Genomic DNA, 268,156 nt, shown 5'->3' with positions numbered 1-268,156 from the left:
ACGGGCGCCGCTTGTTCTTTGAGAGCGATGGCGACGTCGGTGGGACGGGGGCGCGGAGAGTGTGTTGACCTACGGCGGGTTGGGTGTGTGGAGACTGTGTGTGTCGGTTGTGGGGTAGTGTTGCTCGGGGAAAGAGGGAACCTGTATTTTTGCAATAAAGTTATTACCAATGCACTCCCACAGGGGGCATAACCACCTTACAATGTCTGTGTCCTTGTTTACAATGACAAACTACTCGTTCTCGTGACCTTTGACATTTAACGCTCAGTGCCGAAAGATCCCCTGAGGGAATTTACGCGAATACGTCGTATTATATGTTTATCATCTGTGAACGACAGTTGGATTCATTACTGTTTTTAAAAAGCGGTGTTGAATAACCAAGCTTGATTTAAATTCATACAGTAGAAGTTTATAATGATAGTTACTGTTAAAACGATTTGACACGATATCTTGATTGGAGCGGCTCTGCTTTTAATTGGGAGCTGCTTCGGGAGTTGTAAAATTTATTGTTTTTATCGTCGAAACCTTGTGGTCGGAATCCAGGAGTTATCGGAGCAGCGTCGGTACAAATAAACGGGGAATGGCAAAAAGCCACCGGCGGGCCCGGAGCAAAACCAGAGGTCATCGTCGTGTTTTATGGTAGCTGTGTGTTCGACGGGCTGGGGTGGAGGGATTGGCCGAGGGAGGTGACAGTGAAGCTAATGGAGGTTAAAAGCCTCCTGGACTAAACGGAAAAAGAATTTAAAAATAGAAAATACGTAAAAGTTGGCCGAGATCCACCCATCCAGAACTTCTGTGCTAACAAGATCGTTGCCGTCGATAAGACCGTGTGTTTGTTTGTTCTATGCATTTTTTCTCAGTTTATGTGTGAAAGACTTAAATTATAAAGCGCGTTATAAAGCATTGATTTTAACCAGATTGGTTGTGTCTGCGTTCTGGTGTCCTGGCTGCAGTTCGCCCTCCGGCCACCAGGTGTCAGCAGTGACTCACAGCTCTGCAGCAGCTGTCCTTTTAACCCTTCATTCATAAAAACATGGACGCGCTGACGTCACACTAAGAAAAACTTGAGTCTGTTATATCGATAAAATTATTATGCTGTTTTTTTTTTTTTTTTTAATTTGAATCATGTTTTTATCCCAAATGTAAAAATGTGAAAATTCCTGCAGAGCGGAGAGAAGGAGATGATTTATGCGGCTCTCCTTCCTTTTCAAGATGCCTCAGGGGTTGTCAGCCGACCTCCTCCATGAAGCTGACAGGAGGATGGCGATTCATTATCTGAACAGGTATTGTGTGTGTGTGTGTGTGTGTGTGTGTGTGTGTGCATGTAGTGAGCGTGCACGTCGAGATGGTCAGGAACGTACTCTTGTGATCCAAAGGCGTCTCTAATTAGAGGCAGAGCAGAAAGCGGCTTCATTTCTTCTCGAATAAACAAGATGTTGCTAAGAGAGGCAAAATTGTCTCAGGTGAATCCTGTCAATTTCAGAATTGGGGAAACAACTTTCCAAGCATGGGATCTTTCAAGTACGTCTCAGTATTTGTCAAGATTCAAAGCATTTATTGTCACATGTTCAGTGTAGAAACGTGTTTCCCTGTACAGTGAAATTCCTACTTTGGTGTCCCTAGTGCATTCGAATATGAGCTGATAAGAAGAGTGTTGATATTATTATAAATATGATTATAGATATGAATATGAACAGTGCAATAAGATAATTGAGTGCATATCACAAAGTGCAGGTGCAAGTTAGACTTTGCAAGTGTAAGAATAATGTAACCTGTTCCGTCTGACAAATAAGAAAAAAATGAAAAAATGTAATGAATGTTTATCTGCACTTGAACCGAAGTCAAAGGTAATTTCATCTGACGGTAAGATGGTTGCAGAAATGTAAAAAAAAAGGAGGTGGTTAGCAGAGTGTTGAGTGATTCATAAAGATGGGGCAACACGCTGGCACAGCGGTTAGCACCTCCTGCCCAACGGCGAGAAGAAACATGTGAGTTAATGTGTGAGTTAATGATTTATGTCTCTGTATGATATTTGAATGGTTGTATGTCTCTAAATTTAATTTAGACTTTATTAATCCCCCGTGGGGACCCGATCCTTGAGCGCAGCATTAGCTGTGTCAATGAATGGATGAGCCATTGACATGTACAGGACTGTCTTAGATAATTAGAATATTGTGATAAAGTTCTTTATCTTCTGTAATGCAATAAAAAAAAAAAAAAAATTTTTAATGATATTCTAATATTTTGAGATAGGGTTTTTGAGTTTTCTTAAGATGTAAGCCATAATCGGCAATATTAAAATAATAAAAGGCTTGCAATATTACAATTGATTTGAATCCAGAATGCATGACATTTTTGTTTTTGTAATTGCATTACAGAAGATAAAGACCTTTATCACAATATTCTAATTTTCTGACAGTCCTGTATATGGTCATGTGATCGATCGATCCAGGATGAAACCCGCCTCTCGACCAATAACAGTTGGTGTGTCTACGTGCGTAGTTGTGTGCAACACGTGTGTATGTGCAACCTTCCCAGTGCTATATATGCTTCAAGTTTTCAATGGAACTGCGTCACACTGAATTCCAGGTCCACCAATTGAATCTCACAATAGAGTTATTTTCTGTTGTATTTTTAGGTAATACAATGATAAACATGTGATGTTTGAATGTGTAGAAAATTCCGTTTTATTGTTTTGTTTTTTGGGGGGAGAGGGGGGACTTTCTGTGGTTTGGAAATCTCTTTTTGACTTAAAAATAGGAGGAAAAAAAAGGAAAACAAATGCAATTACAAAAACGAAAATGTCATACATTCTGGAGTCATTACAAATTAACTGAAATATTGCAAGCCTTTTATTATTTTAATATTGCTGATTATGGCTTACATCTTAAGAAAACTCAAGAATTCCTATCTCAAAATATCAGAATATCATGAAAAAGAATTCTTTGTTTTTTTTGTTGCATTTCTTTTTAGTTTAACAGCTTATTAGGACAGTGTACAATTACATAAAGTACAGAGGCAGAGATGTTTGTACCAGATTGTAGCTCATAGCTAATTTCCATCTGTAGTCCTGGGAAGACAATACAAATATAAAACTGTACAAATAGACAATATATAAAAAATATACAAATAGGCAATAAAATAACTATAGGCTATATAAACAGGCAATAAAATAAGTAAAACCCAAGTTGAAAGTGATATTGTTGTGATATTACAGAAGATTAAGATTACAGAAGATAAAGAACTTTATCATAATATTCTAATTTTCTGAGACAGTCCTGTATATGTAGAGCCATGAACCCACTTAGGAGGATGAGAAAGATGCTAAGAACTGAAATTCCCATCCTTGTGTTGCTTCCTACACGAATGAATGAATGAATGAATTCATTCATTCATTGTACGAATGAATGAATGGATGAATGAATGTTCAGTTTTTGACAAGTAAGGACTTTATTTTGGAGGAAGTTGCTCGCGAGCGAAATTCCCATTCTTTCGTTATTCTGTGAGATCTGATGCAGAAAGCAGCTGCTTTCCTAAAAAATGAACCTCCTTCTTTACGCATTAACCAACGGAGGTTTCACCCTTTAACCCCCTCTGAATCTGACAGGCAAAACGACAAATCCAAATCGGACGAATCCGAACCCCAAACGAAACTTATCCAACAGCTTAAACTGCGCTCCGGCAACGGAATCATTCAAATTCGCTCAGACACTCAAAACAAGGACGCTGTTGTTGAGAAACAAGCGACGTTTTTACAATTTACCCTGGATCACAAGGATGTCTTTCGAGGCTCGGGCTGCCTCTGAGGTAAATCCTTTTTTGGGACACCAAGGCTGCCGTGGCCCCCGGGGGGCGCCACAAAATCGGGGAAAAAAAAACATCCCCGTCAACATAATGGTATCAAAGCTTGTTTTTACATGCTTAAAATAGAAAAGCTAACATTTATTCAAATGTAAAGCAATTAATATTACTTCAAATTCAAATACCAAATGCCCCCAAATTATAATTTACTACTATTATTATTTTTCACTTATGTACAGTGTCCTTATTTTTTGATACGGGTATTTATATTGTAATTCAGATTTTTTTTGTTTGTATTTATCCGTAATTTGTTAAGCAAGTAAAGTAGGTGACAAAAAAAAAAAAAAAAAAGCGTTTCCTGTTCTTTTGAATGCATATGGAAATTGCAGCTGGGGGGCATAGAAAATCTCAAACTACATGAATGCAAACATGAGATCGGCCAGACCAGAATATTTCAACATCACCATGACGATAAAAGCGTCTCGGTTCAACTAGTGTGTCTTTCGGATAATCTTCACTACATTGGTAGTTATTAAAGGTTCGAATGGCTCTAAGACATATTGCTGATTTTTGGACATATGGTAACAACATGGCCCTTTTTGGGCAACTATTCATAATAATAAACACTTTTGTACATTTGTGAGCCGCGCGCCTTTTTGACTTTATTGCCGTGGCGTGAAACAAAAGACCCCCAGACGAACATCCAGGTCTGCGGGGCAATAAATTTGATCTCCAATATGAAATAGAGCTTTATTAAAACATCCACTAAAGAGGTGAATCATTACGTAGCGCCGTGGAAAACGGAGCATAAGGCGAGGAAAAAAAATAACAGAACACTGCTCTCTTGGCCTTGACTGCAAAACTATGGCATCAGTCGACTCGGTAGATAGAATAAAAGAAAGTTTGCTGCAAACCACACACACACACACACACATGCAGGCATACCTTCTTGCGGTATGCGTATAAATCTTGCGTATATATCTTGCGGAGGAGCGATACTCAGGGAATGAAGTAAAGAACTCAAACATAACCTCGAGCTCGGCATTTGTTGCACTGAACTCAATTGTCTGCTCTGTAGGATCATTTCAAGTGTGTTGGGAAAAAAAAATGGCTGACTGTGTAACTCCACTGTGCTCCTCTGAAAGATGCGCCGATAAGAGATCGCAGAATCTCTTTATTTAACCGATGAGGCTGCGAGGCAAGTCGAAATGATCTCACACTTTCCACAGCCACCGAGAGCGGCGGCGGCGGCGGCGGCGGCGGGGAGGGTTGGGTGGGTTTGACAGATTCACGGGCCGAGGGCGCCGCGGGTCGGGCCCGGGGAAGAGCGTCAAAAGCACAGGGGAGCTCCGGCGGACGCGCACGTCGGCGGGTGGCGTCACACCGAGCCGGCGTTTGGCTTCTGTCTGGGAAATACGCAGCGTGATGTGACAAAAAGCTGAGAGACGAAAATATCAATCAAATTTTTCATTGTTTTATTTTTAAACTTTTTTCCCATTCTATTGTCCATTCTCATCCTTGATGTTATTGCTGCTGTTGTTGCTCTCTCTGCTGTTTATTTATTTGTTATTTATTTTTATATTCGTATTTATTTGACACTTAACAGTTACTCTGCTGTGACAAAAGAATTTTCCCTACCTTATCTTATCTTATTTTCTATATGTGCTGACATTTGAATGAGGACATTGGACTAGACTTGAACAAGCAACAAGGGTGTACTCTGGACATTTTGGTCAAAGTTGATGGTAGAAAAAGATTAAAAAACAGTACATTAAACGGTGTGTCTAGGAGGTGTAATGATCAATTGATTCCCCTCCGGTGTAAACAACTCATACATGATGCATAGAAGGTTTTCTACCAGATGAAGAGATTGGTGTCCTCTGGCGTAAAGTGTCAACTAACATTCGCTGGGCGGAGGAGATGTTGGGTGCTGACTCGAGCAGTAACTGAAGCCTCTTGAGAAGTTGCGTAATCCCTCCAATGACTTTGTAGATTCATTTATCTTTTTTCAAATCTAAAACAAATTGTATTGCCATCAGAGGAGATGAACGCACGGACTGCGGAGTTGCCTCGAAGCTATTCCAGCCCGATTTAAAAAAATTTGCAAAGCCGCGTGATACCGATGCTAAGCATACAACTTGCAGCCCCGTGTTTGAATGAAATGTGGAGCCACAACCCGAATGCTTTTTCTTTTCCTTTTTTTTTCTTTTACTAAGCCAAATATCAGTCTTAGCCAACCATGACTTAAAAGATTCCCACTTCTGGGGGCATTTGCCATTAATAGGGTCCCCGTTGGGATATCACGGTAATCGGCGATGGAGCAGATGTTTAAATTGCCACCGGGCATCTCGATGGCTTCTGCAAGGTCCTGATTTGATATCTGACACCAATCCAAATGAAATATTTGAAACTGGCGCTTGCACTCCACACAAAAATGGTGTCCCAGGTGAGGAGGCAAGCTTTCTCTGTATTAATGGCGAAAGGAATTGTAGATAAGCGGTAAGTGCAACTTAGAGGTTTTCCTTCAGCTTGCGGGATGTTGGCGGCTTATCGGTCGCGGGTGTTTTCCTCGGGCTCTGTAGGGCTCTTCACACCAGTGGAAATATGCTGATAAATCTTATCATGGCGTATGGACTTGCTTAACTTCTTGAAGTTCTGAAGTTCTATGATTACAAGCAAAATCTCTTCAATGCAATTAGCGGACCTGTTTACCTTAATAAGGTTAATGAGATTTCCGAGATGTTTCCGCAGACGTACCACGGAGTAACTTCGTTCCTGCGTCAGACAGTTTTTTTTACTTGCGGATTTGCAATTAACAATCGTTGGGGTGGATATTTCTGGCATCAGTAAAATGGTGGGCGCAAACATCAGCATCGAACATGTCATCTGGGTGGAATTACACCTGTATCTCAGCAGCCGCCGTGGCCTCTGAACGTGCCAATATCCGTGTCCTTGAAAGCGGCCAGCGCCAGATGGCGATACCAGCGCCTCGGCGTTGCTGATTAAAAAACGATGTAAGCAAATTTAAATCGACATCATCCCGGCAATGTGCCACGCGGAGTTTGACTGCATTCTCAATTGTAGATCATAGTGAACCCCAAAATAGGGTGGATGGCTGTTTGGGAGTCAGCAAACCATGGTGGAACTTTTCAACAAAACTATGGAGTCCTGGTCCTGCTGTGCAAAGTCCAGATGGGACAGTAAAGAAACAGAAAGTTCTCCTTTACAATGGAATCCAAACCCCGAGAAAATGTTGGAGGTCCCAAATGAAAACAATACTGTGGGAACACTTTCCTCAGCATATCACATGGAATGACATAAGAGCAATGTTCCCTCTAATCTTTCATATGTCTGGGCATACAGACAACCTTGCTGAGCATACTGAGGAGCACTGTGAGCGACATTTCATGTGCACGCTGTGGCCCCAAGCACCAGCATCACACTTGGGATCATAGCATTTAATCCATATTTTTTCCATCAGAAATTTGCTTACCACTTTAGCTTTGCTGCATGTTTTGCAGAGCAGACCTTTCTTGCTCAAAAAAGAAAAAAATCCCACCCAGTTTCAGCGCTTGTTCTTCTTTTTGCATGTATTCTGACAGCCATTCCAACTTTAAAGAACTGTATTTCTTTTTTATTTTGGTTTGGTGAGCGGACGTATCACATTTACTGGCCATTTGTTTTGCCATGATAAGGGGTTAGCGTGGTAGCTTTAGCATCACTTAACCCCGCTGCACTGTCAAGTCCTGTCAATGCCGTGATTGGCTGCGTAGCGTAAATGCATCGTATCGTATGATTGGCTGAACACCTGTCACTCACTGAGTTCCACAGCAAAATGATACAGAAAAAAATTGCGCAGTTGCGCAGCTTAGAGGGAACATCGCATCAGAGCTAGTTTTTAATCTGTATTTTGGAAAAAAATAAAGTAAAAATAAGCAGATAATACAGAGGGACGTGTTTCTGCCAAAGAGTAAACCCCGTTTGATTGTCAGCCCATCAGTTTTCATCCCCAATTGCAGCTTTTACATAAACTATTCATCATTTTAGCTATATATTAGTTCTATTTGTAGAACTAGTGGGGCTGGTAAGCCATATCTGTCCCTTCCTTCTTCACAAATGTAGAAATTTCAAATCGCAATCAAAGAAATTCAAAACATCTCTAAAATTTGGGATATATTCATCCATCTATCCATCTATAATACTTATTGGGTTGCGGGGGGCAGCAGCTGAATTAGAGAAGACCAATTATCCTCTGCCCGGCCACTTGGTCTAGCTCTTCCGGGAGCTGCTGCAGTATTCCCACGCCATTTTAGAGAGAAAGTCCCTACAGCAGCTTCTAGGTCTTCCCTCCGATTCGCCATGCACAGAACACCTCACCAGGGAGGTGTACAGGAGGCATCCTGACCAGATGCCAGAGCCACCTCACCTGGCTCCTGTCCATGTGGAGGTGCAGCGAGTCTACTCCGTCTACTCCGAGCCTGTCCCAGATTGGTTGAACTCCTCACCTTATCTGTAAACGAGAGCCTGGACACCCTGCGGAGAGAACTAATTTTGGATGCTTGGACCCGTGACCACAGTTTGTGACCATAGGTGAGGGTAAGAGTGTAGATCTGAAACGGGCACGCTAAGTACCGCGGCACCTTGCAGCCAATGGATTCATATAATATCAACATTTTGCCATGTTTTCAATGACGATGAAAATAACCATATTTTAATTAGCCTTTGTCGCAGCATCAATAAGCCCCTGAGCATACAAGTCACAGTGCACAGGAAAGCACTGCTTCCTCTGTTCAGTGTTCACACTGGCAGCAGCTCATCGCTCTGTGTAGCCGTTCCCTCGCTCCAGCCTTGTCACCCTTGAAAAAGGCATGTTGTTTATCAGACAAAAGCCTTGTTTTGGTTTTTTTTTTGTTGTTGTCATGAGATAATGCAGTCTTTGCGATGTATCACATTGTTATTTTTATAGTGGGAATAACAATGCATCTCAATGTACTTGCCTGCAATTCCATCTCTTTGCTGTCTCTTAGGTGGATCTCTAACGGGGCTCTTTACCTGGAACTAGTGCACACTGTCCAGGTCACACTTGGCTGGTCCCGTAGCGTAGTGGGACTCTGCTGTCGGGTACAAAGTGGAGTATCATTTTGGTGAGTTTGAGTCAAGAAGCTCTAGCGCTGTCTAGCTCTGAGTGGTTAGCGCTGGCGGACAGGATGCCTACTGCTCATGGTTCATTCATGTTGGGTTAACTGCAGAGAACGCAAGGATAAATTATTATCCCTTATTCAAGGCTGTAGTGTGTGATACTGTATTTACAAACCCGATCTTCACGTCCTCAACCGAGCACGGAGCGACTCACTTTGGAGAGAAAAGAAATGTTGAGGAATTGACATTTACAACAACAGAAACATTTATTTCAGGTTCTGGGGAACAGTAATGGAACCCAAAGTTTGTAGTTATCGGATCTAATGAGATTAGGGGTAAACACGTACTGTATGTACGCAGTCCGTTGTCTTCACCGACTTGAAAAGCCTCGTGTCTTAAAGGGACAGGATCAATAACTATGGGCTTATATGTATTGTTTCCTCTGCGTTTCAGAATCTGCTAAGATTTGAAAAAAAAATCCTGGGGTATCAACGTTGCCGTAGGAGGCTGGTTGGCAGTCAGCTCACATTTGTGTTTTTTTTTTTCTTCCTGTTATTGTGCGTAAGCCTCACCAAACTATAGCATTTTCGTGTGACTACATGTATATATTTATATGAATACACACACACAAAAAAAAGCAATATTTGGCTTTCATTTCAGCAAGCTATTCTCCGCAAATGTCATCCTGCCTGTCAATACTCCATGAGGACTTAGTGATCTCGACCGATCGATTTGCACATTGATTTTCGAACCAGGAGTACTTATATTTCGACTAACCGTCGCACGGCGCACCAAGAATCTTCCGTCCCTCCATCTTTTCGCATGTACCTAGAAACCCATCTAAATCCGGATATCTAGTCTTCCCCTCTCCTCCTTCCTCCCACGGGTGCCGACACTGGCGGTGATGATGTGGTTTATGTCTGACGTCTTCGGCGTCTGTCATGGGGGAGCGCCGCACGTGCGAGGGGGACTCACGTGCGCCGGGGAGGCAGACAGACACTCACGCTCTCCGGAGGAGAAACATTGTGGGGCTATAAATAGCACACCGGTGGAGGGGAGAGAGGAGCTGGAGGCGACTACACTGGGGTGAAATAGAACTGCGGGGTTATTTTTAACTCCACGTCCCTCTGCAGCATCCTAGACGTGACTCCCCCCTTGTAAAAACCTACTTTCCTTTTTTTTATTTATCATCTATTTTTTGCTCCATGTGCCTTCCCTGTTCCCTGACGTCGAACTTTTTTTTTTTTTTTTTTGTCAAGATAAAATTCATTCAGATATAATGCAACCAGACAGGTGGTTTTCAGCCTCCTCTGTTGGTGGCGGCACTTTGTCTAAAGCCGGTAGTTTGGAGTTGGTGTTAGCATGAATCAAAACCTATTATGGACTGAAAGCGTTGTTACCATAGCGACCATCCATTGTCTACTCCCTGACTGCATTTTCACAGATTCATTTGTTGAAGTCATTCATTTAGTATTTCATTCATCTGCGCCAAAGATCTTTTTTCTTATTTTCTTTTTCTCCCGTGCGTCTTCGCAGCGCTCAAGAGGGCACTGACTTTTAAACCGAGTAGGGCACAAAAATTCAAGCTTTGCCTTTTTTTCGTGGATTTAAGCTCATAACGACTGATCCGAACCGGAGGGCTCTGCGAGCTGCACAGCCGACGACAACCGCCATCTCGAGATCCGCAATTTGGCTTCCGCAATTCCAAGAAGACATGCAATTGATGTTGTTTGCACTCTGCAGTCTATCTATCTATCTATCGATCTATCTATCTATCGATCTATCGATCTAGATCAAAAATGCCATCCATCCACCCTCTCTTGCCCCATTGTGAAGTTTTCTCTCCGAGTTCCCATCATGTATATCGAGTCCCATCACATATTTTGAGTCCAAAAATATGGCATGAAAAAAGCATTGCCATTTTTCTCTATATTTTGCCAGTTACCTTGGTTACAGGTCCTGATTTATTTGCAGACAACTATATGACTTGCCGCTGCAAAATCTAGGGAGCTCCGACACTCGTTGCTTTTCCAGAAGTTCAAGGCTTTCCAACTCGGCAACAAAGAAGAGACACATTCAACAGAAAGAAAAACAAAAAATTGCATTTTTGGCCAGGACTGTCTATGACACACATCAGGGTTTCCTGACTGATAAGACATTCATGTGCTTGACAAAGTCCCAGGGACGGAAGCTTGTGGGACGCCAGAAAATTTGCTCTTCCAACAATGTTTGTGTTTGTTATCTGACAAACTCAGTGGACTGAATCTGGTTTAGTGCCTCGGAGGGAAATTCAAGTTTATCAGTATATTGACTGTCGCCTCCAACACTTTGTTTTCTTAATCAAGACAACTAATAGTCCTCATCAGTCGGTGTTCCCTTGAAGAGTGTAAATATGCTTTACTCTTTGTCTCATACTTTTTAGTTAAAAAAGCACAAATCATTATTTCTTTAAAAAATTGCAATTTATAGTATATTTTAACCCATGTTTTTGTTTTTTTTTACTAGCGCAATACATGCTGGATTGATAACTTATGAAGATTACTTGTGTTCTTGTGTTTTCGCTAGCAATAATGTTGACTAGGTCCGGCGTATATGGTAATAATTCCACATTGTCCCGCTTTTGGGTGCGATTTCCAGTCTAAGGGAAACAAAGGGCCTGATGCTTGTCCACATAACTTTCTAAGGTTCAAGAAGAGAAGAAAAGAGTGAGAAATTCCTTGTGGACGTACACAACTTTCCAGGGATACGCATTCTCATAGCTCCCCCCGGATACATTTACCGTGTTTAGCCGAGCTAAGCTGTTGAAAGGGCTCATAGGTGCTGCTACTTTTAAATGAAACTAAACTAAACTGAACTAAACTAAACTAAATAAACTATACTGAAGCCAAATGCTGTACCTGAGGTTCTTTCACAGGCAAACAAAAGGTCTTTGGGGACATGTGAAACTCGCTTGCCACGGGCAGGAGACGCCGGATGGTCTCCTGTGAGGATGTCAACAACCCGCTGCTGCAGAAGTCGGATCTGATAATGAAAGAATGATGACCAGCATGATGATCAGCACAGTGGTATGGAAGTCTACAGTGAACAGCTGATGACAAAAAGTGGAGCTACTAACAACAGACTCACTCTCTGTTAGCATAACAGCACAGTTACCATACTATAGTGTAGTATAGTGTAGTATAGTAGTATAGCATACCATACACTCCAAAGACTTCCTTCCTTGCATCTTTGTTTGCCTTCATTTTGAATCTCATTTTGACTTCTGTATTCAGCTTTATCCTCCTTGCTCACACCTCTCTGGGGTCCAGATGGGAAGGGTTGCAGGCAGTGATGTGCAGTCAGTAGAGGCAGGGGAGGCCAGGCCTCACCTGTCATCATGGAAAGAAAAAAACGTAAAATAGAAAAATAAATTAATTGGTTGTATTTATTCAGTGATTTGTACTATAAAGTTATTTTTCACTTAACTTCACCATTTTTAATTTTTTTTTTTTTTTTTTTTTTTTAAATCGCTAAAAAAAATCACATTTACTGTTGAAATATGTAAAAGAGATGTGCGGTGACACAGCAACCAGCTGAGCCCACTATGATTATGATAACTGTGCTGGCATGCTATGCACTGAGGCGGTATTGCTGTTTCATCGTATGTCACTATTAAAATTTTCAAACACTTTTAATATATGAACTAAATTTCCATAGATTAGCTGACGTGTATAATGTTTTTCATCAACAACTGTAACGTGTTTGTTGTGCTGAGCAATCATAAAACGACTGCAAAGAGACATTAAGTGAGGCACGCAGTAACGGTGCCTCATGGTAGGGGGCACTGCTGATCCCAGGGATCCTTCTTACATAATATAATTAGCAATAGTAAGCTAGGTGGATCTCATCGGGCTGTATAGCTCAAAACAGTGAGGGATGAATGTAAATCTCCTGGGCAGCTTCTCAACTTTTTGGCCCCAAAGGATCTCATTCAAACTGTTCCTGAGGCAACACAGTTGCTCCAGCTGGTGGTCACTGTTCCAGCTACGACAGCATCGGTGAAGCGCTCATTCTCAGCACGGAAAAGACTCAAAACATACAGTCGGAGCAGGACCCATCAAGGATGACACTCTTCACTGGCAATGATTTCCATTGAGACAGAGAGACTTTTAAAACTGAAGAAAGATAAGGAAGACTTCTCCAAGCAAGTTATCGATGCTTTTCTTCAGAAGGAGTGGCGCATGGACTTCATTTATAAGTAAAGGTAAGAGATAAGAAGGTTATTTTTATGTGATATTTTTTCTATGCTACAGTTTGTATATGTAAAGAATGCTGATATGATATTTTAAACAAAACATGTTAACTGCTGCCGATAAAATGGTGAATAAGCTCTGTAGGGTTCATGTGTTTGTAAATCTGACTGATGACGTCAGTGCCTCACCAGCCATAAACCTCACCGCACGTCACTGGTTGCATGAATGTCCTGTTTTTGCACCGTAGGGTAAAATGAACCAAGGATCAACTTTGTGACGTCACTATCCGGACAGCGTTGTGAGGTAAACAACAATGGTAGTCTGCGAGTGAGAAGTTTTTTAACAATTTTATACAAACTATATCTATGTTTGCAATGTTATTCTCGTTTTTATGTAACTGGTACAAATACTGATCAAATAGGATAATAGCGTCTCGGTAACCCTTTAACCCTTGGGGATCCCTTTAACGGCCTTCGGGAAGTAGCATGTAGCGGGTCCATTCGAATCAACTGCTGTCAAATGAAACTGGGAAACGGAATAGGCTCTATTTACTAGGCTGGTCGCAGGTGAAGGTGAAGTCCACTTTCCTTTTCGTAATCACTCACAAGTTTGGCTCCGGACTGAAAGCAGGACAACACAACATGAATGTAAATGAACTGAGAGGCTCTATGGCTGGGGTCTCCAACCATTTCCAAGCCAAGGATGCTCAAACTCGTAGAGGGATGGAGCAGGAGCCCCCTCCTCCCAGGGATTCAGTTTGTAAGGCAAGAACCCCTCCAATCGACAGGCTGGTGGTTCAATCCCTTAAGGCGCATGCTAAATTGGCCTTGAGCAAGGCATGAAACCCCCTGCTAATCTCCCTTTCGGTCTGATTATCGCCTTGCACTGCAGCAAGTGTACATTCAGTGTATTCATGTTTTTATTTTAACACTGTCATGTTACAAACATACCCAGTAGACTGATACCAATGCCAATATCAACATTGTCGACCTCACGGTTGTTGGACGGTTGTTGGACAATAGCAAATGCGGTTTTCGTGCTTATATGATCTGTCTCTTTGCCCCTGACACTAATGGGCTTCTGCACAAAAGCTTGTCGGATATGATTTGAACATAGTGGACAAAAAAAACTGAGGGTTTGAATTCTTCTGATGTCTTCGCAAAAAATTATTTTCTTCGTGACACCAAAAACACAATCTGTTCCTTTGGTATCAAATGTCACATCCGCCAAACAATCCCTTTTTCTTAGCCCTACCATAAAGATGCTGGTATTGGGGTGAGGGGGGGTGGGGGGGGGTTGCCATGGAAACTGACTCACTCAGTAGTTGCCTTTGTCCACGGCTAAGTTTTATGATTAACTCTGATAACAGGAGCGCAGCTTTGTCAGTGAATTAAGGGATGATTTGTCCTGAATCGGTCGCCATCCAGTCGCAGAACCGCATATAGAGGCGTCCAAAACTACCGCATGTTTATGGGCTGTGGGAGGAAAACCAGAAAGAAGTCATGCGTGCGAGGGGAGAATTAATAATGAATTTACTGAGCAGGGGTTGACGCATGGAGATTACCGCCAGCAGTCTAATAAGTATACCAATTAATTGTTAAAGCTTTTGTTCTCCTCGCTTCCCGCATAGGTCAATAGGCTTTCGCATTCACTAGTATATTTTTCCCCAGATGTTTTATAGCAGAGTTATAATAACATCTGTTAACTAATCACGCTGCGACACGGTAATTACTGAAAAAGGCATAAAAGTCGGCAAGCGTACCGCCACGTACGCATGTTTGACACGGCTGCATTATCTTTTATCCCGTGTTTAAAATCCACACAGGTTTGCCGCAGAGCCCGATCCTCTCAGTATCGCTCCCCCTCCGTTTGATTCCAAAGTGGACGGGAATCGGCTTCGCGAAATCTCTTTTTCTTCGCCGGCTCTTGCTGACGGAGAGAGATCAAGGAGATTTGATACGGGCGACACAGTTGGACACTAAAACCCCGCGCGCTCGCAGAGAAGGAGGGGACGGCTGAGAAATATGCAAACACGCAGGGTAATCACGCCGATTATTAGCGTCGGAATCGATGTTTTTGATCGCGGCGTCTGCGGTCGCAGGCAGCAGCGGGTTCCCCCATTTGTGTATGTGTGTGCATTTTCGAGAGAGAGGAAAAAAAGTGTGGGGAGGGAAGATGGGTAGTCCTCCTTTTTTTCCCCCAAGGGCCCCCTAGTTGGACATTAACCCTTAATCTGTCACAGTAATGCTTCATGCCAAAGTCATCCACTCGCTTCAAGTGTAATGGATTCTTTCCTTTGCCACTATCTTTTCCTTTTTTACTTTACATTCCTTTCCTCACTGCTTATCTAAGAGCGGCAAACTGAGTGAAGGCAAGCCTGCGACGGAGGCAGACAGAATCTCACATCTGACCCTATGTGGTCCTTAAAGGACGAGGAAATCAGACAGATTTTGGACAGAGTGACTTGAACAACGGTTACCGTACCTCAGGGACGTTGACGCGAAACCGTCTTAAACTCAACATAAAGCACCCGCAGACGGTGCGAGTCAGATGGCTTCAACAGTATCCGTGCAAGGGTGAGGCCGGGTCAAGCGCTTTCACCATCAAGTTGCACGAGAACTGTTTCCGGTGTGAGTCTGCAAAGTGGGCGCGGTTCTCCAGGAACCCCATTGGAAAATCCTCCAGAGCAGGTGCGGCTCACACTTTTTTCAGCTTGGCGACCGCTTTCAAAATGACCGAATAATCTATCAACAATAAAAACACTCAACCTATGATAGTTTATATATTTGAGTACAGTGATCCATCGCTATAACACGGTTTACTTTTCACGGTTTCGCTACGTCACGGATTTGTATCGTGCATTGTGTTGTGCATTCTGATTGGCTAAAAAGTCACTCCGCTTCTTCTCTACCTGTGCGTCAATAACGTTGCAGTTTAATATGTACACGTACGTAAAACAGCTTGCCGAATTTACATTACGTACGTGCAAATTCTCTTGCAATTTCGAGTTTCTCTAAAACCCATAATGTTGACAAAACGCTCTGGACCGACAAAAGCACCTGCGGCAGGGCGCAAAAGGCAGCGGAAGATGCTATCTATCACAGATAAAGTTAAACTTCTGGACATGCTAAGGGAAGGTAAAAGCTATGCAGCTGTAGGTCGGCATTACGGAATTAATTAATCTTCCGTTCGTTCTATAAAGAAGGAAGAAAAAAACATTAGGACGACAGCAGCAATAAGTTTTAATAAGGATGCAAAAAGGGTTGCAACTGTCCGCAACAAGACTATGGTAAGGATGGAGTCTGCATTAGCTCTGTGGATTAATGACTGCAGGAAAAAAAAACATTACGTTGGATACAAACGTTATCTGCACAAAAGCGAGAATTATTTGACAGTACAGTACAGAAGTTATTTGTTGAAAAAAGCGTTTCTAAAGTACAGTACTTTTATTTGTGAAACAAATGATTGAGCCTGTAAAATGGTTTGTTCTTCCTTTTCAATGTATACTAGAGTATTTAATTGTATAGTATTGTAAAAAAAATAATAAAGGTTTCTACCTTATGGATTTTGCCTATCACGGGTTCTTTTTGTAACGTAACCCCCGCGAAAAACAAGGGTATACTGTATATCAAAATCTAAAATTTATACAGCAATACCTTGACTTAAAAATCTAATTCGTTCCGTGACCGAGCAACTCAATTTGCTCATATGTCAATTTCCCCCATTAAAATGAAATTAAGTGCTGTTAATCTATTGCAGCCCAGCAGTTTTGTTACATGTGTTAAATTGGAAAAATGTACTTTGTGGGTAACAAATGATGTATGAAAACATAATTATACATAATAAAAGAGAATGTAAAGAAATAAACTGTCTTTCTGCGGCAGTTGAAGGGGTCGAGGTAGTCTCTCATCTGGTGCTCTATCACTTAACTACACTTTATCGCAAAAGTTAATTTAGCATCAGGTCCTCTTTTTAAAACGACTCTTTGAACGACTCTTCCAATGCCTCATCCAAATCCCCGAAAATGTGTCGATCCTTCTCTGGGTCAGGGTATCTCACAAACAACAACTTCTCCATCTCTTCGTAGACAAGTTGACAACATGCACACATCACTCATGTTTTTGGATGATTTTTGCTAGTATTACTAGCAGTGGGAGGCGTGACTTTTCTGTATACGCCACTTTGTGGACAGCTGCAGCCACCTCGGCGTCAAATGCTCAATTCGCTCACGTGTATCACAAAACCAAAAAAAAAAATCAGAGTGACGCCGCGGAAAATACGTAAGGTGATGCTGTGACGATCGTGGACGGACTGCACGCTTCCTTGACCTTTTCTGGGCAGATGGGGTGAAAGTGCTTAACTTTTGTAGTGTTCCTCGCCGTTGATGGGTCCCTCTGGTGGCAAAAAGGTGCTGTCAGGGAAAAGGGGAGCATTTATTGTGCTCCGGCCTTAATTGGGACAGTCCAAGTCATGGGGGATGATGGAGACGCCCCGGTTCAAGCCGCCTCTGTGCAGTCCTTTTATGCATCGTTGTCATGTGTTACGTTTTAATATCCTTGTTGGCAGGCTGCTGTTTAAGCTTTATGAATTGTCTGTTTAATATTTCATTGCCCGTTATGTTAGTGTTTGTGTTTGTCGATTGTTGTGCGTTTCCCCTTTCATGTGGTGATGGTGCTGGCCGCCTCCTCTGGGTATGTCTGTCCAGTCGTATGTCGGAAAGGATGTTTTTTTTTTCATCTTGTCGAGTGCGTGTCCTTGCTATCTTTGAAACTCTTCTTCTCTAGAGACAGTTTTCCTCACGTTGGATTTGTAAGTTTTCTTTTTTTGTCTAAAAAGTCCTTTATTGTCGATAACAAACATAAGAAAAGGAAATCAATATACAGTTTGTGTGTTTGTGGACATTTTGTTGCTTGAGTTTGCCTCCAAGCTGACAATAAAGCAATTGGTATGGATTTATCAGTTACCTCTGCATTTTTGGTCTGATCCACCAATTCCTAGTGGGGTCTGCTTGTCCATTCTGTCACGGATGCGCTCGTAAGACCAAGTTCCACTGTATCTACTGTTTGCCTTGTACAACAGCATAAGCATGTATGGCGCAATACAAGTCTGTATATTGTTGTCCATTTCCTTTCTCTGATGGCCATGACCTGTGGACAACTGTGATTTCAGTTGTCTCACTTTCACTTCCTGAGCCCCCCTTTTGGCATTATAGTAAGTGTTGTACTTTTTAAGAACGGGGTTTAAGAACGGGGTTTAAGAAAGTGTCGTTCCGCACTTCCTGTCTTCGGAATTGTGATGGTTGACTGGTATGACGAGAACCAAAAATGTACCACTTCCGTTCCAAATGGGTACCCAAAAATGTACCCATTTGGAATGGCAGAGGTGCGTTGTAGGTCTCCTCCATGGTCCAACTTCCCCACTCATACTTTAGACCCTTTCTTTAAGATGTAAATTATATGCTGCTAACGATGCTATTTGTCGACCGGAGTTTTGCATTGGCTTGCGCGGCTGACCCAGCATGCACGTTGTCCCTTAGCCTTGTGTTGCGAAAGACCAGTTCTCAGCCTGGCTGTACTGTATCTCAATCAGGGGTCGAATGCCACACAAGGAAAGATGATAGGCTGACGATTTTTTTGTTAATGGCATGCAATCTACCCAGGCTACCTGTACGGTACGGTACCTGTGGCTCGCCATTCATACATTTTTTGTGAGTTTTGTTTTGAAAGCCTTTAGAAATAAACAGGCTCTGGGAAATAAAGGGTCTCCGTGTATGGTCCGCGTGGCCTTTGAGATTGACCGGTAGATTACGATTGCCACGTTGGCCACTCCTGCTCTAGAGCTGTGAATAAAGCTTCCTCCGGGTCAGAGCACCGTGCCGCGGAAAGGTCACGTTGGCTTCGATCATTCCTGAATCTGCTTCTGCCTTCGCTGCTGGTGCCACGCTTGGAGGATCATTTCAGTGAGCCTCTACGCCTGCGACTAAAATCTCCTGAGGCGGTTGACAGACTCATAGATCAGTATGTTTCCATACATAACACCGACTTGTTTGGAAACTCTTCCACTTGCAGTTCCTATTTGTGTAGATGTTCTGCTGTCGGCATTCGGTTGCTTCCTCGGGTTTGACTAACAAATACCCCCTGACTACAGGAATGCTCCCTGAACGCCCATTTTCAAGGTTTCTAAATAAGTATCCAATTTTCTACTCCTCAACATTTTCCACAATGTAGCTTACCCATATCTGCCCACATCCACAACCTGGCTCGGTGTTGACAGTGATTTTAATTGAGAAGAAAGTGTAGTGTCAGGGGTTACAGTTGTCACCGAGGAGCTACCGTTCAATATCTTCCCTCGAGGGCTCTCCCGTGATGCTTTATTCCCAGATTACATCCCTGCGCTCACTCCTCATTCATTTATCAGTCACTCATTGTTTCTTCCTTCTTTTCAATATAAGTAGTTCTTTCTCCCCCTGTCTCTTTGGCCTTTCTCTGGGCATTTAAACCCCCCCCCCCCCATCCATTTGTCTCCGCCTTTCCGCCATGCACGGGCCCCTTTCAATCACCGAAAGTCCCACTCGTCTCTACGCCGTCCCGCTGTATCAGGCGGCTTAACTGTTCCCCGTCCCTTACATGGCGGAGGGACTGAAACGGACGATTGAAGCGTAACCTTAAAGGGGAGAAATACAATATGCGACCTTAACGCCGGACAAAAGGAACAAAGTGGCAAAAAATGACCCGCCGCGTATTTGAGGCGATTATTCTTGGAATAGAGATAATAAAGGACATTAAAAGCACAGCGCAACCCAGAAGGCTGTACTGGGGATGGTTGACTTCTAGTGTACCGGGGAATGGATTGTCATGTGATAATAATCTATGCTGGATTCTACCGTCCGCGCGGAACGCCATCGATTACAGTAGAGTGTGAGATGTATGTGGGGATGCGGAGGTTCGGGCGAAAGGGTTGATTAATACGGGGAAATTTCCGTCGGGTCAAAGGCCTCCAATTAGGATTCCACCACTAGAGCAAGTTCAATAATTGCCAAATTGCAAAATAACCCCAGGGAGGGCAAGAATGACGATAATATTGTCTCAACTTCGTCACAAAGCTGGACTCCTTAACATTGGACTTTGAATAAGAAGCAGCATTGTATTCACGCCGCCCTGCTTCCGCGGTCTGCTCAGCGGACGATGCGATTTGTAATTTCTGACCTCATAAATCGGTCGACGATCTCTCTGAAACCGGTCCAGGATATTCCATCCATCCATGACGAGCATCGTGAATCGTCTCACCCCTGAACCCGTGTGGTCTTAACTGGACCACCGGATTGACCCGACTGGACATCAGATCGTAGTAAAGTCTAAAAAATAAAAACGCTCACTTGTTTACATGACGGGCCGACTGCACCTCCCAAACTATCTGATGTAATTACCTCAATTGTACCCGGGAGACCATCAAATTACAGCTGCAGTAGTCTGATAAGATCAACGATCCGCCCGGCGTCAGGATTCCCTCCCACATGCCGTATAAATATTGATGAATGGAAGATAAAAGAGGGAAAGAAGCGTGTCACCATTTTAGGAAAAATGCTAAACCGCCAGCGTAACTCGGCCCAAAGGTCACAAACAAAGACCACCAGCAGAGGGGTGACCCAATGAAAACAAGACTTTTTTTTTTTTTTTCATCGTCACACCGTAAATATAGATTTTTCCTGTTGGGGGAAAAGTCTCTCCTTTATCGGCGCTCACGCGTGATTTTAAGATACGATAAGATAAGAACAACTTTATTAATCCCAAAGGAAATTGTTGTGCCTGAGTTACAGAAAATATAACAGTAATAAATATTAAAAAGAAAAGGCAGAATTAGAAATAAAATAAACTATAAACTATAAAGTGTCTCAGTGAAACTATAAAGTGTCTTAGTAAACAAGTGATAAAACTATAAGTGTCTTAGTAACAAGTGAGGTAAGGAGTGCACAATCGTATGATAAAAGGAAAAAATGTAGTGTACTGTTATGAAATGAAATATTGCACATATTTGTTAACTTATAAAACAATGTGAAACTGTGATTGGGACTGCTGTTGTGATTTTCCCTGAACTAGAATGGCTTCGCATGGGAAGCCACAAATTTTATAATTAAAATTGAGGGGAATCCTATAAATGTCCTAAATGTCTTACCAACTCTTTGGTATGTTTTTTCTTAAAAACATGGCATACTACAATATAAACACATTGTGATTTAATTTCCCGTGATTAATTCGTCCACTGGAGTGCAGGCTGGCTTGAGGCGGTAGAGCGGCGGTGGAAACAATGCACAGGAAATGACTTTACAGCAGTGACTTTACATCAAGTTTACCTACGCTCTATTAGGAGGCGACATACGTGTTATTTGCAAATGTATTTCACTGAACGTTCGTTTTGAAACTCTTTACACTTGTAGAAATCTGTTTAGATAAACAAAACAATTATTAAATAATTTTCTTTTAAGAAAAAAGTTCCCAGACAGACAACTTACTTCTTTTTTTTTTTTTTTTTTTCTAGATTGGAGATAATTCTCAGCATTAAACAGACTTTTGTTGGAGAGGTCGATCTGCGCTGAACTGTCTGGTCTCCACCACTTCCTGTGTTTACCCTGAGATAAGCGGTGGCCGCCTGATTTATATTTACCGTATGGATTTGACAGCGGCCATCAGTCTTCCCATGTAACGCTCGGCAGTCACATGCGAGAGTGAATATTTTGCAAATTGCCAACTTTATCCCGAGCAACCGGACAATCTAAGGATGAGACTCAAAGGAACTCCTCTTTTACCACCATTTCTTGAACATTACTTGCAAACATTTTTTTAATCTCTCTCCTGTTCTTTTGTTTTTGACAGAGGTTTTTTTTTAAACCGTAAAGATAAGTCTTGGGCAGTGCACAAAATTGTCCTTTACTCCTTTTAACCATTTAAAATCCCCTCAACCCGCTGTTGTCAGTTTTAACATTGGCCCACCAACTCTGCCCCGCCACTCACCATTTTATCCTCATCTTTTTTTGCTTTTCAGGATACACGAAACGAAATTTTTGTGACGAGTCCGTCAAATATGCATATAGCACACCGGCTATCGCGGTTGTCTGGAAAAGACCCACGTCTTTTCGGCAATGTGGAAAATCGCCAGTCAGCAAATCCAATGTCTCTCATGCGCTACAAACCTCTCATCCTGCACCACATGACGCCTAAAATAAGATTGATGATCAAAACCCACATTGAATCTCAAAATACAGATTTCCAGCTTTGATACACAGGTTAAAAACGTTTGTTTCGGGGAGAAGATGATCTACCAAATGTGAATAACCTTTTTTCTCAAGCGCGACCATTAGCGTGCCATTATTGAGGCGATAGATGTTGGAAATCTTGATGAACCTTAAAGGGAACCCTGGACTAATAAGCATAAATATGCTTGTTGCTGAAAAAAATACACATTTCTTTTAAAAAAATCGCGATTGTTTCACCATGCCATGCAAGGTTGATTATGTGTGGAGGTTGCTTATATTAACTTTGGCTCTCCGCTAGCGCATTGCTTCTCAAATAGTGGGGCGCGTCCCCCCGGGGGAGCACATGTGACCCTGGGGAACACGCTTATGGTGTAGTATTAGCTCTTTGGTGTAGAAGCATGCACACACACAGCACAGAGCAAGAAATATGAAGTGCAGTGAACAAACCCTCAAGGGACACCATGGAAAAATATTTAACAGGAATGATAAGAAAGGCGGCGAGAGACGACGATAATGAGACAAACAAAAGTCACACGAAAGCTAAGACGAGGAAATATGACGAAGCCTATGTAGCGCTTGGCTTCACCGTGACTTCGGCGATAGACGGGGAAAGACCGGTGGGTTTATTGTGTCGAAACATGTTGGCAGCAGACAGAATAAAACCAAATAAATGAAGGTGTCACTTAAAAACATTACACAACTATTATGCCGAGAAGCAGCTTTGGTTTTTTTTCAGCGAAAATATGCCGAATTTTCCTAAAATATCATCCCGCTTTGTGAAAGCTACAGCAGTAAACCAGCGAGCACTGTTACGTTAATAAAATTATTTTTTGTTGCAAGTTGATCTACATTTATTTCCCTTTTTCTTGTCTTTGATGTTAATAAGGACACAGTGTTTTGTAGAGGTGCACATATAACTATTTTATAGACAAATTATACTATTTATAGTATCAGCGGAGAGTGAGGGGGCGCTAAATGGGGGAAGCGCAATAGAAGATAATTGAGTAGCACTGTGCTAAGTTTAAGTTATGCTATGCTAAGTTATGTTAAATATTATATAGCATAACTTGCGAAAGTTAACGCTATATACCATAGATAGTATATATGGTAATAATGCCACATTGCAATGCTTTTGGGTTCAATTTCCAGTTGAGGGGAAACAAAGGGACAGATGCTAGTCTACACTTTCTTTCCAAGGGTTAAGAAGAGAAGAAAAGGAGTAAGGAATTGCTCGTGGACGTACACGACTTCCTAGGGATCCGATTGGGTTCCGTTGCTTCTCTGAGGATTTGTCATTGAAAGAGCGGAAAGAGGTCACGGGTGCTGCTGGTTTTAAACGGACTCTAAACCCAAACGCTGCGCCAACAGTTTTCTTTCGCAAGCAAACAAACGGTCCTCAGGGTCCGCTTGAAGAAACACCTGGATGTTCTGCTGCGAGGATGTCAACAACCCGCTATTGCAGAAGATGACGAAAAGCTGACGACGAGTCACTCACGAACGACTTTTGCCGACTTTTGCAGACTCTTGCCTCTTTGCGTCCTTGTTGGCCTTCATTTTGAATCTCATGTTGACTTCTATCTTCTCCGTTATCCTCCTCGTTCACGTCTCGGGTCTAAATGGGAAAGGTTGCAGGGATGACGTTTTTTTTACACCGTACGGTAAAAATGAACGGGACGCAGCCCGGTTGCACCTCATGTCGTCCCTACCCAGACAGCGTTGCGACATAAACAACATCGGCAAAAATTTTATACAAACTAAGATTTGTTGAGCTGGTACGGGTATTGCTCGAATAGGACAATAACGTCTCGGTTTCAAGGTTTCAAAAACAAACATATTCTACAGAAGAGACAAAAATCACTCATTTAGGACCGTCTCATTGGTGTTGCAGACCTGTGAAAACTACGATTTTTTTAAACTCGACGTCCCATCAGCCTCACCTCGCTTTGCACAAACAAACCGAGAGGCTTCGGTGTCTCTTGTTTTTTTCCCGGTCGCATGATAGGGATTTAGTGGAAGCACAGGCCCTGATCCTTTTGGTGCCAAAGAGAGAATTGAGATGGTGGGATAATGAATGCACCCCTCTTCCGTCTTCAACTGAAATAGATCAAACACCTTTTATCACAAGAAAAACAATAATGGTTTGCCGCCGAATAAATCTGTGTAATTAATTATGGGTATGTTGTATCCGTGGACCATCTGACCTCCTGGAACCCTGGATTTCGAGCGTAGCGGAAGAAATGGGTTCCTTGGTTTCCGAGTGCCATTATAGTATCCCGGTGTTGAAGCGTGTTTTGATGCCACCAGGGAAAACATGGAAAAAATATGGCAAGCCGGTCTCGGGTGCAGATCAAGATTCCAGATTCAGGCGATTGGTTGCATTGTTGGTCTTTTTTTTTTTTTTTTTTTTTTTGATTCCCCTATTTTGATTCTGTCTGGCTCTGAAGTTAACACTTTCTACTGCATGCGCAACGTAAATTGAAACTAAAAAAGCAGTTGTGGCCTAGGCATGAAAAAAAAAAAAAAAAAAAAAGATAAATGAAATATAATTCTGAGACGATCGTGGGTGGGACGCGCAGGTTCCATACCTTAGCGGCTGCGGGGCGGCCCTTGTGTGGGCGCTCTCGCACGTGTGAACACTGCCGACTGCAGAACTGAGCAGACGTTGTGGAGTCGCTTAGCTGTTTGTAATTTCCCTCGTCGTCGACGGGTCCCTTTGCTTTTGCTGTGTGTAACATGTTGGGCGTCGTGGGACCCAGTTACATCCCTTTATACATCATTGAAATGTGTTATATTTTAATATCCTTGGTTGCAAATGTTCATTCAATACTTCATAGACTTTATATTATTATTTGTGTTTGTCGATGATGTGTCCCCCTTCTCATGTGGTAATGGTGCTGATCGCCTCCTATATGTAGCGCCTTCTAGTCATATGTCAGAGGAACAGCTGATTTTATCTGTGTTTATTTGATCGTCCATCCCTTCACAAATTCCAACAAATTCGGAAAAGAAACAAAACAACTAAAAACAGAAGACGCTGTTTGCACGCACAGTGTCTACTTCTCCCTCCAAGCTGCGGCGCTGAATAATGATCGTTACCCGGCGATGTCTGTTTTTAGCGAGAAGCCGCCGCTTGACATTTTCATCTGACTTCGCAGAAACCCAACTTTCTTTGGCGTCTGTGTATTTTCCTCCTCGGTGGGAGCAGGTCTTTTGTAAAGTGCCGCTGCGCCTCTGGGCACAGAAGGTTGTTCGGTACATTATTTTGAAAAATAGGCACTCTGTAGAGGTATTGTGGTGTGGTGAAAAAAGAAGAGATTATGGAAACATCAAGGGTTCACGGACCCTCTTATTTTGCCACCCGCGATATATGTGCTTACCTTGTTTTTTTTTTAATTTACGCTCCAGCTCATCCTATGGAGAAAAAAAAAATGGGAGTTTACGCAAGTAATGGAGCATGTGCTGGATAAGAAAATCTCTCTTTCTGGAATGAGAGGGGCAGAAAAACACAAAGAAAAGCATTTCTTTCTCCTGACTAAAATACACAAAGCCTGTTTTTTTTTTTTTCTGATGATGTTTTTTTTTATTACACTGGATGCCTTTTTTTTTTTTTTATCTGTAGCACAGTTGCACTTGTTGCTCGCTCTTCTTTTCTCCCTCCTCCGCGTCAAATCGGCGCACTCGCACACCTGACTGTCTGTGATCCCTGGGAAAAATATCCGATTACAACAAGTGGATATGCACATCCCTCCCCCGCCGGGTAATGAAAGGTCACAGCGGCGTTATAAATGGCTGTTGATCTGTTGTGTAATACAAGGGACCTCTACGCGGCGCCTCTGCGCTCTTGGCCTCCGTCAAATTCCCCGAAATTGAACGCGAGCTCATTAAATCCCGCTTTTTCTCGTCCTACGGCCGTGTTGGTCCGTCTACGTTAAGAGAACCAGTCGGACCTTGGGCTAATGGGATTTTCAGCAACGTGCAGGACAACGCTAAGACACATATGCAGTTTACCCTGAAATTCCAAAGAATAAATCGATGAATAAATTCATGCCGGCCTCAGAGTTTCTATCAAATAGTGATGAGAACAACTGTTTGCATTATAAAACAGGACGGGGGAAGAAGGGGCTGCCCGGCCTCCTCTTGCCTCTTTCCTCCTTTCGCATGATGCGGTCTGACTGTCCGTCCGAACTCGCCGCTATGGAAGCTCAGAGGAGGCTTTATTAAAGTGACAGTGAAAGCTCGCACGTAAAATCGCACACCTTTTTCGTCCAGCAGCGACGGGGCCACCCACCCGTTGGAATATTACTCACTTTCCATCCGATGTTGTTGTCTTTGGAATAAAAACAGGGTCACATCGTCCAATGCTGTATTCTCCTTTGACGTTGCCATGTCACGTTGCTTTATTTTAAAGGAAATAAAATGTCAATCGGAGTTCGTCTAAAAAAAAAAAAAAAATGGTCTTTTGGTCTGGAATAATGACTCAAGCTTAAATTGTACAATTAGAGAAGCCTGTTTGGATATTGCATTTTGGTTGAAGAGTGTATCCCCGGCGATGCCAACGCGCCATAACGAACGAATCCAACGAAAACGATTAGCGGACGAAAAGCTATTTTCGCAAATATAACAACGTGATTTTATCTTTCGAGAGGACAAATGGAGGTGAGGGTGTCTCTAAGCGGCGTGGACCTTGCAACTAAAATCATGAAATCGGCGCGCGCGATCGAGCGGAAGAAAGACGAGGGCCGACGTGTCAAAGCCTGAATGCTGTTGTCGGAGTGATCATCGGGTCTTTTGACCGATCACATAGGAATCTGACGTCAGAGCAAATAATCACCTTGTCCTCTCGGCTTCTTTTGTTTACCTCCCGGGTCTATTGTTTCTGTCCCGCCCATTGGGTTGCGAGTGTCACAGGAAGCGCGCTGGTTGTTTTTCAGGGGAGACGTTTCTGAGGGAACACATAAAGCGTGTGTAGTAAACACCAACGCGATGTTCGTCACTTATTGTAATCCCGCTCTGTGGGTGCATCGTTGTGTCGGAAATGCATAGAGTTTATACCTGGATTAATATTCATTCTGATAAAAACACAGAGATTCTATTGTGCCTTTCCGTTTGTAATCCCTTGTCTTGCTAATCCCTTCTGCTGGTCCTGGCAACAAGCTCGGGGACCTCGGCGGGGATTCACAGCACTCGCTCCGGACTCTTCGTCATCCCTCAGGTGCCGCTCGTCGCCATGTTAGCCGACGATCCACTTCCCTCTTCGTCTCCTTCCAAGTCCTCTGCTTTGTGCAGAACCTGCTGCCCATGTCTCTATGTGATGAGCGAATGACAGGGTGAATGGTTGTATGTCTCCATGGGACATGAATGAGTGAGCGAATCGATTGTCTCTATATGACGTGTGAATGAATGAGTAAATGGTTTTGTGGATGAATATTTGAATGAATATTTATATCTTCTATTTGACCTGTGAATGAGTGGGTGTCTAGTTTTGTCTGTGTATGACTTGTGAATGAGTAAATGAATGATTGAATGTCCCCATATGATTGATGAATGAGAGTGAACAGTTTTAAAGTCTCCATATGAATGGGTGAATAGTTTTGTGTCTGGATTCGACCTTTGAATGATTGAGTGTCTATATGGCATGTGAGTGATAGGATGAATAGTGATGTCTTGATATGAAATGATAATGAGAGGGTTAACATGTTATGTCTGTATGATGTGTGAATGAATGGGTGAATGGTTTAGTGTGTATTTGACCTGTGAATAAGTTCTGAACAGTTCTGTCTCTATATTACTTGAGAATGAGTGAGTGAATGGTTGAGTGTCTCCACAACATGTGAATGAGAGGATGATGATAATAATAATAATAATAATAATTATTATTATTATTATTATTATTATACTAATGAATACAATAATAATAATAATTATTATTATTATTGTTATTATTATCATTATTGATGTCATCAGGGGCCAGCATGATGGTGCACTTCAGCCTCACAACAGGAGGGGATCCAAAAACATCCAGCAGGTAAACTGGAATAAAGTGGGAAAATTGGCCTGAATGAGTGGGTGAATGGTTGTCTGTTTATATACAATATGTGGCCCTGCAATTGACTGGCGACTGGCTTACAACAGCAACAATAGTAATAATTCTAATAATAATGATAATAATGACGCATTTACTATTATTATCATTATTATTATTGTTGTTGTTATTATTGTGTTATTGTTACCAAAATGCACTCGTCAAAGTGTTCAAATACTAATGAATAAATAAGGCGAAAATAGTTGCACCAAAACTACTTTCTTATATCTCCTCATTATTTTGCAGGTATGTCATTTTTTTTTTTTCACCTTACCGGCTCTGTGACTTCATTGTACTTTTAAAAATCATGTTAAGAACCAACAAAAGAGCATGGTTACGTCCGGGGGTTGAAAAATGGTTTACCTGGCAAGAAATCTTTTGAAATTTGAATATTTGCCCATTTCCTTAGCCGAGGGCTGTGAAAACAAATTGAGGTCAGGTTTGCGTGTGCGTCCTGGCAAACCCATTAAATCCCTGCGTGTGACGGAAAGACGTGACGGGCACAGAAACACCAAATTGAAAAATCTCGCTCACGAGGCCGGGCTCACTTTTCCCCAGCTCCAGAGCAATAATTAAAAAAAGAATAAACCCCACCCGGATGATTTTCAAGTGTGGATTTACTATTTTATTTTTTTCAGATCGCTTTACTGTCGCGGGAAATCAAATTCAACCGACTAGATGACGGCGAGGCCTCTCATCTGTACCGCTTTTACAGCCACGTGTTATCAGCGCTGAGTAGTTTACCCCTTTAATGTGTTCTAGCGCACGATGAAATGATTTTTTTGATAGGGTGTAAAACCCCCGGCGACGGCCCGCTGTCGAAACAAATTGATTGGATTACACGCCGTCGGTTACGTAACAATGCGTCGACATTGACCGAGACGGAGCAAATGTCAGTCGATTAATTCACCTGCGGATGAAAAATTGCGGACGGTTCTCCCGCTCTCTCCTTTCCGTCTTTTCTCGGTTCCGATCGGCATTTCATCTTTCCAACCTGCTTAAGCGGGCCAATCACAGACGCCTCATTGTTTTCAAGTTAAAACCAAACTTAAGCTGATTTTCCACTTTCGCGGAAAAAGGTCTGACCTTGTTTGCGAGTTGCGTAACCGGGGCAGATTACAACGATGCTCGGGGCACATCTGGTGAACAAATATGTATGTACAAAGGATGATCTGGACTAATAGTATAGCCAACAAATACCACGAAAATCCACGGATATCGTAAAGTCTTATCGTTTACACGGGGTTCACCAGTTTCCTTCCACAGTCCAGAATTATGTTGTAAAATCTTTGGAGATTTTATTTGTGGCCTCGTGATTGACTTGCAACCGGTCCAGGGTTTGCCCCGCCTCTCGTTGGGATGGACCACGGCACTCCTGCGACCTTGACGGCAAGAAAAAATGTACAGATAACGAACAAATGAATGAATGGATGAATGGAGGTTGTGTACAGTCACTGTTGCTATGGCAGCAAGGGGGTCAAGACTAAGATGCCTGGAACTAAACATGACTTTGACCTTTGGTTTAAAACCGGTTACATCAAGACACCCAAGTAATCGAGTTCTATCAACTTCTCCGGAAAGTATTTTTCGACTGCAATGTTTTGTAACTACTGTCGGTTTATAATGACTGTTTTAAACCGATGTCCTCTTTTTTTGGAAACTTTGTAGTTTTCCATGTCACATACTGTCATGAAAGAGTTTCACACGATAAACAAAGCTAGATTTTCATGGGGAATAAATCTGCAACATGGAAGTGAGGTCAAAGTAGCCACCGCAAGAAGATGTGATGGTAATATTGAGGATTGTAGCAGTATCGCACTGCGCACAAACTATTGGAAGTAAACAGGCAGCCAGGGGAAGACCGATGCTAACACTGCTAAGCTAAGACTGTTTTGGACAACCAGGCCTTTGTCATTGTTGTTCTTTTTCTCCTGCTAATAAGTCCCAGGTTTGATAAGAACCGTCTATTTCAATGTGAGCCAACGCGCTAAACAGCACTTCTTATTGGCGAAACATCATCAGCGTGTCCTCGCACAATGGACTACTTGTACTGGTTCAAAAGGTTTACCTAAGGTGCGCCTCAGATGCTGATTCCGGGCTAATTTTAGAGACACTTACTCGAGAACTGACTGGTTAATCGAGGTGAAAAAAAAATAACGGAGCCATAACGAACACAGAGTTCCACTTTTGTGCATGAAAAAAGTTTGGGGAATCACTTAGACGTTATCTCCGCAGACACCCGGGAGCTTTGACCAACGTGACTCTCTCCGCCGGCGTCCCTCCCTCCGCCGTCTCACAAGGGGATCTTACATCTCCGGGATCAAATGCGTCCCCTCCCTCCCCTCGCATTGATGCTTCCACGATGATATTTCCATGATCTTTTTTGATCCTGCGAGCAATAGCGGCGTTAAATAAGGTTACTTTACGGCCCTCAGCCCTCTGCGGCGGTACTGGAGCTTATGTGAAGAGCGAGAGGTCGGGTCTCCGGTTGTAACGACTCCCCTCCCAAAGCATATATTAATTTAGATAAGATCAGATAAACGGCAAGTCCGCTCTGAGCCGAATTTAGATTTCCGTGTTCGGTCTGCAGCCGATAATTGCACTCATCAGTTTGAAGCAAAAAGCACACGGACGAGTTCTCGTGCTTGTTGTCATTTCCACTTCACTCAAGTGACCTCTTTCGCCAATGTTTACGGGCCGCTGTTACCTTCCACGTGCGTTTGAACGCAGCTCGATCCGACCCACTGTTTTCAACCATCGAAAGACGTCAGCTTTGGTTCACCAATCAGATCGTGCCTTCTCCATTGCGCTTCTTGTCTGGACTCATAGCAACCCTTCTCAGTGGTGTTGATCTGCAGATGCAGAGGCTCTTAGATATTAGCTCGATATTAGCCAGCACTATGAAAGCTAATAGCGATTTTTTTTCAACTATAGTTGGAGCAACACTGAGTACCTGCGGCTCAGTTGGTAGAGCGGTTCAATTCCAGACCTCCGAACTGCATGTGTAGGTGTTCCTGTGCCAGACGCTGAACCCTCAAAATTATTTGCACCAGTTATTTCTTTTTCCCTTTTCTTTTTTTAACTCTGCAGATAATGATAACATGATTAAAATCTTATCGTCCTGAAACCTTTCAGCGCTGTAAAGTTACTATTATTCCATGAAGAACAAGGACAGTACGGTGTTATTACCATGTCACTGGTAGTTATCGCATTTATGGCCCCTAACAAACTGTTGGGATTTTTTGTTTTACGTTCTTTTGATGGAAGTGCATTTCTTTTGTTGGTTTTTTTTTTAGCAGTCAACTCATCATTTCTCCGTACCAACTTGGAAAAGAAGGGGGTGTCGAGGTTTTTCTTGGGGTAAGAGTAAGACGTCTGGCAATCGAGGAAGCAGATGCAGCGATAGCGCCGGCTTATTTTTAAGGGGCTGAGTTTCAGAGGTAAAATCCAAATAAGGCACATATGTGATTTTTTTTTTTTTTTTTTTTTCACCGCTCCCCCCTTCTTTTGGGTTTTGATATTGGAGCTAAATGCAGGGCACAAGGCGACCTCTCCGACGGCATTAATTCTCACCGCCATAATCACTCAGCACTGCGCCGGCTGTTTACTTTTATGCGGTTTGCTCTTCATCACTGGCTGACGTGAGTGCGAGACAAATCGGAATTAAAAAAGCATTTTAAAACCGGACTAAAGATAACGGTTGCGCTTCATCGTCCAAAGTAGGTCCCAAATGAATGCAAATGGTTGCACCGCTCTAATATATTGCACCTATATATATTCAACTAGACTTGCAGAAACTTGAAATATTGACGCAAAGTACCGTTGGCTCCCTGCAACGCCTTCTCTTGTTTTTCTTTGTATCAACTCCGATTAGCAGAAAAGGATGCGCCAGAAGGAGGAGCGCACTGAAAGCTTACCGACGTGACCAGTAAGACCCCCTGTAAGTCTCTTTCATCTGTCCAAATAATTATTCATGTACAACTGGATCCACGGAGTTAAACAGTGCTTCTTTTTTTTTTTTTTTTTTAGGTTTTTTTTTTTTTTTGCCTTGCTTATCCACAGTGCTCGCTCTATGAAAATCCTCTCAGTTGGTATTTAGCACAATTACACATTAGCATGATTTGTACAACATTTTAATCAGATCGTTCCCCCCGCCACCACCTACTCTCCTCAACCATTCCGCTGATGAGGTTAAACATTGCCCAACGCAGCATGTTCAGCATAATCAGGACGAGTGTTTCATCATATGTGGATTAACATTAAATGGTGAAAAGGAGTTTGATTTATAAAGAGTTGTCACAACAATGGAGACAGTAATATTGCATTATGTAAAGGGTTTGCAAATATCGGGCGACGGAACGCCTCGTCGCCACGGCAGGGACTGGATGCGCCCGGCAGCCATGTTTTTATCGGTTTTGAATATTCAAGCATTTTCAGGATTATCCTGATGGGCCGCGACTCGCGGACTTAGGAGCCCGCTCGCCAAATGGAGAAGCGTCGGGTTTTAAATGTTGCACACTCGGTGCTCCTCTGTCGCCGCCGCTCGCCTTATTTGGGCGGGAGCTTTTAAATAATTATATTTGCATAATCATGGATGAATTTAGACTTCCCATCAGCCAAAGCATTTTTCTTCTCATTTATCTATAAAACATAATTTTTCTGTCCACACTTTTCGCAAGTCTGACTTTAAAATGCACTCGGGGCGTCGGCGGCGACGTCGCGAGGATTTCGTCCAGCGTTTATCAGACACTTGCATGACGTTGAAGCTGATGGAAGCGGTCGCCAAGGTTTTGTTAAATTTTCCTAATCAAGGAGTTTAATCATTTATTTCGTTTTTTCCCCGCAAATACAAAAACTTCATTAACCCTGAATTGTTTATCCAATAACATTTCCCGTTACCTTGATTTTTCTTTTTTTTTTCCCCTCTCTCTCCCTGATTAAAAACATGCTCGCCGAGGCTTCGCCCCTTTGTTCCAGGAAAAAAAAGGGCATTCACTCGACACAATCACGACCGGGCACGTCCAGTTCGCCTTTTCGTCTCGGTTCGTCGAGGTTAAGCGCGCTGCATACAAGGCTAATGAGCCAAAGCGCGTTTTAAGTGGAGAATTTTACAGCGTCGCCGTCACAATATGTGATATTACCCCTAAATGGACACTAATGGAAGTCATGATATATTTGCTGATGAGCCCCGGATCCCCTCTGACATCTTGAAATATAAAATGCCAGTCTCGGAGGAGGAGACTAAAAGGTCCCGAGATGAGGACAAAATTGCATTTGGCATCATAAAACTAACAGGAGCCTCCTTTTTTGGGGGCAGGGGGGAATTCCTTTGTACATCCTGGAATCCAAAATGGATGTTGCTATTGTTTTCTCGGGTGTATTTCGGGAACTTGTGTTGGCCGAGACAGGAAGAGAGGAAAAATTAGATCAAACAAACTAAATAAAACAAGTAAATAATGCTGTTTTCTCATCCAAAGCAACTCAGAGTATTTCCATGGACATTTTCCAAGGTCCTCTTTTCACGAGCTAACGCGTAACACGTGTTGATGCGTTGGTTTTGCTTTAAATGTCCATTATTTACTTTTGTTTTTTTGTTTCAACAAAGGCTAAAAAGTTATTTTCTGATGCGTCCCCAGAAGGCCCAAAGATCGTCGAGGTCTCGCCGCGTCCGACCGACGGTGGACGTCATCCCGCCATCGTCACACCGCAGCTGGGACTCGCGGCCCGGCCGAGCGACTTCTGATCTCGCACGGTGATGGAGGAGCGAGGGAAGCACGACGACGTCTCCGACCTCACCCTCGAACGGGAGCGAGGCGCCACCTGGTAGACGAAGGCCGCTGTCTGAAATTCAAATCGAGCGGAGATGAAAAGCCATTTCTCCGGGAGGGGGTGAGTGATGTGACTGAACATCAGACGCAGTTTTCCATTACTTCTCAGCGATGCTAGAAGCAGATCGCCCGGCCGGAGGTTTATTAAGCTGCCTCAGACCCGGTGCAGTCCTTGGACCAGTGTAATGACCGTTATGCTATTTATCCTGCTACTCTTGTCAACCTGTGTGGCAAAACTCCTTGGATTTCACAAAGTTAAAAAAAAAAAAAAAACTGAAGAACTTCAGCAAACTCTTCCGGTTGGGTTTTTAGTCAAAAACTCTGTTTGGGAAATCACAACCTCGGTAAATATCACGTCAAAAAATTCGACTCGGACATTGCGACCGTGAAAGAATTATTTTTTTTAGATGCTACTCACCAGAAAGTTGGCACGAGTTTGCTTTGTTCGAGGATTTGCCGGAATATCTGCGGACACCTTGTTGTCTTAAAGTACGAGTCTGGACTCGGGTTAATGGAGGATGTCTGCCCTTGTGATTGGCTTGTACGTTTGGATGAATGAAGAAACTAAAGTTGAGAATTAAGTCTAACCCCGGCTTACGAACGCCTCTTATCACGAACAAACCGGCCTACGAACAGTTTTTGATCAAATTTTGGGTCGAGCTGCAAACAGGTGCACAAACATACAAACAAACAAACTCACAGGCTTTCCGTGTTGTAGCATTTTAGCGCTGTAGCATAGCGGCAGTCGTGCTTTCTACTCTGGGTTGTTTACATCGTTCACCGTTGTGTTCTACTATTATAATGTTTTTTTGTGCTTATTCAGTTAATTAGTCCTCCTTATGGCTCACTGAAAGGTTTAAAATTCCTAGTGATGTGGTGTTAAGAAGAAGTTAAGGATTACAGTTGATTTGAAGAAGGAAATTATAGCATAACGTGATAGCGGTATGCGTGTTATACATCTGGCCAAGTACAACAACATGGTTACAACCGTCTATACAATGCTAAAAAACAAAAATGCCCTAAAGACAGCTGATGTGGCTAAAGGAGTGTCTACATTAACAAAGGAAAGTTATAGTTAGATGAATGAATGAATGTAAGACAGCTTGCTGGATATAGTGTTAGCATTAGCAAGGGTTAGCAAGTGCTGGCAAGAGGAGAAAGAACACCAGAAACACAGCAATAATTAAGGTTTTCCTTAATTCTGTTCTGTATTTTTGCCACAAATAAACCAATAAAATTATTCAAAAGAGTACAGTATGTGTTTTGGGGCCAGAGAACAGATTAATGGCTTTACATTGATTTCAATCGGAAACATTGATTCAATTTACAAAAATTCGGTTCGGAAATTGTGTCAAAGAACAAATTAAATTGGTAAGTTGAGATTCTACCGCATAGCTGATGGAGTAAATGCGATCCCTGCGGTGTATTTGATACCTGCGGATATTTGCGGTTGCCTCTTGGTGTTTTCTATCGAACGGCACCATCAGACGATTCCCATGCTAAAATATAGCAACATGCGGAACGCAAATAAACAAATAAACGTTCCGGGTTGATGTTTACTAACGCTATTGACAGAGAGCTTATCTAGATTACTGAAAACATCACGACCCCTTGACATTTCCTCCAGTGTCATGACGAGGCTGACATTTGCAACGCTGGAAACAATTTTCAGATGAACTGCCGTGAAACTTGCTCACATTTCTTTGAATAAACAGTTCCAATTGCTAATTTAGCTCATCAACCACTTAAATTTAGTGTTTGCTACGGATCCTCTCTTCACTTGGATGTAGTGGGATAATGTTGTTTCCTATAAAACCGCAGAGACGCTAAGTAACAGCCGTTTACTGTGACTGCAACCAAATTTCCAGATTCTCCTCCTTCTCATCCCTCACCCACACTTGCTGTGAATTCCCCACAGGAAGCGGTGCTGCTTATAGATCAGCAAACATGCAGATTTAGCGCAGGGGTTTGCTGGTGGACCGAAGACCATCTGATGTTTGATCTGACTTTTTCTTTTTCCTCCGAACCCGATGCGAACCCAGATGAAACCCGATAATTTTAGGTATTCGGTCCGTGTTCGGATCAGGCCCGTTGCGTAAACAGTTGAGCCGGATTCGGCTTCGCTGCAAGACGATTTCTTTTTCTCACAATAAATATGTTAGATGATTGAAAATGAATGGCTAATGTCAACATAACCTCCAAAAATGTATTCCGTTACAATTTTTATTTCCATTATTTTTAATCGTTTGCAAAATCAAGTAGACTCAACAATCGTACAGTTAGTTCTGTATTTTGTGTCAAGATTAAAACCAATTCATGCAACAAGTGCAACTTCTTTCCACTGCTGAATTTGTTCACCACGTTCCCTTCTCCGAGTTTTATATTGTGGTTGACCAATGTCTTCATCGGTAATCACCATGACGGGCTTAACCCAAAAAAGAGTTTCTGGGAAACTTATAATTGCCGCCCCATTATTTGACGGTTTCTCACCCGGACGGATGTTCTGAACATCGTTTGTTTAAGGTCTAAACTGTCAAAGGGAGCCGGAGCCTCCAGTTGACTCGGGTCCACTTAATCTGCTTCTTTGTTAGAAAACACAAGCAAAGGAACAAGTAGTTCCTATAAAAACAGGAAAGAGGGGCCTATTCTGGTTATGTTTGGACAAGAAAGACATAAAGCTTAACAAGTGTGTTGGTGCAGTTACTCGACAAAGAACAGAACTTTAAGCAGTTGCTTTCCCTTCGTTGCCGTATATCAATCTGGTTGGTTGCGACGTGTCGGATCCACGCTTGAACGGCACGGCTCGTGGCTGATTTCGTCCTGTCAGGAATTGAACCATAAAATCATTCCCAGATACAACTTCCTAGTCAGCGTGCATTCCTGTATTTTAGAAAAATAATAAAAGATTTTATTTAAGACTTTTTGAAGACTTACTTGACAACTAAGGACACTATATATATAGATGCAGATTCTAAAGAAAACATTAAAACAAAAACAATAAAAAGGGAAAAATTGTAAAAGCTTAAATAATTTTAATTTAATTTAATTTAATTTAATTTAATTTAATTTAATTTAATATAAATTTAAATTTATTTTATTTTATTTTATTTTATTTATGTGACAAATCAGTTGGTGACACTTTGAACAGATGTGTAATGAATTGTAATTTGAACTGTGGGAAACGTTGGATATTTGCTGCTGAGTGGTTCGCACCTCTGCTTCCTTGCAGCATTCAGCAGCGCCGTTTTATGACGCCTGAAGAGGAATGATAAGTGCCGTGACTCCGAAGCAGCCTTGAGGTTCAGACAGAGCTCCTCAGCAGTACAGCGAGGTTGAGGAGAATACAATCGCCAGAGTGAAAAACGGTGCAGTAAAACAGTAACTCGCCTTCTCGGGTTGTATTTTACATCGCTAAAAGACACTGCGAAACACGGGAAACATCAACGTGAGACCTATCAGTGCATTTTTTCTATGGTGAATCCTCAATTGGAATAGCAGGGAGAGAGGTTTTGGCATTCGCAACAACAAAAAAATGAAATAAAAAAAATAAGGCTTCCTATGTCGATTCAAACCCTTCGAAAGACATCAAATATTTTCTGGCATTTCCGGGCAACTGAACCGCCGTGCAGCCCCGGCCCGCTGAGAAGCTCCTGAGTGGGTTTTTCTCAAATTGTCCTTTCTGTGAAGTTCAGTGATTACAAATGGACGCATCTATTTTTTTTTTGCTCTCCAGACTTGACCACTGAAGGTGATAAATCTTGGGCTTGGTATACAATCCCGATCCAACTTTTTATTATAGTATTGGTATTTTAGTATTCAAAGGTGGTCCATTCCCAGGATATTGTGCACCCCAGCCTGACCCAAACTTAATTTCACCCAGAAAAGACTTTAATATCACCACCAGGTGGAAAGTTCCCCTGCGAGTCAACTTTAAGCACCTTTCCGGACGTCCAAGCTCCGGGTCCCCACGCCATTTTTTCCCGCAGCGCACATTGGCGGCACTTTATGATCGGGCAATCTGCTTCGCAAACAAAACACAACATATCTTATTGATAATGTGAAAATACCCCATGCGCTGATATTTATGCAAGGATTATTTGTGTTATTACGCTGTATCTATTACACGTGCTCTGTGTCAATGTGCAGTTTGCTGTCGTCGCCTGAAAAAGCCCGCGTCTGAAAGTTGTCTTTGTGCAGCTGCTTTAGTTATTGTGCGGAAACAGAAACAAAATACGCCTCAACAAAAACAACCTTGCCCCATTTGGAATTGGGTCACTTGGATTTGGTCAAACTCATGATCGTTATTCTTAACTGTGAGCCGCCACATTCGTGGCGTAAGAGTTCAGAATTAAAAAAAAAGACCTTATTAAGATTGCACCAAAAAAAATTATAAAATGAAGGCGGAAGGAGAAGGGGCACATGCCACACAGAGTCTTATTGTTTTAACCTTTGTATTAATTGTTTTGTTTGTGTAATGCTACTGTTGTGTAAGTACCAATCCAGAGTCTGATCCTCTTAATATCAGCCACAACTCGGCATCACGGGACCAGATATTTTGTTGGTCTCACAGCTGCAGGATTGCCTTGTGTACACACACACACACACACACACACACACACACACACACACACACACACAGGCACAGGGTTGCTTGCTAATACAAACTCCCATGCACATGCTCACTTCACACTAAATCAAATACACACCCCGGCGCAGGAAAGACATGTTTGTTTGCGGGAAAGTTCAGCAACACAGGAAGAGGATTGAAGTTAAATGATTTTACATGTTGCCACCCCACCCCCACCCCCCCAAAATTCCACATGCACGGAACGCGTGCGTGTGCGGATATTCGGTGATCCGGGAGGTTAACTAGAAAGGCCTGGTTATGGGAAAGAGCGCGTGGAGCGACCGGTGGGTTTGCAGGGGGTCGCGCCTGAAAAAAGGCAGCAGATACTCTTCACTGTCAAGGTCCTGCCGCCCACCCGGCGTGAAACCAATTACATGCGAAAAAAAAAAAAGCTGGAATTCCAACAAGGTTACAATTTGATCCACTGTCTCTCCCTATTTCCACATATCAGCGCCGAAACTTGACAGTTTCGTCAGCGTTTGGAAGCGTTACCAAGATATCATTTTTCGAAATAGGAAGACGGTGAAACAGGATGTTATATAAACGGTGAAACGGGCCTTTCGGAGCTGTGGTCGGTCCAACTTCATCAGAAAACCCGGGACAGCCCCGGAGGACAACTCTGACTGATGGAGAGCCGAATAATCCCAGGTTAAGGAAGCAACAGTGTCGGATCGTGAATAACGGGCACTATAAAACGCGGGACTTCCCTCTAGAAAAAGCCGGGAGACGGTCACGCTCAAATTCTTCCCCGTCCCTCTCCTCCTGACCTTCATCCAAGAATCTCTAATCTATCATTCCAGCCTCCACCGGTTGCATTGCTCCAGCCACACTGAGGAGCGTCTTTGGTTAAATGTCATATTGCAAGGGGAAAACATGTTCCTGGCTCGGGTCTTGCACCGTCCCCTTCTGCAAAAACAAAACAAACAAAAAAAAAAAAAAAGCTGCAAGCTCTTATCCTGTTTCTACAAGTCATGAGACATAAATTCCTGGGATTCTGTCTTGTTGCAGCAAAAAAAAAAAAAAAAAATCAAACTGAAATACACACATAGTTGTGATTTTTGTTTTTCCAAATCCTACTGAGGAAAAGTTTGGATTATTTTTCATTGGAAAGCATGAGAAGTTGAGTAGTTTTCCTCCTTTTCCATGTTTATTTTCGTCTCTCTCCACCTTGTGTGGAGGCGACTTAGAGGACACAAACCTTTAGTTGCCAGAGATAAGTAGTAAGAGCGTGAGTGTGCACTAAATGTTATTTTCTGGTGCAGAGGCAAAGACTCTCAGCTCAGCATCAGGTGGTTTAACCCACAGAGTGCACCGAACCTGTTTGACAGACGCCCACAATCCGATTATCCCGCTAATTCCGCGTTCATACTCGCGTCTCAAAGTCTCTCAAAGGTGGCGTTTGTTAAAGTCACTGACCACCACCACTGGGAAAAAGAAAAAATTATTATAAACATCAAGCAAGTGAATCTACTATTCATTCATTCATTCATTCATTCATTCATTCATAATCCAAGCTGCTCATCCTGCACCCAAAGTTGCCAATCCAGGCTTTCATTGGGGCGAGTGACTGCACGACCATTCAGCCGCTCATTCATGCGACATATAGACACAAAGAACTATTAACTCTCTCATTGTCAGGTAATATCGACACAATATTCACCCTATCATTCACACTTACTATACAATTGAACAGCTTGAGAAAAAGGAAAAACATCCATATCCACTGCCCAGTTAGGAATGGGTGCTGGTAAGCATCTGAGCGGATTGTCGCTTGAAACGGCATGCTAAAATTAATTATCTTTACTCCATTCAAAAATAAATTATCCTTATTTTTGGAACACTCTTGGTGCGCAGGTTTTTTCAAACCTTTATTTATTCTATAGAGTTAAACAACCATCTACTCTCTCAATCACATGCGTTTTAGAGACAAATGACAATTCAGTCTCTCATTCACGTGTTAAATGGAAATAAACAACCATTCACCCTCTCATTCACATGACATATAGAGACAAAGAACTATTTACGCTCTCATTCTCATATATCAAGACATTTAACCATACACTCTATCATTTACTTCATATAAACATAAACAACCATTCACCCTCTCACTTACACACCCTATACAATTGAACAACCATTTACACAATTAAACAACATTCACCCTGTCACCCACAGGTGACATATAGACATACAACATAAATATAAAAACTAACAACCATTCACTCGCTCATTCACACATCTGGGCAGTGAAAGGTTTCTGGTGAACCTACTCCTTGTTTTTGGACCGTGGAGAACCCAAAAGAACCCTCAGGGTTACCTGGAGAACCTGCCAACTTCACACAGAGTGGCTATAAAACACTATAAGACATGCATCTGAGAGAGTGAATGGTTGTATGTCTATATGTGGACCTGAAATCAACTGGCTGCTGATTGGACGTGTGAACCGTGTCTATCGTCCAATGACAGCTGGGATAGGCTGAATGAATGAATGAATGAATGAATAATAGGGTGCATCATTATTTTTTCAGACTACCTTCAAGGAAAGCATTGTTTAAAAACTGTTTTATTCGAGAGCATGTTTCAATTTTCAAGCGCCCATAAAAAAATCTGAATAATTGAAACAAGAGCCTTACTCAGGCCTAAACATTAAAAGCATTTTTTATATCTTTTTGATATTTTCACTATTGGATTTCTCCAAATGAGGGACAGCTGAAGCTGGTTGATGGATCTCTGAAAAAAAAGAACTGCGAGGTGAACAGTTGAGATATTTGATAACTTGGATTTTAATAGATTTTTGCCTCACTCTCCTTATTCCCTTAATTACGTTCAGGCTTGTCTTTCTCTGTGAAAACATCACTTTCACACACATACACACACACACACACACACACACACACACACACACACACACGTGTGTGTGAGCGCACTGCTCACATGTTACTATTCCTCAGGGAAGTGGCTGACATGTATTCATTCATGTGCATTCCTGAACCCGATGCTTGACTCTGACCCTGACCTTCTGACCCCCCACCCCAAAACCACGACTTGACCCCTAGTCTTTTAAAGATAGCTCAGAAAAATAAAAATGAAAAAGCAACAAAAAAAAACCCACAAGGACTCCAGATGTGATAAATGACAGGAAAAACCGACAAATAAAAATCATGAATGAACCCCTTGATCCCAGCTCATCTATTGTTTTATATGTGAATGTAGAGATCAACAACTGAATTAAAAAAGAAGAGAAAAGGTGGAGCATAAGGATGTAATCATCTTTTTTTTTTTTTTTTTACTTTGCCATAACCTTGCCACCCGGTCATAATAAGTTGTTGACATTATTTCTCATTTTTTCCACTGTCTGTGTGAAACCTATCCAGAATCATAATAATTTATTGACCTCTAAAGTGAAAGTTTGTCTTTGTTGCAGGGGCTCCTGCTCACAGGCTACAGATGAGAAATATAATCATTTAAGTGAAAAGAACAGAAATAAAGCTCAATATAAAAACAAAAACAAGTCTGAAAAGTAAAAATAATGTATATACAATGATACTTACAAATCCATTTTCCCAGTGATTGCAACAATTGGCATACAATACGATACTGACAAGAAAGTTGACCGTGACTTTGAAAGACAGAACTGAGATAAATCAAAAAATTTAAAAAAAAAAAAAATTAAAAAAAAGGACTGCAAACGCAGAATCAGACATGGGGGAAAGAAAATATTATCTTAAAGATAAATAAACAAACAGAACAATGACCTTCTCCATCCAGGCGCTCAGACCTACTGACACACTGTGGGAAATCTCCTGCGCGGGGATTGGACGGATGAAGAAGAGAGAGGAGAGAGGGAGAGAGAGAGAGAGCGAGAGAGAGAGAGAGAGAAAGAGAAAGAGAGAGAGAGAGAGAGAGAGAGAGAAAGAGAGAGAGAGCAACTCTTTCCCACCCATCCACAGCTACTGAACTACCAGGAGCCCCGTCAGAGTTGGATGGAGCGGAGCTGCGACTATGCCCGGACGCTTGGACTCCCACCACTAGATCCATCCGATCGGTCCGAGCCACCTCTCTCCAAACACCCACGCACCCACACACACACACACACACACACACACACACACGGTCACACGGTCAACAACACCAGCGTCCACTCGTGACCGGGGATGGATTCCAGGCTGCTGATTGGACCGGGGGTCTTCACTCCGGACCCGATCACCCGGGCTCCGTGGAACATCAGCTCCATCAGTCCGCACCGGCTCATGGAGCTGTCTCCGCTCGCCACCGCCGTGAGTTACAAGCCACCCACCTTTTATTTTTTATTTTTTAAATTTTTTTTGCAATTTATATTGTTACGAGCCTCATGTTGATTTTCACGTTATTTATTCATTTTTTTCCATTATTATTATTGTTGTGGAGAGCGTCCGTGCGCCGCGACGACCTTTAGTGGCGCCGATGTCCAGCATCCACACGCTATGATAATACTACTACTGATAATAATAATAATGATGATAATAATAAACTACCTTGTGTTGGTTTGAGGAAGATCATTCATAAAATCCGAAGTGTGGTGGGATGTTGGTGGGTGGGCGATGTGTGTTTAAGGTGTTAACTCTGTGAATGAATCACACCATCCTTCGCTGCGCATCTGCGCTCACTTCATTCAGCGCCGCGCCTGAATGGAGGCAGCGGAGTCCGGGGTTTTTCCTTTTTTTTTTTCATTATTACTATTTATTTATTTATTTGGCTTATTTCTTTCTTTTCTTTCTTTTTGAAAAGAAGAAAAAAACACAAGTCGTCCGGATGGTGATTTGTGTCAAATATGTTCCATGTAAATAATTATAGTAAATATATATCTCTATATATATATTTATATATGTATATATATAAATTTTGATGGCCCAGATTTGATACAAACCACTGGACTGGGTGTTTTTCCTGCTTATTCTTCTTTTGTCCAAAGGTAGAGTGGACTAGTTAAAAAAAAAAACAACCCCTCAATCAATTGTTTCCACCTAAATAGTTAGGTTTTTTTTTTTATATTTACAATATATATATATATCAAAATAATGGGTTGGTTGGTGCTTTTAAAATGATGTATTGTATGCCTCTGGAAGAGAAAGAATAAGCAAAAATCAGCAAACCACCTGTCCTAGTGGTTTGTCATATTTGTTCCATTAGAAGTTTAACTTTTTTCTATCTATCTATCTATCTATCTATCTATCTATCTATCTATCTATCTATCTATCTATCTATCTATCTATCTATCTATCTATCTATCTATCTATCTATCTATCTATCTATCTATCTATCTATCTATCTATCTATCTATCTATCTATCTATCTATCTATCTATCTATCTATATCCATCTTCTTCTGCTTATCCTGAACTCAGGGTCACAGGGGATGCTGAAGCCTATCCCACCAATCCAATACAAATATGTATGGAAAAAATACATATATATACAGCAAAATGTACATAATATATATTTTGTTGTAGCGTCCATGTGAAAAAGAAGACTGCACTTCATCACTTTCAACTGGTGTGAGCTTTGGGATACTTATTAACACTTTTATCAGCAGGCATTGTCATTTTTTATTGGCCGGGAGAGACATGGATTTCTATTATTATATGTCTTTTAATTATAGAGTGTGTGATGAGGCTGACCTTCGAGGGAAGCGTCCTCTCACACAGATGGGATCTTCTATACTGGAGAATGAGTGTGGTTTTCATTTAAAACTCTGAGCTTCCCGAGAGCTCCCTTTTCCTTTTACCACAGTTTTCTTCTTTTCCCCCCGAAATAGCCTATCGAGTGTGCGATCTGTGCAAGATTTGAAAAATGTGGCTACAACACTCAAACACGAGGAGTGTGTGTGTGTGTGTGTGTGTGTGTGGGTGTGTGTGCGCGTGTGTTTGCACACGCTTTTTGCGCAGTTTTGGCAGTAACACTGTGTGTGCGTGCAGGTGGTAGTTTAGGATCACGCTCTGCAGCTCATCGGTTTGTCAGCTGGCAAAACATGTCATTTGAAATTGCTAACTTTTTGATGGGGACAGCCAGGCGGCACATAGCAATTTGCGGTTCAGCCTCGCAGCAGGGGGGGGGGGAGTCCCCGGTTCGATTCCGATGGATGCAAAAACATGCAGGAGGATCATTGAGAATCTAAATTTCCCAGATGTGTGAATGAGAGACTTAATGGTTGTATGTACAGAACAACTTTAGCGTACGAACGCACCTGATCATGAACAAATCGTCCTTCTTTCCACTGCTTCTGCTCGCAACATTTCAAAAAAGGAAGCTCAGGCTCTTTGCAATTTAAATACTTGAAAACAGCCTATTAGCCTCTCATTACGCGAATTAAAATACGGAAGATGTCAACTTACGAACGCCCCTAATCACGGACAAATCAGCCTATGAGTTTTCGATCAAATACCTGAATACACAAACAAACAAACTCTGGCTTTTCGTGTTGTGGCCTTGTAGCGTAGCGGCAGCTGTGCTTGCTACTCCTCGTTGTTTACATCATTCATCATTGTGTCCTCCTGTTATAACGCATTTTGTGCTTTTTCAGTCAGCTCGCCTTCAATATGTCCCTCAAAAAAGCTAAAAGTAGTCCTAGTTGTGTTAAGAAGATATTAAGAATTACAGTGCCGACGGAGATTATAGCTATATGAGTGCGCCGTGTTCGTGATGCAGATCTGGCCAAGCACTACGACATGGCTGAGTCAACCATCTCTACAATCCCGAAGAACAAAGATGTGCGAAAGGCGGCTGACGTGGCTCAAGGGGTGACTACGATTACAAAGCAAACTCCTCCAGTCTTGGAAGAAGAAGAATAGTTATTATTAGTTTGGATCAATGAAAGGCAGCTTGTTGGAGATAGCGTTAGCAAGGGTCTCATGTGAGAAGGCTTTACTTTTGCTGATTCAGCAAAGGAAATGCTGAGTACAACTGCATGCAGGAAGGGAAAGAACACCAGAAACACAGTAATGACTGAGGTTATCTTTTATTCTTATTCCTTTCTATATTTTTGCAACAAATAAAACCCCCACAAAAAAATCAAAATAATGCAGTATGTATTTTGGGGGCTGGAGAATGGATCGATGGGGTTTACATTGATTTCAATGGGAAAACTCAATTTGTTTAGCAAAAATGTCGGTTGATGAACAGACTAATAACAAATTCAATTCGTAAGCTGAGGTTCTACCGCATAACCGACGTAGTTAATGCGATCCCTGCGCTGTATTTGATGCCTGCAGATATTTGCGGTCGCCGGGGAGGCAGCTTCTTGCTGTTTTCTATATATCTAAATTCTAAATATCGCAACATGCGGAACACGAATAAATAAATAAACGGTTCCAGGTTGACGTTTGCTAACGCTACTGACACAGAGCTTATCTGGATTACGGAAAACATCGCGACCCCTTGACATTTCCTCCAGTGTCATGACGAGGCTGACATTTGAGACGCTGGAAATAATTTTCAGATGAACCGCTGTAAACTTGCTCACGTTTGTGGGAATAAACAGTGTTTATAGTCGTTTCCGATAAAACTCTGAGACGCTAACTGACAGTGGCTGCAAACTTCCAGTTTCCGATCAAATTTTGAATCGATTGTGGCTTTGCAGGGTAGTGTGGTCATGCGTGGTACTCCGCCTTCATTGTTGTGTCCTCCTGTTATAACGCTTTTGAACGCTAAAACTGCGAGTAATAGTGGTGTTAAGAAGAAGTTAAGAATTTCTGTCAGAGTGAAGAGGGAAATTATAGCTATATGTGAGCGCGGTGTTCGTGATACAGATCTCGCCAAGGAAAATAAGTCAACCATCGTTACAATCCTGAAGAAAAAAAAACTGATGTGACTAAAGTCGTGACTACAATAACAAAGCGAAGGCCTCAATTCTTAGAAGAAGAAGAAAAGTTATTGTTTGTTTGGATCAATGAAAGCCAGCTTGCTGGAGATAGTATCAGCAAGAGTCTCGTGCAAGGAACCCTGGTTCCATTCCAGCAGGGGAGTTTTCTGTGTAAAGTTCCCACATTCTCCCCATAAGCGTGCAGCAGGTTATTTGGAAAATTTGGGAAACTTGTCCAGATTTTGTGGTTGTCCTTCTGTATATGTGGCCCTGTGATTGACTGGAGACCCGTCCACGTCGACTTCCGGGGTGGATACCCGATACCCCGGGAGGGTTGTCTCTATATAGAGTGTGAATGATGGTGAATGGGTTTATATATTTCTGTAAATAATGTTTGAATGAGGGAGTGAATGGTTGGATATTTTTCTGTGTATGAATTGGTATTGAGAACTCAGTTGAGAATGAGTTTGAATTAGACAGTGAATGATTGTATGTCTCTATAAGACGCGTGAATGAGAGGGTGAATGGTTGTGTATATTTCTCTATATTGTAGCGACCCCGTCATAAAAACTATAAGCTGTCAACCTGTCACTCGCCGACCCTGCACTGATCACTGGACGGCAGGCTTGTCATATAGGATGCGGTCTGGTTATTGGGGTAGAGAGGCGGGGGAAAGGATGGATATGGGTGAGGAGAAGGAAGTTTTGAGAAGTTAGCAGAGAGAGCGTTATGGAGCACAGCGTCAAGTATGGGTGCACTAAGGAAGTGTGGAGAATAAAGCGACGACATCTGAAAGGAGAGCCTTGTTGCGGACGTCTTCATTGAGCCATTACACTGGTGTCAGAAGTGACTTCGGATAAGTGCCGACGTCCTGGTGGAGATTGTCACAGCTCGCTGGAGTTAGCCTGTTAGCCGGTGCTAGCATGGTCAGCGGCCGAGGTCTGACGAGGAGGATGACGGTGCTTTCGGGTGGTCGAACGAGGAGGCCGGTCAGTTCAATGCAGCCAGAGACCTGGTGGGAGGCGTTTGCGTGACGTCATCGTTGGACATTCGCGCCACTCCTCACCGCATCGGAAGTGACCGACAGGCGGGTAATGACTGCAGAGGCAATGGTACGCCGCATCCGGCCGTTGTCTCGGGCCGTGAAGGTCCCAAGTTCGTCAGATTGGGAAGCTTTTTGAACTCTTAGCCGACACACAGGGGTGGTCGATACAGAGGAAAGTGCTGCGACTGGCGTTATGTCTCATGGACGATGGGCTGTCGTGCTTCATGCTGTTAGACCCTCATGAGAGGCAGGAGTATGGGAAGTTGTCGGGGGCCCTACAAAGGTGTTTTGGCCAGTGTGTGCAACCACTGGCGAACCAATGCGGGTTTTGGCTGGCGACATAGAGAGCCTGACGCGGGGAGCCTATGTCCGCATGCTGTCAGATTTACAGGGGGAGCTGAGCTGCGAGCAGTTTGTTAGAGCTCTTTGCCTCGCAGAGCTGCGTGTCCAGGTGCAGCTCCTGCCCCCCAGACCCTGGAGGCAGCCTTGGAGATGGCTGTGGAGAGGGAGATTGTCCTGGATGGGGTTGACACAAGCAGTCAAGAGGAGAATCCTCCTCCCGTAAGGGCTACAGTTGCGAGCCCTGTGGAGGGAGAGATGCCAGCGTGGGTTAATCAGGTAGCGAAGCTGTTTAAGGCTGTGACGCTACAGCCGACAAGTAGGACACGCCCAGGGTCAGCATGGAGGGAGTCCCTTGTTCAGCACTGGTGGATACAGTGATACCGGAGGGGATGTTGCTTGAAGCCATCAGGTTGTGTTCACGCACAGTCACAGATGAGCCGGCTCTGTTGAAGGGCAGGGGTCCGCTGTCTGTGAAAGCGGGGGGAAGAACGATACATCACCCGCCTAGGGTAGCTGCAGTACAGGACCCATGCATCGTGGGTCTGAACTTTTTGAAGGCTGCAGGCTGCCAGCTGGATCTCCGGAAAAGGGACAGTGAGCTTTCAGGAACGTCCAGCGGTCACATTGCTCCCCAGGGTTCTTCCGGACACATCCCCTGGTCTGTTATATGACGAATGCCAAGGAGTCCATCACTCATCAACCCATCCCCAGACCCCAACTTGCACAGCCTGCAAGTTGCCCCCGGGGCGGTCTCATGCACTGCTCCAGCATTTTCCAGATTCTGCGGATGCGCCCGCGGGTCCTGAGTAAGCCAGGAAGCTTCAGGACCGCCCGGACACGGCACACCATTTTGCTGGTGTGAGGCAAAAGTGGAACTATGATGTGAGGGTGCAGGGGAGACACTTTCAGGCAGTAGCGTTGGTCTGGGTGTACAGTCCTTGGTGTAAGAAGGGACGGTACCCGAAGCTGGACAGCCATTTGGTCTGGTCTTATAGAGTCCTAGAGCAGCTAGTGGAAGTGGTGTACATGGTGCTGATGCCTGGCAGAAGAAGAGTGGTGGCATAGACTGGCTCCCTCCTCAGGGTTTCAGGGGACAACAGAAGACCTTTCCCAGTTTTTACCCCCCCTTCCCCACCCATTGCTCCCTCTCCCTCTTCCCTTGCTCCCCTGCTGGCTAGAGGACAGATAGTTACCCACTCCCCGTGTCCTCAGACAGTTCGTTCTCAGGGGCGTAGAAGAGCTTCAGCTTGGCTCAGAGACTCTGTGAGCCCCCTTCATTGGGGAAACAGTTAGGAATGAGACGTTGGTCCCAGAGAGGGCAAGAACGCGCCCCGGTCTTATTGGACCGGCAGATCGTCTACTACCAGAGTCTACCCGGACTCTCCTAGAAAAAGAAAAAAAAACATTCTGCTTCGGGTTGTCATTCATGTTAGTTTTGTACGCCTTAAGTAGTGCTTACTGACATGCTGGGGGGGACTGCAGCTCTGTATGTCCCTCAGGGGTGAGGATTTTTGTGGTGGCGGGGGGGGGGGTAGTGTAGCGACCCTGTTGACCTGTCACTTGCCCTTCGCTGATCACTGGACGGCAGGTTTGTCATATAGGATGCGGTGCGATGATCGGGGGAGAGAGGCGGAGGAAGGCATGGATGTGGGTGAGGAGCGGGAAGTTTCGAGAATGGCCAGAGAGAGTGTTATGAAGCACGGCGTCGAGTACGAGTGCACCAAGGAAGTGTGGAGAATAAAGCGACAACATTTGGTAGGAAAGCCTTGTTGCCGACGCCTTCAGTGAACCGTTACGATACGAACTGAGAATGAATTTGAATTACAATGAAAGGTTGTATGTCTCTATTCGAGGAGTGAATGGCACGTCTCTACATGACATGAATGAGAGAACGAATGCTATGTCTCTATTTGACTTGTGAATCACAGTAGAGGGTGAATAGTTGTATGTCATCATAAATGGACCCGCGATCGATTGGCCACCGGTCCAGTGTGAGCTCCACCTCTGGCCCCCCAACGACATCTGAAGAATAAAGAAGAAGATAGGCTCCAGTATCCCCACGATAAGCGGTATGATAATAAATAAATGAATGAATGAACTTATTGATTGGTTGTCGCTCATGACATGTGGCAGATAAGAGTCGAGAGTTGCGCTTATCAATAGTGCTCCACCAACGCTGGCTCTGATATGGGCCATCACAGGGGAGGCGGGGCTTGTTTGATGGCTCGCATTAGCATTCAGCAGGAGCGAGAGAGAAAGAACGGAAATAAAAGGGAAGCCAATCCGACATTAAAACTCTCCAATCCGCACAAACCGTCAGCAGATTGAAAAGTAATGAACGGAAATCCAAACCGCAGAATTCATTTGCCGTCAGTCATCCGGCACTGCTATTGATTTGCCAGACACACTACCACATTCTTTCAAACGATTATCGTATTTCATAATCTATATGTATATGAATGAGCTCAGTGTGGACCTAAGACTCATATTTCATCATGTATGTATGCATGCTCTAAATTTGGACGGAGGGAACGGAAGCTTACAAAATCGATATATATATATATTCCAATACATCAAATATGAACATGTCAGACAGGAGGATCCAGAAATCGAACCGCCAACCTTCCGATTGGAGACTCTACCATCTGAGCCACAGACGCAAAGTGTTTGTCCATCAGGTAACAATTTTTCTGCGGATTTTTTATTAATCCTACCTGAGTGTCCAAAGACTCACACACATTATTATCATTTGTATTATTATTATTATTATTATTATTATTATTATTATAGAGGAAAGAGTTAACCTCTCAGCTTTATTTAGCACTTCATGTAGTCGACAATTTTTTTTCATTCTTGCCCATTTTTCTTAGCAAGAAAATGTCTTTGCATTTATTTTTTAAATGATTAAAAATGGAAGCGTTTATAGAAACAATTCTTGAAAAATTGAAAATTGATTATCTGCTTCCCCCTTCACTTTTCCCCTGCTTTTGGAATAGGCAAAATATGCTAATGAGCTATGCTGGCAAAAAATCTTCTCGCTAGTTCAATTGTTATGATTTCTTTGATTTTTTTTTTTTTTTTGGAGTTGGTCTCAAAAAAAAACAAAAAAAAAACTTTCAACTATTGCCCCAGAAAAAAAGGTTAATTCATTAAAAGTGAGATGCACATTTGGAGGCACATCAAATCTCCCGCCTTCTGATTGGTTGGATCCGCTCCAACGTGCAAGTTGTGAATAAAAATCAACATCGCCTTCTCACAGAGGAACTTTGATATGGGATGTGAACGTGTCTCCCATAAAATGTACATAGTGAATGTCGCACAAACAAAACTGGTGCTGTGTGTGTTTGTGCATGCGTGTGTACGGAGTTCTAACACTTGCACATCTGACAGCAATCCTACATCGGATGCTTCATTCCCTCCCCGTTCGTCTCGGCGCCTCTGCCCCGTGTCCTCGCTCCCTCGCAACATATTTACATTTGCCTCTCCCAAATTGCCGCGCATTAGACGGCTGCCGCGCCATTTACATTTATATTACTTGCTCTTCACTGACAAGAAATAAAATAAATAAAAATGAAACGTCGTCACCTCGGTGTGCGGTTACGCGGACGTACGGGCGAGGACGAAGAAAACATCTCACGGAGACAGACGGTTTCATCCGCGGAAAAACCCCCGCGCCGCTATCGGGACCGCCTGCGCCACGCCGTCCTTGCTCGCTGTGCGATTCCTTCCCCGTCCTTCCTCGCTTGCGGTGTGATCTGAATTAATCTGGCCACTCAAGCTGGGGAACAACCTGGGAGACGGAAGAAGAGGGGTGATTTAGGCAGACAGGAAGGGGGGTTGGCGGGGAAGCAGAGGAAGCTGCAGCGTGGAGAGTGGCAGGCTGGGGGGAGAATCAAAGCTAACAGAGGGGAGGGAAGGGTGGGATTGATTTTTTTTTTTTTTTACGTTCCCGACGCTCAAACGCAACATCTGCACGCCCCCGTCGCGTCCCCGTGACCTTTTCGCTCTCGGGGGCTCACACGCCGAAGGCTTGTGACTCTGCAGGAAAAAAAAAAAAAAAACTGGGACTGCTGAGACAGATGTCAAACACTCGAACACATGTGTGTCAGCAGGCCGATGCAGGCAAACAGGCATGTGCGCGCTTAAATGCGGCTTCCGGGATTATTGGAAGGGTGTGTGTGTGTGTGTGTGTGTGTGTTCTGGTGAATACTAAGAAAGATTTGGCTTAGTGGAAGTATTCCGGAGTGGTGTGTTTCTGAGTTCATCTGCTCAGGAAGAGGAAGGAAGAGGTTTATCGGTTAGTAAACACATCTTGGGAAGATGGACGCGACCTTATTTATACTCATTTATACATTTTCCGGCCTTTACATTATTACAATAGCATTACTATTGGGAAAGAAAAAAAGATGTGCAGATGTGACTTGATATTACAAACAAAAAAATAAAAATAAAACTCTTCAGCTGAAAGAGAGGGAGACTTAGCCATGGGTTATTTACTGAAAAAAATATCAATTTCGATATTTTATTCTCTTTTTTCTTTTTAGATTTTTTTGCAGTTTATCCACCATGGGATTTTAACTATTTTTGGAAAGAAGAGTTTTTATGGCCAGATTTCCACACGACGGATCTTGCAGTATTCCTGTCTTTTACTTATGTAAAGGATGTAGATATACCTCCTCCCCTCAGCCAGGATTGGTTGATGCAACCGCAACTAATACGCAATGTTTGTCGGCGTCTTATAAAATCCATTAATTCAGTCCATAAGGAGGCAATTCGGGCCAAGAAAGCTTTGCGCTGCAAAATAAATGTACAATGACTTACACTGCTGTCAGCCAGGAGGAGTCGAAAACTGTAGTTATTCCTCCAAATGATTATCCTATTCTCTTTCATGACACGACAGCTGCTAGTAAATTCTGCATCCCGGGTCTTTATGAGCAGTTCTCTCTGACGTGCCCACGGTGATTGAATCTAATTTCCTCTGCCCATAAATCCTGGACTGCTAACCACCTGTGTGACAGAGTGAGGGAGTTAGTGTGTGCGTGCATGCATGTGTGCATGCATGCGTGTGTGTGTGCCCGTGTGTGTCGTTCTTGTTAACTAACCACACTAACCGTGTTGGATCCAGTTGTCCAAATGGGTCCTAATGCAGCAAAGACCCTTAAATTAAGGGGTAAAGTGTGAATTATGGGTCTAGTTATGATAAGGGTTTGATTTGCTCATTGTGCTCATGCAAAGTTGTTCAAACTGTATGTATGTGTGTGTCCGTGTGTGTCCATGTGTGTGTTTGTGTGTGTTTGTGTGTGTGTGTGTTTGTGTTGTTAACGGCTAAAGGGTTCCTTTAAGATGATACATGTTTCCATGTTAAGGGTACATGTTTCCATCCATTGTGATTGTGCATAGTTGTGTAAACTGAATGCGCGTGCATGTGTGTTCATCCGTGTGGACAAAATGTGTAGATTGATACAACACCTGTGCATAAAAAATAGTTGTGTTGTGTGTGTGTGTGTGTGTGTGCCCGCATACATGTGTTCATTGCTGCGGACAAAATGTGTTGATCGATGCCACACTTACCCATAAATCCTGGACTGCTAAACACCTGTGTGAGAGTGTGAGGGAGTAAGTGTGTGTGTGTGTGTGTGTGTGTGTGTGTGTGTGTGTGTGTTTGTGTGTGTATGTGTCTATGTGTACACTTGTGCATTCATACTTGTGTGTGTACGTGTGTGTTGGAACCAGTTGTCCAAATGGGGCTTATTTCAGCAAAATGCCTTAAGTTGAGGGGTAAAATGTAAATTAAGGTTAGGGTCAAGATACTGTTCATCCCTTTGGTAAAAATGTGTGATGTCTTGCATTTTAAACCTCTGCATGACGGTATTTCAAGAAAGTGTGTGTGTGTGTGTGTGTGTGTGTGTGTGTGCGAGCTGGGTTCTCAGTTCAGCACTTGATGCAACAGTTAAGGCTGTAAACATCACAAACAGCGAGGCTGTACTTTAACCCGCAGCTATTCGGCCACATGCCTGGCTGTCTGTCAGCACGATTCCACGAAAACAGTGAGGTAATTTTCGGAGGCGGGGGGGTTGAGCAGCTCCCGAGGATGGAGTTGTTAAAATATTTTGGGGTCTCGGAACCCCCTTTTTTTTCCCCGAATTCTGCTCCAGCTTCGGATTTCTCTCCACGACTGTGTGAACTCGGTTATGTAAGACGAAGATGTAGATTTAACACATACCCTTCCTTTTTTTGATTCAACTTGAGCGTCCCTGTTCTCACAATGTCATCGAAAGTAATAGTACGATAAATTAAAAAAAAACATTCAAAAAGAAAACAGGTATTCAGATCCACCCGCTTTGCTATTTTTTCAGTATTTGCCTCTGCAGAAGTTGGACTATCAAATAAGTAATTTTCCTGCCGCGGAAGACAGAAAAGATCCAGTCTCTCATTCACCCATTCATATAGAGACATACGATCAGATAAGATAGACTTTATTGATCCCACAACATCATTGCAGAGTAGAAAAGTGTGCACATTTTAATAATAGAGGACAATATACAAATAGAAGATACAGATGAACAAGACTAGGTGCTATATAAACAAGAAAGCAAAACATCTCAAAATGTGAAAAAAAAATGAAATAAAATGGGAGATGTGGGTAGTAAAAATGAAATAATGATGAGTTAAGTATCCAGGAGACTATACCTAAAATATAATACTATAATAATAATAATATAATAACTATAATATAATATAGTTGTATACATATAAATATGCACACAAATATTCACCCTCTCATTCACACATCTATGAATTTTAGGGTCTCCAATGGCTCCGATGCATATTTGCAAAAAATGTAGAACCCCGAGGGAACCCGTGCAGACGACGGGGAGAACAAGCAAACCCCACGCAGAAAGATTTCCTTGCTTCTATTTTCCACAATGACTTCTGGAGAAGCTTCAAAAGTGTAACATCAATTTCAAAATCACTTTGCTTAAAATAAAGTGCATACTTTCTTAAAATCGATTACATCTTTAATGACTGGGATTGTACTCGGTGAAGTTTGGTGCCATATGAGGGATTTGCTACTTGCATCCGCCCAAAAATTGAATATAATGGAAATGATAGAACTCTCAAACACAAACAAGCACCGACATATTAATTGTTCTTTTATTAGTCTAAAAAAATATATCCACTTCTCTACAATGTCTTTTCCTTTTTTTATCTTTTCCATATGTACAACAGTGAGTGCGTACTTGGGAAACCAGGCTACGACCATAACGTCAGGGAATATATTTCCCTTATATAGCCATTATTTCTGTTCGGGGCACATATCATAACTTATCATCGTTTTAAGATTAACACGTTCCCTCTGGTTTCTAGGGTTCCCTGGCTCCCAGCCACCCGTTTCCAACAGTGGACGTCCCGGACCACGCTCACTACACCATCGGTGTCGTCATCCTTGCCGTGGGGATCACCGGCATCCTGGGAAATTTCTTAGTTATATACGCTTTCTGCAGGTATGGTTTTTTTTTTGCACCTCAGCATGATGCATTTCAATAAGCGCACACTTTTGTAAGCACGCTGGACACAACTTGAGCACAAATGTATACATGTGATAAGAATAAAAAAATTCAAATATTGTGTGTGTGCTTGTGTGTGTGTGTGTGTGTGTGTGTGTGTGTGTGTGCAGGAGCCGAAGCCTGCGGACGCCGTCCAACATTTTTATTATTAATCTGGCAGTCACAGATTTCTTCATGTGTCTCACCCAGACACCCATTTTCTTCATCACCAGCATGCACAAACGGTGGATCTTTGGAAAGAAAGGTATTTCTTTTTAAACTTTTAACATCCCTTCATTTTGGCATTGGCCAAGTAGCGCCGTTCTATTTGCGTTTGGCCAAAAAAAGCACACTTCAACGCGACGTGTATTACTTTCTCACCTCACACGGATTACTTCAGACACGCGAATAGCGACCTGGCTGGCTCTGTTTTGCATAAATGTACACCGCGGAGAGAAACACACCGGTTTCATCGATCACAGAGGGGGAAACAGGAACGCTCGCCAGGAGTGAGGTTTACATGATTGCCTCTGAGGCGGTGTGTATACTACAGTGTATATCGTACAGCGGTGTGTATCCTACTGGGAGCGCAGATAGAGATGCGGTTAAATAGACTCCACACTCCGCTGATCAAACGTTGATAGAGCATTGTGTTTTCCTCCAGGAGTTGTTCTGACCTTCATGAAGACAGCCAATCGCTGTCAGATCTAGAACTCAATGTCGGTGAATGAACTGAGACCTTTTTTTTTTTTTTTTTCTATATTTCTACCAATTCTCATCAGCTTAGAGTGAGTCTTTTTTTTTTTTTTGCCTATTCTTCACATTTACAGCAAGCGGCAGAGAAAGCTACAGGTAAGAGGGGGGCTCAAGGATAAAGGCGTTTGATGGGAATAATAAGTCAAAGGTCAACTGAGCTTTTCTTTAAAACGCTTCTATTTGAAAAAAGAAGCTCAGGCCCTGCGCAATTTAGATACCTGAAAAGGTGATAAACTTTCAACACCCTTTAGCGCCTCATTAGGCAAATTATAAATAGAGTAGCACCTCGGCTTACGAACTCGCCTAATCACGAACAAAATCGGCCTACCGACAGAGTTTTCGATCAAATTTGTAATCGAGCCGCGAACAAGCCTCGGTGCACGAACACACTAAGTGTCGGGCTTTCTGCGTTGTGGAGTTGTAGTGCAAGTCTGCATTGTTTACATTGTTCATCGTTGTCCTCTACCGTTATAATGCATTTTTGTCTTTTTTTTTTTTTTTTGTAAAAAAGTCCTCTTTATGACTCCCAAAGAGGTTTAAAGTGCTAGTGATGGTGGTGTTCAGAAGAAGTTAAGGATTACAGTTGTATTTGAAAAAGGAAATTATAGCTAAATGTGATAGTAGGTGCGTTACAGCATTGCTAAGTCAACCATTTGTAGAATCCTAAAGAACAACGATGTGCTAAAGACGGCTGATGTGGCTAAAGGGGCGACTACTTTAACGACGCAAAGGCCTCAAGTTTTGAGAGAAGAAGAAAAATTATTGTCGGTTTGTTTTAATGAAAGACAGCTTGCTGGAGATAGCGTTAGCGTTAGCATTAGCGAGGGTATGCGAGAAGGCTTCACTTTTGCTGATTTAGCGAAGGAAACACAGCAATAACCAAAGTCAAAGTAAAAGTCAACTTCATGGTCCATTTCTCTACTAGACATACGGAAGAATTGAGATGACATTTCTCATTTTCCCACAGTGACATGACATTAACAAAATAATAATAAAGATGAAATGCACATCAACTGTAAAGTGCACAGTGGACATTAAGCAATCTACCGGTTCTGAGGTGAAATGATGACGGGGATTTGACAGCATAAAAACTGAAACGTATAAATATATTTAATTTGAAGGCAGAGAATAGCAGTTCAGTGTAAAAACTAGTCAGTAAGTGAAGGGATACAATAGCAGCATGACGATAGCAGGCGGGAAAAAAAGTGGATTTAAAGGCATAAAAAATCAGTATATACCGTAATTCCTCTACTTTTATTTCCCACTACAATGTGGCTTAAACAGTGATGCGGCTAATTTATGGATTTTTTGGGGCTAACGAGCTTCATGCCGTCAAAACATTTAGCCTCATCACATCGGACCGATGAAACTACTGTGAAATTTTGAGGCTGTTCAAGTCCGACACTGTAATGGTCTTAGTGCACATGAAGAAGACGAAGACAGCGATCAGCTGGAGTAGGACAAAGCCGGGATGGAAAATGGTTGGATGGATGTAATTTTTCTGGTGTTACTTATTATCAATCTTTTTCATCAGCCGTGTTACAGGCTTTGTTCGGAAAAAACATTTACGGTAATAACTTGTGGATGTTACCGGTATGTATTTAATTAAAAGTTAAAAAAAAAAAAGGTTTCTGTGTAAATATCTCATGTTACAAGGTTGATACCTGCGGCCTATAGACAAGTGCGGCCTATATATAAACACATATATTTATTTGTTTAATTTAGCCGGTGCGGCTTGTAAATTACATGTGCTCAGTCGTCCCGAAATTACGGTAATAAAATAGCAGCATGACAGATTTTACTGTAACCATGCAAATATAGCGATCGCGCAAAGTGCACAATAGTGCAATGTGTTGTTAGAGTCCAGTGTTTTTAGGGCTGGTGGGAATGGGAGTGGGAGAGTGGGGAGGGAGACTAATTTAGTTTATCTTCAATTCTTTCTGTATTTTTGCCACAAGTGAACCCATTCGGGGCTGGGGAACGAATCAATGGGATGTACATTGATTCCAATGGGAATCATTGATTTGTTTTTTGCAAATGACGTCGAAGAACCAATCAAATTCCTAAGCCAAGGTTCCTGTGTTATCTTGTGAATCTTTTTCTACATGACGTCTGGCTGCCATTGCTACGCCACCAAAGCAACACGGATGAAAGCGGTATTCGGCTCCGGCGACCTCAACTACAACTTTGTTATTACTAAGCCGCCATTTTCAAATCCTATTTGTTTACAACATGTTGCACAACTTAAATCCGAATTCATTATTTTTTTCCATCCTTAGACGAGCAATTTTTATGCCTAAGCCAAAGCCGACCTTAAACATACAAACATGACATTGTCATTGAAGGTCGTTTGAACAAGCGGCATATCTGGGATCTGCTTAGGGGATCTTAGTAAACAGCAAAACAACCGTTGCTGCAGATATGCAATATCACCAAGGTGGTTCATGATGAGATAAGTTTAGTTAGCATAGCGTTACGTCCGCCGGGAGGACGCGTCCCTCTGAAAAAGGTGAACCATCTTTTTGATACGGGATTTTTTGGGTCCAAAAATTTTTTATGAAGCGTGAATGCGAATGAATGTTCATATGTTTCTATATGAGGTGTGAATGAGGGTGTATGCTTCTATATCAGGTGTGATTTTTAATTAACTGAATTTTAATATTATGACACTTTCTTTGCGGGGGGGGAAAAAAAACCCAGTTGGCAGCCAGGGGAGCAGTTAGGGGTTTGGTGTCTTGCTCAGAAATATTTCCGCAGGCTAGGAGGAGCTGCGAATCATGGAACGCCCCCATTTAATTTTTTTTTATAGGTATTTCTTTTTTTTGAGAGTGAAAGTTTGTATATCTCAATACAACTTGTGGATGAGAGGGTGAATGTTTTTTTCTGTATCACATGTGAATGGTTTTATGTGTCTATATGAAGTGTGGATGACACAGTGAATGATTTTACGCAGGGATCTCACACTCACGGAACAATATTTTGTGGTCCCCTGCATGAAATCAAATCTTTGTGTTAGTGCGGGCCGCTTGTTTTTTCTCACATGTACCGGGGGGTTTATACAGTGGGTTTAAAAAAAAAATGGACAAGGAAAAAATGAAAAAGTAACTTTGAAAGGTATTTTTTTTGCTTCAAAATTTGAAAACGAAATGACTTTTTGATGAAAAAACCTCTAGTGACATTGTAGAAACGACCTTTTCTTTTCTTATTTCTATAAAAAACACAAAAACAATAGCAAAAAAAAAAAAACGGGCAAAATATAAAGATTTAATAACCAGAATAGCCACCATTAGCCTTGTACATGCTCTCATACATGCTACCAATCAATTTTCTAATAAATTCTAGTGGCAAATTTTTCCCACCATGACAAGATTTTCTCTTTTAACTCAACAATATTTTTAGGGTGTAATTTCATCAATTCTTTTTAAATTTTTTAATTCGTCATGTATTTTTCTAGAGGAACAGTTCATTATATATAAAGATTTTTAGAATTTACCTGTTTACCTCCTTTACACTAAAACAAAGGAATAATTTAGACTTACTGTTACTTCTAGGTAATGATTTTACTGGTCTGGCCCCCTTGACATAAAATTTGGCCGAATGTGGCTCCTGGACCAAAATGAGTTTGACATTCCTGATTATACGTCTTATATTACGTGTCAATATGAGAGTGAATGGTCGTCTCTGTATGCGGCTAGTCTATTGACTGGCGACCGGTCCGAGGGGAACCCAACTTTTCACCTTATGACAGCAGCCATGCTACCCTGGATATAGGATAAGATTTATTGACAGTGAATAAATGAATGGCTTAATGAATGATAAAAAGAAAATTGAAACACAATGAAGAGTACCAAATTTGAAGATCACAAGCCTCAGCTATGGCATTTCACTTGCCGCTAGTTGTCGACAGAGTCACCAAAAATCACACACCATCACATGAAACTCTGTTCTATTTCACACTAGATCCATATATTTTTCAGAGATTTCTAATTTCAGAATATACCAAGTGTAAACTTGAGTTGTACAACATTCCTCTGAGGGACAATCTGCATTTCATTAGCCTTGGTAACGTAACAAGAACTGATAAACACACAGACAATCATGAGAACAGACAGACATACAAAAAAAAAAAAAAAATCAAAAAAGAATAATTCCTACATGGCATTTGTTTGACTTTACTCCCAGCCCGGAGCAACACACACTTCAGATTTTGTCCGGGTGCTTATGTGTGATTACATGATGTGTGACAGGTCAGTGGTAATAATAGGCCGACGCTCACCGCCCGAAGGGACGGCGGCTAATAAAGTGGTGACTGAGTGCGTTTGCATTTTTCAGTGTAATTGTGTGTCAGTGTATGCCTATATCCACAAGTGCACTTCAATTTGTGCATGAGAATTCTTCCTACATTATAGATGCATTTAGCAGAATGAGGGTGTCTATGGAGATCAGCTCTTGATCGGAGCAAAGATGGGCACGTTTGGAGTCTTGTCACATTTTCTTGTTAGTAAATGAAACCGCGCGTGGCGTGCAGCTGTAAGAGGTTTACGACTGTGTTTAACATGTGGTAAATATTCAAAGTGTCGGCAGGTTGTATATCCCCGCCTTCATCCCCATTCATCAATCTTTTATTTCGCTGCAAAGTCCTTTTCACCTGGCGCACAAGCTCATCCCTCATCCTGAGCCGTCCTCTCTCATTCCGCATCTCATTTTTTCTCGCTCCTCTTGTCCCACATCTTTTGTTTTTCTCGCTCCCGTACTCGTCAACCGGGTTTTGTTTTTTACGTCCTGATCTTCCATTCTATTCATCTTTCAACCACTTGATTCGATTGAACTGTTTATTACAACAATGAAATGCAAACCCCGCCCCGTTGCAGGCACAGAAAATATGATTATCATTAACAGTGAAATGAAAATTTAAGCATGGGCGCTGCTTTACGAACGAGTTTCAAAATCATCCTTGGCTGTCACCTCTGAATTTGTATCGCCCAAAAGGAGACCCCGCTAAAATAAGCAAAAAGTATTGGTACTTTGGCATCAGGGGGGTAAAAGCACGGTCTGTGGACACGGAGAAAAAGGTCACGCTCATCAGCTTGTCCGACATGGTAATGTAACATTTAACATTGACTTAGTATGTTAGCATTTGAACGCGGCAGAGCGTGACAGGAGATTCGGAACCGGGGCCGTCTTTTAAGGCAATAAGCTCTTTTGCGATCGCACCGGCAGGCCCAACCAATGGAATCGCATCAAAAGACAAATTAATCCATTGTTTGGGACTCACTATTTCCCCCCCGAGGTGCAGACTCATATCCTGCATCACACCGGGCCATGTGTGCTTTCCTGCCGGCTCGCATTAAATCGACCAATCGGTTTTTGGTAACACGATGCTTCGTCACCAAATTAGCTTCTCGCCCGGTTGGTGGCTTCAAAATAATTTCAACCGAATAAACCCCCCGAGAGACATCAAGCTAAATTATAACCGATATTGTTTGTTTTATTAACTTTTTCTTTTCAGAAGTTTTTCAATCTTGTACTGATTGACGAATTTCGGCATCACACTAAAAAAAAAATTAAAAATTGAAATATAAATGGACTATTTTACATCCGCAAAGCAAATCAAACAAACACAAGCAAAATTTGAATGATCCCTTTCTTAGAAATAATAAATTGATATATGTAAAACTGTTTGCAGCTCGTAGCTTTGACGGCCACCAATCGGATACTTCACATATTTTTATTTTCTCGGTTACTGGCGTGATGATGTGTAAAGCATTCATTTTTTTAGCTGCATAGAAGTTGTGCTTACGCCTTCTGCTATGACTACTGGAAGGGAGTTTTAAAATATATTTTGTCTGCCCATCTGGGTTCACGGTGACGCGGGAGATCGTATGAAATATCATCTTCTCCTTTTGAATCCAAGCGCTACTACCGGAGCGATGCGCGACGGAAGCCCCGGCGTTGAAAAAACATAACGTATGAATTACCTTGTGGGAAAAAAAAAAACCAAAAGTATCGCGTTCATGCGGCAGAGCAGTTTGTCCCACCTTTTTACATTTCACCCCTTTTGACGACATCTCCTTTTACCTCTCCTCCCCCCAGGTTGTGAACTGTATGCCTTTTGCGGCGCCCTGTTCGGTATCTGCAGCATGATGACGCTGATGGTGATCGCCGTCGACCGCTACGTGGTGATCACCCGGCCTCTGGCCTCCCTGGGGGCGATGTCTCGCAGGAAAGCCCTGAGCATCGTGGCCGCGGCCTGGGTCTACTCCATGGGCTGGAGCCTGCCGCCCTTCTTTGGCTGGAGTGAGTACGACTTTGCTCGGAGAGCCGGGAGCCGAGCTGTTGCTGATCATTGAGATTCCTCTGCGGGATTGAAGCTTGTTGAAATTTTGTCTCGGTGCCTCTCGCTCTCTCTCTCTCGCTCTGTTTTCATTTGTGTCAGTTTGTCAAATTCCAGTGGAAAGTAGTAAATTGATATGACTTTGCCTTTTGTCTCCTCGCCAGTTACATCTCATATTAGTTGAGATGACAGACCAGAAGGCCGAACATGAAATTATAAAATCTGATGAGACTGCAGTCTCGCTCTTCTTTTCTTTTCTTCTCTTTTTATCATCTTTTGTTTGTGTTAACAAGTCGCCACTTTTTTTTTTTGAAGCGCAATTTCCATTTGTACTGTTTTCGCTAATGCGGCCAACAAGAATGATAAAATCCAATATCTGGAACCTGGATTTGAAAATAGAGATGGGAACAAATGATCCCTCACATATGTTCCTAATTTTAATTTCTGTAATCAGGAGTTGCCGCAGATTCCCAAAAAATGGAAAAATATGTCTGTAAATAAGACAAAATCATCGCCTGCTCACTGAAAAGGATGAGTCTATCTAATGTGATTAGTAGTCGTGGATGGAAAACCGTACTGGTCTCAGCACGCAGCCCTGGGGATCTCTTCGCTGTCCGCCGGCCAAACTTGCTCACGGCAAAGTTTTATTCCGACATGTCACGAATGAAATAATCAGAAAGAGTCCAAGAAGCCACAAAAATGAGAATTCATCAACAACTGCAACGCATTAGGATACCTGAGAAACCCAAACATAAATACAGTACAAAAAATTACTTTTACCCTGTGCTTTTTCCAAATGTAGTTTCCCTGTGGGTTTGGAATTTGGTACCGACCAAGTCCATGAGGATGGCTGATATTTACAAGAATACTGCATAACATGTGCATGTATTTGATTTACACGCTGCCTTATAGAGATAAACGATTAGCATGGCGAAATTTGAAGTACGATAGCGGGACAGAAGTAACAGAAACTATAATGATTCTTTTTCCTTAACCACAACTCCATCTGGCTTTTCTGGTCATGCAATAATATAGATATAACATATTTATCATTCTTTTGTTTTTTTTTTATTTTCTTTTTATTTTATTTTATTGTATTTTTCTGATAAATAAAATGAGACAATATTATCCCTTTACTATTTGCTCTTAACGTCCTGTTAATGTCTGTGTTTCATTGTGGTGCAACTCAATGTGATCACACCGATCACTCGCGCCCCGTTTTTAATTATCCCTCGTGTTAACCGAACCACAGCCTGTCTGGATGGACGCCATCGTCACGCTGTTGGTGTTTTTTCGGGTTGTTCGAGTTGTGCCTGGATCGCCGCCGTCGCTAGCCTGGCGTAGCAAGCGGGTTTTTTCTGATGAATCCATAGAGGGCAGGGCGATAGAGACGACACAAAAGAAGGGCGGTCTGCTTTTATGCTCAGGGAAAAGGCACATACTCGACATACTCCAGTCTTCAATTTTTTACAATCATCAACCTCCGGTTGTAAACGTCTTGGTTGGACATCCCCACCCTGTTTTATTGGCACATATTTACTTATTTATTGATCACAGCTAATAAACAGAAAGTTGGACAGCCTCAGAGACCAAAGGGCCACAAATGCGCTGGTATTTGGCTTCCTCCCGTGGTCAATGGTCCGTCCATTTGTTTTCCTTTTTTCTTTTCTTTTCCCGGGTGGTAATTGGCTCCAACTGCCATTTGTTGGGTGTTGGCCACGTCTCTGGATGCCAAAAAACATCCAGATTTCAGAATGAAAAACTTTTATTTACGAGCGTATGTCATCTTTCAAAATGTGCAGCCTTTATAGCCTATTCGGAGCAACCGCTGAATTTTTCGTGTGTGTGCGAACAGGTGCCTACGTTCCGGAGGGTCTGATGACGTCTTGTTCCTGGGACTACATGACATTCACACCTTCTGTTCGCTCTTACACGATGCTGCTTTTTACCTTCGTCTTCTTCATTCCCCTCTTCATCATCATATTCTGCTACTGCTGCATCTTCAGAGCCATCCGACACACAACAAGGTTGGTTCAACCCCTCGCAGTTCGGAGACGCGTTCTCACGTGCATACAGCTGTCTGAGATTTTTTTTTTCTCCCCCAAGTGTCTTGATAAAGGTGCCGACTTGATTAATGATGTGTCTGAGTTTACTATTGATTTCCACTGTGTTAATACTGCCTGTGCAGGCGATGCCGGCACAGCGGGTGTTAAGGACGTTAAGTGCGACAATGCACAAATACAATGAGGCAAAAGGGTATTATTCATTCATTCATTATCAACACCGCTTATCCTGCACTCATTGACGCTGTCACTTGGCGAGGAGAAGGGAGCAGAAGTCTGTTCTGGAATGATTGCAACCGATCACCCTTGTTCACGCATCACGCGGTGACATATAATCACTCATTGTCAAAATCTTCTTGTTGTGGGAACTGGACTTGAATTTCTTCGCTTGAAGACGTTTCACCCCTTATCCGAGTTAATTCTTCAGTTCCTCAGTTGAACTGACGTGCAAGCATTCACTCTTTTATTCACAGGTCATAAAGAGACGTGCAAAAATCCACTCTTTCATTCATAAGTCAGATTGAGACACACAACTTTTTACTCACTTATTCGCACATCTTATACAGATATTCAACCATTCACTCTTTCATTCATATGGTTATAGAGAGACATACAAGCATTTTCCCCCTCTCATTCAGACGTCACATAGAGACAAATGACCACTGGCTCTTTCATCCATGGATCATAGTGACGGCTGGAATACAAAACCTCCTATCTGCAAATTTTTTGATTTTGGCTTTTTGCATTAAATGGTGATATATGGGATGGCTCCACATTTTCGGTCGATCTGCACGATAATCCCGCCCTTTCTTTTGACATAAATGTCACATGACAAAACTCCTATGTACACAATGAAGCAGAAAAAATTAGGAAAAAAAACACCTCTCTGCATTGTCAGTGGTTAAAATACACGCTATGTGTTTTTAAATTACAACTTAGAAATATTGTCTGTGAACAATAGAATATTCTTAAATATCTTTAACAAAGGCCATACTATCATCAAATGAAACATTTTTTTCAGATAGGAGGTTTTGCATTCCAGCCATCGATATAGAGATACACAACTATACACTCTCTCCTAAGCGTCATAGAGATATGCACCATGACCCGACCTTTCATTTGCAGGTCATATTGAGACATACAAGCATTCATTCTGTCATTCACAAGTCTGGGCAATTTAGGGTCTCCAATGACCCTTCTGCATGTTTGGGCTGTTGGAGGAAAACCGGAGAACCTGGAGCAGAGGTCGCCAACCCACATGCATCTCTTTCATCCTTACACTGCAGCTCCGTGTGGCTTGGGAAAATATATTATAAGTATTAAATGAAGTGTATTTTATTTTTGTTAGTTCCTTTTTTTAATTTTAGTCCTAAATTGGAAGATTATTGTGATCGTGAAATATTAAAATAAAATTATTTTTATTATTTTTCGACGCTCAAAATAAACATCACACTCGCGGAAGCCGGTATACCCGCCAAAACGCCGCCCCGATTTGTAGATGCTGTGTGCAGAAATCCCTTAAACCAGGTAAAATAAATATTCATGAAGATATTTTGCAAATATTTATTTTTCATTGTTTACTGACACAGTGATTTTTTTCCCAATTTATTTTTAAAATTCAGGTCAAGGCTCCGCTACACGCTCTGAAAGCCCAAAGCTCAAAATGTTCAAAATGTGTTCATCGCATAAATAAAATGTAATTTTCTCCGTAGCGCTTTGTGTATTTCATAAGCAACACACTGTAGTTGTTTATACAAAGTGTAAAGGTAAGAAAAAGCAATAAATACGGTGGTACCATTATTTTAGATGCCAAAAAGTAATTGCGGCTCCCGGTGTTTTCATTTCCGTGGAAACCGGGTCCAAATGGCTCTTTAGGTGTTTAAGGTTCCCGACCTCTGACCGAGAGGAAACCCCACACAGACACGGGTAAAACATGGAGATTGAAAAAAGGATTGAACCAGGGACCTTCTCGCTGTGCGGTGGAAGCGCTAACAACTGCAGCACTGTACCGCCAATAACGAATAAAAAAGAAGACATTGAAAAGATATTGCAGAAATTGAAACAATATTCAAATGTATTACTAATGACAGGAGAAAAGCAAGTAATATTTTTGACATGACAAGGGTGTGTTTGGTGTGTGTGTGTTTGACAGAGCCATAACCAAGATCAACTGTGAAGGGATGAGAGATTCTGCTAAAAGGTTTCACAAGATGAAGAGTGAATGGAAGATGGCCAAGATCGCACTCATTGTCATCCTGCTCTTCGTAATTTCCTGGGCCCCTTACTCCTGCGCCGCTCTCACCGCATTCGCCGGGTAGGTCTGCTGAACACACGTGCACTTCGTCAACCGCTTCCCTTCGAGTCACGAAGTGATGTCCAAACATTGGCGTAAGAAATGGAAACCAGATGAAGCGGTTATCTACTTTAGGTGGATGGAAGTTCCAATGATAATACATTCATCCCAAACAAGCCCAACCAGCCAACATCCCAATAAAACCAAAAATATCTCTTTACCTTGCAAGCTATATGGATTTATTTATAGTTAATATTTATTAGTGTGTGTTCAGTGATCTTATTCAGCCGTGGCTATTAGTAACCCACCGACATAGATCTTTCCAAGAAAAAATTCTCTCCGCGCATCGCTGTAGAACCATTTTTGAATTTAATTTTGATCAAAATGTTGCTCTGGGCAAATAGTATATAGTTTTGTGAGTTTTACCCCGGTCGTTTCAACTTGCCGGATCAAATACATACACAAACAAACGACAATATATACAAATTTTAACATAAGTAAACAAAAAAATCCTAAAACGAGTTCAGCTTGACCGAAAAAGGTGCTGCCTGAGGCTTTGGCTTAATTCCTGTATATACTGTATTTTGGTATATATTATACAAACAATGTGTTCATAATTCAATTTTATATTAATGAAGTTATTATTTTAAAATGTTTTAATCTATTCATCATCTATATTTTCTATATTATCTATATTTTCATTTTTATTCCTTCATTATTCCATAGATATACATTACTTCTCACAGACTAACATTAGAAATGCATATTATTTACATTCTATTTATTTGAGTCCTTGCGATATGAAATATAAACATATATCCATGAGCAAAATATTGTTTTAACCCCCTCACCGATGTAAAGACAGGCTGGAACAGGGTATGTTTTTTTTTGTTTTTTGCATTATTTGTATACCACACCATCCTCTGGAAAACAAAATTGTTTTGAGGCAGGCAATGAGAAAAAATACACCGACCCCAAGCTCCCTGGTGATCTCCATCGCCATCCATCAACCTGCCCCATTTTTTTAAGATTTATATTGACAGGAAGAGCTGCGGAGTATGTGTCGGTTAAATATGTCAGCCATGTCTTGTCCCTCTCATGCAACAGAAAACACATAGGAACGGGAATTAGAAGTTCAAATCACCAGTTAGAAAATGTCAATAAAAAAAAACGTTGAAATTAACTTTTAGCTTCACATTGGGTTTTGCATTTGGATCCCGCTTCACAGAATTCTCATCGCTTTTCCAGTTCTAGCATAGCTGTATTTCCCCTCGTCGCATTTATTTCCCGCCGTGTATGGTTTTTAACTCGGCCGTGACTTACAGCTGCTGCTGACAGGTGACGGGGTCAACCTAAGCTCGACCAGCACGCGCCTCCGTGTGATTGACTCCAAACACGGTGCTCGTGCTTTCTTTGCCGCACTATTTGATAGAAAAAAATAAAAGAAATAAAAGAAAAAAAGCTGTCCAATCTGTCCTGCAAATGTTTGACATTTGACAACACGCCACTCAGAATGTGGGTCAGACGATGAAAGTCCGTCGTGCGGTCACACCGGGACACGTCACCCCTCGGACGCTAAACCGATAACACCTTTTAAACCCATCTGGTTTCAAACTCTGATCTCTTCTTCTGCAGAACCCCCGTGTTCCATTGTAGTTAAATTTCATACAGCACACGCAGGCTGTAAACCGGCCGTTTTCCGGCCCCTACTAACATCTGTCCGTGCCCTCCTTCTTCCCTCTCTTAGGTACGCTGACATGCTCACTCCCTACATGAACTCCGTTCCCGCTGTGATCGCCAAAGCATCCGCTATCCACAACCCCATCATATATGCTATCACTCATCCAAAATACAGGTAGGTGTCACACTACTCCACTAAAAGCATCTGATAGTGTGGAAATGTATTATTTTTGCATAGTGTGTAAAATTTGTGATGTAAATAAAATTAAAAAAAAAAAAAAGTGCGGTGGGTGATGACTTACGGACCATAATTCGAGGTGTTCTGTTCAAATCGTTCTGATTTATCACCTCACCTACACGGAGTTAAATTGCTTTACATTTCCTCGTCCGTCGTAGGTCGGCACTCAGCAGGTACATACCCTACCTTGGAGTTTTGCTGTGCATTACCGGCAGAGATCGTTTCAGCAGCAGCAGCTTTCAGTCCACTCGCCGATCAACGCTGACCAGCCAATCAGAGAGCAACCGCCACAGCAGGCCCCACCCCTCCTCCCAATCAGACAGCGAATCAGTGAGTGTAGCTCATATCTAATATGGTATGTTTCTGTCTTACACGTCCTCTGGCAAACGCCGTGAATATTGAGTTGCTGATTTCGGTCTTGTGTGTGATTTTATCCGTGTGCGACTATCTGTGTGTCTGTGTGTGTGTGTGTGTGTGTGTGTGTGTGTGTGTGTGTGCACGGTTTTGTGTTTTCTCAGGCCCGCTTCTCAGACATGGAGGAGGACAGCTTATCTCGGACGCCTGTTAGCCGTCAGCTGTCCAGCGATGTAAAACAGGTGCGCCACGCCAGCCAGAGGTCAAAGGTGAGAGGTCACGATAAAGATACTGGAATATCAAAGTTTTTGATATTAAAAGTCATAATCAGGATGGCTTGTTTTGGAGGAAGGCAGGAGGCTGATCATCAGTCAGTTCCCAACTAAAAAACAGACAGTAAGGAAATGCTATAATTCCAAATCTACTGACAACATAGCTGCAATTAATTCGTCGGAAATCTTAACATAGCAAAGTGTTTTAAAACATCAGTCGGGTCACAGGAGCTTCATTATAAATGAAGTATTCATTTCTGCAGATAAGCAGCCCTGAACTTTTCCAAACATTCGTGAATTTGATATAAAACCGAGCGGGAAAAAAAAACATTATTTTTATTTTTTCAACGACGGTTAAATCCAAACATGACAACCGTCATTAAAATCAGTTTCGAGGAGAAACTTGATCTCCCGCTGTGAGTGGGGGGTCTTCACCGTACTCCTTCAACCTTACGTAATAGAGATAAGGGTTGGGGTCAAGTGGTGGCAAGAACGTAGACGCTCTTTACACGGATCCATGAAAATAAAAAGCACATTTTACCTTTGCGAAACTCACCTGCTCCAGAATTTAAGAGGTCCTTCCGTGCACAATGCCGAAACGGGAGAGGAAAACACGACCCGAGTCGATAACGTCCATTTGGAAAAATAACACTCTTGCTTGACTACACCTCATCACGACTGCTGCTCAATGCACTGTGAAAGAATCTTCAAAGGTTTGATTAAACCCTACTTTGGGGAGAAATGGTCCTGATGGACACTGGAATGTGATTTAACCACTGTCCGTAATGTATACAAAAACAAGGAGAGAAAAGCATTCGCATTCAATCTTTTCGGCGTACGCAAACAAGTCTAAGAAAAGGTTAATTTTTTGTTAGCTTCAGCCAGAAGTGAGGCTATGTTGTTTTGTACTTTTGTTAAAGTCAATAGAGATCATGTTAATTCTCGGGATTTCTCTGCATGCCAAACGAGGTCACATCGACCGGAGACACTTGAAATGTAGGCCCTCCGTGTTTTCAAGGAGATAAGAATATCTCTTGCTTGTGATCACATGAAGTCACGTTGCTTCGGGCGCTCGTAAGTATCACAGATCTTTTTTTTGTGCACGGCCAAACCTCTCCAGCTCGACGATCGATTTCACCCGGCCGCGTTCCACCGGCGCCTGGTTGACATTCGGAACTGCCATTCGTATTGTTTTGACTCCTCATCCCGTCGGCCCCACGTCGGAAGTCATAAAACTCAGAGAAATAATTTTCCATATTCACGGCGAGTGTAAAACTGCTCAGAACGAAAGCACTTTCTACAATCGAAGCTTCTTGATGAAAGTGACAGCGCTGTGATTTGACGCATGTTGCTGTCAGGGGGCATCCAATACTGTATAGAGAGCATTTCCATCTCCTCTATAATCATCTTAGTACGGAAAAAGAGAGGAAAAAAAAACAAAAAAAAAACACACAGACAACCCGTTGTGTATGCACGTACGCCTACACACATGCAGGCGTACTGCCATGCAGGTCAGGTTCCCTGAGGACTCCATTACAGAGGGTCTAAAGACTAATCCAGTAATCTGGGTGTTTCAGACTTAATCCACAGCTTGCATGATGCGACCCCATGTTTCAACATGTCGTGCAAGTTGGCAGACTATAGACGATTCTCTAGGAGTCTCTGACCTCCCGCTGGTTCCGGTTCTGTGCCAAACAGAATCTAAAAAACTTGTACTTCTCTGTCAAGAGAGTCGATATTTTGTTCTTCATGCCTTGCTCGCAATAACAACGTGGCCTTCAGACACGGGCCACGTAAAGTATGTAGACGTAGCCAACCTGATGTTTTTATTTGGGGTGACATTTGTAAAAAAGAAGTCGCCGTATTTAGTCAAGAAGTGATTGAAAAAGTGAGTGGGAAGCATCTTTTTCACGTATTTCATTTCAGATGTGACTAATTTTATAAAGTAAACATCAGGTAATAACAAAATTATCGGTGAGATTTTTTTCAACAGTCGTCTCACAGATATTTGTAGAAACACATGTGGTTAATTCGTCCTCTGCCGGCCACTTTACAAACTTAGGCATCTACTTCCTTTATAAGACACAGTACTTTTAACAAGCACATTAGGAAAATGGACCATGGCATGCCCCTCAAGAGACTCCCTTATCTTAAAGGTCTAAGTTATATTACGTCTTATTCTGACCCAGATGGTACAAGAGCGCTTTGTATCGTAACACTGAATGGTTGTGTTTATTTGCATACTGTTCAGACTCAGACAGAGCCTGAAGACATCTCCATGTCGGACATCAATCTCCAGCCAACCCGTCATCTGCCTGCCACTGTAAGGGTTCACCGGTCGTCCATGTCTTGCTCAGACGTGGCATCTTGCGGCTTATTTTCTAGATTATGAAAATCAGCCATCCTGTATGACAGTGTTTCTCAAATGCAAGGAATGTGTATCCCTGATGTTTTTTTGATTGGTAGGGCTAGAAAGAGGACAAGGCATCTAGCGTAGCACCATCTGTCAGGTGTGGGGGGAAATGTAATAGAACGGCTGCATTTTATCCCCAAATCAAGGCACCCCAGTGCAAGATTAATGCACCAATTTGGCAAAATATTCCTTGACAGACGATAAGCTTTCTGTACATCACCGACACGTATGTACACTGCTATTAATTTTTCATGCTGGGCAGGGAAACTCGGGCAAAGCTTCATCTGTTGATGTGATTAGTTCCCATTGAACACAAAAGGAAATAGACAGGTGGGTGGATGGAGGCAGCGCTGCAGCCATAATGAGAGCGTAGCTGGAGAAACTGCACAAGGCACCATTTAACCGAAGAAATTATTCAAAGGTGGTACACAAGCCGAAAAATGTTTGAGAACCACTGCGATGGAAAAATGAGATTATTGTCTCTGTAGAAAAACCCTTCACACCATTCCTGAAGCTAATCATCTGAAATTACCTTTCAAAAGAACAGCGGACAGGTCAAATAGATATGGCATCCACAGAATTAGTAAAACTGTAATTTCCAGAGATTCAGAAATGTCATTATTGTCGTAACTTTAAGTGAATTATTATCAAATACACTTATGGAATGTGTCACTGGAACAGGATACATAATGTAGCACATCAGGGTGTAGCTACACAGACAATAATTATCAGAAGAGTTCTGTTTGTGTTTGTTGATAAACATCTAGTTTTGCAATATTACCATCACCATACTCCATTCCCTCTTGTTTTTAGTCACCGGATGATTTAACATTATTTAAATTAGAGGTCTTCACACCTCCAACAATATGTGTCCAAACCCAAAGAAGCCTTAATAGCACTTCCCTTGACCCACCTATTCTTTGCGGACTTGGTCCTAGTTTGCAGGAGATCCGTGCAAAACCTGTAGGTTTACCACCGTGAACCAACCAGTGGACTGACTGGCTACACGAGAGGCTGACCGAAACAGTTTCATCACTTGATTCGTTTTTTTCAATTATGATAATTGTTTTGGACATCACCATGTCTACAATCCCATAGTCTTTGGTCTCCAAGGTGGATCAAACGTCTGCTTTCTAGACCATCGCGAGTACCGGCACTGGCTTGTGCAGTTTGATCGCGGCATTTTCCTTGTGATGATAGAGAAACCCCGAACCTCAGACAACACAATGGGATTCAAATTATTGGTTTGGAAAACTGTACGGGTTCCAGATCAGGTATCAAATGAACCTGTCAAGACCTCTAGTTTAAAAGGAGATATCAACCAACTACATTTAAAAAAATTTAAAGAAAAAACGGAAAATGGTTGGCAGATCTCCCTCACCCTACACCCCAGTCACCTATGTTTTTGTCCTGTTGTCCATGGAGCTATTCCTTGTCATTCTTTATTTAGGATTTTACAGCCATGCATTTTTCGCTGGTTTATTTCGTCTTCTGTGATTGCAAAAAATGTGTATTTCTGACCCTGATCATTTCTGCCTGTATTTACTGAGCTATTCCACAAAGGCGTATTGCATAAAAATTCCCCAATTTCAAGTAAAACTCTTATGCAGCAGTCCAGTACCCCTGAAGCGCCCAAAGGGTATCAAAGGGACATAGTCCCTTTTGAAACGCCTGGATTTCCAAAACCCCCTCACAACCTCTCCGCATAACCATCGGCCCTCCTTCGTTCGGTTGACCCCTTCACCGCCGGTGAAGGAGTTGCTGCCCCAAAGGCCCCTTGGCCGTCCAACCACACCTCCAGGCAGTTCTTACAATAGAATCCAGATCTGCAGCCTCCTCGGTGATGCAGGGGAACGACCCCCTCTGCTTCGACCTCCCTACGACCCAAATATCGTGTTTTTCACTTGAGAGCTTTGCCTCTTTCCTAACCCATATCTCCCAGACATTGAGCTACATGTATGATCCGACACAACTAAAAGGTTGTTCACCGATCCAAGGCCTGAGGCATGATGGTATCATGTGCACTTATACATTGCTCTTGCAAAAACAAAACAAAAAAAAAAAAAATCAGATGATGCAGGGGGTCATCCCAGCTCTCCGGGCTTTTTGCATCTGTGCATTAAAGTTCCCCGGCAGAACCGTGGAGACAACGACCGAATCCACAAATGAGAGATTTCCTCCCCGCCGCTTGTTGTCATGTGAGACGACGCTCTCGCTTCTCGAGGATTACTCCACTACAAAGAAGGTAAACTGTTGGATGGTCATGAGGATCCCCGAACCCCCTCATACCTTTCGCTCCAGTCAACTCTTGGAGAATGTACATAGACCTTATCAAGGAGTTTGTTTTTTCAGAAATGTTGCTTTGTATGGTGCTGAGCGAATTCACACTCAGATGGTTACACTCCACTACCTGCATTATTCTTTGACTCTTCCCCACCAGGAGGTGAAATTGCAATTCCCTAGAGCAATTTTGCTATGCCAGGGGTTGGTGCACCAAAGTGCCACAGCATTTGAACCAAATGACTTTCTCTCCCGTCGGAGAGGCTTCGTGTTGCTTTCCATTGGCCGAGCCTTTAGCGAGGAGCTCTCCCTCTTCTGGGCGAGCTTTCTGCCAGCCTAGCGACCCAGGATCACCGGGACACGCAAACATCTTCACCGCTCGGTCAAGCCACTTGCAACGGGATATGAAGAATGATCTCTGTAATGGCCATGGAATCAAACCCATCAATTTTACATCCGTTCAGTAATAGAGAGACTTATCGGCACATATCTATTTTCTAATTGCTAGCGCTTCCAGTATTTCATGTAATCGCACGGCCCCGAATGATTCAGTTCAGCACCGCGAGCCACAAATCAACGGCCGAGTGCGGTGACATGCACGCAATCCGAGCAAGCATCAATATTTAATCAGATGGGAGTAAAATGAGGGTTTGGACGATATCTAAAAAAAAAATCACACGACACCAGCTCCAGAGCTAAAATGTATTTTTAATGATATATAAAATTGTTTAGTTTCTCAGGGTATGTCTCGAGGTCGCTAATAATTCAGCCCGTAAAACCTCATTCTGAGACAATATTCGAGGTTTTTACGGGACAAACATGGATGCTTTTTTCCCAGAGTTTGTAGCGACCTCAAGCTCCAGCTTTACGTTTCACCAAAAAATTACTTCTCTTGACCATCGCTGAAAAGTATAACCTCCTTTAATTGAGGTCGAAAGAGAACAGACACCTCAGACCCCCGAGTTACCACAAGAATCAAACATATTTATTTATGCCCACCTGGAGTATTTTTTTGGTACCCCGAGGAATAGCTATCGATCTCGATGGGTCAGCCGACTGACATAATCCCACTCAATCAAGTGAAAAGCCGTTCATCAATCCCACCTTTCATCAACTGTGACTGTTTCCTGTCTCGCAGCGGCCGGTTAAGTGGCGGAGGGTCGTATCGATCCGGGTCGGAACGGCAGTTGACAGAACTCCGTTCTCACCCTTAACCCCCCGGCCTTCGTTTACTGCGCTCTGACCTCGCAAGCACCCTCACACACACTCACACATACTTCTTGTGTAGTTTCTGTCAAAATACCTGAACATCTCTCTCTCTCCACCCCCCCCGCCCGCCCCCCATCCCCTCCCTGTCTACACAGCTGGATAGCGTGATGGAGCATTCTGGGCCAAGGACTGTATGTAAGACATCATCATCCATCATTGTCACCTCCATATCCAGCCCATCTATATTGCATAGCCCGCCAGGTTTCCACAGCAACCTAAAATTGACCAAAACTTACAGTCCAGTTGCCAAGGAGTCACTTGACATAGCCAGACTGGAGACAACAGCATTACCATGAGCGGCCGGCCAAAAATCCGCCAAGTGTGTTATCATTTATATGCGGGTGTGTTACACTCTTTTCCTCCACGGGACCTTTCTGTACCAGCATGTTTTGCTCGTCATGGTTACTTTAAAATTGCAGCATGATCCTGATGTGTGTGTGTGTGTGTGTGTGTGTGAGTGTGTGTGTGTGAGTGTGTGTTCAATACATGCGAGTGCAGTTGACGTTGCACACATTCAAATGCGTTTCACATTTTTGGACATATCATGATGGTTGGAGAGATTGTACCTCAGAGCCTGAAGCAACAAATTAGCCTTAAAAACTGTGAAAAATTTTATATGCAGGGTTTGGCAGCCATCAATTTCTGGTTCAGATTTGTGTCAATACTTTATTTGAATCGAACCAAAATGTGTTCGGTCATAAATATGAGAATTCATCCTTATCTTGCCATGCTTAAGTCGAATGTACGCTCTCGATAACTCGGCTGCGCCGGGTACTGTTGTGTTGCTCTGGACTTGAGAACTGATTTGTTTTAATGATATTTACAGTGTTTACAGAAACAAATTGAAAATGCTGTAAAAACCGATCCATAATAGAACATCATGGTCGAGAGGCAAGACTTCTTTTGCCCATGAAGGAAAAGATCAGACCAACTGATAGTAAAAACTAAACGGTCAGTGATTCTGAACAGCAGCACCGGGTCAAGTGGTAATAAGTTTAACGTAAAGAGTGGCCGCGCTATTGATTCGGCTCAGAGCCGCCGGGCTGGGCGGCGGGCGACGTCGGGACATCAGCAGAAATTAAAAGCTGAGCCGAGAGAACGAACGCGAGTCGATTAACCGGCCGCAGGTTGGTCAAAAACCATTGACGCTGCACCGGCGTATACGGTAGGTCGCTGAGTCAGTTCGTGCTTGTATGTTGTCCACCGAAATGATAAGGATTGCGGGGAGGGGCTGGGGGTCGTCGTCGTTGTTGTCGTCGTCGTCGTTGTCGTTCGTTACTTTTCTCAATACGTTTCACCCTACTTTGTTTTTGGCGTCCGCGCGAAAAAAGATGTTGACAGTCAAGTAAGTCGACCTGCTGCTCTTCATATAACTCGAAAATGAAGGAGCCTCTCACTTGCACTTGAAATCCTATTATCAATGTCAACCGGAACATTTGAATTCCACGTGTTTCTGGGGGAAAGGTGGCTAAATCTGTTTGTAAAGCGGGGAAAGATCGACTATCTTTTTTGACCCAAAGTGGCCGAAAAACCAGAATGCTGCTCTAAACACATATAAGCTGGCTAAAAAGATAGAAACATACAACGGGAGCGGAAAGGATACATCTAGTTCTTTAATCCCCTCCGGCCTTTAATAATGATTTTTCCATCCCTGGTCAGATGAAGCGCCACACATCAGGACACAGATATTCCGTAACATGGTAGTACGTCACCCGCACATTGTGTAAGTGTGTGAGGACGAGCGAGTGTGTTTTGCACTGAAGAACTGGACTGACTACTGTACCTTGTATTCCTCTGGATGCCACACTTTTCCGTTGAATCTACTGTTACATTCACAGATGAAATTTCTTTTTTCACTGATTATAACGCTAAGAGTCTGGTTTCTAGATTGGAGTCATATACCTCATTGTAGACAGCCTATGTTTCACCTCCTTCGCTAACGAATTTAATGTATCTTAAAGCTCATTTTCTCCACCTCTATATATTGCATTTCCCTCATTGATCCCCAAGATTGCTGCATCATTGACTATGATTGTAACTGTTCTTTGACACATGTTGTCATCTTTTTAATGTATGTTTAATGATAAAAATGTATATTTTAATTAGGGCAACGTGATAATGCCCCCCCCCCCCACCCCACACTGTTGCTCATTTGCCCTGCAATATTCGGCGATGGATGTACAAAATCAAATATGATTAAAATTGTTGAGGCTAAAATTTGGCATTACAACAAAACAAATACAAACATATATATTTACATATATATAGATATATATGTATATAAATACGTATATTTATATACGTATTAATATCTCTCTATATATATATCTATATATATATGACATCTTAAATCTGCTTGAAATGAAGTGACGGTTTTATGAAGTGACAGTTTCATATTGATTTGGTTTACTTTGTAAAAAAAAAAAAAAAAAAAATGTTTTGTGTTTGTTTTTATTTATTTTTCTAAATAAATGTTGCTGATTGTGCAAGACCAACGGCTGGAACTCCATACTTTTGCCTCAGCGATGCTGGAACCTCTTAAACCAGGCAAAAGCCACCTGTAATCGTCTTTATCGACAGATCTGACTACTTTTTTTTTCCCAAGGTAATTCATTCATCAACTGATCTATTAAATGTCAGAAACCTATGAGATGTATCATTCCTAATCCTACCGTATCATATGAGCTGAATATCAAAATTTCTTTCTCATAATTTATTGATCCGTTTTTGATTCCAGAAGAATTAGAAAAACAGTCCAAATGGGTTCTGTGGATCCGAAGAAGGCATTCGACCGTGTCCTGCAGGAAATCCTGTATGGGGGCTCCAGGAATATTGGCCACCAGACCCCGTCATATGGGCCGTTCGATCCCCGTATGATCGGTGTCGGAGCTTGGTCCACATTGCAGGTTGTAAGTCGGACCGATTGTCACCAATACTGTTCATAACTTTTACGGACAGAATTTCCAGGCGCAGCCACGGCGTCGAGGGGATCGGGTTTGGTGGCCGCAGGATCGAGTCTCTGCTTTTTGCAGATGATGCGGTTCTGTTGGGCTTCATCAGTCCATGATTTCCAGCGTGACAGTTTGCAGCTGAATGTGAAGCATCGGGGATGTGGATCAGCACCTCCAAATCAGAAACCATGGTGCTCAAACGGAAACAGGTGGAGTGCACACTCCACATTGAGGAAGAAGTCCCGCCCCAAGTGGATGAGTTCAAGTATCTCAGGGTCTTGTTCATGAGAGAAAGGATGGAGCAGTGACTGCACTCTGCACTGGTCTGTCAAGAGCCAGTTGAGCAAGAAGGTGAAGCTCTCAGTTCACCGGTCCATCTATGTTCCTACTCTCACCTTTAGTCACGAGCTGTGGCTGGCGACCGAAAGAACGAGATCGCGGGAACAAGCGACCCATTTGAGTTTTCTCCGCAGGGTGGCCGCAGTGTGAGAAGTTCAGCCATCCGGGAGGAGCTCAGAGTAGAGTCGCTGCTCCTCCGCATAGCGTCGGATGAGGTGGCTCGGACATCTGGTCAGGATGCCTCCTGGACGCCTCCCGGGGGAGGTATTCCGGGGATGTCCATCCGGGAGGAGGCCACGGGGAAGACCCAGGATACGCTGGAGAGACTTTGTCTCTAAGCTGGCCGGGGAACGCCTTAGGATCCCCCAGGAGAGCTGGACCATGTGGCTGGGAGAGGGTAGTCTGGGCCTCTCAGCTCCGGCTGCTGCCCCGGCAACCTGACTTCGGTTAAGCAGCGGTTGGTTGAGGACGGACAGATAAAAATATCTTCTTCTTCTTTCGGCTTTTCCCGTCAGGGGTCGCCGCAGCGAGTCAACTTTCTCCATCTAACCCTATTCTCTGTATCTTCCTCTCTCACACCAACTACCTTCATATCCTCTCTCACTACGTCCATAAATCTTCTCTTTGGTCTTCCTCGAGACCTCTTGCCTGGCAGCTCCAATTCCAGCATCCATCTACCAATATATTCACTATCTCTTCTCTGTACATGACCGAACCATCTCAGTCTGGCTTCTCTGACCTTCTCTCCAAAACATCGAACATGTGCCGTCCCTCTGATAGACTCATTCCTGATCCTATCCATCCTGGTCACTCCCAAAGAGAACCTCAACATCTTCATCTCTGCAACCTCTAGTTCTGCCTGCTGCCTTTTGGTCATTGTAACAGTTTCTAGTCCATACATCATCGCTGGTCTAACCGCTGTCTTGTACACCTTTCAGATAAAAATATATGAAGTATAAATATAATATTTGAAAAATTGTTCTGTCCCAACTTAACATATTGATGACTGTCACCACCTGACTGGTGTAGCTTCGATCAGTAGCTTGTCATTTTTCCAACCTGCAGATGATTGACATCTCCGCAAATCATTTAGGCGGCTTCCTGAATGGAAAAAGATCTAAAAGATAAGATGTGGAACATAATGATATAACAGTGGTATCGGCGCGGGTCAAATCTGTCATCGGAATAGATATAATGGAAAAATCCTTCGCGCTCTGACCTGAAAAGGCCTGCCCGCGGAACAACGGCACCCCGCGGAGGTAAAGCCTGGCTCGGATTTGCACGGGCGCGCTGTGTAATTGACCGAGAGAGTCAGAGTCATTTGCTTGTCAGTCTCATTTATCGGACGCTTTCAAATACTACATTTGCTTGACTGACGGGAACCTTTCCCAGGAGTCTGTAATGCACATTTTTTAGACTTTTATTAAAAGAAGCGGTCATCCCACGCAAACGTCCCGGGCCAGATGAATGCTGTCCAAAAAAAAAAAGAAAAATCTGGCGGTAATACGGCAGACTGGTTAGAGTTGCAGCCTCCCAGCAAGTGGGCTCTGGATTGGATTACAAGTGGAGGGAATTTCCTCGTGGGTTTCGTACGTTGCCCCCAATGCCTCGATCCAACAAACGCACAAACGGCAACAACGCGGACAGAGGTGTGAGCAAGACAGTAAATAGTTGCATGTCTCTGATTCACAGGTCACCACATGTTTCCCGGGATTGGCGCCGCGGGGATCAGTGGTAGATGAAAAGAAAAAGAATTAACTCCTGGTGTTAAAGTAAGTGATTTCCAGATTGATCCGATTCGCCGGCACCCTGAGACACTCCGGGGGGAGAATGATTTTCAGCTGCATGTTTAGAGCATATTCCAGCACTTGGTTTCAGTCAAAGACTTGGTTGCCAAGAGCAACCCCTGCTGGCGCGACCGCCGCAGAACCGAATAACTTCTGAAAGCCGGTAATGTATCCGACCTTGCGTTCCTCCCGAATCAATCCGCCCAAACTCTTTGGATACATGTACCGCAACGACCCCCCGGATATTCCTCAATGCATTTACAAAAGTGGTTAAACAAATCCGACCTCATAATGTTGAGGAAAAAAAATTAATTATTGCCTCCCGGCTCATGCGTTGAACCTCCCCTATACTTGTTTAGCTGAAAATAAAATCTTATATTTTTCATCTTTTCCAATCAGAGCCGGAACACTGACGAGCAAAATCCTAACTTTTTGGCAAAAATGAAACTAAATATTGTTTGTAGTTTTGCGAGTTCCCCATAGAGCTCTAATATAACTAATGTAATATACTATACTATACTGTACTGTACTGTACTGTACTGTTCTATACCATACTATACTATACTATACTATACTATACTATACTATACTGTGCTGTACTATACTGTACTATACTATACTATACTATACTATACTATACTATACTATATATATACTATATATAGATATAGATATACTATATAGTACAGATAATATACTGTATATATATTATAATATACTAATATAAGTATTAGTTTTGGTCCTTTCCGAGTAATTATTATTTCTTTATTTTGGTTGATTGTAACTCTTTTCTGGTGATCAACCAGCGAAATGAGAGTGACAGGTTGTTTGTGATGTGTGAATGGAGAGCGAAAGATTTTATATCTACACTTGATGTGTTGATGAGCGGTTGAATAATAGTTTGTCTTAATATCACATGTGAATAAGACATTGCATGGTTTTATACCCCAATATGATGTGTGAATGAGAGTTTTTATGTCTGAATGAGAGGATTTTTCATTATAGTATGTGAATGAGAGGTTAAATGGTTGTTCATCTCTATGATGTTGGAAGAAGTGAGTAAAAGTTTTTTTGTGTCAATATGATTTGTGAATGAGAAAGTTTTATGTCTATATGTGTCATGTGGATAAGAGGAGCTGATATCCTATTATTACAAGTGAATGAGAGAGTGAATGGTTGTATGTCTATTCAACGAGTAAATGTTTTTTTGTCTATGTATGAAGTGTGGACGAGATGATGAATAGCGCAATATCACAAGATCGAATGGTTATATTCAAGATTCAGTTAATTTAAAGATTAAAAACAATTATTGTCATGTGTACAGTGTGAAAACATGTTTCCCTGTACACTGAAATTCTTACTTTGCTCTCCACAGAGCATTTGGATTTGTATTTACAATTAATGGTGTAAACATTATTATAAATATGAACAGTGTTGGCAGTGCAAGTAAAACATGGAGTGCAGCTCACAAAGTGCAGGTGCAAGGATGAGGACAGTTTAAATGGCATAACTAAATGAACGGTTTTCTCTCGCTCAGCATTACTCATCATTGTTCCTTGTTCTCAGTGACAAATTGTTTATAATTTTTTTTGCACTTTTGCACAGTGGGTCTTAGAGTAACGCTATTTCAGTGCTCTTTATGCGATAACATATGGCAGAATTGACAATAAAGTTGACTTTGAATGACAGTTAAAGGTTATACGTCGGCAACCCATGGTTGACAATAATTGACAAGTTCATTAAAATGTATTTTGTGTTGGTTTGTTCATTTTTAAAATATGATTTTGAATTTGAAGATTACAAGGAACTAGGAACATCTAAATAAAACGGGTTAAAATAATTTTTTTAAAAAGCGACTGTTTGCTGCTGCTGGATAATTAAATTTGGCCTTTTTTTTCTCAAAGGACTCAAATAGATATTGAGTATTTTGCTTAAAAGCAACCTTCAACCCAACGTCTTTTTTTCTGCATTCAAAATGTTTTGTTGCATGCAGAAATGAATTTAATTTTCTTTGCTGTTTTTCATTGATTTAAAAAAATGCAACACATATTTTATTCTTACATAGCATAAAGACAAAAAAATAGCATTATATGCTGTGTTAATTCATTTTGAATTTCAAAAGGGTTGTGAGGCTCCCAGTGTTTTCATTACTGTGGGGAAACGGGTCCAAATGGCTCTTTGAGCGGTAAAGGTTGGCGACCTCTGCTCTATGAAAAGTGAATGAGAGAGTGATTGCATCTCTGCCTGAATATGACGTGTGATTGGTGATATAAATCTATACAATATGTGAATTGTAATTGCTACCCTGAGCGCAGGATAGGCCGTATATCCATCCATCGTCTACCGCTGAAGCCTATCCCAGGTGTCATCGGACGAGAGGCCCTGGACTTGTCGCCGAGATAATTATTTTTAATCAAAAAATGCACGAGTTTATGCAGCTTATAGAGAAATCCATAACGGAGATTCCATCCGGTCTTCTCCTCCTGAGCATCGGGTGCTTATTCTCTTAAATTGGGAAAAGCGTCAGCATTAAAAAGAATACAACAAATGAACTGAAAAGTAGTAATCGTGGGCCGTGCAGACCTGATATTTTCCGAAACACCATTTATTATCTATCCGGCTTGTCCCAGCTGTGAGAGGCGTGGTTGCCGGCCAATCACAGGGCCTCATATAGAGACACACAACCATTCACCCTCTCATCCACACATTTGGGCAACTTAGCAGCCTCCAGCTGACCTTCTGCATCCTAGAACACGTAGAATCCGCACAGAAAAAAAAGCTATTCTGTCGGAATCGAACCAGGGATCCTGGAAGTTAATCTGCATTTTAAGTATGATGTATCGTCACCGTTTCGAACTGCAAAGTCTGTCATCCAATCAAACGACTCCTTACTGGCTCTCTGTTGGCACGCTAACATGTCAATTTTCACACATGCTAGCGTGTGTGACTGATTTTCTGTAAAATTGCATTGTGAATTTAAAATAAGTGAATGCCTTTTTATTTAGTTCAACGGCCGCTGCTGACCGCTAACTGGACAGTTCACCACACACACACACACACACACACACACACACACACACACACACACACACACACACACACACACACACACACACACACACACACACACACACACACACACACACACACACACACACACACACACACACACACACACACACACACGTGTGCTTATATAACTAATGACATCAGCTCGCTCGACCCATTCATCAGAAGACTTTGAAAAGATTCGGAAAAGACTGGTGAAAAACGATCAACTCACACCCGCTCACATTAAAAGACAAGTTTTTAGTCTCAGCCTGGGAATCTTCCAGGGTCACTATTTACAAAACTACTGGATTTTTCAGCAATTTTCTCCCCACCATGCACTTATTTCACCAGGTATTTGCAGAGCCTCTGCTATTTCACTCCATCCCTTTTCCTTCTCGGCTCGGTCGTGACACGTCGGAGACGCCGCTCCTCTTTACGGTCGCTCCGTATTGATCGGGACGTCCGTCTCCAACAAACACTGCCTCTGTCGCCAATAACGTTTGGTTATTTGTCTACCAGGTTTCCGTTTTTGTCGGAGTTCATCTATTGGTCGCCAATGTGTCACATGATGATATCAACTCGGAAAAGACTCGTGTAAAACGCCACCGTACACAACGACTCTGTGTAGTTTCTAATCTGCAACGGGGAAAATATTTAGTTTTGAGCCCCGCATTGATCGACGTGGGGTTTCTGGGAATTTAAGGTCCCGTTAATGTGTTATTTCCATCCTCCGAGTAAAAGGAAAGACTGCGAGAGTGAAAAGCAAATGACATCAGTGCCCGGTGATTATGGTTAACAGGGTGTGAGGTGCAACCACTGAGAGAGAGAGAGAGAGAGAGAGAGAGAGAATGTGTTGCAGTAAGAGGGGTCTATATTGGCGACGTGAATCCGCAGTGAAGCATTCTGGGGCTTCATGTTACAGGCCTTATAAGGGCCAGGACCCCTGCGTCTCCTCCAGGCTCTGCTATTCTTAGGCTGTCTGTCCCTCAGCCTCAGCAACCCTGCAGGCAAGGAAACTCCTCTCCAACTTAACCTTAATGTCCATTGTTAAGACTTTGCACGCAATCGGATTTTAATATGCGTTATTTCCCGGTAAGAGCCCGGGGAAGGTTGCGGTGAAAAGGCCGGGAGGTTTTCACACCGGTCGTCGTCGCTCAATCCTATCCGTGTGTATTTGCGTGCGTGTGGGCGTGTGTGTGTGTGTGTGTGTGTGTGTGTGTGTGTGTGTGTGCTTACATTTCTGTGTGTCACAGGGGGTCCGCAGCGCCTGACCCACCCACCCACCGCCAGCACCGCCACCTCCCAAGGGTGTTTGTCCTGAGAGCTGGGAGCAGACAGGAAGCCAAGCCAGGGGCTGACGGAGGAGCGCCGGCCGCAACAGAAAGGATAGCAGGGGGGAGGACAGAGACCGAGGGCGGGAGAGACGGAGGAGACACCAGACGGCCAGCGGGATTTGTTAGCGGGAGGAGTGTCGACGTTTAACCGAAGATGAGTACGTACACAGTGACTCTGAGCGGCCCGGCTCCGTGGGGCTTCAGGCTACAGGGAGGGAAGGACTTCAACATGCCACTCACCATCTCAAGGGTAAGGACAGAAGTCGCCCTCGCGGCCCGAGACGTGGCGTGACAAAGTCACCGGCGAGTGAGACGCCGCGCGATGACACGCGTGACGACCGATGATTCAATGTGGCCAAGCGAGTTGCGGCACTCCATTGAGATTCTGGGCTGATGTTTCCCGTTTCCACAAAAAAAAAAAAAAGGTCTTAGATATCCGATCGTGGGGGCGGCAAGGTGGGAAAAAAACGAAATGATCCTAAATAATGTTGATTTATCTAATTTGCATCTAAATGTCACTTCAGCAAACATAAATGACTTTGACATATTGACTGAATAATTAAAGCCTGATTAGACACTTTTGACCTTTTCGCTCAATTTGACAGCATATTGAGCTCTCATGGTGTGTGTTTGCATATACATGTGTGTGCGTGTGTGTGTGTGTGCGTGCACAGCGCTTATGTAATGCAAGGCAGGCTCAGATGAAATCTAGAATAGAGTTTTCTAGAATAGAGCACCAGCAAAAAAAAAAAAAAAACACTGGAATAGTTTTACAGGGCCAGGGGGGGCGGGGGCGCCACGGCAACCAAATGCGTTTTTACTGAAGTTGGATATGGGTGCGTGTATGTGTGTGTGTGAAGGGTGGGGTGGGGGGGGTTAAAAAAAAAAAAAAAAACATAAATTCTCATGAACGCTATCTTTTAATGTCGGCCTTCCCAGCGGCGCCGTGCTAACAGGTGACGCGATTTCGCCGAACTTTAGTAACCGTAATATCGAGATCAAGAGATTCGCGGTAAAGCGACTGGAATAAGCGTCGGCTCTAAAAGCCAGATGGTGATGGATAAACAAGTTTGGCGAGGTCCATATGTCTCCCTCCCTCCCTCTCTCTCACTCTCTCTCTCTCTCTTTGCCTCTATATTTACGGCATTTACTTTAAATAGCATTACCGGCTTGAAAGGGGCTGGAAAGAAATAAGAGTTAAAGAGCATAATAGCGAACGATCGTCGCGCTGCACTTATTTTTCGCTCGATCCCAATGTGAAATATGAAAGTTCCCTTAGCATATCGAAGCATTGGACACCCTTTTGTTGTCATTTTGCAACAAACCCGGGAGCTGCATTTTTAGACGCGTCTCCTTCGGGCGCAGCGTCAGTCGAGCAACTGTATTTCTCATTCATCAACAAAAATTTGCGAAAAATACAAAATCCGCTTTTATTTAGGTTTAGATACAGATGTTGACGTAGACATGATGTTCCGGGTTTGTCGAAAAAAAACGTCTAATGTGGAGTAATGCGATTTCTCGTTCACAACAGAAACGCGGAAAATACAAACTCCGCTTTTAGACATGACCTCGCAAAAATGCCGAAATAGGGTGTCCAATGTGTGGGTTTGTGACGCGAAGGGAACTTTCACATTTGGTCAGGCGGTGGACGGGAGTGAGGATGGGTTCTTCCCACCTGATTGACGGTAAAGATGGCGACCGCCAGAGATTAACATAAACCGCCGTAAATCAGGGTGTCGCCGTTTTGACGTGATCCCCCTCGTCGCCCTCGATGCCCCGCTTTTACCGAGAACTAAGAAAAGGAAAAGAGACGGTGAATTCCTCACGTGAGAATCCCGACGGGTGCTCAAGCTTTGTTGCATTTACTCAAGCCGTCGTGATTATTATCAACCGGACAGTCGCAGCTTCGGCTCCGAAACCACCTCTGGTCCAACGGAAAGGGGCGGGAGTATTAAGAAATGTAACATCTGAAAAACAGGGATGGTAAATTCTCTTAAAAGAAGCCTCAAAGGTGATAAAGACACCCCTGGCTAATGTACTTCTTTCATTAATAGCCAGTTCTCAGCTCCGACCCCCTCCAAACTATCAAAACTATCTTTGCCGTCTTACATTTCTACGAGCTGCGGTATGAATGCGTTGGATTGCAGTGAAGCAGAAATACATTTTCTCTACCTGATACTTTTCCCCCCCGCCCTCTCTTTCTCTTTTTCTCTCCACTCGCACACAAACTTACACACATCTCAAAAAAATAAAAATAAAATATCCAAAAAAATAATAAAAATTAATAAATTATAATAGCATTAAATTCATGATAATAAATAAATAAATAGTCAAATTAAATCAAAAAAGAATTCATTTTTTTTCTTTTTTTTGCAAACAATCAATGGAATGCAAAAAAAAGGTTTCAGGCAGTTTATGGTAAATATTGCATGAGATTTCAGGGAGTCTTGTGTGAATGTCAGTAGCAGGTGTGTGAGAGGGGTGTGTGTGTGTGTGTGTGTGTGTGTGTGTGTGTGTGTGTGTTTGGGGGATGACGGGGGTCAATTACAGCGAAGCCGCAGGCATCAACTGTATTGCTTATTTTTATCTCTTTAACGAGATGACTTTAAGCCCAATGCTGTTTGGCCCCAAGTCCCAAGCTCTGATTTAACAAGAGAAAAAACCTTAATGATCCACTTGAAAAACATAAATTGTGTATATTATTTTATTATGAAGAAGCATGTTATGACCTGTTATCGATGCAAAGGGCGGCTCCTTTTCCAAATATTTCCTGCCATGTTTCCGCCACAGTGTCAATAAGATGTTGCAAACTTCAGAAAATTTGGATATGAATAGTTTAAAAACAGCAGATTTGACTTTTATGAATTGAGAAGTAGGATAAGCATAAGGAAGCAGCTTCCGTGGATTATTCAAATGAACGTGCAACTTTGTAATCGTCTGTGTTTGACCCCGCAAGTGTGTTTGCGAATGATGTTTTATTCCAAAATAACAATTGTATTTGGATAAATCCGCCGCGCCTCAGAAATGTAGGGGCTCGGCGGCGGAGACGGAGAGCCAGATGGCTACTGGGGCAACGAGCCGGGCTCGGCCGGGGTCAGATGTGGGCCATATAAGGCACACCTGTGGCTCAGTTTAGGCGTTCGATGGCATCACTCAGGGTCAAATGCAGGCTGGAGGAAAACCGAACGTCAGGGTCTCACAGGGAAAAACATTAAACACTATTATGGATATTTACATTATTCTTTTCTGTAAATTCATATTTTAAAGAATGCATTTTTGTTTTCCGCTCAGCAGCTCCCCTCAGGGAGGACCACAGCAAATAATTTTTGTTTGATTCCCGTATGCGAAATGAAATTTAATTCATTTTTTAGTGTATTTATCTTATTTATATGAAATATTTAAATGTGTACTAATGAGGATAATTGCACACGACTTTTTTCTTTTTCAATTTCTAACAACAGTGATGGATAATAAAAGCAACCATTACACATTCACAGATAAACCAATAAAATAAACACTTTTAAAATAGCACGAGTTTATAAATGTCACATGTCGGACGCCGTTCCCGTGTAGTACTTGTGTCGTTATCGTCGGCGCCGTTTCTCCTGTCACTTCACACCTAAACACTTTCATGTATGGAAATTTGATTTGGCAGATGTAGTTGGATATTTTTAAAAAGATAAAAAACGCAATGAGCTAATTTAATGTTTCTGTATATTAATAAAGGCATCATACATGTTCCTCTGTTTAACCTGATATGTAGTCTGAGCCATCGTCTCTCTGCTGCCGTAATTCTGTCACATGCTCATCCATTCCAATCACATGAATGCAAACTCGTAAATTTCTCCAATGCATAATTTAGGGCTTTATTTCTGGAAGCCCTGTCATTTTTTTTTTTTTTTTTTATCATATCATCCAAAGAGCTGAAGTGGATGCCAAGGAGACTTATTACAGTCTTGGATAAAAAGTCTGTCAATCACCGCAACACGGAAATTCTCTCTATCCGGCCCTCCATCTGCAAAGCAGATGGATTAGTTTGTTTTGCTCGATCAGCTTTTTTTCTCTCGCTTGAGCTCAATTTCCCAGAGCTGCTACTCATAAATTGCGTCAGGGCGTGACAGATGAAGACACGTGTCGCGCAAAATGCTTCATTTCCCGAAACGGATCTCACTCATCGGCCGAGGCTGAGCGGTTAAATGGTCAACTATGCGCGCGGGATTTTTTCCTCGCTCGTGTTTACAGAGGAATTGTGCGAGCGCCCCGACTGACCTGTACCGTTGACCCCTTCATAGATAACCCCGGGGAGCAAGGCAGCGGGCGGCAGCCTGTCCATGGGAGACATCATCTCAGCCATCGATGGGGTCAGCACCGATGGGATGACGCACCTGGACGCCCAGAACAAGATCAAGGCTGCGACCACCAAACTATCACTCAGCATGCAGAAGTAAGCAGAAAAACTTCATTTCGGAGGCGACTGCGATGAGCGTCCCGGGAAAAAATGAATACAATACATTGTGTCTCCGCCTCACACTTTATACTGTCTTTTGCCCACCCAGCTGTGAGGTTATGGATTGCATTTACTTAAATATAAAATAAAAAAAAAAATCCTTTGTTGCAGTTTCGCGCACTCTTGAATTTTCACACCTGATTACGTCGCTTTCCCCCCCACAGATCGAGGCGTCCGGCACCCGTTCCCACGGCAACTCCGAGAATGGACTCACCCATGCCAATCATCCCCCACCAGAAGGTATGAAATCAGATATACACAAATCGACACGCTAAATGTCATTGAAAGATCTATGTCGGCGTCCACGTGTGTGTTTGTACATGTCAATCACGTGTGTTTGTTGTTTTTTTTTATTGGCTCTTTAACGGCGTGCAAATCGGTCCTCTGCTGCCCTCTACTGGAAAGTATTGGCATTGCAGCTGCAGGCTACTGTGACAAACAGGAAGTGAAACAAAATGTTGTTCTTATTTCCCCATAAGCTTTGTTTCTACTTTGACCTTTAAAAAAACAAACAAAAAAAAATCCACGTATTTTCAAGGAGATTATAGCTGATGTCGAGCCTAATCCTTTTGGAGAAGAAGTTCAGATGAAGGAGAGGTCCTGCAAGCGGAATCTCTCCCAGAAATATCCACCTCCGCCTCCCTCTCCGACCCAACCCACCACCCCGGTCAAAGCTTCCGCCCCGGCGACGCCAGGTGCCGTATCGCCATCGGGCCGCCGGCCACAGTACAATTCCCCGATCGGACTTTACTCCCCGGAAACGCTGCGAGAAATGATGCAGATGCAGGGCAAGTTAAAAGAGGGGATGGCCGCCACCCTGGGAGTTTCACCGGTGGGGTAGGTGGCCGCGGCGGTCGCTAACCCACGCTTTTGATACTAGCGTCACATTTTTTACTCCTTCTCACGGGTGGATAATAACACATTAATACGACCAGGATTTAAAAAAAAAAAAAGCCTCAGAACTTTCCATTCCTATGCCAGTGTCCACTGCCTGCACACGTGGGACTATTTTCAGGACGAACACACAAAGATACCTGGCCGACCTCCAGGTCACAGAATAGCAGAGGATCAAGCTACAGGGTGCATCTGGGGACCGGAGACACTCGACTAAAGGTCGGGTGACCTCAGCGCCCCGCTCAAAGGTGTCCGACGTGCAGAAGGTGACCCGAAATGAAGTTGTGCGTACACCGGGGAGGAGCAAGATTCGGTTTCTTCAGGTCACGGGTGGGGGGGGGAGCAGATGGCGATGATGGTGTCACAAAAAAGGAGAATCAAACATTCATTTTTTTCGCACGGCTATCGATCTTTTTTTTTTTTTTTCTCATATGTGTAACATTCACGGTGAGACGCTTGCAGCTGCAGCAGAGCCGTGCTGAGTCCAAACAAATCAAGCTCTCAGATGACTTCCAAATATAATATGCCGGTGTTGTTGTTTTTTTTTTTTCTTCATAAGTTCACGTTCTGGGAATTTATTTGCTTTTTTTTAATTGCTCGTCTGAAAAAAAAAAAAAAAAAGGCCTCAGAGGACCGAGCAGATGGTTTATCTGATCGCAAGCGCAAAATTAGACAAAATTAGATCATAAAACCGCCGGGAAATGTTCCCAACAGATACAAACTTATCTGCATTCTTGCAGAGGTCAGAGGTCAACTGGCTGTCCGCTTCAGTAGATTTACGTATTTTGAGCAAAAAAAAACGCAGGAACAATCTTGATTTTGATCATGTTTTCCAGGTTTAAATGTCCAGGCAGACTCACTAAAATCTTGAAATAATAAAAATAACAGAGGGAATCTATTACTGAAGCTAGGATTATCTCATTTTTAAATTTCCCTCTTAAAGGAGGAATTTAAAAGGCTTGGGTGCAATATATGATTAGATTAGATTAGATGAAATTAGATTTGATTTGATTTGATTTGATTTGATTTGATTTGATTTGGATTCTATTCGATTCGATTTGTTTTGATTACATTACAATACAATACAATACATCACATGACATTACATTAAGGTATTCTGAATTTTGAATCAAAACATTAAGAATAGCAAGACATCCAGAGACCTTAAATCATGTTTTCTTTAATTATGGAAATTCATATAGCAACTTTGCAGTAATGATGTAATATAAACATTAAAAAGTGTTTAAGATAATGATTATTTAAATTTTCTGTTATTTTATGATTCAGTGTTTAAGCTGAGAATAGTGAGGGACACAAAATATTCTCTCTTTAATTCACACAAATGATCCCACAATTTGTTATTGTAAAACAAGAGATATAAAAGTTCCCTTCCCGGCAGGATAGTTTCCACTGACGTCGGCGGATATGAGTGACCTGATCGCCGATCAAAAAAAGGCGCCCGGTCTCGTTTGATTTATTTTTCCGGGGGCGCAGCTGCACGCTTCAAACCAGTAATACCTTTATCCTGACGGGCCCGAATGTTGCGGCAGCTGCGGCGCAAACGGAGGCTTGAATTCCCGTCGCCGGTCTGGGGTGAGGCCTCGCTCCCGGGATGCTTGTCGAGTCGGACAAAGAGCGTAATCTGCCCGGCATCTGACGTATCACATCCAGGTATCGCTCTGCGCTAATGCGTTTCCCTTCTGGTGCTGAGCCGTTTTTTCGGGGAACGGCCAGTGATGCATCAGGTGTCGGGAAACGTGCGCGGCAGGCGCCCCTCCTCCGTACACACACACACACAGCAGCTGTTGTACGCTATAATGGAACGTTCCGCTCCCGTCGAATCCCCCAAGATGCCTCCATGCCAAACCGCAGGCAGGATACCCCCCGGCCCTTCCCGTCGGAGGCGACTGACGTGCACCAACGTGCATTCCGCATCACCTACTGTACCCTGAACGCATGGTGACCCCTCCTCCCGCCGGCCCTTCTGACATAAGCGGATCAGGTGGACCGTGTTGCGTTTGCATGTATATTTGTCCGTGCTAATTGTGTCTCTGAAACCTCATGTGATAGAAGCGCTTCTGCTCTTGTCAGTCACCCCCCGAGACGTTTCAGGGGAAGCTGGGAAACATCCCGGTGATGACAAACCGTCGCTATTCCGGCCTCCGGACGGGCTCAAAGCATAGCAATACAGTTGGATCGCTCCCCAGAACCGTACCTCGTGCGACGGTCGTCACCGAAATACCTCTTGTGATTCACCGCGCCGTCTCGTGTCTTTGTCTCTTTCTCCGGTGTGTTGCAGGTTATCGCAAACACGGCTGCAAAGTCAGTACCAGAGAATTTTTTGTCCGTCTAATGTGCATGAGGTGAAGCTCAGCACGTGGAGAATGGGTTTGGAGTGAAGTTGTGTCCAAAAATGGAATCGCCGAGCCGAGAATCGCGCTTCCATTTGATTGCGACGTCACCCCGGGTTTTCAGATAACAGTAACTCTTTGTGTTATCGTGTGTTATTAACATTCTGTCAGCCAGAAGTGGAAAGTAAATAAATGTCATTTGCGCAAGCGACGCACTTGAGCACCATTCTGCGAGACCGCAGCTCTACTCCGGATCACGTTTAATGCGTTTTCTCGTAATTTCATACCTTTTTACATTCATTTGACAGTTTTACCATCTGTTGGCGAAGCATTCGAGACACTGCAAAACATCATTTGGTAGGTCTTTATCAGATAATACAATGCGTAGAGAGCTCAAGTGTTGAGTATTTAAATAAAATATATACTAAATCACATTTTAAGCCTCCAAACTGACATCAATATGGCATTGTGCAGGATTATAGCGTTTTTATCTTTAAATAATTTGTCAATTTGTATGAATAGAATAACATCTACCTCTCTTTTCCACCTCTCCTGGTCCTCTTTATCATCACTGTCATGATCTTTGTGATATTCAGTCATGATATGTGTCGGATATTTAAAGCTGTTGATTTTTTTCCATAGCAAATATCATGACTAGGCTGTTTTGCCATGCATGGATAAGGTATGTTTACACTGTAAACCCAAAAACAGGACTTGGATATTTCACAGTTCAAGCTTTAATGTGTTTAAAAGAGTCAAAATAACTTATTATTACATTCGCTAGCCCACTGCGCTTAAAATATCTTACCAGGTTTTCTTATGAGTTCACCTGAAGTAAAATGGGGAATTCAGTTTAATTCGAAAAGGGAAATCTTGGCAAATGATGTCAAAATGTTTATGGTCGATGAGCTTTGAAACATTAAGTCAAGACTAATCAGGCTATTTTATCACTTTGAGCATTTGGGTTTATAGTGTGTGTTCCACATCCATTCATCCATCATCCAGTGTGCCTTCACAAAAGAGAAGGTTTGCGCTGCGTGTGCCGTGGAGTGAGCGTGTGTGTGTGTTTGCGTGTGGTGAAACATGGCGATCTGTTGCGATTGTCTGATTTGACACTTCAGCATGGTTCCCGCGGACTGTTTTTGACAGCTTTGTCCTCCTGGCTCGATGAAGCCCGCATGTTGCCTTTGGTAAAGTTACAGTTCGGCAGAAGACGTCTCACAGGCAGAATCCGCGCAGTTACTAATGAAGGGATGCATTTCATGTACCGCATTATTCTCTGATAAATTACAGGAAAAAGCTTGATGATGGGCTTGAAACTCTAAAATGCGAGAATGATCATTTTTCTGATCATTTTGATTGAAGCCCCTTCAGTCAAAAATTCAATGTTTTTTTTTTCACGTAAAAAGCTGGACACAAAAGAAAAATAAAATTCTCTCGCTGCCATACATTTTTTTAAATATCAAATGTTTCTGTTTTATAAAGCTAGCAAGGGAGAAAATATTTTTTTCAAAATTTGAATGGCATGTTTATGCATTCATGAACCTGTGTGAGAGGTGTTTAGAAAATATATAATATTAATTTTAATTAATATATTATACATACAGTAATATATTAATTAACATTGTGAATTTAACTTAATTTATTCAAATGTTATTTAAATGTTTTGACATTATATTTTTATCAAATTAAAGGGACCTGAAAGTTCTGCATTGTGAGCAAAAACAAAAAGGACATTTTTTGTTTTTATCATTTTTTATTAATCCTACATGTCTTTATATTGATCGTGAAAATGTAAGTTAGCGGCGCGGCGGCCCGCGAACACATTCGCCAGATTCCTCGCTTTACTTTGAACCCCCGCGTTAATGCCTCACGCCGTCTTCGAAAAACTCCTCACCCGCTGCAACCGACACCCCTCGCCAACGCGCTGACCTCTGACCCCCTTCCCCGCCTCACTGACAGTGTGGAGTACACTCCCAGCTTCAACCCCATCGCCCTGAAAGACTCTGCCCTCTCCACCCACAAGCCCATTGAGGTCAGGGGTCCGGGTGGAAAGGCCACCATCGTCCATGCGCAGTACAACACACCTATTAGCATGTACTCACAGGACGCCATCATGGATGCCATCGCAGGGCAGTCACAGGCGAAGGGACACGACAGGTGAGGTCACGCAACACGATATATCTCCCAGCCTTCGGCGAGCACACGGTCTGACGACATCGCTCGCCCCCAAAGTGCACAGGGTCCGGTTGATTCAAATGACAGAAAACCGTAAACCTTAACAGCTGGTGAGGATTCATAGAGGTGGCAGCTGACGGTTGTAAAAGCTATAGTTGATTTTTTTACGTTTGGACTCTCAGGAAACGTTGCACCTTGACATTTACGGATTAGACTCTGCTACATTCCCTTTGGAATTCTGCAGGAACAAATAATGCCGCAAAAGCGATCTGGTTTAAAAAGCAATACACTGAAATAAAACATGGAAACCTTCCAAAAAAAAAAATTACAATAATATATTTCTAAAAATTGCAAAAAAATTGCTTAAAATGCTAAAATCATATTATATTATATTATATTATATTATATTATATTATATCAAATTATATTATATCATATTATATTATATGCAAATTTGATGATTGGAACTGTTTGCCAGTGTCTGCAGCTGCTAATCTATAAAAAAAAATGGAAAAATTGTACAATTGAAAAATTAAATATTATTATAATATTATATAAATATTGTGTTATTTCAAAAAATAATATGAAACTTCCGTTGGACTATTTTCATGTGTGTACTTATCCCTCTCTGGCCAGATGTTAGAGGTGCTTTAGAAATTGACTTTGTCTTTCTCGGAACTAATATATATATATACATATATAATATACATACATACATACATATATACATAAATATATATAAATTTCCCAAAAAGATGATCAAATAGAAGTCTAAGTGCCTGCTTTTTAAAAAAAGAATGAATTACTCCACCGTCATTAAGAACTGAAACGAGGCTAAAACACTTTGTTAGCCCCATGCTGCATTCAAGGACCTGACTCTCACCGAAGGGGAGTTTCTTTTCCTTTTTTCCTTTTCCTTTTTATATATGTACATATATACAAAAGTTTTTTTAGTAATAAAAAAATGTTATACACTGATTCTAGCGTATAGGTGTTATCATGCAGTTATTCAAACTTTAACGACTTCTACGTTTCTTCAAGTAAATCTCGCATTTATTTGCACAGTGATCCTGGATATAAGAATATCTAAAATGATGACGCTTATGCTTTTATATTCTGTCATTTGAACAAACCCTCCCTGACAAGTAATTGACCTGGAATTCCCCCAAAACTACAACTTCGGTGCTCTTCGTTGTCTGTTTCCGGGGCATGTAACCCCCCCCACCCCATGCCTTTCACCCACTTTGCTTTGCCCATTCCATCCCAAAACAAACAAACAACCACCCCTGCGCTGCCTCCACCCATCTTCCCCACATCCTTCCCTCCTGGTCGTGATCTCAGTGAGGAGACCGGCTCCCCTCTGGCGTAAGTACAGCGGCGTTCATCCGTCCTCTCAAAAAGTCTCTCATCTTGTCTTGTGAATTGATAACAGTCTTGCTCTATCTTGATACATCCATGTATTTCAAGAAACTTGTTCAGTAGAATTAAATTGCAGTACCACAAATACCCCTGGCATGTGTCTGGAGGTACTTTTTGGTACTTTGTATAAGTGTGAGCGTGTTTAGTACGGGGTTCGTTTTGTTGTTCTCTCCTTGAAACATGGTGGGGGTGTTGAGGAGGATTTTCTGGCATGGGAATGTTCTGAGGAACCACCTGCAGGTTTTGAAACGACTACGACCCCCGCCACGATCGACTCACCTTTCTAACACGCGTTAAGAAAAAAATAAACGTAACGGGTCATGTTGCTGTGTTCACTAGTGTCTATTGGAAAATTGCAGAAATACAACAGGATAATCCGTTCCCGTGATTTGAGTAATCATCATTTTAAGTAAGATGTCCTTAGAGACATGACACAGCAGCACTGATCTGACCTTCTGTTATATAATATAGACCATTACAATCAATTCTTCCTAATTTGCTAATCACTTTCTTGTAACAGCGCACTAATTTCTTGGATTTCTCACTAATCCTATTGGTCGATCATTTCTGCAGACATAAATTATGGTGCAAAATCAATCAAACAGTAATACACTGAAATATAACATGGAACTCTTTAAAAACAAAAGAAAATATTACAATAATAGAAATTTATAATATGCTAAAATTATATATTATTATATGACATTAGATTGCAATACATTAGATTTGATCACATTACAATATAATTTATAATTTCCTGCACATTTCTCTTTCTCGATCTTGCTTGCGTAGTATTTTACTTCATGTACAAGAATAAGAATAAGAATAAGAATAAGAATAAGAATAAGAATATGAACAACTTTATTTATCCCGAAGGATATTGTTGTGCCAGGGTTACAAGAAAAATATAACAATGATAAATAATAATAGAAAATTGTATAAACAGTAAAAAAACAGTTAAAAAAAATACAAATACACTATAAAGTGTCTTAAGTAACAAGTGAAATCTATAAAGTGTCTTAAGGTCTTAAGTAACAAGTGGAAGATAAGGAGTGCACAAGAGTATGAAAAAATATTGTGCATGTAACTGTAATGAAATATTGCACAGTTGTGAACACATATACAGATAAATGATTACAATTTACAGTAAGTGGGTGAAATTTTTTTTTTTAAGGTTTTAAGATTTTAAGATATTGAGATTCCCTGCGCAAAAGTCTGCGTATTTGTTCTTTATAAACAATGGTTGAGGATATATTAAGGGAAAACTGTAAAAACAACATGTCAAGAACCTAAACAAATATTCATCTCAACTACATTCTGATTTACCTCTGGAAGTCGAAAATGCAATTTTGAGCTCCTTATTGATTAATACAACTAAATGGAAGCCGATAGACGATCCCTCTCTGAGCTCTAAAAGCGTTTTTTCGGCTTGCAGCGGAGTTCTGCCCATCAAGGACCCTGTGGTCGACTGCGCATCTCCAGTGTATCAAGCAGTGATCCGGCCCAATGAGAACACCCAGAACATGTCTGAGTGGGCTCGCCGGGCCGCCAACCTGCAGTCCAAGAGCTTCAGGATGCTGGCTCACATCACCGGCACTGAATACAGTCAGTAAACCCACTCGCTTATTTTCCCTCCTGATTTTCTCCTCTTCACTAATCCTCGCTACTTACACAGTTATTATCTCCTCCAGGAGTTCTTACCAAATCCCCCTTTTTTCCTCCACGCAGTGCAAGATCCGGATGAGGAAGCCCTGCAGAGGTCGAGGTAAGAAAGAGGGAGTCATCAGTTTCCCTGAGTTTCGGATCAATGTGAAGCCGGCGTGATTAGACAGATGTGAAAGTTTGGCCACAAAACAAAGCCTGTCTCTTCTGGAAGTGGAAAAAAGGAAAAAAGGCTTTTTCTATTGATACAAAAACAGTGTCTGGAAACTTCTTGGTGTTTCTTCTCAGGGCTGCAGTGGTGGGTGTGATCAACTAGGACGTTAAAAAAAAAAAAAAATGACCATCATCCCATGGAAAGCCTCACCTACATTTGAGGATGATCAAATTTGTTGTATTTTTAAATATTATCACGACAGCTCGGCTTTAAATTCTGGAAAACATTTCTCGTCTCATCCAAAAATATTCAATTGTTTTGTTTTTGCTAATCCAGTCATGGGAATAAGATTTATCAGCCATTGCTGATCAGCATAAATCACATTAAAAATAATGAAAATACTTATTTATGGTAAAGTTTACAATTTTCTCATGTTCCCTAATTTTCGGACTGTTGGGGGCACCCGACTATAAGCCGTATCCACTAAATTTTAAAAGAAAAAAAAAGATGTACAAAAATAGGCTGCAATTGCCGATAAGCTGCAAGTGCCCATTTGTGACATGAGATATTTACATAGAAAGATGTTGGATTTTTTTTTAACTTTTCATTAAAGGCCAATTGTAAATGCTTTTTTTCCCATCAGTGCCTCTAACACATTTGGTTAAAAAAATTAAACATACAGTGGTCTACCAGGAAAAGTCAGTGATCGTCATCTAAATCTTTAACCTCCGCAAGACAACCACAAATGTTGTCTTCTTCGGGGACGGAATTAAAGAGCCTCACACTTCCTCCGTCACACACTTCCTTTCACTGTCACTAGTGTAAAAATGCACATGTGTTTTCTGCGGCATCAGTGCAATTTCACTGGTCCGTTGCGACAAGGCTAAAAATTTTGGCATTAGCACCTAAAGCCAGAAATTTGCTGCATCACCGTTTAAGTCACAATGTTCAAATCGTGGGAAAAACGTAGCAGCTAATAGTCCAGAAATAATGGTAAATATTTTCTTATTTCATGTCTTATTTTGTGTTCCACAGTAGTCCTCTGCCAGTGCAATTTCTAGCATGGGCCTTGAAAGAATGAAAGAACATGAAATAATCATTTTCTGTTATCGATCTTCTTTGTCGAAGCCAAATCAAGACCTTTTTGACCACATTTTGTTGATTTTGTCTCCTGACACTTTACATTATGTAATGTTTAGGGTAAAAGAATCACCAAAGTAATGTAGCAAAATAGAGGGGACTCAAACGCTGGCTGATCGTAGCTTGACATCGACTTCCGCAGAATTTAGATAGGACAGATAAATTACATTTTTTTCCCTTTTTTTCCCCGCTTTAGAGAGAAGTTTGAGTCGGAGATGAAAGGGCCCCGCTTTGCCAAGCTGAAGAACTGGCACCACGGACTGTCTGCACAGATCCTCAATGTCCAGGAATAGAGGAGATGAAGGCAGAGAGCGAGAGAGAAACTGAGAGATAGATGGAGCGAGGGGGAGAAACACAGGAATTAACAGGAATAAGAGATAAATTCTGAAAAAATAAAGGAGCAGGAGGAGGTGGAAACACCTCATGAATGTGAGATAGTAGCCTTGTAGCCTAGAAATAATAGTATGTGAGATATTACCTGTTAGTATGAGAATGCTATGTGTTCATAAGCTTGATATTACCTGTCGACCGTATCCGTACGCTGCTAAGACCTGTTCTCACATTTTCTTTCTTTCCTGTTTGTTTGGATTCTTGTCTCTCTTACGCGAAGATATATTGTACAAAAAAATCAACAAGTATTCAGGTGGAATGCAGAACACTGTTATTTTATGCACGTGACCCCGCATATTCTGATATAAGAATTTCAACACCGAAGCGCGAGTTTGTTTGATGGCACACCGTGAAAAAATATCAACATGGAGACTTGTCTATAGTACATGCACAAATAAAGTATGTAAAAAAAATGCACTCAAAATATACTGTTATCAATGTGAATAAATGTTTTCCTAAAACTAAATGGCTGAGTGAACTACTGCAAAGTCCAAAGGTTTAATCGACTTTGGGACTTAAGTTTGGAGGGAATCACGGAGTAAAGATAACTGTTATTTAATCCACTTTCTTTGAACATAAAGACCATTGATTAGCGTTTGCACAAATGTGCATTAACATGGACGTCTCATATACATCATAAATACAAAAATATTTTCAGGATGCATCAATGAGGTTTATGATGTAAAATTACAAATGTTCCTTTTGCAAAAACCATTTGACAATATCGTCGACGTGTGATGTTATCATATAAAATTCAATTTAATTGGCAAGTTGTGGAGTAAAATGGCTGTTACTTCTTGGTGTGGAGTCTGACAATTTAAGCTGCTTGAAACTCTCAAGGTAAGCGAACGCCTCGAAATTATTTAGTGCCAAACCCAATTAAAACTCTCCAAATGTGTCATGTGACATCACAACGTCAAACTACCGCGGTTGTTATGAGATATTTTAATTTATTTTTTTCTTCCAGTTACAAATTAGAACAGTATATCGGTTGTCAAACAAAGTTTAAAAATTGTAAATGTAGTCTTTAGCAAATATCACAGGGACTTGGCGGTTGTTGTTAACCCTGTCGACAACCTTATTTTATATATACGATTTTAATTTGTTTAAAAATATTAATTTTTGTGATCCTGATCTGATGGTTATCTTTGTTCATTTCCTTTTTTCTATTCGATTTTTTTTTGAATAGCTTGTGAATTACATTTTTTTGCTTTCATTTTGACTGCATCCGATACTTTCAGTTACAGTTTGATTTTCAACAGCAGAAAAATTAGGGAAAAAAAAGCTTAGAATCCCCTTCTGCCTTCATTAGTGGCTGCTGTTCAGAGCTGCAAATCATTATACTGTACTTTATGAACAAAAGTGAAAGTCAAACTATTGGGTAATGAGCTGCAACATTAAAACAATGAGGCATAAAATGGCCCAAAGAGAAGATGGAGGATGCAGTCAACTGATAATTCTATGGATTCATCACTCTGCCTTTTCACATTATAGTTTTCTGATAAACTCTTCCAAACATCCATAGCTTGCGGTTCCATGATCACCAGCATGATAATCATTAGTGTGTAACTTGAAAACATCAAAACCAAAAAATATTTCAAATATTTACAAAATCAAGAGGAAGGACTGCATCATTTTTTTTTTTTGCAATCCCCGAGGGGAAACCTTTAAAATGAGGGAAGAAGTCAGAAAATGTTTTAAAGTCCGAATGGCAACATATTTAATCTAACATTAATCTAACATTAATAAACTCAGACATCAAGGGTGCATTTATTACCTTCCAAATGTTCTCACAACAACATGAAACGCAAAAGTATCTGGCAAGAGGGAACTTGAAGTCAGCATATTTTTATTTTTTTTTCCCCGATTGCAGGGCTTGACCTCTGGAGGACTCCCAGAGGGGAGACCGCTGACGGGGAGCCGGCGAATCCATCCCAGTGGGAATTGTTATAAGGGAAATCAAACTGATTCATTTACACTTATGACGGCACGAAACATCCGCGGGTCGAGTCTCAAGGTTCACGTCGATGTGAAGTAGCGAGTCACTGATCTCCGTGGAGGCTCTCAGTCGTCCAGGTCGTGGTTAATCCTTGTCAGGTCTTGCCGTGGCAAAATGGACTCGATTTGAAGAAGCCCATTAGCCAGGACAAGAGTTAGTAAAGGAAAAGTCTCTGATAGTGATTTTTTTTCTTTCATTTTTGTCAGATTCGTGTGTCTACTGCAGATTGACCATTATACCACCTTTTATTCGATCCCTAATAAATTCTGAATGTTTGGGAAAAGTCGTCGAATCGCTTTTGCTGCATCATGATGTCGTATTTGTTACAGCCAGTAGAGGACAGTGTTATCCTCTTTGTAATACACTCTCTAGACAACCCGTCATACAGTGTCTGGAAGATCTATCGTTTAACTTTATTACAAGGACCAAATAAAAAAAGAAAAACAGCCATGCACCGCCTGATAGTCATGCATTTTCAGTTATTAATCCTTATCTTGCTAAAAACTGGACTCAGATTGCAGGCTGTAAGGAAATAAAGAAACAAAATGCATCTGTCGCCGCATAAAAATCATCCCCAGAATTGCTCTGCTGCTGAATCAGCAGGTCTTGAAGTCACAAGGGACACGAACGGGGGGAGGGGGCGCTTGTGACTCATTCAGGTGGCGATGAGAAAGCATTTTCTCTCCTCACTCTGTAATGAAATGGCTGCAGAGGCCGTTGCACTGAAAACAATCCGGTTTGGATTAGGGTTTGGACGCTGAACGGCGCATGAAATGAAGCATGAGAATACAAACCAAACCTATTTCAAAAAAAAAGTGAGGTGTTATTTTCATGTCACAGATGTCAAATATATACATGAATATATACAACTCTCCACCGGCACTGGTTATATAACAGCGTCCAGGGGCTCAGCATCCAGATAGGTGTTTCCAGAGCAACGTGTCAATCAACGTATGCAAACAGAAAGCCTGGGGCTCCACTGAGCATGAGTGAGAGTCGGAGGCGGCGGAGGAGGGGCGGGGCTGCTGCATGACTTGAAAATGCTGCAGCATCCGACCGTCTCTCCTCCTCTCATTCCCTCCATCCAGTGCACGCCGGCTGCCTCCTCTTCCCTCCCTCCTTCTTTCGGTCTACGTGCCGCGCGGTCCTCTCAGCCCTCTGTCGAAGCAGCGACGGGAGGAGGAGCCAGCGGCGCGCTCGCACACACGCACATTTTCACAACACACACACTCTGACATCTCACACCGACTCTCCCGCCCGCACGCCCACTCCACGCACCAGCCAAACCAGTCAGCCAGGCCCGTTTCGGAGCAGGGGAGCCCGACCGTCTCATCGCCCAAGATGGATGTACTGATGAAGGGGTTCTCCATGGCCAAGGAGGGGGTGGTGGCCGCCGCGGAGAAGACCAAAGCCGGGATGGAGGAGGCGGCAGCCAAAACTAAGGAAGGGGTGATGTATGTAGGTATGTAACGCATCCTGACACACACACACAAACACACACACACATGATAAAAGTTAGTCAGGAGATGGTGCATTTTTTTTTTTTTTTTTTTATGCAACACGTGTTCTTGCAGGGCTGTGAGGTGGTGTCACATGGGAGCCCCTGTCTGGGACACTTTTGAGACTTGAGAAACCTCAGAGGAGGAGGAGGAGGAGGAGGAGGAGGAGGGGATGGAGTCAATGCTTGCAGAAGAGTGCTGCAGGACTGGTGCAGGGCAGAGGGTGGAGGCTTAAAAGAGCGGGGGGTGTGCGGGGGTGTGCGATGACGAAGACGGTTAAAAATAAAAAAAAAGTTTTAATTGGCTTGCAAGTTATCAATGCAAGAAAAAAATGAGAGGGAGAGCGCCGGGCTTCACGTTCAGTTCACACAAGTGGGAGTACCTGCAACGTGAGGCGGGGATTCCATCTCAAGGATGGATGTAGCATGAGAGGAAAACGCATCCCCTCATTAGTCATTTATTTTTTATCTCACAGAAATGCAGTCGACCTATATTTAAAAGGGGAACGCACTCCACACAATAGCACCCTTCAGATCCACTGAGCAAAGCGGTGACTGAAATATATGTGCCGTTTCCTCACTAGCCCTGCGTAACATCTCAAGGTTACCCCGAGTACCTGGCTCTCGGGCCTTCTGCAAGATGGTGCGGAGGTTGGGGCGGTGGGGGGAGGGAGGAGAATCCTAGGTCTTCGTTTTCATCTGCGGTTTGGTCCTCCTCCAACCTCTATCGTGCCCGTGATGAAAATGAACATTAACAGGGCTCGCGTGTCACAATGTGTGGGGGGAGGGGGTGGAGGAGAGGAAGACGGTGGGCAATAATCACTTGAGCACTGCAGCACTGTGCTCTCACCCCCCCCCACCCCCACCCCCACCCCCACGCGCTCACCCCCTGCCCCCTGTCCCCGAGTACATGCGAGCGTGTTGCAGATGCAGGATTTGCCCGCCGGTGCATGCCAGTGTGATCACTAACCGCGTTCATCCCTTTCGAAACCCTCCCCCGTTCCAGAGCGGTGGCGGATGGAGGGGATGCGAGAGGAGAAGGGAGGGGGGGTGAGCCCTGTGGTCTCGTGGCTTTCAGGATGAGCAGATGGAGGAGCGGAGAGGGAGAGAGAGCGAGACAGGTGACGTGGAGTGACGGAAGATGAAAAATGAAATGTTTCAAAGAGTACAGGTTGGTCGTAAGCCCAGAGGCGGGGTTGGGTGGAGAGGAGAGCTGGGTCGTGATCGCTGAAGTGAAGCAGGTGGATGAAGCCACTGTGCCTGCAGCTGTGTGTGTGTGTGTGTGTGTGTGGAATGTGGACCCAAATTATCACAGTCCGCTCGTGCAAAACATGCACAGACTAAGGAAACTGCCTGCAGATGGATGTGACAACACTTCTGGTTTTAGCTCTTTAAGATTTCAAGATGATATATGTGTGTTACCATTGCATACACTTAATATTGTCCTGCATACATCAAGCCTTGAGAAAAAAATATAGATGAAAATATATACACGCATCATAAGCATTCCTCCTAATAGTACGACTCATTTTTAATGTACAACAAAATTGTGCAGCCCAGATGACAGTGTGTTTGCGTGCACTTGCGTCAATATTTGAGTGCGCTCATGAAATATTTTCTCGCTGCAAGAAAAAAGAAGATAACAACTGGCTGTGACATTTCGTGAAATCTCATGGTACGAGGGCAACGGGAGCAGGAATAGGTCTCGGAAATTCCCTGAAGGCACCCGTTTGAATATTTAATACAGGATTATAATGAGAAATAGTCACATAATCTAATCTGTGCATTATTGATATATTGGGCCGGGCGTTTGATCAGGATTTTCTATTGGGATTATTTTGGAGTGAAAAATTCCTTTCCTTTTATTTCATGTTCACCATCATCAACAAGAATCACTGTCTGAATCTGAGTGTGCAGCCGACACACACGCAGGTGTAAAGATTGCACTTGAACATGCAGGGAGCCGAGAGAAAGAAGCTGTGTCATTGCAGGGTGTAAGTGTGTGTGTGTGTGTGTCTGTGTGTGTGTGTGTGTGTGTGTGTCTGGCTGTACTGCAGCACAGCTCAGCAGTCAGGCACGAGGCCCATGGACCACAGGGAGCGTGCACGGAGAAAGCGGGGGACAGAGAGGGGACTTCGGTTCATGCATCTAATGTGACATTGGACATTTTCTCTCTCTTTCCTTTTCAGGTTTCAATCTTCCACTATAATTCCCTTTCACCAGAATTCTACCGACTCTCTCTCTCTCTCTCTATCCTACACTCTGGCTGATTATATAACTGCTATTTAATCTGCCTGGGATCACACGGTAATGAGTACAGGGCTGGTGAGCGGGGATGCATACACGAAAAAGGTGCCGCTAAGCTGCAGGATGATTTCCAATAAAAAAAATGTATATGTATATATATATATTTAAAAACATTATCAAATCAGCAGGCGCTCGTTCAGTTCTTGAACCATTAACATCAGCAGTGAAAGGAGGAGAAAGAAGAGAAAAACATGCGCAAGACGGCGAAGTACACATTCATAAATTACAGAAGAGAGAGGAGTAATAAAAGGAAGTTTTTGAAGGTATTAATACAAAGGGCACTGGAAACGACTGGCCCAACACGTATCCATTCATGTCCATCAACGCATATTGTAAAACTAACATAAAATAAATGATCAAATGTTATATATAATGTAATGCTTTTTTTGTATAATATGTGTTTTTTTTATTTCATCCTCAGGTAATAAGACAAAAGAGGGAGTTGTGTCATCAGTAAACACAGGTACGGAACCAAGTACTTTCTGCATTTCTGTGCAACCTTATTTTACGCACAGGTATTACGATAGGAGTTTATTCTAAAGCAACATTTGTAGCCCCGCCATTCAACATCATACTCACAAAAAACAGAAATGTAGCTCCTTACCCCTGGTCCTGCACAATGTAGTGTGGCGCATTCAGGTGCGAGAAGCCGGTCTGGCTTTCCCAGAGGCCAGCAGATCGGGGAAGATGTTTGTGGAGTGCAATATTGAGCCATTACTCATGAAAATGGTAGCTAATAGCAAACATATTCAAAATTGTGAAGCCAGTGCGATGGATGCTGTCATTTACTGACCTCGGTTGGTAACAGGCGAAGTGTTTTAGACCACAGCATCACACGGGAGTCCAACTTGTGTTCCATTTCTCAGCAAAAGTGCGACTGTGGAACGACACAGAACAGCAGACTTTTTGAAAGTCAGTCTCTGAAAAAGGCCCTCTTAGACCAATTCAAGCAAGTCAAGTTAGCAGTCAAAGCCCAACATGTAGTTATTTTTTACTTTGATTCTCATGTTTACAATGATATGCTGATAGTGAGACCATTAACAGGATTCATTTTGATTGGTCAGTATCCTGCACCTCAGCACTGGTGGCAGCAGAGGTCACTATTGCAAAGCCACAAAAAAAAAAAAATATTAATTTGCCAGCTCCGCATCGTCATCGGTTCTTGAGTTTTCGTGCTAAAATTCTAGAATGCGCGATCAGATTGCATCTGTTTGATAGCTGGCTGTTCTCACTGCTCACTGATTGCCCTCATCTGCTTGGCGCCCCAGTGGCCAACAGGACCGTGGATCAGGCCAACATTGTCTCAGACGCAACAGTTGCCGGAGCGAATGAGGTGTCGCAGGCAACCGTTGAGGGAGTCGAGAACGTCGCCGCGTCAACCGGGCTTATTAACCAGGTCAGTGAGCACGTAAATGTTTTTGGTACGATAACATTTATGTCCTTGTTTCAGTTTGGGAACAAACCTGGCCTGGAAGGAATAGTGCATGCTAGTGGCTAATATGAGTATTACAATAACAAACAAGGAAAAACAAAAATGTTAAAAATTTAGCAAAAGTAAAAAAATTGGACGGTGACATGTTGCATGACTTGTCTGATCAACAATACAACCAGTTCACTGTAAAATGACTTATCAATAATCAGCTTCAAGGGTTTGAATTATGTCCCTGATTTAGTAACATTTGTTTATCTTGACTTCTTAAACCAATTATTATTATTAATACAAGAAAGGATTGCCTTTGTGATTTTTTTGACAGTTTCTCGTATTCACTGTTTGCAACGGTTACCATGGCAACGCCCCTGTCTCATGTTGTTGTCGCTCACACCTGTTCTTCGTGTCGTTTTCTCATCTGCCCCCCCGGTAGGAGGAACCTGTAAATGAGGTGCCTGTCAGACAGGATTGTGTGAGGTCATAGGTCATAGGTCACCCTGTGTGTTTTGGTGTGGAGCAGGAGACAGACAGGGTTACAGAAACTCACGGCTGCAGACTAAGTGAGCGTCAAGGAGGGGAAAAAGTGGAATAAAAACTATTACAAAGCTTTTGATAGTAATTTGAGATACACAACATGGTAGAACTCACAAAAAGTGATGTTTAAATTAAAACAATGCCAAAATATGTTTTTGTCCCCCCAGACACTCACTCAGTCACATGAATAATTCTACTAATTTTCATCATTTATAATCAATACTTACTTGCATTTAACTTGCTGCCTCAACACAAATAATACTGCTTCTGTTATTGGTACATAGCTAGATATATACTGTATATATAAGACAAGCAGTTAATATTTTAGCATATCCTTATGAAAGGTATGTCTGAATAGAATGGCACCAATGTATTTCAATGTCACTATCATAAGATGTACATGACCATATAATATTAATTTCCAGTTTTCCTATCTTTGCTAGTATTGTGACAGCCATAGTTCTGAACATTACTTCTTTTTAACCTCATTCACTCAAATACTAATTTCTCTTTATATTACAAATGTCTCGGGTAAATCATAGTGCGATGCATATGATACAAGTAATCTTTTTGGATGACACCAATACTAAACGATAGTTGTCACATTTCTACCGTTTCCTGGATGAATAATAGATCAATTTAAGTGTCCGTCTTTACATGAATCCATGGTACCGGCATCAAATCATAATATCCGTAACATACAAGCTTTACGCTTCATGGCATGACTTAACCCAGAAGAGAGATCCAGTAGCATGAGGCTGCAGAGTGGAGTCAGTCCGACAGCATGGTCCAGATTTATGGCTGCAGCCCCGAAAAAGAGCCGGAGACCCTTTTTCCCCGCATCGCAATATCCTGTCGTCCACAGTCCTTCCGTTCTTCTTTCTGTAATTCTGTTTTCTCATCTCCTACAGGGAGAATATGGGGGAATGGAACAAGGTGGTGAAGGAGGAGAGGTGAGTAAACACTGGTATCGGATTGAAAAGCCACACCACAAACCCTCACGGAAGATAAAAAAGAACCTGAATATAAGTATTATAAATCTAGTCTTATCCATCTGTGTCATTTTGAGACTTGGCTGCCATCATGGATGATTGGCTGTCTCTGTTTACACATGAGATGGGGACTATTTTGCTTTTCAAAAACATTTTAAGGAATATTCAAATTTTTGTAATCTGAAACTTGCATGGGCGGTATCAGATTATGGCAATGTTTTTTACGGAATCGTCAAAAAAAAAAAAAAAAAACAGCCGCCCCCACCCCCCCATCTCGAAGCTCTAATTTACAGCATGAACGTGAGCTTGCTGATCAAGCAGAATTCTATTCAATTAAATTAACTTTATTGACAAACCTATAAATTTTCATTGCATAGCCAAAGTAAATTAGACGTAGTGGTTTTTGTAGTGGTCATTCATCAGTCACAAAGACTCACAAAGACTGTCTGGGTGCAAAGTTCACATCCTCTAATAAAAAAATGCGAATGACTATTGATTTATGACCTCATAATGAGAATAAGAATAATTATTATTATCATTATTGTTGTTGTTGTTGTTGTTGTTGTTGTTGTTAGTAGTAGTATTAGTAGTAGTAGGAGAGGGAGTAGTAGGTCATTGTTGCACTATTATTTTTGCATTATTAATTTTACTACCATATTGTCATTATTGCCATTATTAGCATTATTCCTTTTATTACATCATCATTATTTTAATATTATTAATGTTATTTAATCATTATTTCAATCACAATTATCATTATAATTTTTTTTATTATTATCATAGGATATGAAGTTAGTTGGCGTGAGAGAGGATACAGAGAACAGGGTTAGATGAGGAAGGATGATTTGCTGTGGCGACACCTGAAGGGAAAAGACAAAAAAAGATTATTATCATGATCATAATCGTTATTTTTATTGTTATCATTACTCTAATTCTTATATCATCATCATTATAGTAACATTGTATTATCGTTATTGGCATTACTATTATAAATTATAACTAACATTATTATTGTGTTATTTGGAGAATCTTGATATCCAAAAGGTCCCTTAGACTCTAATTAATTACCGTATGTCATATGACAGCTGATGTACCTTTCTGTCTTCACCAGGGCTATTAGTTGTAGTGGGGACCCTCCCTCCAGCCCCTCCGGCGGCCCCTCGCTCCCTTCGCCTCGCTCGACCAGAATCCAGATGTTCAGCATATATTTTGTGACTTTACAGAACCAAATCAACTGAAACAGACTCTTCCAGATGCTGCACCTTCAGCTCGTCACTCCCTGATGCCTCCACCCTGTTGGACTCCCGCCAGTCCTCCATCACCTCTCCTCACCCGTTTTCCCTCCCAGTGAATTTTTCCGCAGCCTGTAGCTTTTGCCCCACCGCCCGTCTCCCCCCCCCTCACCTATGTGTCGGTGTCGTCCTGATATGAACCCCCCCCACCCCCCACAACCTCCCAACCCTAATGGGGAAACCTCACATACAAACACACACACACTGATTAAAACAGATACACCTTTCGCTTGGCACATTGTGTGAAACACACACACACACGCAGTTCATAGCCAGTGGGATATGTCAGCACAGACACACCAGCTGGGGTAACAATTATCAGTTGTGGGTGGCAAGACGCTGAGTGTGAATTCACACTCGGGCCTCTGCAGTTCATGAACGATAACTCATTATGTGATTGACGTGTAACGTGAGAGTGTGGGTCTCCATGGTGGCTTATTTACTTACGTGTGTGCATGTGTAGCTGCCACTGTATAGCTCAAGGGTTTGTGCCGGGGAATCATGCATTGAAGACGCTCAGTCGTGTGTGCAGTAGTTAGTTAGCCGCGGTAGACTGCATGAACAGATGTGTAGACTGACATGTTGTGTTGTATCCGTAGAGTAGCAGCTGCTCTGTGTAGCTTTGTATGGCTTTGTTGTGTGAGTGTGTGTGTGGGTGGGTGTGTGTGTGCGCACGCATGTGTGTGTCACGCCTTGACATTTAGAAACAGGGCTATTATAGGGTCTTGAACCAGAAAGCAGCGCACAAATGCTCATTTGATTTTCTCACAGCTGTTAAAAGAAGCAACTGGAACTGTTTTGGTGTGAAAACATGAAAACAACAAACGCATAGATATGAAAATATAATGAATATAAAAAAAGTGTGGGGGGGGGGGAGTTTTCCTTGGATGTGACCCCGTAAAAATAAAACTGAAATATCCACCTCTATCAAATAACCCATCTGCAAGCTACAGTCATAATATCCTGTTTGTAGCATTGACGTTGATAGACTTAGCGTCTTTTTGCAAAAAAATGGCACTTGAGCATTGTTGCAGGAGCACAGAGGACAGATAAAGGTCACGTGATACGATGTCTGTTATTTAAAGCTCAGCTCAGAACAAACAAGGGGCCTGCAGGTGGACGAAAAGTCAAGGAGAGGACAGGGAGGGTCGAGAATAAACAATGTTTTTAACCTTAACAGGGAAACTGGATTTTAAGCCCAAAGTTAAGGTTATCAGGGACTGTCGGTGATTTAAAACCAGATAAGGGGATACTTTGCCTCTGAACACTAAGAAGTACTATGAATACGTGTTTTATCGTCTTTACTGCTGTTTTGTGAAACCTGCTTGCATGGCATCGAGAGATTCAAAACAGTTAATCAGCCAACGAGTCAGAGAGCAGAATGAAGGCTTGTGTTGTATCATAGATCAGCTTAATGTGTAGCTCTATGTATGTGGAAGTCTGAAATGTGTAGATATTTTAAGGTACTTTTTAATTTTCCCCCTGTTCATCAACTTAATTTGCCCAGCATCAGTATGTGTACGCACTATGTGTGTGTGTGTGTGAGCGTATCCATGTGCATGTTAACTTCGAAACGTTCCGCAGCAGTGTATGTGTGTGTGTGTGTGTGTGTGTGTGTTGTTTCCCGGAGGAAGTTTGTGTGTGTTTTAACTTTGAGGCCAATGAAAACTGATGAATGCATGTTGCCTTATCAAGCAATCAGACATACACACACACAGCTCACACGCAAGCACCCCACTTATAACACAGACACACACGCACACACTAAATAATACATGACTCCAAATCTCACGTCAAACACAGTCCACACAACCATGTTTAAGTTGGCATCAAAGCAGACTCGCTGATTTTATAAACAGTACCAGTGAAATTAAAAATGGTTTTGTTGAAATCCAGCTTTGGTGTGAAGAATTTATTCGAGCTCTTATTCTTTGGACTTCCAAGGTTCTGGGAGAGGCTTGACTCACAGGTTTCTGAGACTCTTCACAAAAAAATAATACCATAATATTCCTGAAACATTAAAAGGAATTGTATAAGCCTGACATGGAAAGCAAAATCCCTTGATAAATGTTTCACATCATTTATGATGTATTACAGTAAAGAACACTTGTACTTTGCACATAAAAGACAAAATCTCTGTCTCCTGGGTGACAGTTAGCAGGGCCGGATTCAATTTGCATATTTGAAAAACGCATTGAAGTTGCCTCCCATTGGACAAAAATGATCCCTCTAATGTGTGTTCATAACCATGAGTGGTTTCTGCTTTCCAACATTTAAATTGATATTTAATTTTAAATCTTACCAGGGACTTAGCAAAATCTCTCATGACAGCAAAACTACTTCCTGTATACAGGCTTCGGCAAGCATTTTTTTTTCTTAAAAACTATAAAAATAAGAAACCAAAAAAAACATGTCTTTTCATAACATTTTATTGTTTCCAAAAAAAAAAAAAAAAAATTAAAAATAAAAGGTCAAAATAAAAATAAAGTTATTTCCTCATGAATAAATTCAATGTGAGGAATTGGGACGGATAAAACGGGAATATTCAGCCAGGTGATGGGCGGCCACGGCGACGCCTCACCCCAAAACCTGATCCTAATTCCTGGCAGGTGAAGGCGTCAAAAGCGAAGCGGGCTTCAGATGAGACGCGGCGACAGGGGAAAGCGGGGAAAAGAGCAGAATCAGGGGCGCATTCGTCGAATCAGGAGATAATAAAACGCGATTTCTCTGTTGGGAGATCCTAAACCCTTGGCAACAGAACCACGAACATTTAAGTCATTAAATTAACTTGTCTCTTATCCGCACGGGGAAAAAAAAAAAATCTGAATCTCTCGCCACTGAAGTAGAACTCGAGTGTCTCCCTTTTAGAGCGAAACCTCTTTCTCTGATAAGGCATCTGTAGTGCTGTCAGCTTAAACCGTCGCTGCACACACGCAGTCACGGATCACGCAAAGGGGAAAGTGGGTAACGAACTACAACGGTGAACATTTAAATGAAGACAGGAAAAACGGCGCAGTGGTCGGTCACTCTCGGGATCACAATATAACTGTATGACGATAAAATACGACAGCAGCGCCGACGAGCACGGGATAAATGTCAGGCTAGCCAGTGTTTCGCTGTATTTACAGACGTGCGTGACAGAGCCGGGGGGCCGCGGTCAGACGCTGATATGTTCGAAAGGCAGGAGAAGGTGATTAAAAGCAGGACGGCGGGTGGCGGGGGAAGAGGGGGAGAAGCGGAAGCCGTGATTAGCCATTTATGTGAAGGTAAGCCCGGCCTCGTTGTAGACCTTGAAGACTTTCTCAATGGCGTTGACGTAGGCGGCCGTCCTCAAATCCAGACCCAGGTTGTACTTGCTTGCTGTGCGCATGATTTGCTGAAAAGGAAGCAGAGGTGACCGCTTCAGCCTCACACTCGCAAGACACAAACTACACACCGGGACATTAACACGACTTGAAATGCCACATCAAAAGTTGAGTACCAGGCGTACAACTCGTATTCACAAATATATTTCTGTGCATTCCGTGGCCATGCGTTTTGAAACTGGACACTGTAGAAAATCGGTTCGCGAACACGTCAACCTACAAACAGTTTTCGATCAATTTTTGCCGCAAACAAGCCTCGGACAAACAAACTCACGGCCTTTCCACATTGTGCTGTGGCGGCATGGCGGCAGTCGTGTGTACCACCTGCATTGTTTTGTTCGAATGTGAATGCATTTTTGCGCTGTTTTACAGTAAGTTAGCCCTCAATACAGCTCCCAAAAAAGCTCAAACTAGTGAGAGTGGTTTAAGAGGTTAAGAATTTCAGTAGAACTGAAGAAGGAAATAATAGCTAAACTTGAGAGGTTTTTGTGATACTGATCTCGCCAAGCACTGCGACACAGCTAGGTCAACCATCTGTACAATCCCGGAGGAACAAAGATGTGCGAAAGGCAGCAGATGTGGCTAAAGGGGTAACGATTTTAAGGAAGCAAAGTTCTTGTTATCGTCCTGGAGATAGCATTAGCGAGGGCCTCATATGCGAGAAGGTTTTAGTTCTGCTGATTTAGCAAAGGAAACGCAGAGGACAAGTGCTTCAGGGCTGGTAAAACTGATCAAAGAAATTTACGTTGACTTCAATCCGAAACATTGATTCGTTTTGCGAATGTTTAGGTTTGCGAACGGAGTCAAAGAACAAATTAAATTGGTAAGCCAAAGTTCTATTGAATTTGATGTTGTGATTATAGATATTTGCAGTGTTGCATAGTTGCACAAAGTGAGCACTGACTCAAATCCTCGAAACCACTAGACTGAGTGCTCCTATTGATTTTCCAATCACAGGTCCCTCAGCTCTGCTTACCAAAGTCTAAGTGGAGCCGTATTTAACCGTTCTAACAAATACTATTAATGAAAAGCACTGCAAAAGAACTCCCCCCTCAACCTACGGATACTTTTTTTTTCCAATTTAGCAGTTCCATCATTAGTTACTAATCAAAAACAGGCATCAACACTCAATGTCCTCTCAAATTAAAAAAAAAAAAAGACTCAAATGAGTTTGACATAGTTAGGACAAGTATTATTAGCTCGAGTAGGCGCGGTCACTTACCCGGGCGGATCTCTCCATGGTGTAAGCCAGCCCAGAATGAACAATATCCTTCTCGGAGGCTCCCTTCGAAAAACAAAAAAAAAAGAGAGATGAATACAACGTTCTGTCTGGACAGAAAATGCAAGCTTTCGCAAGCATTCTTTCTGGACAGAAAATGCAAGCTTTTGTACAACGAACACTGAGCCAGGAAGTACCAAAAAATAAATAAAAAACCCTCAGCCCTTCAAGGGAAACACACGGATATATATTTGCACGAGTGTTATTGTATCAGCAAATAATACTTACGGCAACCCTGGCCTGGAAGTCAGCGGTGGGGACAATAGGGATGGGTCCTCCCTGCTTTCCAAATTTCCTCTCTAAACTTTCCTGCACAGACACTAGAAGGGAAGACAACAAAGATTTTTTGGTTTATTTCTTTTGTTGCATTACTCAGTGACAGTTAGTGTTTACAGTGACCTGACATTTGTATGAGCACTGGCTCTTTGGCTGCTCTGTGAGATTAAACCAAAACCTTACCCAGTGTGCTAATTTTACAGGTGAGTTGATTATAATTAACTGTTAATGCTGCTGTGGACAGTAACAAAAATTTAAAAATTGTGATAAAAATGTGTTTTAACTACACACTAAAGATCTGGGTTTGATGAATGAGTAATGTCTGTCCATGTTATTGTAGAACGTTGTCACAGCCACTAAAAATCTAATATCTGGTGTACTGCAAACAAACTATATTCGTTGAATTCATCTTGTTCTGGTGGATTATGGGGAAATCAAACGGCAGCTTTGTACTCACTGAGCAGGTGATAGTTGGAGTCCCTCTCGTATTTGAAGGTCAGTCTTCCATAGCTGACATGGTTGAGATTCTTCAGCCACTCAAAATAAGACACAGTCACGCCGCCAGCGTTCAGGTACATGTCCTACAGGGCGAGAGGGCACCGTCTCAAATATCTGCCCATTTCAAAAATCAAAGCTTTTCTTTTAAAAAAACAAAGACCAAAAAAGATGTTCCTATCACTAATTTTTTTTTTGTAAAATACAGAGAAAATTTAAAAGTACTGGTAAAGCAGATCAACATTTGTATAGGGGAGCTAAGGAGGACTGCATATACAGATGTTTGATCTTTGAACGGGAGTTAAATTTCCATTTTGGCAGTACATATATAATAATATGCATTTTACTTTTTACTATACACTATATGCACTATCATTGATAACGAGAGAGATGTTTACACACCCGCAAAAAGTTCTACTCCTCCATATTATTGGACAATTCAAGCAGATTTACAGCGATTTAGATTACAGTTCAGTGAACAGTGAAGGCCTTGCTGTTATATTTATGTATTCTTACTGGAATAACCATGACGTTGTTCTCCAAGAAGATCTTGTCAGCATCAGGGGTGGTGGGCCCGTTGGCGCCCTCGGCAATGATCTGGAGCAGACAGGGAGTGTGTTGTAGTGTTAACAGTATTAGGTTCGTGACCCTCTGCATCAACAATTGCAGGCTTCTTAGTATTTATTGATAATGACTGGAACAAAAGACAGCATGGGAAGGAGCGTAAAAGCTCAAAGGAAAGGCTGTGTTTACTTTAGCCTTGATCCTGGGGGCATTGTGACGACTGAGCTGCTTCTCTCCAGCCGCGGGGATCAGGATGTGGCAGTCGGCTTCCAAAATGTTCCCTTCGTAGGGTTTGGCACCGGGGAAGCCCACGATAGTGCCGTGTTGCTAGTCGTGTGTGAGAACATGGGAGGGGGGACAGCATAATGTTTCATTAACTTGTAAGTAAAACAAGGCTGTTTGCAAAAAAAAAAGAATATCATTGATAGTGTTATGCGAGGATGGCGAACTTGCGCATTTAGGCAAAAAGAGAAACGACTTTCACTAGGAAGTCAGAGTAAGGGGCCATGACGGTACCAGTTTGTAGTCCTCCAGCTGTTTGGGGTCGATGCCGTCTGGGTTATAGATGGCACCGTCGATCTCACCTACGCCCACGCACTTGGCTCCAAACCTGTGCAGGTACCTCATGGAGTGGAGACCCACGTTACCGAAACCCTGGCAAAACAAAAAAATATATATATACAAAACATTATCAATAAATAAATCACAGAGATCATCATTTCATCAATAAACCCCCAGTGTTAACAGCATTAACAATCTTGCACTGAAGTATATAATTCCAACACTCTGGTGCCATCGTGTGGTGAGATTGGACTTATTTTACCCCTACCTCCATTTTAAATCATTTCTTAGTCATTCCACTTTCTGTTTTATGCTTCCCACAGTTCTATTTCCGTCCACTGTATCAGCATCTACCCACTAACATTATCAGACAAATCACTGTAAGATAAGTATTTCACATTCTTTTCGTGAAAAAAGTGGATTATAATGGTGCTCACTGGGATGTTGCTAATACCTGACAGGAAATTTGGCTGCAATCACCAGCTCATAAGAAGGTATGGATTGATATACATCTTTATACCACATAGTCCCCATGCCCTCTTCTTTCACTTAATCTCCAAGACAGTCGAATCTCAGCACAACTTAATCAGGAAACACACACACACACACAGGGGATTAGACGTTTGAACATATACGTCATGGATCATCCATTGACGCAGCTCCTTTGTGTCCTCAGTGATGCCCCTATTCCTACAGCCTTCCCTAAAGAGAAAGCTTTGCTCCGTTTCTGAATCTTTTGTCCTTAAAAGCCCACTTGACTGAAAAATAAGGATTTGGGTCCAAATTACACAGGGAAAAAAAATCCATACACACCAGAGGCCCTTATCAGAGTTATTACATCACTTGCTCCAAGAAAAAGTGCTTACTTTGTGAAAGCAGACTACCAGTGTACTGCATTGGGAAGTGTAAGTGTGACTATCTATTGCAAAATTGGGGTTGAGACAAAAGGAAGTGAAACAGAGGAAGAAAATATAAATGCTTTTCTTAAATCTTTCTACTTAGTCACTGGTTTTGTATGGAGCAATTGGTATCGTCAAGAGAAAGTTTTCTGATGCTAATGTTTGGTATTATTCACCGTAAGAGGGTCCCCGCTGTGTTATTTAACGGTTATTGACAGGGGCATCCCTGTGTGATTTTTGATATAAAATCCTGTGAAACAAAAAAAAAAAAAAAAGCTCTTGTCTGATGGCGATGATGAGATCAGGAAAAGGACGAGACAGATGGCTCGGCTCTGATTGAGGCACAGCTCTGTAACTGTTGTTGCAGATGAAAATTTAAACCCTGCGAGTAAACATGGCGTTTGCAGGGAAAGTATCTCTGGGGTTCTTTTCCTCGCCCGTCAAATGCTTCCAGTGACTGCAGAAGTTTGTACCTGGACGACGAAGGTCTTGTCCTGGAAGCCGGGGTTCAATCCCAGCATGCTCATGTAGGAAGCCTCGTTGATGAAGTTCTCAATGCCGTGGAAAACACCGCGGCCCGTGGCTGAGATACGACCGTGGATTCCTCCCTGGCTGATTGGCTTTCCTGTCACGCAAGCATGGGCGTTGATGTCCTGTGTGCATGCGAACAGAAAAAATACACGATTCAAAGTGAGAAAAAGATGCTTGGAGATTACTGAAGGAGGCTTTGATTGGGCTTCATCCCACTGGAAAATCTTTGATCTTTGCAAAGAGCGCCAACACACTGACTGGAAGAGTCAAAGCTCACTGATGTATATGAATCCCTGATCTTCAATCAGAAGACGTAGATATGGTTGGTTTTGCACATGATAAATCTTAGTAAATTTCCTTGTATTTTGTCTTATTTCACATTATTTTCACTATCACTGGGGGAAAAACAGCAATCAACTCTGAGTGATCATGTTAGAAGGAAACTCATACAACGCGTTGCGTTCCCTTTTTAACTTTCAGCTACTTTTATTAATAACCACCAAATTATGGGAGATGCAAGACTAACTATGAGTTACCATCCAGACATCTCATATAAACACAACCACTGATTTTTTTTTTCAGTGACAGTTAGGAAACAGCCTCTAGCGACTGTTGGTGGTACTACATATTGAGCCCAGTCTCGCGTACAGGATGCTTGGGTGCCAGTTCGTAGTTGTACACCGGAGGCAGTGAGCTCAGCTGAATGGACATACAGTCGACCCTGCCAGCGGGCCCCTCGCCTCAGATACCCTGACCAGGAATTTCTCACCTACTTAAAAGTCCCACCGAGGGTTTCCGGAGGGAAGATCATCAATTTACAGTATAAAAAAAAATAATTGCATAAACTCCGAGGGGTTTACTGTAGTGTAGAGATCGACAACGGGGTTATGTGGAGGTGCATTTGCCGTTCTCTTCAAGTTTTACATTTTACCTTGATCTGGCAGCATCACATACAATTTAGCACTTAGCTGGCAAACTTAAAAAACCAGAGTGAAAGAATGTTCCCTTGCGTGTCGATGAAAAGCAAAAAAAAAAAAAAAAAAGGAAAAAACAGCTAAACGAGAGGGAAGATCGTTGGATCCACAGCATCTGGATGGGATGATCTCTTCTTATTAAATCAAGAGTTGTTAGGGCAAACAGCTGCTTTCATTGGCTCCAAGTAGGTTAAAAAAAGTGGTAAGTTAATGCAAATGTATAAAAAGTCTGGATTGTACAGTCAAATATCTGTTTATCGATGGACGTCTCATTACCATAATCCGTTTCAGCATTATCACTAATGAAAAACATGGTTAACTACAAAGTACATGCACATTATATCGACTGTAATATTGACATTTTTGACCACTTGGACCTATCCGTTTTTTTGTTATCACCTACATGAACATTTGCTTAGACATAGATGGCAAATATTCTCCTACTCGAGTCAAACAGTTCCCTGTTTGACGGCTTTTGATAGGGGAGTAATTTGCTGATAACATAGAAAAGAGTAGCCCCTGTATGTGAAGCCTCTACTGTGAGAGAAGGAAAGCCTCTTTGGTCAGATGGGAAGGGAGAGGCAGCGGAAAGGCACCGTTTTGTGGTTTAGGATGACTCACTCCTTCCTAATTCCTCCTACTCAAAAATGCAGGCCAAAACTCGCCAAGTCTCAGACTGGACTTGCATTTACTTCTGAGCACTCACAGTGTGTGCAATAGTGTTTGCGTATGTGTCGGCGATCCAGGACATTTCCCTCTCCCCGGTGCTCATGTCTGGAGCAGGGACATCAATGCCGGGTCCTGGTAAAGACAGAAACACGGGAGAGTTGGGAGATTAAAAAAAAACTTAAACTTGATCCCAGTCTTCGAAAGAAATCCGACTTTGAAATTTGCAAGCGGCACGTGTTTGTGTGTTCTCGTGTCATATGTACGCATGCGTGTCCTAAAACAGACATGGTGGGGGATGGCGAGTGTACGAGGGAAAAAGTGACCCAGAATTCCTCACTAGGGGCAGCTCTGACTGGGCTCATGTTGCACTCCCGACTACCAAGGCAGGGCAGTGATGCGCAGCGGGTACCGCTTTGCCCCTTGTGTGTCAACAATGAAAAAGGAATGCCCTCGTAAGTTGTCACAATTGGGTGAGCGTCATGGGATGACAGCGTCACGTGGCTGATGCATTCAGGGCAACGGGCAGTATGGGGGCTAAATCACTACTCACAAACGAAATTGTATAATCAGAATGTATAACAATATCAGCCAAGTGAGTAAGTAAGCCATTTTGTCAAACCAAAAGATGGTCGTTTTGCTGTGTTCCGGCCTTTTCAAAAACAGTCTCAAACCAGGATCTTATGATTCTTTTTTGCCATTTTTTCTTTTTTAGTTTACACAGGCACCTCCTGAGCTAGAACAAGCTGAAAAAGCACACGTAGGCACAGGAAATGTTTTCGACTAGCGAGGCTCGGGTGATTTTAGCTGAGTAATCCTGGACATCCTGATTGCTGAGTAGTCAGAGTGTCACGTTAAGGAAAATGGAAAAAAGAAAAAAAAAAACATCAGGTCGAATTCAAGACTCACCAATGAAACCCTTCTTGGCCAGCTCAATGGTGAATCTCCTGGTGATCTTCTCCAGCTCATTATCCTGCAAGAGATGGAGAGGAGTAAGATTACAAGACAAGGCTTCCCCATTTACAGTGCAACACAGTGGAAGTACAAAATAAATCGCATTACAAGAATGTTTTTTTTGTTTGTTTTGCTTCTAGGAAGCAGGCAACCCCGCCGACTTCGCCTTACAGATGGAAAACTCGTGTCTTGTCGATATACAACAAGGCTTTCCTCAGATATTCTAAAGTTAAATTAGCATACTTGGTAAACAGAATATTGTTAATCTAGTTTAACAAACACCTATGGTTATTTCTGTATGCCTGCACCAAGGAATAAAACAAGTACCATTTGAGTCTCAAGTTGACTGGAAGTAAATTTATCACAAACCCACAGAAATTCCTCCTGTTTACATCCACTGGATGTCTACATGACGTGTGAAAGGGGTTTGGGGATTGGAAGGGAAGGATTGACTTTCAAAGGCTTACAGAGTAATTCCTGGTGTTGATCTTGACCCCAGCTTTCGCTCCACCGAACGGCACATCTGGGAAGAAGAATACAGCTTAATACACCGAAGAGACTCGCTTGACAGGAATTGGGTTTCCATCCAAACATATTGCAAATGTATACTGCGTTTACTGAAAACGGACAGAATGGAAATGCAGATTTGAGTCTTTTTCTTTCCAAACATTGCATGTTCTGTGGTTATCATTCCAACTCCATAGCACTGAATTGCATTGACTTTTCATTAATGTAACATCTTTTCCACTAGTGCTAACCAGTTTTTGTGGCCAAAATTTCACAAATTTGTCATTTAAAAACACCGTTGTCTTAAACTCGAGTATGGAGATCAAATAGCGATACATGTCTGCCATTGGTTACCCCCTTAGGGTTACCAATCAGTATCTGCTTTTACAAATTAATGGACAGAAATCTTCAAAATACGAGAGGGATTAATTCAAATTACTCAATGACACCAACAGCTTTATATGAATGTAGAGATGTGACAGCCAGAATGTGGCTTTGCAGAAGGCTAAGACTATAATACTCACCGACAACAGCGCACTTGTAAGTCATCAGCGAGGCCAGGGCTTTCACTTCATCCACAGACACATCTGTACTGTAACGGATTCCTGAGGGGGAAAGACATCAGCCAGCCGGTGAATATCTGATATAAACAGGAAAGCGGCGCAGCCGTACCTCACATAGAATTCGGGGCGACAGATGATAAAGAAACTAAGATCCTAGTTTTAGGTTGCACCTTCTTCAATGCATGAAAATGTGGAAACCATTTCTTGATCACTGAGCACATTCAGGATGCATATACTTAAAGTTAAGTTCAATCCCTCCACGACAAAAAGCCTCAAGTATTTTAGCTTTTCACTATATTGGAGACAAGCGAAGGAGGTCTATTGTGAAGCACTCAGAAACCTTTTCAGACCCTCTTTTCTTCAGGTGGTCACATTATAATTTGCGCTGTGTCTGGATAAATTTTTTGAGACTTCACTGCGCATGTCGTCAAATATTTGTACTCCTAGCTTGACAGAAGTATTTCAAGTGTGGCATGAGACAAATGACAGTCAGAAGATGAATCTGCCCTCACGCTTCAACAGGAGATGTCATGAATAGCTGGGATAGAACACATTCTGGAGCTCTGAGTGCAGCTTTGAATACTGCGTTAACAAATCATGCTCCGAATTCTCCGAATCAACAAAGTCAGGATGAAAGGATCCATTTTGTATCTTGCAGTCAAACTCACAGGATTGGTCAGGTTTGAATCATATTATCCTATCCCGGCCCGCAATTCTAGACCTCAAGATACAGTCATTCATTCCTGCTGTTTGGGGTTTACTACATTTGCCATGGTAACATGGGTGTGTCTGCTTTTGTTCAACATCATGAGATCATTCCAACGCACGAGCGCACGTACAGACGCGCGCGCCCCTGCGACTTTTCATTGCCACAATGCATAAATGTGTGCAACTGACTAGTGATACCAAAAATAGCTTGGAAGGGTTCCCTTACATAGAGCACAAGCACACCAAGGGCAAACTGCACAAAGGATACTGCACTCTCAACTTTGACGTGATGAAAGGCAGAAAATATAGAACGAACCCACCCACTATGACGTCATGTATTTTGCGTCCACCAGCTGCTTTGGTCTGTGTGATAACAGCAAACATTAAATTAAAAATCAAAAATGCAAAAAAAAAAAAAAAAAAAAAAAAAAAAAAGCTTGATCTGTCAGGGAGCAGCTGAGGACATCTCCCATTTGTACTTCCATTCAGCTAAAGAAAATATAAAAACGGAGGACAATCACAAGCTCAGAGATCAAATTAAATAGAAGGAAGAAAACCTCACGTGGACGCCCATCCCCCATCAGGCGGTACATTACATTACAGTCATTTGGCAAACGCTTTTATCCAAAGCGACTTACAAGAAGTGCAATTCAGTCACCGGAGATTCGAAGTACCAGTACTCGGAAGTCAGAAGTGACCACTCAACCAAATAGCCATCTCAGAACCATATACATTCTTTAATTTCATCTTTTTTTTCCCCTCAATTTGAACAACCAGCCAAACCACTATTACAGCAAGATCCCAAAACTACACAGGAATGGCAAAATGGGAAGCAGATGTGTGAAATAAACTGGACGTCAGACGTCCTGGGAAACCCTTAGCAAATTTGCTTTACGTCTAGGTTTACTTCCTGCAATTTCCAGACTATTGGGCGCACCTCAATATAAGCTACACCGGCTAGCAAATCGCTATCTTGGACTTCCTCCTGCGCACTGATACCATCAAAGTTGTCTTCTTCGGTGTCAGAGTTGAACGGAGTCAGAATTTCCTGGTCATTTCATCAGTCCGATGTGACGGGGATAAATGCTTTAGCGGCGTGAAGCTCAATAGCCCCCCCCAAAAAATCTATATATTAGCTGCATCTTTATATAAGTGAAAAACGTAGCGACTTATCGTCCGGAAATTACTGGAAATGCATTTGCATGAATGTGCAATATATTTTGATTAGCAATTCGTAAACAAATGCCATTTAATAACTGCATTAAATCAACATTTGGCAACTGAAATCTGTGCAGCTGTATTTTAGGCATTGGTGCTTTCATTGGCATTTTTTAAAACATAATCAGTCCTCTTTTTTTCCCATGAGAAATTAAAGATTTAACTGTAATTACAGTGCACCTTCAATAGCCCCTTAGAAAGAAAGATACTGATAACTTTGCAGACACAAAAAAACTCAAGCACAGTGTTTAGTGTTGTGCAATGAGTTAGCGTTCAAAGAACCCAATCAATGGATCGCATGCTAACGCAACCACACACACACACACGTGCCGGATAAAGACACTGACATCCTGGTCAAAAGACAACTATGCAGGTCCAGCCCTAAAGAGGGATGTACGAGTAACTTGTGCACACACTAATCAGCCTTTGCACTTTGTAGTTTACTCTAACGTGAACAAGTGGTCTATGCACCAAATCAATTATTAAACCCTGATGTAAAACAACAACTCTTAGATCTTTATTTTCCAGGAATTCAACATAAAATCGGACTTTCTGAACTCTTTCGTAGTTAGTTAACATTCAGTGAATTCCTGGCTCATTTTGATCAGTAAAAAGCAGTTTTGTTTGTGTTTTAGTGCTACAAGAAACATTGTCCAAGTATGCGTGGAAAATTGAGCACCGAGCACTGATGCATAATTTTTGCAAATTTCAAATACTGTCAGCATAGAAAAGGTATGAATGAAAAGGGGTAAATTGTCAAAATTTTAGTTTTCCCTCAAGGCTGATGGTGATCAAGTTTTGAAACAGAACAAAAAACAGCACAAGAGACTAAATCTGCTCGTGGTTCACGCACAGAAGGGGCATAATACACTCTCAGTGAAGGAAACAGATTTCATTTATGAAGAGATTTACTGGATTGGGTGTGAGACTGCAATGGATATTATATCTGGATGGCGTAGGTTTGTCCCCAGAATAGGCCGACATTCCCTCCATCAAGCAGGTGCTGTCAGAGGGTCCCGTAGTGTTAATACCAGGCCAGCGTCCGCACTATTCAGGCATGCCCTCTGACTGGCTGCATTTATGGCACGTCCCTTTCTACTGAGAATGCCTCTTCTCCACAACACCCTCCCCCACCTGTCACAGTGCTGACAAATAGGAGTGCCTGGAAACACAACCACCCCCCTCCTTGGCGATCACGCCTCCAACCTATACATCAAATCCCCTCTGTTCATTTACCCAGAGTGCACTGCATCTCCCCAAAACTATATCGCATGTAGTCTGAACCTTGAACTGTGAACCGTGAAGCAAAATCGTGAAGCTCTGCTGTCATACTGCAAATGAAGCCCTATTAAACAGCTTTCCTCTGCACTGGTCTATGTCAAGAGAGATGATATGAAGCGTGACCTGTTTCCAACACCTGCCCTTCTTTTCCTGCATGTTGGGAGTCATCTGACTGAATAGGTCAACAGAATAAGCCATGTAAGGCTGTGCAACCACATCACCCACATCTGATCCTCAAATTATGATCTCCTGGGGTCCTATTTAGTATTTGGGGCATATTTGAACACGTGAGAACCTGACCACTGGAAAATTATCCATGACAACAAATGAGGCCCACTATAAAGAGCTAATATTCAGTGTTTGATGATATGTCAGGGCAAAGACCACAGAGGGGGGCCTGCTGTTTGGAGGGCCGCGGCTGCTAGCATGCTAACAAACTACATTAACGGTTTCTGCCACAGGTGAGCAGGAAGGTCAGGGTGAGGTGCTACGGGAGGGGGGGCCGGGGTAGTGGCCTGTGAGCAACTACACAACTAAACCGCCGTTATGACACCGGCAGAGAACAACGTAAAACTGTGAGAAAACCACGACGGCACCGGCAACTGCTAACGAAATACTGTGTTGACAGGAGCCCGCCTGTGTTGGGTTTGAACCGGCGAACGTTGCTGCTAATTAGCGGGCGGGGGGATGCTAAGTAGCTGGCTAAAGCTAACTTAGTTGCCACTAAGGGAGGTTCGACTTGTATCTTACCTCCTTTGCACGGGGTTCTGTGCTGGCTGTGTTGGGCACGGTAACCTTCTATCACCTCCCACTCGCCGTTATCTCTCTTGATGGGGAAAGACACGCTCAGGACGTGGTTGCAGGGCTTGATGATGCGCAAGATCCCCCGCACTCGGTTCCGCTTCTGCTCGGGGCTCTCCCTGGTCCGGAGGTCCTCCACCAGCTTGTCCTCGACGATGGAGGCGCCGCGGTCGAAGAAGCCCTCCACCATCCTGAAGAAGTTGGGGTCGTCGGGCTGCTCAGCCGCGTCGGCGTACCGACGCACCCGCATCAACGAGGAGGACGCCGGCAGAGCGGAGTCCACGCACCCAGAGGCCAGGGCACTGCCCGCAGAGCGGCTCAGCAGCTCCCCGAAATAGCGATACATGACTGGCACTAGCTAACGTTTTAACGGGCAAACTAAAGGCAACTAAAAACAAGGACAATGAGGGGGGGCGACGGCAGGAGAGGGGGGTGGAATGGGCGACGCTGCAGCTCCTCACCGTGTGCGGTCCTCTGGCCGAGTGGGAAATGGCATGTTGTGTCGGTTTGCTTTAAAAGGAGCACGAGCCAAAGGCTCCGAACGCGGAAGAGGAGGACCAAAGGGTGCGCGCTCCCGCGGGCTGCCTTTTTCCCCGTGCGCGCTCCCGAGTCCAGAAACCGGATATGGGTTATCTTTTTTTTTTTTTCAATATGGGTTATCTTAATGTGCGGGGGGGTTCGATCACTTCCTGCTTATTAGCAAAGGGGGCATATACATACTCAAATATGTTTTTTACATTGATTTTTATATATTTTTCATCTTTATCTTTTCCTTTCGACTTTCACCTTGAGTGGTCGCCACCGCCAATCAACTTTCCCCATATTACCTTATTCTCTGTTTCCTCCTCTCTCACACCAACTACCTTCATATCCTCTCTCACTACATCCATAAATCTTCTCTTTGGGCTTCCTCTCGACCTCCTGGCTGGCAATTCCAATTCCAGCATCTGTCTGCCAATATATTCACTATCCCTCCGAACCATCTCAGTCTGGCTTCTCTGACCTTCTCTCCAAAACATCTAACATGTGCTGTTCCTCTGATGGACTTATTCCTGATCCAATCCCTCCCGGTCACTCCCAAAGAGAACCATAGCATCTTCATCTCTGTTTATATTGTTTTAGACTGACACTTTTATTTTTCATGTCTTGTACCTTTTGAGTTGGAGCTGCTTCTGCAACTAAAAACAATTTTCCCCAGAAGACCAATCAAACAATTCTGATTCAAATTCTGAACTGCTGTGGTGACCTCCATACAGATCAACTGACCAAGTCCGCCACACATTCACACTCTTGTGATGCGTAAATTCCCACATCTCTTACTAATCTGTGCCATTATCAGCTTTGGAATTCAAACAAACCATTGAATGGTATTGATCTTCTCTACTTAAAGCCATTGTCTTGATATCTATATTAGTGGTGAAAAAAGCAGTTATATCGATGTTCAATTTTTGTCCGTATTGCTCATGACACGGCATGGCATTAATCAATGCACAATACATACAAAAGTGAAATATATTCAGTTATGCTCACTTTTCCCCTCCATCCTCGTATCAGGTTTTTCCATGCAGTCTAGGCACAGTCTCCTGATGTTTCCCGAGTAAACATTCATCCGAGCAATAGAGGGGAGTTTGCTCACTGATAACAGGAAATCAATTATGTCTGTCCACAATCTCTTTGTTGCTTCTTCTTTTATTGCCCTTAATTGTGTCACACATTACTCTCTGCAAAGCAGGGAGTAATGCAGTGCCATTTGATCCAAAAATCTATAGCTAAAGCTTTTTGCCACAGACACAGCGTAACATAAGCAAGCTCTGACAGGACTGATGCTTGAGCAGTCTGTATTGGTGCGGCTATCGAAGTCAGTGTGCATCATTGAGAAGCAGGTTATTTGAACGGAGAAGTGCTTGAAAGCTTTGGCATTTCAGAGATAGATGGACTACAGCAGAGAGTTTGATCTATGACAACAGCCACATTTATTCAGCTTTTATGCTCTCTAAAGAAGCCTTTAAAAGCACTGCACACAGACAGGGCCAGCTCACTCATACATGAGAGAGGTGCAAGATAACGGTTGACAAAGCACGGACCATGAAAACATTTGGCAGATTTTTCACAGTGGAATTTGATATTTGAACATCTTATCAGTGGTGCTGCAAATGACTAGAAAGCCATACTTTACGCTTAAAGTACAGCTGACGGGTGGGAACTTCAAGTGGGGGTCAAGCCGGGCTATCACATAGTATTAATCAGGCCAAGATAAATATTAAGGACTACATTGGAGCACCAGCAGTCAAACAGTAAATGAATCAAATCAAATAAAACGTGAGATAAAATCAACACTACAAAGGTCAAATACGACTCAGGACCGATGCCAAGTAATATCGATTGTAAAAAGTGTCATTTGTGAGGAGGCGTTTGAAAATTGTCTCCCCAATTAATTTGTGCTCTTTCTCTTAAAGTTTTGGAAATGGATGGATTAAATAGGAAAACAACATAATATGCTAGAAAAACAATGGGTCCACTATTTTCAGGGCTCAATTAGTCAAAATGATATACAGACATTGTTTTGAAGAAACAATGGGGGACTATTTTCTTTTGAGACATTTTGTTTCCTGAAAATTTGTTCGCGAAACTGCTTTATATGAGGTCCGCTTTATTTGGATGACCATTGGTTTGTTTATATATATATATATATATATATATATATATATTTTTTTTATTTTTTTTTTTGCTCTTATTTGTGCAATCTAGGCATTTTTGCAGCGTTTAATAAATTTAAAAAAATTAATATATATATATATATATATATATATATATATATATATATATATATATATATATATATATATATAACAACAGCAACATCTTAGTGGATGAAAAGTGCCATCATTTAGCACTTGAATCTTTGTGTGTTCATGCATTTACACAAATATACATTGTAATTAACTGTCGCTTTCATGCTCTTTACTATGTAATGTCATTAAGCACTTGCTATATTTTAAATGGGGATGATTTTGTAAGCTGTGAAAAACGCTTGGCAGCTGTGATGCCACGTCTTCTTACACATTTATGGGTCATTGCCGCTAGTGCGGCTCTTATACAGGACTACACAAAAATGCAGGTTTGCAGAGAACAGACAGGAACAGTCCTGCTGAGCTAGTCTGAACGAAGGCCCTTAACCGGACCAACACCTATGGACTCTGCACGGGAGATAAGATTAGATCATCCCCTCGGGGCGCTGGTACAAATACACATTCGTGTTCTTGCGCCCGCAGCTCAAAGACATGACCGGTTCATGCAGATATAGCGCTGGTTTGGTCGGTCAGGTTTTACATGTAAGCGATCTGATCACCCGCATGACGGCGTGATGTCAATCAGCAGAGGCAGCGTTCCTCATCTAAAGGTGACACATTGCCAAAGTGACGTTTCATCACCAGCGCCATAAAAGTTTTACTTATCTCCTCGGTTGTAGCGCTGCCTTACATCTTTATTGACTCTGTAAAAGGTGATATCTTGTCAGAGCACTCAGATGAAACCCAACAAATGTCCTTCCGCGGGCCGGACGGAGATGGATAGAAGCGGGTGTTGTATCTGAATGCATGCTTGCTCTGACTGTTCTTCTGCAAAGATAGGATAAAGATAAAAATGATAATCTTTTGCATGTAGAAAACATCAGTGTCTCCTCCCAGTTGGAGAGACTGAAGTACGTACTTGACTTTTAAGACATCTGTCTTAACTGTACATTTAGTAATATTACAAGGAGGATGGCCTGATAGCATTTGACTGTTTTCTCAATTTCTCCTAACCTTGCAAGGTCAAAGAGACGTTGAATATTATTATCATTAGTTCATTGATGTGTCCTATGAAACATTGCGTTCACGTGAACGGCACGGACGTCACTGTGACCTTCGTCTTGGACTGTCGTCCTCAAAACAGTTCACTCCACGGTCCAAGTTGATGTTCTCTGCCTGATCCCGAGAAATTCCCTGAAGATATTCCAGAGAAATCTCTTTCCCCAGAATAGGACAGATACAAGTTCACAGTGACTTTGCCCTTCAGCTAACATAACATACAGATTCTTCTTGATCGCAAGATGTTGAAAGCACCTCCCTCAAAGTGCTCATCGACTTCAAGCGAAGGTTTTGACCTTTTACCTCGGAAAACTTTTAATGTTCATCCTTGGGTTAAAGCGGATGTTCAGAATTCCTCCCTCACGAATGGTGGAATCATCAGATTTTGACAAATGGGTCCTTGAGCGAGCCATAACTGGACTGTCAAGACTGAAAGGATTAAAAAACCGTCACCCCTAAACAGAACACAGTTTGTGATGCATATTTGTCTCTTTTAATTCCTTTCTCAAAATATTTTTATGCAGAACCGGGTTCTTAAAAGAAACATGAGTCGACCACTGTCAAACCCAACACTATGTTTTTCGTTGATTGTTGTCAATTTTGAAAGTCCGGTATATTTGTCCGATATCGTGCCTTCCAAAACACGCTTCATTTTCATTGCTTTTCAAATTCACGCATGGGCAATTTGGACAGGTGAGGAGTGCACGTCCGTTCTCCAGCGGCCAAGTTTAGAAAGAATACTTTGAACCGTGAACTCCGTTCCAGAGAACAAGTCCTATCTTCCCCTTTTCTATTCCTTTATCTCGATGGACCTTTACACCGATGGGGGAATTAATAATTAAATAACATCTACTCAACAAACTCGTAGTTGGTTCGCTTTGATCAAAATGACTTTGGGATATTGTCGACGGCATCTTTTGTTTATCCGGCCTCTCTCTGCATCTCCTCTCCGCCACCCCGCACTGTCACACACTGATTTATCACGGTTGCGTTTCAAAGGGTGAACGCCGTCGTTTCATTGGCCGATAGCCCGACAACGCCCACCCAACCGCGGGGGGTGTGAGTTAAGGGAGCCGGGGAGGGGGTGACTTAAACAAGCGGCTGTTCAGTTCACAGCGGTCACATGGTGCGTCCACTGGAAAATTCAGGAGGGTTCAAACGGAACAAACAGCGACCCCAACCTCCATTGCGCGAGGAACACGGCGACGGCTCGGAGTCCGCCCGTGATTTCTCCGGCTTCGAGAGTGGAACCATAACTATTTAAACTTCCTCCATTAAACGCCGTCCCCCCGTCTCCTCTGCACCGACAGTGTCGGAGCAGCGGAACAGAACACGCACGAGGCAATGCAGGCTTCCAAAACAACAACTTTGACCAAGGGTCACCTTGAACACCGGGACGGATTGAAAATGAAAAAAAAAGCAGTGTAGCCGACTACATACCGATCCGGTGAAAAGCTTTCCTGAGAAGTGCTTTCATGGTTGAAATAACGGGATAAAAAGATCAGTCATAACAATCATCATCTGTTCTTTCCCGGCACAGTGGGACAGAGCCAAGAGGCTGCCTTGGACTCGGGGTCGTGCGAGGATACAATTTCCAAAAATTGAGCGTCTTCATCGAGATAATTCATATCGGGCCGACACATATTTTGTTCTCCTCGTCGTTTGTGAATGAACACCGAGCCGGGAGGAAAAATTTATGTCCATTCTGAATCTCTGTTACAACCTGACCCGAGAAAACATCTTACCAATGTATGAAATCTGACTCGTGTTATTGCAGAAAACACTAACTCACTCTGATACTGTTTGATCTGAATCCAGGCCACCTCTCTGAATATTACCATCATCATCTTCTTCATCGTCTCCAAACATGTCAGACTTTACCAAAATAAGGGTTCTGCAAACTTATACTGTCCCTTATCAGTAACTGTAATGTCAAATGACAATAAACTTTAACCTACAGCTCTAAACCAGGCCACAAAGATCATGACAATTTCATTATAGAGTAAAATACAAGATGGACAATAACATGAATATAAATAAAATTGAAAAATGTTGAATCAGAAGAGATGAGATATGACTTTTCCCTTTTACTATTTATTTCAATTGGCTTTTAGCGATATTCAACGTAATTGTTCAATTTTTGGTGAACCAGCCGTCTGTCTACAGCACCCCCCCCACACACACACACACACATACACACACACTCTCACAAACAAACACACTGCTTTAAAGTATGAGCACGGAATCTCTCACGGCTATGTACAGATTATCATGACAACCCTCGGCTTCAAGTTAATCTACTGAAAGCCACGACTTGAAAAAAATTCAGATCAAATGTTTTAATGTAAAAAAGTATAATATGTATATATATATATATATATATTTTTTTTTTTTATACATTAAAGCAGAAATGCTGAGAGTTTTCTGGATGTTCTTGTCCTGCACAGACTTGACACGCTTTAGTTCACTGACTGAAGACAAACACTAGATGGAGCAAGAATCTTTTCACACAGTTGTCTTGCTGCATTAAGGTGACACTGAGAATACAAATCCACTGGATTCCACAGCTTCCACGCAGTCGGGACCTTCCTGCGCCTCACAGCAACATTTTGTTCCATATAAAAAATAGTTACACAGAAGAGATCGGGTTGTTTAAAAAAATGGATATGAAAGACCTCCGAGCTCTGGCACCTTCAGGAAATCCTATTTTCTGTTTTATAGTTTGTCCATTACGCTGACCGGTTTATGTAGAATAGAACTGGAAGTGTCGTCCAGGATCACGTTACCCTCAAAAAAATTCAAAATGAACCATATTGCGCCATTCCAGCCAGGTACATTTGTTGTTGGCTCACCTTGTTTGTGGCTCAGAGGCGTTTCATTCATTTGTTCACTATAATACTGATTATCCTAAAGAAATACCACCCTTATATAGAGACCTTCAAGCAATCACCCTTTCATTCACACACATAATTTAGGCTCCGTTGGAGGAAACTAGGGAACTCTGAGGAAACCCGGGCAGAAACGGAGAGAACATGGAGACTTCGTGCAGAAAGGAATCCAACCAGGGACCTTTTTGCTGCAAGGTGGCACCTAATCACTGGCCGTCCTCAATCAGAGGAAGATCCTTATTTTAGCTTCTTCTTTTCCTTTTGGTCTCTCCCTTCAGGGTTTGCCACAGTGAATCAACCCCCTCCGTCTGTATCTTCTTCTCTCACACCAACTAACTTCATCTCCTGTTTCACTCCATCCACAAATCTTCTCTTTGGTCTTCCTCGCAGTTCCAACCCCAGCGTCCATCTACCAGTATCTTCACTATCCCTCCTCTGAATTTGACCGAACTGGCTTCTCTCCGAAACATCTAACATGCGCTGTCCCACTGATGGACTCATTCCTGATCCTATCCATCCTTTTTAACCCTAAAGAGAACCTCAACATCTTCATGTCTGCTGCCTCCAGTCTTCTCCTCGATGCCACTGTCCCCAAACCATACGGCATCGCTGGTCTCACCACTGTCTTGCCCACCTTTCCTTTCATTCCAGTTGATACTCCTTTATCTCATAGTACCCCTGACACTTTTCTCCACCTGTTCCAACCTGCTTGAACCCGTTTCTTCACCTCTTTTCCACGCCCTCCACTGCTCTGGACTGTTGAACCTAAGTACTTAAAATCCTCCACTTCCTTGATCTCCACTCCCTGTAGTCTCATTGTTCCACCCGGGTTCCTCTCATTCACACATATATATTCTGTCTTGCTGCAACTAACCTTCATCCCTCTCCTTTCCAGAGCATATCTCCACCTCTAGATTTTCCTCCAACCGTTCCCTTCTCTCGCTACAGATCACAACATCATCTGCAAACATCATGGTCCATGGGGATTCCTGTCTGACCTCACCACCACTGCAAACGAGAACAGGCTCCGAGCTGATCCCTGACGAAGTCTCACCTCCACCATGAACTTCTCTATTACACCCACAACACACGTCACCACTGTGTCCCAGCCAGCATACATGTCCTGCACCAGTCTAGCATACTTCTCTGCAACTCCAGACTTCCTCATGCAATACCAGGTTTCTTATCTCAGTACCCTGTCATACACTTTTTCTAGATCTACAAAAGTGCAATGCAGCGCCCCCTGACCTTCTCTGTACTTCTCTATTAGCGTCCTCACAATAAATACAGCATCTGTAGTACTCCTTCTAGGAAGGAAGCCATACTGCTGCTCACAAATGCTGACTTCTGCTCTCAGTCTAGTTTCCACTACTCGTTCCCTCAACTTCAATGTATGGCTCATCAACTTCATCCCTCTATAGTTGTTGCAATTCTGCACATTTCATTCTTAAAAACAAGCGCCATCACACTTGTTCTCCATTCTTCAGGCATCTTCTCACTCTCTAAGATCCTGTTAAATAATCTAACCTGACACTCTACTGCCACCTTATCTTCCTTGTCACTGGTGTCATCCTACAAACCACCATCCTATGCTGTCTGGCGACACTCTCCCCTCCCAACTACTTTGCAGTCACTGATCTCTTTCAGGTTACCTCGTCTATACAAGATGTAGTCTACCTGCGTGCTCCTCCCTCCCCTCTTATAAGTCACCCTATGTTCCTGTCTTTTCTGGAACAAGTTATTCTCTACAACCATTTCTATCCTTTTTGCAAAGTCTACCACCATCTGTCCCTCTGTGTTCCTATCCTGGATACAAAACCTGCCCGTCACTTCTTCATCCCCTCTATTGCCGACACCAACATGTCCATTGAAGTCTGCACCAATGACCACTCTCTCATCTCTGGGGATATTCTGCATCACTTCATCTAACTCAGTCCAGAACTTCTTCTTCTCCTCAAATTCACATCCCATCTGCGGGGCATTGCTACTAACAACATTGAGCATCACACCTTCAATTTCCAATTTCAGACTCATAAATCTATCTGACATTCTTTTCACCTCCTGATCATCCCCAACAAATTCCTCCTTCAAGATAATTCTACTCCATTTCTTTTCTTGTCAATACCATAATAGTACAACTTCAAACCTGCTCCAAAGCTTCTGGCCTTGCTGCTTCTCTACCTGGACTCCTGGACACACAGTATATCCACCGTCCTTCTCTGCATCGTGCCAACCAACTCTTTTTCCGACATGCCTTCCTCCTCTCTTTCTTCGACCCACAGTCGACCAATTTCCACCGGTAGGTTATTGAATAGAGGTTCAAAAAAAGTCTGCACACCAAAAGTGCTCCAAAAATAAAGATAATTTATTTTACATATAATAAAGAAAACCTATACTCGCATGAATTTTGAGCAAACCTAGGCTCCTCCTCAGATGGCAGTGCTTATACACATATTTCTGGGCCGTATTTGAAGAAAACCCTATTTTCGCTCGAAAAATCATGCGAAGATAGGTTTTCTGTACTATAAATAGTATATATAATCTTTATTTTTTGAGCACTTTTGGTGTGTGGATTTTTTTTCAAACCTCTATTCAGTTGACTTTTTTGATCCAGCACCCATCCCTAACTGGGAGGCGGATATGTGTGTTTTTCTTTTTCTAACCCTGTAGGTTATTGCCACCAGTGGCGCTCATTGTTAACCCGCGTCTCAGTAAGACATTCGTAGGCATACAAGCATATTTTGATATGGTACGAGTTCTACGTCAGCGGCTCTTCCAGAGTGTCTCAGAGAGACGCTGGCTTGAGCCCCCTTTAGGCTGTATTGCAGTTCTTAATGTCACAAATATCACTTTAATATATTTGTGCTGCATTTAGTTGTGAAAAAATTGGGGTCGGCTACAGCCAGGCAAGTTCTGCTGCCGCTGCTTTTGTTATTGATGTTGTTGTTGTTTATCCCACTTTAAGATAAATGCTTATGCTGCTGTAATAAAGACAGTGAGACACAACGGATTGTGTAACGTCGGGGAAATTTGAAATTGCAAAATAAAGACCGGGGAATTTCAAGATAGATGCAAGAGTGAAGGATGTTGCTGTGGGGACAAACTGATTTCATGTGGATGTCTGAAAGCGGCTCATCAGAACAGTACAGGTCCACACACTCACACTGGTGTGTGTGTGTGTGAGTTATTATGATATTATTAATATTATATTATGATATCTGAGGAGATGTGGACCGAATGGACAACGATTTCCAGGCAGCTGTCTGTGCGGGCTAGACAAGATTTTCCATTCATACCCGTGTCGTATTTTACATTCATCATCAATGATGTTTGCCGTTTTAATCACTGATCTGTGTGTGTGTGACCGTGTGTGTGTGCGTGCGCGTGCACGTGTGGCTGAGAGGTAAAAAGTTGAAAAGTTTCTCACGAGAACATCTCCATCAACTGTTTCTGTTCAGGAAGCTGTGGTTTTGACTTGCGTTGTCTCACATCTCCTCATCAGCACAATCCATATCGCGATATACCGTTTGTGTGCGTGTGTGTGTCTGTGTGTGTGTGTGTGTGTGTGAGCGTGTTTGTCTGGAGGTGTACCTTCCATTCGGTCTGTGCTTGACAACCCGATGCGCCTTCACGTGTCAGCTGACCCAGTAGGAAACCTCCAAGGAAGTCAGGTCGAGCCCAGAGAGGTCAGGAAAAAGTCAAACGGCCCGCTTTCGTCAACAAATTTCAGTTCTCACTACCCCCAGCCAAGCTGTCAGCCGCAGTCAAAACCATCTTTCAGTTTTGTTCTTGCTTCTGAATTTAATCAGTCTCTTCCCGAGTAGCTGTGACTTGCAGAAAGAGAAAAAATAAAGAAGAAAAAAAAAAAAAACAGACTGGAAATTCCAGGCAGTCGGTGACAGCGATGAGGGTGATACAAATCACAAATATTGCCGGAGAGGATTGCTGTTTGTTTTTTTAATTCTCTTTGCATTTTGTTGATGGTTCTTCACACTCGGGTCTCAGTTTATGAATCTGCGGACAGTCTGCACCGAAGACATCATTCTGGAGGCCTCCTCCACGCCGCTGTGACACACGTACGCACAAAGGAATAAGCCATTTAAATACGCCATTAAAGTTTACAATCAAATGAAAAGAAACGTTTAAGAGAAATTCAAATGTCGTGAGTTCCTCAATTAATGTGTCTTTGATTAAAATCTCCTTGAATATAAATCACTAGAAGAAGTACAAGAAGAAATCACAAAGCATCTTGCAGTTAGAGAAATCGGAATTTTGGTTACGTAATTGTGTTACTGTTATACACACACACACACACAAACCTGAGAACATAGGTAACAGAAATAACACCGCAGTCAATTCAAATATTTTTACCTGCTTTGTTTAAAAGTTATTGAAACTATGTGTATCTCAACATAATAATAATAATGACAATAATAATGATTATTGTTATAATAATAATGCAACCAATGCTAAAGAGGCTTGGAGTTGGCGTTTGACATGAGACAAAATTGGCATTTGGGTTATGGAATGGAAGTTATTTTTGTAGCTTTATACAAACACACACACACACACATACACACACACACACCTGAGAACATAGGTAACAGAGATGATGCAGTGTGACTGGTGGGTCCTCGGCCTTGACCTGGAGGGCCGGCCAACAGGGACGACCGAACAGTGGCTCTCCACCCAGACGTAGCCTCCCCCCCACACCAAGAGCCTGTACTGGCCACTGACCGACTGACCCTTCACACACACTGCAGAGAGACGTGAAAAGTGATACTAGACCGGTGTGCACGTGGGTTTCCCCGCTTGTGCATGTGTGTCGGGAGTTAGCCGAAGACAAACTAAATGCAACGGCTTTGAATGCTTGATAGCTGATACACATATATAACACATACCAGTACTTGTTGTGCAGACTGTGGGAGGATTTGAATATATCGCCACCATCAGTGCGTGTATGTGTGTGTGTGTGTGTGTGTGTGTGTGTGTGTGAGGGTTTGCGATACCACACTACTCACAGTTTAGGTGATTTCTGGTCAGACGATCTATATCCAGTGTGTAACAGAAATCGTAGATAGAACGTCCCAGTAGTTCATCATGGCTGTAACCTAAAAGGGCCATCACTCTGCCAAACACACACACACAAAAAAAACACACAAACACAGACACACACACACACTATTGTCAGTGACATTTATCATTGAATATGTATTTCCAAGCCCCACACTCTAATGTTATGAGTCTACTGAGAGCTTCCCTTGTTTGACCTCATAATGACCCCAAATGTGAAATCACATCAGGGTTGTCTCACACAAACACACACATATACACACATACACACACGCTCAAATGCTAAAGTTTGCAAACCTCAAATTCACCACAAGAAAGTGAAAATGAAGTTGTATGGTTCTGGTGCCTGAGTGTTGTTAACTGACAAGATCTTGAAAAAAATGATGATTGTGGTTTCCCAATGTTACTTTTTATTTCCATCGAAATACATACTTGGGTCAGGGTAATGTCAATTCGTTAAATTTTGTTATGACTTTTTCACATGTAATATACATTTACTACATATGTAATAAATCAGTGTATCCTAAATAACTTTTATCACAGTTCCTGTGGATTCTATGCTGTGAAAATAATAAATAAAAAGTTGCCAATTAGTTGCTAAACAAATCCCCACCGTTTTCAAAATGATGAGGCAAACACCATGAGAACGTTGACAGTGAGATATCAGCATTAAATCACTGGAAAACTATAGAGAAATTACTTGAAAATCAGAAAAAAGGAATGCAATTCTGCTGAGAAAACAATCCAGGAATTTCAGATGATAAAAATGTCATAATTTGGAAAAATCAAAATCTTTGTGATACATTTACGGGTTTACATAAATATATATGTATATGTATACACACATATTTAAACGTGTATATATATATACATATATATATATACAACCACACGCACACGCACACACACACACACACAGACAGACACACACACACACATATATATATTACACATATTTTTGGATGGTTTGATATATATTTTGTTGAAATATACAAACGTATTTATGTACAGGACTGTCTCAGAAAATTAGAATACTGTGATAAAGTTCTTTATCTTCAGTAATGCAATAAAAAAAACAAAAATTACTTATTCATGATATTCTAATATTTTGAGACAGGATTTTTGAGTTTTCTTAAGATGAAAGCCATATTCAGCAATATTAAAATAATGAAAGGCTTGCAATATTTCACTTGATTTGTAATGAATCCAGGATGTATGATATTTTTGTTTTTTTAATAGCATTACAGAAGATAAAGAACCTTATCACAATATTCTAATTTTCTGAGACAGTCCTGTATACCTGTATTAGTGTGTGTGTGTGTGTATACATGTATAAGTGTATGTCCGTGTGTGTTTGTGTGTGTATGTATATAAACAAAAAAGATGGTTGAAAAAACCTTAAAAGCATGAAGCAATACCACAGCGATATGGTGTGTGTGTGTGTGTGTGTGTGTGTGTGTGTGTGTGTGTGTGTGTACAGTGTTGTCAGATCACCTGGGGTCACAGTATGTGAACCTCATGTCCATGCTGTGCTGGCTGCTGAAGGTGTGTGCGCTGGGGGAAAAGTGTGAGAGCGGGAGAGGCTGGCAGGTCAGCAGGAGGTAGGGAAACTGAGACGAGGCGGAGCACACCTTGGCTCGACAGTGCAGGACCTGAAACAGCAGAGAACGGCCTGAAATCACCCGAGGAAAAGAAAAAAAATCGTGGGGAATTCGCACAATCTCCAACCGACCTTCCATGTAGCGGATTTGAAATTGACGTTCCTTCCTCTGTGTGTCAAAGCACTTTTAACCCTGATCACAAATTCCCTTTTGGCAGCACACTGAATATCAGCTGGGGGGAAAAATAAAAAAGCAGTTTGATGCCGCGTTTGGATTAACCTGTCAACAGACAGAACAGTGAGTTACCTGACACAGATGCACACACACACCTTCTGTTACACACAAGTAATATCTGATTTCTTCGTGGTCATTCGGGTGGGCAAGTTCCAAAATATTGTGTCCCATCAACTCAACCTGTCATAAAAAAAAAAAAAAATGTATGAAAAACAGGTTATATGTATGTCCAGATGCCTACATTATAATTTTGGAGTGTGTGTGTTTGTACCTGACTCAGGCCCAGGTACATGCTAACATTGTGTGACAGGAACACAATCTCTCCCTTGGTTGACAAGACCATCACGAATGCTTCCAGGGTCCTCAGGTACATGTTTGCCAACTCCTCCGCGTCATCCTTCCATCCATCCCATTCCCTTCGCTCCAAATACGCGCTGTTCTCGTCTGTCTTCGTCGCTCGTTCGTATTTCAACGAATGATTGGCGTTCGCTTTTGTCCTGGCATTTCCTAAAAAAAAATGTTTTTAAAAAAGTGGTAGGAGTTGCTGTCAGCGGCACATTTGTCAAAAATTTGCAGAGGAGAGCTATGCTTTTTATCACGGGCGGAACAACATTCTGCGGATTTTGTATTTTCACGCACGACCGGTCGTAATCTGTGATAAATCTGTTTTTAACTTGCTCTGTCTGTTTGGATGTGAGTAATTTTCAGGTGCGTCTTATGTGGAAACCACTTCCTGTGTCAACATCATCACTCCCCTCTTTTGTGAAGATATCAGTTTTCACTTGTTAAAGATTTTGTGCCTTTTTTTTTTTTTTTTTTGTAAAAAAGGCTGCAATCACTTCCATACTTGAAATTCATAATTTTGAAATTCATAGTAACTCACAGAAACAAAAAGTCTTTATGGGACTTTTTTTTTTTTTTTTTTTTTTTTTTTTTTTTTTTTTTTTTTTTCAAAAATGAATCCATACAATTTCTTAACACTTGCCATCGTTCATCTATTCTTTACTTCTCAAAATGCAACTGAAAAGTCTATAAATACATAATTTACTGCAATATACTAATAGGCTACGCATGGATGGGGTGTGTGGTCACAATGGGTTGCTTAAGGCCGACAAACACCTCGTGCGCGCGTGGGGTTCACAACCTTTGAGCAAGGCGTGCATGCGAAGGTAGCTCAGGGTGAGGCGAATGACGGAGGGCTTGTCCAGGTGAGCCTGGACGGAGGGTTGGACCGGCAGGAGACGGGACAATTCCCCGAACACGTCAGATTCCGATCGGCGTCTCTTTTTCGCCGCCTCCCTGCTGATCGCCCTGCGAGGGAGTCGGGACAGAACAGCATGTGAAAAGACAAACATTATCGTCCTTAATGAAGATGCAAAAAATTACAGTAAAGGGAAACAACTTGCACGGGATGCACAAACTTCACTTAACGGAGCTCAAGACCTTCGGGGGGAAATGATCACTTTTCATCAAATCTGAAATACTTTCAAGACCATGATCTGAGATGCGCATCCACAATATGAAAAAAATATGATCTCTTTTCCCAATACTTTATAAATCCATGAAATACATGTCTTCGATTGTTGCCGTTGTCTCTATATTTTGCTGTCATCCTTTTTTTTCATCCCTACTTTAATTTTTCCCTTTTGAGAATTTGTCACTCACTTTGAATACCGCCATTAATTAAAAAAAGGTGATGCGCATCGATCGAACCCGATATGTTATTCAGCCGGACAAATTGATCGAGGTCAAAAGTTCAAAGTGGAGCGAGCCACTTTTTTCGCACTTTTTTCAACTGAGTAATGTTCTCCAACACCACAAGCGGCGGGAATAAGAGAAGGCGGTGTGGTTGATAAAAAGAATAGTTTAAATCGCCGGGTAAATTCCTTTTCAGGGATTTTAAGGAACGTTTCTGCTGATGTAAAAACCATCTTTGGGCATTAAACAAAGAGCACCTTTACCTTCTTTTCTCTTTGTCGCCTGTCATTGCGTACGACAGATGACTCTATCCTGGGTCGCGGCGGATGCTGGTTCACATGAAGAGGGACGGAGGCTGCAGGAGTTCACAGATCCTGTAATGGTGAAGTCACACCATTATAGGGAGTCCGATTAATCAGAGGCAATATCTGACTTATTCTCCCCGCGGCTCATAAGCAACCTCTTCGAGCGCTTCACCTATGGGGCCCTTTGGAAGCCGAGCGCGCTGATAGGGCGGCAAGGCAAGAAAAGAGTCTCCCTCCAACCCCCGCCCGCCCCTTCTCCTCCCCTTCCTCTGCACCTTCTTCTTTCACATTAAACTGTCAGAGGATCCCACACGCCGACCTCTGAGGCGCAGATCGATACGAATGCAAGAGAAAAAAAAAAAAAAAGAGGAAGGAAAAGAAGACGCGGGAGTCTGGCGATGATGTAGACAGCTCAGTGTTTTATTGGAACCAGACCAGACAGGAATAGCCCGGCTGTTGCACTACATTTTGGCACAGAGTAAGATAGTGTGACCAGGAACAGCCCAATCCCTGGGTGCACAAAGCTTCACTACACACTGACTCTACTGCACACAGAGCAACCAGCTCGCCATCAGATCACTGTACAGTACACGCGACAACAGTCCTCTGTATGAGTGTGTGTGTGTGTGTGTGTGTGTGCATGTGTGTGTGTGTGTGTGTGTGTGTGTAAAAGAGAAGGAGAGAAATTTGCAAAAAGGGGTCAAAGGAGTGAGTCTGTATGACGTGTGTGAGTGTGTGTGTGTGTGTGTGTGTGTGTGTGTGTGTGTGTTTGAAATGAGAGGTAATTCAGCTGCTGGTTCTCCTCATTTCTTTTCACCCGGCTGTAACAGACCTAGAATAGTATAGTTATAATATACATATATGTTTCCTGCAGATACACTTTACAATAATAATAATTAGATTCTTTTTTTTCTTTTTTAAAAAAAAGAGAGCGAGAAAAAGAGAGACAGAGAGAGAGCGATAAGAAAAGAAAAGCCGTTCTTGAAAAAAAGCAAAGAGTCAGAAAAGCAAGTGGTTTGGCTGAGTGAGATGGCTGCAGGAGGAGGGAAAGGGGAATCGGTGCTTTGAAGAGGGGCTGAAAATACTGATGGTAACTATAGAAACAGAAATGCGGAGATGCAGAGGGCAAATATTCAAATATTAACAGGAGGGGGAAGGGGGAGTGGCGGTGGCGGGAGGGTCATTCACACGTGAAATTTTACATTCAGGACCAAAAAAAAAAAAAAAAAAACTCCAACAGGCCAGCACACATTCACCCCGGCGGGAAAGACGCAGACGTTAAAACTAGCAGATGGAAAAAGTAGCTGGGCTTCTCACTGCTACACAGGCCGCCTTTAACACTCCGCTTCACATAATTAGTTCAATAGCCTGTAACTTGTAAGCTTGACATTCACTGTATATACACAAGACAGGGTGAAAGATTCAGAGTGTGCTTTTTTTTTTTTTTTTTCTTTTCTCGGAACGTCGGGAGAGCGAAACTCACGGAGAACGGATTTCAATCATACCACGGTCCGACGGAAAGAAAATAAACAAACAATAAAATATATAGAGATCGTCAGGGTATATTGCACAAAGGGTATTTGGCCCTAACTGGTCCACAATAAGGGCAGTATAACACAGGTAGGGTGCTTGTCCATGCGCCACAACTCCCCTTTACTAGCAGACAATACCAACACAATACAGCCACTCAACACAGGCTATATACAAGCCTCTGACCCGGCGACCCCAGTCCACATGAGTACAGGTGCCGGGCAGAGAAGCAGTGGAATTGTGTGGTGTGTGTGTGGGTGAGTTTGGTTGTCTGAGCATGTGCAGTGAGCTTGTAGGGTATGCAATTGTGCGTGCAAGTGTGAGTGTGTGCGTATGTTTGTGTGTTTATGTGACGACGATAAAAGTTGTCCATATGTGAGAGCATGTGCAGGTGTGTGTGTGTGTGTGTGTGTGTGTGTGTGTGTGTGTGTGTGTGTGTGTGCGTGTGTGTGTGCATATTCATAGTCATAGTCATAATTATAATAAACCCAGGCAACAAGAACAACACAATGCAAGTAAAGAATATTCCAAAAGTAACAACAACCAATAGCTTCAAAGTAAAGGATTGACAGTGTGTGTGTGTGTGTGTGTGTGTTTGTGTGTGTGTGTGTGTGTGTATGTGTGTGTGTGTGTGCATGTGAGACGTGTGTGTGTGTGTGTGTGTGTGGTTGCATGTGTGGTTTTGTTTCTGTCTGCGTGTGTGTTTTGTAAAGGGATTCTACAAATGTATTAGTGTTGATTGGGTGTGTCTGTGTGCGTACTTATGTAGGAAGTGTAATTTGGAATGTGTGTGTATGTGTGTGTGTATGTGTGTGTGTGTTAGGTCTGTGTCTCTTCTGGGGCACAGTAGGAGAAGTCTTTGAACTCCTCCTGGTTGATCTGTCGGATGATGGCCTCGTCCGTTGGCGTCAACACAGGGTCCTCCTTGGTGAAGTCCTGGTCAAAGTTATTCACATCTCTCTTGGTCTTCTGCAGAAGCAAACACAGACACGCACACCCACACCCACACCCACACACACACACACACACACAAACACACACACACGTGCGCACGCAGAAAAACGAGTATTCAGAGATAAGATCCAGCTTCTGATACGACAAGAGTGACACCTTCTGACCAGAGACACTAACTACTTTTTAGAAGTGAGCGGTTGTTTACATGTTGTACGCATGGCTAAATACAGTAAAAATCTGAATTAATGAATGGAGACACCCAATAAATTCAGATGCAGATGTTACGAGATCATTAAAAACTGAAACTTTGTTGGTATTTCTTTGAGAATAATCTGAATATCTAGTTTTGGGGTATCCTCAGAAGTTTAGGGTTAGTTACAACACAACTAAACATTTTCAACTTCATATTTCATAAGTATTTAAAATAAATGTGTTCAATATTTTAAAAATTGTTTACATTTTGCTAGAATTTTTACTTTTGCTTGCAGTAGTTTATTTCGAGATTTTTCTACGGTGCATAAAAGTAAATATTGAACACATACTTGAATTATTGACCTTATTCGAATCACGCACCAATGCCCTATTACACAGTGACAACTTTCAGTTACCGGGTTTTTCTGTGTTAGCAGAAAATCATTTTTTTGTTCATTTTTCCACAAGTTGTGATATTGGGGGCTGGAATTTAAACGCGGTTGAAAAAAAAAAAGGCCCAAAATCGAATGAGTGCAAAATAATACGAAATGATTCATGATTCGAACGCTTGAAGCATTTTTCTTAATTCGAGAAAATTAATTCAGAGGCATTTAACTGGGATTCATCGAAATCTGCTGATTTTCTCATGTTTTTGCAGATGTATAATGCCGATGTGCACTTGTGTGTTTCTTACAATTCGGGGTTTAAAGGGCGGTTTGACTTTTCGCTGCTCCAGGAGGACCCAGTCGATCTCCCTGAAGAAGGGATGGGTCTTGATGGCCTCTTCGCAGCCCTGGCTCACCACGCAGCCCAGACGCTTAGCCGGGTTTTTGGTCATGAACTGCACACAAACACGCACACAAACAGACACGCACAGACAATACACCGCTTTGATTTGAAGCGATACCATCAAAAGGACGCTTGGCTGTGGTTTCATCCATGAAATGACGAGGACAGAAACAGAGTGAGGGGTTGAGCAAAAAGCACCGCTGTGCTAATAATAGAGCTGAGCCATTAATGGCTCTGTTGATGGTGCAAACAAAGAGGCGTAGTGGCAGACTGATAAAACAGGTCAGCAGAGTGCCGGGGTTATTTACTGCAACCGAGAGCCGCGTCCCTGTTGTTCTTGCTGTCCGTTTAGCGTGGCAAGAGCTCTTTGTGATCTACTCAGGTTTTATGAGCGCTGTGTTATTACTTAAACCTCGCTGACTGACTTTTCGTCTCTCTCGTTTTTTTTTTTTTTTACTCCGTATCAACGCTAAGTGCATTGTAACAGCGCCGTGCTGAGTGCACTTTGAATGAGATTGGGTTGATGATGGGAAATATGAATGGAAACAACGGATAGCGTCGAAAACCCGACCTAGACGGATTGTTGGATTCCGAACCGATAAATATTTGGAAGAAAAAAAAAATCCTAAATTGCTAATTCAAATAATGTCTAAGCGTCTGAATGATGTGCAGCAACCTGTCAGGGTGGATGTGGACTCAGCGTCAAATAGATTCTCAGTTTGACACCGAACAGATGCTACATTGGACATTAAAATCCAGAGAATTTTCATTTTCCCGCAGCGGTGGACAAAGACACGACTGCGCCTGAAATTCAGATTCCCAAACCGCGATGCCTTTGATGACACGTACCGCTCTTAGGATAGAAACAGCCTCTTTGCTGAGCCAGACGGGGTAGAGGACGTCGTCGTGGAGAATCGACTCGAACAGGTCGTCTTCGTTGTCGGCCTCGAAGGGAGGCTGCCCGGCCATCATCTCGTACATCAGCACCCCCAGGGCCCACCAGTCCACCGAGGCCCCGTACTCCAGCTCCTGCAGGATCTGAGTCACGACACGCAGGGCAGAGTTTTACGGCAACGCCTGCCGGCACCTCAACACGTGCCTTAAACAAGTTATACAAACAGATTATCCGCCGCTTGTCAACAGACGCCGGCTAATAAGTCTCCTCTACACCAGACACTGAAGACATTACATCATTAGCCACCGACAGCCGGTGTGCTACAATCCATTCCAACAGAGTTAGAACTTTTTTACTTCCACAGAAATTAAGAAATGACGGCAGCAATACACAGGAGGAACGGGGTCACGAAAAGCTTCCTAAAAAATGTGCAAAATAAAACATAATTTTAATAATGCTGTTTATCACGGAAAAATCACGGAAACGAAAATGCGATCGTGTAAACAGGGAAAGGAAAATAATTAAAAGATCGTTTTTTTTTTTGAAAGAGCAAATAAATAAAGCGAGTAGCGGGCAGACGTCAGCTCACCTCAGGGGCGATGTAGTCTGGCGTGCCGCAGAAGGTAGTGGTGGTCACCCCGTTCATGATGCCTTCTTTGCACATGCCGAAGTCGGCCAGCTTGCAGTGGCCCTCCGCATCCAACAGGATGTTATCCAACTTCAGATCCCTGCGAGGGCCCGAGAGACACAGATAAGAGACGGACAAAGGAGAGTTGGCGTCATCCGGTGTCAACGGCAGGCATCCTCGCTGGGAGATGTTGCACGGCGCATAGAAAAAAAACAAATCATGAGAACAATAGACCGGGCGAGAAGATGGGAGGACGCGTCAGCACTTCCTCACAGGTGCAGTTTGAACTCGAAGGATAGAGGTTTCCTCTTTGATGGAAATGCATTGAAATAAATTTTAGAAAAATATTTCCACAGCAAAAAGAAGGAAACTTGAATTTTACTTTCACTTGCATGCAATAGTGCAATCGCAGAAGTGGGTTCAGTGACCCCCCCACCCCCCCTCCCCACTAAGTGCCTGCTTCATCCCAAGACTAAAAGCTCCAGCCAAATATCTGAGTTACAGACAGTGCCATCTGCCACCGGTAACTGCATTGGGAGCCTGAGTCTAAGCAGTGGTGTTTCGGGAAGGACACTGCTATTTATTAAAGCCTGAAACGGACAATCCAGGAAATAGGATTTTGCCCTATAGTTTTGACAAGCACTTTAAAAACTCCGTAAGATTCTATTCTCTGAATTAAAAAATCCCCCAGCTTGCTCATGTTTAAGGATTACTTTCTTCATCGCCGCCGTCTGACGATAAATTAGGTCACCCTTCAGGTAAGGGGTGTTTACCTGTAGATGACTCCGTTGCGGTGCAGGAACATGAGAGCCGATGTCACCTCGGCGGCGTAGAAACGCGAACGAGGCTCGTCGAACTTTCTGGATCGCTGAATCTGAAACATCAGGTCTCCTCCGTTCACGTATTCCATCACAAAGAACAAACGGTCCTGCGGAGGGGCGACAGGCTGCCATGAGACACGCAATCCAAACGTGTGTGTATTTGTGTGTGTGTGTGTGTCATGGTCCTACTCGTGTCTGGAAGCAGCAGTAGAGTTGGGTGAGGTAGGGATGCTGGCGGGCGAGAGCCAGGATGCGCTTCTCCGTCATGGTGCAGTCCACATCGTCGTCCTGCAGGATCACGTCCTTCTTCAGAACTTTGACGGCGTAAACCTCCTCTGACCCCTTCAGTTCTGCCAGCATCACCTGGATACAACAAACCGCCATTTCTGACCGGGAACGCGACAAAAACTTCACGCACAGTCCCGACAACAACAACGACTCAAAATTACCGTATTTTCTGGACAATAGAGCGCACCTGTAAATAAGCAGCATCCACTCTATTTAAAAAAAAAAAAGTAAAAAAAAATATGTACAAGCCACACCTGGCTATAAGCCGCAGATACTGTATCTATGTTGAAAAGAAATGTCCTCCAGGACATTTTCAAGTTCAGGCCACCTGCTTTTATGTCCTCTGAAAGCTTTTTTCAACTTTTGGCATTGCATGAGCTCTTCCCGCTGCCGCCTCCAACGTCTTACCCGCTTGCGTGCCGCAGCGCGGTTTCCTTCGTGGATAGCAAGCTCGACGGCCTTCAACTTAAAACTTGCATCAAACGAGCTTCTTCTTGTGGTTTCCATGATGAAGGGGCGAGGATTTGAAAATAAGTACCAGTTCGTAATTTGTCGTGCGTGTTCTAGCTGCTTTTTATCTGCTCTTTCTGCTATTGTTCTTTGCATTGATTTATACGTCTTATCTTATTTTGGATTCTACTTCCGTCCCCTCGCGATGGAAGAAAAATAAACAGACTAGCCGCACATTTGTATACGCCGCATGGTTCAAAACCTTGGAAAAAAGTAGCGGCTTATAGTCCAGAAAATACGGTATAAACAAAGTACAAACGGGAATTGAAGCTTGAGGCGTAAACATCGTATAATGTGACAGACCGATAGACGTCGTGAGAGATGTTATTTCCGTTACAAGCATAACAGCCTGCGAAAAAAACAAAAACAAAAACAAAACAACCGCTTAAAGGTGCTCCCTTGCCCTCGCAGTACCTTGCCGAAGCTGCCTTTGCCAAGAACCTTGATTAAGTTGAAGTCCTTGAGGCTCCTCCTCGGTGTCTGTCCGTTCTCCCGGCCTCCTGAGGAGGTGGTGGAAGAGGAGGAGGAGGTGGTGGAGGAAGAGGAGGTGGAGTGTTGGGGTCCCTGCTGGTCCAGTGACAGCGTGTCCTGCAGGCGATCTAACTCTGCCAAGTCTGTTGGTGTCATTGGAAAGGCAGATTAGACATAAGCGAAAACAGACTGCGCCCCCCCCCCCCCCCCCCCCCCCCCAAACCGGCAGGCAAATAAAAGGCAAGATTTTTGAAGATGTTGTCCATTGTTTGTCACCAGAAACTCTTCAAAAATGAAACTTTCAAAAATGATGATCGCATCGTCTGTTACATTACTCAAGTGACTCAAGTTACATTACAGCTTTATTAATTCCAAATGGGAGCCCTTCCATAAAGGAAAAAAAAAAAAGTTAACTTTTCTTTCTCGGCTTGCAAAAGTGTGAGAAGATGATGACTAACCGTGTTAGCCAAATGGTGGTGGGCGGTGGGGTATAGTTCTTAGATAATTCAACTTCGGCCTCGTAGCTTCAGTGCGGGAACAATAACTTGCATATTATTACTAAAATCCAAAAGCTATCTCTCATTGGTAAAAAGTTCACATTAGAACCGCATGCTGGTTGGAGCGCGGCTTTGGGAAAAAAAAAACGAAAGTCTGCATGTTTTCGTGCCGAATCTGTGTTTTTGATCATGTGCACGGGGTGTTTTGCTCAGCGTTACCCTGCTGCGAGGGGGAAGTGGGGACAGCTGGTTGGGCGAAGCTGTTCTCCTCGGTCTGCGAGAGCTCAGGAGGAGACTGGGGAGGGTCCTGCCCTGGAGTCAACTGCAGAGCAAGAAAAGGAAAGAGAAAGAGAAAGAGAAAGAGAAAGAGAAAGAGAAAGAGAAAGAGAAAGAGAAAGAGAAAGAGAAAGAGAAAGAGAGAGGACGTGAATGTTCCTTCCCCCTGGAATAAGACTCTGTGTTTCAGTTTAAACATGTACCTCAGGTATATATAACCACATGCCAGACACTCAGCACAAATATAATAAATTGAAAGTGTACCCAGGGAAATGAGGAGTACTTAAACTCCCGACGATTGTGAATGCATTGAGAGGCCTTTAACTCGAATTTAAATATGACACAGCCTCACAGATTGGAACGATTTTGAATGTATTATTGTAATAAGTGCATGTTTATTTTTCCTCAGATCAGATGATTCTTACAGCTATTTTCCAGCTCAATAATTTCTAGCTGAATTTCAGGTTGTTGTTTTTTTTTTAATCTTTATTTCACTTTGCTCATTTTCTCAGTGATCCTGATTTCCAACTCTGTTTTTTTTTTTTTTTTTTTCAGACGGTGAAACCATATATAATGATACACAATTTACCAGAATATAAAATCATTGTCAGGCTACATACACATATGTACATATGTAGCAATTTTAAAATGTTCATATTACAAAAGAGAGCAATAAGGATAAAGGCTGATTATTCTGAATAAAAAAGTAATAATTCATAAAGTTACGTTCCCCAAAATTCATCCATTATGTGAACTTATGAAAATGATGCTCAAATAACGTATAAATAATTACACACTTCCAGATAGTGTCCAGAAGATGTAAGAGGGATTTGTATATAATATTTACAAAAATAAGGGCACAAACAAGTAAGCGAAGATGTGTATCAATTAAACAAACTAAGGAACATTTCAGAAATAGAGATGAAATCATGTAACACAGGTAAATAATTCTGTATAAGTAATATTATTAATGAAAATAAATTTAAATTATGAAACAGTGCTTGGGAGTGCTTGTTAACTAACTCTTGAATGTATAATATATAGATTTTAGTCTTTTCTTAATTTCTAAAATGGGTTGGTAGAAGGACAGGGAAAATAAGCCAAAGCTTCAGCTTTTTGGGCATGGTACAGCTGTTTAAATTAATGTTTTCTTTCTGCTTGTGTGTGTATTTATGTTTAAAGCTCATGTGTTTATATTGTTTTTATTTATGCATATATTCAAACCAACAAGTTGAAAAAATAAACTCACTAAACTTAACAAATATAAAGCAGAGAACTCATTTTCACCCAGTTGAGAAATGGGTGAAAAGACATTATTACCATCCTTCAGAAGTGAAGGTCCAGCTACCTGCCATTTAAATATCTGATGTCCTGCCAGGATATAGTCCAAAACAGAATTAAGAAATAAATCACAAAAACAGCTGGTAAAAATGGACCTCACTAGAATTATTCATTCTTGTCTCGCAGTGGTTGTAAAATCTGTAGGTGACTCCAAATGTCCTGAATCAGAACCCAGAAAAAAAATATATAGATCGTGTGGATTGAAATGTTTACACGACAATATCATTTTTTTAAATTATTAGATTTGTTATAATGAAGGAAGATGATTTGAAAATCCCTCACCTTCCTCCTGCGTTGTGCCGTGTTGGAGATCTTGTCAGGTGTGACTCCCAGGTCAGACAGGACCTTCGCGATACCTCGGGCGTCCACGCCACAATTCGGGGCCACGTTGGTCTCGCACCGCCGGTGCACATTCATCTTACACACTGCATAGAAATAATAAAGCGCCGCATAAATAATTCAGTGAAACCTCATTAAGCTGAGGGAGCTGGAGATGTTAATGTGCACGCGTAGATTAAAAAGTAAGCTCCACGACCCTTTTTCCTCCACAAAATCACAAGTGCTTCACGGTTGCAAGTTCACAAAAACATGAAATTATGATTATTATATCATTTATTTATTCTAATATTCCTCTTGGGTTTTTTAGAAAAACATGTAAGAAATATGTCATCGGATGTTATCATGCCCTTCACTATTAATTTAACAGCACTCTACCAGACATGTAAACATTTTGATTGCACTTGAAAAAAATTTTCATTAATCATTTCAGCAAAAATATACGACATGAGCGTGGCAAAAACACACCTTTGCACTGCAGGCCCTGCCTCATGAGGCCCCACAGCAGGGAGCCACAGTGGTCACAGAAAGTGGGCACCTTGTAGTTGTGTATACTGAACTTGTGCGGCATGTTGACACTGAACCGCTGGGAACCCACCTACAGAGGGAGACGAAACACCCAACTTTTCACAAAGAGCTTTGACTAACAGTATTGGATTTTTTTTTTTATTATTAAAACAATGAATCACTTGCTAAACTTTAACTTTCCCAACAACCCTTCAGTAGCCAAGCCACAAATATTACATTTTCGTAAAAATGAGCGGCTATTAAAATGAACCTGGCGGTTTCCTGGCAGCCTCTCAATGCTCACTGCAAAACCCTGATTCTATGTAATGCATCTAGTATTCATCACGCTTTGAAATACAAATATTTTCATAAACGATAGCAGCTCTAAAAATAACATCTAAGGTATCACATGCCTCATAATCACGGGAGCCGCAAGTAGGTAACACTGTCTCCTCTTCTCAACGGCTCAAAAATGAATATTTCTTAGACTACTTTGGCACCGTCCCACTGTCATATTCTTGAGTACGTCAAGAATTATTATTGACTAGATAGAATGATTATTTAGTGCTTTGTGTAATATTTGCATAACACTTGCAAGACTACCCTATATATCAGTTTATAAGAATAACAATGAGATGTCAAATTCAACACCGGATGTTATATTGCTCTTGGGAATAAAGTAGTCTGGCATTAAAGTTGGCATTGGTGGTACTGTGAGTTTTTATCTCTCCAAAAACATCCAGGAATCAGCGCTATTGGGGGGGAATCGTCATCTCTGATGTTGCACACTCACATTAAATCCCCTTATCTGAACGCACCTTCTTGATCTGCGCGGCGTTTCACTCGGGTGTGCTTGTGAGTTTGTTTACCTCCTCGGGTGTGTCCTCTTGCTTCTTCATCCCGGCACACTTGGTGATGATGAGCTCATGGCAGCGCTTGTGGACGACGCACGTGCACACTGGACGGACGGAATCAAACCGGGGATTTAAGCTAAAACGCCGTCTGGTAGCACTAAAAGTTGACCGTGAAAAACTCAAGGATGTCTAACAGGTCAACTGTTAAATCAACAAGAAGGAATTTTAAAGGATATATTTTATGAAAATATATACAAATAAATATATATTGAATTATTTCGATAAATCCTAACAATTAAAAGTAATTAATAAGTATAATATGAATTGGGGACAAAAAGCGCAATATTTTAAATTCAAATTCACATCCCAAAAACTCAGTGGGAAACTTTATATTCAGATTTGGGGATGCGAAAAAACAACGTTAGCCGTGTTTGCCTTAATTATCCAATTGCCAGCGACCTGAGGACACAGCTAATCGAATCAAATGTACCAAGACGAGCCCAGATGTCCAGTCAGATCCGCAGTACATTATCTTTTACTGCTGCAGCCCCGCTGACTGCGGCATGACAAGGGGCTCGCGCCAACAAACATCTTCCTTTCGATAACCCTCCCCTCCCCCCCACGTCGGTGTATATGATGCAAAGAATGTGGAAATGTATGATTTCCCCTTATTTCAATGCTAATGCATTCAGAGGCGATATTTAAATGTCTTTTTGGTCCACTTTTGAGCGCCCCCGCCGGGAAACCCCGACCGCATCCATTTCTGCGGAGTAATGGAGTGCATCTCTGGCTCTGGGGCTTTCAAGGAAATCACAGCTGTCATTCACCGACGTGCGATCCCTCTTGTTTTCCAACACCTAGATAATATATGATGTGCAATGTTTCTTGCCACTCACCCTGACACTGGTATCCCTGCTTCCCGAGCACGCCCCTGTCGGATTACACACAGTGAGGAGGCATCGTTTCAATTCAATCGCAGGTTATAAACAGTGTCAAACAGATATATGAGTGTGTTTGTGCTTTCTACCAGATGAAATCTCTGCAGTGTGAGCAGTAGGTCGGTTGTCTCAGATAGGTGGCCATAAACTTGTGTCCGTTGACTTGGTGGACGCGTCTGCGAACGGCGCCCTGTCGCCGGCGAGGTCCGATCCTCTCTCGAAACACACGCTCCTCATTCTCATTGGTTCCCGAGGCTACGGGGGGAACAGACACGCCTCGATCAGCAAACATCGGGGTTGACGCTCCGGGTGATTCGCGCGTTGCTGAAAACAAAAGCGGACACTTCGCGGAGGACTTCTGATACCGGTTTTACTCCTGAGGCGGTTTGTACATATAAGGATCGTTTGCATCATGTTGCTTGAGATGTTTAATCATTTAAGGGCTTCTCATCTTCCTTCCCTCTTCCGCACAAATACCCCACACCTACCAGAGGCCTATGCATACATACAAGCTATTTATACTTTCATGTGTGGGCACTAAAGCGAAGGACAGCATATTAAAATACTCCTCCTCAGCGAGCGCCATCCAACCAGCCGTTCCCTTCCACTCCGCATCTCCCCGGAAAGATAAATGCTTTTCGAGGGTAACCTTAAGACAAGAGAACCACCTCCACTCTCACTCCCACACACGCTTCCTCCCTCTGTGCCGCTGTCCTAGTTTACCTCTCATTCGCTCTCCCTCCTTCTCGCTCTCCCGGGTGGGTTAGAGATGTGGTTACCGCTGAGTCTCTCGGAGTTCAATTACAGACAGGCTGTCGAGGGACTTCATGTGCACGTGTGAGTGAAAGTGTGTCTGAGGAACTCCGTTCATTCAGTCGAATTGGCCTTTTTTTTATTGTGTTTTTTGTGTCCTGTGCAGTTGCAGAGGGGTTTGGAATTGTGTTTGGCCTGTACGGGCTGCGGGGCGGGGGTGAAGAAGAGGTGGTCAAATTGTTTTCTGCTGTTTTTGAACAAGAATATATTATAACATTTATTGCGGGTAGACTTCACCTCCTCCTCCTCTTGCAGTTTTGCAGACACCACATTGTATATTTTAAAATAACCGAAAGGACATGAATGAATGGGATGTTGATTCCAAAAAATAGAAAAAATAAATGTAACGTACATCTATATTCCGCAGACAAATCACAAGTAGAAATCGATTATTTTCTTTGCAATAAATCCACTTGTTTAATGCGAATAACAGGAATAAGACATTAAACCTACAGCCGCGCCATATAAACGCCAGCTTTTATTTTGCGTCGTGTGGTGAGTGACAACGTGACCTGCTTTTATTGCAATGAAAAACACAGCGGAAGAATTCAGAAGCCACTTCCAAGAAGAGCTACCGATGTTTATGTCTATCTAAAGTTAGTCGACGCGTTTTCTTGTCAGGAATGCAATCACGGCCGGGTTGTATACACTCGAAGGGGGTTTAGCCAGCAGGCTGGTTCTCACTCTTCCTTCTACCTTCTGTTTACCAGAGATCAATCTTTTCGTAGGAGTGAGCCTGAGCCGACCAATTCGTCAGTTGTTTTTTTTTTTTTTGCCCCTGTCACACATCTCACTAAAAGCATATTTAAAAAAAAAATATATATATATATTGTATGACATTAAACTTAACCAGCATTTCCTATTCCTATTTAAATCTTAAATACATTTCCATTAGCTGCATAATAACCACAGTATACCAATACCTGTCAATACTGCATTTTCAATTTTTTTGTTTTATCATATTTTATACTGCATCTTGTAACAGGTTCACTCTTGTGATCAAAGTTTTAAAATGCAAGTCAGAGGTCTGGCTCAACAGTGCAACGCAGATGCCTATATTACATAATAAAACACCGGGTTCATTTGCTACAAATAAAGGAGGATTAAAGCAATTCTAAGAATAAATGACTGAATTATCTGTAACTTGGGAAATGACATTTATCAGCTGACAATTAATTAACTTTTTACCACTGTTACTATTGGCGGAATGGATAATATTGATAGTTTTGGAACCGTATGCTTTCAGTGCTCAGTACGCAACTACATAGATTTATAATTACAATTACAATTACACACACGTGGATGTAGGATTCTTTTACTGCAAATTCGCAAGAATCGGAGCATACACACATTCACGCTGACGTGCTCCCTGGACACTGGCAGGGGCCCAGCTGAAGTTACACACACTTTCTTAAGTGTTGCAGGCGCAGGGGCCTGTTTAAGTGATTTTATGGCGGGCACCGTGGCTCGGTGCTGGTAAGGGTCTCTACCCCCCGTGCAATGTCCTCTAAAGTGATTGAAATATGGCCGCGTGTGTGCATGTGTGTGTCTAATGGTGGTGTTGCCGGTGGTGGGGGGTGGGGGTGGGGGTGGGGGGGGGCAGCTAAACAGGCCATTACTGGGATCACTTTGTTTTACATAATACATCACCCATCTGTCCAGGACACACACACAAACAAATACACACGAGCACACCCACAAAACATCCTCGCTTACAAAGATGGGTGACGAAGCATAACGACAGTTAAGAGTGATCGTCGTGGAGACAGACATACTCCGCACCCACCGACTGGCCGAATGGGAGGCGGCTGTCCGAAAATACGGCGGAGGATGGAGAGCGGAGGAGGGGGGACTGCGGAAAACCAGCGCAGGTGTCAACAAATGACACGATACAAAACGGAGAGAAAAACACGAGCGTAGATTTCATAATGCACAGAATTCATGCAGATTTCAAAATAATGATCAGTTAAATTATGTTTTGCAATGTTTAAAACATATTCTCAGCAACTTATGCCTGCAGGAGCGATGAATCTTACACTGTATAAGATACGTCTTACACCCACTGACTAAGAATTAGGGCTCATAAATATTACATTTGATATTAATACTGAAATAAAGTTTTCATTTTATTGCTGAACTGATACCATTGTAAGATTGCACAACATTTTATTTGAATAAATGTAATAATATGTAATGATATATTGAATAATAACAATTACTTACTGCAACAGACAGTGACATGGTGAGAATTTGGAAATATCAACGGAAGTATCAACGTGGGATATTACTGACATGAAACTTGTAAAATTGCAATTTCTATGAATTTCCTCTTGTCATTATTTGCTTAACTGACATTTTAGGGAAGTTTGCGGTTTCTTGATGTGAATCCAGAAAGATATCTGCTTTATACTGGTCACGAAGCCCTACGTTGCAGACGAATGTTTTACTTAGAGGTTTGGTTTAAACATGTTCGACCAGAGATTTGCTTCAGATTATCAGGTTCCAAAGCGGCTGATATATTAGTTGTGACATTGAGCAGAACTTGCTACATGAAAATAGTTCAAGGAAGAGATTGAAAAAGACTTTAAGTCAATCTGTCAGTCCAACGCAGGACGTCTTCCCTAACTCACTTCCAGATGACAGAATTAGACCAGCAGAAATACCTAATAAAATTTCATCCGAGCAGAGAAGGTCTTTATCTGACCGCGAATGAGGATGCGAAAAAGGAAGAGGGAGATTAACTTTTTGTTTTATTTAGGTATAACGCGAAACTCGATCGTGCAGAGCCACTGGTTCATCATTTGATGTGTTTTCTGAAGAGGAGATTTAAGGGGATTTTGGTTTCTGGACTGAAGATTTGTATATTCTCTGTAATTTGCTTCTCGTTTCATTTTTTGCAAATCTTCCAAAGGCGTCGCTTCTGATTTCGTAGCTGACCTTCCCCCGCAAATGTTCTGCGTCGATCTGGTTTTATTTAACTGAGCTATCTGTGGCTTATAGCTGCTGTTACTTTCCTTGGGTTTTCTGTATTTCTGCCATTTCCTGTTTTACTCTGATAGTTTCTTGTCAAGCTCTGATTCTCTTCTTGTCTTTGTTTGACCCCTCTTGTTTGTTCTCCCTCTTTATTTTGTGATCACCTGTATCATGTGTATTAATCAATTATTCTTCTTTAGACTTTTCTCTCTCTCTTACAATCAGACCCCTGCCTTGTTGTTGCACACTAAATATATATATACATATATATATATCCAATATATATATATATGTATATATACATATATATGTGTGTGTGTGTGTGTATATACATATATATATTTAGTGTGTATATGCATGAATAAATAACTTTCTGATTTTGTATCAGTTATAGATCAGTACATAATCTGTATTCTGAAATGAATCTTGTAAAGGTATTCAATCTGGTTGAATGTCGCTGGTCCCTCAGGTGTCATACATTTTGAATGCTGCAAAAATTGACATATAAAGAAATATTTCATAAGGACCCAAAGGGGTGGGGGGGTGGGGGGGCACAATCCTGTAACAGACAGAGCCTGCAGATGGTCAGATTTGGCCAGATTATTGTTATTTGCTTCCCAAAACCAACAGATGCAAGAGGATAGAGAGGAGAAAAGCGATACACACCCTTCCAGCCTATTCAGACAACAGATTACACCGAGAGGAGGGTTGGAGGGGGGGCACATCTGCTAAAAATATCACCTCTTCCTCCAGTTCTCACCCTTCATCTCTGCATCCCTCACTCTTCTCCATCCTCACGTCAGGCCAAACACACCATTTGTTATCATCAGCATACATTATCATGACGAGCGCTCGAGCCGGCTGAACTCAGGGAGGAAGTTCAGGAGTGGGTGGAGAGTGGGTCGTGAGGTCAGATCGGAGTGTCCAATCATCATCGGAGAGGGCAAGACATAACGCCTGAGTCTCTTGTGTGTGTGTGTGTGTGTGTGTGTGTATAATCCATCTCTCAATCTCACCTACTATTTTAAGAATCCACTCCCTCACCCACTACGTGATCCGTCTACAGAGGAACAACCGCTGTTGTACTGCTGCCGGACGCTCCCTTCCACAGTCTATCCCACCGCCTCCCCGCTGACTAACACATAAATATACATGCACACTTCTCCTGGAAGGCAGGGAGCTGCTTCTATTTATAAACCAGGTGTGAAGATACACAGGTGCAGGTGAAAATCACTGTTACGGAGCGGCATGTGAATGAGTGGAGAGCGTGCACTTCCATGCAGAGATGCTAATGTAGATAGACAAGTCAGGCTGTTTCCGCCAATGCTCAACGCAAAAACAAATAAAGGGGGTGAAAATATTGGCCAAGATAGCAAACAAGAAAGTTCTATGAATCGTGTTAAGTCACTTTCTAGGAAAATAGGAAGGCTAGTGACTTCAAGTTTACCACGGCTTAACAGTTTATTATGTCAAAATCACATCCGTAAAGAGTCGGATATTATGGGAGTTGCGCAATGCTTGAAATTTTTCTCACTCTGATGAATACAATATCAAATAAAATAAATAGTTTGGTCGGCCGTTTCTCTTCCCAAGGTAAGAATGCGCCTTCACGTCGCATGAAATCGCGCTCTGCCAAATCCAAACAGGATGTACTACAATCACAGAAGCACCAACTGCTATTATTTTCTTGGCGGATACTTCGCCGCTGCGAGCATCCAAAGGAGAAATCGGTCAGCGGGGTTGAGTTTTTTGCCAGATAGAACCCAAGAGATGAGCTGCGGGAGACCAGATCGAGTCAAAAATGAGATGTCGAGGCAAACATGGAACATGAATAACAAGGAATCTTAGCTTGAAGTGAATTGTACTTTATCAGGAACTTATCACCTTCCCTGCTGTTCCTGTCAGCTCACAGTGTTGCTGGTTTCAATGTTCTGCCTCACCACACACTCTCACCCACCTCACTCTGAGCAGCAGATTATTTTTAAAGCCAGATAGAAAAAAAAAAAAAAAGACTTTAAATGAATTCTTCCGCTTTGCTCACTTTTAAGCAAGAAAACAAAACAAAATGAAAATGATTTAATAGTTCATATAGTTCAAAGCATCTATTAAATGCCTTTTTAAGAGGAGCTGAGTGATCAGTAGACTTATGGTTTGGAACGATTTTCCAAAATGAAATATTATTAATCAAGCGTTGATTTAGATATCTTTTCCAAATCATCCAGTTACACAACATGCACCCTGGGCTTTTGTCAACCACAACAAACATATACCTTAAAAAAAGACTAACAAATATTCCTCAGTCATCCTGGGAAACTTATGTTCACTGTCAAGTTTATCTGAATTTCTTTGCAAGTGGGAGCAGCACAAGTCATGTGTTCCAGTATCTCTCATAGAGGTGTGTAGCCAGATGGGGAAGAGAGCAAGGTAATATTAGAGAAATAATTTCACCACAGTATTCCGAATTTCAAGAAATAGTGGGTAGTAAAATGTAAACAATTGACCAAATTGCATTGGCATTTTAGAAAAACAAATGAAAAGGTAATCGCACACACACTTAGATTTTAATCATTTTCTCTTTTTGTTAAAACATGGTTTTGAAGTCATTCATTGGACAAGGTAAAAGATTTTATCGTTGTTGTGCCGTAACGCCCAGATGTACCTTGAAGAAACAAAACTGGGTGATCAGTTGTTGCAAAAAACACATTGTTTTTGATTGGTCACCAATTTGATTGGTCTTTCCCCTCAGATCGCTCTGTGGTTTCAAGTAATGTGATTTAGTTGTCTGGGGGGAGCCAGGCTTTCACAGATCTCAAGTGAAGTTACGTTAATCTATGATGAGGTGGTATTAGTGACTGAGAAGGCTGGAAGAGCTTTGCGCATTATCTTCGTTATCTTCATTATCTTCACTGAGCTCCACCTTTTTCACACTTGTTACTACAACCGCGATATCATTTCTGGTCTGGTCTGTGTCAACGCATACCACCACAACCACGGTTGGATGTTTGTGTTTTGGTCCGCTAAAAACAGCACGATGTGCAGTTCTTACCTTCGGTGGAAGATCCAGACAAATCAATGACCACGTACACCTTCCCTTCAGGTTCCAAGTCGATCTGCACGGAGAAAAAGAAACAGAGACAGAGTGAAACAACGCGGCAGAGCAGCGGGCGCCGTGGGAGAGTCTTCTACCGTGCTGCAGTTGGATCTTTTTTTGTCATCATCAGTCACATAATGCCTGCTTTTAACACCTTGGCTGTTTGTAACCACATATCTTTACACTTTTCTTTATGTACTAGTGATATCAGTCCCAAATCACACATAAAAATCCAATGTGTTTCAGGACTCCGATCAGAGCATTTTTGGTACTATCAGAAATTGTCCAATATGTATTTTATCAGCACAAACAAAGTGTAACGGCTGTAAAATAAAATATAAAAAAAAAGCACTTTCCCGAGCACTAAATAAATATATAACAAAATGGTGTTTTCGAGGGCTGAATTAGCTTCCCTGACAAAATGTTCTTGCGCGGTGACAGATGACGGTTTACAGCCAACGCATTCCCTGCGTCGCATGTTGGACAAGCGAAAGCGTGTGGACTTCCATCCAAGCCTCTTGTATTTTTAGATTATACATGTGCGCATTCCTCTGTGTCGACAGACAGTAAAACGGAAAAAAAAAATTGTACGTTTCCTTACGGAGCTATAAGAAAACAGGTTGCAAAACGCGTTCAGTTGCTGGAACACGTCAGGACATGTGGCTTACATGCAAATACCGACTCCACATGTCAAACAGGCAAATAAAATCATAATATCCTGTTTTTTTTACTAACCTTACTATCTAGGAAAGAGGATATGTTGAGAGGGATATTATTGTTTTAGTGCTGTAAGTAGAGAAGATGCTCTCAGAGAAGAGAGTGACACACACACATAACATTTGGTGGCTCATTCTACCATCTGGGCGACAAACGACAACAGTCTGGATCGAGGCTGCGGCTTGACAAGGGACAACAAGGCCAGACGATGTCCTCTCGGTGGCCAGGAGGCAGCGTGGGCCTGTATGAATGAGTTCGAGCTGCTGGGACGTCTCGGAATTCAGGCCGTAGGTAACAATTAGTGGCTTGACTTTGGGAAGCCACCAATATCTTGGTGCACCACTGTGGGAGTTTCGCTGCACCTGCAGAGGGTGTATTTTTCTAAAGTAGCTGGAAGTCAAAGATACTCAAAAGAGTCCCTCATTGAGACTCGCTGGACATATTAGGTCAGGTGGTTTTTCCTGTACACACAGTTCCTGGAAGGCCCCGTTGGCAAGGGCGGACAGATCGGGAGACTAAGGAACCAGCGCGGGTGACGGCTGCCAAAAGTTATGTAAAAAAAAAAATGAGGCTGCGCTCCAACACATGCCACCAAATTCATCTTGTTAGGTGGCAACCGGGCATTGCGAAACGTAGTAACTCTCCACTAGAGGTGGGAATCTAGAGAGGGTTTGCGTTGCGGACGGCGTAGGTGGAGAAGCTAACAGCACAGACTAGTTAGCAGTATCCAGGAATGACCGGGGTTACTATGAAGAGCTCCCGCTCTCTCTCTCTCTCTCTCTATCATGGATGCCAGTCAAAGTTTCAAAGTGATGCCATGTGGCAAATGTTCTCCTCTCTAAACATCTCAATAAAACAATGAGGGATTATTTGACTTTGCGGAGATGCCGCAGATATAGATTCTGAGAATTACAATTTTGAGTTAAGGGCCATTTGCAAATGTAATTCACATGCCTCGGAGCTCTTCAATTTTTTTATCAAGGTCGGTAAATCTTTCTGACATCCGCACGTTGCAAAATTAATGTCATAAAACTCAAGTTTCCCTACTGCTGGAAAGTTACAATACGAAGGAGACCAACAGGAATGATCAATTGAATTCTTGAAGAACTGGAAAAGTGCTTCTTATAATAAAGTAATAAAACATCTTTTGATACCACATAAGCTAAAATGACAGCAATTACATTGATTTAAAACGCGATCCATAGATACCATTGATTACCAGCCAAGCAGCGTATCCATGCACGGACTGGACGAGCGCATTTTTGCTTTGTCAAGTAAAAATGAATGTATTGGAAATATTACTTTGCCGCTGAAAATCCTTTATTCTGGCACATCGAATTGATCAGAAATCTATACCCTGATGTATTTGGGTGAAGAGCAGGATCGAAAATGGCCCTGGTATTGTTAAAATCATTCCCGTAGCTCATCGACGAATTTCTTTCCAAAGCTCAAAAATGGGAAACTAGACACAAACACATAAACATATCATCACTGCCTGACAATGTTTTCATTACTCATCATGCCTTTCGTAATGGAGCTAACCGCGGTCCAGATAACTGATAAAATGTTGCAAGGGATGCTGCTTCTTTCAAAATGATCAGATGGGACAACTTTTTGTTCGTACACGGTAGAGTTGCACGAACTGACTAAACATACTGACTAAAACTCGTAATTTGAGCTCCGCATCAATTGTTCTGACTGAAGGAGGGGCCTCCACCACCTCTTGCTGCACCTCCCAAGGTGGCTTGCTAAGCTAACTAAGGGCTGTATAGCTTCGGTGACAGCACCCTGCACAGCCTGGCTCCTTCAGGAAAGTTCTTGCGGGTAAGTGAGCCATGAGGCTGATTATTTACAGGGTTTAATTCTGAGGAAGCGGACAATTGAATTAGCGAAATAAAATTACAAAAACACTGCTTCGAACTCAGCCAGAGACAAACAACCGGCGTCGGGACTCGACCACTGGTCTCTCGAAGCTCGAGAGATGAAGAAGAGATTATTCCCTTATTTTGACGGATAAATTTGATTGGCCCAGAAGAGACACGGCTCAGTCTTATAGTGGTTTAGCTGAAGATAGATCCTGGCGGATTTATCTGGGGCTCACGGGTTATATTTTGAGAAACACTCCCATTCACAAATCATAATGAGCTGTACCTTCGTGACTTTGCAAGCACGTGTCGCCAAAATGACGTCTGTTGCATCTTAACAAGTTAAAAAAATGTCCCTACTTAATAACAAAGCAAAACAGAAGCAGACTCATAGGGCAACTAATGAGATGGTCCCCTTACTCTAATAACGTGTATGCACGTGCGTTTGTACGTGTGGTTATGTATACAGTAAACACGTTGCCAATGCACTCTGCGGAATTACTGAGACTGGATCGAGTGCAACAGAGTGCTGCAGAGACAGACGACACGAAGAGAGACACCAAGAGAGAGTGAGAAAGGGAGGTTTAAATCCTTAGTTAAGCTCTGGGACAGCAGCAGATCCTCTTATGCAACTGTCAGACTTACATACAGCCGGCATCACACTCACTCACTCACTGACACACACACACACACACACACACACACACACACACACACACACACATACACACACACAAAGTTGTGCATTGCTTAACATGAGAGACAAAGCGTGCACACGGGCAAATATGAAGCTGCAGAGTCCGTACTTCTCTCTTACACACACACACACACACACACACACACACACACACACACACACACGCACACACGGTGTGCATTCTACTGTGACCGCAGAGGACTTAATCATACTTATTCTGAACTATTAATCATCAGTTCTATACACTAGCTCACAGCTGACATCATGATTTTTTTCACTTATTTTTTGAATCAGAAGATTTGACGTGGATGTTTAATAACAATAGTGGTTAGTGATGTTTTTTTCCTTCCCTATTGGGAGGGATGAATGAAGGCCCTTCCGCGGAAATGTCTTAAGTTACATCACTTTGTTTTTTTTTTTCTCCTTCTAAGATGTTTGGGGCACTAGCCGAAATCCAGTTAACTTTAGCATGTGATACCGAAACCGGGCCGGCTTGATTTTTGAACATTGAATTTCAGCTGTATATTTCTGTCTGGCTTTGTTATCCCACCTCAATCTGCTCATTGGAAATTGGCGCAGCTTTTTGTTCAAAACGGCTTGGGCAAATTTTTTTTTTTTGGCTAGCGAGGCAGCTTTTGGAACACCTCCGAAAGGCGCTGTGGCATTTTCTGGTAGAATCACGATGACTCAATTCAGCTCCAGCAGCTGCTGCTACTGCTGTCAGCGTGGAGCCAAGTTAATTATATTTGGAATTTGGGATTATTTTTCATTGTCTAACTATACCAAAGAGTGCAAAATGCTCAATTAAAATAAACAATGCTATGCAAGTGGGCAAAATTATTTTGCGGTCTTAAACTCAACAACTGCGTGCGATCGGCGACCCATCGGATTCTTGATGTCTACCCTTGAAAACGATGCAGTAATCCTCAAATGTGACTTCTTGCATAACAGCACTTCTCAGCTGGATTTCAGCTCAAAGATGGACTCAAGAGTGATTTGGAAACGGGCGGGGCAAATGGACACCGCCACCACAGAATCAGCGCTCTGGTCCTTAAGTGGTACATGGTGTCCTAAACCTGTGCGGTTCTCTCTGGTCCCTGTCGAGGAGAGAGAGGTTTAAAAAGTGGCTGTTGTTTGGTTTTTTTTTGTTAAGCTCAAAGCGGTAAGAACAGCTGCAAAACACTCCGTTCCACTACTATCACTCTCTGATTTCTAATATTGGGTGATGAGACTCACAAACATTTCAGATTTGCATCACTTACTGTATCCATCCCACTACTTCTCTTCGGTTACACCCAGCAAGGGTTGCAAATTATGCAATATTTTTCTTATTAGTTTTTTCCAGTCATTACTATCACATATATCTTTATGTGCATACTGCAACTTAGTAGTAAACTCGGGTCTGTGGAAAACAAAAGTCACTTAATTTTTATTTTTTTATATCCTTGGTTTTACAAAATAGCATTCATGATATTGCAACAGCATCAGTATGATGCAATCCACTGAAATAATAAATTTCACCTGACTTGTCAAAAACCTGGCATACTATAAAAAAAAATATCAATCATGATGGGGTATCATAATTGTCCATGTATTCAATACACAGCTGTTATACTTTTTTCCTCCTTAAAACTGCTTGTTCTGTCGAAGTAAAAATAAAACAACTCAAACTCATACAAATCAATAAGTAGAATAGGCCTGAGCCATAAAGAAAGACTAACCCCATTTTTTACTAATCAGTCAACAGCTCCGTCTCTCTTTAGCTTTGGTATGAAAAACAGGATTGAATATTTGAATTAAATTTCTTATTCTCACCTGTAGCAGACAATTTTCTTGCAGATTTTAGATTAATTCTTTTACATATTGAGGTTGTTTCGTGCTGATTATCAATACATTTCTTGATCCATATCGGCCAATGATATGTTAATATGAAAGGTCAAGCGAACTGGAGATGAGTATAAAAAACAAAATATTAACTAAATTAATAAACTATACAAGAAACTAAAGAATATATGTAAATGTGAAAGAAGACAGTATGTTTAAATGGCAATGATGCATATTTCTGTATAAACACATATCACAACTTTCAATGTTGATTATAATGAGGTGCACTGAATGTGAATGCAGGGCCAACTGCGCATTTCACATTTTTGCTTCACTAAGGTCAACTGGCTGTCTGTCGAAAATGTTACCCATTAATTTTCTGTCGACGATCCTAATTAACTGATTTCTAAACCGCCGCTCTGATTCTTTATACCTTAATGGTGCGTTTTATCCACATGACTGCTAAATGAATTTTAACATAACTAGATTTTAACCTGCTGTGCGCAGACACACACACTCACACACACACACATACACACACAGACACTGTGGTTCTCCCAGCCGACAACAAGAGATGGGAGGAGAGAGCTAGAGAATCTAGTTCGCTTCATTAATCTTGTTAGGCCAATTAGGACACTGATACAGCCAGGGAGACTGATAACTTCACCAACCCTCTCTCTCTCACACATACACACACACACACACACACACACACACACACATAGACAGACAGACAGACAGATACACACACACACTTATACAGGAAGTTGTGTCTGGACACGTGTGTTTGTAGTTCTGCAACTGAGTGGGGATTTTAAAAACGGACTTCGAAAGGGAGGTTAACATTAAACACAGATCCGAGCTTAACTCCTCTTTTGCGTTCCCTGCATCCCTCGCACATAACAAACAGGATCCAGAGACACAGGCTGGGCTGACGGAGTTTAAACACACACACACACACACACACACACACACCATATGCAGGAGCAGAGTGAAGCACTCAACCAGGCAGACAGGGCACTCAAAGCTTGCATTATATCAATACTGCGGAGCTAACCCCCTCCCACTCTTCGTCCATCTCGCTCGCTATCTCTGCCCGGGCAGACAGCTCTCTCTGTCTCTCTCCGGAGCGTTTAGTCTCAGTGACAGCCTCCCACATCCATCTGTCAAATTACAAATTTCGGCTTTGAGAGAGCTCAACTGCGTTCGCACAATAACATGTTTGCGTGTGTGTGTGTTTGTGTGTGTGTGTGTGTGTGTGTGTTCTTTTTTTCTATCACCGGGCAACTCAAGCGTGTTCGCCTGCACTCACACAAGCACGCACGCCCAAGTGCGCGCACACACACACACACACAAGCACAGGAGGCCCATGCTGAGTGAGACAGTGTGAGAGTCATGCATCTTTAATGTAACATCACAGACGGCTAATAATGTAAGAGGAGCTGTGCTGCGTGATGGTGGTGGGGGGGGCGAGACAGGGGGAAGGGGGTCTGATTAGCTGGTTGAAAGTGACAAAGCACGTCCCCCAGGCTCAAGTGACAAATTCAGTGGTCAAGCGGTGAGTCGTGCGCTACATAAAGTTGTCGTATACATGTTGAACTTTCAAGACCCGGACGTCCTGGCAGACACACCAGACAATTGCCAGTGTCGGGTTTGTCCAGGTATAGAGAGACGACTTAAATATATTCATATATATGTTGGGATTTTTGGCGTGGTTTAAATTATGATTTTTATTCAACCGAGCTTCAATGGAACACGCCCTTGTGTGTGTTGTGGACCACAGATTTTCCATCGCTCGGACAAATAGGGGCCTGATAAGGTTAACAATGGCCTGACCAATTTATTTATACTTTACAGACAGAAGCGCTATCGTCATATAGTTTGTGCAACATAGCCAGCACACTTGTTATAACGTAGGACTTCATTAACTCAGGTGCTTGTTTAAGAAAGCTGCATTAAGTACCTTTGCGTCACTGAATAACAGGCTATTGTCAAATACAAATCATTTATTTTCAGTTTGGAAAATACACTTGATTGGCTGCAATACTGGCAGTATGTGATGTTCTTTTTCTCCCCTCTATGAAGTCTAAGAAGCATATGTGAATGTACTTTAAATGTACCATGAAATGTTCTATGGGAATCATTGAAGGCTACTGAATCGTCTTCTTCTTCTTGTTCTTTTCCTTTCAGCTGTTCCCTTCAGGGGTCGTCACAGCGAGTCATCTGCCTGCATCTAACCCTCGCCTCTCCCCGCCCCCTTCTCTCACACCAACTCACTTTGTGTCACGAACTTAATGTAAGGCAATTGAATACTTATTGAGAAGTTAAGCAAATGGCGTCGTTGATTCACTGGTAATCTATGTCAGTATTTGTTACTTATAACTGCTTATACATGATTTGTTAATACTTAACAACTTCATATTATTATAACCCTACGGTAGGAACACATCAACATATTCAACATTTATTGATTTACTGGTAAAGGGTCTTTGATTTACAGAGGCAAAAAATACTACTCGTTCAAATGAACTGACTAATAATAACTAAAAAATGACCATTAATATGCTAAGCTTTTCTTATTTAATCCAAATTAGATCTTAGATTGACAACTCTCAATCTTCAGAATGTTCATGGGAAATTTTCAAACCACATTTTTTAGCAACACAGGTCACACTCTGCTCATGGCGAAAAAAGAACAGACCTCGGCAACCTACGTTGGTTTGATACCTTTCTCTGTGATCTGACAAACCAAGTAAACAGGCATAGTTCAGGGGTTAATAAAAAACAAAAAAAAAACCCAAACACCTGGGCTCGAACAATTCTCCCATTGTCAACTCTTTCACGGCAAACATGCATTAAATTGCCCTCCAGCACATGCAAGGTTGACCTGATTTGGCATCAGCGAGCTGTGCATCATGTTTGACAGTGAGCGTATTTGTGCACATTGTCAGCACATCTTAAGTCCACTCTGTCCTACTTAACCGGCAGCAGGGGCGGAGCCCATTATGCCATTATCCGGCAACTTTCCACGGAGAGGGAACAGAGTCTCAGGGTTAGGGGAAACACAGGCTGTGTGACCTTGTCCCTGTCACCTCAAGGATAATTCAAAACCCATCTTTAAAGTGAAAAACCCAAGATTGATGACGACGGTCCCGTGATGTCAAAGGGGGGGGGGGGGGTGACGATAAGGGAGAGCTGTTACGACGCGATGGAAAAACAAACCTCATCTGCACGTCTCACAAGGCTGCGCTGAATCCAAAAAAACCTATTGGCTGACGGCCCAACGAGCCGCGATAATGCAAACTGTTTTTTTCATCATAAACAGTCCAACTGCGGAGGCGCATGAGAATTCAAAGAATGCTTTTATATTAATATTGGGTCATCAAGATAAACACCTGGGAAACTCCAGTATTACCTAACCGTTGCTCAGGAAGTGGGTGCAGCATGATGACACCGTTAGAAACAACACCAGTCAAAGTGCTGAGTGTACAGCTGTGTTTTCAGTTAATTCAACGTACATTATGATGAAAATTATCTGACTTTTTGGAGAGCTCATCTTTTCACTCACTGACCAATTATAATCCAGAGGTCGTATCAGTCATATCAGTTTGGTTTAACTCTCTACAATGAACTAATGACTTCTCATTCACAATGCAGCAGTGCTTTTTTTCCCCTTTTTTGCTCAGCAACAATAAGTGTTTGAGAGCAGTGCTCTCAGGGGTCGTGGGGGTGGCCGGCACCTGGCAATCTGGCTCTTGCAAATACCAGATGAGCTGGCAAAAAGTCCACCACCAGAAAAATGAAACAATTGTCTGGAAAAATTTAGTGTACAAAATCCATTGGTTATCTGTTTCCCCCCAGTATACTGTGCAGATGCAGCAGCTTTGTAAATGTTCAATGCAACTGAGACACTAGTGGTTGAAATGGTAATTTAAAAAAAATGGCAATGCAATGGTATTCTGCTTAAAGTTTACTTACTTTTTCAATACACTTCAAGTTAACATAACGTAGTAGTAGAACAAAATATTCAGCGGTCAAAACTATCGGCAGTTTAAATTTTCTTGTTAAAAAATACAGGGGATGAAAGAGTTAACAGGCTGATACTGCTGGTGTGCCAAATGAAGAGGAAGATGTATGATTAGCATGACTCTGGAGAACAAATTAGCCTCGAGGCACTCTCTTTCATGGCAATTAGGAGCTAGTGTCTTTGTTGCAAAATTTTAAATGCTCAAAAGCAAGCCCAGTGTACGAAACACGTTATGGCTAATATCAGTCAAATGAAAATTGCTTGAAATGATATTAAAGAAAAAGAGGAGATAGATGTCTTTTTGCTTTAGTCCTGCTGTGGTGGCTATGAATGTGTGTGTGTGCATTTTTGTACCACTTGGTAAAAAGGGCTCTAAAAATGACCTTGCCGAGACCAGTTATCTTCCTGAGGATGCTTGGTGAGACGTAAAGGTGCTGAAATGCCATTTTTGCAGTTGTGGTTAAAGGTCAAGTCAGGCATTAAGTGAAGGTTAGGGTGAATTGGTTAGCGTTAGGGTTTGGGTTTCGGCAGCCTATAATCAATACAACGTCCCAGTGTGTGTGTATGTGAGTGTGTATGTGTGTGTGTGTGTATGAGTGCGATGTAGAAGCATACTTGCAAATGCATAACATAAGTATTCAAATTTAGCATTCAGGTTACAATAAGGTTAGCACTGGGGATTCAGGAAATGAACTGCAAAAAGGGGTCAAAGCTAGCTGTCTGAGGCTAGGGCTGTGTTCAGCGGTGCCTCAGAGTGTTAAACAGCCGGGTGACGACTGACATGGGCCATGTCCTTGTGCTCTCTGGTCATCGTTTTTCCTGAATGAGTCCATAAGCCCTGCAGGAGCCTCACACACCCCAACCTTTAGCCTAGTATATTTACATGTACACAGATTTTACCTCTACAGCTCATTTCCTTCTTCTCTCTTTCTTCACTTATTGAGTGTTTTCAACTATCTCCCTTTATTTTTAAACTGTCCTGTGAGGCCTGCTGTTTGTCCATTTGCCCATTTTGAAAGTCCTTGAGATTTGGTGCACATTATTATATTACATGGAACTGCTTTTAAAAGCTACGAGTTGCTGTCAGACAGTAAAAATATAATAAATCTGGGAATAAACATCAACAATAAGTAGTGACAACCAGTGACACAGGGGGCGGCTCTTGTTTGGCTCAAGTACAGTGTCCCTTCCATGTTGACGGTTAATAATGTACGTTAAAGGAAGGAAAGCCTTCAAACTCTGTTGTTGTTTTTTTTAAGGTGGAGGTTTTATTTTTCCTGGCTTGAATAGGAAAACAATAAAGTAAACTGAACTAAATGAGTTACCTGGAAAAATTGGCCGAATTGTTGTTTGGGATTAAAATCCTAGTTTGTTTTTTTTAATCACTTTAATCCTAAAAGTTTTGCAAAAAAATCACTATACCTCTAATCAAGGAGGGGCCTTGTGATAAGCAAGAAAAAAACAAAATAAACTAATTATTACGGTACTATGACACGGTAATGTAATTATGTCATGTATCTGCCTCACAAATTTCCATAGGAAATCAGATATACTTCATAACAAACAAAAAAGGGTCAATATTTTCACTTTTTTTTAATTTTCCTCATCAAGTGACCTTGACCTTGCGAGTTTAAACAGTGCCTAAGCTCAGTTTTAGTTATACCAGTGCCAGGCTGGTGTAGTCAGTAACAATACTGTTTGGTAAAAAAATATTTTTTTCAAGTTTGTTTGGCATTCTACTTGCACACTTCCTCTGTCTCCTCCGACTGTCACCCACCTATTTCTCTGTGGTGTTTCTGTAGGTGATAGGCTGTCACCAAGGGGACGGGCTGTCATTGTCACCATAGGGATTGGCTTCACAGAGCATCTCAATTACTGAGGGGGACAATTAATAAGCATCAAAGCCTGGTTAATATTTCACAGAGGAGGAATCTGGCCCACAGTGCCGGGTCCACAGGAGATTGATGGATAGGTGGAGGAAGACAAAAGAGAGCTAGAAGCAGGGAGGAGGAGACTGGTGGAGCCCAGGCAGGAGACGGAGGAGGATAATGAGATGAGATGAGTGAGGCAGCAGAAGGGCGGAGGAAGTGAGAATGACAGAACCGAGCTACACAAGTCGTGGTGTTCATCTGAGCGTCGGGCAGCATGCCATTTAGCTTAATTATCGTCGATGTTCCACGTTTATTTCGCATCTTCACTACGTTACGATAAAAACTTGCAGTGGTATCAATCTCGCAATGGTTCCCTACATTGCTGTCCATTTCAGATTACAGTGGTTTTGAAATCCTAAATATAGAGAAGTTGCTGTAGAACAATGAAGGGGGGGGCATAAATGTGAGTGAGCAATCGCAATGTTTAAAATTGCAGTAATAACATACAATGACATATATATATTATGTTGGCATCATATCGTGGCAATTCCTAACAGTTAGGATCAGAGTTGACATATTGGCACAGGAGTTGTGTCAAGCAGCAGTGATGTATTCGTGTCTCCTGGTGTTCTTTGCTGTGTTCGTCCAGTGGCCGCAGGACAGCTAGCAAGGCTAGACAAATAGTATCGCTCAACTTTACGCTTCGATTAGCTTCTAAACTAATCTTCTCAGTGTTGAGCAAAGCAGCAGAAAGGGATTTGTAGTTTGCTAAGTGTAGTTTGCTAAGCTAACTGGGTTACACTGTGCAGCGCATTGATTATCCAAGTGGTACATTATCTACTAAGTTGAATTCCCAAGGGGACAGACAATCATATTAGCAAAATGAAATTAGAATCTGCCCTTGAAAATAATCAAATAAAACATCTTTTCTAAAAAATGAAGTGCAATGCATTGGAGTATTGTCATGTAACACAAGCAAAAAAAAAAAAGACAAATCTTGTGAATAGAAAAATAATTGGTTTTGAAGTTAAGTCATAAAAGAATTTCTCATGTAGAAATAAAAAGGCCAATAACAACTACACAGCTCTAAAATAAATAAGTTGTTAACAATTTTTTAATGTACAAACTATGAATCAAAATAATGTATGAAAAGAAAGTTCAGAGACAAATCCTTTTCACGGTACAATGGAATTTTTTGCATGAGACAGTACAGCCTGTTTATTTACAGCGACGAGCAAAAGTTTAAACTTCATTGATCTTGCTGAAACTAGCTCTTATCCGCTGCAGCTTCCACCCCGTTCCTGTCTATCACTCTCTGTCGGACTTGAATGGCACTAATGGTGGGAGGATAGATCTGAGAGGCGGGCTAGCGAAGACGTGCGTGTGTGTGTGGAAGACAATGGCTGAGCAGCAGGAAGTGTATGCAGAAGAAAAGGGAGGGACTTAGCGGAGGATGTGGATGAGGGAGACACAGGATGCAGAGGTGGTGGATGATGGAGTGATTCAGGGGAAGTGGGAGGCCCTGTGTAGCTTGGAGGCAGATGTATTGACGAGCCAGCTGGCTGATCAATGGGATGTGGTCAATCAACAGAGTGATCCATATGCATTGACCTTACTGTGGACAGGCAGAGAGAGGTGTGTGTGTGTGTGTGTGCGTGTGTGTGTGCGTGTGTGTGTGTGTGTGTGTGTGTGTGTGTGTGTGTGTGTGTGTGTGTGTGTGTGTGTGTGTGCATGCGTGGGTGCGTGTGTGTGTATCAACCTATTTATATGTCTATGTATGCTGCTATAGTAAAAGGTTACATAATCATACGTCAATAAATGCCTTGTAATAGGGTGAGATGAAAAAAATTGAAAAAAAAAAAAAACGAATATCCCGTTTTGTTCATATTTCTCTCTAGCACTGCTGACTTACAGTAACTTGATAATGTTATTTATGTAACGTCTCCCTTTTTAGTATCATTGTGGATGATTTTTTTTGTGGAATAATTTCAAATTGCCTTTTATGAAGCTTTCTGATTCCAAAGTGTAGCTCTGAGTAATGGTTTACCGGTTGTAGTGGTGACCAGATTCCAAATCACTGATGGCATGGTCTTAGGAATTGTTTTTAACCCTCTCACTGTACTGTTATAAACTTCCCCCCTTGTTATGAACAACATGTAATTTCTGCTTAACCCTACAATAACACTACATTAATTGACATCAATCAGTGTAGTAACATACACAGTAAAGCAATCAATAACTGGTCTATCAATCAAATTAAAACATGGGTAATTACAGTTCAGCAATGCTTATTGACATTAACGCACTGAAAACTGTGAGTTAACAGTTATACAATAACAGGAAAGTGGTTAAATAAACTGTTGTTTGTTGATGTTTGTGTGCACTCGTAAAGGAGAGCTTGAAGATAAGGGAATAAGCAAACATTACGATCAGTGATTCCCCAAAGAAACCAAATATTCAAAAATGCGTAAAACAGATAACATGTGAGGAAGTTCATCAAATTAAAATGTGCTGAAACAGTTTCCTAGTCACTTAGCTATCTCTTTTATCACATGCATAATCTTAATCACGTACATGAACGGCCATTCTAAAATTGCAAATATGTTAGCCTTAAAACCTTCTGATAACATTGATATCATCCTCACGGTTGTATTAATCGATAATGCTGCTCTCAGCATCAAATTGCTAAAAAGACAAAAATCATACAAGGATGGACTGTTAATTATTTTTGAGCTGATTGCAGTTGAGCTAAAGGCAGGAAAAACACTAGTATCTCAAAGTCATGCCCTGAGCTCTCCGAGGGCCTAAATCACCTTCCTCAGACTTTCATCTCATGTAACACAAGACACGATGAAACAAAGTGGAAAAAGTGGAACGAGATCACATGTTAAAACTGAAGACAAAACATGCAGACCCGAAACAAATAGCTCTTTATCCGCGCGCACACAGATGTACAAGGGGCAGCCCAACATCACAGTCCCAACGCAAATCAGATTACATGACAAGAAACCATAACTAATGGAAGGAACTTCAGTCTTTCCCACAGTCCACTCGTGTTTATCTCCCAACCCTCACTGAGTGGAATCTTGTTGGAAACGCTTACGACCATTAAGTCGTGAAGAAAAAAAAAAAAATGAAATAAGGACAAGGAAGGGGCACCTTCAATTCCTTCAAGCCCAAAGAAACGTGAAGAATGTGAGGAATTGAGGAAGAAGACTTGAGGCTGGACCCGAGATGCCCGAATCAGATCTGATGCAGGTCCAAACAGCTCCCGTGTCACAGTTAAGGGAGGCCACATGACGAAATTAAACTCATCATTAGTAAAAGACAACTTTGTGGTGGGAAAAAAAAACAGCAAATGGCTGAGGTCTTGGGATAAGGAAGTCAAAATCATTGGTTTCACTGTTAAAAGATAATTCCCTGTTTTTTTTAACGGGCTCTACTTTCCCCTTTTCTGCGCGGCAGCTGGATTCACAAGATCACGTGAGAATGCAGACTATTGCTTCATTGAAACGAGAGCACTGAGGGCTTTTCTCGATGGAAAAGATTTTTTTTCACTTCTCTCATGCCTGGCTTTTGGCGTGAGCTCGGTTAGGGTCAGCTCCCGATAGGCTGTGATAGTCACATGGTTCATCCAATCACCTGGACAGTATTTCATTCAAAGTCCTATACTGTTTCCACTGTCTCCGACCTGGATGGTTCTGGGTAACAGGCTATCCGCCAAGTCAGACGATATTTTCCCTTCTCTTTGGATCACATGATTGATTGGGACCAAAACTATTGGAACTGTTCCAGTATGGAGTCAGCCATTGGTGTCCCTAGTACAAACATCCCAAGGCTAGAAAGAGCGAAGTTTGAGAGGTCTTGTTGCATCAGTAGCACCAACACTGCTTCCTGTGGACGGGTGGTGGAGGGTGGGAACTGTTTTCCTTTTGTGTTGTGGAGTCAACTCTTTTGTTATGATGTGTGTTCGATTTGCCTTGCTTGATAATGCACAAGTTGAAGTGTGTCACTTATATATGTGCACACTGCGGCGCAAAGGCTGAAATTACATAACGCGCATTGACGCACCAGTTAACGAAACAATGAATTAAGAAGATACTCAACAGTTTGTAGTGCTTATTGTGAAAGCACTGGAAAAAAATGTACATACCTTTGCAAGACAATAAACCCTAAAAGCCTGCCCCAAGGTCAAACGGCGGGTGATGGTTAAATGATTGTGTTTTCTAAAGCAACACACTTGCGTAAATCTTGAATTAAATACTTAAAGCCAGTTTGGATCAGTATAATTATATGAAATTTTAGAAGACTACAAACTCCCAGATCGGGACGACGCCACCTGTCCCTTTCCAGAAACCACTCAGAAGCGTATTGTATCGTTCAGAGGGCCAAAAAAGTAACGGTGTGTGTTTGTCTTCCGCATGACGACGACCCCGGTTTAACTGAAAACGCTGAAAGTCTTTTTTTCATTTCATTCCACCTCCGGGAGCAAAACTATCTGCATGCAAGCTGTCGTCTCAGAGCCCGAAAGCCACCGGCTTCCCTGCTGAGAAGCCGATCACACACACTCAGACCATCGCAGTCACATGTCCTGCACATACCCAGTCTTCATAGTGCCGGGTTCCATTCTGCAGCAGGTCTTCCAGCTGGATGGTGCAGTTGGCAACAAAGTCGTCATATCCGATCGGGGCGTCGTGGAAAACAGACAGTTCGAGACTCCTTCCCTCTCGGACCTCGGTGTGAAACTCCTGATGCCAAGCCGGGCTGTTGGTCTTCGTTCTGGTGGCGGTCTGTCCAAGCCGGGTCTGGTCTAAGTTCAGGGCCAGATAGGGGTCCAACAAGAAGGAGCCGCTCTTCCCCACGGCATGACGCAGGGCCCACGGGGTGGGCTTCAAGTCCACCGCCTCACACACTCGCACCTTCAGCAGGCCACTGAAAACAGGCATAGCTGCAGATTCTGTGAGTGTGCGTGCGTTTGCGTGCGTGTGTGTGTGTGTGTACGTGATTAGGCTAGTCTGCCTGTTCCTGCTCCTGTACACAAGAGTGTTTCCTTCTGAGCGGGGTCACTGCACAGTCCTGCTACATCCCATAATGCCGCTGGCTCCTTGGGACTCTCAGTGTAGTACAGCCATATCGGACACGGTGTTGCACAAACACAGACACACACACACACACAAACAAGCCAAAAAAAAAAATCACGCACACTCGCACCAAATGCCCAGATGATGGATATCCGTGGGGCTGGAAATCACGGGAGGAGGGGAGGGACCGAGGGGGACACGCGGACGTCCGTCGCTCCGGACCCTCTCCCACCCGAAAGCCGCTGCCTTGTTTGTTTACGGTCGGTCCCGTGAGCCAGACAAGATTCCCGTGTCGGCGGAAACAGGCCGGGATACCCGCGGCCGGGAGCGGGAAATGCGCGTTAACGGGCTCCGGTAAAAGCCCCCAGGAGCCTCCCCTGCGGTCCGCGGCGCGTCTCTCCTGGGTCAGGGTGGGGGGAAGCGGCAGCAGCCGCGCCTAGCCATCCGGGATTGGTGCTCCGTGTCCAGCCCGCCTCGGCTCGGCTCGGCTCGGCTCAGCTCGGCTCAATTCGCGCTCCTCCCGAGGATAATCCCCTCGCTTCGAGCTCAAGATACCGCGATACGTGCCGCGAACTCTCGGAAAGAGAACGCCTTTTTTTTTTTAACAGATGCGGTTCTTTTTTTTTTCTTGCTTGCGAGCGACCCGACTACATCACGGCGCTTCTCTCCCCTTCTTTTTTCTTTTTCTTTTTTTTTTTCCCTTTTCTCCTCCCCTCGGTCCCAGCTTCCCGTCGCCCCCTCCCCACCCACCGAATCCGAGAGCGAGTGAGCGCGAACTGCAGGAAATGCGCAAAACGCGTCACCCGCGCCGCCGGGCTCTCGCGCCGGATGAGGGAGAGCAGACGCGCCGTGCGCGTGCGCGTGCACGTGGATGGACGAGGTGTTTTTTTCCCCTCCCTCTCTCTTTCTCTCTCTTTCTCTTTAGCACAAGGTACGAAGGGGATGGAATTCACCCTGCAGGCGTGGCGTGTGTGCGTGTGCGCGTGCATGCAGACATGCATGCATGTGTGTGTGTGTGTGTGTGTGTGTGTGTGTGTGTGTGTGTGTGTGTGTCCTGATAGTCTATTACACAGTCCTTATGCATGGTCACAAACAGCTCGCAGGAAAGAGTGGAGGGGGTTGTCAGAGAGAGGGAGAGTGTGTTTGAAAGTTTCAGCATTTCATTTTTGCTCGAATATTTAAAAGTACTCCAAAATACTGCTTAAATCCTGGTTATCTTCCGCCACAGTTTCTTCTTGAACTGTGAGGAAATTCAAATAAAGACACTCATAGGATATCATTCATCACCGTGGTGAATATAACATTAGAAAAAATACAATATAAAATACAATGAGAAACTACAACGTTGTCTGGTATTTCGTCTTTTCTATAATGACAATGTGTGAAAACAAAATCGGATATAAATCATATTTGAAAAATCCCAAATACATAAACGACTCAAGTGATTTCTGCCAATGCGGGGAGGTATCACGATCTCTCCGTTAATGTCTTGATAATAAAACAAAACCAATCAAAATAACGTTTCAAGGAGTTAGAAATTACGGACGCACAAATTAACATTTGCAGCGTGTGTGTTTTCTCAAACACGGGGAGATGTGGCCTCAGTCAAGGAAGGGGGTTGCCATGGAAACTGCCTGGACTGTGACGTGCGGGGCGTCAAAGCGATGTGGATTTTTGCAGCTGATGGCTCAAAAAGAAAGATTAAACTCCAAACCTTTGTTTTGCTATACTGGCAAAAAACAACAACTTTGTTTTTTTTCACTTTTTCACAGTTGACCACGGTATTTAGTGAAAACTTCTACAGCCAGTAGTTGAGAACAACATGCCCACACCTGACGGAGGGAATAGTTTCATTAAAGCGAACAAACCTGAATGTCTGCTCTGGCGAGATGGGTGTTTTTGTCTGGACTGATTAAACTTAGTTGGATCAAGACAGGAAAATCAAGGAAATAAAATTGTTTTTCAAATATCCAGCAACAAGGATCAGAGAGTTGAGTTTTAAGAAGAGAGGAGGGGAAAAAAAAAAAAAAAAAAAACATTCAGGCCTGACCCTGTGGTGCCTCCTGCTGGCTTCTTGCAAGAGCTGCAGTGATTCCGGTGCCTTCCGGTCGTGACGTAAAGAAATGCTGCTTTCAGGTGCTCCTCGTAAATTTAATACTCCAGAAGCAGAAATATGTTGATCTCAGAGGAAATGCAGTGGTCTCAGACTCTCCCTGCAGAAACAAATAAACAGGAAGAGATTAGCAGGAAGAAATTCATAATGATTAAATAAAGACAATAAAACATATAAATAAGTTACGATTAGGCGGCACAGTGGTGCAGTGCTTATTGCTTTGGCCTCTGTGTGGAGTTTGCATGGATTTTCCTCAGATTTCCTCCCACAGATGCAGCAAGATAATTGGTAGAAAATTAGGAAAATTACCCCAAATGAGTGAGTGAATGACACCTGATGACAGTTGGGATAGGTTCCAACATGCATCCTGCGTGCAGGATAAGCGGCAAATAGAACCAGATAGTGAGATAGTGTAAGTTATAGTGTCAGAACGTCAACTTTGAACTTTGCTGGCCATGCGGATTAGATTATGAAGTCTGTTAGTGTCAGCCACCCTCAGGCTGCTGCCCCAGCATGCAACAGCATAAAAGATGATGCTGGCCACGACAGAATTATAAAACATCCTGGGCATTTTCCAGCTGATGTTGAAGGACCTCAGGAAGCTGCCTTGGTAAGTAGAGACACCGCTGACCCTTCTTGTAGACTGCATTGGAGTTTTTTTGTCAAGTTCAGTTCGTATTTCAATGTAGAGGCCCATGTATTTGGCGTCCTCAACAATGGCCACGTCAACACTGTAGATGGAAACCAGGATAAGAGGTGATTTGGACCTTCTGAAATCCACAATTGGCTCCTTTGTCTTAAGTACGTTAAGCTGTAGATGGTTTTGCTCACACTACAAGACAAAGGAGTCCACAACAGCCCAGTAGCACACTCACAGCAAAGGTTTCCATTCATTTACAAATCTATTTAGTTTTCAATTTCCTTTTGTGTTCTCACTTTTTTCCAAGAAATAGCTTTCAATGGGAGGCAGGGGCATAAATATAAAAAACTGAACTGAAAAAGAGAATGAACTTGAAATTGCAAAGAAATAGTGTGAAAAGTTGTCAACAAATTTGTCAGATACTTACATGAAAACGATTTAACGCAATTATCTACAAATCAGACAGACATTTTCTGAGGATTAGCAAGAGGTTTGAGATAAGATGGGGAAACCAATGAGATAACTGAGAGAAACCTGTCACGGGGGCGGACTCGGGCAGGGAACCACACCTCAGAGCAGAATCTGGGTTGAAAGCGCTTTATTATGTGGAACAGCAGGGAGGGTGTCGCTGGTAAGCCCCTGGCCCCGAGACAGAGTTGCACAGGGCTGGGTCTCACCAGGACGGGTTGCAGGCAGGATGGATTGCAGGCAGGGTGAAAGCAGCACGGGCCCCCAGGCAGGGAGGGGGGGGGGTGAAGGTAAGAAGGGTCACGGCAGGGTCCAATGTTACACCGGCCGGCTGGGTCCGGGCGTAACAGGGTAGGGGTCCGGTCGTGGCAGGGCTCCGCAGTGGTCTGTGAGAGCCACAATCCCTCGGCACCAGGCAGAGCGTGCCGCTGCCCTTTATAGGGATCTTGATTAGCGGCATCTGCTGCAGCTGGCGCCGATTACAAATTGGGATCAGGTGTGATACCCTGACAAAACCAAAGAGGAAAATGACCACAGCATCACCTGGGAAATAGCAAGAAATGTGTAACAAATCCCAAGTTTACACAAATAATCACTGGCTTTTTTTTTTTTAATCTGAAAGATCTATGCAGGCCCCTTGTCACACATTAAAATGAAATAAGAATGTAATACTAACATAAAGCAGACACATTTTGGTTGAGCATTTCAGAAAAAAAAAATACAATTCTTGTCCAAATGTTTAATTTCCTTCATTCTCCTTCAATTTCATTACATCACACTTGCAGATGCTGGTGTCACTGTTTTAATGTCTGTAATGGTTGGGATTTTCTCAAAGTAATGTTTTTGCCGACCACTAGATGGCAAGATTCTACCTCCATACTGTAGGGAAAGGACCTCGCAGGCCTCAGGAGGAATGTAAATTGATATAAATCAGCCCTGGGTTTGTGTGTGTGCGCTCTTGTGGTCAAGTTCAGGGGGTTGTAAGCAATAAGATTATTAACATTAAGTGTAATAATCAGAATTGGTATTAATCTTGATTTGGAAACACCATTAGAATGGGTCATTCCAACAATGACGTTCATTGTTGGAGGAATGGGGCGCCACTGCTAGCAACAGGCTAACTACCAGTTCTGTCTTTTATCCCGCCACTCTAATCACTTTTAAATCTATTTTTTTCCAACCCTTTTTTCAAATACGGTTATGCCATGGCAAATAGCATAATACTATTTATCCTTCTTTCTTTTTTTTTTTTTTTACATACTATTGATGCAGCCAAAAACAAGATATTTAGTGAAGAAAACAAAACAAAACAAAAACAGTGATATACTGAGTTAAGCTACCAAATTATTAAAAAGAAAAAAACTGATCTTTTTTTATCATTTAAATTCTGTTTTTCAGTTTTTAGATTTTTGGTGGTCGATCATCAGCCAAAATGGATATATACAGATTCCTGTTGAGAAAAAGCTCTACTGGCCATCTATTGATAGATGGCAAAAACCTTTAGAACACCTGGTTAACACAGCCTATATCTTTGTGAATGACTTTCACTGGGTGCTGGAACTAAACATCATTCCTGGTTCAATTCCTAAATCCCACCTAGACTGTAGTAGTGTTGAGCAAGACACTGAACCTCTTACTGCTCCTCGGCGCTGACCAGTGGCTGCCTGCTGTTCGTGGTTCATCCATGACAAATCTAAATTCAGTACAGTAGATGCATTTCACTGATGCTGTGCTTAGGAGGGTGGAAAACACTTTAAAAATGTCCCCACTCCCTAAATATATAATCACTAGACGTTTGTACAGTGAAAGTCCTTGAAAGGTACCTTTACAAGTAAGTACACGCACACACACACACATAGTCTATCAATGTCAAAAAGTTGTAAATTAAATAGTTTTATTCATATAAAATATCAGAACATTTACTTGCGTCAAACAGAACATAAGACAGAGTTAAAGATGAAAGTTAAATAAAGGTGGCCTAGGTTGAAGGTAAACAAACAAACAAACAAAAAACAGTACAAACTGCTATACAGGGAGGTAGGCTTCAGTGCATATTGATTGTCTACAGCAGCGGACATCTTTAAGGGCTTCTAGGAATATTGTTGTGACAATTCAGTAAATTGAAGAGGACATAGTGACAAATGTGAGATAATTTGACTGATTAGAACTGGAGGCCAGAAAAAAGGCCATTGTGAGGCAAGGGTCTGACTCCCGACAGTTGTTTATATAGGCCGATGACGGGTCAGCAAGTTGCAGATGACCACTGAGTGCTGCTGATGAATCACACAGATCAATCATCAGAAGTCAAAATCTATGGTACTTTAAAAAAAAAATCAGATAAAGGGAACCAAATCCTCATGTAAACCTGCCACGGTGAGCTGCGATAACATAATTTTTCTTCCCAGAACGATTTCAGACCCAACCCTCTTCAGCCTTAGTCTGAACATCCCATAATCCATGAATGATCACCCCGCCACCACCTTCCCTCCCAGACCCAAAGGTCCATCTCCTGGGAAAAAAAAAAAAAAACTGTCTTAGACATCCAAGTCGGAATCACTGTCTGTTACTGACAGGAGAGTTTCTCCATCCCGCCGCTCAACATTCACGTCTGGACTGCAAGCACCTCCACTCAGTGCTCTTGCACCATCCGGACACATCCTGTGATGCTGTAACCTGCAAAAGTTAAAAATCATAAAAATTAGTTTTGAGACAACTAAAAGACTATAATAGACATTTGTAGACTCCAAATTTGAGAGACATGACTTAGAATCTAAGTTGATAAATATATAAATTTGCTTTTACTTGTCTAAAATATGTAATCTATTGATTGGACTCAACAAGATCCTGTGATATTATTTTCTTGTCCAACAGCAGGGCTGAAACTAAAATCCAAAAGAAGGGGAAGTAAACAGGCAAATGCCGGAAAGTGAGGCGACTTAATCCAGCTCCGAATTCTAACATTTGGCAATCATTCACGGGCAACTTGCAGTCGGGGCGGTTGACCCACACACTGACCCTGAAGCAGACTAAAATGAGAGAAAATGATCGAGCAGATCAGCCAGAAGTGAAGGGGAACAAAAAAAACCTACAAGCTGAATGGCCCCTGCGCTTTTACGCATGAATGGTCCTTTTACGCGCGGCATCGGCCGCCTGCGGAGAAGAATTTGCCCCAACTCGGGAGTGAATGAGAAGGCGGGGGATCCATTAAAACATCGGCTGAAACCCCGCACGATTGTCCCAGGCTTTCAGCCTCAGGGGAAACATATTGTTTGCCTGAATGTGAACAAAAGTTTGCCTCTTTTAATCGCAAAGTGACAAAGACGCACCATCTCGGCGACCAACCTGTTTTTGGCCGCGGCCGCACGGTCCCTCTGTCTCCGGTTCTTGAACCAGTTCCCGACCTGGGTCGGCGTCAGTCCGGTGGCGTGCGCCAGCTCTCGTTTCTTCCCGGGGTTCGGATAGGGGTCCTGCAGGTACCACTCCCGCAGCAGCCCCCGGGTGCGCTCCTTGAAGCAGTGCGTCTTCTGCTCCCCGTCCCAGATAGTCCTCGGCAGCGGGAACTTCTTGCGGACGCGGTACTTGTCCACGGGCCCGAGCGGCCTTCCGCGAAGTTTCTCGGCCTCCCGGTAGTGGGCTTCCAGCCACATCGCCTGCAGTTTGCCGTGGGATGCGCGCGTAAAGCGGTGCGTCTCCAGGATGTGGTAGAGCTCCCGGAAGCTCCCGGTGTGATAGGCCACCACGGCGCGGGCACGCTGCACCGACTCGTGTTCGGAAATAGTGTCGCGCCCGTCCGCGGTCACCGGGAGCGACCAGAGGAACCGGGCCAGACGCTCGATGTCCCCGGTCTCCTCCAGCGTCTCGCAGACACCGGCGATCTGAGACGCCGAGAAGCACAGACCCGGGAGGGCCAGCGGGGGACAGGAGGCGGGGGCGTCCTCCGGGGAGCGGGAGCGGGCCAGAAGAGACGGCCCGTCCGCGAAGTGGGGCAGGAGGAGGCGCGACGCGGAGAAAAAATCGAGAGGCGACCTGAAGACCATCTGGAGGCCGGAGTGGAACCCCACGAACCGTCGAGGTGCGTCAGCGAGAAACAGTCTGGCTGGCCGAAAAATCTGTCAGAGTCTGACTCTTTAGCTCACCTGGGTTTCAGGGAGGGGCCTTCCATCGGACGTCCCATTGGACAGCCCGGAGCGGATGCCGGTTGCCATGGTGGCAACGTCAATCAAATACTGGACAGGTCTTCCTCCCCCCACCACCACCGACATCCCACCCCTTTAATGCAAGAGCTGGACACTATCATCCGCTCAACATGAATTTCCGTTTAATCTGGCTTGACTGTCCGGTGTCCACTTAAAAAAAATTAAAAAAAAAAAAAAAAAAAAAACATAAGTGGAAAACTTTCTTTAAAATAACTAGAAAAAAGGCCCCGACGTGAACATTCAAACCCGCTTATGTTCTTGAACTGGAGATTGTAAAATGCAATAAATTCACAATAAGATCGAAAATAGATAACAGACGCCACCCTGATGAATCGAGAAGGAGTATGTGAAATAACATTAAATTGAGTCTTGAACCAAAGTTTACTTGCTGTCGAAATGGCTGTTAAACAGTCTTTCTGCCATGATTTGATTGGAAGTACTTGTATTACTTACTTGTAAGTAATGCTCTGAATGGAAAATGTCCTGAGGTAAATGTAGAAAAGCATTATCAATAAATATTCTTAAATGATAACTGCTCATAAAGCCAGCTGTGCAATTATATCATGGTATATATATGTGCTGTTTCAGTTTGCAACTGTAGCGAATTTGGGAAATGATGGCAGGGCTTCATAACATGCTGCTTAATACAATCAGTGAACAGCACATTTGAAAGAAAATATAAAGAAAAGAGACATTTAATTTTATGTTTAATAATAATAATAATAATAATTTATTAATCCCTTGTGGAAAAAAATCATTTGCTGCAACTAAACCCTTCATGGATGAACCATGAGCAGTAGGCTGCCATCCAACAACGCCAGGGGAAGAAGTTAGGGGTTTAGTGTCTTGCTCAACAACACTTCGGGACATTAGGAAGAGCCAGGAATTGAACAGGAATGTTCGGTTCCAAAGTCGATTGATCTACCTCCTGCACCCTTTGGAAATTCATCTAAAAACTGTCCAATAAATATAATGGAGGAGATGGTACACTATTTAATTTCTGTACTGCAGCGGAGGGAAAACGCAGTAAAGGTATACAACCTGAGTAAATGTACTTTCCATCACTGCAGAACCACATTGTTTTTATGAGTTCATACTCAAACGAGTAGAATGCAATTCATAACACACAAACATGGACAGGCATATTGTAAAGATGACAAGCGGGGGTGTCTAAAAATGACACCAGAAGTGATTGAAAAAGTGAACATCCAACAAAAGACACCGTCACGGCGATCCAATAAATCTCACAACCTCAGTGCCGCTGCCGCTAATCCGCTCGCATCATTAATAGCAGTAATGTGAACAGAACCTGGTGTGATTAGAAATCTCACCCTGACCTGAAAGCGTATGTTTCTCTAAGTGGTCTCCCGCCACTCTAATCACTTTTCTATTTCCCAATATCCATAAATTCAGAGATAAGCCGTGGGCTTGCTCCATTCTGTTACCTTGGATTAAGCATTGGGTCTATTCAGCCTGCTAACATTAGTCTAATAGAGCATATTCAATCAACATTAAAACAGGTTGCGTCCAGCCATATTTGTTGCAGTGCACAGAACTTCATAGTGCGCCACGACTGTGACGATCGAAGGATTCAGTGCAGGAAATATCATAACACGAGGCTGAGCAAACACATTCCCTTCCCCTTCAAACCACAAATAAGATATTTTATACCTTCGTCACACATTGCCTCTTTTATCTGACATATATGTCTAAATGATCCCATGCAGATGTGCTGGGTGTGAAAAAAAGGAGGTCCCCCTCCAGGCTTAAAAGGGTTAATGCCAATTAACCCCCCGGACAGATGTCCCTGCGCGGCAGTTTGTTGTTGGTGCGTTGTTCCAGTTTTCACTCCAGATGATGAATGTAGTTCATGTTCATCAAAGTAATCCCTCCTTCTTGTACCCAGATCCGCTTTAAATTAATAATGGTTCATTTGCATGACACTAATCAAAATCTAACATCAAAAGTAGTTGGAAAACAGGCATAAATAAATTGTTGAGACTTTTATTAAAAAAAAAAAAAAAAGTATGGCCCCAGGATTTAGTTGTGTTAAATGGTTTAAATGTGTGAGCTTCACTTTGCAGTCCTTAATACAATGTGTTAACATTTGTCTGCCATGTCTTTGCTCAGAGAAAGTATGAGCAGACTGGGGTTGATCAGCAAATGTGTAGCAGAAATGGATATACCATTTTCATTCTGTTCATTCAGCGTTTCATTTCTATCAGAATTTTTTCAATGGCATGTGAACCAAAAAACCTATGGGACATGTTTAGACTTTAAGATTATGGGTCCACAGAGCAAGAGAACTGAGGGCTCTCTCTGCCAACACAGGTCTGAATCCCAGCTACCTGAATAACGATGAAATGATTTATACTTCTGGCTACACTTCTAAAAAAGATATTTAAACAATTCACTTTTATGATGCTCAAAAAATGTGTCCATCATTTTGCATTTGCTTCTTTCTAACTCCAAGTCCATCAGGTAAAGTCTTTTTGGGCTCATCTGCATCAGATGGCCGATGCTATATGTGCAATTTCACAATTTGGTCATTACAAAATGTTGCATGTACAATGAACTGTTCCTAAATCCATCTTTTCAACAAGAGCACGGTGTTAAAGTAATTTGTGGCACCACTGCTACTTTGAACAGAGCAATTCTTTATTTTTGTTTTTCTTCCTTCTTTACCTGTGCATTCCAGAGTTTGCTTGAGCTCCACTGTTGATGCACCAGTGCATAGAATTTAAAGATCAACCTCTATGCACGACTCACACACAATATTTTACTGACACAGAATAGTCATATATGCAACTCATTTTTGTTAGAACAGTTAAATGAATGAGATGTCACATGTTCTCTCGATAATTTTTTTGCCCCAGCTGTGTCTTTTAAGGTCTTTCCAGCACACATTTCCGCCTAAAAGCTCTACTTGAGATACCTGCGTGTCTGGAGAATAATTACATGCTTCTGTCAGTGTTGTAACAACACAACATTGGACAAACACTCACAACAAGTGACAGTCATGGCCAGGTCTCCTCCAAGTTGAAAAGACATTCTCCTAATCAGCAGAATGAAGTGCATACTGAACATTCTCAAGGAAAAACCCTGGTGTGAGTGAGCTGGATCGCTTGGGGGAGGGAGGTAGGTGTCATTATGGCGACAATTCTGTTAATTCAGCAACATCTCCCATTCAGAGGCAGGACAATTAGCCAGGAGGAGGGAAAGCACAGAGGGTGGATGACACTTCCAGGGTGGCTGGAGAAACACAGGGAGGACCCAAAATGAATTGCCTCCATGTCTCCTTAACCCCCTGTAAACAAAAGCCCCGCTCCTAATTAAACTCTCCACTGACCTCCACAACTTAACACTGACCTCTTAAGCCCTGAAACTTTAACCCCGTCGCCCCATCTCATGGAGGAGGCCCCGCAGCCCCCTAACTCCCCTTCTCGTTAAGCCACTAATCACTTCCTGAGTCTTTGTTGTGCTTTTGTGCTCTTAAACTCGCCAGGAGAGTTCGGTACACAATGGTGGATGGAAAAGGGGATGGTAGCTAAACCCATATGTATAAAATCAGAATGTCCACAACCAATGGATCCCATATTTTAACGACATCCTGATCCGGTACTAGATCCTCCTGGAATACACGCGCAGGATAAACGGCATAACTTTTCAACAATCAGTGCCCACAGAAATATTCAAGAACCTCAAAAAGAAAGCACCAAAGTAAGTGGAGGAGACGTAAAATATTTAAACCCTGATGTCTAACTGAGGCTGACAACAGAGAACGGTAATTATAAAGTGTCTGCACCAAGAAGCATTACAAAATTCTGCAAGAATGTTCTAGTTTATACTATGTTTACCCAATTTTTTTCTTGGACTGTGACACCGATGACAAAGTATGAGTTTCATCATATAAATTCAAACTTCCCAATGGCATCTGCTCATCGGAAATAAATTGAAAGAAAATATGGAAAAACAAAATTAAAAAACAAATGATTGGACCAGGAGGAAGCTGAGGGCTAAAAGTCCCCCACAAGCATTGATTTTGTATATTCTCGGTACATAATGATAAAAGCGTAAGCAACCAATTGGGTTTGGGCAGAAAGACAATACAAACACACAACTGGAATGCCAAGTTTTTCCATCAGCACAACAGGTAAAGTAAAATATTCACAATATAATACAAATGTCTGAACAAGTTTCTTTGGACAGGTGCTTGCACCCTTGTGTATGCATGTGTGAATCTGCATGTGTGTGTGTGTGTGTGTGTGTGTGGTCCCAAGGTGACCAAATCTTGACCTTCCAGCTGAAAGCTAGGTGGGGCAGGTAGTAGGGAAAGCTGTTAATCTTGCACTCTGATTGAATTGTAAGCTGATACCTCACTGTCAAACTGTTTAATTCAAGGATTTTATGTGGTTTCTACAACATAGTTAGTCCAACTGTGACACAGCTGAAACATCTGGAGAGTCTCAAACTAGACACGAGTATGTACGCACACATAAACACATAATCAGGTTTACGTTACGCAAACAGATGCACACAAAGTGGCACGTGTGGCAGATGGGTGACCAGCATAAACAATAAAAGGACAACACCTTTCTAATTAATGAATAAACAAGATAATCATATTATCATCTATTTAAAAAAAATAATTCCTCCACTTGGCTGTATTTCTAGGCTGCAGTGGATGAAGGCAGCAAGATCAATGAGGCGATAATTACATAATTATCCTGTGTTTTGTCAGTGGCATTGTGCCACATGGAGTGTTTTTAATTAATCGCATGAATGAGACAAACACAGAAGCAGCCGGACAAACAAACACCAACAGCCAAAACTACCAACAGCTGGAGCCAGAACAGACGTCTGGTCGTGGGGTTTTATGCAGCAGACAAGCATTCATGCAGATGTGAGAACACACACACACCGGGACACGGTGCCTCCTGTTACACACATTCATGCCGAGTCAATTCCAAGACCCATGAAAATGCTGGATGTAATTTTCATTCATCTTGAGATTTTCTTTTTCTTACACTTGAAAAAGTACAAGCATGAGCTACAAAAGCAGATGTTTTGAAGAGGTTGTTTCATGTTAATGTTTGAGAAGTGTCTTTTAAAAATTTGACAAGGACGTTTTTGGGGGGGAAAAAAAATACCCCGCCTTGTTTTTGTGAAAGTAACAGTAACTTAAGGTTAATTCCCAAGACTGTATTTTCACAGTGAGTCAAAACTATGAACCCCTATCTGATTTATGATTTAAGATCTCGTAAGACCACAGGGGTGGGGTACCAGCAGTGCAAGTGCAACCTGTATAGTTTTTAAGCATTTAACATAAGATCTGTTTTCAACATTTCTACTGAAGTCAAGTCATTGTTGTCCTGTTAGCCAAGAGACAAGCTACATGTACGGCACACCTTGGCACACAATGGCGACGCTATTAGCCATTAGCGTCATCGCGTTAGCCATTTCCACGTAACCAACACTATCATCCCGTACATGACAAAAAGATTAAATGAAATATTTAAAAAGATAGGTGGATAATGTTCAACAGTTACCTGTAACACAAAAAAAAACAGAAGTAGCCCGGGGTAAATGTTGACTTTAGTTAGTTAAGCGCCAGCTGGCGGCAAATGACGATCATGACAAGGAATTTCAACATTCGCCGTCTTAATTACCATAATATTCAAACCATATATTATATTTACAATAGTCTTTGCCGAACTTGCTACCTGGATGGTATTTTCAGGAACTTCTGGGGCCGGTCATTTCTTCGTACCTTCAATAAAAAGGAAAGGTGGTGTTTTCGTTCCCGGTTACTTTTAAAAGCTGACACGGACTTCGCCCGCGCCATGACAGCAAATATTTAGACTATAGAGTGCGCATGCGTGAGCATCACGGTGCCTAGCAACAACCTTGATTGCCTTATGGACGATTTCAACACTGCAAAGAACAAGTTATACTCCAGTGTAAAACAGTATTTCTATCTTTGTTTTTTTTCTATCATGGAAAAGACTAACTTAGTCATATATCGAGTTCAGCTCTGGTGTGACACTTAAACCATGAAAAGAACCCTTTTGGAAATGATCAAGTTACAAGTGGTCTCAAACTGGTAGGCGCTGAAAGGCAGAGGTTAGTAAAATAACAGTATTGTCCAAAAAGGGGGAAAATATCTTTTGCTTCAAATGAAGACAACAAATGCATAAGGGGGGTGCGAAACGAGTCGGGGTCAAAAAGAGTGAAAGGAGAAATGAAAGAAGGGAGGGGTGAACTCAGAGGGAGGTAAAGGGGAGGGCTGGCCCTGTCTTGTCTGGTGTGGTTGGGGGTAATCTGGTCTAATCTGCTGCATGTTAACTTATCTGAGCAGCAAGAGCCAGATTATCCCTCTAACAATGGCCGCATGCTCATCTGCTAAATGACTCCACTCAAAATCATATGCATAAGATGAGCATCAGCACTTTATATCTGAGTGTTTGTGGCTTTTGGACCCTTTTAAAGGTGAGTTGCAGATGAAGGTTGACCAGACAAAAACACATTGATCTCTGTTTCACTTTTCCAAGGCTACATCCACAAGCATCTTGAAAAGACATATAGAAAGAAGCATTAAACCGAAAGAGTTGGGGAGACTGAAACACAGGAGCGTGCGAAGAAAGAATTTCCAAACAAGACGACTATAGTGTCTGTCTCAATATTTACAAAGCAGTTCAGCATTTTTCATTGGTATATTATCCACCCAGGTAAGAAAAAAGCACAAGTCTGTGAAAGAGGTATCAAGAAAATATCTGGAAAGCTATGGAACGTGACGTTAGGTAACTGGTGTAACAAGGAGCAGCTTTTGTACAGGGAAAACAGACAATTCAGTAGAGTTCTTAATGATAAATCAATGAGTTACTCTGACTTAAAAATGCCCCTCTTTGCACTAAATTACTATTTATCTGAGCCTGAGATAACAACAAGATCCAAAATAGAAGTTTCAAACCTTGTAGTCAATCAGGACCAAAATAAAACAAGAAAAAAGATACATTAGACTTTATGTGCTAGCAGAAAAAGACATTCAATTCTGTTATCAACAAAGTTAAAAAAAAATGTCTGGACGTCACTTGTAAGGCAACATCAAAACTGAAGTTGAGAAAATAGAGAACTGATGGAAAACCTTTTGATTCTCAATGAAAACAGTTTCTAGCATTATAAACTAAACTCCTGTCAAGATATCTATTGATATCCATCACACCTCTTCATCTGGTTTCTTCATTGTTGATTTTTAAGAGTCTCAACTGTGGAGTGGACGGGCCAAGGCAGACGCAGCATTTGTGGCATGTTTTCTGAGTGAATGGGATCAGAAGCAAACAAAAACCATGTGTTTCTATAGATTATTTTCTACCACAGTAATCAGAGTGAGAAAAAAAAAAACATTAGATAGAGTGACAGTGCAGTGTCATGTGTCCAAGGGTTTATCAATCAATCAATCAATCAATCAGTGATGCATGAAGTTGATTGATATATATCTATCAGTATTTTTGTGCTGACCCGCCAGGAACCAGGAACAGTTCTAGATATTAAGTCTTTATTGCTTTACCTTTAGCCCTAAATACTAAGATATGACTAGGTGTTTTAAAAAGGAATGCATATGACAATAATCTATCTCTCTCTTTTTAGCAATAACGATCACAGTGGCACTGTAACAACATACAAAAATATTAATAATTTTTGAAGTTTGAAATGTTGGGTGTTGCAGATTTTCTGTTTCATGATGGTTGTTTTTCAAAATAAACTTATCATTTTTTAAAAATAATAACCATTAGGATTTGCTGAGGAAATTAAATATATATTTTAAGAAACAAAATAAATTATATTAGCAAATCATTATTTCAGAAATAATGTTAAAATAATCCATAAACAAGAATAAGACCACTTTCAGTGTAAAAGAAAAAAAAGTGAAACAAAATTCACAGACAGACATTATTCATTCACACATGCCAATATAACGTCCCACCAATGCTACGATAAATGTCCAGAAATAAGAGGGAGTTTCTTCGACTCATCTTGATTTGTCTCATGAAATAAAGCTCAAGAAAAACAAATTAAGGGGAAAGAGATTACAGATAACTGAGCAGGACACACGCTATTTTGGCAGGTCACTGTCTATTGTTGTTTTATCAGGCTTTAAGTGGATTCAGTGGGTGAATCACTGAGCAACCTGCCATCATCAAATTAAATTCACCCCCTTTTGCCCCCCAAACATGGTAGACACCACTGTAATATATTTGGATTGCTCATTCACACTCAAACACACATGCTTGGCAATCCCATAATCCTACTCCAGATTGAGAACACCTTTAAGATACAATGTGATTATGATTAGGGATTACGTTCAAATTATGACAGAGTGACAGATTACACAGGGGTGGCGTGTGTGCATAGGGGAAGAATGGCTGCTGCAGAGACAATCATTTATCAGCTCTTGCTTTTTGTGTGTGTTTTGTGTGTGTGTGTGTGGGGGGGTATTAGGTAGGCGTGTGCCACTGCAAGTGAGGAGTTCAATTGGAATCAGCTCTCCTCTCACCCCCACCACCAACACACACACACACACACACACACACACACACAGTTGTCCATATATCATACATTCTGCTGACCATGTGTGCAAAGTTAACATAATTTGGGACTAAACAAAAAATGTGAGGTAATTTGACCTTTTTCCCCACCATCAATACTAAATTGTGCATTATATATTCTTACAGACCACATGTAAAAGGCCTTTTTTTGTGAACTGCTCTCATTTTACTCCTATTTCTAACAATTACATGAATAATTTTAGGAATGTTATACTGGCAAACACCGATTCAGGGTATGAGTGAAGTACTGCAGTACACATCACAACAAATCAGTAAAATTACATAAACTTTCAAAAATAACCATGTTCTCAAATTAGTAAACTTGCTAAAGAGGTACGTTCTACTTGTTAAATTTATATAAAAACACCCCGAGAAACAGCTTTTTTTTGCTTTGTCAAATAAAATGGGGAAAACTCTCAGTACAAATTACTGCATTATCCAAGGATAAGAATGCATCACCATGTGGGGAGGCTATTTATGAATTTCCCTTTTTTGAAAATTTTCAATAATCATTTTGAAACATTTTCAGTTCTCTATTTTTGGTATATTCAAAGCAGTTACTTGTAAATTTGTTGAATTAAGAACAATTAAAACAAAAAAAAAATCAACTGAGGGTGGATGGGCAGTGAACACATGCACTGACCAACAATGTGAATAAACAACCAAAAAAAGGTGTTTTTGTCTTTCATTAAAATGCACAGCCACCAGTTGTCCTTGGCAGGTATTTTTATTTCATATATAGACGCTTTCTGTAATCAAATGTGAGTGCAATCAAACAACAGCAATACAAACATTACCAATGCAGTCTGAGAACCAGGAATAGGGTTAAAACGGGGAGTTCACTCACTCTACACAGCGAGCAGCTAGTAACCTCATGGACAACATAAAAGAAAAAAAAAAAAGGAAAAAAAAAAAAGTCCTGTCGGGATAGTTCCCCGCCATGCGCACTTCCTGCTGTGATGGTGGTCGAGGAGGTGGGGAAACTTGTGTGACGCTCCCACTCACAAAGGAAGTCCAACCAGTGATACAACAACCCCCCCACCCACCCACCCACCTCCATGAGTCTAACCAGCACTCAGCTTTTCAGTGAACTACATCACCACCTATCTCACCCCATTCCCCGCCCATTTTGATTATCGTTTTAATAGTAACAACAAAAAAAAAAAAAAATCATTCCACTTCTCACACGGCAGGAGCCAATCAAGAGTCCAGAGGTCCCTCAGTTCAGTCTGGCTGTCCATCATGGTAGGCTAGAAAATCACTGTACATGTTGACCCAAAGTCCTCATGCAGTGCCCTGCGAAGGTGGCACATCACATACGTGCACGGGTGGAAGTGGGGTTAGGATTGGGGAGTTCATGGTTAAAGTGTGCTTGTGTGTCAGAGAGAGAGAGAGAGAGAGTGAGAGCGAGTGTGAGAGTGTATGTGTGTGTTTTTTTAAGAGGGGAGAAGCGAGGCTTTTAGGCAATTGTCTGACCCAGGAGCACAAAAAAGTCCAGGAGAAGAAGTACGTACAAAGTCTTTATCCACCATCTTCTCTTGGCCCTCATTAAAACACTCACACTAACTCTCTCTCTCTCTCTGTCACGCACACACACACAATCACACGCACAAGGTCCTCATGTCATTGTGAAGTCAGGTGTTCAATGTCAACATTCAAGAGAGAGAAAAAAAAAAAAAAAAAAAGAAAAAAAAAAAAGACACCTCAATGGTAAAAATCATCTCTACCATCACAATGCTTCAGTTCATAAAATCTTGGTATTTCTGTTTTTTTTTTTCCCCTCCAGGCTTTAAAGCGGTCTGCGTGTGTGGTTGTTGTCGTTGTGGTTGTCATCTTTTTTTTTTTGTCCCACTGCTGCAAACACACACACACATATGCACAACCAACATACGCACACTCACACACTCCAACACACACCACATGTCCTCTTTTAGTGGAGAAAGACATGGCGCAATGGAGAGAGACACTCCTCCTTTGTGAAGATGCACCAAGCACCGGGAGGAGACACAGGTTGTTGCCACGGCTACCAGGGGTCTTCCAGCTCACCAGCACTCTAAATGAGAAAAAAGTAAAGAGACGGAGAGGAATGCGTTAGTTTTTTTGTTTTGTTTTTCCTCCATTACTGCATCTTTCACGACAGTTATGACTCTTCTATTACTTCCCCATAAACTGCAAGATTCCTAACTCACTGCCAATTTCATCTGGTCACAGTGACTGGATAAGGATGAAAGACAGTGAGATTACTCTGCCTGGCCTGTACGTTAACACAACCAAAACCCAGACCTCTGATGACTCACCTTGCGGAGAATCACAGGGCCAACTGTCAGAATGAAAAACATGGAAGAAATGAAGAGAATGGAGTCCCTATAGCCTGAGCAGCTTTTCCTCCACTCATCATCGACGCCAGCTCTTGCAACGTAGTAGCGGGTGCTTATTTTGGGCCTTCAAAGCACAGAGAGCCTCTATTTTTTTCAAGACAAGCCCAAAGGACAAATGAAATTTTCTTTAAAACAACTTGGATAAAAAAAAAAAAAAAGAATATTGGCTGGAGTAAAAGCTTAGTAGGAAGGGCAAGGAAAGTGAGCTTATCATAGCCTACATGGAAACACACATTAAATATAGTAAGAAGACTGGCTGACAACTCTAGAAAAGTCAGGGAATGGCAGTATATCAAAATACAGCTAGATAATCTTGGGCTTTGGCGATCAACTTCCTCTGTATCCCTGATCTACACAAATGCAATGTGAGTGATTAAAAGCAAAAGTATATATGGACAGTGAGATTACAGACATGCTCGTACAGTCGACACAGATCATAGCATGAAGTCTCAAATCATTTTTATTTGTTCTTTACCTGTGTGGGTTGATTTGGCCCATGATACTGCATACAAATTCATATTCAACTCTCTAACACACACATACACGCACACACACACACGCGAAAGCACGCGCAGACACACACACACGCGCGCGCATGCACGCACCTACGTGAACACACACATATGCAAGCACGCACACACACACACGCAGGCACGCACGCACAAACGCCTAGATTAACCATAAACCCCCCCTTCTCTCAACGAAGTGCCTTAGACATTAAAATGATCAGTTCAGTGCATTCATTACCAGACTCATTGGGTACAGGACATTATACAGCTTTAGAATAACCTCAATTTTTATAGAAAAGACACTTTAAATCTTGGCAAGGAGCTTCATCTTATACTAATTACAGGCTAAAGAGGGGCAATAAGGGGGGGAGGGGTGGGAGAGAATGTTATAGAGTTTAGTATTTTTAAGGGAATTTCTTGATTTTTAGGTAATAAATAGAAATACATTTTAAGATTAAGTTACTTTCAAAATCACAATATTTTTTCACAAAAGCCATGACACAAACGCAGTTTCCCAATGTTCGATATTTATCCAAGTATTGCATGGCCCGGCTTCACGACCAACTCAAAAAGACTTTTTTGGTCAAGGCGTCGAAGCATTACTGGAATGTTGTGGCTTGACTGTTTGATAGAATTGTGATTTCTGGCCAACTTATTTTTTGAGTCATATGTTACCGTGTGTATTGGTCCAAAACTTTGATCAGAGGAAATATATTGGAAGGATCAATATTTGAAAGTATCATTGTGGTTTCAATCCTCCCTCCAGTGCATTAATGAAGTCAACTTTCCAACTGTGTCATACTGCATTTCATGACTGGCAACTCAGCCAGTCATAGCAACATTGTATGCGGTCATGGTACATATTAGCATTAAAATAAGCTAATACGATTAATAGTACAGATTAAATATTAGCATGCTAAAATTCTAAATGTTGCAAACTAAGTGTTCACACATTAAATTCAATTAAGTGCTAATATTCTAACTTTTTGGCAAACACTGTGTTGGCATACAGGTAGTGCTGGAGTAAGAGCCTTTTTTTTCTCAAGTTTTCTTTTTTTAAAGTATGCGCAGAGTGGAGCTGAAGCTGACAAGTTTTCAAGAAAGCTGCATTATGAAGCTTAAGTTAGCTTGTCGATTTACCAATGAAGCATTCAGCTCTAAACAGCCAATTATCAAGCAAATATTTGCAAAGGTTTATGTATAAATGTATAAATACCATTTTTTGACACATACTGCTGACATGCTAGTTAGCAGCATGCTAAGTGATGCTGTGCAAACAAAAATGCTGGGATGTTGATGTTTTAGCTGCTGACAGAAATTCACAATAAAACTACTCGAGCTCTGTGTTTGAGCAGAGGCAAGACAGGTTCAAGTCATTTTCCATGTTGTATTGCTCAGCCAAACAAACTGATAGGGACTATTAAGTAACATAAGTGTAGAGGAAATGTAGCATTATATTACTTGCTGAAAATGTGGCCTTTCCATTGAGAACCTTTTACAAAACTTTCTATTTCTACTTGTTTTCAGGGGAGTTTCTGTTACCTTAAGAATGAAGTTTAGTTTTAGTGTTCATTTTCAGTTTCCAGTAGTTGCCTGAAATGATGTTTTGCCTACTTTGGCAGATAAAAAAATAATGATATCCAACAAATTTTTCTTGCACTCAGCTGATTGAAAGTATTCTTCTAAAGAGTTGTGGTCTGGAAATTGGTCTTAGCAGTGGGAGTGATTTCTCTTGAATGTCACTCAAACAGCAACATTGCATCGCTGCAGTTTTTTTGTTGTTGTTATTGTTTTGTTTTTGTTTTTTAGGTACCCAGACTGGTTTTCACACCCCGAGATTCCTCAAGTATCACCCAAAACTGAAAAACAAAAATTTGAGTGGCAATTATTGGTCTCTTGCTCTGTCACTTAGAAACACTTGCACACACATACGTTCGTCCACACATACATTCATACATACATATTTACAAAAGAAAGTGTTCTGAGTCTGTAGATGAAGTAGGCTTGGACACGGTGCAGTGTTTGAGTTCAGCTTGAGGTCTGAGTATCTCCTGTCCTTCTCTCTGTGTCTGTTTGTCCAAAGTAAGCAGGGGGGCTGAGGTGGGATAGCAACCAGAAACCAAACATAACCAGCCACCTTTGCCAACGACTGCCAAGAAATGCCCTGGTTGATTTTCTATTGTAGACATCGGTCTGTATGGTCGAGTGGTAAAAGTGGCGGGAAAGTTCAGGAATCCAAACCAAGGTGGGCAGTGGACAGGGATGGAGGGAAGAAAAACTAAGAGTCCTCATAGGCGGAAGATGTGTATGCGGCCTCTGAGACAGAACTTCAATAGACAGGAGAGCCATTTTTGGATCCATATTTGCATTCAACTGTGCGTGAGAGGCGTGGTGGCGATGGTTTCGAAATGGCGTGGGTGTCTGTTCAAGTTCTGCAATGGGGCAAAGAGGAGGAGGAGAGGGCAAAGCACATCTGTTTAGAGGTGTGGAGCCGGGATCGGATGGGCGGGTGGGTAGGTTGAAATGCGGGCAGGTTGCTTAGTTGGAGCAGGGATTGGGCTCATCTTGGCAGGCCTCTGACTCAGTAGTCGTGGGCGAGGGCGGGGGCGAAGGGGGAGAGGGAGGGGAGGCGGGCTGTTCCTGGTTGTCGTCATCAGCGGTCCTCCTGCTCTCCCCAGCTCCCTCGGCAGTTTTATCCCCCCGCAGCTGGTAGGTGGCCAGGGTCTCCTCCAGCACCGCTCGGTACTGCCCCCGGTGGTGCAGGCGGAACTGCCGCAGAGCCTCCAGCAGATGAGCCGCCGTGCTGCCACCTCCCTCCTCACTCTCCTCCTCGCCCCCCGCACAGGCCTGAGGTGACACGCCAGGGGTCAGACTCTGCAGGCACGCTCCATGGTCAAACACACGCACACACACACACACACACATCGAACAAGCAGTGGCACAATACTCAGTTCATTGTCACAAATGTCTACCGCACACACACCAGTGTGTCAATTTCAGAGGTATTCTTGCAGTTGGACAGACCCATGCAAACACTACCTCTGACCCCATGACCAACAACCCTTTGTGACATGTTCAGTGTATCAGAAAAAAAGGGGGTTTGGTCAGCAGCCACTCAGCCCCGAGAAAAGGGGGCCTGCAAGTCAATACCCCACTCGCGTTTGACAAATAAGCTCACATAGGTCCACACACACACACACACACACACACACACACACACACACACACACACACACACACACACACACACACACACACACACACACACACACACACACACACACACACACACACACACACACGCGCACACACTCACTCACTCACTCACGCACGCAATATCGCAGCCTCTTCAGGCTACTGAGTGCTATTTGTTTAGATGACATAAGCAAATAACTTTCACATCTATTTCTTAAGAGGATAAACAATTTTCTCAAACAAAATTTCAGAGGCCCCTCTCTCTCTTTCACTTGTCAGATGTGTTGCTGGTGTGTCCTCTATTAAATGTTTCTGATTACAACTGTTTTTCCACAAGCATTTAAATGCAGGATGTCACTGAATCAACCGTCAAAATCATTTCAAACTGCCAGAAATAGATGTTTTTCAAATTGTGATATCTTCCTGGTAACTTTCTTTGATTATAGTGTTGTTTGAGTCATATTTTTGATTTAGCAACTTTTGCAAACAAGACAAAATGTTCCCATGATCATGAAAGTGACCATCTTGTTAGGGAAAATACGAATGAACAAAAACAATACAAATTTACAACTCCCTCTACGTGTGTGGGTGTGGGTGTGTGTGTGTGTGTGTGTGTGTGTGTGTGTGTGTGTGTATACACATATATAAATATCCATGACTAAGTGTGAGCTTGGCATGTTACTGTTTAAGCTGTATTTATCAGCTGAAATGCGCTTTAATCCCGTTTGTAATTATTTAATATACATTTATTAACTGATAAATGTGATGGAAGGGTTTTCTGAACAACTAAATGGCTATACATTTATGAATAATCATGATATGCAAAGAGTCTAGACTACTGACAAGTCCGTGTTTGTTAAAGTGCGGAAACCAACAAGACAGAATGCTCAAATTGCATTTTCACACTTTGGGTCCATCGTGTCAGTGATACGAGTTTCATGCAGAGTAGCAGCATGAAATGCTTGAACTACATTCATATATAGATTTGGGTATGTTTCAATGCAGATTTAGAAATTATAGTCAATCATGTAGTTTATTCATGTATAGTCATCATTCATAGGTTAAGTTGGTAAAAACAAAAACAAAACAGTCATACAAAAATCATTGCTAGGTGGTCAAGAGGTTTGTGTACACTGACTGTAAATCCCATTTCAATGATGAAACCAAAATTGAGATTCTCATTCAAAATGTTCCAACATGGAGTCCAGTCAATTAAGTTTCACAAGGCTCTCAAAGGTGCTACTGAGTCTATCCTTTGCACACTTTCACACTGCCATATTCAGTCTCTCTTTCACTCTCTGAAACGCGTGTGCACACACACATACACACACACACGCAAACAGGAGGGCCCTTGTCTTTGGTGGTGTTGCTGCCTTTACACTTGTTTTATGAGCTTGCACTGGGGGAGTGAAGAGCTGAAAAGGTGAGGGATTGTGAGAGAGAAGAACTCACCCCTTCTTCCTCTCTGTGAGGGTTCAGCTTGTTGTATACGGCCTCAATAACACTCCGTCTGCAAATGCACAACACACCAAAGCGCTTGCTGCTTAGAGAATAACATAACATAAAGGCTTGCTGTTCATGGTTAGTCGATGAATATTGATTAACAATGAAAAGGGGCTAAGTAAACATCCATGTCAATACCTAAGTATCTGTTATTCAGGCATTCGTCACGGGAGGATCTTCTTGATACGCGCATACATTTGAGTATTTCGACCAGTGTTATCTGCATCTCAGCAAGATCTTAGGTGGGAGGCAGGCAAGCGTGGGTGTGTGCATGTGTTCAAATGGCAATCATTTTTATCATCACTTAAATCTGAAATGCAAATTGTGGTGGTTTGACAGCAAGTAATATATTCTTTTCTTTCAACTACCCCTGCTATCAACAAGTTTTCTCTAATTTTCTCCCTAATTTTGAGTAGATTTCACTATTATTATGATTAATAACAATCATAATACTCACAATGACAATAATAATTTGTTGTAGGTAAGTTAGTCAAATGTAATTTTTTTCCCTTCCTTGCAAATCTGAATATCCAATTTTCAGTTAACTGCTTTACTGAAGACCATTTAAAATAAACTCCCATTAATTTAATGGATTTTATTTTGTTTTTGGGCCGTCAAACTATCAGACCTATTATCTTTATGAGGTTTATATTCAGGTACGCTGAAAGTCAGATAGGTTGTTGTTCACCTTCAATGGCTATTCAACTTTTCAAAATATTCAGATAATGAGTTGCCTTTTTTCCGTTTCCTGAAAATGTAGCGACAGTCTCAATTTCTTAATTCGGTCTTGAAATAATTTTCAAGCTCAAACATCCTGTTTTTAATTTTTGTAAATCATGAAACTGCAGCCACAATAAGTTATACACCTGTTTCAAAGACAGATTGACAGATTTTTTTTTTTTTCTCAATGACTTGAGATTTCAATGTTCTAGGTTCTACAGGATATGCAGCAATCATTTGAGCTAAGCCCAGAAAAGTCTTGCTGCATCTAATTGTAAAACATGCATTTAAAAGTGTATTTTACTTGCTGGGCAGGCCTCCGCCGGGTGGAAGGTTTGGGATATTCTCTGAGGCAATGCTCCTCAGGACAGACACCAAGTCAGGGACTCCCGCATCCCCACAGTTTCCAAGGAGCTCTGCAGACACAAAGATGGAAAGGGATATGCAAGTTATTACATTGTTCCTTGTAGCAGTGTAAGGATTCAAAATTAAATCAAAACAAATTGTAAGGATTGTATGTACTATATGTATTAGATGTGATTTTGGTGACTGGATCAATTTAACAATATAGTGCTTGGCTGGTTTGTTGGCATGAGAGAAGATTTACAATGACGGGAAAATAATGAAACAATTCAGGTGTGTGTGCTGACCCTCAACACGGGTCTCCAGGTATTTATCTAGTTCCTCTTCTTTCTTCAAAGCTTCTTCTGAGATTTTCGGTGCTCCGGGTAAACACACCAACACAACACTCATATTGTCCCTGCTCCCCTGTAGGATGGAACAAATAGAGGCCAACTTAAAATCGATGTAACATACGTTTTTTTTTTTCTGCAGGGGACAACTACAAACAATATTAAAACAAGTACTTTAAGTCTAAGGTTTTCAATTGTTACTGGAAAAATATGAATACATTGATATTCAATCATATGCAAGGAGAATATGATTGATAATCCTGGCCATTTTTACACATTATTCATAGCCATTGCGGCATTAAATAAAAATCACAGCACTTGGAAAACTCCTTTATCAAAATAAGTAGTAATGACTACATATACCAGACAAACTGTATTTCAAGACAAATCATCTGTTCCATCAGTAGTTACAGAGAGTACTAGCACTGTTTTGTTTGCTGGATGTCAATTAGTAAGTCAGCACAATCACATAAATCAAATCAATCAAACAATGAGTAAGATATGAAATGAAGTGACCACACATTATCAGAAACTTGGGACCAAAACACTTTAAAAAAAAAAAAAAAACCAAACACCATAATTATGCCTTGGAAAACACTTTTTTAAATTTCATTTTGGGTTTTGGAAATACAAAATGAAAATAGCAAAACCTAATTTCTCACATTACAACCGTCAAAGAAATTATATTTGACCTCTAATCATTTTGATAAGACTTACTGCAGGAAAGACATCAGACCATTTATGACGCATTTATTATTTTACAAGCTTGTCAGTCTGGCATTAATGGCATCTAGTTTTGTTTTAATTAGTTATAAAGTAACATGGATATTATTCATCGGGCATGACCGTGCAGTGTTAAAAAAAAAAAAGACAGTCTAACCTCAAACTTCAAACGTGCAAAATTAAGGTTATTTATCACTCCTGTTCATTTGTTAACATTTAAGAATTAAGATCAGTTGAGTGTTTGGAAATGCATTGCAGCAGACAAATAAAAACCTGAGCATGTTTTAAAAAAAAACAACATGTTTCTGTGTTTCTACAAGGCAGAAACAACTTACTGCTATGTAAATATATTGAGCTGCTTTCTGTTAGTACATTGTTTGATAGTTCACAAATAAAGACTGTAACTTGAGATCAACCATTCAGTGTTAAAAGTAACTCGGTTACACTGAATGGTTCTAGATTGCTTTAAGTACAATAAATGATATACAGACAAAAGTCCATGAGGTTAACATGTGACCGTGTTCAACTCAGCCACAAAGTTGCTTTCTCTCGAATCAATAGCTTGGAAAGCGGCAGGGATTAAGTTGAAACTGATAATGTATTACCGAACAAGGGTGCCAAGTGAAGAAAGAGAGACAACAGCAACTGAGTGCTTAATGTTTGAATAAATCATTTGTTACCTGACACTGGGATGTTAAGTATTGCCAAAACAAATGCACTCTGCAACACCCTGATGGCATAATTCATCATTGTTTCATCATATCTGCATTTATGCCCAAAAAGGAAACTGGTAGTTTTGTTTTTGATTTTCAATTTTTACATCCAAAAGCATTACTGTCGGACTATCGTGTAATCTTAACATCTTCGTTCTACTTAAATACAATAAACCTACGAGGACAATTTGAACATGTAATTTCATTGAAAGCTCCTGAATACAGTGGCTTTTTTTTTCCAACCGTTTTTCTCTGTAGACAACACTCATCTGTGATGCAGCAGATCAACAGTGAATATATAGATAAAAATCAAAATACATAAGAAAACAAAGCTTACCTTATGCAGACAGGTGTCGACAACTGAGTTACAGACCTTCTCCAGATCATCGCACACTAGGAGTCGTGAGCGGACAAAGTCGCACAGCTCCTCGTTGGTCATGACGTCCCAGATTCCGTCACATGCCAGCACCACGAACTCGTCTCCCTCGGCTGCCCTCTCCAAAACACACACCTCAGGCTCAGGGCTCACCAGCTGCTCCGTTGGGCCCTTACCGTCCACACATTTGTAATCATAGTCCCCCAGAGCCCTGGACACAGCCAGGGAGCCGTTTACCCTCTGGATCATGACGGAGCCGCCAGCATTCTGAATGCGCTCCTTTTCTCGGGGGTTACAGGGCTTATGGTCCTGTGTAGAGAAGCCCACTTTGCTGTCTCGGCTCAGCACGGCTCGCGAGTCGCCACAATTTATGAAGTAGAGGTGGGTCGGGCTGAGCAACACACACACGGCTGTGGATCCGCTGCGGTCCAGACCCTGCCGCAAGTCAGAGAAGCTGCGCATGTATTCATCAATGTTCAGGAAGCCTGAACGAATGCCGTCCTTCACGCCCTCCACAGAGCCAGGTCCTGAACCAAACTCAGCCCCTCCTGATAAGATGTGCTCCAGCAGGTGGCCGGAACAGTAGTTGGCAACACGGGAGCCTGCATGGCCATCATAAACAGCAAAGAAGGACCAGTCAGTGAGTCCATGTGGGAGGCCTACCACAGCTGTGTGGGCATCCTCCATCTCTACCCTCCAGCCTTGCATGGAGCTCAGGCCGTAGCGCAGCCCATTGCCCTCACCATGGGCACTATGCTTCTCGGTCTTCGGTTTGTCCAGGAATGCACCCATTGCTGCCTATAGCTGGAATTGAATTGTGGAGGGGAGAGAGAAAAACAAAAGGGAAAGTTTTAGCATCTGCCTCCATTAAGCCATCTTTGGTCAACCTGTGTTTTTTTTTGTTTTTTTTTTGCCATACACTGATCATCAGCTGACAGTGCATGGACCACATGCATCATGTTCATGTCAGTCCAAGGCAAGAGGCAGATCGAGCAGTGCTCAAGACATATTCAATATGTAGTTTGCAATAAAGCCAACCCTAAAAGCTGAAACTTACATTGGATGCGGATATTCTTATTTCTGTGACAGTTGTTAAAAAGAAAATTATCCACCAGAGTCCATAATGATGAGTTTGTTGTCTGTATGTAAGGAACCAAGGTTTACTGGGGAATTTGTCACCCCGCAGCCACATCCAATTAGAAATTGGACACTGTTAATTGGTGTAAAGTTAACCTTGGATCAAACTTAATTCCTCCCAAGGTTGAGCTGAGGTATCTGAGCACTGGATACCGGCGTTAACAGAGAATATTTGGCATCACCAAATTAGTACACTGCCTGTTCAGAAGTGATACTAGGATTATCAAATACTATCGAAAAAGTGATCCTATTTTGAATTTCTTTGCCCTGCAAAAACCACGTTTTAATTTCCTCACTCTTCCTATTTTTTGTCATTGATGCATCACAGTTCCTTAAATATATTAAAAGTACTAATGATATCCTCTTTTGTTATCCCAGGTTTCTCACGGTCTAGGGGAAGTTGGCCTGCGCTGCCTCAGAAGACAAGTTGTGTCTGCCATTTTAGACAAACTGTAACCTAGTGTAATTAAAAAAAAATAAAAAATTACTGGATACTGCTGATTATGACCCTATGCAAAAATACGTAGTTTCTACATGTAATTCTTTAAATGCTAACAAAAGTCAGTAAAACTCTTAAAGTGAAGGTCCAATACACACCCCTGGAAATCATCAGTTTTGGTGTCATTAGTTTAGACGGCAGCCGCATGCTGTGATTATGGAGTACTTTTAATTACTCAATGAAGGGTGGGAGCCAGATATCCTGACAACCACAGAGCCAAGACGAAACCACAGTACTGAGGATTACCCTGAGTCTCTAAAGCTTCTTCCAGCACACAGAGCTTCTTTTCCTCTGAACACCAAGTGACTAATACTATTAGTTAACTTGTTGGCAGGAAATAGACATTGGCGGGGGAATTAAACTCTAACCTGCCAAGTTTGCAATGGGGATCGAGCCCGACTGGGATGGTGTGATATCCACTTTCTTTACTCAAAGACATTCCATTATGATCATACTCGATCTTTGGCAAGTCCATATCAAATCCCAAATTAGTGCCTTCTGTTTATCAGGTAATCATTTAGAGCAAAAGTAGGTGAAAATGCATGACCAAGTAATTTGGCCCAGGCCCGGTAACAGTAAAATGTAATCCAAGAGGGAAGAAATTAGACACTTCAGTTTATGTACAGTATACTACTCATAACATGTCATAGTGCAGCCACTGAAATGAATTTTATTCAAGTTGACCAAACTATCATTGCTGTAGCTGTACGACAAGCTCTACATATTAAAACGAACGTCTTCGAACAGTCTGCTCAACAACCGCAAGAATGTACAGTAGATAGTGGAACAATACAGCATGGACCAGAAATTTTTGTGCAAGCATAACTCACTTTTTAAGAGAACAGTTCAGAAATGTTTAAGTCAGGAAAACAACTAGGAGGACAAGAAATTAAAAATGCTCCTCAAATTTTAGCAAACCTTTTGCTAAGCTTGTTTAATTCAAACATAAATATGTGGTTTGTGCGGTTGAGTTGGTTTTCATTTCACAGTTGGGTTTATTTTTGAGTGTTTGGTGACACAGAAGGTAGGAAAAATAAACTTACATTTTCATAGCAATCTGTCATGAAAAAGCCAAAATTAGAGCTGTCTATAAAATGGAACCATCACTCTTTGCTTGCCACAACTCTTGAATTGTAATTAATTTTTCTCAACTGAGGTACAGTGCCTTTAGTCAAGGGTGGAAACAACAATCACACTCAGGTCTGAACGGCTAAGGTACTTTTGTGGTGTGTCTTTCTCCAACCTAAAAATAACTGTTTCTATATGTAGGCACTCTTGCATTTTTAGTATATGGCTGAGCATTGAAACTGTATCAGTTTGAATGGTTAAAAAAAGGTAGAAGAGCATGCATAGTTTTAAATACAAATACGCTTGAAGTTCTCTAAAGACCCTGTACTAAAACAGTGAGAACAAGAAGCTGGATGAAGAGTCTTGTGTGATTTTTTGGGGGGGGTGAAAGTCAGAGTCACTCATATTCAAACTGAGAAACTCTGCGTCGGAAAATAAAAAAATGAAAAAGTGATGGGGCCTTACTATGGGTCTTTCAATGAGCCAGTCGTGAAAAGTTTAAAATCTCCTTTTGCCATCTCTCCAGCGTTTTTGACCTCGACTATATTTTTTCCATCACGCCCATCCACCCCCACCTAAATATCAGCGAGTGCTGCACTTCAGGGATACTTACAGCATGTATGGCGAGGATGAGCCTGTAACTGCTACGCTGAAATTTAAAAGGGATGAAAACTAGAAAGAGCTGTATTTTTTTTTACATATATTGATATCTTGCCTTGCATCACTGCTCCAACACTTGCAGCATGACAGGCATGTGCCCAAAAAAGGCCGGTACATGTTGAGAGTGACTACAACTGGTTGAGAAGCTGATGTATGTTTTCGTGTGTGTCTGTTCTGCGCATGTGTCATAGTGTGTCGTAGTCAATGTGCGAGAAAAAGACACTCTATAAATATGCTAGGCTGGTTTAGGTTACATGTCCAGGGTGGGGCAGTGGGCTACATTATACACAATTCATTTTGCTTTTCTGTTAAAATGCCTGTATTAACAAAAAATAAATAAAGATAAAAAAAATCTCCACCTAGCTCTAACCACTATTGCCACTCATACAGAGAGTATTTGCACTTTGGAATAATAAGAGTTCACATGTGTGTGACAGAAAGAGAAATCTGGTATGTTCACCAGCAGCGATTCTAGCTAAAAATAAAACAAACACGGTGCCATCGCCTAGCAACCACCCACCCTGCAGTGCAAACATCCAGGCTTAGCTTCATTCAGTGACATCCCCCTCTATGTCTCTCTCACTTGCTCACTCCAAAAGACACACAGTCTCAGTTGCCTGGTTGAGAGAGGAAAGGGGAATTGCATCATCCGTCTATTAAAGCAGTTGCAGCAGCCAGACCCTGAAAGGAGAAATGCCGACCGCAAGAGCACATGCAGATACTATGAGACTTCCCTGCTTGTCAAAGATCCAATAGACTCCTAGCAAAAACACACACGCACGCATACACGTGCACTTTCTCTCTCCCTGTCTTTCTCTCTGTCTCTCACAAACACACACACAAAGAAAAAATATCTTAATTGCGACGTCAGACCAAAACTAGGAACTCAAAACCACTTAACTCCCCCAAAACTGTTGCCACCAGCCTTGTAACCACAGGCCGAAACCAGCTACTTCTGATGCTTAGAACCACATGTCTGTCAGAAACCACTGGCTATGAAGAGGAAAGTGGAAGGTTGAGGATTACATAATGCTGCAGAGAGCCTGAGTGCCGCTCTTAAATGCAGGCAAACTCAATATACAGCCTGAAGCACCATCTAGGTGTTGGACATAACAATATGTTAAAATTTACTGTCAACTGAAATGTCCACGTTCCATGAAAACGAGTGTTCAAATCATTTGATTCGATATGACTCAAGATTATTTAAGACATTATATTTTGACAATGGAATTACCTTTCCTGACATTTCTTTCCTTTGTAGCCCAAAGTTGTATTTAGAAGATTAGCTGATGGAATTCAAGTGTGGCCTTTCTGGTTTACTGGGTTGGTATGCTGAATATTAGAAACAATTTACATAGCAGGCTGTGTTTACAAATCAAATTTATTTAAAAAAAATTGAAATGTTATAACCAAGTAGAGGAGCCTCACATTTTCAATTTAACTGATACTTGTTGCTGACACTTGATAATCAGTGTTGTCTGAAACCTTTCTCTGATAATTTAGTAATTCTTGCTCCATGGTATTTTGCTGACATTTTTGCGGGAGTTTTTTTGATGGTTATGAAGTAGCATAAAGTTCCTTCAACAGTTTCTTCTTCACTCATTGCATATTTTATTTTGCACAGAGCAGGTTCATCCAAAAGTTAAGGGCACCATGCAGTGTCAGTTTTACAGATACAACGAACTGATTATTAGCTATATGTAATTTTTTTATCACCCAACCAAACAGCACCTGTTGCTTCACCTTCATCATTCAATTTCTCGGGTTTATATTTGTAAAACAGTCAAGCAGTGTGTATTGTTTTCCGACAACATAATTTTAGGGATTGAAATCCCTGCGCAGCTTCTACTTCTTAACTTTTATCTACTGCATGTACATATAACACATAGCAAAAAGATAAATAAGCATTTAGGGGAAATATGATGCATTACCATAGAGCCATATGCAAAATATCAGTACTCTTTATCAAAGCCTCCACTGTTATAACACACTTTTCTTTCATCATATCACGCTATTGTCTATGCTAAGTGGAACTGTATAATTCTTTGTTTTGTGCCTTTGTACAAGTATTTTCCCATCTATTGTAGATGAACTAGCTTGAAAATATAATTCAAAGCAGAATGTAAGTGTTGCAACACTCCTTTAGCTGAAATTCCTGCCACAACAGCAGGGGAGCTTTCGTCACACCCAACATATACGTTGGAAAACTGTAATACAAATAGTCGAGCCGACATATCTGTGCTTCATCTGCACTCAGAATTGAGCAAACAATATCAAATTGGTTTCAAAATCAACTGATAAACTTCACATTATGCCTTCATACCTCCATACAGCTTGTTAACTGTAGCTTTATAATGAGCAGAGACATATTTTTGGCATGGTTCTTTTGCCACAGTTGTTTTCCACTTGCCCACTGTTCTGTGTGACGATATGATGTACATGCATAGTACAACAAGCCCACCTTGAAGTCCCTCTAATGAGCACCAAGCAGAAAATCATGAACAATGTAGTGAAAGAAACTCTAATTTAACTATTATCCAAAACTATGGAATTAATAGTTGACATGGCATTTATAGTTAAAGCCATACACAACCACAACAACGATCAGGAAGGAAGAACATTTTTTAACTGAATATTAAAACAATTAGGTAAAAACTAGTCAAAGGTATTTTATACTGAGTTCATGAAATAGGTAAAAATTCCTCCAAGACATTTTCTGACAATGAATTGATACTAATTATGCTTGCTTTCCTCCGATATCCACAAATAAGCACATATTAAAGTTGCAACAGTGATTTACCACAGGTGAAATTACAACGCTTACACCTTTTAAGTTAAGGACTTTCCCCCCTCTATAAACACCACCATTTTGACTATTTTCCCATGTGCAGAAAAAACCTGATAAAAGCAAGGCACGGATGAATTATTTAATTGCACAACAATGTGGTGCAATCATCTTTAGTGATTCATATTTCTTTAACCTTATGAGCTCCTGGCTTTCAGGGTTATTTCATAACAAGATAACATGCCTTATCTTGTTTTGTTCTTTTTAATCCCTAAACCATTGTAGGCTATATTTTTCAGACGTGATCATACTTGCAGATATATTTTCATGAAAAGCACAATCGTGTCTTGTGGAATTGCCATTTTTGCATATAACACAACAAAAGTGCTGGCAGTGCATACATCTTTGCATTGTTGAGTAGGGCAGACAGTCTGGAATCTAGAAACAGTAGAACTATGCCAAGGGATACTCAACTGAGAGATTATATAAATAACTAATGCATTTCCATTAACTAAACAATCAAATGCTATTCTGAGAGGATCTCCAACCTCTACGGATATGGAGAAAATATATGAACATATAACTCTCAGAGTTCAAATCAATGTTCTTTCAGACATCGCTGAACTGTACTACCTCAATGGTAGAGAATCCAATAACTTCTTCACCTTAAAATATATGAAGATCAACACAAATCTTAAAAGCATTATGACTAATACTGAAATTGAGGTAAAGAAAGTCTTTGCAAATGATTGACATCCATAAGAAATGCCTATTGCGGTTGTTATACTTCCAAACCAACTGTGGAGCTAGTTTTCACAATATTATTCTTTGTGTTACGCAATTTACCCACCAAAACACTGGCAGGTAGATTGAAAAGCCACCGTTTTGAGGCGTATCATGTACCTCCAAAAGTGGAGTGGGTGTTATACACTGAACAATTTTCAAATACACTAAAATTACAGAAACAGAACAAGCGAATTGCCACATATCCTGACTTACAGCATGGCTGGACAAATCAGACAATGTAAGGCCACCTCAGTCAGGATTATCAACAGAAAGCAATGATTTCAAGGTAAAATGAGACAAAATAAACCTGACAATCACTGTACATTATGTAGAATTCGCATTATCATCAGTTTTGGAAGTCAAACCAGCCTTTTTCTATGTGACCTTAGTTAAGTAGCACCTGAATTCTTAACTTTATGACAGATCTACTATATAATGGAAAAAGCTGCTAGGGACATGCAACAGAAGATATGGGAAGAACAACATGCAATTATTGGTTGAACTACAATTGCTCTTTTAAGTCTATAAACACATAATAGTGACTAATCTAAGATTTAAAACATTATCAACATGTGTACATCAGAGACAGAGAGAGAAGAACCAGAATGACGTCTGAAAACTACAGAAGACCAAAAACTTAACATCTAACTTCATATGACCTTCGACCAAGGCTAACGCCTCAGTGTCACACATATAACTTGCGCTACACTTTTGTCAAGCAACAGCTCAGCAAATACAATACATCATGGCAATTCTCACAGTAACGGGCCAATTAGAAGGGCTGTCTTTACTGACAAAGCGTTTTCACAATCCCAATTTTATATAGTTACAAAGGTCAGTTAACATGAACCAAACCATGAATTCCAAAGTTGTCATGTTACTCCCCTTGCATCTGCAAACCAAATATTCACAATGTAAAGTCAGCCCCACAACAACACATAAGCAAGTTGCTTTCTTGTGTACAAAAGTCTGTACATAAACAACCCGATTAGAAATTATCAATTTGTAATTTAGTAAACAATGGGGGGAAAACTTTATACATCCATCCATCCACTGTCTACCGCTTTTCCTGGTCGCAGTTGATGTTGGAGCCTATTCCAGCTGTCATCGGAGGAGAGGCGGGGTACACCCTGGACTGGTCCCCAGTACGTCTTAGAGCCACATATACAGGCAATTTTTCCATTTTTTTTTCCAACTAACCTGCTGCATGATTTTGGACTCTGGTAGGACACTGGAAGCCCGCGCAGACACGGGGAGAACATGCAAACTTCACACAGAAAGAAAACTTTACAGTAATTATTTATTCTACAGGAGAATGTGCTTTGTTAAGTACAGAACTCTGCAACAGAGGCGTATTGATCGTTATCTAACATTGCCAATTCATTATTCATGTACAAAATAATGACAGAAATGGAATGGTGTTGAAAAAAATAAAAATGCCTACTTTATTCACCTAAGTTATGCCACTGAATCACTGGCTGAAGAATGTACTCAGACAAAAGGTTAACTGTGCAAGTCTTTTGACCACAATTCCACTAATTCACTGCATCCAACTACTAACACATGATTTTTTGTTTACTTTTCTTAAGACGAGGGATGTAATGTTAGCCATAAGTGGGTGACAATGCTGAAATGTGGTGTCACTTTAAAATGTGATTACTTAACAATGTTTTGTCACTCAGAAAAACAACTAGTAACGGTCAACCTTTATTTAATTATCTTGCAATGCGGCACTTTGCCAAGCAAGCATTTCTTTGTAACTCATTAAAATTAGGACAACAAGCAGACTCAGAGCTCTATGCAGACAGCGATGAAAAGTCAAATTACTTAAAACACTAATTTGATCCTCATAAACATTTGTTACAACAACAGATTGGTATGGAATTCTTGAAAAAAAAATCAACTCAAAGTGATAAGGTTCTATATTCTATATTGATTTTTGAAATCACCTCATTTTAAGACTAAATTTGATGGTTAACATGGATACCATGAAGTGCTCATTAAGTTAAAGAATATTTGTCTTCTCATGTGAATATACAGTAAATCGTACCTGTAGGGCTCTAAGGGATAAAGCATACAGTAATGATTCCAGCACTAGTGCACAGCCAGGGCCGTTACGATCCATCAACCACTAAAATAAACTTGCTTTCACAACCTCCCACTGACTATGTTTCATTTTCACTTTAAGATAATCAGCTATTGAAATCAATCTGTATCAGGCTAGAAAGGACATGCCCAACATCAAGAGGTAATTCGCAAGTCACCTGTGTGCCTTAGCGATATCTGACAGCCATGAGATATTAAGTTGGGTGGCCACCAGCAGTGACATCAAAACAGTATAGTACAGAATTGGTAATGAAACCAAGTACTACTGCTGCTTAGGGAGCAAATACAAAAATGAATTATAGCCATTTTCCCAAGCAAATATGAAAAACTTTCATATAGATATAAAACACGGTAGTTCCTGCACTCAGCATCTAGTACTTGGAAACATGAGACAAAAATGCAGTGCATTAATAATGATGTTCCTTTAAACCTGTTATTTAAATGGCACTTTTACAGTCACATAAATGTACAAAAATGTTGAAATATTCTCTCTTAAGTTAAGGCTGATTACATGAGCTCCGATAGTCTCCTGTGTTTATAGATGGGGAGAAAAAGGTGGAGGAGGTTATCAGCCAAGCCCAAGTTTATTGTTTGGACACATGGAGCTGAAGCCTCGAGTACATGCAATATACACAAAATATTAACAAGAAATTAACATGGCAGCTGACATGATGTAATGCCTTTAGCTGAGACACGAAGTTGAAACTTTGGACTTCACACCAGATAGTCACTGTCCACTTTGCATGAAAATGTAACTGAAAAAAATCATCGGTACTTGTTCAGTACATAATTTCAGTGTCCTCAAACTTTATAAGCAAACTATTAAGGCGTCGCAATACTAATTGTGCTAGTGTGAGAAATTTTGTACTTGTGCTGAACGATCTTGTATGAAGCACTTGATCTAGTCCAGGATTTTTTTAAAACAGTCTAGAGAAATTCTGTTACTTCAATGAAATATGAAGGTACATGTCCATCAACTATCAACAACTATCAAGTATTATCTTAATAGATAGCACTTCACGTTTACCTGCTTAATCAAAAAGTAGGAACTGTTTACCATAGGTCGTTACACACACACAAAAAGAGCCTGCAGTTACTATCCGACGTATAACTGACACACCACCCTTTCAAATTAATCAATTTAACGGAATACTCTGTGCATGAGTGTGCGATCTGAGAATGTTGGAAATACCTCTTCACCGTGAAGCTAACATCACCCAGATAACCATTGACACCGATATGACAAAGTCCGCTAAGCTGTCATTAGCTATTGTGGCCTCGTTAACTCGTACCACGCCAGATTAGCTCATATAGAACCAGACTAACCACGGGAATGGAACGTGTTGTTAAACCACACACACGGTTGTTTGGTTATAAACATTACATTTGAATAAGATGCATTACTGATAATGGCGATAACATTGGCAAAGTTCACTTGGAAGATGAAGGGTCAGGTTTTATTTTGACAACGGTCAGCTTAAACGCTAATACCACGTTACGTTATTACTAGTTTTTTTATGCATGAAACTGGCTGACTAACTTGAGAAATGTGTTTCTATGTTAATCAACAATCTACTGACCACATGCTGAACTCAAATCCACTTTACAATGGTCCCACTGCGGAAAGGCCTAGTTTGCTGGTGTGTTGACATAAGCTAACGTTAGCTGCTAGCTAATGTTAACTTAATAGCTAGCTGCCGTTGGAGCCATCGTAATTTCCCAGCTTGTCAAACAGTAGCCAATGACGTTAGCACACATACTAGCATGTTACTTACGTTTTCCTGCTGTTCCGAGAATGTAGATCCAATCTTGATTATCTGCAGGACTCTGCTTTTGTCTGATGATATTTCAAGAACCTAGCGATCTACGAAGCTAACGTTAGCTAGCTAGCTAAGTTATGTTTCCTTATTTGACAAAATAATCGAGATTGGCCTCAGATGAGCGGTGTTAAGTCCTTTCTCGGCGGTTCCCTGCTTGGACAGCGTTGATTTTTACGCATGTTTGACGCCAGTTCTGCCCCTCACATTAAATGTAGACAATTCCGATCGTTCCTAAACAAATATGGACACTGAGAATTTGTTATATTATACAACACTGACAAATCTAGCACTTTCTTCCATTGAAAGGCCAGAGCTTTCCTTCGACTTTGGGTGCTGAACAAGAGGAGGTGTTATTTTTGGCATATGCTCCGTGATTGGTTACAATGTAAAGGCAAAGCGTATCTTAATTGGCTAGTTTCTCTGTCAATTGGCTCTGCCCCTGACCGTAGTGAAGCGCTCATTGGTCTATTACTGAACTTCTATGATGCACTGGAAACATTCACACTCTTAACACGCGCTTGCGTAGACCGCAATCACCGGAGTGAGTTAAAACTGAATCAGACTGGAAGTTTAAACAACAGGCGTTGCTGTTTCTGGTGAAACTTTAATAAATAAAAAAAAGAAACAAAGCGTGGATAACGCTTTAAAATACGTATTAATAAACATTAAAACACACTCACCAGTCCAGACCTATATCACTGATTTCTTCTTTCACTTTTTTCATTTTTTTTCATATATGTATATATATATATATATATATATATATATATAGTCATTTCAGCATCACTGAAATGAATGTGCGGTATTACTGCAGCAAAGGAGAACCAGCCAGCTTAAAATAATGGCAGTTTCATGTCTATGCTATGGTGAGAACACCACATCTGACATAATGTCTGTTTTTGAGGGAGTAAACATTAGGGTGTAGATTTGCTGACAATGTGTCCCTATTTATTCTAGGTCATTTTGGCCCTTATTTTGGGTGATCTGACTCAGCACATGTAACTGACCCTTTCCACTGTCACACCAGCTAAGCATTTGCTCTATTTGTAATGTTTGATTTTTTTTTTGTTTAAGATACTATTCATACTGAGTCATTCGGGGTTGCTTCGTTCACATTGGTTTATTCCAACCTATGATGAAATACGAAGCAAGAGAAACACGTTTCAATTTCTTGAAACTGCATTATTATTCAGTATTCTGCATTTAAAGGTTTGCTCCAAGACTTCAAGATAATATTATTTCAAATAGGCATACAAAGCACATCAACTATCCTCTGGTGGTGAAAGATAATATCCATATGTGGATTTACATAATACTTATGGAAGGCAGTGGGAACAGTTGTGGTTAAGAAGCACTTTATGACAAACTAAATGCAGCATCGTTGATAAGACCCTCAAACACATACTTTGTCACACATTTTCTGATTATTTCTGACAACTTCCTGAGCTGATTTTGTGGCAATTTATGCAACATATCTTTAATAGGGTAATGATAATGTTACTCTTAGTTTTAGTTATACCTTAGACCAGATTTTTCAGGTTGATTGTCACTGATACAGATATTGATTGAATATAAATTGGCAAATATATGTTTTTTTTTTCTTTTTTTTTCTTTTGCATTCAAGCCTTTTTTGACTTTAAACATGATCTTTGCTAATTTTTTTCTTAATGTTTAGCTAATGGGTGTTTTTTTTCTTGGTGGCAGATAAGATAGGGTTTTCATATTTCCCCCAAAATACATGAGTTCCTGACAAATGCACATCACTCTAACCTCTCTGAGTGACTCCTGATACAGCAGGATAAAATGCTGTGCTCTCATGGCCGTTTTGAGTGTTTCGCACAAAAAATGTGTGCTGTCATGCTTTTAAGCATTTCTGGCATGGTGTTAAAAAATGCAGCTATACTTTGTCAGGAGAATATTACAACACTTCAAATGTTGACACCGACACCAGCTTGGTCATGTCACATATAGAATGTGCTATGTAGAAAAAGTCAGACAAAAGTACTGAGCGATCACATTTTGTTTGTCCAGAACTTTTTTTTTTTTTTTCACAGATTGTGTTGTCATTCACTTAACTAGGTGGAGGTGCTGAGACCCTGAGAGTGTCAAAACTAATTTTACTATGTTGAAAATTAATTTTCAGTCAAAATATGATTTTTCTTTTCAGATAATGGAAAAAAGAGCAGTTTTTGACAAACTGACAACTAAACAGAAGTGATGTATCCATCTTCTGTACTTAAATGCTTGTCAGCAAGGGCTAAAACTACATGATATAACTTTGCATCCCATTATCAGCTGGTACATTTGAACATATAGCATATTGTCCCATTATTGTCTTTCAAGAGAGGAACTGCAGTTTCGGTATGCATCTGATCAGTTTCAGTTTCACCGAAACCGTCACATCACCCTGTACTAAAGGCCTTGAATGTGGTATAAAGGGCAAAGGCACAGTTTTAACTTTATTACTGTGACTGTTCTTTGATTTATTTCTTTTTTTACTATGTATAGAGGCTGAATATTAAAAATATATATATCTTTAGATTGTTGAAAACAAGGAGTAAATTAAAAAAAATTGCTGACTTGTGCAATTTTGTCAGATTTTTTTTTTCATGTTTTTTTGTCACTGTCCATGTAACATGAATTGTGATCAAAATACAGATGCTTTACCTTTTGCAATTTGATCATTGTGTGTATACTTCACTGAATAATTAACACGTGTTAAAATCACTCATATTCTTGCAAGCTAAATGGTATCTCTCTATTAAACTGCCATAAAATACGGTATGTGTCAATTAAAACTGTTTTGCAATTCAAAATTTACTCCAGGTCCAATATCATCTATTTCACCTCTTATTATATTTTCCGCTGTTTACTATGTAATACATGATATTTGGGTTGATATAATCTATTACACCACATAGTAAATATTTTGACTCTTGAAAAATATTACCATAAATCCTCTTTTTGACTATCACTAATCACTAATATTTTGAGTTTCTAAGGCATCTCCTCTGGGACTCTTTTCAGAGCCTCCACCTCTTGAAGATCATGAACTTGACGGCGATCAACTTTATTACATTTTGTGCTTCCAGAATATTCAGAGGTGGCATTTGATTAACAACGACATGCAAGGCAAATAAAAAGTAGGCTGCAGTGAATAAAACTGGGATTGTGAGATTAAGGCATAAACAAGAGTATAAATGCATGTATAAGGATGTTTAGTTAGATAGTGTATCAGTAAATCAGAGATGTGTGTCTGTGTCTGCCTGTGCATGCATGTTTGTGTGTGTGTGTGTGTGTGTGTGTGTGTGTGAGTGTGTGTGTGTGTGTGTTCTGGCAGGATGAGGAAAGCAGGGCTTATCCGTTGTCATTTTGTGTTGCTCCCTCAGGATTAGACTTGAGTCTTATTAATGAAAAACTCATCAGATATCAGAACAACTCCCGAAGGAACCAAGCAGGGTTATGAGACACAGGTCAGATTAAGACCCAGTTTCAGCTTTGTGTGTGTGTTTTCTGTGTGCGTGTGTGTGTGAGCGTGCGTGTGTGTGTGTGTGTATGTGTTTGTGGGCATGTCACAGCCAGTATGTGGCAGAGCTGAGGAGAGACAGAAGCAGAGTGGTATTTAATTTTCCAAGATGAGGGATTATCACTGGCAGAATTTGATCATTCTGCTCTGATCTAAGGATGTTCAATCACAGCTTATCCCAAATATTAAACTCTCTGTCTTTTGTCCCCCTTTCTGCACACAACACAATCCCTGACACACACATAGATAGTGTGCACAGCTCCAACTGCCACACTCCTCATTGCGTAAAGTGGCCTGCTGAGCCGACGTTCATGGTGGTGTGTAATTGTTCAGCCACCTGGTCACCTCAGAGAATGGGGGGTTTGTGGATGGGGGAAGGAGGAGGGTCTGCAGTCGGGGTGATGCTGCTTAGCTTTAACATCTTACAGAGGCCTCAGAGAATAAATTAAAAAAAACAGCATCTAATCTGGAGGGCCAAGAACAAGTGGCACAAAATCTGATCCCTGGTGTTTACAGGGATTGGATGAGCACACACACTAACACAGATGCTGACAACACTCGCACATACAGTATATGCATATATACCCCGCTGTTAAATACCCTGTGATTGTGCCTCCAGGGCCAGTTGGAGGGTTGTGTGTGTGTGTATGTGTGTGTGTGTGTGTGTGTGCGTGTGTGTGTGTGTCCGTGTGTGTGTGTGTGTCCAAGTTTGTGTGATCAGGACATGGAGGGGGCTGTCGGATGGGAGGTACAAGACCCTGATCTACACTCTCATTTTCAGCCTGCACCCTGGACATCTGGGTCACATCATTACTGCAATCTTCTGCTTGTTCATTCCCAGCTTTACAGGGCTTAGACTGACAGACACACACACGCACACACATTCGCGGGACCATGCACGCGCGTGCGCACACGCACACACACACACACACACACACACACACACACACACACACACACACAAACTGGCAGATAAGATAAACTTTATTGATCCCCATAGGGGAAATTCTTTTTTTCATAGCAGTGTTACAGTTATAGTGTCAAATCAGTCAGATACACGCATACTGAATGAAACAGCTGTGAACTGAAAAATAAAATTATGTTACACAGGTTTGTGATAAAGGTTTACATCTTACATTTTAAGACAGCGGACACATTGACGCTGCTGTATAAAGACACCTCAGCTGTTGTTAGATTGCCAACAGAAAAGGTTTTTCTAAAAAAGAAGTAGTGCCCATTTTCCCAATCAAAACTAATATAACTAATAATATATCCTGGTATCCAACACGTTACAGAACACGTAAAAAAATGCTTTACATAAAGAGGCAGCCAAAAAACAATTAATAGAACTTTTATTTTTGCTTTGTTTCTTATTGTGTGAATGTAATTGTTTCAGGTCATTTATTTAGTTAAGAAGTTAATTTGTCACACAGTTTTGATATTCAGGACTATTATTTAGACACAAAAACATGTTCAAAAATGATTAAAAACGAAATAGAAGGTGGTAAAGAAAAGCTTCAAACGTAGTACAAGATTCAATCATCAATTGTTTGCCTTGGGGGAAAGTACTTACCCAGTCGGTTACAATATTGAAACATCCGGACGCTGGTATGACGCCCCCTAGTGGTCAACGGTGATTACTACAAAAACGAATAGTTCTACCAGTTGACCAGTGACTGTCGCTGTTACACAACATACCGCAAAGACCAAAGTTTTCGAAACTTTAATGATATCATGGAGACTTTTACACCAGGTAGTTATCCAAAACTGTATTCGTTGTTGCTACGATAGGGTTGTAAACTGAAAGAGGCAGGATAGTACACGTATTTTATTACCGTGAAAAATATACGTTGTATTTTCTTCCATTATGCTGGACGACTTCCGAAACCTTGTTTCAGCTTCTTGAGGTGAGGCATGCTTTTATTTTCAGTAAGACGGACAATAAAACGCTCGAAACCGAATTGAAGTTAATGAAAAGTTGATAGGAGTGGTGAAAAAATTGCGTTGAAGAGGGGCCGTTACAGACACAAAAGAAAAAAGGCGGATGGCGCACGTTAGTTGAGATGGAGGAAATTACGGCATGACGTCGTTGATACGTAAAGCAGGAAACGATGTCCCATTGGCGGTTCGTTAAACTCGAGAGGCGCGCGAGGGAGGAAGGGCTTAAAAACTGTGCTCCAGGTGAGGCTCGAACTCACAACCTCGGCATTGCTCTGCTGAATACTGACATATAAGTACCGCGCGCTAACCGATTGCGCCACTGGAGCTCTGGCGGAAGTGGCGTGAGAAAACGGATAAAGTACGAAATCGGTGATAGTGTAAAACAACCGGTAACGTCATGAATGTTTGTTGATACTGAGTAAAACAATAGACGAGCGTGAGGTGAAAGTGAGGCCACCGGCAGTCATGCGGGCCCGCACTGGCGGATTGAAATCAAGAGCGTGGTGCGTTCACGGACCTCTCCCAAAGCTGCGATTCGCCGCTTGTGTGTGCTCACGTAAAGAAAAGGAAGATAAATTCCAAATAAATGTTCTGGTTTTCGAATCAAGTTTGTTTTTGTAAGTCTATCCAAATCAACGACAGTTACAATTGGAGGTTGTTTTTTGTTGTTATTGTTTTTTTTTTACACTTCGAAGCCCTTTTGTCAACTGTCGAAGGTTGTATAATAATAACATGCAGAATAGATGGAAAGACGGAGGACTGAAAAAAAATAACTTTGAAAGAAATATGTAATTGAGATTTTCCTCTCCAATGACATGGATAGGACTTTCAAAGGTTTTAGTGGACTAAGACAAAACAATTTTCAGAAAAAAAGTCATTTGTTTTATGTTTACACTTTGACAAGCAACTAGTTGCTTACTTTCACACGTAAAGCAGTACTATTGTTTGGTGTGCTATCATGTAATATAATTAGGTTTACTAGTGAGATAAATGCTATATAATTGGAATTAAGTTGGCCCAAGAATAAGAGCCATGTGGGATCCCTTCTCTTTGTTGATCAATGTAGCGATTTTCAGAGGTTTTAACAGCGCTATCTGTCAGGTATAGCTTCTGCCGGACAGATTTTTGGGCTATTCTAGATAAAAGAACATGGTGACTGGTAACTGAAGGTCTTCAGTCAAAAAACACAATGGAAATATAACTGTTTCCATCAAGAAATGATTTGACTTTGGTCGATACAGTGGAGCTTGAAGAATGTTTGTGTGTTGCAGGTTACTTTAGAACTGTAAGTAGCAGCGCTTGGACCACAGTTGGAGGATACTGATTTAATGGCATCCCTTGTGTTCATGAATAGGACTGCATTTTCAGAAAAATGACTAAATCTTGATGTTTTCCTGCACCTAACCACATACCCGTGATCCACTTAATCAGATGTGGCGCCTAAATTATTTGCATACTTTTATAGCGTAAGAGCTGCAATAGGCGCTCAGCACTGTGAGTCAGTTGTTGGACTACAGTCCTGTGCCTGCTGTATCTGGGTCTGGAGCAATCTAAAAAAAGGAAGGAACAGATTATTGTGTCAAGTGAGTGGGACACATATCCCTTCCGATGTCCATCAGTGTGCTCTACATCAAGCAGGAGCAACACATGAGAAGTTAGGGATGAATGAAATATGTCACGAGACTGAGGTGGTTGTCAGCTGGAACAAAAAAAAAAACAATCAACCTACCTTTATTTTAAGGCATCATGTATGCTAAACCTGCTAACCAGGACCTTGCTGACTTGATCTTTCATCCTCAAATACATAGTGTTTGAGTACCCAGTGGCTGGCTGTGGACTCCCAAGAAACAGAATTCATATTCTGAAAACAATCCATTCCTCATCTCAGTTTGGAATTGCCATGTTTTGAGGGGGTATTTCATGATGTCCTCGTACAAGCCACAGCATGCATCAGGCCCATCCATCACACTCCCCCTCAAGAGTAACACAAAGAGAAGGGAGATGGTGGAGGAGGAGGCTGGGAGAGATGAGAGGCTGTCAGATTCAGAAACCACTCAATGACTCACTGAGACTGGACACCATAGTCTGGTGTGGTGTTTTTTTTTTGTTTTTTTTTAATCATTATTCTCAGCATATTCATAATTCAACACATGACATACAGGAAACACTAACATAAACATTCTGAATGAAAGAAGAAATCGTGTGACCAATCGGTCAGCAGAGGCGTTCGCCTCGAAAGACATGCGGCGGCGATGCCAGATTGAAAACTAGGGGGAGTAACCACACCTGAAAGCCAGCGGGGTCAACCGGCAACCTTTTGAGGCAGCACCCTTTGACTATGTTTGTCATGCTGGACTGGGATTTTTAGAAATGATCGGTGGATGCGCTGAAGGGAAATCCATGATGTTAGTAAACTGACAGAGTAACGCTTTTTTTTTTTAATTTTTGCCTCAAAATGTTGCCAGCATATCACAGCATTGAGGAATAATTTACAGATCCATGCCCTTTTCTGCTGCGGAGGAAGTGCTTTAGGACCCACGTTGGCCATAGAAATAGGATGAATAGAATTTACAGTGCTGGAATGAAATATACAGAATGTTATAGCCTGAATAAGGGAGGCTTAGCTGTTGGCTTTTAGTGGCTCTCTTTACTCTCCATCGGAGAGCTGCAGACTTCGTGAATAACAGACTTTACAGCTCGACTTATGGAGGGTTTGGTAAAATAATGTCTTTAAAATTCACTCGTTGATTTAAAGATGAGCTTGAAAAATCCTCAGTCGCAAAAGCAGCCGTCTCTCTCCGAAGGCCACCATTTCAGTCTTTGTATAGTGCATTTTCTTCTTTTTTTTTAACGTCAGCATCGGACACTTGCCTCCTCTTGCATTTTAAAAGAAGGATATTGTTTTTTTTTCCTTTCCCCTCAATTAGATATGTGCATGAGGATGAGCTTGCAAATAAAAGTAAAGGGAGTTTCAATGGGCCTCCTCTTTTAATAATTCTTGTATCCAGCACCTACCCCAAAGAGATTTTTCTTGGACTTACACGTTACTACTATGATTTATAAAAGAAAGATAGCCCCCCCCATCCATCCCATTATGGAAACCCTCACCCCCTCTCTTATAAGTCAACCCCATGCCCCCCCGCACCCACCCACATTCCCCAAAATGACTTCTTACAAACTGATAAAACTTCACAATTCACAATCAACACAAAAGTCACACAAAGTTCTGTTATGTCCGTCCGTAAAAAGAACAGGTCCCCCTCACTCACACACACAGCACACCAAACACACACACACACAGTCATTTGCCTTTTCCGTAACTTAGGTGTGTTCTCCACAGTTTGTGTGTTTATGAATTAGTGGTTTTATTTTATTAGCACCACAAATTAGAGCCCGCTCAATGACTAAGTGAACCGATCAACGTGTCTCCCAATAAAAATGGGGCGCTTCACTCCTTGTGAAGGATTGCAGAACTACTGCATTGCTTTAGGGAGTCGGCAAGCGAGTGTATACACACCCATACACACACACACACACGCACGCACGCACGTACGCACGCACACGTTCGCAGAGGATTAAGGACAGGTCAGGTGTATATTTGTATTGCATCACGGCTCATCGTATCCGTCTGCCGTCAAATTGTCAGACAGCTGGAGAAATTCTTAAAAAGCAAAGAGGGGTTTGAATTTTTTTTTTTACATGGGGGGGGGAAAGAGGTGAGACTTTTGTTAGTGTGTCGCAGGTGGGCGTGAAGTTTCAGAGGCCCCCCTTCCCCCGCGCTCGATCAGTCATGGATGACGATGGGGCCGCGCATCCTCAGGCTGGGGTGCGGGTGTGGGGGGGCCAGGACGAGCCCCTGCGGCGGGCCTTGGGAGACCCTGCGCAGGGTGATCTGCTCGCACGGCTGCCGGCAAGCGTGCCTCAGCTGAGACCGGGACAGCAGCCGCCGGGCCCTCCTGCGGTGTGGAGACAAGACAGGGCCATGAGTGAGGAAGAAGCGTCACTGACACAGCAAATATCAGTGTTCAGTCTTTCTCCTACACGTCCAAGGCCTGACTCTCCCCTTCAAAATGCCCCCTCAAATAGGCAAAATATTACGGTAGAACCTCAGCTTACAATAAGATAAGATGTACTTGTTCAGTGATCGCCATAGTGGAAATTCTTTTGTCACAGCAATGCAACTATTATAATATCAATTAGAATAAACATGAGTATAAATATAAATAAAAGAGACAAAAGAGCAAAGTACATCCACAAAGAAATAGACAGCAAAATGAACAACAATCAGGATGAAAATAGACGACAGAATGAAAAAAAAAAACAGCAAGGGTGAGAATAGACAACCAAAATGACAACAACAAGGATAAGGAACAGAAACAGCATGACAATAACAATGACAAAAATGAACACGATGCAAATGAGTGACACAAACAAGGATAAAAATAGACGACAGTTAGTGAGGTAGTGAACCAACGCCCCTAATGACAAAGAAATTGGCCAACAAATGTTTCAATTTAAATTTTGAATCGACCTGCGAACAAGCCTCCCTTGAAGAACACAACAAACAAACTAACTCATGGGCTTTCTACGTCGCCGTGTTGTAGCGTTGTGGCTACCGTATGTGGTACTCCGTGTTGTTTACATCGTTCATCTTCGTGTTCTCCTGTTTCGATGCTTTTTTTTTCAGTATGTGAGCCCTCATCCTGGCTCCCCAAAAAGTTAAGAGTGCTAGTGACGGTGGTGTTAAAAAGGAGTTAAAAATTACAGGAAATGCAGGAAAAGCAAGAAATTATAGCTAAACACGAGCGCAGTGTTCATGTTACAGATCTTGCCAAGCACTACAATATGGCTAAGTCAACCATCTGTACAATCCTGAGGAACAAAGATGAGCTAAAGGAAGCTGATGTGGCTAAAGAGGTGACTTGCAGCAAAACAAATGCCTCAGGTTTTAGAAGAAGTAGAAAAGTTAATGTTAGTTTGGATCAATGGTTGCTGGAGATAGTGTTAGCGAGCGTCTCATGTGAGACGGCTTTCATTTTGCTGATTTAGTGAAGGAAACGCTGGTAAGAAGAGAAAGAACATCAGAAACACAGAAATAATTGAGATAATCTTTTATTCCTTCATCTATTTTTTTGCCACAGATAAACCCGTAAAAAAGTTACTAAACAGTACAGTATGTTTTTTGGGGGTGGAGAATGGACCAGTGGGATTTACACTGATTTCCATGAGAGTGATTATTTTGGTTCTCAAACGTAGTCAAAGAATGAATAAAATCTGTAAGCAGAGGTTCTACTGTATTTATGTGTTCTGTCTTGGAAAATCATGGATGTTTTACGAGTAAAATTCCTGTTTACTTTAACATCATGTAGCAAAAGTGGCATCTGTGGGTGGATTATTTTGTGTGCATCATCTTTACCACGGTTCCTGCACACAGGGGTGGGTATGGTGGGGATCGGGAGGTCCCTCAGGAGAAATTCTGCACCCTATCGTGATGGATTAGTTAGTATTGCAGTTTTTGTCAGCACCTCGGATATATTATCATACTTTTTTCCCTTTTACTTTTGCATTTCGCACTTAAAATTGAGAGGATGGGCTGACACATTTCAAGTAAATGTCAGGCTCAATTCGAGGGCGCCTGACAGAACTTCCCCACTGCAGAGGAAATCATTAGAGAACTGCCTTTTTTTTTTCTAATTTCGAGGGGATTCGCCTCGGCGGAGCACAACATTTATTGAGGATCACATACTAACACACAGCTCAGTTGCAAGGTACGAAGGAAGTGCATCTGTGCCGGATTGACTCGGCTTATGGTGGGAGCTCACTGGTATTTTCTCGACTGTGGGAGGCTTTGTCCTGTGACAGGAGAAATCTTTTGAGAGCCCACCAGGGCCGACGGCATTAAAACCAAAGGCCGGCTAGTTGCTCGGAGACACGTCGGGTATCTAATGGAATTCATTTTGAGACAAATGCCAAACTCGTGATCACAACATACAGGTGATTATTGAGGCCTCGCGAGGTCAAGAAAAATCCCTCTCTGGCTGAATACACAGCAAAGACCTGTTTACATGGCCTTTTTTTGTCACCGTAGATATTTCACGTGTATCCCGAGCAAAAGAAAAACACAGCAGTTCCCACTGAGTCTCGGCTGTTTATTTAAAAAGAAAAAGCACTAGGCGAAGACTGCGTGGTCTCAGCTAGACTTTCATGAACAAAAACGTGCACACTGCTTTTGCGCACAAAAAAAAACAAATCATTTTCATGATGGAAAAACAAATTGAAGAACAATAGAAGTCATAATAGACATTTGTATATTTTGTTAAAACCAGCTGTTCCACTTTGTGTTTCCCATCTCTGATTCTCATTTCTTGGATTCTATATTGTCATTGGACTTTATTCTCTGTATTTTTACTCGAATGATCGACCCCGGCTTTGAATCTTGAATTTATTCTCAGAATTATAACATTGGTAACGTAATTAACATAAATGTTAATTCATAATAACATAAATGTTAACGTATTTATTGACTGAGTCTGCACCTGCTTCTTTATTGCGCCTCTGGTTAAACTGCATTTCGTTTCTCTGAACCGTATGTGTAGTGACAATAAAGTTGAATCCAATATTAATAGGATCTTATTAAAGTTAGAGCAATAAGTCGGACTTTTTTCACAGAATTTTTACTTTAAACTCAAAAGTCAGAACTCTGTTAACCTGCGATTCTTGAATTTCCAAATTTATTCTCAGCATCCGACCTTTAATCTGACACATGCAGTTGACATTTCAAGTTTTAGGGCAACAAATCTTGAATTTCTTCAGAATTAGAACATTGTTAACATAGTTAACATAAATGTTACTTTATAATAACATAAATGTTAATGTATCAAATCTGCATCTGCTTCTTTTTTGCACTTCTGGTTATATGCTGCTTTTCACTGCTACATACTTGTATTTGTGAGGTGACGAAGTTGAATGTAATATTTTTATTTAACCTAATTAAATGTAGAGCAATAAGTCAGCCTTTATTCTCGGAATTTTAACTTTAAAAATTCTGATTTTAATCTTGGAACCCCTACTTTAACTTCAAATGTCACACTTTGATGCTCAGAATTTTTAAGTTAGCTCTCAATATTCTGACTTTATTCTCAGAATGATAGCTTTAATCCAAACATCGGTCAGGACTCTGATTAAAATCAATTTTAATTAAAGAGGGGTTCTTGTATGTTTCAACATCACGCGCGGTAAAGTGTGTCCACGTGCAACACAATGTGTTTTTCCGCGAGGGCTTGGATGGATTATCGTTTAATTTCGCTCAGACAGATGAATCCCATCGTCTTGACACCAACCCCGGCTCGCTCAGCAAGCAGGCCAGCCCTTTTGATAATCCCGAGAAATGTCCCAACAAGGTTTTCCCGATTCTCAGCGGCGATCGTTCGGCAATTCCTGACACCTCGCCTCGTTTTTCTTTCCCAAGTAGTTGAAGTGAAATCTAAACGAAATGTGGGGCAAAATAACCTGCGCTGGGAGAAGTACTAATTGGCAGCCCTTTTTTTGGGAGGGGACGGTTCTGTCTCGCCTCTGTGAATCAGTGGAAATGATCTGCTACTTTCCTCATCACATGGGGAGATTAAGAGAAGATATGACGCCATTAGAATAGACCACTCGAAGCAGGGCTATTATATCCGACGGACATTAATTGCGTTTTTAGGAGCGCGAGAATTTCTTACGCCATCTCTCTCACACACAAGTCATGTTGATCTTGGCAATGATGAGTGAGTGATCCACATGAGCGCCGCCTTGGTTAATGTGCTAATGATATTTCCACTCAGGGCCCAGCAGCGGCTCGCTCCTCACTGGCCCATCTGCGCCAGTTAGCTGCTCTAATTTTAGCAGCGGTCGTCCAAAGGCGGCTGTGAGGGCTGGGTGCCATGGCTCATTTAGACATAGGCTTAATGGGAGAACATCTTTCTCTCTCACACGTAGCCGTGCAAACTTTGACTCATTATATGCGCGAACATACGTGTGCGCGTGTGCGTGAGTTGCTGTTTGTGCTTATGGCCGAAAAGAAATTAGTTTTATTATTTGCATATTACACACATTCACAGCGGATCGCATAAATGGATAATCAAGAAATTAGGAGTTAGAAATATTAAGGTGCATGTTGAATTGCTTTAAGAAAAATGTAGTGTTTGTTTTCAAATAAAAAGGTATTGGTTCAATTAAATATAAATTCTTTGATGTTTTGCAAATGAACTCCACCTAAAAGTGAATATTCCAAACAGTTTCTCAGAATCGGCCATTTCAGCAATGATTTTAGAACCTTTTTTTAATGGAAAATAAATATAGAAAAATTTAAATTTTCAGCATCCATCAATTGAGATTGCTGGAAGATTAACATAAGGTATTTGATTCATGTATTTATTGAAATTCATATTCATTCCCAAAATTTCAAAAACTGTAAAATTCCTTTACTATGTCAAGTGGAGGTGCTGACGTTTTTTTCCTGTTTGTGTTTCAAAGTAAAAATATGACATTTTTCTCTCAGTCGGTCTGAATCAAGGCTTTCAGGCATTTCCAGCTAGATAGTATATGTTTAAAAATAGAAACTTAATTTGCTCGATTTCACCTCATTAGACTTGTGTGAAATTATCAAAGGTGTCTGTAAGTGTGTGTGTGCATACGTGTGCACATGTGCATGTGCGCGCATGACCTACACTGTTGAAGTACTTGCTATGTTCTCCTGTCTGCTGTCACTCGCATCCCGACATCCCCCACGTTTCCTTCTTCACTCACGCGCACATGAATACACACACACACACACACACACAAACATACACAGTGAGCCAAACAGAGGTCAGAAAAGGGTCACCTTTGCTTACCTGGTCTCCCTGGTGACGAGGAAAAAGCTGTCATCGGGGGCATCGATCCAGTTGGGGCGCCTCTTGCGGATCATCACCCCTCCCCGGTTGCTTCCGCTGCTGCTGTTGCGGCCATTATGCTGCAAAAACACAAGATATATGACTTCATTGTTTCTTAACTGCTTTATTAAAATTACAGAATCAGTGTAATAAACACTTACCAGGAGCGGTCCACCTGTTGTGCCAGGATTCTCTGCAAAACAATGCCAGAGCAATGAGAGAGAGATGCAAAGTATACATGAGGGGCCTCTCAGTTGTGAATAGTATTGATGAGTTTATTTCTTGTCCTAGTGGTGCAACAAATGACTGTTTCAATTTCAGTAAGAATAGTGAAGTTACCAATAAAATACAAAGTGTCAGAGTGAAGTTGAATCATCCAAATTATCCAAATGACCCCCATCTGCTGATTCGTTTTCATTAGAATTAGTTGTCATTCTCTCCAACGAGCTAGTTTAGATGAGAAATGGCAAAGATGGTTATCAGCTCCAGGCTTATTTGCAGTAATTAGATTTTTCTTCTTTTTTTTTATTTCAAGTAAAACGACGACAAGAACACTGGATGGGAAAAAAAAAAAAAAAAACATTATTTGCTCCCGAAGTTTTAACGACATTTTAAATAACCAGGCTGGGTTTTTGTTTTCCAATAGTTTTTAGAAGGCAGGGATGTTTAATAAATCCAATAGATGTAAGACTTTATCAGGAGAGTTTCTGCATAAAATCTTCATCTGACCCTCAAAAATATGTACTGATGCATCATCAGAATTTGCTTACATGGTGATCTTAATTGTGAGCTACATTTTTTCAATTAAATTACAAAAACATATTCCTTATTCGTATATTTAAAGGGTCAGATCAGGGAGGCTTTGTGTTTCAAAAACATCAACTGGAAGAGTCACACAACATTCAAATATCCCCTTTTTAACAATGGACACACTCAGTTGCTGAATTCAAGTCATTTAAAAAGCAGAAAAAGTAAAAAAGAGGCCACAGTTGGACTCCTGGAGGCCCCAGGCCCTGGCCAATCCGTGGTTAATCCTTCTTGGACTTTCTGCATCTAGGCTGGATAAAGTTAAGTAAAAATGTTACTGGAAACATTTTATCATTGATCTTATACTTTCTTGAAGTCACTCTGACCTTAAAGACAAGTGTGTATTTTATGCACGCGTGGGTTTATGTCGTGTACCTGAGCGCCGGTCTGTCTCAGTCCTGCTATGGTGATGGTAGCTGCGTTTTCCCAGCATGCCATGAGGTCCATGCGGGAGAGAGGAAAGCAGTCGGCGTGGGGGAGGTGTCTGCAGGCCTGGTGTGCGATGGGAGCGAGGGGCGTGGGCTGCAGGACGGGACTCTGGAAGACACATCACACAGGAACTGCGTCAAATGGCTCTAACAGGCCAACTCCATATTATATATATATATATATATTCTTACATGTACAGTTGCTTAGGTGTCAATGGATCTCCATTCATAATCAGTGTGTGTGTGTGTTGGAATTACCTAGAAACTGCACAACACTGGTCAGAGTGCTCCTTTGGGTGGCTCTGGTTTTGGGTAGGCGAGTCCCCTGCCCCTCCGACACCCTTAACATATCTAAACCAGACATGCACACATACATATAAATGTATATTTCACTAACCACTGGGATGGTTTTTACAAAGTGCCTTTCTATACCTTACTAAAAAGAAAAATATTGATTTCCTATCATTTTCAACAGGTCAAAGGAAATGTTGGTAGGTTAATGGAAATGTGGGAAGCCTATCCTGATAGATGTTTAATGTTAATAAATATTTAACATGACAGAGGTGGATGAGTGGCAGATGTAAAAAAAAAAAAAAGTTCACTCATCCACATGAGTTGTGGATGTGCCCGACTTTAGAAAAGTCAATATTTAAAGACATCAAAAGTGAAAACCCAACAAACTTCAAAAATCCAAAATGTTTAAGTACATATTTTCAGTTTTGGACAAAAATATAATGAGAAACAATCAGAACGCCTTGACCTGAAAGTCAGAAAATTCTTTAAATTAAATTGAGAATTTCTAACCAAGAATTATCTTTGGTTTTCCCTCAACTTTTGCAGTTTGACTTCTGACATTTTAGTAATCCACCCCCCCCCCCAAAAAAAAAGTAATAAACTTTCACATTTGGTCTAAATCCTCTTCCGTGTACGAAGGGTAACTTGTTGGGGGATGGCAAATGAATCTCGCATGCACATACAGACGCAAGTCCATGCCTACATGCACACACGTAAAAGAAAATAAAAATAAATAAATAAAAATACACATACATCACAACATGGGGCGTTATGAGAGCAGGCACTGACGGTTGGATCCATGCTGAGGGGAGACGAGCCTCTGTGGTTCCTCCGGGCTCGACGGCCCGTCAGAGTGTGTGGTGAAATTGATGGACAAATAACAGACACATGAAGCACAAGGACTCGGAAGAGATGCTTTCAAGGTGTGACTTTATTGGAGGTCTACTCTCACATTCATTCACACAGTGATGAAAGAAAAGAGCAAAAGGAGGTAGAAGATGAGATGAAAATATTGCAACAGTCATCAGAAAATGAAGGTGGAAAGGGGGAAGGGGAAAGGGGGATGCCTCCGAATGGTAATTCCTGACCAGTGTTTAAAAAGACAGAACAGGCAACAGGATGGATTCATATGATTACAGCATGGTTTGAACACAAGGTAGCAGATGAGAATGTAGGATGGGAAGGAAAGGGGGCATCCAAGAGGTTATGTAGAGGAGCCTTAAGGACAGTTTGGGCAGCCAGCGGCAAAGCAGTCGAGAGCAGCAAGATTTTTTTTTTTTCCCTAAGTAAATATCTTAAACTTTGACCTCCCTTGTTTCAAGTTTAATCAGTCCCAATTTGTCTAGTAGCGTATTTATCCGACAAATAATTATCCAATACACAAGCAAAAAAAAAAAAAAATACGTGCAGCATGTAGAAATGTGCCCAAAATGGAACGGAGCGATTTGCGAAAAAGGTCATTGCAAAACGGACTGAAGCTAAAATTTAGTATTTACAATAAACAACCATGCTGGGCAAAACCTTTTGTGGCCGAGGCAACTTCACTCAGCCATGACAACACAAAGTGGGCACATCTTCCGTGCAAAATAGAGCTTCTCTTAGTAAAATACATTTTATCTACCATTTAACTGCAGCAAAACATCCTACTCATATCGGAATATGAGCTCTTTTCAGATTTCGTTCCAGCCTATCTTATGGAGGAGTCGTCTATGTATATTCTGTGTGCACAGGTATGTTTATATAGAATAGCTCTTTTAAACCGATAAGTCATGTTATGTTTAACAAGTCAGTTCACAAAATTAAAAAAAACATCAAAAAAAACAAACAAACAAAAAAAAAAAAAACGGATGTGGAGAAATCAAATAATTAAAAAAAAAAAAAGAAAAAAAAAACAAACAAATGAAAAGATGATCAGAACTCATAGTTATGAGGACAGGCAGTCTTTATTGGAAATGGGGTAGGGGGGAGAATACAAAAAACCAAAATAATAATAACAATAATAAAAACAGAAAGAGACAGACGGGGGGAGGGGGCGGTGTCAGGAAGGGAGTTGGGCAAAGATGGGGGGGGCGGGCGGGGTGAGAAGGGGTCGTGAGTGTGTGTGTGTGTGTGTGTGTGGTGTGAGTGTGTTTGTGTGTGTGTGTGCGTGTATGTTTGTATATGTGGCTCTGCATGTATATAATGTGTCGTCTGCAGGTGTGTCCATGAGGCAGAAGTTAGGAGGAATTGAAAGAGCTCTTACACTCTGCCTTTATGGCCCCACAGTTAATGGGAACAAAGGGCCGGCGCGCGGCACGGCGCAGCCTGAGGATGTCACGGCACATGTGCCGGGCCAGCTTGGTGAGGCGGGTGGCCTGCAGCAGGAAAGCCTGCTTGGTCTTCATGGAGGACTTGGGGCTGCCGCTGTTTCGCATCGGGACCATGTGGTTGGACTGGCGAGGGGCGTGACCCCGTGAACGAGACTCCTAGAGGGGCGGCGAGAGGAGGAGGGGGTCAGAGAGGAGAGACACAGAAGGTCAGTTGTTTGATTTGCTTTAATTAAATAGCCTGCATTTAAAAACTGCTATTGATAAGTGTGAGGTATAAGAAGTGGTATAGTTTGCATTGGCCCACTATTTGCATTGACTTTTGCACCCACTAGTTGCAAAAGAATAGAAATAAAAATAGGATTGTCTAGAATATGATATAAAAAAATTGGAAAAAAGAGCAAATCTTGCTGCAGGATATATTGAAAATTGTCATTTAAAATGAGATATTTATCAATAAATGAGTTTCAGGTTGGAGTATATCGTACCGTTGTTATCATAAATTCGTTTCTGGCAACCATAGAACTCTGCGTAGCATAGATTTCATGTCCCTCAGGAGAAAAATGTGGCCAACTTTGCATGATTTCCAATTTCCAACGGGACTATGAATAGGAGGCCAAACCCCATCATTAATTGGGGGTGTGGGAGGCAATGAGGACTTGATATTAGCTATTGAGATGCATTGTGGCATCTGGCATTCTGAAGGTTTTTATGAAGAAGTTGCTTTCCAACGTATTGGACTGATTGACCTTGCTTGTTTTAGTTTTGAAAAGTGAAAAAGCAAAACAAACAATCGAAGATTAGACTTTAGAATAAACATGCTAGCAATTCTTGACATCTGACGCCACGTTGTCGCCCCATGTCATCCGAATACATTTATCTGAGTCTCATTGGCAAAAACCTGCCATTCTTTACTCTGATTAGACATTCTGTTGGGCATTCTGTCTTCTTCTGTTCCTTTCTGCCTTACCCTTCAGGGGTTGCCACACCGAATCAACCTCCTCCGTGTAACCCTATTCACGGCATCCTCGAATTGCACTTTTTGTAAGTCGCTTTGGATAAAAGCGCCTGCCAAATGACTGTAATGTAATGTAATATAATGGTATCCTCTCTCACATCAGCTAACTTTGTGTCCTTTCGAACACAAAATCCTCCATCTCCTTCTTCAACCCAGAGCAGCCCAGTTTCAACTGGCACCCCGCAGGTTAATCAGCACCAATGGCGGCCGTTGTTAACCCTGGCCTCGACCAATGCGGTACGGACGTCATAGGGTTGATTTGCTTGGTGATTTTTTTGGCAGAAGTTTTACGCCATTTCTGGCGCAACCTTCAAAATTTTTCCAGGCTTGGGACCGGTTCAGAAAGACATCGGCTTGTGCCCCCCTGAGGCTGCATTTCGTGGATTGTCTCTGATTGTTTTTTTCTCTGAAGGGTTTCCCTGCTCTGACTGGTTGAAGGTCAAGCCAAGAGTTGTTCTTAATGGGCAATGAAAATCTGAAATCAACACAAAAAAGTAGACTAAATCATCCAAAGCTAATGATCACTGGCCTGGTGATGCCAACCCTTCATTTTTTTTTATCAAAAGAAAAAAAAAGAAAAGGATAAAGACATAAAAAGAAACACCATGAAGGCAGAATTAATCGCCACTCTACTGTATAGGTATTGCCAAACAAAGGCTATTGAGTAGGTTCCCTTCATGAACATAAAGGGAAGTGGAACAGATGCTTTGACAGACCACCTGCGCAGCACAGTGGCCATTAAAGGGGATCTATTATGCTCATTTCCAGCTCTGGAGTTTTATTCTGAGACGCCGCTGGAAGGAGCTTTCAATGACTCATGGCTTTAAATAATCCTTATCGATCTTGGGGTGTTCCAAAGCTGAGCGGGGATGTGGGGGTCCTCTCTCACTACAGAGACTGTTGGGGAATGTTTGATATCAAAATTTGCACTCAGGTGCTGAATTTAACAAGTGGGTTAAAATCACCAAGAAAGCACTGTGGCTTAGAGATGTTTCATAATGTTATGCAATTAATCCATAGACCAGTGGCATGAAAGCGATCTACTTAATGTGAGCAGAGCAGAGATTTTGAAACATTAAAGAGACCAAAGTGTTTTTGAGTATATCTATTTGGGGAAATTACTGTGGCACAATGGGGTGTTGTGGTTGTGCAGCAGCAACGAAAATTGATAATACAGAGAAAATGACCCCAGTTATGTTTGAAACTGTTTTCTGCCAACTAAGATGATGAGTGATAATGAATGATAATTGAAAACCATCATCTGCTTCTACTTATCCCCCCATTTCTGACCAGTGAGAGAACACTTGGCTTTTGCATTGGTGTTTGTTTAACCTTTTGGTTAGTAGCTGAAAGTCTGGTCCAATTTCAAAAATACATCCCTCCACGGGTTCTCTTTGTAGCCACTCAGTTTCGCCTAAAAAAAAAAGTTTGCCTCTTTAGCCCCCCCACTCCCCAAAAGTTGCTTCTAGTTGACCTACTTCCTGAAACAGGCTGATGGGCAGCATCCATCCATATAGCAACAGGTAAGACTCAAGGATAGATGACCCAATTATTAATCAAGTACTCAGAGGTATCGCTTACGCCAATTATTTTAAACTTAGATGAATATTAGATGATGTAACGGGATATGTAGTGTATCGCAGAAAATTTGGGAATACACACTATTGTACCTTCATTACCTTGAATCATTTGTAGTATTCTTCTCGATATACATGGAGTACTGTGAATGTCAATTATTTTTTTGTAATCCAAAATGACAATAAAAATACATATGTGTACGACATATTATCTTTGAAGTCTCCATGGAGTGTCAAATTTATCATTTCCTATTTTATACTGCAAGGCAAAAAAATGTATATATTCATATATTAATATTATATATTACAGCTAAAAGGGGGCCAGGCGTATTTCAAATGCCCACTAAATATCAGGCATCAAAAAATAGAGCCAATTACCAACAACAACAACAAACTTTCAGGAAAAATGGTCAGTCTTCTCCCTTGATGACAGAAAAACTAAAGATGGGAGCTGTGTTTGACTTAAATTAAAAGCTTCAGCACATTATACTTTGAGCTCCTAGAACAACGAATGTTGAGAGCTCAAACAATAATTTACATACTATAGGCATTAAATCCTACACATATGCAGTGTGTGTGGCGGCTGACTGTTTTAATTCAATACCCTACGCCTTACTTTCTTTTCAAAAGAGTGCTCTCTTAACAACATTGAATTATAGGAACTGGGCATGATTCTGTAGAGTAAGTATCATGCATTTGTCAGGCAGACAAGCAGAATTCATCAGCTTCGCCCTCCATTAAATCCTGTCGAGTGTTACAATCAATCCCCCTGACAGAGCTTACATTGCCTGCCGGACTGGGGGAGGTCCGCTCCTCTGGGCCCTCGGCTCTGCTCGGCATCTTCAGACCGCCATACTTTTTCCAGTACATCCAGCAGGACACACACAGGCGGCACTGCATACTCGGAGGCCCCCATGAGTACCACTGGGCTGACTGCATGGCTGTTGGAAGCACAAAACCCATTAACGCTGGTTAGAGGCACCTTGGAGGAGCATTGATTCAAAGACTCAGCCTATCGATCACTTCGCCTCCTGCCACTCGATTCCAACTAAATGCCTGCAATCAACTGATGAGATTAGTGACTTTGACATCAAGAATAGAAAGTATTGGTAAGTAAAATCAATTACAGTCTTGAATGTGTAGGTCTGTGCTTGGGTCCAAGTAGGTGGCCTGACTGATGTCTCCGCTAGGCTGTCTCCTAATTTTTGTTCTCCGTCATCTAGCACTGATCATTGTGTTTGGCTAATCACATCTGTATCGAATTTAAGAGCACTTTCCTTTTCATTGAAATTTCCCCACAGTGGGCCGATTAGAGGAATATTCTGTCAGTTAGTCGTTTGGAGATGAGTTTTGATATCATATTCCACACAATCACACTGGAGAACCCAAACAGAAACTCGCCTTGCAAGATAAGACCAGTTTTCTGTTGAAGTCTGTTAACAAATGTCTGAACATTTATTACAACATTTAGAAGGCTTAAATTGCCTGCTTTGGCCAAAAAGAAAACACTTTTTGGTATTTAAACAGCTTCGAGCCTCCCGTTGAGGCTCCAATATGCGTTTAAAATAATCTTTTGAACAAACTTAAGACACGCAAATGTTTTTTGAGGAGTACATTAAATAATATATTTAACCGTTCAATGTTATACACCACAGAGAAACACTGATGATTTTTTTCAGTAAATTAAATCTAAGTTTGAGGGAACAAAAGGGTTGACTGTCTGGCAATTTGATCAGCAGCCTACCTTCAAGGTCCTTTTTTCTTTTCTCTTCTCCTTGAGAAGTGTTTGGCTGTGCGGTTTAAAAGAAAGCTCCCGATAACCGGTTCTATCTTTGATAGGATGTTGAAGGGTGAATACAATGACAAACCTCAGAGCCTGACACCCCGTGCCTTGACGAAACCAACTGTCACTAAATTCTTCAGTGTTTCAAAGCAGCAGCAGTCGATGTTGTAAGTAGTGGTTATGTACTTACTTTAATTTCAGTATTTCTGACAATTCTTCAAAGACAGTTGTGGTATTATAGAGTACAAAGTAATACCATTGGTAATGTAACAAAGAATGAGCCGTTCTCAAATTTGTAATTGGGGGGAGAAAAAAATGACATTTACATTGACATTGTGTGTTTGTAAAACCCTGATTTAAAACCAGGGCTGAAAGCTCTGAATTGTGAGGTGGATCATCTTCACTGAGAGAAATTAACATTGACACGATAATCATTCTACCTTTAGGAGACTGCCCACATTCCGCATAAAAAGAATAAACACTGGAATCAGACTATATTACCTACTTATTTACCATGTCCCACAAGATTATGTTATTGCCAATGTGTCTTTGTGTAGCTGAGACATTAGCAACACGAAGTTAAGTGGAGGCATAAAATCTGTCAAGTGCTTTTCCCTGTATTTCTGTGTTTGACATGAAAGCTTTAGGATCTTTTCAGGGTCGAATATGGGAGGTATTGATCCCTGGACTACAAACAGCCGTCACGACAAATTGCCAGTGATAATCAAGGCAGCACTCTGACGTCTCGCAGGAGAGCTCAGAATTGAAAAGAATCTTCTGTCTGGCCAACGACTAAATAGCTTTCGCTAAGTCAAGACATTCATTGGCCTTGGGATTAAGTTTCATACTTGCCACACAAATACACAACACTCACTGTAGCAGCTCTCGCAGGCTCTGCCCCCGCCCGCTGCATGGTAGGCCCCAGGGCCTGCTCCATTCACTGTTGCCATCTTTCCATTGGTCAAAGAGATCTGATTGGGGTTGGGTTTATTACTATTGGAGACAAGAACAGATTTAAGAAACACACCATTACAGCCACTGCCTTCTGCAGTGCTTTAAATCAAAACATAAATTATGCATAAATGTTTCCATCTTGCAGCCATGGTAAGACTAACGACACTCACAGCTTTATCTGAATATTGAAATGAGAAATGAAGTGACTTACTATGTGGGAATATAAACCTGCTTCAATTTGCTCTCTGCCTCTGCTGCCTTCAGTCTCTTCTGCAGAGGGACATAAAGAGTGAATTCATTAGTGAAATACAAAAAACAAACTGGATGACTTCATTAGTAATGAACACCGATAGGCCATGGCATTCAAGAGGTCCTCATTAAATGTGTCAGTATTTTTAAAAGGTGTTCGGTTTTTATTAACACTTGAGAGTTGCACGAGCATCTTATGAGCAATCTATTTGTTATTTCCTCTCATGAAAAGTGGTTTGGCAAAAAAAAAGCTCTTGCTAAGACACTAGATTAGGGTTTAATATTCAATTAAGTCATATGCATTTGCTGGTCCTCTTAACCAATGGCAGTTTATCTATATGAAGTGTTTTTGAGTTAAAGTCACAGTCAAACATTTAATTCCCTCCCCTTCACATTGACTAAAAACATGACCAGAGCTATGTAACAAGGAATTATATCATGCATACGCAATGCAGGATGGCAGAGGGATTAAAAAATTGAACACCATGATGCAATATAAAATAGTTCACTGAAAAACAACCAATACCTGAGGCTCAATACATCTTTTACCCAACAATCTTCACTTGAGAAACATTGACAACATTTCATCTATTTCAGCAAGGCTGGTTTGAATCAATTCCACAAGCTTTAAGTAGACTTAATGAGGTGGCTTCAAGGATGCACAAGTGTTTTATTTTGTAAACAAAAAAAAGAACTCTGGAGGGCAACTCAGGGAATTCACTGACAATCATCCCCACAGCAGTTAGCCCTCAACATCGGGGGACGACAGGATGTATTCAATTGCATCTATTTCATTTACCTGTTGCACATATCTGTCCGTGGTCTTCCACATATAGTAGTACTCTATGATACTGGTCAGGGACTTCCATGGCAGCTTCACAGATGGAAATATTAGGAGGTGTAGAAGATAGGGAAGACAAGGGGACGGACACAAACACAGAAAGAAAGCAAAACAATTATATTAATATCTCATGTTCTTGCCATCCGGGTGTGAAAACCGTCATGTATATTCATGAGCAAGAGGCATCATGACCATAGAGACTGAAAGCTTCCAGCTTTCACACATTTAATAAGTATTCATGAGCACCTGGTGTCACATCACACAGTACACTCAAACCTTGCCTATATTGTACTACATGAAGGTGGTGGAAAGAAAGAACAATGGAATCAAATAGTTTCCCCCATAGTGCTGGAAGGGCTGTTAAATATGATCATTTCATCCTTCACAGACCAGCTGTTTAATTCTTTCTGATTAGGTGTTTTCAATCATGGCATATTTATCTATGCCAAATACTTCACCGCAATTTTCAAATAACTTCAGCTTTGTTAGAGGTTCACTTACAGGTTCACAGTAAACTAATTTAACTTAATATATGAATTTTGCCACCATACGGCTAAACACAGAACATTTATGACTGTCCTTAAGAGTCAGTCACATTGACTATGGGCTGGCGTATGCAATGTACTTTAGTTCAGACAACAATTAAAATTAACAGTATAGACATGTTTAATTAAAAAAGGAAACCAAAGAGGAGATATATGCTCCTTTGATTATTCTTAACTAATTTACTCCTGACGATAAGCAAAAAACAAACTTTGGATCATGGTAAGTTACAGGTTACGCAGTTGAAATAATGCCGAATAAAGACAGAAAACAATAAAAGAGAAAAAAGCAGTTCAAAAAACGTTCAAGAAGTGCTGCTGAATAAGCACTGTAAAAAAAAAAAAAAAAAAATCACCGGTCTAAAAATGTGGAGGTTTGGTGTTTCTGTGACAGAATTGAATGCTTCAGGTCGTGAATCAAATGCTAAGCACACTTACAAAGTCTTGTCGGATGTCATTGAAGTCTTTTCCGTATTTCTCTAGTGCCTCTTCAAACATGGCTGCTTCTGAGGCACTCCACTCCTCCATCTCATCCCTGCAGAGCACTGGGCCGCCAGCTGGGACCAGAACACTCAGTGCACTCGACAGGTCGTAATTATGACAATGCAGTGTGTCCATTGCATGAAACTGCAACAAATTCGCAGACAACAAAATTAAGTACTATAAATTTCAGAGATTCTGTCTCATTCATGTTAATGTAAATATTATGAATGACCATAATCCACTAAGGATTAAGCTCAGTCATAATTTTTGCATAGGGAGTATGTTTGTTGGTTTGACTCACCAATGTGATATCTCGTGAGGCTGCAGCTGCACTCATGTGTAAACTTGGCTGTCTAACCGAGCTGCTGCAGTCCAGCGCTCGAGCAAAAGTACCGACTGCCCTGAAAGTGCACATCGAGAGGCATCATTCAGTATAAATTTATTTTTATTTCTTTTTTTTTCCATCAAGTTATTGCTCATTCAAATTTTTGGGTATCATTATTTCTTTTAACGTAACTGTGGATTACAAGACATCAAACACTGTTAAATTTGCTACCTCCTCCATGGGTCTTGACCACGGTGAAACTGAGTGTTTGCTTCAGAGGACTGTCTTTACTATTAAAAGGATTATAGAGCTGGGGTTTAGAACTAGAATAGCGCCCTTTCTGTCTATTACACATTAGCATTTGGTAGTAAGTACCACTCCTGTTGGTAAGGTTTAGTCATTTGCAACCACATGCACTGGCATGATGCCACTATAATCCTGTAGCCAGTCCTAAACAGCAAGGTGTCCTGGCAAATGCGCTATCAAAACTCTGAAAGTTGGCTTGAAAATGAAAGTGGGATTTTCCCCATAAAGGTGGCTGTTGCTGTCCAATATGCAGATATAAAGCGACAAAGTGGAGTACAGTTAAGAGCCCTGTAATCATTTCTGTCGTACTTTCGTACTTCTATGCGCGAAGCATGAATTCCGCTTGACTGCATTTATATTTATATAGAATGCAGATGCCCCTGGTGACCATTAACAAAAACATTATCTCATCAACTTGCACTATAAATGTATAAAACAGTTGTTTTGTTAAACAGATGTTTAATACAAATTATGTAATTAACTTGGTTTGTATAGTGCTCATTTATCATGAAATTAGTTGGGCTTTTCCTGAAAAAAACCCTTTTCCGTTATTTTCCAAAACAATGGCGGCTAATACAGAGGAAACAAGATCATTTATGCATGCAGACTTGAGATTTTCATTGTATCAATATGCAGTTATACATTTGACCACATTTACTTGGAAGTAAAAATGAGAAATAATTTGCACTTTTGGATAAAGTGAAAATACTGGAAAATGCTTAAATTAGTTAAACAGTTTGAGTTTTCTTTTCATTTTATTCCCATATATCTATAGATGTAAATTAGCTATGTAACTATAATCTGGTACAATCGTCTTCCCCGATGTTCCTTTGAAAAACTATCTGAAAAGGGTAATTTACATGTTTTTAATTGTATTTGGAAATTTGGGCTGCAGACGCTACAAATTTTGAAATAGCTTACCGTGCCACCACTAAAAATTGGTCTATCTGTTTGTTGGTGAGGGGACACTCTGGATCCCAGAGTTTCTCTTCTAGCTTTGCCTGGTCCCTGTCGTCTGCTTCACCTGCGCAGCACAAAGATGGTCATTATATTCCAATGTGAATTCCACCCAGATGTTAACACCTGCTGGTATTATTTTGGCATTTAAAAGGTTCAGTCTTTCAAAAAGAAACAGGAAAAAAATTAAAAAATTAATGAAAAAAAATAATAAATCACATAAACCTTCACTAAGCACACTGAATAGCTTAAAAGCACACTTTTTGTGCGAATACTACATAAAAAGAAAAAATTCCCTCTGTTGTTGCCAAGACAACTTTTCTAGGCTATTGACTCTGGTTACCATTAATGCTTGACCTTGATGTAGAAGATATACTGAAAACATTATGTTGAATGTATGAAAAGGTTTTAATATCAGGTTGTGGGACAATATAATAGTCATCTTATTGCTGATATATAGAAACCTTCAATTTGAAAGTCAAGCTTACAGTGGTAAAAGGCACGTAAAATAGGATTCTCTTCCTGGTTACATTAATTTTAACATGAAAATATACACAATATAATAAGTGAATGTTTATACAATACACCGTGTACTGTCAACCCAAACCCCCCACTACCCACCCACCCAAAAAAAAACAAAAGTCGAACCACTAACAAACCTAGTCATTTAGTTGATCATGAACATGGAAAAATGCTATTACACTGAATATTTATGTCTAACAATGCTGCATATTCCCAACTGTTAGTAGACTATTTCCACACCATGACCCCTTTTTGACCAAATTTGACATTCTGCCTAGAGAGGTATAAACAATTATGTCACCGAGTTGCACAAATAACTCTGACCCTCTTGTAGCATTTCTGGTACATCTGCCTGAAAACGTGGCCCCACTCTGATCTCTCCTTTGTCAGCCAGCAGGGTCTTCTGTGTGGGGTCATACACCAGCGAATAGAAGAAGGTATCCTTGGAAAAACAACAGACATGATAAAAGTCAAGCCCTCATTCACTTTGGTGCTTTCACACCGGCAATTAACCTGGCCTGGACTCTTTCACCACAAGGCGTGAAACCCGTCTTGTGTAGCTTCTGTGTTTCACAATCACATAACTAAAAAAAAAAAACATAGTAGGACAGCAACACGACACTGGCAGATCCAAGTAAAACCTCTGTTCCTAAGACCAAAACACATGCTTGTTTCCATAGTTACCAAACCATTTGCATTTGCTTTATGCCCAAGGAAGTACAGCAGCCTGAGTTGCTTGCTTCCATTTTCTAAAGGTTATTTAATTCTGCCATCACATGAACTGTACTGTAATGTTTGATGAGTCTATAGGCCTGAGTTTTGTAATGTGCTGGTAAAATAAACAAATTCAATTCCTATGAAGTCAAATGTTGTACTACAGACTGTTCTTAAAAATATTTAGTCATAAATTGATCAAAATAAAATGCTGATGTCCTGTAGCTGTACTGCTTTTGCACCAGAAATAGTAATTAAATGTTTCGTAATTGATTTTGCAAATCGGAAGTAAAACATTTCAAGTTTTAAATATAATTATGAGTACCGTTAAATACCAAACCTAGTACTTGAGTTATATGTAATAAAAGAAGCATAAGCAAAATCAGGAATACGTTGTGAGAGTAGGTGACAATGACTTAAATAAACCACACGCAAAGTGTGCAAAAATTAGAAGTTGATGCAAATTTGGTTTTCTTTCTCACCTCTTTGTCAAGGTATGAAAGAACAGCCTCAGTCTCATTCAATAATGCAACACTGCATTTCCCCCTGAAAGAAGAGCAAGAGATTGGGTGGACAGGAGTGGGTGAGTGAGATGTAAGAACGTATAAACAGGAAAGGGCACCTGAAAAGACTTCATATCTCACTGAATGAGCATTCATGGCCACTGCCCATGGGTATCAAGCTGCATGGTCCAGTGTGTAAAGGCCTTTGGACGGTACCTGATGTGTGTTGCGGGTAGGCTCTCATACTGCCGAGAGAGGAAGAGTTCTCTGTGGCGAAGCTGGTGTTTCTGTTTTTCTGTAAGTTCTGTTTCTGTTGGGTTCTCTTTTTCTTCTTCCAACTCCTCTGCAAAGAGCCAAGCAGAAGAAAATTAGCAAACACAGAGGCGGGAAAACTGAAAAGGAGGATGAGAACAACCTTGAAAGAACACATAATATAATTTATTATTTATAAATTACAATGATCTGATTTATTTATGTATGTCCTCTAATGGCCTGCATTAAAGTACTGCTTTTGTAGTGTACTGACAACTGAAAGCAGTTTATGACACTGTCACATGTAAGTTTTCACACAATGTTGGCAATGGCTAATTCACAAGATGCCAACTTGCAAATACAGTCATACAATTTCATTCATCAGTGGTAAGGGATTCACTTCCTTTACTAAGAGCACTTCGACAGACTTTTTAGAAGATGTAACTAGCCAGGGACCCAATTAATAGCCCTTAAGTTACTAATGGCCAATGGAAATGTTTTTGGGGTCGAACCTGAGGAGCAGTGACAGGTCATGAATGTTCAAAACAGTCAATAATTAGGGGATTCAATATGAAACATATTTTTCAGTCCATTAGCAGTACTGTTTGTGAAAGATTCATTATATTTATCATTCTGTTTATGTTCATTATGGGAATTAACAAGCAAGGAGAAGAGCTGCAGACGTACACTTTCCTTGAGAACATAAACAACATTTTGGATATCTACTTTATAGCCTTCATGAAATCCCATAACCAGGTCGAGGATCTTTTTTTTAACATGACCATTTTCCCATCAACACTTTTCTGGCTCAGTTGTTTGATTTCTGATTTTAATTACTTTACTCCAAATAAGTCAGAGAAAATTCCTGGGTGTTTTTTTTCCTCTCAGAACCCTGAGATGAACTCTTCCCCCCAAAACCCAATATGTTAAGTTTACTGCAACAAAAGAAACCAGAAAACTGGTGCAGCTGGTGAATGATCCTGATTTATTTATTTGCCAAACCCGAAATTTGGCCATGTTTGAAACTTAGTGGGTGTTACTTTTGGACACTATGTGAAACCATGGAATGTGTTTATTTCCACGCTGCTCAACAGCTGAAGACAAACTCGCTGCACTGTTAGCAACAAATACCTTTTCAATGGGCTTCCATTACTCCGTAGTCTTCTATGCCACTGCAACATAAGTGCCATATGACTAACGCTGGACTGAAGAACTTAAGTGTTGCGTTGCTTAGAATGAAGTGCATTCTCTCTCTTTCAATCTCATATCTTAACTCCTTTCAGACCATTATTTTTACCAGTCTACTTGCAGAGGTACTTTAAAAATATAAAACCAGCACTGCATTCCTCGTAATACTCTATTCCTTTTATACTACCATGATCATTGTGTTGCCCAGGGTTGGGTATTTAATCAATTTTTTTCTTTTTGTTTTGATGTAGCTGAAATGCACACAAACATGATATTTTCAAGCACAATGTGCAATTTGTTTTCAGACCCATCTGCCAGTTCCTTTTTTTTCCAACATCTTTAGTTTAATTGAAATTATAAAGCAAATAAGTCCCTGATGAAATCACCATGGCAGGTTGAAATGGCCAAGGTGAGTGTACTCTGACACAACTAAGAATTTGGTGCCACAGTATTAATAATACAATGCAAAAGGGGATTTTCTCTGTTCAACCAGGCATTTTTGAACCGGCAGACTAATCCCTGCCGGGGAAAAAAAGGGAAAAAATAACTGTCTCAATTTTTTTTCTCTTGAAAAGATTATTGTACTAATTGTTTCCAAATGATTTTTTTTCCTCTGCCTCTGTGCATAAAGTGATAAAGAGGTTAGTCTAATGTATGAATTTCAATGGTGTCTTACTAATGTTTCTTTTGTGCCACCTCCAAAAATGCCAGTAAATAATTGTTTGCACTCTGGAGCCTTAGTTCAATATATGGTACAACAAGCAGTAAATTTGTTAAGTGGAAACCCTGCGCAAAAAGTGTTTGACTGACGTGACGGACGTTGAAAACAGCAAAGCATGGGGGTTTAGATTAGTATGGAAGTACTGATAAAGCACAATTTTGATCTATTTCAATTTAAAAAAAAGATAGAAAAAAACATCTAGGAATTTGGATTTGCAGTCACAAAAGTGAGTCTGCTCATCTTTTACGTTGATGTGAATGCATTTTAGTTTAATTCACAATGATATAACCAGCCTAAATTACAGTGATGTCTTGTACATTTGATTGCTTGAGAAGGACTTTCACTTGAATGAACCATGTTCACAAAAGTTTGGAAATCAAACTGAGGAAGGTGAGACTGGGGACATTACTAACTTGCATGTTTGTCTGCGAGCTGGATGAGACTGTGAGAGATGTCTCGCCTTCTGTAGAAACAAACCACTTTGGCTTCCACATTCCCACTGGCCGTCTGAAAGGGAGAGGAGAGATCCAGGTCAACTGAGGTGGGAACACACTCCCACACAAGCTTGTTTTCCCAAAAGGCCTTGCTCCTTTGTGTCCTCATCAAGCTATGCTGCTATGACAAGCTAACCAGGGCAATAGCAGTGCCTTTTCAATCAGACGATTGACTGACTGTCATGCTGCATAATTAGGCCGACGGTCTTATGGACTCAACCCATACAAAATTCCAAGACTGACAGTGAACAAATGTAAAGATACGCTTTTTATGAAAAGCAATTTCAACTTCTTTTGTTTAACATCCAGAGGGAGTGAATGTTATTAATTGAAATCACAGATTTAAGGGACCAACATGTTCTTTCTCCATATGGTGACTGGCTCAAAGCACATTTGTGCTCTTGGAAAATAAAAGTCCAGTTCAAACATTTTGATTGTCATTGTCTGGATACTTTGTTGGATCTTTCACACGAGTGCGGATGTTATGCAAACAATTCAATAGAGAACAGCAACCAAAATTTCTGATATTATTCCATATTCACTGCAGCGGTTGAACAGGGCTTAATAAAGTACCAGTTCAAAAAAAGGTAGCATTGTAGGCAGCATCCAAACACGGGAAGGACATCTAATGGAAAATTATCAAAAATGACATTTACAAGCTTTTACAAATTCAATCATGCATTCGTAGAATGTTTTGATTAATTCTTTCCCCAATGCATCCATTCATGAGTGCCCCCTTTAAAACTCATGGAGTTTGCCTCTACTACTTCAAACTAGCATGCCTCCAGTCTGTGTTCGCTCAGAGGTAAGCTGGTGACATAGATGACATGAGGGCAAAACCTGAACCAGACAAAGTCCTCAGCCTAAGTGGTTGAGACCCTGAATGTGTCTGTATTTGCGTGTTATGTCACTTGGACCATTTGGGGGTTTGTTTGGGTTTTTTTTTTGAGGAGAATGGCACTTTCCAAGGATTTTTTTTTCTAGAAATAAACAGCAAATTGATTTGAAGTCAATTCACCAAGCCCTTGTCTAAACAACACATAAAAAGTTGCAATTACTCATTTCTTTTCTGTCTGTCACAGGCACAATTGCCATTTGATGACAGTTAACGAAGGCTTGTTTTATCCATATTTTAAATCTTTCGGAAAATGTAAATTAAAGAAATGCTTTATTCTTAGCTTCCCTGTTATCCGATATCTGTGATAAAACAATGGTAGTCGCTCTAAAGATTATATTGTCTACAATTTGTTGATGTCTGCTCTGGCAATTTTTCATTCACAGATTACTGAATCTGGTATCAAACACAGTAAAGACAGAATTTGAAATGCATCATAAGCAATATTTTAGTTTTGAATAAATATGGTGAAGATATACAACACAGAACAAAATCAGCCAAGATAATCTGCAGGTGTTTATGAGTAAAAGCAAAATTTAATAATCTCATAAACATATTTTACAAGATTTAAATATGTACAAGAAACATCCTCAAAATTATGACAAAACAACAACATTGTAACCCCGCATTACAAGCCTTAAGTCCAAAATGACTTGTTTAGCCAACTTTCCTTTAGGTTTGTACTTCTAATTCATTTTTATTTACAATGTCCTTTTCAAACAATCATACAATTAAATGCATCTCTAATGACCAAGGTAAACATAAAACACAAGAAAAAAAGCGCATATGTACAAAAACAGAGGCACTTTCACTCCAGGGGAGCGCTATTGAATGTGTTGAGCAATAATAAGTTGTTTTATGATGTATTGCGAAAATTATTTTGCTCCAATGTCAGATGTCTATTTCAAGTTTTACCAGTCCATTCCAACATGTGAGCTTGAGCCCTTTTGATTTCATAAAAACTGGATGAACGGGACATTTCTGATTAGGACAGGTTCTTACGACTTCAAAAGTAGGGCTTACCAGCAACCTCTGCAACCTGTGCATCAGTGCTAAATGCAACTTGTATTATTAATTATTTAGAAATGAAATTGAGTCAATAGCATCACATGGGCCTTTAGCTATTTACTGCCAGCGGGGCCAACAACATGGATAAGATCAAATTTCAATGGTGGGGTGCGAGGTACAAACACTACCTCCAGAGAGTGGGATTTGAGGTGATTAGAAGTGACACGGCCTATTTTAAAAATTTCAACTACAACAAAATAGTGCCATTCCAAATTAAAAGCTGACCAAAGAGAAAAGCTGAAATACCAAATGGAGTTTTTTTTTAAAAAAAGGGGGAACATTTTCATTAAGAGGGTTAATAGTCAAAGATTTAAATTTCCCTCTATTTACCGAAAGACATCTCATAAGGCAAATCAACAGGGTTGTAGAGGCATGACATGTCCCATTGGTTACCTCAAAAAAGTAACATTTAGAAATTCTTTCTTGTGTATTCATTCTTCAGCCCACACTCGTCTAGCTAGTTCGATATGTGTGCGCGTCTGTTTGTCTGCCTGCTTGTCTGTTTACACACACAATTGGCAAACATTTAATGGCTGGTAATTGAATCATCAATCAAGGTTTCATTTCAAACAGTTCTATTATCAGAGTTCAATGAAGGCTCTACCCCATTTCTCTCCAGCAATTTCTGGACTGCTTGTCACTCCAATCAAGTAGACAAAAAAGATCTGACAAATGTTGGCTGTAAGGCCAGAACAATTGTGGCTCCACACACCCTGTCTGAACAGGCAGATTGGTTATCACAAGCAGCAAATTGAATCTGTTGGTAATTTGTTGGGTTTCACACCATTTTGCAACTAGTGTAAATCCATTAGGTCTATTCAGGAATATCTGCTGAGGTACAGCATCTGATGGTTAAAGTATACCACTATGTTTGTCACTGTTGTAATATCAAACCATTTTGTCATTTTTCCCCACTTACCAACCAGTCTGGCAATGACCAAGGACGGGAGAAACCTTGACTGAAAACGATAAAGCTTCTTTGTAGAACTAATGTGCCAATGTAGCACTGAAAATCATTGTGTTTATACCACGTCGATTAGCTGCCTCAAATGTGACCTCTGAAGACAGAATGTACCATTAAAAAATTGATTAAAATTTACGTCTAACATCTAAGCCTACATGACAGTTATACACAACCAGCGCCCCTTCATCTTGGGCCTTGATTAACTTCAGTACTTCTTTTAGTGAAAATTCAACAGGCAATTAGGTGTCTTAAGTCTTCCGATCATATTAATCTGCTTTCCAGCCTGGGGACAAACCATTTGTACATTTATACTAAATCTATCAGAGGTCCTGAAATGTTCAGCAGCAAGCAGACAAACATTGCCACAGTTGTGACCCGTGAGATCAATGGCAGTTTCTTAGAGAGGGAACACCCATCTTACCACCATACGAGCAGTTGAAGTCACTCAATGAACACTCTGACATATCATTGCACAGGAGGGTGTTGGTGAAGACAAGAACAGAGAAGAATCCAAGCTATTCACCCTTGGGCGTAAACACACACAAATATTAGATATAAACACCTAAATACCTTGTTGAGTTCCTCTATCCGGCGAATCAGGTAAGGGTTACTGGAAGAGTTTTCAAAAAATACATAATCTGCAAGAGAAAATACAACTGATCAAACTGATGTACCAAGCCAGAAAACATTGCAGTGTATTTCTTCATTTAGACTCCAGATTAATTGCTATAGAAGATCATTCAACTTAACTGATATTGAGGAAATAGTGCGTATTTCAAAGAGCTAACCTTTGAGCAACAGAGGGCTCTTGAGTTGTAGTAGTACTTACCAATACCTGTCAGAGAACTTCGTTGATAAACTAAATCTACTGGAAGAAATTCATGACTAGAGATCAACATTACAAAAGGCAACCAGAGACAATGTGACACTATCAACATTTGGTTGTGTCTATGCTCGGCTGCCATTGGTGCAGTCATCCCAAATCCTAATAGGCTGCAGTTTGTGCATATTTATCAGGGAACTATATTTGACACTGAAGTGATTAAACCCTGATTCTGAATTCCTTTTTGGTTGAATATAGACTTACATTTAATTCAGACTCAGCATCTCATTTCTAATGACTAGGACACAAAGTTGAGCATGTTTTCTACTTACACTAGTGCTGGTGATTACATCTACAGATTTAGATATCAGCATTGCAAAGTGAAATGCAGTATTTTGTTATGTTACAAAATGGAGAGTGGCTGCAGTTTGTCTCTTACAAGTCACTTGGTCTGGGATGACTTGGGTGAGCAAGTGAAACCTAGTGATCATAAGAAGCTACCAACATAATAGCACAATAAATGTTAAATAAATTAAATGCAATGAACTCTGCAGATTGTCATTCACTGTCTATAACACTGTTAACATACTGTTATTGTTTTGTATGGACAAAACGAAAATGTATATGCGTACAATGATTTCAGCAAACCTGAGCAGCAAGCAACCATGAATCAATAAAAATGAAATACAACAAAGCAACCAAAGGTTGAATGCAGTTCTTCCAAATAACCAGCTTTCTCAGATACATTCAATAACAAGAGTATATTCTACTGATCACTGTAGTAGATTTGTTTTGGGGCTTTTGTAAGGTTTTAATGGACACCTCAGAGACTGTCGATTTATAGTCCAATAAAACACACAACTGCATCCCAAACAGAACTGCTGCCAAAGTTGCAACAATGTAAAACATTAGAAAAAAAAAACTTTCCAAAACAAATTGAGGTATTGTTCGAATCATTAAAACTACACAATGTCGATAAATCCCAAATCCTGCATCTCAGACGTACAAAGAGAGGTTGGTTGCAGCAGGACGACCAAACTAGGTGTTTCCACATGGACGACAAAAACAAGAAAAAGTAACACAGTAATGAGTCGAACACATCGGCGATTAAAAGTACAATAATCCGGTCAAAGATGTTTGTTTTCATGTGACAAGCCGGGTTGTTGTGAAATTTTGGCTTATTCATAGTCCTACGTGCTGGAGAATAGGGGTGCAAGGTTTCCCGAACCCGACGCGACGACGCCATGTATCGAAACAATAATTTGATGTAGAATTCAAGTGGGGTGCTAAAAAGCTAACTAACAAGCGAGTCCAATTTGCTCAGAATCAGTCCTCGTGGTTTAGGATTGTGGAAAGTGCAGCTGTGCCCGATATCTAGTGTTATCCCCCGGTGTTAGCTCAGACATTGCAAATCTAGCGGTGCAATAATGATAATCAGGGACGCCGTCGCTGGTGCTAACGTTAGCTAAATAAGGACTCGTACTAATGGCTGCATGCCAGAAGAGGCAAATACAAAGGCAGTCTCAGACTACCCGGGGTAACGTTTAAACAACCGTTTAAACACATGTCCACTCGGGCTGGTCCACGGCGCACCAGTTACCCGTAACCCTGTTGAAATTACCCCAAAACCAAATATCAACAAAGGTGCCGGAATTTGAAAATATGTTTACATTGTAAGCTAAGTTAGCCATGTAGCAAGCTGGCGGCTAGCTACCGTGGCCACGACAGACGCGAGGCCTGACCCATTTTGAATCCCAAATATTTAGAATTTTTCACCTTTTTGCTCAAACTTAACGGATCGCCGTTCGTGCAACACGGCATGTATCGCACAGTTTAATGCATGCGGACTCAAACAGCGCCGCATAATCCGCACATGATGCAAAACTGGAAGGGATTCTATTTGATAAAAAAGATCCACATTGACATACATACCTCCGACCCGGTACATGTTGGCCGCCATTTCTGCCCTCCCGGAGTGTTAACATAAACTAAGAGAACTATAATAAATTAATAAAAACCAAATTAAAAAAAAACACGCAAAGGGGGCGACAATATATGATCGTCGAGATTCCGGATGTGTGCCCAATCGGGATTTTTTTTTTTTTTTTTTAGCCAATTCGACCCCCCCTCCTCCTCGGTTCCACACTACCCTTTACAATACAGTGAACTCACACCAGCCAAAAGAAGTCGGATCAACCCGAAAAACCACTGACTGACTGGTGACGTTGGAGTGCGGCGCGCACGCGCAAACACAAGCACGTACACACAACTTCACACATCCTTGTTTTGCAGATGTGCACGTTTGATACCCACCCGAAATAAGTGATTTGCATCGTTTTTGCGCAAACACAAGCACGTACACACAACTTCACACATCCCTGTTTTGCACAGATGTGCACCTTTGATATCCGCCCGCAATAAGTGATTTGCATCGGTTTTTCTCAAATGAAATAACTTCACTGGCATTAAAAAAGTGCGTTGCTAATAATAATAATAATACGAATCCATTTCGGGGAATTGTTGCGTTGTGCAGTATTCTATAAACAAACAATACAATGGAACACAGCAACAGTAACTACAAAATATAACATATAAAAAATGAAGATCGGCGTAATAACTGCAGGTAGTGGAAGTTGGGAGTAAGTGGAGATGTATGAGCAGAAAAAAAAGTTGTAATAATGGTAGAAATGCAGTGAGACTTTCGTGACCTGCCTGACTACCTGACCATAATATTGCATAATATGTTTGGTTATTTCTATTCATGCAGCTGTGAATGAACTCAAGTGAATGTTTAAGACAGAACTTAAATTCCACAAGGCGCTGCAGAGCGCGGCTTCCCTGGTCTCCGCTTGGCATATTCTTGCGTAAAAAGCGCGCCCAGTGTTTTTTTTTTCTCTCCTTTTTTTCTTGCGAGACTCTCGGCGAGTTTTGTGCGTGAGTTCGTGCGCGTACCATATGACATCACGGCTGGGATTGGCTCGCCCCGACTTGGGTGGAGAGTCTCCTCTACTCGCTACAGAGGGAGCAGAGGAAGGAAGGTGAGGGGACAGGAGGAATAGTTTTTTTTTTTTCCCTTTCCATCATCTCCACTCCACTCGGGACGAACCACGCAAGTACTCAAAGTTCCGTCATGGAAGGGGGGAATGGACCGTGAAGAGGATTTTTTTTTAGTTTAGATGAGAAGATGAAGTTCGGGAAGAGCATCTGCGTGCTGAACGTCGGGGGAACCCGTTACGCCTTCACCCGCGAAGTGATCAGGGATTTCCCTCTCCGACGCGTCAGCCGCTTGCATGCCTGCGCCACCGAGAAAGAGGTCCTCGAACTGTGCGACGACTACGACCGGGACCGGAATGAGTTTTTCTTCGATCGCCACGCTCAAGCTTTTGTGTTCATAATGCTCTACGTGCGCTCCGGAAAACTCCGCTTCGTTCCCGGAGTGTGCGAGCTGTCCTTCTACACCGAGATGCTCTACTGGGGACTGGAAAGCGCGCATTTGGACTCCTGCTGCCAGAAGCGCCTGGACGACAGGATGTCCGAAATCGGACTGGACAGCCTGTCCGAGATGGACGTCCGCGTTTCGGCCGAGGATACCCAGAGCCTGTGCGAGACGGCGCTCACCGGTCGCGCCAAGTGGATGGAGAGAATGCGTAAGGTCTTCGAGGAACCCAACTCCTCTCTCGTGGCGCAGCTTTTGGCGTCCGTGTCCGTGATTTTTGTGATCGTGTCCATGATCATGCTGTGCGCCAGCACTCTTCCAGACTGGGATACGGCCAAGAGAACCACCGTGGAGGAGCACAGGTAGGAGAGTCACAACCCTCTTGACTTAAGAGAGATAGAGGTGACCCACACCACCTCTTATCTGGGTCCTCCTTCTTCTCCATATCCTCTGCTAAAGATTGGACCATCAGAATAAATCTACTTTCTCAATATCTCTGCACACGAATGGTCCTAAAAATACTCAACACTCCTCTGCTTCCAAAGCAATCAAAGCAGAAAAAAGCAGATTCTTAAATGCGAACATGAGACTTTTATTCTCATGAATAGAATAGATGGAGATGAGTAGTCACAAAATTGACTCGAGTGTGTTACAGAAAGTGATGTAGAACAGACAGGTCCTTGAATCGTATCGATTCCCCTGAGGTCAAACAGCACAGTGAATTATGAAAGGCGGCAGGTTACATATTGGAATCCACACATGTAAGACAACTGGAATTGGGAATTGGCCGATCCATATTAATCCCAAATTCTATTTGGTAAATCGCATTAGGTCGGAGCCCTTCCTCCTCACCATCATTTTCACGCTTAATCTGCGAGCCGTCATTGGTTCGGAAGTGCACACTGCACAATTCATAGGATCGACAAACACACCAGATGAATGACAGATTCATAATATTCCCTTATTTGAGCATAGAAGATGAATTGTTGGATTTTAAATTAGACCAAATAAGCCAAAAGCAATAGAACCACTTATAAGGAATCACCCTCATTTCATTTTTGGACTTGTGCAGCTAGATTTATGGATTATTTTTAGGAAGCCTGAAGCAACCTATTTATCTGCATGCGCTGAGGTTGTGTTTGCTCCTGCCGGACCTAGTTTTGAGTTCTGGATCGCCTTCAGTGGTTAGGTAATCGGCTAAAAATGTACTTTATACTCACAAGGGTTTCACTTTCGTGTCTTCCAGGGAAATGACGAGTCTGTCAGTTGATTTTTGATTGAATTTTTGTCCAATTACTTCATTGAGGTGGCCAAGAGGGTCAATTGTATTTGCTTCAACGCTCTAGTTCCATATGTTGTACGTACTGTGTCGCTCTTATTTATGTCTAAGTGCCTTTACTGTGTCAATCAATGTGGTAATCATATGCTTGCCTGCATCTCACTCTGCTTTGAAGGTTAGTAATCCCCCGTTCTCCACGGATTCACGGCAATTTTCTTGGGTTTTGTACTTGCTTTATATTTGTCCCTCAGAAACGTGCCAACCCCACGAACCGGCGTCACATCGCATCGCCTCCTCATCGTGTCCATTCCGCATTGCTTCCGTCTCATATAGACCGGTTGTCAAACCGTACCTCGTGTCACCATGCATCTCCCTTAAGCTCCCCTGCCATTTCCTGTTTACAGTCGGTTCAACTAATTTCTCTTCTCTTCTCTCTGTAGGATAGTTGAGGCCGTTTGTATCGGCTGGTTTACGGCAGAGTGCATTGTGCGTTTTCTGGTGGCCAGAGACAAGTGGGATTTCCTCCGCCGGCCGCTGAACATCATAGACGTGATTGCCATCACCCCCTACTATGTCACCATGGCAATGGCCCGGGCCGGGATGCCGGGTGCCGGGCTCGGAGTTGCCGGGGTGATTCTGCGGGTGCTGAGGATGATGCGGGTGTTTTGGCTCATGAAACTGGCCAGACACTTCCTTGGTCTGCAGACGCTAGGGCTAACACTCAGGCGCTGCTACCGGGAGATGGTCATGCTGTTGGTGTTTGTCTGTGTCGCCATGGCAATATACAGTGCTCTGGCTCAGCTGCTCGAGCATGGCTTGGACTTGGGCACGCAGAACCACGATTATGCCAGTATCCCAGCTGCTGCTTGGTGGGTCATCATCTCCATGACAACTGTGGGCTATGGGGATGTGTACCCTGTGACCATTGGGGGGCGGTTGCTGGGGGGCATGTGTGTTGTGAGTGGCATCGTTCTACTTGCACTTCCTATTACGTTCATCTACCACAGTTTTGTACAGTGCTACCATGAACTCAAACTCCGCTCTGCCAGATATGCTCGCAGTGTTACTGCAGAGGTCCTGTGATGAAATGCATTCGAAGCGGGCAATTAATGCACCGGCTACATCAGAAAGAACATCTACGAACCAGAGCAGCTGCTGACCTCCCGGTGAAACAATCCTCAACTCTTCTCCTGCCCTTGTTTCCTGCCTGAGCCGCATCTGACTGTGTCCAGCCTGTCTAGTTTCTGCCTGTTGCGCTGATGATCTCCAGCCATCTTTTTCACCCAGCAGGCTGTTTCCTTAACAACACCACTTGGACAGAAGAATAGGAATACACTAATAATTATTTATTAAACGCACAGGCACAGTAAACACAGATTTGACAGAGCTGCTGTTTACACTTTATCCCCATGGTTACAACATTGGCAAATACAGCTGCTTATTTTTTTTTTCTACGATTTTTTTAAGTGATGTGTGTTTTTGTGCATTTCTGTGTTTTTCTAGCCGTCAGTCTTTAGCTTTGTCCAAGCTTTGCACCCAGAGGGTACAGAAGTTACACAAGACTGATGTGTGACCTACATGGCTTCCATTAAACTTATGACATACAGAGACAGGATGAACAAGAGAGTGCAAAGCACGCACCTGGGGCTTCACATGCGGGAAGGGCTTAAGGATAGATAATGAAATGTGGAGACTGGTCAGCAAGGAGTCGAAAGTGGTAGACAAATAAAGGGCAGTGGATATGACAAGGCAGATGGGGTGTGAGAAGGAGGCTAAAAGATAAAATGACAGCAATGATAGAATGTCGGACAAGCTGTAGCACAAAGAGTGAATAGATGGAGCGCGCGCCGATTCTCCACTTGAGAGTCAAAGTGTGGCATTTTGTATTTCTCCATCTCCAAGGCAACCTCATCCTCCGACAAGTCAATCATGTTGGAAGATATGTGCACACAAATAGGCCTTGACCATGCACACGTGGCTTCGCTAGCGTGCCACATATTGCTCTTCATCACTAAAATATCACAAAGCAGGGTTCAAAATTGCAAGATTAAAAATGAAGAGAAAAGAACAGCAGAGCCTGTCACAGATGATGGTTCTATGAATCAGATATGTTTACACATTCCATAGTTAACCAAGTTATGATTCGTTGAAGAGACACATGATCTAAACAAAAAAGTCAACACCTCACCCACACAACAGTCTTTCACTGCATCGTTTCTCCTCTTCCTCCTGTGGCTATCATACAATTTTCATTTACACACGCGTATGCATACACAAAAGATGAGGACATATCTGTCCTGCTGAAAAGAACTGAATAAGTTAATGTGGTCTTAGATTTCAAATGTATTTTTGTCATTTCATCTTGAGTGTAATAATACAGTTTCTATCTAAATATTCTTTGTCTGCGTGGCTTCAGTGTTCTTTTTAAGTAGCATCACAAGTGAAGAAATTGTCATGATTAGCATTTTAATACTATTAGATCGAACCACATGACAATGAAGTCCAAGGAAGTTTAACCCTGTGATTTTAGTCCAGGTCTGATTTCTGGTTGAAATCGTCGATTGAAACTTTTTTCATCTGTAAATGACTGACTTAATAATTAATGTAACCACTGCATAAGGTTTTATAATAAAGCTATCCTGTGTAAATACATGTAGATGTGCACTTGCTTATTGCAAATAAAACTATGCAATGAAAATGGTAATGTTAGTGTTGCGATCCTACACATCATCTGTTTGCACTGTGCATCAATATTGCCCTTCACAGTGCTTTTCGCATCAGTTATTTCTAGTCAAACATTAGTTTAATTAAAAAGATGAATGAAAATCACAGCGTACAACATCATCAAGTGACAAATGGGTGAAGAAGACAGAGCCTGATAAAGTCATAATGTGACAATACACCATTAGAGCCTCCTGTGGGCAATGGGATGTAACATTGAGAAGTCGGGCCGACGGTTCGTTCAGGGTCATTATAAAATCCAGAAAGGCGGACCAATTATTTTTCCCATCCTGGGTGTAACAAGGATTAAATCAACACATTCGGCTGCTGTTGCACTGCTTAAGATGTTCATATTTAAATAAATAATACGATTTTTATAATTGGCTTTGACAGAATTACATATATATATATATGTATATATATATATATATATATATATATACATAAAATAGGCATGGTGTCTAAAACAATCTGTTGATGCTAGTTCATGGGACTCAAAAGATCTGTTAATCACATTCAAAAGAAAAGCTTCTTTTGTTCTAAAATGTCAATGTATTGATTTTACCCATTGTAGTTCACACAATTCTTTGTTCACAGTGAAATCTGGTCCCTATGATGACCTTAACATTTAAATGTAATTTTCTCGGTCTACAAGCTGTACAGGGACCCTTTATTGCTCTGTGTGCAAGCATTTATTTTCCAATCAAATATGTGGCTTTCACATAATTGAACATAACACACGATACATGGTAAATTGATCCAAAAAATGTCTGAAGACAGACACACATTAAATTAAGAGGACAAAGAATCCATCCATCTTCCGTTGCTTATCTAAAATTGGGGGCAGCAGGCGAAGCAGAGAGGCCCAGACTTCCCTCTCCCCAGCCACATGGTCCAGCTCTCCTGGAGGGAGTTCCCAGGCCAGTCTAGAGACATTTTCTTTCCAGCGTGTCCTGGGTCTTCCCCGTGGCCTCCTTCCAGATGGGCATCCCTGGAATACCTCCCCCAGGAGGCGTCCAGGAGGCATCCTGACCAGATGCCCGAGCCGCCTCATCTGACTTCTCTCTATGTGGAGGAGCGGTGGCTCTACTCTGAGCCCCTTCGGGATGGTCAAACTTCTCACGGAAGAATCCGGCCACCCTGCTGAGAAAACTCATTTTGGCAGCTTGTATCTGCAATCTCGTTCTTTCGGTCACTACCCACAGCTCGTGACTATGGGTGACAGTAGGAACGTAGATGGACCGGTAAATTGAGAGCTTTGCTTTCTTGCTCAGCTCGCTCTTGACAGACCAGTACAGAGTGTAGACGCCGCACCAATCTGTCTGTCGATCTCCTGCTCCATCCTTCTTTCTCTCATGAACAAGACCCCAAGATACTTGAACTCCTCCACTTGGAGCAGGACTTCTCCCCCAACGTGGAGTGTGCACAACACCTGTTTCCGGCTGAGCACCATGGTTTCTGATTTGGAGGTGCTGATCCACATCCCGGCCGCTTCACATTCAGCTGCAAATTGCTCCAGCGAGAGCTGTAGATGATGGACTTATGAAGCCCAACAGAACCACATCATCTGCAAAAAGCATAGACTTGATGCTGTGAACCTCAAATAAGAGCTCCTCAATGCCCTGGCCGCGCTTAGAAATTCTGTCCATAAAAGTTATGAACAGAATCGGTAACAAGGGGCAGCTCTAGCAGAGTTCACTCACTAGAAACAAATCTGACTCACAACCGACAATACGGGCCAAGCTACAACAGTGCTTTTACAGGGACCTAACAGCCTGTATAACGGGGTTCAGTAGCCCATATTCCCAGGGCACCCCCACTGTTTTGCCTGCGGGACACGGTCAAATGCCTTCTCCAGATCCATAAAGCCCATGTAGATTGGTTGGCCAAACTCCCATGGCCCCTTGAGGACCCTGCTGAGGGTATAGAGCTGTTTCATTGTTCCACAACCAAAGCGAAAACCAAACTGCTCCTCCTGGATCCAAGGTTCAATGATCCAGCAAACCTTCCTCTCCAGCGCCGCTGAATAGACCTTACCAGGGAGACTGAGGAGTGTGATTCCCCTGTAGTTGGAGTACACCCTTAGATCCCCCTTTTAAAAAGAGGGATCACCTTCCCGGTCCGATAGTCCAGGGGCACTTTCCCTGATGTCCACACAATGCTGCAGATGCGTGTCAGCAAGGACTGCCCAACAACATCCAGAGTCTTGGGCATTGCATTATTTTCCTTGAAATTCCCCAATAGGGATCAATTAAGTTAGATTTATCCTCTTATTTTTGTTACCAAAATGTGAAGCTTTTCATTGGTGTTACCTAAATATTTGCATAAAAGAAAAATAAAACACCCGACAACTGATTCATCAATGTAAAAAGTCAATAATGATTTTTTTCCTTCAAAAACCAGCAATGTTAAACTTTGATACTCAGAGGAATTTTCATTTATTTTGAGATTAAGGTTTTGTGGCGGAAAGGACAAAACTATATATAACTCTGCCAACCACATTTAATGTGCATAAGATACACCACTCAGTAAAATGCACAACAGCAGCAAACCACCATCCACCATCTGCCACTTATCCTCAGGGTCACAGGGGACGCTGGAGCCCATCCCAAGTGGCGAAAAGCGGGGTACACCCTGGACTGGTCACCAGTCAATCGCAGGGCCACATATACAGAAAAACAACTATTCACTCACTCATTCATTTGCGGCAATTTTTCCCAATTTTTTTCCCATTAATCTTCATGTTTTTGGAAATCGGAGAAAACCCACGTAGGCACAGAGAGAACATGAACAGTCTCCTTCGTACTGTGAGGCCGAGGCGCTAACCTCTGTGGCACTGTGCTGCCACCATCCATTTCTCTCTCTCTCTAAAAATCATAAAATGGAATTATTACCCTTCTGAAGGCAGCAACAAAAACTGAATTACAGGCTGTAAAAGCTAAATCCACAGCAGAGATTGCATCAAATCAGAATGTGTAATTGCATCGAATTGAGCAGCCAACAAATGTAAATTGCCTTTTATAAATAGTCAGATACGTTTCATATGCATCTCATTTTAATACACACTAGTTATGAGGTAATATTGGTCTAATCAGATGTTTTCAAATTGCTGTAAAGATCTGAAGACAGTTAATATGTAATAATAAACTAATATCTAGTACAATAACTTATTTATCATGCGAAAATCCACATCAGTGAATACATACATAATCTAATAGTTAGTTTTAGCTGTTTGCACTACATTGTTGTCCATTGAAGGACTTCTTAATATTCACTCTCACGTTCATTGTCCTCTAAATGTCTGGCTAATAAAGGTCACAGGAGAGGAGTTGAAAAGAATGCATGAAATTCTCCCTGCAGTCCTCAGTTAATAATATTGCTTTGCAGATACAAAGTAATTGGAATCTGCAAAGTATTGGTTTTTGGCCACAAACTTTCATGTCAGGATATGAATTTTAACAACACATAGATACGAGATACACTGAACAACAAAGTATCTGTATACAAATCCATTAGCACTAGCAGTGGGGAGACACTGCAAATATCAAAAGGTGTGGAACATCCAACAGGGAAGCTCCGCAGGTTGGTAAAAAAAAAAAAGTGATAAGATTAATGTGTATTGAACTCGGGATCATAATAGATAGGAGATGGGTAAGAGAGTTTCCTAGAAGCAAGCTATCAACAAAAGATTTTACTTTTAATCAGTTCCTAGGTTGATAATCCCGACACTAGCTACAGTCAAGCTACAGTGCAACCGGACATAAACGTAAACATAAACTACATTTATAATCCGTGGTCTGGTTTTACCTTATATTAAAAAAAAAAGCAGAATCAAGTAAAACTACAAATAACAATTGCATACATTCAAAACTAATACAGCTATTACACTGAAGAAGAGAATCTATGATAATTTGCATTTGTTGTGTTTCTACTCATGTGTAGGCGTTTCTGGTTTCGGCTCATTTGTATTAATTATTGCCTCCTCAACTACTTTGCTCTTTTACGAAATGAAAAGTACTGGAAACTTAAAGGGTTACAAAAAAAACCCAAACTTTTTTTTTTTGTTTGTTTTTTGTTTTGTTTTTTATTTATACAGAACATAAAGCTATTTTCACCCGTGTTTTGGACGGTTTATGAGGTTTTTGCTGTTGGAAAACGTGGAAGACGTGCCGTCGTTCAGGCTCCGTCAGGCGGGGCTAAGCCAACTGGCATACGTCACTTTCCATCGACGCTAACGGGAAAAAGACCTTTTACCGGGGGGTACTTTGTTGTGGACGACGTACTTCTCATTGTCCTTCAGCTGAAAAATGTACTACAAATTCAGCGGCATCACCCAGAAACTCACGGGATCTGCTCCGGCGACGGCGTACAGCCCCCAGGTGAGCCCGGAACACCCGGCGTCGGCCTCCGGTGTCCCCCGTCGAAGATGACCTTCATGTTGGCGTTACACGTCGTCGCCTTTAATAACATGCTAGTAGCTTTCGGGGTTATATCCCACCTGAACTGTTTAACGTTGTTGTAAGAAAAATATCTTGGTATTATTCCGCCAAAAACAACCTTTTTTATGTAACTGTCTTGTTTAAAATCGCCCAGGAGGTGAGCGATACGGCACGCGGCTGTTAGCTAAACAGCTAGCATGTACTGCCTCAGATTTTCCTTTATTTTAGAAAAACGATTTCATAACCTGCATTAAAACCTTTGTTTATTATCTGTGAAGGCTAGAGAACAATACAGTTAGTCTGTAGTCTGTAGTCTTTTTTACTTCTCAGTGTACTTTTCTCTTTTCCCTTGTTAAACCTTTATCTCGAAAGGTTATCTCTTTTTCCTCGCTCTCCCTGTTAAAACTGGCCTTTATCGGGCTTTCCAGTTAATGTAAGCCCACTCAGTGTCTTGGCCCCGCCGACCATCTTTAGGATGTGACCTTTATACCAGCCGTAGCTTTCCTGTCCTCCTCTTACCGCTCTGTTATCGTACGGCAGCGGATTAGAAAGGCCACCGCGGCTCTTTCAACGACATTCACCGAATGATTAAGTTCGTCAGACTGAAGAAAAAAATCAATATTATCAAAATAGCCTATTGTCAGAGGAAGAAAGGTTACATGTGTAGATATAGTCATATATTAATCATGAAATATGCTGCCTTGTTTTACTCCTTACTCAAAAGTTTAGGTCACTTCTAAGCATTTGTATAATAAAATGTATACACATTGTCAAGTTCAATTTATTGGCCTTTAAACCTGATTACAAAAGCTAATGCAAATATTACTTTTGGTAGTGTTTTCAGATAGCTTTTGTCATACTTTTGTGCATTTTCTACAGCAAAACAATATCTATCAGCATGTACAATCAAAGGCAATTGGGCATTTTAGCATTTTAGCCTGCCGGTTGTTGCATAAAGCTACATAAAGCTGCGTGTTGTATGCCTGTGTATTTGTCTGCAAGCTTGGGTCAGCGGTTAGGTCACAGATAGGAAAAGAGACTTTCTCTCTATTTTCAGTTCACCGAAGTGCCAAGGAAGTAAGAATGCCCAATTCCACATATAGCTTGAAACGTATCTTTATAAGAAAGGAGTTTAGTGCTAATTATATTTTTATAATGGTGCCATCAGGAGAATGCAACACAGAACAGGACAGACAGATACATCGTCTTAGGTAAATTTGTTTACCTTAGCATTTAACAGACAAAATATGATAGAGGTTTTTTTTATTTCATTGGTCTAATAGTAGTTTGATTCAAGACCCCTTTCTTACTTAGAAGAAAGAAGGGTATAATTGAGAGTGGGCGTGTTGGATGGGTCAGCGTGTGGAAGAGAGCTGATAGCTCAGGTGACAGGTGTGAAAAAGGGAAGCCCTTGCAGACTCCAAACCCCAAGATCACCCACTGCTAGTTGTTAAAATGTGATAATTCTGCTTGTGAGCGGTATCTTACACTAGACTTCAACTCTCACAGGCCCTTCTCGGATTAAAACCAAAAATGTGTTGTTTTTTTGTTCACAAGATGGCTTTATGTCTGTTAAACTGTGAATCTTTTTTAAACTATTCTCCTCTAATTACAATTATAAGGTCATGGTTCAGCGGGCACTACATTACCTTGTGTTACCTGTCTGGTCGAATTACTTTGTTAGTATATATGGAGGAGATATCTCAACCTATTTACATTGAGGAAGAATTTCTGTCTACAATTTAAGCCTCCTCTTTCAATCAAAACCATTTGAAGTAGTTGTATGTTTTCGCATGTTATATGATTTTGTTGAATGAAAACACCAGAATTTTGGTTTAATACACTTCAAGCCTGACCCCGCAAAACTTAAAGAAAAAATATTTTTTTTTAGCTTTCTTTCCAACACCCAGTAATTTCCAGTTTAACAAGATTTTTCACAGCTTCTGGAGAAATGTTCATAGCTACCTCCCACAAAGCTAAGCTGAAAGGGAAATAACTTGTGCTCGGGTGATGGGATAAGATGTGTTCAAAAAGAGACATCTCACAGCACCATAGTCTTATCTAAGAAAACCTCTACTGTGTGGGGGATTGAAATGGGTTCCTAGCTTTACCTCAGTGTCCTGGATAAAGATTGTCATTTCATCTTCCGAGCTTTGTTCACCACGGTTTAGTTTCGTAACTCAAACAATCATAATATTGTACATAGCCCTACAAATTAAAACCATATGTATGCTTACTCAATCTAAATGTCATCTCTGACCACTTGCCCTTTTCATATAATGTCTATATGTGAATGCAGAAGACATTTTAATAACTCAAATTGCACTTTGGTAACCAGGAACTTTTTTTGGAAGACATTTCACCTCTCAGCCAAAAAGCCTCTTTGTTTCTGAATACCTGAGAGGCAAAACGTCTTCAAGAATTAAGGAAGTCTATTTGTCTCAATAAGATTTTACTAGTCAATATCAGGAACTGTATGACTGTGAATCTTCATTGACACATGTAACATGGAGCTGCAAACTATATACCAAAGCTCGAAAGATAAATCGGTCATTAAAGATAAACCAATAAATCAATTATACAATATGATAACTGAACTAACTTCACACCATCACTGATATCTATATTTTAGCTATTTCAATAAAGTGCAGTAGTTATACTTATAATATTGTGGTATTGTTACTTGAATCCCAGCACCATTTGACATTTGATCACAGTCAAGAAGCACATATTCAACAAATACTGAGGTTGTTCTAGTGAGCTGGCAAAACAAAAGAGTCATGTTACAAGGGTAGATAATCAACTCATTATGCCAACCAGGGTTTCCTTCCCATCAATTTATGACTGTGGTCTCAGAAGAACGAGGCTGTTAGTGCCAGATGATCAGTCACAAACATAGAGAAGTCCGGAGGTGCATACTTACCTCAAGAATAACAAATAATAATCAATTATTCACGCCAACACAGTTGCTTAGACAAAAGACCGGAAAGGAAAGCGGGGAAACCGCCAACATTGCGAAAGGGCGGGTTAATAGGCTTATCAATAAACTCTGACTATAATCACAATTACAAATTCCATTAAATGAATGGGTAACTTCAATCCATTCTGATGTCTTGAAAATCAATATTAGTGTCATTGCACCACTTTAACTTTGGTGGTTAATATGTGTGCTTACAAATGCATAATGTCTAATGTTTTAATCAGTCATTGTATTAGACCTAAATTGCTCCCCAAAGGTGTTCAGTACAGTTTTCAGATCTCATCTCAGTTTGAACATGTTTAGGTCTACGACAGATGTTCCCCTGATGATGAATCCTTCTGAAAAGTAAAACCCCTGGATTGAACCATGCTTTACTTCACTAACCTGCCAATCTTGAGTGACATGCCCCAAGCTGCATTGTATAGACAGACACAATATATTATCACAAGGAAACAAAAAAAGAAAGAAAAATTCCTTGAAGCTACTCATGTCATATATACACATATGATTAAACTAAGTCCCTTTGGACCCAGAGACTGATGAAAAAGTAACACAGACTGTAATTTCTCAAAAATTTTCAAGTGATACCACTTAACCCTTACAGAGTCACAAAACAAGATGTCTGCATCAGGGATTTGAGCTGCATGTTGCTGTGTTCAGTAATGAAGTACATGCCACATGTGAGATATTTACTTTTTAAGAGTGCTTTCTCTGGTTGTTGTACCTTGCCCTGGTAACGGTGTCTATGTGCTGTAATGAAGTGATTCGAGGGAAACCTGATACCATCTGGGTTCCCTGCTCCACTGCACACATGGCAGGTGAATTCAGGCAGTCAGTCGATATTTGATTAAGTTCAACACTTAATCCAGGCATAAAATATTTTTCATTGGAAAAATTGCACATAGACTTTTAAGAGCACCCTAATGCGTGTGTGTGTAAATAAGGGGAGGAATCCAGTAACTTAAAGTCTCAGTTTGTGAACCTCTTTGTTTTGCTTGTTTTTTCCTCTACCTGGCACAATGTGTTTTACAAGCAGTAGCTATTAGGAAACTTTGTATTTCTGATCTAATGCGCTAAGCTAGATCCCTGTTGAATTTTGTTTAGTAAAGTGTTCTCGAAAAATGGGATATAAAAATAATCCTCCAGTGCCTCTGCATTTACATATGTCGAATTCTTGTTCCGGCACCCACACTCTGCCTCCACACACTACAAAAAAGGTAATAGGCCTCTCACAGCAAGGTGGATCTAGCTTTCTTCAAGGGAAAATTCAAAGAAACAACAAGCTTCATAAACAACTGTTTACAGATTTGTTGTTTACATTTAGAGGTTAGGTAGAAAATCATGTCAAAACAAAATAACATGAAAGACCAGTGTTTTTTTTTTTTTTTTTTGTCATTTGTAGTTTGTTCCATCATCAGATATGATTGCAACAATTATTTTATGGAGTATTTGCATTTAAGGTAGTTTAGTAAAACTATATTTGCTTTTTTTATTGTTATATTTCTTGTCTTTGGACAGAAATAGAAATAGTAAAAATACACACCAAACTCCCGAGTATGCATATTACTGATGCATGTAAGAACTGTGTGTTTGACCATCTGGTTGTGCTTTTCTGGACAGGGGCTGAGGCCAGGTGTGCCAGCAGAGCCACCAACCATGATCTTTGCCACACCCACCAAGGTGGTGTCAGAGACAGGGTCCGTAGTGGAGTACATGGGAGTGAACAAGGTGCCTGACCTCCAGAAAATTTTCCAGGTGATGAATAACACACAACAAAAAGCCATTCAGCCTACATAATGGTGTACTTTCTTTGACCTGACAGTTTTGCTCATTCATAATTTGCTTATTATTATTAGATTAGTATCGATTGAATTAATTCGATCTCTTACCATGGCACTCATAATTTTAAATGATTTTTTGTATGGACTTTATCCATATTCATATGTTCATATTTTATATAGATTTTAGATGAATTTTATGTACTGACCTTTGTTTCAAAATAATTACTTGCAGGCATCTGATAGCATCCCCGTTCATTTGAAGCGAGGCGTTCCTGACAGGCTACTGTACCGTACCACAATGGCTCTGACTGTAGGAGGTGCTCTTTATTGCCTGGTGGCTCTTTACATCGCAGCGCAGCCCAGCAATAAGTGACCAACCTGATGCCTGGAACAAAAGATCTTCACATAACACGTCCGACACGTCGCCACTGTATTGCGCTGACAACTCTGTTCGGCCTCCACCTGCCCTCATGATGCCAGTTTTGGGACTCTCGAAAATGAGGATGCAAATATATCGCTGTCTGAACTAAATGCCACACAAACAATAAAAATGTCTTGAGTATTTTGTAGAATAAAATGTCTAAATTAATAAATTTTAAGAGGAAACCTAACTTGCTTCATCAGTCACTCCCTTTGTGCTTCTCAGGATCTAAACCTCATTAGTTTTAAAACATTCAAATGTAATCGTGAGCATTATGACATGAAAACGAGGATGACAAGTTTCTTATATGACCAGATATGCCGTTCTGTCTTTGCATATAGCCTTGATGTGATTATCAGTATCGATGTGTATATTCTGTCACAAAGCCACTTGTGAAATAGGTCTATTAGCAAGAATGCTGCTGAACCTGACAAGTGCGCAGCAGCATATCTACAAATTGGAACGCTGCAAATAGAAGTGAAGACATAAAGACTGTTTTTCGTACTGTGTGGCCTTTAGCAGGCTTGTTGTGCACCGCCATGTGTGCAAGACAACAAGCATGATGGAGACATGCCGTCTGGAACAGAGCTGCTGCTCACTCGGCCTAAGAACTGCCTCGTACAGTATTTATATCACCATGTCAGCTGTTCCTCAGCATGCTTTGAGATGGATGCAGGGGGTTTTGAGACACGTTGGCAGTCCCACCTTCATTATAATCGCATCCTGTTTCTTCTCTCGCACATCGATGTTTTAGACATGCACTTGGCCCCAGTCTGGGTTTATTGATTGCAGAGTAATGTGGCGAGAGGGTGAATCACATGATGCTCAGGAGGTGGCCTATACTAAATGAACCGATAGACACAGTCCTCACGGAGCACCCTACCACTTATAATTACCAAGGTACCTACTTTTACAGTGCAGTAATTACATTTTTTTCCCTTTTAAATTATGGTATTTAATCAACTCCTACCGCCTCTCAACATAGATTGATTGAAATAGAGCTCCACGATGGAGTCATTTCTCCAAATTATAAATAACTGAGCACTGTAAATTCAAGAAATGAGACTTTTTTATGAGAATTTCCTCCGCATTGATCAGCATCGGCTCCCTTCTACCCGCTGTTTGATCAAAACGTGACCTCGTCTACTAAATGTATGTGCATTGTTCCTATTTGAGCTTGCTTTAAGAGTGAAAATCAACTAGTTGCTTCCCTTGTATTTATGCAGCTTTGCTTGACGCATTAGTTCATGCAGAAAAAAAATCCTCAACTGCAACCTAGAGAAGATTCCTGAAGCTGACCGGCTGCCGACTCAAGGTTGACCCCATCCTCAACCTGTGCATCCAGAAAAAACAATAATGCAAGAACGAGTTCAAGGATTTTTGAAGATGTTGGGGTTAAAGGTCCATAGTATAGAATCGTGTTTTCGCTTGCAAGGACTGTATGACCACCGAGGCAAGTAAAAAGTGGCTTATCTTCTTTTCTTTTCAGCCGTCAGGGGTTGCAACATTGAATCAACCTTCTCTGTATCGTCCTCTCTCACACCAACTAAATTCATATCTTCTCTCATTACATCTATAAATTGTGGTAGCTATAGAGGGATAAAGTTGATAAGCATACAAGTACTCCAAGTAGTGCCGTAAAGGATTTATTTTGAATTTTTTCAGACCTACATAAAACCTACATTTAGACATATCAAAAATAAACTTAGCAGGGCAGTCACTTCAGGCTGTCCAAAGTCAGCATAACATAAGAGCCTGCCTCTTTGCATTAGGCAGGCCTGCTCTGTTGATGTCTTTAAAGCAAAACTGAAGACCCGCATTGGCCATGTTTTATTTAATTTTATTTTATTTAATTTTATTTTATTTAATTTTATTTTATTTAATTTTATTTTATTTTATTTTATTTTATTTTATTTTATTTTATTTTATTTTATTTTTTTATTGTTTTTTATTTTACTTTTCTGTCTATTTAATTTAGGCGATGATGGTACAGTGGTAATTGCTTCCCCTTCCCTCTGACAGAAAGAAATCCCTGGTTTGATCCCCACA

At 41.7% G+C, this 268,156-nt stretch overlaps 11 protein-coding genes and 1 non-coding gene across 20 annotated transcripts; 5 read left to right on the top strand and 7 right to left on the bottom strand.

The window, feature by feature from the left end:
• Positions 1-42,918: 42,918 nt before the first annotated feature.
• LOC147215271 (melanopsin-A-like) lies at positions 42,919-78,037 on the top strand. Its single transcript, XM_086139948.1, has 11 exons — positions 42,919-43,236; positions 55,551-55,687; positions 55,861-55,994; positions 62,579-62,782; positions 64,675-64,846; positions 67,035-67,196; positions 68,923-69,030; positions 69,252-69,423; positions 69,612-69,716; positions 71,971-72,042; positions 75,777-78,037. Exons 1-11 carry the CDS (start codon positions 43,114-43,116, stop codon positions 75,975-75,977), a joined length of 1,590 nt encoding a protein of 529 aa, XP_085996074.1. The 5' UTR covers positions 42,919-43,113; the 3' UTR covers positions 75,978-78,037.
• A 6,762-nt stretch (positions 78,038-84,799) lies between these two features.
• ldb3b (LIM domain binding 3b) lies at positions 84,800-100,304 on the top strand. 2 transcript variants are annotated; one of them, XM_086139528.1, is made up of 10 exons: positions 84,882-84,901; positions 85,063-85,393; positions 89,436-89,587; positions 89,815-89,890; positions 92,844-92,866; positions 94,858-95,055; positions 96,415-96,438; positions 97,928-98,097; positions 98,221-98,257; positions 99,645-100,304. In XM_086139528.1, exons 2-10 carry the CDS (start codon positions 85,298-85,300, stop codon positions 99,739-99,741), a joined length of 873 nt encoding a protein of 290 aa, XP_085995654.1. In that variant the 5' UTR covers positions 84,882-84,901; positions 85,063-85,297; the 3' UTR covers positions 99,742-100,304. The 2 variants fall into 2 exon arrangements, with proteins under 2 accessions (XP_085995653.1, XP_085995654.1); XM_086139527.1 differs by lacking the exons at positions 92,844-92,866; positions 94,858-95,055; positions 96,415-96,438 and adding an exon at positions 90,189-90,487 and having other exon boundaries at positions 84,800-84,901.
• A 2,517-nt stretch (positions 100,305-102,821) lies between these two features.
• On the top strand, positions 102,822-111,784 carry sncgb (synuclein, gamma b (breast cancer-specific protein 1)). Its single transcript, XM_086139529.1, has 5 exons — positions 102,822-103,299; positions 106,064-106,105; positions 106,911-107,038; positions 108,517-108,558; positions 109,709-111,784. The coding sequence occupies exons 1-5, from the start codon at positions 103,179-103,181 to the stop codon at positions 109,715-109,717; spliced, it is 342 nt and encodes a 113-aa protein (XP_085995655.1). The 5' UTR covers positions 102,822-103,178; the 3' UTR covers positions 109,718-111,784.
• A 518-nt stretch (positions 111,785-112,302) lies between these two features.
• glud1b (glutamate dehydrogenase 1b) lies at positions 112,303-126,056 on the bottom strand. Its single transcript, XM_086139526.1, has 13 exons — positions 125,481-126,056; positions 121,485-121,565; positions 120,921-120,976; positions 120,409-120,472; positions 119,540-119,634; positions 117,802-117,981; positions 116,385-116,522; positions 116,058-116,195; positions 115,821-115,901; positions 115,267-115,390; positions 114,762-114,853; positions 114,477-114,539; positions 112,303-113,265 (listed from the first exon to the last, which is right to left on the bottom strand). Exons 1-13 carry the CDS (start codon positions 125,875-125,877, stop codon positions 113,146-113,148), a joined length of 1,629 nt encoding a protein of 542 aa, XP_085995652.1. The 5' UTR covers positions 125,878-126,056; the 3' UTR covers positions 112,303-113,145.
• Positions 126,057-135,833: 9,777 nt separating this feature from the next.
• epas1a (endothelial PAS domain protein 1a) lies at positions 135,834-141,322 on the bottom strand. 2 transcript variants are annotated; one of them, XM_086139525.1, is made up of 9 exons: positions 141,137-141,322; positions 140,320-140,486; positions 139,447-139,682; positions 139,271-139,355; positions 139,073-139,173; positions 138,835-138,992; positions 137,289-137,395; positions 136,856-137,024; positions 135,834-136,332 (listed from the first exon to the last, which is right to left on the bottom strand). In XM_086139525.1, exons 1-9 carry the CDS (start codon positions 141,160-141,162, stop codon positions 136,269-136,271), a joined length of 1,113 nt encoding a protein of 370 aa, XP_085995651.1. In that variant the 5' UTR covers positions 141,163-141,322; the 3' UTR covers positions 135,834-136,268. The 2 variants fall into 2 exon arrangements, with proteins under 2 accessions (XP_085995651.1, XP_085995650.1); XM_086139524.1 differs by lacking the exon at positions 141,137-141,322 and having other exon boundaries at positions 140,320-140,757.
• A 255-nt stretch (positions 141,323-141,577) lies between these two features.
• Positions 141,578-178,173, bottom strand: prkcea (protein kinase C, epsilon a). The gene is made up of 15 exons (XM_086139523.1): positions 175,485-178,173; positions 159,838-159,901; positions 153,095-153,260; positions 152,964-152,998; positions 152,083-152,171; positions 151,175-151,304; positions 150,653-150,795; positions 148,973-149,075; positions 148,200-148,399; positions 147,177-147,350; positions 146,940-147,094; positions 146,128-146,266; positions 145,493-145,681; positions 144,549-144,695; positions 141,578-143,677 (listed from the first exon to the last, which is right to left on the bottom strand). Exons 1-15 carry the CDS (start codon positions 175,827-175,829, stop codon positions 143,528-143,530), a joined length of 2,229 nt encoding a protein of 742 aa, XP_085995649.1. The 5' UTR covers positions 175,830-178,173; the 3' UTR covers positions 141,578-143,527.
• A 2,940-nt stretch (positions 178,174-181,113) lies between these two features.
• six3b (SIX homeobox 3b) lies at positions 181,114-183,434 on the bottom strand. Its single transcript, XM_086139764.1, has 2 exons — positions 182,528-183,434; positions 181,114-181,858 (listed from the first exon to the last, which is right to left on the bottom strand). The coding sequence occupies exons 1-2, from the start codon at positions 183,220-183,222 to the stop codon at positions 181,720-181,722; spliced, it is 834 nt and encodes a 277-aa protein (XP_085995890.1). The 5' UTR covers positions 183,223-183,434; the 3' UTR covers positions 181,114-181,719.
• Positions 183,435-192,698: 9,264 nt separating this feature from the next.
• ppm1bb (protein phosphatase, Mg2+/Mn2+ dependent, 1Bb) lies at positions 192,699-214,007 on the bottom strand. 3 transcript variants are annotated; one of them, XR_015104212.1, is made up of 7 exons: positions 213,613-214,007; positions 202,758-203,600; positions 200,943-201,060; positions 200,597-200,708; positions 199,522-199,579; positions 194,285-194,429; positions 192,699-194,040 (listed from the first exon to the last, which is right to left on the bottom strand). XR_015104212.1 is itself a non-coding variant. In XM_086139873.1 (6 exons), exons 2-6 carry the CDS (start codon positions 203,586-203,588, stop codon positions 194,011-194,013), a joined length of 1,149 nt encoding a protein of 382 aa, XP_085995999.1. In that variant the 5' UTR covers positions 203,589-203,600; positions 213,613-214,006; the 3' UTR covers positions 192,699-194,010. The 3 variants fall into 3 exon arrangements, 2 of the variants coding, with proteins under 2 accessions (XP_085995999.1, XP_085995998.1); XM_086139873.1 differs by lacking the exon at positions 194,285-194,429 and having other exon boundaries at positions 213,613-214,006; XM_086139872.1 differs by lacking the exons at positions 192,699-194,040; positions 194,285-194,429 and adding an exon at positions 194,444-197,721.
• A 5,349-nt stretch (positions 214,008-219,356) lies between these two features.
• trnai-uau (transfer RNA isoleucine (anticodon UAU)) lies at positions 219,357-219,450 on the bottom strand. The gene is made up of 2 exons: positions 219,413-219,450; positions 219,357-219,392 (listed from the first exon to the last, which is right to left on the bottom strand). It is a non-coding gene; the product is annotated as a tRNA-Ile (tRNA).
• Positions 219,451-221,243: 1,793 nt separating this feature from the next.
• Positions 221,244-251,230, bottom strand: mta3 (metastasis associated 1 family, member 3). Of its 5 annotated transcripts, none has more exons than XM_086139630.1 (19): positions 250,983-251,230; positions 248,798-248,865; positions 245,220-245,313; positions 242,862-242,988; positions 242,625-242,688; positions 241,753-241,870; positions 240,871-240,973; positions 239,620-239,719; positions 239,274-239,462; positions 238,252-238,326; positions 237,415-237,473; positions 237,124-237,242; positions 235,250-235,407; positions 231,808-232,030; positions 229,530-229,622; positions 229,219-229,380; positions 228,198-228,229; positions 227,998-228,116; positions 221,244-223,080 (listed from the first exon to the last, which is right to left on the bottom strand). In XM_086139630.1, the coding sequence occupies exons 1-19, from the start codon at positions 251,008-251,010 to the stop codon at positions 222,909-222,911; spliced, it is 2,103 nt and encodes a 700-aa protein (XP_085995756.1). In that variant the 5' UTR covers positions 251,011-251,230; the 3' UTR covers positions 221,244-222,908. The 5 variants fall into 5 exon arrangements, 4 of the variants coding, with proteins under 4 accessions (XP_085995756.1, XP_085995758.1, XP_085995757.1 ...); XM_086139632.1 differs by having other exon boundaries at positions 222,909-223,080; positions 227,988-228,116; XM_086139631.1 differs by lacking the exon at positions 221,244-223,080 and adding an exon at positions 224,574-224,607.
• An 839-nt stretch (positions 251,231-252,069) lies between these two features.
• kcng3 (potassium voltage-gated channel, subfamily G, member 3) lies at positions 252,070-256,417 on the top strand. Its single transcript, XM_086139835.1, has 2 exons — positions 252,070-252,848; positions 254,206-256,417. Exons 1-2 carry the CDS (start codon positions 252,235-252,237, stop codon positions 254,846-254,848), a joined length of 1,257 nt encoding a protein of 418 aa, XP_085995961.1. The 5' UTR covers positions 252,070-252,234; the 3' UTR covers positions 254,849-256,417.
• A 4,289-nt stretch (positions 256,418-260,706) lies between these two features.
• cox7a2l (cytochrome c oxidase subunit 7A2 like) lies at positions 260,707-266,297 on the top strand. Its single transcript, XM_086140081.1, has 3 exons — positions 260,707-260,865; positions 265,526-265,660; positions 265,919-266,297. Exons 1-3 carry the CDS (start codon positions 260,794-260,796, stop codon positions 266,057-266,059), a joined length of 348 nt encoding a protein of 115 aa, XP_085996207.1. The 5' UTR covers positions 260,707-260,793; the 3' UTR covers positions 266,060-266,297.
• Positions 266,298-268,156: the final 1,859 nt, after the last annotated feature.

The sequence above is a fragment of the Fistularia commersonii genome, chromosome 32 (genome assembly GCF_037954325.1).
Source record: "Fistularia commersonii isolate RoL2024-O1a breed Wild chromosome 32, RoL_Fcom_v1.0, whole genome shotgun sequence".
NCBI classification, from domain to species: Eukaryota; Metazoa; Chordata; class Actinopteri; order Syngnathiformes; family Fistulariidae; genus Fistularia; species Fistularia commersonii.
Note: the sequence above shows the minus strand (reverse complement) of the source record. Positions and strands in the feature narration are given on the sequence as shown.

Coding starts and splice junctions, on each gene's coding strand:
- cox7a2l (XM_086140081.1), top strand. CDS start 260,794: ATGTACTACAAATTCAGCGGCATCACCCAGAAACTCACGGGATCTGCT. Junction 260,866..265,525: donor CGACGGCGTACAGCCCCCAG/GTGAGCCCGGAA, acceptor TTTTCTGGACAG/GGGCTGAGGCCAGGTGTGCC. Junction 265,661..265,918: donor ACCTCCAGAAAATTTTCCAG/GTGATGAATAAC, acceptor AATTACTTGCAG/GCATCTGATAGCATCCCCGT.
- kcng3 (XM_086139835.1), top strand. CDS start 252,235: ATGAAGTTCGGGAAGAGCATCTGCGTGCTGAACGTCGGGGGAACCCGT. Junction 252,849..254,205: donor ACCACCGTGGAGGAGCACAG/GTAGGAGAGTCA, acceptor TTCTCTCTGTAG/GATAGTTGAGGCCGTTTGTA.
- prkcea (XM_086139523.1), bottom strand. CDS start 175,829: ATGCCTGTTTTCAGTGGCCTGCTGAAGGTGCGAGTGTGTGAGGCGGTG. Junction 152,999..153,094: donor CACTGCAGAGATTTCATCTG/GTAGAAAGCACA, acceptor GTAATCCGACAG/GGGCGTGCTCGGGAAGCAGG. Junction 147,095..147,176: donor ACTGCTGCTTCCAGACACGA/GTAGGACCATGA, acceptor GCCCCTCCGCAG/GACCGTTTGTTCTTTGTGAT.
- epas1a (XM_086139524.1), bottom strand. CDS start 140,530: ATGTTTGTCTTTTCACATGCTGTTCTGTCCCGACTCCCTCGCAGGGCG. Junction 137,396..138,834: donor TTCACATACTGTGACCCCAG/GTGATCTGACAA, acceptor TGTGTTTGGCAG/AGTGATGGCCCTTTTAGGTT. Junction 137,025..137,288: donor GACCAGAAATCACCTAAACT/GTGAGTAGTGTG, acceptor GTCTCTCTGCAG/TGTGTGTGAAGGGTCAGTCG.
- LOC147215271 (XM_086139948.1), top strand. CDS start 43,114: ATGGATTCCAGGCTGCTGATTGGACCGGGGGTCTTCACTCCGGACCCG. Junction 55,995..62,578: donor GTGGATCTTTGGAAAGAAAG/GTATTTCTTTTT, acceptor TCCTCCCCCCAG/GTTGTGAACTGTATGCCTTT. Junction 69,717..71,970: donor ACGCCAGCCAGAGGTCAAAG/GTGAGAGGTCAC, acceptor CATACTGTTCAG/ACTCAGACAGAGCCTGAAGA.
- sncgb (XM_086139529.1), top strand. CDS start 103,179: ATGGATGTACTGATGAAGGGGTTCTCCATGGCCAAGGAGGGGGTGGTG. Junction 103,300..106,063: donor GGAAGGGGTGATGTATGTAG/GTATGTAACGCA, acceptor TTTCATCCTCAG/GTAATAAGACAAAAGAGGGA. Junction 106,106..106,910: donor TGTGTCATCAGTAAACACAG/GTACGGAACCAA, acceptor TTGGCGCCCCAG/TGGCCAACAGGACCGTGGAT.
- mta3 (XM_086139630.1), bottom strand. CDS start 251,010: ATGGCGGCCAACATGTACCGGGTCGGAG. Junction 232,031..235,249: donor CCCCCAGTCCGGCAGGCAAT/GTAAGCTCTGTC, acceptor CCGCCCCTCTAG/GAGTCTCGTTCACGGGGTCA. Junction 229,381..229,529: donor CAGTGTTGTGCAGTTTCTAG/GTAATTCCAACA, acceptor TGTGTCTTCCAG/AGTCCCGTCCTGCAGCCCAC.
- glud1b (XM_086139526.1), bottom strand. CDS start 125,877: ATGTATCGCTATTTCGGGGAGCTGCTGAGCCGCTCTGCGGGCAGTGCC. Junction 115,391..115,820: donor ACAACGTCATGGTTATTCCA/GTAAGAATACAT, acceptor CTCGCCCTGTAG/GACATGTACCTGAACGCTGG. Junction 113,266..114,476: donor CCATGGAGAGATCCGCCCGG/GTAAGTGACCGC, acceptor CTTCCTTTTCAG/CAAATCATGCGCACAGCAAG.
- ldb3b (XM_086139527.1), top strand. CDS start 85,298: ATGAGTACGTACACAGTGACTCTGAGCGGCCCGGCTCCGTGGGGCTTC. Junction 89,588..89,814: donor CTATCACTCAGCATGCAGAA/GTAAGCAGAAAA, acceptor TCCCCCCCACAG/ATCGAGGCGTCCGGCACCCG. Junction 98,258..99,644: donor GAAGCCCTGCAGAGGTCGAG/GTAAGAAAGAGG, acceptor TCCCCGCTTTAG/AGAGAAGTTTGAGTCGGAGA.
- ppm1bb (XM_086139872.1), bottom strand. CDS start 203,588: ATGGGTGCATTCCTGGACAAACCGAAGACCGAGAAGCATAGTGCCCAT. Junction 199,580..200,596: donor GGCGGAGGCCTGCCCAGCAA/GTAAAATACACT, acceptor GTGCATTTGCAG/ACGGAGTGTTATTGAGGCCG. Junction 197,722..199,521: donor CTCACAGAGAGGAAGAAGGG/GTGAGTTCTTCT, acceptor GTGTCACCTCAG/GCCTGTGCGGGGGGCGAGGA.
- six3b (XM_086139764.1), bottom strand. CDS start 183,222: ATGGTCTTCAGGTCGCCTCTCGATTTTTTCTCCGCGTCGCGCCTCCTC. Junction 181,859..182,527: donor GCGGCCGCGGCCAAAAACAG/GTTGGTCGCCGA, acceptor TAACTTTTGCAG/GTTACAGCATCACAGGATGT.